The 288,358-nt window shown below is 39.0% G+C and overlaps 1 protein-coding gene across 1 annotated transcript; it reads right to left on the reverse strand.

Annotated features, from left to right (window-relative positions):
• Nucleotides 1–27,419: 27,419 nt before the first annotated feature.
• On the reverse strand, nt 27,420–236,530 carry OTULINL (OTU deubiquitinase with linear linkage specificity like). The gene is made up of 8 exons (XM_053714576.1): nt 236,240–236,530; nt 98,266–98,407; nt 98,134–98,171; nt 97,957–98,048; nt 65,022–65,171; nt 64,810–64,938; nt 41,315–41,584; nt 27,420–27,946 (listed from the first exon to the last, which is right to left on the reverse strand). The coding sequence occupies exons 1-8, from the start codon at nt 236,349–236,351 to the stop codon at nt 27,767–27,769; spliced, it is 1,113 nt and encodes a 370-aa protein (XP_053570551.1). The 5' UTR covers nt 236,352–236,530; the 3' UTR covers nt 27,420–27,766.
• Between the last annotated feature and the right edge of the window lie 51,828 nt (nt 236,531–288,358).

Raw genomic sequence — 288,358 nt, forward strand, 5'->3', positions numbered from 1 at the left:
ATCTATGGCTAACACGTCGGGGTCTGGGTGCCAGCTGAAATACTGAGGGAGTTGAAAGTTGAGACGAGACGCAAAAATATCTATATAAAGGGGACCGCAGAGAGCTTGAATTGAAAGAAAAAAGTCTTCTGTTCAACATCAAATCGCTGGAGTCTGTGAGGAAACGGGAACTCCAGTCTGCCGTCGAATTTGAGAAACCAGGAATATATTCCGCTTTGATGGAGATATTTCTGTCTAAACAAAGAAGAATGAAATCTTTGGTGATATTGGAAAGATTTCTCGATTTGGTACTCTTGACCGCAAAAGAACCAGCCAAAAGTTCCAAACAATTTATGTGTCGTTCTTATTCTCCAGGAGACCATTTGCCTCCTGTTATAGATGGACCGCAAAGAGCTCCCCAGCCTGAGTGACTTGCATTTGATTCTATAATGTAAACCGGAGCTTTGCCAAAAATTGCTCTCCTATTCCAGGCTTCCATATGGGAAAGCCACCATGAAAGCTCCTCCTTGGCTTCTGATGACATTGGATTGGGGTGAGAATAAGAAAATCCTTTCTGTAAGAAGAAAATCTTTAATCTTCGAAGTTCTCGATAATGAAGAGGGGCAGGGAAGATAGCCTGGATAGAGGATGAGAGTAACCCTAGTATCCTAGCTATCTGACGGATAGTAACTGACTGTTTGGAAATTGTTTTGGATATTTCCTTTTTTATATTCTTTATTTTGTCTAGGGGAAGACTTTTGTCGTATATATTAGAAAACCCAAAAAAGTTAGTGATTGAGTGGGAGTTAGGACTGATTTAGAAGATCTAAAGTCGTGAATAATTGTTGTTGAAGGGAAAGAAAATTCTGGTTCATTAAAATGATATCGTCTAGGTAAATAATTAGACGGATCTCTTGAAGTCGAAGCCATGAAACAACTGGTTTTAGGATTTTTGTAAATATCCAAGGGGCAGAGGACAGGCCAAATGGAAGGGATGTGAAATTCCAAACTTGGTCTTCCCAACAAAATTTCAGGTATTTCCAATGCTTTTGAGCTGTAGGAACTGTAAGATAGGCATCGGAAAGGTCTAGATGGACCAGTCAATAGTTGTCCAGAAGGCATTCCCTGAGGAGATGAATGCCTTCCATCTTGAAATGATTGTAAACAACAAAGACATTCAGGGATCTTAGATTGATGACTGGCCTGAATTGGCCGTTTTTCTTTTTTACTAGAAAAATGTTGCTGAAATTAGCTAGGTGAGGATTTAAACTTAGAGAAATTGCATCTTTTTGAACCAGAATTTTGTCTGCTTCAGAAAAATAAATAGGATTTGCTTTTTTGGTCTGAATTGGGGAGAAATAAAATCTATGCAAACCCCTAGAACTTCTTGAAGAACCAATTGATCTGAGGTGATTAGATTCCAATTGTGGGCATAAAGGGCTAATCTTCCTCCAACTTTGGATGGGGAAGAAAGGGGATTTAGAGAAAACTGTTAGGATATGTTAAATTGTTTTAGAGAACACTACTACTACAGCTTACTGCTTATGCAGGACCACTCAGTCTCACACCTTACCTCGGATTCCCACAGATTGAACTTAAGGGAACCCTGATATGCTCATTGATCTGAGGGTCACTACAGCAGGGTAGCTGAGTGAAAACGGAACCTTCACGCAACAGTAACTGCTAGCAGCAGAAAAGAGAGTAAATTTTATAGGAATGTAACTTCAACAGTAGTGAAAGAGTTAATCACTGCAGGTGCCTTGAATCACACACACTAGCAGTGTAAAATAGATTATGCAGCAGGCTTTAGCAAACACACCAAAATTCACACAGTACTTTGTTATCTAGATAAATCAAGCTGTGGGCATTATGAAAAAACATACTTTGATAATGATTATTGGTTATTTCCAAACTTGTTCAATCAGAGTATAAGATGCTGTGCTTATCTCATGAAACAGGTAAAGTTGAGGTTAAATGCAAACAGTTCATTTCAAGCAGAATGAAGGTCAATTTTTATAAGGATTAGTATAAACTTAGGCAGTCCGTAAATGAGAGATGGTAGCAATATGAATGTTTGTCACAGTTATTTGTATGCAAGTTGGTAATTAGAAGTAATAGTTTAGTGCATATTTGATATCTGAAGCGAATATGAATGTCCAGCAACAGAGAGTTACACAGTTAATATAGCAAGCATAAGTGTAATGATGTTGCAGCGATACACACAGTTCATACAATGCAATATATACAGACCAGTATTACAGGAGATGGCAATTGAGCAGAGTAATACTGTTACCAGACCGCAACAAGTCCCAGCGGTATCACAGTGAGCTTGACAGAGATCCGCGGCGGGAGAATGTCGGGCGTGACGTCACACGCTGCAGGGAGTAACTTCAATACAGGAGAGAGACTGAGAAATCTCTGACTGAATAAACGATGGAAATCTTCAGGCACAAAAGAGCATCTGCAGGTTGATTCAAGTAGGCATAAACTCAGGGTGAGTTTAGAGAGCAATAAGTTGAAATACAAAGTTGTATAAACGGCTAGGTCTCTTCAGAAGCAGCTTAACACTGAGCAACAAATTACCAAGCAATGAGTTCTGTTGGGAGGAGCCTTAAATAGGGCTAGTGAGTTCAGTTTCTTAAAGGTACAGCAAGAAAAGAGATAAATCCCTGACAGGACACCCCCCCCAAGGAGCCGCTCCGCGGATCAAGGACCAGGACGATCAGGATTTCTACGATGAAACAAGGAGACAAGACGTGGTGCAGAGACATTAGTGGAAGGTTCCCAAGAGTCCTCCTCTGGACCAAACCCTTTCCAACTGACAAGATATTGAAGTTGATTATGATGGTAACGAGAGTCTAGGATGGACTCAATCTCATACTCCATGTCATCAATAACTGAAGGATCCACCGTGTCAGTCTGAGTCGTGTCTCTGATTGTATTGTACGGTTTCAAAAGAGAAACGTGGAATGTGGGATGTATCTTTAGAGAATCTGGAAGCTTAAGTGTTACAGCATTAACGTTGATGACCTTTTGTATTGGATAAGGCCCTAAATATAGAGAAGCGAGTTTTTTAGATGGAACTTGTAAGCGTAGATGTTTAGTGCTTAACCAGACTTTGTCGCCAATCTTGTAATCTGGGGGCTTGGATCTACGTAGATCATAATGGTGTTTCTGAACAGCCTGAGCTTCTAGTAAGACTTGTTTCAATGTTGTGAAATTGGTGGTAATGGTGTTAACAAGATCATTAACTATAGGCATGTCAGAATTGTTGATCCGATTTGGGTAATAAGAGGGATGAAATCCGTAGTTGATGTAAAATGGTGTCATTTTGGTTGATGAATTTACGGCATTATTATGGGCAAATTCGGCCGTAGCAAGTAGGGAATGCCAATTATCTTGTTGTTAAGTGCAATAGCAACGAAGGTACTGCTCTAAAGTTTGATTTGTCCTTTCTGTTTGACCATTTGATTGTGGATGATAAGCGGTACTCAACCGTTTGGTAATGTTGAGAGAGGAGCACAGTTGATTCCAAAACCTTGAAGTGAATTGCGTACCTCTATCTGTGGTAATTGTCTCAGGTAGACCATGTAATTTCACAATGTGATTCAGAAATAGTGAAGCAGTTTCTGAAGATGTAGGCAATCCTCTATGTGGTAGGAAGTGTGCCATTTTAGAAAATAAGTCCACTACTACTAATATGGTGTTATAATTAGCTGATGAAGGTAGATCAACGATGAAATCCATGGCAATCGCTGCCCAAGGTCTGTCTGGTACTGGTAAAGAGAGAAGGTAACCATAGGGACTCTTATGGTGATGTTTCTTAGTTGTACATACCATACAGGATTCAATGTACTGTTTAATAGTATCATGCATCTTAGGCCACCAGTAATTCCTTTTAATCAAATGAGCAGTTCTATGAACTCCAGGATGACCAGCCAACAAGGAGTCGTGGGCAGAGGCAAGTACCTCATTCCTGAGAGAAGGAGGTATATATAACAGAGTGCCATGGTAGTATAAGTTGTCCGAATGTTTTAGTACATCCAAATGAACCAAAGATGAATCATCCTTTAAATGTTCTCGTAAAATGGTTTTAAAATCAGTTGTTAAACAAATAATTCTATCTGAAGGTATGATAGATGAAGGAGAAACCACATCAGTAGGACGAGGGTCTTTTCTAGAAAGGGCATTGGCTTTCATATTTTTGGATCCTGGTCTATAAGTTATAACGTAATCAAAACGAGAAAAGAACAAACTCCATCGAACCTGGCGAGCAGTAAGGGTCTTGTTTGATTTTAAATATTCTAAATTACGGTGATCAGTATAGATGGTGATTGGATATGTTGCACCCTCTAGGAGGTGTCGCCAAAACTCCAAAGCTGATTTGATTGCAAGAAGTTCCTTATCACCAATTCCATAGTTAATCTCTGCTGAACTCATAGTTCTAGAATAATAGGAGACAGGATGCAAAGGTTCTTTTTCAGAACGTCTTTGGGATAAAACAGCCCCCACAGCAAACTCAGAAGCATCAACTTCCAGCGTGAATTGACATGTGGGATCTGGAAATTGTAAAATAGGGGCTGAGACAAATTTAGTTTTTAGAATATTAAAGGAATGATCAGCATCTTGATTCCAAACAAATTTGACTTGCTTACGTGTTAGCGTAGTATTCCTTTTTTAAGGCTTGGTAATATGTTAGGATATGTTAAATTGTTTTAGAGAACACTACTACTACAGCTTACTGCTTATGCAGGACCACTCAGTCTCACACCTTACCTCGGATTCCCACAGATTGAACTTAAGGGAACCCTGATATGCTCATTGATCTGAGGGTCACTACAGCAGGGTAGCTGAGTGAAAGCGGAACCTTCACGCAACAGTAACTGCTAGCAGCAGAAAAGAGAGTAAATTTTATAGGAATGTAACTTCAACAGTAGTGAAAGAGTTAATCACTGCAGGTGCCTTGAATCACACACACTAGCAGTGTAAAATAGATTATGCAGCAGGCTTTAGCAAACACACCAAAAATTCACACAGTACTTTGTTATCTAGATAAATCAAGCTGTGGGCATTATGAAAAACCATACTTTTATAATGATTATTGGTTATTTCCAAACTTGTTCAATCAGAGTATAAGATGCTGTGCTTATCTCATGAAACAGGTAAAGTTGAGGTTAAATGCAAACAGTTCATTTCAAGCAGAATGAAGGTCAATTTTTATAAGGATTAGTATAAACTTAGGCAGTCCGTAAATGAGAGATGGTAGCAATATGAATGTTTGTCACAGTTATTTGTATGCAAGTTGGTAATTAGAAGTAATAGTTTAGTGCATATTTGATATCTGAAGCGAATATGAATGTCCAGCAACAGAGAGTTACACAGTTAATATAGCAAGCATAAGTGTAATGATGTTGCAGCGATACACACAGTTCATACAATGCAATATATACAGACCAGTATTACAGGAGATGGCAATTGAGCAGAGTAATACTGTTACCAGACCGCAACAAGTCCCAGCGGTATCACAGTGAGCTTGACAGAGATCCGCGGCGGGAGAATGTCGGGCGTGACGTCACACGCTGCAGGGAGTAACTTCAATACAGGAGAGAGACTGAGAAATCTCTGACTGAATAAACGATGGAAATCTTCAGGCACAAAAGAGCATCTGCAGGTTGATTCAAGTAGGCATAAACTCAGGGTGAGTTTAGAGAGCAATAAGTTGAAATACAAAGTTGTATAAACGGCTAGGTCTCTTCAGAAGCAGCTTAACACTGAGCAACAAATTACCAAGCAATGAGTTCTGTTGGGAGGAGCCTTAAATAGGGCTAGTGAGTTCAGTTTCTTAAAGGTACAGCAAGAAAAGAGATAAATCCCTGACAAAAACAGAGGAGTTACCTGTAGGAGAGCGAGACCGTTGTCTGGAACGAAAGCCTCTTTGTTGCCATGGTCTGGCTCGGGAAGGAAAGAAGGAAGCTTGTTGGAAAGTTTCATGTGCATATCTTGGTTGTTGATAGAAGGGATCATTTGATTGTTGAAATTGAGGCCTGGACACAAAAGGGGTACAGACGGGAAAGCAGCCTCTGCCTTTCCCGGCCCTGTCAGAGAAATGATGTGGATTAAAAGATTTCCTCAAGGTAGTTTTGACTTTGTTTAAGGTTGAAAAAGTATTGGCATATTGATTAAGATCCTTCAAGAAGGCATCTCCAAATAACAACCCATCTTTATCTGAGCTGAGTTCATTAACAGCAGAGTCATAAATCTTAGGATCTATTCTTCGTAAAATATTTTTGCGCCTTTCAATAATGATAGCAGAATTGGTATTACCAACAAAAGAAAGTATTCTTTGAACCCACTCGCTAACTGTATATGGTTCAAGATAAGATTCTTCCATTAAAGTTTGTTCAGACAGTTCAAATAATTTTGTAATGGGACCAATAGTGTCTAAAAGTTTGTCCTGGCAATTACGCCAAGATTTGTCAATTCCTTTTTTTAATTTTATAAACAGTGGTCCCTATATATTTAATTACTTTAGGATCAATTTCAGAAGTGATATTACTATTCTTGGGTAATAGGGGTCTGGGACATTCGGCTCTCATGTTATTTCTGGAGCGTTTATTAAGGGATTTTTTAAAATGAAAATCCACAAATTCTGCAATGTCTGTTGCTGGGAACCATTCAGAGGATCAAGGATGATGAAGGGTTTCAGCATTAAACCTTGGATTTCCAAGTGCATCAACAAATTTAAATTCCTCATCCTCAAGGTGTTTAGATTTTTTAATAAGTCTTTTGAAGTTTTTAGTTCAGAGTCAGAGGAATCTAAAAAATTAAATTCATTTTCTGAGTCAAAACCAGAATTATCATTAGAAGACCCTGAGGAATAAACATTAGCTATCGCTGCTAATTTCTGTCTTTATGTTTTAAAACTCCCACCCATGGGAGAAAGGGGCCTTTTGTGGATGTTTTGCTTCCTTTTCCGCCAGAAAAGTTAATTAAGGCAAATTTTTGTTTAGATTTATCCACTAAGTCATTTGAGACATATATTTACCTAGAGATGAATCTATCAATTTTTGTATAGACTGTTCTGTGAGAGGATTTGGACAATCAGGATTTGAGACATATTAGCAATCAACAGTAAATAATTGCTAAACACTACAGAAAAAATACATATCACAATAAAATAAAAGCTATAATTAAAACAGTAAATGAGAAAACAATTTCTCTGATGGAAAAAATGTAAAATATAGATATGTAAATATATTTAAAAAATCACCGGGTGGCAGAATAAACCAGGAGAAATAAAAATAAGCCTTTTTTCCCTCAGCAGAAATCGCAAATTGTAACACAGTTGCTACTGAGGCCAGCTGAGGTAAATGCACTGTATGTAATGACGAGATGGAGGCAGGAATAACACTGTGTAGTTAGAAACGCCCCCAATATGACGCCCCAACATGGAGGATAAGGAGAAGGAAAAGTGACTACCGGAAAGGACACTGACAACAGAGCAAAACAAAAAGGGGGTTATTTAAAGGAGAAGAAAAAATGGAATGAAAAGAAAGGTAATAAACAAGAAAAAACGGAAGTTGAAACATAGTGCTGTATAAAAAGACACACAATGAAAATGGAAATTTATAAATTTAATAAAATAAAAAATAAAGCAAGGAAATGTGAAGCCAAACAGCTTGCAGAAGCAATGAGAAAGAAAATTAATACAAATAAAAGAAAACAAACTATATTGAACAGAGTTTTATTTAACTAAAAGCACATAATTTTCAAAATACTTATCTTCAGCTGAGCAGCAAAAGAAAGAGGAGGTTGGGGTGCTCAGTGATCAGTTTATGGTCACTATGGTTATCCTGATTGGTCACTCTATATCCTGTTCTCTAATATTGCCTTTTCATTGGCTAACTATGTATGGTCTCTTTTTTTCCCTGTTGTCTTTTTTTTTTTTTTTTTTTTAATATTTATTTATTGTTTTTCTCTTTAACAACAACATAACATCACAGAAAATCAATAACAATAGCACCTTGAAAAATATATCATACATTGGATTTCCATACAAAAACAAGTTCAAGTATATGCAAGAGTCCAAACTCCCGTAATAGCTTTACCTTATATATATATAAAAGAAGTCACCATATATACCTAACCAACTGGATAGGATACTCTTTAGTAGGCAAAAAAAAAACTAATACGGTTCTCGAGTTCCAACTCCTTTCCTAATCCTTCCTTAGGAAAATATATGCATCAACAGATAAATAACCATGAAAAAAAACAAGAAAATAACGAAACAAGACAAACACACACAAAACCCCCCCCCCCCACAAATTATAATATATATTTCCCCTCTCCTCTCCCCCGCACCTCCGCCTCCGCTATCCCTGATGAAATTGCCCACAAAGCTATACTATCCATTCATATGGGAAAATATTCAATAGTGTAAGTTCCGCAAAACTCACTGATGATAGAAAAGGAGAAAGGATCAATTTTTGGAGCGTATTTGGGTAAGATAAAATTACAGGAGACCATCTCCAAAGAAATTTCTTAATACTATTCTCGGAAGCATCATGGAGATGGTGTGATTCAAAGAGGATTGTTGTCTTAATGTTCTGTTATCTTGTATTACTTTAAAAAGCTGCTGTTGAGTAGTAAAGGAAAGTTAAAGCAAAATATGAAGTCTCTGGTCTTGTAATAAAATCCAAACATTTTAATTAATATTTTTTTTAAATAAAATTATAAAAAAATACAGTTTCTGGTGGTACTGTATATACAAACATTTTAGAAATGTTATAAAACTACCTTTAGTTACATGTATAAGCTGTATTATGACATGTCAATTTTGTCTAAATGACATAAGATGTTGTTTATATGGAGATTTGGGAAAGGGAACTAGGAGTTATAATACTTCCTCAAACAGCCAATAATATTTTTTTAACACTAAATCATCTTATATCTCTTCGTCCATATTGGAAATCAACTATAAAATCCTACATTGCTGGTACCTAACCCCCAGAAGACTATACCCCATAACTAGCAACTGCTGTTGAAGATGCAGCCATGTGGGAAGTGGCATGGGTCATATGTGGTGGTGCTCTCAGATAAACCAATACTGGCATGTTATCATACGAGAAATTGAAGAGATCCTCCAGACCTCTATCCCTTTTGACCATCTGATATGGTTATTAAATAAATCCCTAAAGCTCCCCTCCAAACATACAAATATACTCTTCTGAATCATGACAAATAGTGCACAAGCTCTAGTTGCCAGGAACTGGAAGTCGCTAGAAGTCTCTGACTTGGCAATGTGGAGATAAAAGGTCACCGAACTTATAGAACTTGAGGACTACGGCTCTTTCAAATTAGGCAAAAGAGATGCTTTTACTGAAGTATAGTGATGTCGCGAATCGCCGGCGAATAGTTCCCGGCGAACATAGCATGTTCGCATTCACCGCAGATGGCGAACATATGCGATGTTCGGTCCGCCCCCTATTCCTCACAGTCAGAAGACACATTACAGCCAATCAGCAGCAGACCCTCCCTCCCAGACCCTCCCACCTCCTGGACAGCATCCATTTTAGATTCATTCGGAAGCTGCATTCTTAGTGAGAGGAGGGACAGTGTAGCTGCTGCTTGTGACGGATACCCCCGGCTACCCCGACTGGGTAGCTCTGCCAAACGGGTCCTGCTTCCTCCCTGCCGATTGCAGCTATGTAGCTGGCAAGTGACCACAGCCTGTAGCCACCCCTGATGCCCGACAGCACCAGTACTCAGGGTCCCACCCTGTGGCAAACTCCAGCTACCAGACTAGGTAGCTCTGTCAGAGTGTCCTTCCTCTGCCTGGAACAGGCTGCTATGTAGCCCAGGAAAATTGATTGTAGCTGGAGCAAACCCAAATAACTAGACAGCCTAGCATTCAGGTTTAACAGGAACTGATTTTATTGAAAACACACTCCTTTTATACAGTCAGCTCATCTTGATAAGACCCTGGACAATCCCACTATTTTCCTGCCATTCCCGCCCCTCTAGACAGCCCGGCACCTCCATAGGAGCCACAGTCACACATAGTCCCAATACATAGGGGTGGCGGTTTTGGGTGATCCCGGTGGAGTGGCAGCATTTCCAGTGTGTCATTTTAAAGCTCTCAGTCCCCAGATGCCACAATACAAAAATCAGCATGATTCGTTACTGGGGACCGGAGTTACAGTCCATTTAAGTTATGGGGTTAGGGGTGTCCAAAACCCCCAGTTAAAAAAGGAGCTGCACCCCGGCAATTCCCCCACCCCTTGTACTCCCCAGGGGCTACTAATCCCCAAAAGAGCGGAGCTCTGGGGCACATGGTTGCTGGAGTGACCTGGGTTAAAGTTAGTGGATGTTCTGCTGTCCTGTGGCCGACCGGGAGTTCCAGGAGCCTGGCCAGCCTGAGAGGGGTTAGGCGGTTGTCCGTTGTAAGGCAGCCGACCGGGAGTTCCAGGAGCCGTCCAGCCTAGGAGGGTTTTCCTGGTCATACACCAACTTTTCTCTGAACACAAAAACAAGCCAACACAAAGCAAACAAACAGCTTCCAGAGATGGTGGTGCTTTGAGGAGCCCAAAACCAATGAGAAACAACAGGGGTGAGGTTGTAGGGGGTGGGGGGTAGCCTTAGCCATCTGATATCCGTGACATCTCCCCCCTCCAGTTTGGCAGACCCGGCTAGACCCTTAACGGGTCGGCCTGGGGCTGTCCGACAGTGGCCCTCCACTTCTCGGTTGCTGAGAGAGGTTATCCCATCTCTCCTGAGCTTGGTGCATCCTGGGGGGGTTTCTGCTGGCGTTTATACCCTGCACCCTGGGTGCAGGGATAGTCACAAAATGCAAAGTACCAAACAAGTTCGCTAAGGCCGGCTCCCAAACAATTGCTGTTCCACAAGTTCCAGTGTCCTTAAGTTCCATGGCCAAACTGTTTCCCTCTGTGACACTCTGTTGAGTACCGGCTGACCCACCCACAAACAAAGCCAGTACCAGTTTCCCGGCTGTATACCCACCCCAGACTGTTGGTGGAAGTGGCTCCTTGGTGGGTTAGGCAAAACTCGGGTGCCCAAACTTGTGGCACCAACTGCATGAGCGGGTACTCCCCTGGCCTGCCCCCTGTGAGATATACTCCAGGACAAGAAAAGGGTATAGACCATGCCAAGCTACTGAGGGGAGAGACTGTCTGTCTCCTCTCCCGAGAAGGAGATCTACTGCAGGGGAGGGAGGTCTGCTACCTCCGCTCCATGGGAAACTGTGCTGCCGCTGGGGAGAGAGACCGACTGTCTCCTCTCCTAGAAAAGAATTCGGCCACTGGGGAGAGATATCGATACCCGTCTCTCCCTGCAAGGGCTTCTCTGTAAGGGGAGGGAGGACGACTACCTCTGCTCCCAGGGGATGGCTCTGCCGCTGGGGAGAGAGACCGACTGTCTCCCCTCCCGGCTCCTGGCTCTGAAGCTGGGGAGAGAGACCGACTGTCTCCTCTCCCGGCTCCTGGCTCTGCCGCTGGGGAGGGATACCGACTGTCTCTTCTACCAGGAAGGGGTTTGGCCGCTGGGGAGAGATATCGATACCCGTCTCTCCCTGCAAGGACTTCTCTGTAAGGGGAGGGGGGACGACTACCTCTGCTCCCAGGGGATGGCTCTGCTGCTGGGGAGAGAGACTGACTGTCTCATCTCCCGGCTCCTGGCTCTGCCGCTGGGGAGAGAGACCGACTGTCTCCTCTCCCATGAAAGGGTTCTGGTTACGGGAAGGGAGGACGACTACCTCCGCTCCCAGGGGATGGCTCTGCCACTGGGGAGAGAGACCGACAGTCTCCTCTCCTGGCTCCTGGCTGTGCCGCTGGGGAGAGAGACCGACTGTCTCCTCACCCAGGAAGGGGTTCTGTTTACAGGGAGGGAGGACGACTACCTCCGCTCCCAGGGGATGGCTCTGCCACTGGGGAGAGAGACTGACTGTCTCCTCTCCCGGCTCCTGGCTCTGCCGCTGGGGAGAGAGACCGACTGTCTCCTCTCCCAGGAAGGGGTTCTGTTTATGGGGAGGGAGGACAACTACCTCTGCTCCCAGGGGATGGCTCTGCCGCTGGGGAGAGAGACCGACTGTCTCCTCTCCCGGATCCTGGCTCTGCCGCTGGGGAGAGAGACCAACTGTCTCCTCTCCCAGGAAGGGGTTCTCTTTACGGGGAGGGAGGATGACTACCTCCACTCCCAGGGGATGGCTCTGCCGCTGGGGAGAGAGACAGACTATCTCCTTTCCCAGGAAGGGATTCTGCTGCTGGGGAGAGTTATCAACATCCATCTCTCCCTTGTCCAAGTCTATAATCTCAGAGCCAGACTGCTGATCAGGATCCCTGGTTCCCTTTCTCTTTGCTGCCACTCCTCCACAGTCAAGCTCCATGAATCCCAGAGGGCTGCACCCCAGATCTGTATGCCCCTGGCACGCTGCTTAGCGAGATCCAGCAGCCTCTTGTATTCCTTGACCAGTGCCTCTTCCTGGTCAATTATAAAATCCAGATCGTCTAGCAGCCAGGTCTCCTCCAAGAGATCCAGCAGTTCCTCTTGGAGCCAAGATATATCCTCTAGACCCTGGTCTGTCTCGCTCCCAAACTGTGGGTCCTCTGTACTTTTTGTAAACAACAATCCAGGGCCGCCGAAGCCAAAGCCCTCTGTGGGGGATCCTTCCTCCAGCCATGGCTGCGCTTGCATAGCAAGCCATTGGAGGGCTCGATAGCCGTCCTCCACCCACATCTCTTGCTGGATCAGTCTATGTAGAACAGCTAGCCATTCCACTATACCCGGAATCTCGTGTCATTCGTGGGGAGGACCTTTCCATTTTCCTGCTCCTGTTGCAGAGCCTCCCACCAAAGGTCTCGGAGGGCAAGGTTCCTCCATGTCAGAACGTCCTGTTCCGAACAAGGATCCTTTGTTCCAGTCAGCATCTTTTGTACTCTCCCTAGGAACTCTATATTTGCCGGCTACTGTGGTACGTCTCCTCTGTCAGCAGGAACCTTGTAAACAAAGCAGATCCCACCGCTGCCAGCCAATGTGACGGATACCCCCGGCTACCCCGACTGGGTAGCTCCGCCAAACGGGTCCTGCTTCCTCCCTGCCGATTGCAGCTATGTAGCTGGCAAGTGACCACAGCCTGTAGCCACCCCTGATGCCCGACAGCACCAGTACTCAGGGTCCCACCCTGTGGCAGACTCCAGCTACCAGACTAGGTAGCTCTGTCAGAGTGTCCTTCCTCTGCCTAGAACAGGCTGCTATGTAGCCCAGGAAAAGTGATTGTAGCTGGAGCAAACCCAAATAACTAGACAGCCTAGCATTCAGGTTTAACAGGAACTGATTTTATTGAAAACACACACTCCTTTTATACAGTCAGCTCATCTTGATAAGACACCAGATGCCACAGTCCAAAAATCAGCATGATTCGTTACTGGGGACCGGAGTTACAGTCCGTTGAAGTTATGGGGTTAGGGGTGTCCAAAACCCCCAGTTCCAAAAGGAGCTCCACTCCGGCAATTCCCGCACCCCTTGTACTCCCCAGGGGCTAATAATCCCCAAAAGAGCGGAGCTCTGGGGCACATGGTTGCTGGAGCGACCTGTGTTAAAGTTAGCGGGTGTTCTGCTGTCCTGTGGCCGACCGGGAGTTCCAGGAGCCTGGCCAGCCTGAGAGGGGTTAGGCGGGTGTCCGTTGTAAGGCAGCCGACCGGGAGTTCCAGGAGCCCGTCCAGCCTAGGAGGGTTTTCCTGGTCATACACCAACTTTTCTCTGAACACAAAAACAAGCCAACACAAAGCAAACAAACAGCTTCCAGAGATGGTGGTTGCTCTGAGGAGCCCAAAACCACTGAGAAACAACAGGGGTGAGGTTGTAGGGGGGTGGGGGGTAGCCTTAGCCGTCTGATATCAGTGACACTGCTGATTTAATAGGGAAATCGATAGCTAGGCTAGTGTATTCAGTGTCCACTACAGTCCTGAAGGACTCATCTGATCTCTGCTGTAAGGACAGCACCCCAAAAAGCCCTTTTTAGGGCTAGAACATCAGTCTGCTTTTTTTTCCCCTGTGTAATCTAATTGCAGTTGCCTGTCTGCCAGCGTGTGTGTCAGGCTCACAGCGTATACTGTGCCCACTTGCCCAGTGCCACCACTCATATCTGGTGTAACAGTAGTGTACATTTAAAAAAAACAACAACACTTTTTTGACTGTGAAATAATAGCAAATGCCAGTACCCAAGATGGCCGCCAGTAAGGCAGATGGGGATGGTTAGAGGGCTGTTTTTTGGGGGGGGGGGTCAGGGAGGTTGGGGGATAAGGGGGGATGCTACACCACAGCATATGTAAATATGCTAAAAAAAATTAAAAAATTAAAAACCTTTTATTTTAGTATTGGCTGACTTTCTGCCAGTACTTAAGATGGCGGGGACAATTGTGGGGTGGGGGAGCAAAGGGAGCTGTTTGGGAGGGATTAGGGAGTCTGATGTGTCAGGTGGGAGGCTGATCTCTACACTAAAGCTAAAATTAACCCTGCAAGCTCCCTACAAACTACCTAATTAACCCCTTCACTGCTAGCCATAATACACGTGTGATGCGCAGCAGAATTTAGCGGCCTTCTAATTACCAGAAAGCAACGCCAAAGTCATATATGTCTGCTATTTCTGAACAAAGGGGATCCCAGAGAAGCATTTACAACCATTTGTGCCATAATTGCACAAGCTGTTGGTAAATAATTTCAGTGAGAAACCTAAAATTGCAAAAAAAAATATTTTTTTTTAAATTTGATCGCATTTGGCGGTAAAATGGTGGCATGAAATATACCAAAATGGGCCTAGATCAATACTTTGGGTTGTCTACTACACTACACTTAAGCTAACATTAACTCTACAAAGCTCCCTAATTAACCCCTTCACTGCTGGGCATAAAACACGTGTGGTGCGCAGTGGCATTTAGCAGCCTTCTAATTACCAAAAAGCAACGCCAAAGCCATACAAGTCTGCTATTTCTGAACAAAGGGGATCCCAGAGAAGCATTTACAACAATTTATGCCATAATTGCATAAGTTGTTTGTAAATAATTTCTGTGAGAAACCTAAAGTTTGTGAAAAAGTGAACAAATTTTTTTTATTTGTTCGCATTTGGCGGTGAAATGGTGGCATGAAATATACCAAAATGGGCCTAGATCAATACTTTGGGTTGTCTACTACACTACACTTAAGCTAAAATTAACTCTACAAGCTGCCTACATGCTCCCTAATTAACCCCTTCACTGCAGGGCATAAAACACGTGTGGTGCGCAGTGGCATTTAGCAGCCTTCTAAATAACCAAAAAGCAACGCCAAAGCCATATAAGTCTGCTATTTCTGAACAAAGGGGATCCCAGAGAAGCATTTACAACCATTTATGCCATAATTGCATAAGTTGTTTGTAAATAATTTCTGTGAGAAACCTAAAGTTTGTGAAAAAGTGAACAATTTGTTTTTTATTTGATCGCCTTTGGCGGTGAAATGGTGGCATGAAATATACCAAAATGGGCCTAGATCAATACTTTGGGTTGTCTACTACACTACACTTAAGCTAAAATTAATTCTACAAGCTCCCTAAGTAACCCCTTCACTGCTGGGCATAAAAAACGTGTGGTGCGCAGTGGCATTTAGCTGCCTTCTAATTACCAAAAAGCAACGCCAAAGCCATACAAGTCTGCTATTTCTGAACAAAGGGGATCCCAGAGAAGCGTTTACAACAATTTATGCCATAATTGCATAAGTTGTTTGTAAATAATTTCTGTGAGAAACCTAAAGTTTGTAAAAAAGTGCCCAATTTTTTTTATTTGATCGCATTTGGCGGTGAAATGGTGGCATTAAATATACCAAAATGGGCCTAGATCAATACTTTGGGTTGTCTACTACACTACACTTAAGCTAAAATTAATTCTATAAGCTCCCTAATTAACCCCTTCACTGCTGGGCATAAAACACGTGTGGTGCGCAGTGGCATTTAGCAGCCTTCTAATTACCAAAAAGCAACGCCAAAGCCATACAAGTCTGCTATTTCTGAACAAAGGGGATCCCAGAGAAGCATTTACAACAATTTATGCCATAATTGCATAAGTTGTTTGTAAATAATTTCTGTGAGAAACCTAAAGTTTGTGAAAAAGTGCCCAATTTTTTTTTATTTGATCGCATTTGGCGGTGAAATGGTGGCATTAAATATACCAAAATGGGCCTAGATCAATACTTTGGGTTGTCTACTACACTACACTTAAGCTAAAATTAACTCTACAAGCTGCCTGCATGCTCCCTAATTAACCCCTTCACTGCTGGGCATAAAACACGTGTGGTGCGCAGTGGCATTTAGCAGCCTTCTAATTACCAAAAAGCAACGCCAAAGCCACATAAGTCTGCTATTTCTGAACATAGGGGATCCCAGAGAAGCATTTACAACCATTTATGCCATAATTGCATAAGTTGTTTGTAAATAATTTCTGTGAGAAACCTAAAATTTGTGAAAAAGTGAACAATTTTTTTTTTATTTGATCGCCTTTGGCGGTGAAATGGTGGCATGAAATATACCAAAATGGGCCTAGATCAATACTTTGGGTTGTCTACTACACTACACTTAAGCTAAAATGAACTCTACAAGCTGCCTACATGCTCCCTAATTAACCCCTTCACTGCTGGGCATAAAACACGTGTGGTGCGCAGTGGCATTTAGCAGCCTTCTAAATAACCAAAAAGCAACGCCAAAGCCATATAAGTCTGCTATTTCTGAACAAAGGGGATCCCAGAAAAGCATTTACAACAATTTATGCCATAATTGCATAAGTTGTTTGTAAATAATTTCTGTGAGAAACCTAAAATTTGTGAAAAAGTGCCCAATTTTTTTTTATTTGATCGCATTTGGCGGTGAAATGGTGGCATGAAATATACCAAAATGGGCCTAGGTCAATACTTTAGGTTGTCTACTACACTACACTTAAGCTAAAATTAACTCTACAAGCTCCCTAATTAACCCCTTCACTGCTGGGCATAAAACACGTGTGGTGCGCAGTGGCATTTAGCTGCCTTCTAATTACCAAAAAGCCATACAAGTCTGCTACCAAAGCCATACAAGTCTGCTATTTCTGAACAAAGGGGATCCCAGAAAAGCATTTACAACAATTTATGCCATAATTGCATAAGTTGTTTGTAAATAATTTCTGTGAGAAACCTAAAATTTGTGAAAAAGTGCCCAATTTTTTTTTATTTGATCGCATTTGGCGGTGAAATGGTGGCATTAAATATACCAAAATGGGCCTAGATCAATACTTTGGGTTGTCTACTACACTACACTTAAGCTAAAATTAACTCTACAAGCTGCCTACATGCTCCCTAATTAACCCCTTCACTGCTGGGCATAAAACACGTGTGGTGCGCAGTGGCATTTAGCAGCCTTCTAATTACCAAAAAGCAACGCCAAAGCCATATAAGTCTGCTATTTCTGAACAAAGGGGATCCCAGAGAAGCATTTACAACCATTTATGCCATAATTGCATAAGCTGTTTGTAAATAATTTCTGTGAGAATCCTAAAGTTTGTGAAAAAGTGAACAATTTGTTTTTATTTGATCGCATTTGGCGGTGAAATGGTGGCATTAAATATACCAAAATGGGCCTAGATCAATACTTTGGGTTGTCTACTACACTACAACTACACTACACTTAAGCTAAATTTAATTCTACAAGCTGCCTACATGCTCCCTAATTAACCCCTTCACTGCTGGGCATAAAACACGTGTGGTGCACAGTGGCATTTAGCAGCCTTCTAATTACCAAAAAGCAACGCCAAAGTCATATAAGTCTGCTATTTCTGAACAAAGGGGATCCCAGAGAAGCATTTACAACCATTTATGCCATAATTGCATAAGTTGTTTGTAAATAATTTCTGTGAGAAACCTAAAGTTTTTGAAAAAGTGCCCAATTTTTTTTTATTTGATCGCATTTGGCGGTGAAATGGTGGCATGAAATATACCAAAATGGGCATAGATCAATACTTTGGGTTGTCCACTACACTACACTTAAGCTAAAATTAACTCTACAAGCTCCCTACATGCTCCCTAATTAACCCCTTCACTGCTGGGCATAAAACACGTGTGGTGCGCAGTGGCATTTAGCAGCCTTCTAATTACCAAAAAGCAACGCCAAAGCCATATGTCTGCTATTTCTGAACAAAGGCAATCCCAGAGAAGCATTTACAACCATTTATGCCATAATTGCATAAGTTGTTTGTAAATAATTTCTGTGAGAAACCTAAAGTTTGTAAAAAAGTGAACATTTTTTTTTTAATTTGATCGCATTTGGCGGTGAAATGGTGGCATTAAATATACCAAAATGGGCCTAGATCAATACTTTGGGTTGTCTACTACACTACACTTAAGCTAAAATTAACTCTACAAGCTCCCTACATGCTCCCTAATTAACCCCTTTACTGTTGGGCATAAAACACGTGTGGTGCGCAGTGGCATTTAGCAGCCTTCTTATTACCAAAAAGCAACGCCAAAGCCATATAAGTCTGCTATAATGGCATGTCTGGCACACAGTGTTGGGGCAAGGGTCCATCTGACCACTGATACCTGGTCTGCAAAGCATGGTCAGGGCAGGTATATCACCTACACTGCGCACTGTGAAGCGGGCGTAACCCTTACACTACCTGATCGATACAACATCATACCTGATGATTTAAAGCACGTTATTCCAAACAATTTAGGAATGTTAGGTGATTTATGCCCTTTATGGATTAAAACCAGACTCTGCATCAACTATGTAATTTTCCATGGGAGTTTTGCCATGGATCCTCCTCCGTCATGCCACAGTCCAGTTGTTAGTCCCCTTGAAACAACTTTTCCATCACTATTGTGGCCAGAAACCTGTGGGTTTTAAAATTTGCCTGTCTATCGAAGTCTATGGCGGTTCGCCCGGTTCGCCGGTTCGGGAACTTTTGCGGAAGTTCGCGTTCGCCATCCGCGAACCTAAATTTTTATGTTCGCGACATCACTACTGAAGTACAAATGTTATGGGACCAATATACCAAAACACACTCTAAAAAACCCACACAATAGGCAACACTAGAAACCATTTCTCAACTCATTAGGAGGCGGTGGACGGTAGTACTATGAGGTGGAACAACCATCAATTATATAAAGCTTACACTATCTTTTTACTATCTTTACACCTCAGTAGACTAACCACATACTTCCACCAGTTTTGTGGCAGAGAAAGAGCTGGTAATATACCGAGACATGGCTGTTATTTTTGTACAGTTAATGTTGTTTTTACAAAAATGTAAAATCGAGAATCTGTATCTTAAAATCTTACATTATTGTCAACAAACCTCATCTGTATTATTGTTTCAAAAAATTGTATGTTGAAAACAGATTTTTAATAAACAGAATTTAAAAAGATAGCGTTCCATCCCCTCTCCAAACTGTCACATTTTAAAGATACAAATTTATCATAATCCAAACTATTCCGAAATCCAAACCTTTTACGATCCCAAACAGTTTGGATAAAGGGTTTTCTCCCTGTTTTATTTCTTCTTTTGAAAAACATAACTCAGCTGTGAAAAAACATTTTTTTTTTTATGTTGCACAGTTTAAAAAGGAAAACTGTATTCTTTTTTCCCTTAAGGATTACATTCTTACACATTTCCAAATCTGTCTTTTCCTTATGGGCTTTTAAAATTTGGCTCATAATGTTGCTCATGATTTCCCTCTTTCTATGTTTGTGTATGTGTATATATATATATATATATACACACATATATATACACACATACAGAATGAAACAAGTAAAAGAAGAAATTGTATTTAACTGAATAAAAATAAGGGAGACAAAATAACAAAAGTGTACAAGAGAACATCAAATCATTTAATTTTACAAGATTAAAAGTTATTTTATTTTACACGTCTGTACATGGTCTTATAAAGAAACGGGTCTATGACATATTGGAACAATAAATCTTTGGACACACTGCAACAAACATAAAGGAGGAGTCTGGATGCCACATTTTAACATCTACAAATTTTTTCTCATTAGTACAATAATTATTATTTATAAAACACCCCATATTACGCAGCTCTGTAACATTAACATATACAGTGGCAGAGTACAATAATCAGAAGACTTTTACATAAATTATAAGGGTAGCAGGCCCTGCCCTTAAGTCACTGTAAGTTATAAATCATCTTGATCAACACGACATGTGGACTTGTGAGCTTACAATCTAAAAGAAGTGCATGGGGAAGTTGAAGAAACATGAGTAGTAGAGACATCTTGAAGTAAGGTGTATGCATTCTTGAACAGATATGTTTCTAAGGAATTCTTGAAGCTTTGGAGACTAGAGGAAAGTCTGACTAAGGGGTTCTATATGATAGGTGCAGTTCTGGAAAAGTGTGAGGAGGTAATGAGAGATAAATACAGGAGTAGTTTGCGGGAAGAAAGGAGCGGGCAGGTTGTGGAGTATTTACATAGAAGGGTAAAAAATATAAGTGGGTGCAGTGTTGGTGAGGGCTTCGTATGTTAGGGTCAAAATTTAGAATTTTATTCTTGAGGCTAAGGGAAGCCAGTGGAGGTGTTGGCATAGAGGTGTATCAGATATGGAGTGATGCTTAAGGAAAATGAGCCTGGCAGAGGAATCCATGATGTATTGCTTCAAAGGCTAATAAGATACTAGCATGTATTAAAAGAGGCATTGATTCAAGGGAGGAAAGCATAATTCTGTCATTATATAAAGCCCTGGTAAGACCTCACCTTGAGTTTGGAGTGCAGTTCTGGGGACCAATTGCTAAAAAAGATATTGCAGAACTAGAAAAAGTTCAGAGAAGGGCCACAAAGCTAATAAGGGGATTGGAGAAATTAACCTATGAGGAGAGGCTAGCCAAACTGGGTCTGTTTTCTTTAGAAAAAAGGCGCTTGAGAGGTGACATGATTACTTTATATAAATATATTCAAGGCCCATATACAGAGATGGCAGAAGCTCTGTTTATTCCAAGAAAATTGTTTCTGACAAGAGGTCATAATTTAAGGTTGGAGGAAAGGAGATTTAATCTCCTGCAACGGAAACGTTTTTTCACTGTGAGAGCAATAAAATTGTGGAACTCATTACCAAAGGAGGTAGTGAATGCCAATACCATAGATACATTTAAAAATAGTCTGGATAAGTTTCTGTATACAAACAAAATTCATGGATATGATTGCTAGTATTAAATGGGTCACATTTTAATGGGGTTATTTAAGCTTAACTGGAGCTTTTTGTAAGTATTTTAGATTTGTATAGGTTGAACTCGATGGACTTCAGTCTTTTTTTTCAACCTTATCTACTATGTTACTATGTTACTATTGCAGTTGGGACAAGCAGTAGCTTGATGACACCAAAACAAGTACAAAGTCAGCAAGTACAAAGTGTGCACTTGTCTATATGGCAGTCACAGCTGTAACAATGTTATATACTTGAGCACTAGATGACAGCAGTGTTTCCACAATGTATAACATTGTTAAAAGTACTGTTGCAAAACTGCTTACATATAGTATTTCTGTAGAATATGTGTGTGTGAACATCTAACCTTGTTCTGATAGCATGGTCAATTACTCATCCATTCATTTGTGCGGTACTAAGGATGGAGGGGAGGAACAGATGCTTGAATGGCAGCTCGGCCACACTACCCAGGCAGCTGAAAGAGGAGGGAGATGAGTTTACTGTTCAGACCTAACCATGGCCATTTTCATCACAGGCTAGATTTGTAGGCTGACGGATTTGACCAGCAGGTCTGACATTTGATGCCCTGACCTAAGAGCATGTGCATAATGCTGATGAAGTCACATGATATATTATGACTTCAAAAAGACAGATTCCTCTAGACCGTGCACAGTGGCCAAATTAGAGTTCATAATTTATTACTTTTAAGAGCAGCATTTACTGCTATGGCTACAATAATAATAATATTGGAAAAGCTGATGTTACAATTTAATTTACTATTATAAACAAATATTTATCTATTTAGAACCCTTTACTTTTATGAAGCTTCACGTATAATGTGTCCAAATAATGGATTTAAAGATACATTTTTAGTATGTGCATAATATAGTTATCCATAGCTACCTTTCATTTTTCTCATTACACCCTGTTCCAAATTATTATGCCAATGATATCTTTCTCATTTACCTAAATAATTGATGTAAGCAACAGTCAGCATAATTCTCATGTTATCAACTATTAAAGGATTACTTTCTGTTATAATTTTTAAGCTAAACAACTAACATATTAAAGTTAATAAACATTAATTAAAACCTACTGACCTATATTTTCTCCAAAGTTTCATAACATTCTAAAAGTTATATCTTTTATTTGACGATGATGTCACGTTATCCTGCCCACTATTTTCAGCACTGCATGTTCAAAATACTTAAACCAATAACTTTGTGTTTAAAGCGCCATTTTGAAACCTAGGTATTGTAAACAGATTGGTACAGAGCAAAGGATACCCACGGAGTGGGTTTGGAAAACAATTCAATTTGCAGACAAGATTTCTGATATATGGTAGAGATATGTTAATGAAATGCTATTGATAAAAAGCGTATTTGGGGTAGTTAGTAACAGGCATAGAAAATATTTACTTACAGTGGCCCTTTAAGAGTACAATTCAAATTTTATTGAACAAACCTCCTAATGATAACAGTATTTTTTTTTTCAAAATAAAAAACTTACAATGCACTGTTCCAAATTATTAAGCACAGTAAGTTTCAAAACACTTTATAGGTTGTAAAGAACTGAAAATTGTCATTTGTTGTGTTTGCAGCATATTTACTGAAATCAAAAGCTATTCAAATCAAACTTTGAACAACATTTTAACTTTTTAAACATTTTAACAGGTCATGTTACATTTTAACATAGGACCCCTTATTTGATAGCAGCTTCACAAGTCTTGCATCCATTGCACTTGTGAGTTGTTGGACAGTTTCTGCTTGAATTTGTTTGCAAGATGTCAGAAAATAGCCTCCCAGAGCTGCTGTTTGGATGTAAACTGCCTCCCACCCTCATAGATCTTATGCTTGAGGATGCTCCAAAGGTTCTCAATAGGACTGACGTCAAGGGAGGATGGAGGCCACACCATGACTTTCTCTCCTTTAATCCCCATAGCAGCCATTGATGCAGAGGTATTGTTTGCAGCATGAGATGGTGCATTGTTATGCATGAAGATGATTTTATTATGGAAAGCATAGTTCTTCCTTCTGTACCAGGGAAGGAAGTGGTCAGTCAGGAACACCACATACTTTGCAGAGGTCATCTTTACACCTTCGAGGACCCTAAAGGGGCCGACCGGCTCTATTCCCATGATTCCGTCCCAAAACATGACTCCACCACCGCCTTGCTGATGTTGCAGCCTTGTTGGAACAGGGTGGCCGTCCCCCAACCATCCACTACTCCATCCATCTGGAACATCCAGGGTTGCACAGCACTCATCAGTGAACAGGACTGTTTGAAAATTAGTCTTCATGTATTTTTCTGCCCAATGCAGCCGTTTCTGCTTGTGAGCATTGGTTAGTGGTGGCCGAATGGAAGGTTTATGCACAGTTGCAAGACTCTGGAGGACTCTACACCTTGATGTCTGTGGGACCCCAGAGGCACCAGCAGCTTCAAATATCTGTTTGCTGCTATGTAATGGTATTTTAGCAGCTGCTCTCTTGATCCGATGCATTGATCTGGCAGAAATCTTCCTCAATGTGCCTTTATCTGCACAAACCCGTCTGTGCTCTGAATCAGCCACATATCTCTTAATAATGCGATGATCACTCTTAAGTTTTCGTGAAATATCTAATGTTTTCATACCTCGTCCAAGGCATTGAACTATTCCACTCTTTTCTGCAGCAGAGAGATCCTTTTTCTTCCCCATATTGCTTGAAAATGGTGCTCTGCTTAATAATGTGGAACACCCTTCTTTAGTAGTTTTTCCTTTAATTGGGCTCACCTGGCAATCTAATTATCACAGGTGTCTGAGATTGTTTTCAGTGATCAAAAGAGCCCTGAGACACAATGCTATCCATGAGTTAAACTGAAATAAAAAATATTTAATCTTTGTGACACTGAAATAGAATTTGCATAATAATTTGGAACAGGGTGTATATAAAGGTTTTTAAAATATAAATTTAATTTTATTGTTTTATTATTTATTATTACTTTAAGACTGAGCACCCTCTGTACATTCATATGCATTACATTGTTATTAACAAAACTCAGTGGCATTAAAGGATCGTTAAATATAATAGAGTTGCATAATCAACACATGCAAAATAAAAAGACAACACAATAACACATAGGGGATGAATTATCAATGTGCGGGCGGACATGATTCGATGTAGCGGATCATGTCCGTCCCACATCGATTAATGCCAACAGCATACACTGTCTGCATTTATCATTTCACAAGCATTTTGTGTGAAATGCTTGTGCAATGTCACCCCTAGCACATTCACGGCCAATCGGCCGCTAGCAAGGGGTGTCAATCATGAGGTGGCAGATGAGTTAAGAAGCAGTGGTCTCATGCGGAAACAGCTGCATTGACAGCTTGATAAATAGGCACCTTAGTTTGAATTTCAAATGAGTGACTTTTTATCTCTTAAGACCGCTGCTCCTTAATTCGTCCCCCGGCTCTGAGGGTGCGGACATAAATCAGCCGAATCGCATACGATCAGGTTGATTGAAACTCCTGCTAGCGGCCAAAATCTGCAGGGGGCGGCATTGCACAGGCAGTTCACCAGAACTGCTTGTGCAATGTTAAATGCCGACAGCGTATGCTGTTGGCATTCAGCAATGTCTGGCGGACATAAAACGCTACAGTGTATCATGTCCACCAGACATTGATAAATTTGCCCCAAGTTCTACAAGAAATCCTAAAGATTTTGAGTGATTTCTCTATATGCCGGTGAGTTTTTGATCATCGGGCCCTTAGTGATGGTTGTAGTTTCAAATTTCTAAATTTAGGAAAATTTCTCCTAAGACACAGAACTTCATTTATATCACAATAATATTGTTATGTCTAATCACTGAAACTATTGTAGTTTTTATATTTAGAAAACAATGAAAATTAGCTATGGGGCATATTTATCAAACTCTGTATGGTGCTTGAGGCCCCTTGTCTAAAAACCGCTGCTCCATAACTTGTTCCAGAAATTAACCCAATCTAATATGATCAGGTTGATTGACACCCCCTGCTAGCGGCCAATGTGCAGCGGACATTCGTATCATGACCACTCGCACATTGATAAATATACCCCATAGTATGAATATAATTTGTATTTTTAAGAGGAACATACTGTGGCCCATAGTTCTCAAATATTTTGCTTATACTATTTTAATTAAACTCTGATAGGTAGGTTACACAATTTCTGAAAAAATAACATGTTATAAGCCTGCTAGCAAGTCTTTGACTATGTACTTGTATTTGATATAGGTTTAAAATACTTCACATAACATAACAATTTTCTACATAGAAGACTGTATTAAAACAGGAACAGCATTGTTCAAAGCCATATTGCCTGACAAATTAAATCACAACACTAGGATTACCTTGTGGGGAGTTTAAATCTATCTATCTATCTATCTATCTATCTATCTATCTATCTATCTATATATATATTGTATATGTATAGTCAGTGTCATATTGGCACCAGCATTAAAAGGTACATGAAACCCAAATTCTTTCTTTTATAATTCAAAATGAGGATACCATTTTAAATTAGTTTCCAATTCTATTATCAAAATGTACTTGATTCTCATGTTATTCTTTGTTGAAGAGATATCTAGATAGGTAGAGTGCACTTGTCTGAAGCACTACATGACAGGAAATAGTGATAGTGATGCCATCAAGTGCTATTGCTAATGTATAACCTTGATGCAAAACGGCTGCCATATAGTGCTGCTGACACGTGCACACTCCTGAGCTTACCATCCTGCTTTTGAACAAAGGATAACAAGAAAGACATTTTGATGAGAAAAGTAAATTGGAAAGTTCTTTAAAATTGTATGTTCTATCTGAATCATGAAATTATGTTTTGGGGGTTGATGTCCCTTTAACACCTCTACCCCATAATACCCCTAAACCATCAGCCACCCCCACCATGCATAAACCTCTTGACTATCTGTGACCCCTCATTGCATGCACCTACCCCTCCAAGGCTAATAAGATCTCACACTAACCCCAAGATCCTCAACTCTAATTACCCCTTTCACAGAAATTACCCTTAATCACAAGCTTAAAGGGACACTGAACCCAAATTTTTTCTTTTGTGATTCAGATAGAGCATGCAATTTTAAGCAACTTTTTAATTTACTCCTATTATCAAATTGTCTTCATTCTCTTGGTATCTTTATTTGAAATGGAATAATTTAAGTTTAGATGCTGGCCCATTTTTGGTGAACAACCTGGGTTGTTCTTGCTGATTGGTGGATAAATTCATCCACCAATAAAAAAGTGCTGTCCAGAGTACTGAAACAAAAAAAAAAAGCTTAGATGCCTTATTTTTCAAATAAAGATAGCAAGAGAACAAAGAAAAATTGATAATAGGAGTAAATTACAAAGTTGCTTAAAATCGCATACTCTATCTGAATCACAAAATAAAAAATTGGGGTTCAGTGTCCCTTTAATGATTCTTTCCTAGGCCTAAACACCCACCTACTGATCCTAAAGATTCCAGTAGGCCTAAATACCCAACTTGCACTCAAGTAACTCTAATGAAAGGGACCCCACCAAAGAGGAATGGCATCCAACAAAAGGAACCTATAACTTAAAAGCCTCCCCTAACCCAGAGATCCCTTACCCTTATAATCTACTGCACCCTAAAAGGTGCTATCGTCATTAACCCCACTGACCTTCCCTTCATCTTTATCCATGTAGGATCTAACACCTACATTTATCACATTTTTAAGTTAAGATGATCAAGAAGATTTAAATAAATGTTAGAATTTTAATATTTCCAAACCCATCCCCATTTTTCTCACTTTTGTTTGCTGGTTTTCTTAACTTCAAACTTTTCAAGCCCTTTTACTTGTTTTCTGTTTTCATTTACCTGTGAATATGAGAGTACCATGTATTACCTCTGTACCTCTGCACCTTCATGTGACTTGTTTTATGGTCATATGTAACTTATCTGTCCCAGAGATCTTTAGCAGACCATGCTATGGTACACTTTGTATGGTGTCTATTATTTCTATATAGACGCTCCATTGCTGTCACTCTAGATTTATTGGACTCAATAAGAATAAAAACTCTTTTATCCCGCTAATAAACTCAAGGATTATTGCAGGTACCCTGCTGTCCATTTGAAGACTATTTTTATGATAACAATTCACAAGATATATACTTTATCTTAGTAATAGTTAAGTTTAGCATTTTAATTCACAAAAACTTCTGGGTCGTTGGAAAGGCAATTTTTTTATCAACCATTCTCTTATACTACATCTTGACCTGCAAAGACTACAAAATGATTACATTTTAAATTCCAGTTGTTTAGTTTTTTTCAATAAATACATTTCTAAAAGCTCACTTTAAAACACAGCAAATTGACGTCTACAAACAACTGACACCTGGAGGTCACACTTAAAGCAAAGGCATTGGTGTCACTACTTCTGCAGAACCTTCTATGTATAATATGGCAGACTGTTAGGATAGTTCAACAATGTGTTAAATGCTTAGTCCTATATTTCACGTTTAATGTCTGGTATTGACATATTATGGTGTTGATGTTGGCATGAGTTATCTCTTATTTAGGTCTGACAGGTATTTTATAGTGTCGATCATCCTCTGTCAGGAGGCAAATCTCATGCCAGTCTCTTTTATAGTCCACAGGGTAAAACAATAGAAAGTCTTCAGTATCGAACTTGTGCAGTCGATAAACTTTTATCTTAACTTCAAGTGCATGTCCAATCAAAAACATATCAACCTAAAAAAAGAGATAATAATCATCGAGTTAGGTCTCTGTGTCAATCTGTAGCCTGTATAAAATATCTAATGAAAATAACTAAAGTGAAAAAATACTATAGTTAAAGGGAATATGTAGCCATTTAACCAGCTTAGAGGGCTATTAACAGCTCAGGTCTCATTGGCAAGATCACGCTATTCCTGCAGGTATCAGGCAGCGAGTCATGCGAAAAATATTGCAGGCTTATTGCTGTCGGTAAGAACCACTCTGTTAAAGCCTTGGAAGAATCTTGCGACAGGCAACACACAGGGTGCATCACTTTTGTAATAAGGGTGTGTAAACTGTATCATTTTGTTACTTAATATATAGAAATAAACCATAGATTACCAATGTAAAGCAATCCAGACACACCTGCGGAAGGGGAAGGAGCCCTTAAACACATCGGGAGGATTAATGGACCTGGCCAGGCAAGCGGTTTTATTGTCTCTACAATCTATGCTTCTTTATAGATTACTTAATACAGTATTGTGACAATTATTATTTTTATATTTGTACACATATATTGTGATATTTTAGTTTTTTTAATACATCTTTATATTGCAAACAATCCTTGATATTGGCACTGTCTATATTCAGATTCCTACAAAAAATAATTATTGTGGGTAAGGTAGCAGCCTAAAACAGAGATCACTACATTATTTAAATCATATAATTTATATTATTGTTTTCAAGGATATTTTTAATAAGGCGCTTTCAATTGTCTGAATAAAACAATATTTATATTTGAAATACGTATCTAAAACGCGCAACAGCGTTTGTCTCTCACAAATGCCATCAGCAAAGGGGTGACAGGAACCATTCGGCTAGATTACGTGTTGTGTGTTAGGGTAAAAAAGCAGCGTTAAGAGGTCCTAACGCTGCTTTTTTACGCCCGTTGGTATTACGAGTCTTGAAGGTTTAGGGTCACCGCACACTTTTTTGGCCTTACCGCAAAATGACTTAGTAAACTTTGTAAAGTCTTTTTTCTATGGGACTTCCATAGAGCCGGTATTACGAGTCTGTGCTGGGAGGCCAAAAGGTGAGCGGTACACCCTACCCCGTCAAGAGTCCTAAGGCATTTAAAAGTCAGTAGTTAAGAGTTTTATGGTACAACGCCGTAACATAAAACTCATAACTAAAGTGCTAAAAAGTGCACTAACACCCATAAACTACCTATTAACCCCTAAACCGAGGCCCTCCCGCATCCCAAACACTATAATACAATTATTGACCCCTAATCTGCCGCTCCGGACATAGCTGCAACTATAATAATCATATAAACCCCTAAACCGCCACACTCCCGCATCGCAAACATTAGTTAAATATTATTAACCCCTAATCTGCCGTCCCTAACATCGCCGCCACCTATCTACATTTATTAGCCCCTAATCTGCCGCCCCCATACTAAATGTATTAACCCCTAAACGTAAGTCTAACCCTAACCCTAACACCTCCTAACTTAAATATAATTTAAATAAATCTAAATAAAAATTAATATTATTACCTAAATAATTCCTATTTAAAACTAAATACTTACCTATAAAATAAACCCTAAGCTAGCTACAATATAACTAATAGTTACATTGTAGCTAGCTTAGGGTTTATTTTTATTTTACAGGCAAGTTTCTATTTATTTTAACTAGTTATTAAATAGTTATTAACTATTTGATAACTACCTAGCTAAAATAAATACAAAAGTACCTGTAAAATAAAACCTAACCTAAGTTACAATAACACCTAACACTACACTAAAATTAAATAAATGAACTAAATTAAATACAATTAACTAAATTAAATTAGCTTAAGTACAAAAAAACACACTAAATTACAGAAAATAATAAACAAATAACAAGATAATTAAACTAATTACACCTATTCTAATAGCCCTATCAAAATAAAAAAAAGCCCCCCAAAATAAAAAAACCCTAGCCTAAACTAAACTACCAATAGCCCTTAAAAGGGCCTTTTGCGGTGCATTGCCCCAAAGTAATCAGCTCTTTTACCTGTAAAAAAAATATACAAACAACCCCCCCAACAGTAAAACCCACCACCCACACAACCAGCCCCCCAAATAAAATACTATAGAAAAAAAACTAAGCTCCCCATTGCCCTGAAAATCCTAATCTAAAAAATAAAACCCACCCAATACACCCTTAAAGAAACCTAACACTAACCCCCTGAAGATAGACTTACTGTTCTGAAGACCGGACATCCATCCTCAAGGAAGCGGCAGAAGTCTTCATCCAACTGGGCCAAAGTCCTCGACGAAGCCGGGAGAAGTGGTCCTCCAGACGGGCAGAAGTCTTCATCCAGACGGCATCTTCTATCTTCATCCATCCGACGCGGAGCGGCTCCATCTTCAAGACATCCGGCATTGAGCATCCTCTTCAAACGACTGTTTCTTACTGAATGACGGTTCCTTTAAGTGACGTCATCCAAGATGGCGTCCCTTAGATTCCGAATAGAATTCTATTAGCCAATCGGAATTAAGGTAGAAAAATCCTATCGGCTGATGCAATCAGCCAATAGGATTGAGCTTGCATTCTATTGGCTGATTGGAACAGCCAATAGAATGCAAGCTCAATCTTATTGGCTGATTGGAACTTCAATCCTATTGGCTGATTGCATCAGCCAATAGGATTTTTTCTACCTTAATTCCGATTGGCTGATGCAATCAGCCAATAGGATTGAAGTTCAATCCTATTGGCTGATCCAATCAGCCAATAGGATTGAGCTTGCATTCTATTGGCTGTTCCAATCAGCCAATAGAATGCAAGCTCAATCCTATTGGCTGATTGCATCAGCCAATAGGATTTTTCTACCTTAATTCCGATTGGCTGATAGAATTCTATTCGGAATCTAAGGGACGCCATCTTGGATGACGTCACTTAAAGGAACCGTCATTCAGTAAGAAGCCGCCGTTTGAAGAGGATGCTCCGCGCCGGATGTCTTGAAGATGAAGCCACCCCGTGTTGGATGGATAAAGATAGAAGATGCCGTCTGGATGAAGACCTCTGCCCGTCTGGAGGACCACTTCACTCGGCTTGGATGAAGACTTCTCCCGGCTTCGTTGTGGACTTCGGCCCAGTTGGATGAAGACTTCTGCCGCTTCCTTGAGGATGGATGTCCGGTCTTCAGAACAGTTGGTCTATCTTCAGGGGGTTAGTGTTAGTTTTTTTTTAAGGGTGTATTGGGTGGGTTTTATTTTTTAGATTAAGTTTTGGGCAGCAAAAGAGCTAAATACCCTTTTAAGGGCAATGCCCATCCAAATGCCCTTTTCAGGGCAATGGGGAGCTTAGTTTTTTTTAGATAGTATTTTATTTGGGGGGTTGGTTGTGTGGGTGGTGGGTTTTACTGTTGGGGGGCTGTTTGTATTTTTTTTACAGGTAATGCCCCGCAAAAGGCCCTTTTAAAGGCTATTGGTAGTTTAGTTTAGGCTAGGGGTTTTTTTTATATGGGGGGGGCTTTTTTATTTTGATAGGGCTATTAGATTAAGTGTAATTAGTTTAAATATCTTGTAATTTGTTTATTATTTTCTGTAATTTAGTGGGGTTTAATTTAGTTAATTGTATTTAATTGTATTTAATTTAGTTAATTTAGTTAATTATAGTGTAGTATTAGGTGTTATTGTAACTTAGGTTAGGTTTTATTGTACAGGTACTTTTGTATTTATTTTAGCTAGGTAGTTATTAAATAGTTAATAACTATTTAATAACTATTCCACCTAGTTAAAATAAATACAAACTTTCCTGCAAAATAAAAATAAACCCTAAGCTAGCTACAATGTAACTATTAGTTATATTGTAGCTAGCTTAGGGTTTATTTTATAGGTAAGTATTTAGTTTTAAATAGGAATTATTTAGGTAATAATATTAATTTTTATTTAGATTTATTGTAATTATATTTAAGTTAGGGGTTGTTAGGGTTAGGGTTAGACTTAAGTTTAGGGGTTAATACATTTAGTATAGTGGCAGCGACGTTGGGGCGGCAGATTAGGGGTTAATAAATGTAGGTAGGTGGCGGCGATTTTAGGGATGGCAGATTAGGGGTTAATAATATTTAACTAATGCTTGCGAGGCGGGAGTGTTGCGGCGACATTGGGGGCGGCAGATTAGGGGTTAATAAATATAACGTAGGTGTCGGCGATGTTGGGGGCAGCAGAGTAGGGGTTCATAAGTATAATGTACGTGGCAGCGGTGTCCAGAGTGGCAGATTAGGTGTTAATAAGTATAATGTAGGTGTCGGCGATATCTTGGGCGGCAGATTAGGGGTTAATAAGTGTAAAATTAGGGGTGTTTAGACTCAGGGTTTATGTTAGGGTGTTAGGTGTAAACATACATTTTATTTCCCCATAGGAATCAATGGGGCTGCGTTACTGAGTTTTACGCTGCTTTTTTGCAGGTGTTTGACTTTTTTCAGCCGGCTCACCCTGTTGATTCCTATGGGGAAGTCATGCACGAGCACGTACCACCAGCTCACCGCTGACTTAAGCAGCGCTGGTATTGAAGTGCGGTAAGGAGCAAAATTTTGCTCAACGCTCACTTCTTGCCTTTTAACGCCGGGTTTGTAAAAACCCGTAATACCAGCGCTGTAGGTAAGTGAGCGGTGAGAGAAAACTGCTCGTTAGCACCGCACAGCTCATAACGAAAACTCGTAATCTAGCCGATTGTTTGCATGTGGTCTGATAATAAGGCGCTTTCAATTGTCTGAATAAAGCAATATTTATATTTGAAATACCTGAAACCCGCAACAGTGTTTGTCTCTCACAAATGCCATAAGCAAAGGGGTGACAGGGACCATTGTTTGAATGTGGTCTGCTGCTGTATACTGAGTTTTATATGCACTAAAATGTATTACTTATTCATATTTGATTGTGAACACAATTGTAATGCAATATCATATATTCTAATATAGTATTATTATATTAATACTATATTGTATTATATATCACATTATTTATTACATATTTTATATTATAGTATTGGCAATGCAATGTTATCCCTTTAAAAAGAAAATAACCACCTTCTAATTACAAGACATTTCTGTTATGTTGCTATAGAAAAACATATCAGCCAACTCTAAACATTTTTCTAACACATTAATATCTTTTTTACTGCAATAGTTTTTTAATAGTCAATTTTCACCCACCATTTGTCTTATTTGGAGGAGCTTTGGGGGTAGATTTATCAAGCAGCGGATGCTGTAATCTACCCCCGAAGTTTAAGGTCCACCTGAAACTTAAGTTAAGAAGCAGCGGTCATAAGACCGCTGCTCCTTGACTCATCTGCCACCTCTGTTCTGCAGTTTTTATTAATTGAAGCCAAATAGGGACAGATGTGTAGCAGGGTTAACCTACAGAAGCCAACACGATGCATTTAAAGTTCTGAGAATTAGAACATTTTCTATCTTTAGAGATAAATTACATGAAAATGGAGCCAAACAGTTAACGAAAGTATAATGCAAAGTTGTTGTATTAAACATAGGAAATGTAAGGCAAATTGCCTGGAATGCACATAAGGGTTAAGGCCAGGACGGAGGAGTGGGAGTGTTCTTGTGTGTGTGAAAAAAAATGTTGCAGTTAGAGAGGAGGGGTTGGCTTATCTTTTTAAGACCTATACAGGAAATCCAAATCCTCTTTCTGCTTGTTTCTTTGAAAGTTTCACATGAAGCGTTCCAAGAGAGTAAAAGTACCACCAAAACGATCCATGGAGTCCCCAGAGGAATCTGCAGAAAGAGAAGTTGTGGAGGAAAGTGAAGAAGAGGAATGGATCGCATGTTCGTCTGATGAGGAAGGTTATACTCCATTACTTAATCCTCCCCATGTCCCTTCCCAGGGTGGGTCTGGTGAGGGGGGCAGCTCCACAATTATAACTGAATTTTCGGATCAGGCCTTGTTGGAGGCTATTGATCCGGTGGGTGGCTGGAGGGCACAAGGTGATTTGGGCCTTTTGGATGCCCCTAAGGCAGTTCACTTTAGTGACGAAATTTAGTATTTTTCTGTGAATGAACAGAGTGTGCAAGCGAGAAAAGGGCGGGGCAAGCACCCATGTGTACCAAGAGTGCTTGAAGGGAGGGGTGATCAGAGTGTGAATAGAGGGAGGGGGAGAGCTGAACTTCTGCCCTGTGGTACTCCTCTCTTGCATTCAGTTTTTCAGGATAGCGATATGGCAACTACAGGAGACTCAGGGAGTTGCCTGGAGAGAGGTACAGAGAGCAGTGCTGATTCAATTGTGTTAGAGGATGAGCGTTTATCGACATCGGGTGTGGTGGCTCTACCAACCGGGATAGGGGCACAGGACGTCGAGTCCTCAGTTTCAGTGGGGTTTAGGGGTTTCACGTGATCATCCGATGACTCTGGTTCTGAGAATGATAAGGCTTTGGGTTTAGACACCAAAGGGCATAAACGTATGTACAGGATGCTTAGGTGGTTGACAGAAGATAAGGAGGCTGTTAGGAAAGGGTTACAAAGGTCCTCAGAGCCTGTTACCTCTGATATGTCAGCTAGGGCATCTCAACCCCGGACTAAACTCACTGACATATGTGGACCTGTCAACCGTAAGGTGGCGCTCCACGGTGACACACTCCAGGTCCACATATGATCTGCATGAGCATCTTAAAACTAAGATGGTCAAGTGCATTCAGAACGGGAAGTACGTTAATATCTTCGAGCTCTCTGTGGAAGCCTATAGGCAAAAGGAGAGAGCCGAGGATGGGACTGGGCCTAAAAAATTCCAACGCCCGGATACGTTCAGCGAGTGGAGGAAGTGTTTCAGGGTCTAAGCTTCTTGCTATTTAGAGAAAAGACCTGATCCGAATTTGGCCATATTAAAGTATATGGACAACATGGAAATTATTGAGAACTATCGCGAAGGAGCCTGGCGTGATTACGATGAGGTTTTTTCGCAGGAAAATTGTAGGTGATCCTCTACTGGACTTTCGATGTGTGGAGATGCAGCTCTGGGCCCGGCTGGGTCTAGAAAGGGTCCCATGGATTTCTGCTCCTTCTGCAGGTACACCACAGGTAAGTTTTACAAACAGATTCCGGATGCATCCCACTGGGGTGTGCTGGATATTCCAGGACAAGCATTGCGCACTGGGAACTTTGTGTTCCTTTTGGCATGCATGCCGCAACTGCGGGGGGCCTTACCCAGCCACAGATTGCATTAAAAAGTTTGAGAAACAGGATAGGACAGGACCAAGAGGCGCTGCTGCAAGTAAGGGTGGACACTCCGTTGAGGGTGGCCGCAATTAGTCCATGGCTCGATTTGTTATCTGATAAGGGTACGGTGGCCTTACTAAGGAAAGGCCTTCAGGAGGGCTTCGTCATTCCTGTTCGGGGTAAGGTTACATGCTCCACAACATGCAGGAATTTCAAATCTGCATACCAGTTCCCTGATGTTGGGTAAGGAAGTTTTGCTGGGTTGCATGCCAGGCCCCTTTAGGAAGAAACCAATACTGGGGTTGGTTATTTCCCCATTAGGAGTGGTGCTGAAGGATTCAGGGAAGTTTAGGATGATTCAACCCCTTTCCATCTCCAAGGTTAAGTCAGTAAATGATGCCATCCCGGCTGAGCTGAGCATGGTGCACTATCAGTCCTTAGACGACGCACTTATTATAGTGCGGACGGCAGGATGAGGCACCCTGCTGGCAAAGTTAGATGTGGAGTCAGCATTCAGATTCCAATTCACCCAACTTCTTTTTACTTAATGGTTTGTTTTTTCAATGGATCCTACTATGTTGATCGTTTTCTTACAATGGGATGTTTGATCTCCTGCGCTTACTTTGAAGCCTTCAGCACCTTTTTGCATTGGGCTGTGGCCGAGGTGGTGGGGGGAAGACTGAATTGCTTATTACCTAGATGATTTTTTATTAGTAGGAAGACCAGGTTCCAGGTAATGCGAGCTGCTCTTACACACCATGAGGATTTTGATGAATACATTTGGTGACCCCTGGCAGAAAAAATACTGAAGGCCCATGTACATGTCTTACATTCTTGGGGATAGAAATTGACTCCGTGGCAGAGGAATGTAGACTCTCGGCTGATAAAATTCAGAAGATGCTGGCAGAGGTTCGAAGAATTGTTTCTTCTGCTTCCTGCACGCTGAGAGAGTTGCAATCCCTTCTGGGCCTGCTCAATTTTGCGAGGAGAGTCATCCCAATGGGAAGAACTTTCCTCAAGAGAATGGAGCGCCTGTTACCAGGGTTAACTACCCCGAAGTCAAGGATTGAGGTTAACAAATGAAGGACGATCTCCAGATTTGGGATCAGTTCCTTAGGAACTTCAATGGGGTTTGCATTTGGCGCAAATCTCAGACGTCCACGCATCCTATTAATTTATTTACAGATGTGGCAGGATCCTTTGGTTATGGAGCTTACCTCAATGGTAAGAAGATTGCAGAGCCATAGCCAGTTGAATGGACAGTCAGAGGGCTTACCAGGAACCTTTGCCTCCTGGAGCTTTTCCCCATATTGGTTGCATTGGAGATATTGGGTGACGAACTAAGGGACAGATCAGTTGTTTTTTGGACAGACAACATGATTGTAGTGTTCGCCATCAATAGGCTCTCTTCATCGTCCCCAGCAGTGATAAGATATCTTCAGATTCTGGTCTTGGGATGCCTTAAGCGGAACATTGAGTTTCAGGTGAGGCATGTACCTAAGGTTTCTAATATCATAGCTGATGTGCTTTCCCATTTTTAATAGGATACTTTTAGGAAAGTTGCGCTTAACGCCTACTGAAGGCTTCCCTGGCACCTTCCACATGGAAATCATACGTAAGGTATTGGGAAGAATGGGTTTTCTTCTGTAAGGTTCAGGGATTTTCATCCTGTACAGGTGAGCAAGATTGGTTGTTATGATGGCTTGCGGAGCTCAGAGGTAGACAGGTTAAAAAGGGGTGGTAACAGCGAGGTTAGCGGCGGTATCCTTTTTCTGTAAGTTGTTTACCCTGATGGACTCATCCAAGACATTTTTGGTTAGACAAATTCTACGGGGCTGGCGGAGATCAAAGGTATGTTGGAATGATATATGCGAACCCATAACCTCTGATAGGTTAATCCTGTTGCTCTGGGTTCTGCCTGAAGTTTGCTCCTCAGCTTATGGGGTGCAGCTCTTTTCCACAGCATTTGCTATGGCATATCATGGGGTCCTTAGAGTGGGAGAATTAGTACCACAGTCAAAGAATAGCAAACTTGGAGGGGTCTTGTTCGAGCATGTGAGATTTGCAGAGAATGGTGTATTGCTATTTATCCCCCCGATCCAAAGTGGATCAGGAAAGTAGGGGCGCGTGGTTGTCGCTCCCTACAAACCAGGGAACCATAAGTTGCCCTTATGCTTTGCTGAAGGCCTTCTTGGACGTGCGTCCAGTGGGTTTTCACAGATTTCTAAATCACCAGGACAGTACCTCTCTCACGAGATTTCAATTCTGTAGGGTCCTAGGATGGGCTGCTGAAAAGGCAGGGTTGAATCCAAATACAATAGCCCCTCATTCATTTAGGGTTGGGGCTGCTACAATGGCTGCTTTAAGCTGGTCCGCTGACCGTATAAAGGCATTGGGGAGGTGGAAATCAAAAATGTATCATTTATATGTGAGACCCCTTTTATCCCACTGCTAAGTTAGTATGGTGTGTTTATGTTGTGATGTTTCCCTGTTTTGGTGAGAATTTAACATGTTTTTCTTTTGCAGGACTTGCACTGGGCAGCCATCCGAGCATCAACACGACCTGGAGGACAGCAGCTGGGCTTTTCTTCTTCTAGGGTGGTGCTTAGATGGGTATGGAGGAGAGGCCTTTGCTGGGCAGGTTTGCCTGGATTACTGTAGGATGCCATGAGGCGCTGGGAGAAACCCCACGTCTTGATCCTCCACTTGGGAGGAAATGACCTTGGATCAATTCCCAGACGAGATTTGAGTGTAGTGATCCAGTCAGACCTGTGCACGTTCAATGCTTGGATGCCTGGTGTGAGAATCGGGTGGTCTAACATAGTCCCGAGAGTGACGTGGAGGCATATGGCCAACAACAGGGCTGCGTTCCAAGTCAGAAAAAAACTGAACAGGGACTTAGAAAGTTAATGTTCAAGCTTAGAGGCTTTGCTGTGGAGCACAGGAACATTAAGGCAGCTGACCGGAGCCTCTACCAAGGTGACGGGGTGCATTTGCCTGACCATGGCATGGACCTGTTTATTGAAGACTTGAGACAGTCCCTACTCCTATTTGTGTGAGTTATGGGTGGCATCGAGAGTTGCCCTGGATATGTGGGCAATCTCGTGGTGGTTGGACAGTGTCAGGGGACAGGATGCGAGGTAGAGTGACAGCTATTTCTGGACAGGGGTGAGGTCCTCAGACACGCATCTGGGGGGTCTCCTGTCTGTGCTATTCGAAGACGAGAACTCCCTAAGCCATTCTTGCATTGAGCTACGCTCTGCTTACTCTCCTGCATCCCTGGTACTGCCCATCTTGTTAGCATGGGTTACTACGCATTAGCTAGTACCTGATTGCCGCCCCCTGGTCCATGTTATTGGTGCTGTTCGTTGGGTTCTTTGTGTTGCCACAATAAACATGACTTGCGGGTTTTATAACCAAGAAGTTGTTGTGTTTTTATTTCTACATTAGAAATAATGTTAAGGTTTACATTCAATGTTATTATGTAAATAGTTAAGTTATTAATTAAGTTTCCCACAGAGGAGTGTATAGCATTTAATCCCTTAAGCTAAACATGTTATGTAAACATCTCTAGGTGTTTACTATTCCTTTAAGATAAAAAGAATTGTAAGTTGTATGCTAGATGTGGAAGGCACTGCTACCTCTTTTATGTTAATCATGAGTCTTAGAATTTAACATTAAAGGGACATTAAACCCAATTTTTTTCTTTCATGATTCAGATAGAGAATACAATTTTAAACAACATTCCAATTTACTTCTATTATCTAATTTCCTTAATTCTTTAGATATCCTTTGTTAAATAAATAGCAATGCACATGGGTGAGCCAGTCACACAAGACATCTACGTGCAGTCACCAATCAGCAGCTAGTGAGCCTATCTAGATATGTTTTTCAGCAAAGGATATCAAGAGAATAATGCAAATTAGATAATATAAGTAATTTGGAAAGTTGTTTAAAATTGCATGCTCTTTCTAATTTATTAAATGTGCAGGTGGTAGATGTTGTATGTCTTATCTATTACTTATTCCTACATGTATTTATTTATTTGTATCCCCTTCTTTTACTTTCTCTCCTTCCTTGCTGTACATAAAGCACTGAGCATGTAAAAAGGACAGTAACAGTAGCTGGTACCTCTGAGGTTTGTGTTACAGTAATAAATGGTCTGTATGGGTCCCATCACAATCCCTAGAACTGATGCTGACTTTAATTATTAATAATAATAATAAAAAAATTCATCATTATCATCAAAAGGGTTTTAGTGATAATTAAAGTTTCTAATTAATGTTTCTAAAATGAAGCAGGGTAGATTCTCTAAAGCTCACTGGGATAAGCTACTTTAACCCCTTAATTGCTGAGCCATTTCCACCATGAGTTGTTTTGGAGTTTTTAGATGCTGCTCTCTTTTAAGCTCTACTATAGGTCATTCTCAGTCTACGGCCGGGGTTAGGTTCCAGAAGGAATGGTTGTAAATCAAAACCGTTGTAAATTGAAACACAGTTTTTAATGTAATTCAATGGGAAGTGAGGGAGTTAGGTTCCAGGCCCCTCTCAAAATTGTCATAAGTAACATCTAATACATTATTTTTAAAGCTTTGAAATGAAAACTTTAAATGCTAAACAGCATTATAAACCTAATAATATAGATTAGGTTTAATGAACAAAAACATTTGCTAAACATCACCTAATAAAATAATCACACAACAAATTGTATCATCATCAAACTAAGTTTAATGAACAAAAACGTTTTTTTTTACTTGCATTTTTCTGCAAACAGTTCTCTGCATTGTTAGCATGTTAGATAATATTGGGTCTGCACCTATTCTATGCATTTCAATCTGCAGTGATTAATAGGCAGTTAGGCACCCTCACCTCAAGCAGTTGGACAGGAAGATAAAAGGGAAGTTGCTGCTAGATCTTGTTGCTCGAAAATTCTGGTCTTCTCTGTGTACACAGATTAATTTCAGTCTGCTAAGCTTGCATTACTTTGCTGCAACACAAGCGGACAGCTCCACCTACTGGCTATTTTAATTAGTGCATTGCTTTCCAATGCTTTTCAATAGCAGTCACATGACTGAAAAAAAAGTTGTTATTCTGAAACGGCGCAAATTGAACCGGCGTAAACCGAGGGCCACCTGTATATATATATATATATATATATATATATATATATATATATACATACATACATACACACACACACACATATATTACATGTTACATCACTTAAAAGTGATGAGGTATATATATATATATTAAAAGCTGACTAGAAAATACCTAATGAACATTTTGTATGTAAAAATATTCTGTATAGTATATCTAAAAAATTTCCTCAGTAACCACATTCTATTGTAAAGGGACTTTAAACACCTATTTAGACTGTTTGTCCATGGAATTTATGTTCCTCTTCAGTTCAAGGAAGTTTACTATGAAATTTATATAGTGAAAAACCGAGAAAATCACAGTAAAAGCTAAGTGTGACATTCACAAAATCACAATATATGCTATAAGCACCATTAATCAAGTTGAATACTGGTGGAAATATCTGCTTCTAAGTCCTTGTATGTGGGTGTGTTTATTCCAGATTTTACTGACTTTTACTTATGGTACCACACAAGTTTTAAGGGAGACGTCCCTAGTTCAATTCATTGTCTTTTTAAATTTGTATTTGATTTCTTTATTATTAAATTCTGTATTAATTGCATATTGATCAGTATGTCCTTCTGACTTCCCTTTTAACAGTAAAGATTTATTTTTATTGCTAGCAATTATTATATACAGGGCTTGAAATCTCCACTAGTTCACTAGCTCGGAATAGTAGGAAATTGCAGTGGACTTTTTCCTATCTTTAACAATGAGTGAACTAGTAATTGTTTCCTTCTGGACTAATAATGTTTCTCTCCTGACTAATAAACTACAGTGATATTGTCCACCCCTGATTATATTTATTTAGCTAAATGCTACTTGTGAATGGGACGCACATATTTTGTGTTACCAGTTATTTTAATTTGTAACATTTATGTTGGGCCTTATTCAGCCTAGGTTGAAATTGCCTGGGGAAATATATGCAAATAAAAAACCACCACAGTTAGTCAAATAATAATTATATTTGCTGTGCATATAAAATATACCATTACATACAAATGTTATATATACTCAACAATTATTCTACTTTTCTATTTTCTCCCAATGTACCTGTTCGATTCCTGTGGTGTCACCTACAGAATTCAGGTGATTCATCATGAAACTAAGAGGGTCGGATGATGTGTCCCGGGAAAAAAGGTAATTGAGAAAGACAGGGAAATCCTGTTCAGTCTTCATGTTCTCATAAGCATCTATGACGAGGTACAACATGATAAACTTTACAGCTTCATAAAGTGTATTCTCCTTTGCTTCATCAGAAAAAATAGCTTTGCACAACTTCTGTCTTCCACAGTGGTCTTTAGCAGCACAAACCTCCATCCACTAGGGTTGACAAAAGATCAATTAAGCACTATTAATATGTACTAGGCTCTATACTGTAGTCAGATAATCCGAAAAACCAAATAAGCCACATGGGAAAAATATTTAAAAATGCAGCAAGGAAATAATTATTCCAAGCAAGACTGTATGTGTATATTTTATATATCAGTGTTCTTCACAGAAACTGTTGCCACCCAGGTGGCATTATGAAGTAAAAGAAGGTAGTCTCCAGCAGTGAACAAAGTGACTTTTTATTTTTTAAACACAGGTCAAATACAGCAACGTTTCGGGCTAACAATAAGCCCTTTCTCAAGCCTGACATAAATTAAATAAACCATCATTTAAATAGCCATAATGGCGCCAAACAATTGTGAAGAAATTGCACATATATCGCCCTCCAGTGGTGGACTTGAATATTGCATGTCAAAATACATTTTCTTGCAGTTACAAAAATACAAATGTGTTGCAAAACATTATACATTGTATATATTGCAAAAATCAACTTCATAAACAAAGTGCCAAGTGATCCTATAAAAATAAAAATAGAGAGTAAAAAGTTAGAGTTGAATAATATTAGTGACAACTAAATTCAATGTGAATATACTAGTGAAAATAGGTATATTAGAAATATTCAAATATATTAAAAAAATTTAAATTGATCACAATACTCATATCAGAATCTCTTAATTACCATAAATATATAAAATCACAATCAACCGAATGGACTATATATAGAATTAAAAATTGATATATATGGGAATCCTTCAACAAAGGACACCCATATAACAATAAGTCAGAAATTAAAAACTAATGGATACTCAGTATATAGATAGATAATGCCAAAAATATATGTCCAATAATGTCACTCAAATGACCCTTTTTGACTTACTAATTAGGGCATAATCCATTATGATGCTAGATTTAAATATATAACCAAAGAAATGCAAACCCCTAAGCTTACTAACAGGATTAACCTATTTGTCTTGCTTGATTTTTTAAATTTTAAATGTTGTCCAATTACACTCCCTATTAAGGCCTTTAGGCCATAAGGTGTTAAGTTCATTAATCCAAAAGGCCTCCCTTTTATTCAATAAGGCCTCTCTATCACCCCCTCTCCTAGGCATGTGTATATGTTCCAAGATCTGAAAACGTAATTGGCTAATACTGTGCCCTGCTTGTAAAAAATGCGCAGACACTGGAGCATCCTTGCCACATCTAATATTTGACTTGTGCTCAGATATTCTCTCACGTGCCTCTCTTGTCGATTGTCCAATGTATACCAATGAACATGGACACTTAACGGCATAAATGATAAACTCTGTCCTACAAGTCAAATATTCTTTAATTCGGTATTTTCTACCTGTATAGGGATGAAAAAATTCTCCTCCCTTAATCATAGAATTACAATTTATACAGGAAAGGCAAGGATAACAACCAGTGCGTCGCTTACCAGTAATAGTTTTCTGGTGATGCTTATGACTACCAACATCAGCTCTAACCAATTGATCTTTAATATTTGGACTCCTCTTGTAAGCCGGCATTGGTGGTTCATGGAATGCATTAATGTCAGGATGACACTTCTGTAGAATGTGCCAATACTTCCGTATAATTTTATTCACCTGACTACTCCTGGTACTATATTGTGATACAAATAATAGCCTATTGGTCTTATCTTTATTCCTATTCCTCTTAATTTCAATGGGTTCAGACTTTCCAATTCTTGAAATAATGTTTTGCTTTTCTTTATTCACAAGTTCAAACGGGTAACCTCTTTGTACAAATTTGTTTGACATCTGTTCCAGTCTTTTTATTTTTAATTCAATATCAGACACAATGCGATCCACTCTTAATAATTGACTTTTTGGTATTGCTTTAAAGGTGGAAGGTGGATGAAAGCTGCCATACAGCAAAGTGTTATTTTTGTCTGTGGGCTTTGAATAAATATCCGCCTTTAATCCATGTTCAACCTTATAGATGCATGTGTCTAGAAATTGAATAGACTGCTCATTCCATGTCAAACAAAATTTTATGCCATTAACAGACTTATTGAGATCATCAATGAATAAGAGTAGGGATCCAATGTCGCCATACCATATCCCTACTCTTATTCATTGATAATCTCAATAAGTCTGTTAATGGCATCAAATTTTGTTTGACATGGAATGAGCAGTCTATTCAATTTCTAGACACATGCATCTATAAGGTGGAACATGGATTAAAGGCGGATATTTATTCAAAGCCCACAGACAAAAATAACACTTTGCTGTATGGCAGCTTTCATCCACCTTCCACCTTTAAAGCAATACCAAAAAGTCAATTATTAAGAGTGGATCGCATTGTGTCTGATATTGAATTAAAAATGAAAAGACTGGAACAGATGTCAAACAAATTTGTACAAAGAGGTTACCCGTTTGAACTTGTGAATAAAGAAAAGCAAAACATTATTTCAAGAATTGGAAAGTCTGAACCCATTGAAATTAAGAGGAATAGGAATAAAGATAAGACCAATAGGCTATTATTTGTATCACAATATAGTACCAGGAGTAGTCAGGTGAATAAAATTATACGGAAGTATTGGCACATTCTACAGAAGTGTCATCCTGACATTAATGCATTCCATGAACCACCAATGCCGGCTTACAAGAGGAGTCCAAATATTAAAGATCAATTGGTTAGAGCTGATGTTGGTAGTCATAAGCATCACCAGAAAACTATTACTGGTAAGCGACGCACTGGTTGTTATCCTTGCCTTTCCTGTACAAATTGTAATTCTATGATTAAGGGAGGAGAAATTTTTCATCCCTATACAGGTAGAAAATACAGAATTAAAGAATATTTGACTTGTAGGACAGAGTTTATCATTTATGCCATTAAGTGTCCATGTTCATTGGTATACATTGGACAATCGACAAGAGAGGCACGTGAGAGAATATCTGAGCACAAGTCAAATATTAGATGTGGCAAGGATGCTCCAGTGTCTGCGCATTTTTTACAAGCAGGGCACAGTATTACAATAAATATACCAAATTTCACAAAGAAAAAAAAATGTGAAATAAATGTGATAACAAAAATCATAAAAGGAAAACCAAATAAAGTTCTGAATAAAGGATATGTCTGTGTCCTCTGGATGAGTTTTTCAGCTTGTTAGCATTCCTCAGTGAGATCCCATAAAAAAGGAAACAGAAAATTGCAACATAGTGTGAATCTGTAATGGCACTTTGAGGAAGTAGTTGTTTTGTAACAAATGACTACTCACATTTGTTGGAGCTTTCCACTAAGCTCAAGGATATGCGCACTCCCACTTTATACTGATGGGAAAACAGTACACTAGGCAAAACTTGGATACAAATTTATTTTAAAATATATAAAAGCGTCACATAAGCCTTGATAACACCACAATGTAAGGGTACAAAAGCAGATATGCTGTAATAAATGCTTCAAATTGCCAAACTTGCAAAGAGGTAAATGGATCAGCAGGAGTGTGACCGCCGAAACCAAAACCTCTTTAGTAGCAAGACAGTAGCGCTAAGCCCCCAGGTGTCCTGGCTAGTGTAGAGACGTGATAAAACTCAATATAGAACAGTTCAGTTCCGACGTACGTTTCGCAGGTATGCTTTGTCAAGGAATGTTTGTGCGCATGTCCAAGAGTCCTTTTAAACAATCCATTGATGAGTTTCTGCCAGGTTTGTAGTTCCATCCTCCATTTTGGAAGTTGGCATTTAGGTAATTTGTCATTAAACAACTAGTATGTTTTTCAGCTTCTTTCAGTTTTATACATTTTGTTGATATATGCATAGATGTTAAGATGGATAACCAGAATTGGTAAATTATGCATTATAATGTTATAGCATTATACATATATGCAAAACTTCAAAAAAACATAATCACATATATGCAAAACTTCAAAAAACATAATCACATTGTGCCTGCAATTGGTGTCTATACTGATGGTATATGTAGGTATTTGTTGTGTTTTTTTTTTTGTTTTTTTTTTAACCCCTTATTGTGAAGGTATTAGTTATATCTTTTTTAGTTTAAGTGATGTTACTGACTATATGTCCTATGGACCATAATTAAACTACTAGCCTTATTATAAACCTAGTTGTATCGTAATGTTTTCAAAAATAGATTTTATTTGTTAGCATGTGGCATGTTTAAAAACATATATTGTACTTGTATGTGTTTGCGCTGAAAAGTTATGATAGGATGTTGAGGTTACTGTTTCTAACTATGTGTTTAATTTTACATTTGGGGTTCCATATATTGAAAATAAGTTTGTGAAACATTCTAAAACTACCTAGCACTGACAATATGAGTGTGGACAAAGAGGAGAAAAAAAAATAAAAAAATAAATAAATAAATAAATAAAAAAAATAATAATAATAAAAAAAATAAAAAAAAAAAAAAAAAAAAAAAAAACAGCCTTGGCAGATTTAAAAATGAATGATAAGATAGTCATAAAGCCCGCGGACAAGGGCGGAGGGACAGTTATCATGGATAAAACTAAATACAATGAGGAATGTCTTAGACAACTTAAAAACACTGAGGTATATATCGAACTTGATAGTAATCCAATAATAAAATTTAAAAAAAGACTTGAACTTCACTTAGAAAAAGGCTTAAAAACAGGCATTGTGAATAAAAAAGAATATCAATATATCTACAACAAATTTCCAAAAACTCCCACTTTTTATATACTGCCGAAAATACACAAGGATCCATCTAACCCCCCGGGTAGACCCATAGTGTCAGGGGTCAATTCCCTCACAAGCAATTTATCGGCGTATATAGACCAATTTTTACAGACTTATGTTGTAAAGACAAAATCATATTTGAAAGATACCTTAAGTATCCTTAACCATTTAGAAAAACTCGAGTGGAATCCAAATTGGTGGTTGGTGACTAGTGATGTTACGTCACTTTATACCATAATAGACAAAAATCTTGGCATAGCATCAGTAAAAAACATCCTAGAAAAAGATGACTCTTTGGATAAAAAACAACTTGAGTTTATTTTAGACAGCATAGCTATAATTCTAGAAACCAACTACTTTTGGTTCAACCACCAATATTATTTGCAAGTAGGAGGCACAGCGATGGGCACCAGATTTGCGCCCAGCTATGCCAATTTATATATGGCCAATTGGGAAAATCAATATATTTACAACTCTAGCTGGGCGCAATATCTGGTGTCTTATCATCGCTACATAGATGACCTTTTCTTCATATGGTCAGGAAGTGAGAACCAATTACTTGAATTCATGGAATATTTGAAAATAAATGAGTTCAAAGTAGCTCTAACTTGGAATTATAGTCAAACCAAGGTAGAATTTTTAGACCTTGAAATATACATTGAGAATGAAATGTTGAAGTCGAAAAACTTTTTTAAGAGCATAGACGTAAACAATTACATAATCCTCGAAAGTTGTCATCAAAAACATTGGCTTAAAAATGTCCCTAAAGGTCAATTCGTCCGACTGAGACGTAATTGTAAAGAACAAGATATGTATAAGGTTCAATCTCAAATCCTAAAAAAACGTTTTTTAGAGAAAAATTATCCAGCTAATTTTCTAGATGAAAAAATAGAAGAAGTAACCAACATGGACAGGTCAGATTTATTAAAATATAAAATCAAAAATAAGAAATTCACTGATGATAAACTAGCAAATAGACTTATCTTCCAACATAGCACTCAGAGTGGAGAACTTAGGAACATCATACAAAAACACTGGGGAATCCTCACAAGAGATGCAGCATTAAATGAATTTTTAGGCGATGGACCTAACATAATTTTTAGAAAGGTTCCCAACCTTAAATTTCAACTATCCCAATGTATTAAAGAAGTAGACAACAACAAAGTAAAAAATTGGTTGCTACCATCTGAAATGGGTTTTAGAAAGTGTCAATTCTGCAATGCTTGCAAATTTATGAAAAAAACTCCAAAATTCTGTAAAAAATTCTTTTCTGGAGATAACAAAAGGGAGTACAGTATAGATCAATTTATTACTTGCAATAGCAAAAACGTAATTTACATGTTACGATGCTCATGCAATTTAATCTATATAGGGCGTACCTCTAGACTTCTGAAAATTAGGATGAATGAGCATATTTACAATATTGAAAAGGGTTATGCTAATCATACAGTATCGTCTCACTTTGATAAAAAGCACAATAGAAATGTAAAGGATTTGGAATTTCTGGGCATTAGGAAATTAGAACTGAATTGGAAGGGAGGAGACACACAGAATAGATTGGGACAATTGGAAATGAAGTGGATCCATATTATGGATAGCTTGATACCCAATGGTCTTAATAAAGATTTTGAAATCCATCACTTTTTGTGAAAGTTATTTATAAGTACAGCTACGAAGGCTATAAAATCTATATATGTCTTGTTTTATTTTTATTTATTTATTTATTTGTTATTTTTTTTTTTTTTTTTTTTTTTAATTTATAATATATATATATATATATATTTTTTTTTTTTAAAAAAAAAAAAAAAAAAATTAAATTTTTTTTATTTTTTAATATTTTTTTATTTTATTTTTTTTTTTTTTTTTTTTTTTTTTTTTTTTAAATTTTAATTTTTTTTTTTTTATTTTATTTTTTTTTTTTATTATTATTATTTATTTATTTATTTATTTATTTATTTTTTCTCCTCTTTGTCCACACTCATATTGTCAGTGCTAGGTAGTTTTAGAATGTTTCACAAACTTATTTTCAATATATGGAACCCCAAATGTAAAATTAAACACATAGTTAGAAACAGTAACCTCAACATCCTATCATAACTTTTCAGCGCAAACACATACAAGTACAATATATGTTTTTAAACATGCCACATGCTAACAAATAAAATCTATTTTTGAAAACATTACGATACAACTAGGTTTATAATAAGGCTAGTAGTTTAATTATGGTCCATAGGACATATAGGGGGCTACTTATCAAGCCGTCTACTTTTCTGGCTTCGCCGGCCCAATACGTCCGCCTAAGCTCGCCTACCTTCGCCGCCGCGGACCTTGAATACGTTCGCCTAAGTTATCAAATAAAGCTGTCAAAAAGCCGCGGGGCGATGAGCAGCGGACTGTGACAGTTATCACTCATCCGATCTCGCTGCCCTTCGGCTTTTTCCCAGCTTTATTGCTAGCCTGTCACTAAGCACTCACACTAAACTACACTGTTCTACCCCCTATACCGGCGCCCCCGGAGGCCCCCGCAACTAAATAAAGTTACTAACCCCTAAACCGCCGCTCCTAGACCCCGCCGCAAGTCTTATAAATGTATTAACCCCTAAACCGCCGCTCCCGGACACCGCTGCCACCTACATTATACCTAGTAACCCCTATCCTGCCCCCCTATACCGTCGCCCTCTATTATAAAATTATTAACCCCTATCCTGCTGATCCCGCACCTCTCCGCAACTAAATAAATAGTTTAACCCCTAAACCGCCGCTCCATGAACCCGCCGCAACCTATAATAAATTTATTAACCCCTATCCTGCCCCCCACTACGCCGCCGCCACTGTAATAAAATGATTAACCCCTAAACCTAAGTCTAACCCTAACCATAACGCCCCCCTAACTTAAATATTAATTAAATAAATCTAAATAAATTAACTCTTATTAACTAAATGAATCCTATTTAAAACTAAATACTTACCTTTAAAATAAACCCTAATATAGCTACAATATAAATAATAATTATATTCTAGCTATCTTAGGATTTATTTTTATTTTACAGGTACCTTTCAATTTATTTTAACCATGTACAATAACTATTAAATAGTTATTAACTATTTAATAGCTTACCTAGCTAAAATAAAGAGAAATGTACCTGTGAAATAAATCCTAACCTAAGTTACAATTACACCTAACACTACACTATACTTTAATAAATTATTCCTATTTAAAAATAAATACTTACCTGTAAAATAAACCCTAAGATAGCTACAATGTAATTAATAATTATATTCTAGCTATCTTAGGATTTATATTTATTTTACAGGTAACTTTGTATTTATTTTAGCTAGTTAGAATAGTTATTAAATAGTTATTAACTATTTAATAACTACCTAGCTAAAAGAAATACAAAATTACCTGTAAAATAAATCCTAACTTAAGTTACAATTAAACCTAATACTACACTATCATTAAATTAACTAAATAAACTACCTACAAAGAACTACAATGAAATACAATTACATAAACTAACTAAAGTACAAAAAATAAAAAAAGCTAAGTTACAAAAAATAAAAAATTAAGTTACAAACATGTTAAAAATATTACAACAATTTTAAGCTACTTACACCTAATCTAAGCCCCCTAATAAAATAACAAACCCCCCCAAAATAAAAAAAATCCCTACCCTATTCTAAATTACATAAATTTCAAAGCTCTTTTACCTTACCAGCCCTTAAAAGGGCCATTTGTGGGGGCATGCCCCAAAAAGTTCAGCTCTTTTGCCTGTAAAATAAAAATACAACCCCCCCCAACATTAAAACCCACCACCCACATACCCCTAATCTAACCCAAACCCCCCTTACAAAAACCTAACACTAATCCCCTGAAGATCATCCTACCTTGAGTCGTCTTCACTCAGCCGAGCCACCGATGGAACTGAAGAGGACATCCGGAGCGGAAGAAGTTAATCCTCCAAGCGGCGCTGAAGAAATCTTCCATCCGATGAAGTCATCATCCAGGCGGCGCTGAAGAAGTCTTCGATCCGGCCGATGTCATCTTCAAAGAGGCGCTGAAGAGGTCTTCTATCCGGGCGAAGTCATCTTCCAAGCCGGGTCTTCAATCTTCCTTCCGCCGACGCGGAACCACCTTCTTCACCGACGGACTACGACGAATGACGGCTCCTTTAAGGGACGTCATCCAAGATGGCGTCCCCTCAATTCCGATTGGCTGATAGGATTCTATCAGCCAATCGGAATTAAGGTAGGAAAATCTGATTGGCTGATGGAATCAGCCAATCAGATTGAGCTCGCATTCTATTGGCTGTTCCGATCAGCCAATAGAATGCGAGCTCAATCTGATTGGCTGATTGGATCAGCCAATCGGATTGAACTTGAATCTGATTGGCTGATTCCATCAGCCAATCAGATTTTCCTACCTTAATTCCGATTGGCTGATAGAATCCTATCAGCCAATCGGAATTGAGGGGACGCCATCTTGGATGACGTCCCTTAAAGGAGCCGTCATTCGTCGTAGTCCATCGGTGAAGAAGGTGGTTCCGCGTCGGCGGAAGGAAGATTGAAGACCCGGCTTGGAAGATGACTTCGCCCGGATAGAAGACCTCTTCAGCGCCTCTTTGAAGATGACATCGGCCGGATCGAAGACTTCTTCAGCGCCGCCTGGATGATGACTTCATCGGATGGAAGATTTCTTCAGCGCCGCTTGGAGGATTAACTTCTTCCGCTCCGGATGTCCTCTTCAGTTCCATCGGTGGCTCGGCTGAGTGAAGACGACTCAAGGTAGGATGATCTTCAGGGGATTAGTGTTAGGTTTTTGTAAGGGGGGTTTGGGTTAGATTAGGGGTATGTGGGTGGTGGGTTTTAATGTTGGGGGGGGGGTTGTATTTTTATTTTACAGGCAAAAGAGCTGAACTTTTTGGGGCATGCCCCCACAAATGGCCCTTTTAAGGGCTGGTAAGGTAAAAGAGCTTTGAAATTTATGTAATTTAGAATAGGGTAGGGATTTTTTTTATTTTGGGGGGGTTTGTTATTTTATTAGGGGGCTTAGATTAGGTGTAAGTAGCTTAAAATTGTTGTAATATTTTTAACATGTTTGTAACTTAATTTTTTATTTTTTGTAACTTAGCTTTTTTTATTTTTTGTACTTTAGTTAGTTTATGTAATTGTATTTCATTGTAGTTCTTTGTAGGTAGTTTATTTAGTTAATTTAATGATAGTGTAGTATTAGGTTTAATTGTAATTTAAGTTAGGATTTATTTTACAGGTAATTTTGTATTTCTTTTAGCTAGGTAGTTATTAAATAGTTAATAACTATTAAATAGCTATTGTACATGGTTAAAATAAATTGAAAGGTACCTGTAAAATAAAAATAAATCCTAAGATAGCTAGAATATAATTATTATTTATATTGTAGCTATATTAGGGTTTATTTTAAAGGTAAGTATTTAGTTTTAAATAGGATTCATTTAGTTAATAAGAGTTAATTTATTTAGATTTATTTAATTAATATTTAAGTTAGGGGGCGTTAGGGTTAGGGTTAGGTTTAGGGGTTAATAATTTTATTACAGTGGCGGCGGCGTAGTGGGGGGCAGGATAGGGGTTAATAAATTTATTATAGGTGGCGACGGTGTAGGGGGGGCAGATTAGGGGTTAATAAATGTATTATAGGTGGCGACGGTGTAGGGGGGGCAGGATAGGGGTTAATACATTTAATATAGGTTGCGGCGGGTTCAGGGAGCGGCGGGTTAGGGGTTAATACATTTATTATAGTTGCGGTGGGCTCCGGGAGCGGCGGTTTAGGGGTTAATATGTATAGAGTAGCTTGCGGTGGGCTCCGGGAGCGGCGGTTTAGGGGGTAATAACTTTATTTAGTTGCGGCGGTGTAGGGGGGGTCAGATTAGTGGTGTTTAGACTCGGGGTACATGTTAGGGTGTTAGGTGTAGACAGCTCCCATAGAAATCAATGGGATGTCTGTCAGCAGCGAACTTGTACTTTCGCTATGGTCAGACTCCCATTGATTCCTATGGGATCCGCCGCCTCCAGGCTGGCGCTTTGAAAACCAGGTACGCTGGGCCGTAAAAGTGCCGAGCGTACCTGCTAGTTTTTTGATAGCTAGCAAAAGTAGTGAGAATGTGCCGCACTTGTGTGCGGAACATCTGGAGTGACGTAAGAATCGATCTGTGTCGGACTGAGTCCGGCGGATCGAAGCTGACGTCACAAAATTCTACTTTTGCCGGTCTCGAGCCTTTGATAACTAAGGCGTATCAGCCTCACCACAAATACGCTGCGGAATACGCAGCATATTTGAGGTTGACGGCTTGATAACTACCCCCCATAGTCAGTAACATCACTTAAACTAAAAAAGATATAACTAATACCTTCACAATAAGGGGTTAAAAAAAAAAAAAAAAAAAAAACACAACAAATACCTACATATACCATCAGTATAGACACCAATTGCAGGCACAATGTGATTATGTTTTTTGAAGTTTTGCATATATGTGATTATGTTTTTTGAAGTTTTGCATATATGTATAATGCTATAACATTATAATGCATAATTTACCAATTCTGGTTATCCATCTTAACATCTATGCATATATCAACAAAATGTATAAAACTGAAAGAAGCTGAAAAACATACTAGTTGTTTAATGACAAATTACCTAAATGCCAACTTCCAAAATGGAGGATGGAACTACAAACCTGGCAGAAACTCATCAATGGATTGTTTAAAAGGACTCTTGGACATGCGCACAAACATTCCTTGACAAAGCATACCTGCGAAACGTACGTCGGAACTGAACTGTTCTATATTGAGTTTTATCACGTCTCTACACTAGCCAGGACACCTGGGGGCTTAGCGCTACTGTCTTGCTACTAAAGAGGTTTTGGTTTCGGCGGTCACACTCCTGCTGATCCATTTACCTCTTTGCAAGTTTGGCAATTTGAAGCATTTATTACAGCATATCTGCTTTTGTACCCTTACATTGTGGTGTTATCAAGGCTTATGTGACGCTTTTATATATTTTAAAATAAATTTGTATCCAAGTTTTGCCTAGTGTACTGTTTTCCCATCAGTATAAAGTGGGAGTGCGCATATCCTTGAGCTTAGTGGAAAGCTCCAACAAATGTGAGTAGTCATTTGTTACAAAACAACTACTTCCTCAAAGTGCCATTACAGATTCACACTATGTTGCAATTTTCTGTTTCCTTTTTTATGGGATCTCACTGAGGAATGCTAACAAGCTGAAAAACTCATCCAGAGGACACAGACATATCCTTTATTCAGAACTTTATTTGGTTTTCCTTTTATGATTTTTGTTATCACATTTATTTCACAGGGCACAGTATTAGCCAATTACGTTTTCAGATCTTGGAACATATACACATGCCTAGGAGAGGGGGTGATAGAGAGGCCTTATTGAATAAAAGGGAGGCCTTTTGGATTAATGAACTTAACACCTTATGGCCTAAAGGCCTTAATAGGGAGTGTAATTGGACAACATTTAAAATTTAAAAAATCAAGCAAGACAAATAGGTTAATCCTGTTAGTAAGCTTAGGGGTTTGCATTTCTTTGGTTATATATTTAAATCTAGCATCATAATGGATTATGCCCTAATTAGTAAGTCAAAAAGGGTCATTTGAGTGACATTATTGGACATATATTTTTGGCATTATCTATCTATATACTGAGTATCCATTAGTTTTTAATTTCTGACTTATTGTTATATGGGTGTCCTTTGTTGAAGGATTCCCATATATATCAATTTTTAATTCTATATATAGTCCATTCGGTTGATTGTGATTTTATATATATATGGTAATTAAGAGATTCTGATATGAGTATTGTGATCAATTTAATTTTTTTTAATATATTTGAATATTTCTAATATACCTATTTTCACTAGTATATTCACATTGAATTTAGTTGTCACTAATATTATTCAACTCTAACTTTTTACTCTCTATTTTTATTTTTATAGGATCACTTGGCACTTTGTTTATGAAGTTGATTTTTGCAATATATACAATGTATAATGTTTTGCAACACATTTGTATTTTTGTAACTGCAAGAAAATGTATTTTGACATGCAATATTCAAGTCCACCACTGGAGGGCGATATATGTGCAATTTCTTCACAATTGTTTGGCGCCATTATGGCTATTTAAATGATGGTTTATTTAATTTATGTCAGGCTTGAGAAAGGGCTTATTGTTAGCCCGAAACGTTGCTGTATTTGACCTGTGTTTAAAAAATAAAAAGTCACTTTGTTCACTGCTGGAGACTACCTTCTTTTGCTTGAATCGTCTGGGCTTGGTCAGCCCTCTCCATGCACTAGTGAGTGGTGGGTGCTGTATCCATTCCTATTTCATTTGAGGCATTATGAAGTAGCCGGGAGGAGGTAGTGTTATGCTTTGTAATATTATAGCGTTTTCTGTTATCCGAAGCAAAAATTAATGGCATAACTTAACATAAATGTATTAATGATCATTTGTGCTATAAAATTTTATAACAATTTAATTTTAGTACTATGATTACATCGACTTGACATATTTTATGCCTCTAACAAGGAATAAGAGGTTTTATAGATGTGTGAGCAAAATACTTAACCCATTTGCTTCTAGCACAGATCTCCGTTTAATGCATGTAATCACACTGGGGTCAATTTTGTTTCTGAGTCTAAGGGGCCGAATTTTCAATGTGCGGGTGGACATGATCTGCTGTAGCGGATCATGTCTGCTGCACATAGATAAATGCCGACAGCGTTTATCATTTTATCATTGCACAAGCATTTCACTAGAAATGCTTGTCCAATGCCGCCCCCTGCACATTCGCGGCCAATCGGCCATTAGCAGGGGGTGTCAATCAACGAGATCATATGCGATCGGGCGGATTGCTGTCCGCAGCCTCAGACGTGGCGGATTAGTTAAGGAGCAGTGGTCTTAAGACCACTGCTTCTTAACTTCTAATTCCGGCGAGCCTGAAGGCTCGCGCGGAAACAGCTGCATACAGCTCCATACAGAGCTTGATAAATTGGCCCCTAAGGGTCCTATTCTCAAAATGCTCTTCCAGTTTTAAGCCACACTTCACAAATTTTAAAGGGAAATTAAACACTAAAACGTAGTATTGAGGTTATTCCCTGCTTCCTTTTAATCATGACTTCTGCCATGGAATATAGCTTTCACTAAATTCCATTGCTGATATGTTTGTAAATGGTGAGCAACTCTCCTTCAGATATCTGCAGTGTAACCTAGGATCCTCAATTGCAGCACCCAATGGAATGATTGTCTCCTTCTAATGAACATTTTGGAATTTATGTAGCACAATTCAATTTGTCTCCTCAGGCTATAAAGCAACCCAAGGCTTTTTGGTCCTGATGTTAGTTAAGATAATTTTATTTATTAAAACACAGAGGCCCACACTGCAAGTTAGCAATTTTCATATACATATATATTTTACAAAAATATATAGTGATATATATAGATAAATAAAAAGAAATTTTTCTTTTAAGTTAAGAACATTTAAAGCATTTCTTAACATACCATCAACTATAGCACAGTTGTTGTAGCGCAGCTTCGGGTTAACACATAAGCGAAAGACAGAAAAAGCTTTCGTAGCGCGTCCTATAGAAGTCTATTGGGAGAGTGAGTTATTGTGGTCACGTTAGCCATCTTCCAGGTGTTAGTGCGCCTGAGTATTTCACTCACTTGCTAACATTTTACTTTCAGCTAGTAATACCAGCACAAAGGATCGCTATTGATTTAATTTGAGCGCTCCACTTGTAATCTAGCCCTATTGCAATGGAACACAATTTTAAATGTCTAATTTATTATCAATGTCCTAGTCATTCACCTGTGCTCACAATGGTTATTTACAAGTGAAGTATTGATGAATGTTTAAATTACTGTTTAAAACATTTAAAATTGTAATTGTGTTATATAAATTTGCAGTGTATAGCATTCCAGGGATATAGTAAGTAAAAATGTTCTTTGAATATTGTCTATCTTAACTTGAGTTAGAGACAGAATTTTATAGATATAAATGTGTGCCTACACTGGTTAAGTAATCAGTGCGTAGAATGTTACAGAGCTAGAGTTGTAAATCATGTAGTATGTACTCCAGAGTTAAATCAGAGAAAAAGAAAGGAACATAAATAATGAAAGTAAACGTTTTTTTTCTATGCAAAATTAAAAATGTATGGGGTGTTATTACATTTGAGTTCCTTTTAACTTATTCAATAACTATACATGAAAAAGCATCTTGGGCAGATGCGCTTACAAGCATAGATAGGGCCCCATTTATCAAACTGAGAAAGCAGCTATGGGGCCCCAGGGTTTCAGGCTCACGCTGATGAGCCTGAAATGCTAGTTAAGTTGCAGCAGTCTTAAAAACACTACTAAACCTCTCCATCACCTAAAATATGGTGCCGAGAAATCATCCTGATCTAATCCGATCGGGATGATTGACAGCCCCACCCCCTGCTTGCATGCAGCACTGCATTAGCAGTGGCTTGGGCAGTGAGGCCAGATGGACAGATTTTGCTGTAGCAAACCTTGTCCACCCGGCCATTAATAAATGGAGCCCATAATGTTTTCAACATAAGCTGGTATCGCACAATTCCTGACACTTTTCATTAAAGGGATATGAAAATCAAAATTAAACTTTCATGGTTCAGAAAGAGAATTTAGTTTTAAGAGTCTTCTCGATTTACTTCTGTTATCAAGCTTACTTTGTACTCAGGGTATCCCTTATTAAAAATCATGTCTAGGAAGGCTCAGGAGCAGTAATGCACCACTGTGAGTTAGCTGTTCATTGGTGACTACACACATGTCTCTTGTCATTGGCTCACTGGATGTGTCCAGCTAGATACTAATAGTGAATTGTTGCTCTGGAGCTAACACACACTTATATGCAAGCAAAAGTGCTTTAACTTTTTGAGTGTTTTCTTTCATCACTTTTAAGTCCCTTTAACAACTGGCATAGAAACATTAAATGTTATTGAAAAACAAAATGTATGCTTACCTGATAAATTTCTTTCTCTTGTGGTGTATCCAGTCCACGGGTTCATCCATTACTTGTGGGATATTCTCCTTCCCAACAGGAAGCTGCAAGAGGACACCCACAGCAGAGCTGTCTATATAGCTCCTCCCCTAACTGCCACTCCCAGTCATTCGACCGAAGACAAGCAAGAAAAAAAGGAGAAACTATAGGGTGCAGTGCTGACTGTAGTTTAAAAATAAAAAACACCTGCCTTAAAGTGACAGGGCGGGCCGTGGACTGGATACACCACAAGAGAAAGAAATTTATCAGGTAAGCATAAATTTTGTTTTCTCTTGTAAGGTGTATCCAGTCCACGGGTTCATCCATTACTTGTGGGATACCAATACCAAAGCTTTAGGATACGGATGAAGGGAGGGACAAGGCAGGAACTTAAACGAAAGGCACCACTGCCTGCAAGACCTTTCTCCCAAAAATAGCCTCCGAGGAAGCAAAAGTATCAAATTTGTAGAATGTAGAAAAAGTATGAAGCGAAGACCAAGTCGCCGCCTTACAAATCTGTTCAACAGAGGCCTCATTTTTTAAAGCCCATGTGGAAGCTACCGCTCTAGTGGAATGAGCTGTAATTCTTTCAGGAGGCTGCTGGCCAGCAGTCTCATAAGCTAAACGGATTATGCTTCTTAGCCAAAAAGAAAGAGAAGATGCCGAAGCCTTTTGACCTCTCCTCTGTCCAGAGTAGACAACAAACAATGCAGATGTTTGACAAAAATCCTTAGTAGCTTGTAAATAAAACTTTAAAGCACGAACCACGTCAAGATTGTGTAATAGACGTTCCTTCTTTGAAGAAGGATTAGGACACAGTGACGGAACAACAATCTCCTGATTGATATTCTTATTAGATACCACCTTAGGAAGAAATCCAGGTTTGGTACGCAAAACTACCTTATCTGCATGGAAGATCAGATAAGGGGAATCACATTGTAAGGCAGATAACTCTGAAACTCTTCGAGCCGAAGAGATAGCTACCAAAAACAGAACTTTCCAAGATAACAGCTTGATATCTATGGAATTCAAACGGAACCCCTTGAAGAACTTTAAGAACTAAATTTAAACTCCATGGCGGAGCAACAGGTTTAAACACAGGCTTGATTCTAACTAAAGCCTGACAAAACGCCTGAACGTCTGGAAAATCTGCCAGACGCTTGTGCAGAAGAATAGACAGAGCAGAAATCTGTCCCTTTAAGGAACTAGCTGACAATCCCTTCTCCAATCCTTCTTGGAGAAAGGATAATATCCTAGGAATCCTGACCTTACTCCATGAGTAACCCTTGGATTCACACCAATGAAGATATTTACACCATATCTTATGATAGATTTTCTTGGTGCCAGGCTTTCGAGCCTGAATTAAGGTATCAATGACCGACTCGGAGAAACCACGTTTTGATCAAATCAAGCGTTCAATCTCCAAGCAGTCATCCACAGAGAAATTAGATTTGGATGTTTGAATGGACCTTGGAGTAGAAGGTCCTGCCTCAGCGGCAGAGTCCATGGTGGAAAGGATGACATGTCCACCAGATCTGCATACCAAGTCCTGCATGGCCACGCAGGTGCTATCAAAATCACTGAAGCCTTCTCCTGCTTGATCTTGGCAATCAGACGAGGGAGGAGAGGAAATGGTGGGAATACATAAGCCAGGCTGAAGGACCAGGGCACTGCTAGAGCATCTATCAGCGCTGCCTGGGGATCCCTTGACCTGGACCTGTAACAAGGAAGCTTGGCGTTCTGACGAGACGCCATCAGATCCAGTTCTGGTTTGCCCCATAGTTGAATCAGCTGGGCAAATACCTCCGGATGGAGCTCCCACTCCCCCGGATGAAAAGTCTGCCGACATAGAAAATCCGCCTCCCAGTTCTCTACTCCTGGGATATGGATAGCTGAGAGATGGCAAGAGTGAACCTCTGCCCATAGAATTATCTTTGAAATCTCCAACATTACCAGGGGGCTTCTCCCCCTGATGGTTGATATAGGCTACAGTCGTGATATTGTCCGAATGAAATCTGATGAACCTGACCGCAGCTAGTTGAGGCTAAGCCTGAAGAGCATTGAATATTGCTCTCAGTTCCAGAATGTTTATCGGAAGGAGGGCTTCCTCCTGAGTCCACGAACCCTGAGCCTTCAGGGAGTTCCAGACTGCGCCCCAGCCCAGAAGGCTGGCATCTATTGTCACTATAGTCCACTCTGGCCTGCGGAAACTCATTCCCCTGGACAGATGGACCCGAGATAACCATCAGAGAAGAGAATCCCTGGTCTCTTGATCCAGATTTAGCAGAGGGGACACATCTGTGTAGTCCCCATTCCACTGATTGAGCATGCAAAGTTGCAGTGGTCTGAGATGTAGGCGGGCAAACGGAACTATGTCCATTGCCGCTACCATTAGGCCGATTACTTCCATACACTGAGCAACTGACGACCGAGAAGTGGAATGAAGAGCACGGCAGGAAGTTAGAAGCTTTGATAACATGACCTCTGTCAGAAAAATTTTCATTTCTACTGAATCTATCAGTGTTCCTAGGAAGGAAACTCTGGTGATAGGGGAGAGCGAACTCTTTTCTTCGTTCACCTTCCACCCGTGAGACCTCAGAAAGGCCAGAACAATGTCCGTATGGGACTTGGTGATTTGAAAAGTCAATGCCTGGATCAGAATGCTGTCTAGGTAAGGAGCCACTGCTATGCCCCGTAACCTTAGAACCGCCAGTAGGGACCCTAGAACCTTCGTAAAGATTCTTGGTGCCATGGCTAACCTGAAGGGAAGAGCCACAAACTGGTAATGCCTGTCTAAGAAGGAACTGATGATGATCTCTGTGAATCGGAATGTGGAGATAAGCATCCTTTAAGTCCACGGTAGTCATATATTGACCCTCCTGAATCATAGGGAGGATGGTTCGGATAGTCTCCATCTTGAAGGATGGGACCCTGAGAAATTTGTTTAGGATCTTGAGATCCAAGATTGGTCTGAAAGTTCCCTCTTTTTTGGGAACTATAAACAGATTTGAATAGAAGCCCTGCCCCTGTTCCTCCCTTGGAACTGGGTGGTTCACTCCCATAACAAGTAGGTCTAGAACACAACGTAAGAATGCCTCTCTCTTTATCTGGTTTACAGATAATTGTGAAAGATGAAATCTCCCCTTTGGAGATGAAGCTTTGAAGTCCAGAAGATATCCCTGGGAAACAATCCCTAATGCCCAGGGGTCCTGGACGTCTCTTGCCCACGCCTGGGCGAAGAGAGAAAGTCTGCCCCCTACTAGATCTGGTCCCGGATCGGGGGCTACTCCTTCATGCTGTCTTAGAGGCGGCAGCAGGTTTTTTGGCCTGCTTCCCCTTGTTCCAAGCCTGGTTCGGTCTCCAGACTGGTTAAGACTGGGCGAAATTTCCCTCTTGTTTTGCATTAGAGGAAACTGAAGCTGCGCCACTCTTGAAGTTTCGAAATGAACGAAAATTATTCTGTTTGGTCCTTAATTTATTGGACCTATCCTGAGGAAGGTCGTGACCTTTTCCTCCAGTAATATCAGAAATTATCTCCTTCAGGCCCGGCCAAATAGGGTCTGTCCTTTGAAGGGGATGTTAAGAAGCTTAAAAGTAACGTCTGCTGACCAGGACTTAAGCCATAGCGCCCTGCACGCCAGAATGGCAAAACCTGAATTCTTAGCCGTTAGTTTGGTTAGATGAAAAACGGCATCAGAAATAAAGGAATTAGCTAACTTGAGAGCTTTAATCCTGTCTAAAATATCATCTAACGGGGTCTCCACCTGTAGAACCTCCTCAAGAGACTCGAAACCAAAAAGCTGCTGCAGCAGTAACTGGGGCAATGCATGCAAGAGGCTGGAGAATAAAACCTTGATGGATAAAAAATTTCTTAAGGAGACCCTCCAATTTTTTATCCATAGGATCTAAGTTAGCACAACTGTCCTTGACGGGGATAGTTGTACGCTTAGCTAGGGTAGAAACAGCACCCTACACCTTAGGGACTGTCTGCCACGAGTCCCGTATAGCGACATCTATGGGAAACATCTTTTTAAAAGCAGGAGGGGGAGAGAACGGAACACCTGGTCTATCCCATTCCTTAGTAATAATTTCCGAAAACCTCTTAGGGACTGGAAAAACATCAGTATAAACAGGCACTGCAAAGTATTTGTCCATTTTACACAATTTCTCTGGAACTACAATGGGGTCACAGTCATCCAGAGTCGCTAAAACCTCCCTGAGCAATAAGCGGAGGTGTTCAAGCTTAAATTTAAAGGCTGTCATTTCAGAATCGGACTGAAGTAACGTCTTCCCTGAATCTGAAATCTCACCCTCAGACAGCAACTCCCTTGCCACGGCTTCGGAGCATTGTGAGGGTATATCGGACATAGCTACTAAAGCATCAGAAAGCTCTGTATTTGTTCTAGCCCCAGAGCTGTCTCGCTTTCCTTGTAACCCTGGCAGTTTGGACAATACCTCTGTGAGGGTATTAGTCATAACTGCCGCCATGTCTTGTAAGGTAAACGCATTGGACGCGCTAGATATACTTGGCGTCACTTGAGCGGGAGTTATAGGTTCTGACACGTGGGGAGAGCTAGATGGCATAACCTCCCTTTTGTCAGTCTGAGAAACCTCTGGTGATAAATCTTTAAATGCCATAATATGGTCTTTATAATTTATAGAAATTTCAGTACATTTGGTACACATTCTAAGAGGGGGTTCCACAAAGGCTTCTAAACATATTGAACAAGGAGTTTCCTCTATGTCAGACATGTTTAACAGACTAGTAATGAGACCAGAAAGCTTGGAAAACACTTTAATAAATGTGAAACAGCAATTGTGCCTTTAAGAGAAAAAAAGCTAAGACATAAACTGCAAAACAGTGTTAAAAAGTAGTAAACTCTTTGAAATTTTTAGAGTCTGTATAAGGGACTAAAGCAGCATTGCACCCACTTGCAAATGGATGATTAAACCTTTAGGTCCCAAACCGGATTTGAAAAACATGGCGTCCATGGGTAGAGAAGTTCACCCACACAGACACCTGAGCTACCTCTCCAGATCCCCCCTTCCTACCCCCTTCCCCAAAATCCCCCTCCTTTCTCCTCTCCCCATCCTTCCTTCCCTTCCCCTTTTTTTTCTGCTTTCCTTTCTCGCTCCCTTTTCTCCCTCCCAACCTATCTACGAGAACCCTGGGAAAAACAGGAACTCCTGAATATAAGTACTAAATATCAGAAAATGAGAAATCATTTAGGTAACTTTAGGTCTTACCTTTATTAATGTTTTGTCAACCTTCACATTTGGGTCCTTAGCCTTTATATTAATAGATTGTCTTATGATGTCAGGACCCCACTGCTGGTCGTCATAATTTGTTATTGACTAAATGTTTTTCTTTGTTATATCTAGAGTTACCCGGAAAATTGTGTTTATAAGTATTATCCCTGCGTGGATATTGATTGTATGCATGTTTGTATTTACTTTTCTCAATAAAAATTAAAAAAAAAAAAAAACGTTAATAAACAGTTAAACACCTTGCCACAGCTCTGCTGTGGCTCCTACCTGCCCTCAAATATGATTTAGGGAAGACATAAGCCCTCTATAGTGGTCCTCAGATGCCAGAGGACTCTTTTAGGGAAGCTGGATGTCTCAGTCTGAATATGAACTGCGCATCTAGAGCGCGAAAATAGGCCACTCCCACCATGCACTCGATGTCAGAGGGCCTTAAGAAAATACTCCTAGGAGTATCTGACTAGCCATGTGGAAACTAGGCCCCAAAAAACGATTTATCACCCTCAGAGAAAAAACGTTCTTTCTATATAACATGTAAACGTTTTGTCACTAAGAAATATGAGTATTAACATGAATATTACCCTTTTTTGTAAGTATGATCCCAGTCATTGTTTAATCACTGCATCAGGCTTACCTCAATTATACAAGGCTCTGTCAGCATTTTCTAGATCTTATCATCTCTCTAGAAATAAATATACTGAACATACCTCAAAGCAGGTAATCTGCAGACCGTTCCCCCAACTGAAGTCTTTCCCATACTCTTCAGTTATGCGTGAGAACAGCAATGGACCATAGTTACAAACCGCTAAGATCATCAACCTCCAGGCAGATTCTTCTTCTAATTTCTGCCTGGGAGTAAAACAGTACGACGCCGGTACCGTTTAAAAATAACAAACTCTTGATTGAAGGTAAAAACTACACTAAGTTACCATATATCTCTTATACTTCCTATCATGGGTAGAGAAGTTCACCCACACAGACACCTGAGCTACCTCTCCAGATCCCCCCTTCCTACCCCCTTCCCCAAAATCCCCCTCCTTTCTCCTCTCCCCATCCTTCCTTCCCTTCCCCTTTTTTTTTCTGCTTTCCTTTCTCGCTCCCTTTTCTCCCTCCCAACCTATCTACGAGAACCCTGGGAAAAACAGGAACTCCTGAATATAAGTACTAAATATCAGAAAATGAGAAATCATTTAGGTAACTTTAGGTCTTACCTTTATTAATGTTTTGTCAACCTTCACATTTGGGTCCTTAGCCTTTATATTAATAGATTGTCTTATGATGTCAGGACCCCACTGCTGGTCGTCATAATTTGTTATTGACTAAATGTTTTTCTTTGTTATATCTAGAGTTACCCGGAAAATTGTGTTTATAAGTATTATCCCTGGGTGGATATTGATTGTATGCATGTTTGTATTTACTTTTCTCAATAAAAATTAAAAAAAAAAAAAAAACGTTAATAAACAGTTAAACACCTTGCCACAGCTCTGCTGTGGCTCCTACCTGCCCTCAAATATGATTTAGGGAAGACATAAGCCCTCTATAGTGGTCCTCAGATGCCAGAGGACTCTTTTAGGGAAGCTGGATGTCTCAGTCTGAATATGAACTGCGCATCTAGAGCGCGAAAATAGGCCCCTCCCACCATGCACTCGATGTCAGAGGGCCTTAAGAAAATACTCCTAGGAGTATCTGACTAGCCTTTCCCATACTCTTCAGTTATGCGTGAGAACAGCAATGGACCATAGTTACAAACCGCTAAGATCATCAACCTCCAGGCAGATTCTTCTTCTAATTTCTGCCTGGGAGTAAAACAGTATGACGCCGGTACCGTTTAAAAATAACAAGTAAATACAAACATGCATACAATCAATATCCACGCAGGGATAACAAACTCTTGATTGAAGGTAAAAACTACACTAAGTTACCATATATCTCTTATACTTCCTATCTTGTCGAGAGTTGCAAGAGAATGACTGGGAGTGGCAGTTAGGGGAGGAGCTATATAGACAGCTATGCTGTGGGTGTCCTCTTGCAACTTCCTGTTGGGAAGGAGAATATCCCACAAGTAATGGATGAACCCGTGGACTGGATATACCTTACAAGAGAAATATCAGTTTTTGTAAATATTTTGTGAGTAAATTAGTCCTTTGAAAATGTTTTATATTTGCTATGTTTCATACATATACCCAAGGTGAAGGGAAGGTATCTTATTTTTTTATCACCTGACTTTTGAGGTCTTCTAAACATTTGCGCAGCTTTGTGTACACTTTAGGTCCTGTATACTTTTCGGGCCCAAAGCTGAACTGCTGAATCCAATTACATCCTTGAGAATACAGGAGTTTTTCAGGAAGCTATAATTAAAACAAAAAGAGATGAGGTGTCAGATGAAGGGTTAGTTATTTTTTTTTGTGTAATTTGTATGGTCGAAGTGTACCTTTAGTATATCTTTCTCTTTCATCCATGAAGGAAATGGGATTCCTTGAATAAAAACTTGAAATAACACAGCTCTGAGAGCACAATAATGGTCATCTTTTACCGATCGGAGTCTTTTGATCTGATGGTTCCAGAAGAGTTCTTCATATGCCTTAAACAAAATTGTTAAAATTTACATTAACTAAATATGTCCTTAAAAGTTGTCAATTAAAAAAAAGAGCTAAGTTCTAGTATTAAGCTAGAACAAGTGAAACATACAAATGTTAGTGCTATGGTGCGCTAATATTGCTAGAGTGAATTCCATATTGCTTCAATTTTTACTCTCAAATTACAAGTTGAGAGTAAAATCTTAAGGCCATCTTTATGTAGAGCAACAATTCTTTTTTTCAGATCCTGAGAGAGTTCTTTGCCATGAGGTGCCAAGTTGAACTTCCAGTGACCAGTATGAGAGAGTGTGAGAGCGATAACACCAAATTTAACACACCAGCTCCCCATTTAAACCTGAGACTTTGTAACACGAATGAGTCACATGACACGGGGGAGGGAAAATGGCTAATTGGGCCCAATTTGGACATTTCCACTTAGGGGTGTACTCACTTTTGTTGCCAACGGTTTAGACATTAATGGCTGTGTTGAGTTATTTTGAGGGGACAGCAAATTTACATTAGTATACAGGCTGTACACTCACTACTTTACATTGTAGCAGAGTCATTTCTTCAGTGTTGTCACATGAAAAGAAATAATAAAATATTTACAAAAATGTGAGGGGTGTTGTCAGTATATACTAGGTTATAAATCTAATTTATTTAGTATTATTATTTTTTAAAATAACCTCCAATTAAAATATATATACGAAACAATTGAAATGAATATTTATTCCTAAATTGAGATTAGTTAGCCTTATAAACACATTGAATTATATTAAATAGAGACTGGATTATGAATCAACTATACATGCTTATGCTGTTATAATATTGTTTACAAAGATCATAAAAGATATACCTTTAAAATTAACTTTACTCACAATGAATCGCATTAAAATACCACAATAAAATACCAGAGTATGCACCGTTAACTTAACAGTGTTTAATTAAACAGCATATCAAAATACTTTCCAATTGATATGCCAATTTATCTGAGCTGAAATAACCTCTTATTTAGCCACCATAAAATAAGTTTTAAAATATATCACAATAGCTACAAATAACTTAATACACCAGAGAAATGTACTAATATGCAATAATAAGCCTGACTTAAAGATATAAAATAAAAAAGACCTTTATCTAGCAAGTAAAATTATTTAGCATTAATGTGACTAGTTAAAACTACACAGGACTATGGATATACATTTAAAATACAAATTGTGCTCTTTAAATTACCAGCTGCAATCTAACTGTAGCAACAAAATAACTTTGATTTAAATATAAAAGTATGAAACAACCTTTTATACATTACCAGTTACACTAAATTAAAGTTTCAGCTTTTTCAGATAAGTCCAGTACACCTCATAAATTAAGAGAGGTATTTTGCAATATAGATAAGAAAAGGTAGCTAAATTTTGCTTATAGTGACTGTGTCCCAAAAATGCAGCAAGGTTATCAGTCAAAATGTTAGCAAGCAAAGACCCCCTCTTTCTCCTATGCATGAGCTTTTCAAATGATAGGCTCCTCCTCTATTTTGTAATCATTGGTGAATGTTTGGATACGCTCCACAGTGCTGTCTATGATAGGCACTAATGGAGCTGAGCATTGATTGGCCCTCAGATCTGAACATCTCATAGGCTATTTGGGAAATGCTTCCCTGAGCAATCAATTACCTTTTGGTTGCAATACCATCTTTGAACTATAGGTGGCAACAGACAACCAGAAATGCAGTTTTACCATCAAATATTGCTGCAGTTTAAATATCTCATCTTAAAATGTTTATTAAATATACTTTAATTTCCAGTATTTACAAACCACATGTTCCATGTCTATTGGATTATGTCATACTATTAACCCTGAGTATTTCAAGACTAAATATGATATATTTATCATAATATTTTTGAAGATGCCTTTAAAGTTGCATTTGATTATTATCCTGTATTAATACAAATTCAGCACATTTCACATTCAATACATCTCTTGATAGTGTTATTTTGAGTGTATGAAAAACACAATTTATATATAATTTCTGGGACAATTTACTGTTTTCGCCTCAGGCTGAAATGAAAGAAACAATGTTGTTATTCTGAAGTAAGTTGGTTAAACACTTAAAATAGTTATATATTCACTTTAGATTTAAAGGTATCTTATTCGTTAGACACATCTCCCAGGTTAATGTATATATGTTATTTGAGTATTTTAAATAGATTTGAAAATTATAGACAAATCATTTATATGTCTTTTTAAGTATACAGTCTGCTATTTAAAATCTAAGTTGTCACCAAGTCTGGTAAACAGGAGATCCTGTGTATCCAACTCAGCAGGGGATACTCATCTCTTGTATGTAAAGTGGTTCCCCCTCATGAATAACCTTTAAAGAGTTCAGTCCCAGACCCAGCGACTGTTTATCCACAGGGGTTAGTTATCTTCACTAATTGAAACAAATGTTTGCCTTTCTTTTTCTCAACTTGTCTTAAGCAGTGAGGGGGCAGGGGCTATAGTGAGACCAATTCATATCAATTTAGATATTAGCCAAAAATGAAATATTAGATTATGTGATATAACTGTAGTTTATTTAATGTTATTTCACAGGTACCCTGACAGTGTACTCACGTTTGTGCGATACTGTATGTGTGCACACAGATACAAACATATACAAATACACACACACACACACATATATATATAAATATATATAAATAAATGCACACACACATACACCTTTTTAGCCCTTCCCACTCCAACACCTCGCCATATACAAAATCCCTTTAACTCATTGCTTAAACATTTTTTTAATAATAAGCCTTTTTTACATTCATTATGTATACAGTATATAGGTGTGAATTACATTATTAACATATTGTACGTGCAGGGCCGCCACTAGAAATTTTGGGGCCCCTGACTTAACCATTGATCAGCCCCCCCCCCCCCCCTTTGACATGTGCAATTTTTGACCAAGTAAAACATATATGCACTTTATTCTTAAGTGTCTATTTAAACTTGGAAATGTTGCAAAGGTAGTAACATACAAACACACAGACACACTCATACACTGAAACACACACACACACTCACACATAAGGATTCACATATAGACACACTAGCAGACACGCAAAGAAACACACTTAGACACAGACACCCAAACAGACACTCAGCACTTGTTTACATTGACCTGACAAGTAATGAGGTAGACTACAGTTTTGTAAAAAAAAAAAAAAGGAGAGTTAGAAAACAAAATATGGAGTTCTGATTATTTTTTTGTAAAGGAAGATGCCAACTACATGATGACAACAGCATGCAGTGGCTGAAAAGAAGGACCCTGAACTGCTTAAACAATAATTTAAAGGTTAAATGGTGGATTGGTGACTTCCGGAAAGGTCTCATTAGTCTCAAAGTCTGTAGAAAGATGTGAATAATCAGTAGTAAGGTCAAAATGTCCTAAAAAGGAACAGACAATGGACACACACACACAAACTCAAACTTGCACATACACCCAAGGAAACACCCACAGAGACAGCCTCAGAAATTATATATATATATATATATATATATATATATATACACGTATATATATATAAATAAAAAAAATGCATATCTTCCAAAAGGGCACCTACCATTTGTGTATTGAGGAGGAAACATTTCTGCATGGTTTTAAATATAGAATTTCTACAGCATTGTCAAATAATCATAAATACACTGCTGCTAAAAAAATATGTTTTTATGGACCCCTGGCCCCACGATACAACTACTACCACACTGAAGTTACAATCCGAACAAACAAATAAAAAAACATTTGCTAAGTAAGTCCTACCTCCTCTGCAAATGAAAGTGATCTGCCGTCTGACTCAGACACACACTGTACAAACAAAGTGCCAAGTCTGTCTCACACTGTGCATAGTGGTTTGGTGCACACTCAGAAATCCTCTCAAATGCTAATAATTTACTCCTTGTAATAACATTTGCCATGCTCAAATAGTACTCAGTAGTACCCACTGGTGGCTGCCAAAATGTAAAAATGTGTTTTTATTTTTTTTAGTTCTTGCCTCATGGAGCCCCCCTGGCCCATTGGGCCCTTGACAGGAGTCACCCCTGTCACCCCCTGATGGCGGCCCTGTGTACGTGTATTTTGTTATGCTTCTATTCTAAGCCTAACACTTTACTTCAGGTCTCTAGGTGAGCTAAAATTTTCAGTGCTATTATGTGTTGCACTCAAACACAACACATAATTCAACACTTGTAATATGAATGATGAAAGTGCACCCTGTGATATCTATTGAAAGTATAGGGTGCTTTAAAAAATTTACGGTTGTGCTAAAATTCTTTGGTAAAACTTTTTTGCCGGGGAGCGGAGCCAGCTGCCGAGGAACATGGACGCACTTGGAGTGTGCTCCTAACATATTGCCTTATATTCCCAGCAAGCACAGAAACTCGGCCCATCTATCAGCTACAAAACTGCCTTACAGGCTACCCTAAGCGAGTGGATCAGTTTGAGAGGTTTCATACCCCTCCCGGTTCCAGCATTATGTAACCTGCTACAACGGCCTACCAGATTCCCCGTGCGCAGGTAGCACAATACAACCAGTTAGACCATGCCTGTATACCGCTTTGAAAGATGAGCCGAGAGTGTGAAGTCCCAGACTGCTGTCATTCACCTCGCACTTGAACCGGGATCCAAACAACGCTCCGATAACATACTGTGAGGCCGCTTTCTACCCACGTGGTCCCCGGGGGAAGGAAACTATTGCTATCCGACCACCAAAAGATGACAAACTAAATACTCCCTTTCAGTTCTTATGGCTAGTGGAAAAAGTTCCAGCGTAATGGCAGCCATGGAGGTATGGGAGCAGAACATGCAAGGACTAGTAGATCTTTATTTTCAAGATGTCAAAAAACACCTTGAGTTGATACTAACTTTGATCCAAACAAACACTGAGCAACCAGTTGAAGTCAGTTGTGGTCCAAGTGTGCAGATAGCCCCAACCTCTAATGGAGATAGCTGTTTGGGCACTAAAACACTACCCTTACAACCTATTATAGCATTCCCAGACACCCTGAGTGAGAAATGCTCACATTCGACAATAGACCTTCTATGGAAGCACATGGGAAGCTTGACCGATTCTAGATGCTTCAGACGCATAAAGCTCCAACATGCCAGCAAAATTTAAAGAAGACTACTCTAAGATCATAAATGGTTCTGAAGAATTCCTGCCTACAATCTGGGGGAAAAGGTTTAATATGGATGGCGCCAGTAACGTTGTAAAGGGTTATCAACAGCTTGTCAACTGTGGGCCCCTACCATGTATACATACCCTTATGTCACTATGCTCATTGATGCCCATCACTCTGCATTTTCTGGAACAGTAATCACCTAGACTAGGCATTGGGTGAGATGTTACATCACCTTAGCTTGTAAAGAGAGGCAGCTGTTGTTGTTCCATGTCTCCTTTTTACTTCAAATATCCAGAGTCTGGAGACATTCGCTTGTACACAGTACATTTAAGAATGAGAAGGAGTGCTCATACATAATACTACCTTACCTCTCTTAAAGTTTCCCACCATATAGACTTTTGAGTCTATACCATGCCTATTCATATATATTATTTGTTGCATGTTGAGAACTGTTTGTTTTGTAATCAACAGATTTTACTGTTTTCTATATACTTAACTGTTATATATTATTATATATCATTTCAGGCACCATCTAGACCTGAAAAGAGATGGGCGACTACCTGTTTTTTACATGATTGTTATTGTAGCTCATGTACTGATGGCATGGGTTTAGATGTCTCCCACTACTGTTTTTTTCTTTAGTTGTCTATGCCCTATAACTCTAATGTTCAGATATGAGTGTCCATAATTTGTTTGAAGTTTTTGCACTGATTTAAAAGCCACAGGGTTTCTCTGGAAGGTTAACACCACTGACTGAGGTTCCCTATTTATGTATATTTGAGCTCATTACTCACTATATAGACACATATTTATGCATTGAATGTGGGAGATTCTGAAATAGTACTCCTTTATTTATAATGGTATGCTTAGTCACTACCAATGATATTGGTTACCACCTTGAGGTACGATTATTCTTCCCCATGCCTGTTAAGTGATAGTAGGGTCCCTCCTGCAGTATACCAGGGCCACAGGTTCTAGATGTATCATGTATTTACTATACTACTAGCTTTGTTAACATCTCAGTCATTTTTGCTAAACCTACTATATTCAATGACAAACTATAAACGTCCACTAACCAGACCTTTTAACTTTGCAATATTAAGTTTCATACTTCGCTCATGTTGAAATATTTGGTGTATCCCTAATCGCTATGTTAATGCAATATTCTATACATGGAAAAGTTACAGTCTCGCTTGTTATATGTTCGTTACTTATATAGAAATTACTCATGCATGTATACCTCTTTGTCAGAAGGATTGTAATGTACCTTTACTCCTATTATTGTAAATGGACATATCTTGTTTTTGGACAGTTAAGCGATTTTTCTAGTATTATGATACCTTGAGACCTGTTATTTCCTCTTATTTCTCCATAAAGTCATAGTTTTCTTTCCCCCCTCAGCCAGTGGGGGTGGGAAGGATTGCATGCAATAACCTGAAACCACAATGTAGGGATATCTAAATCTGGTAGAAGTGGGCCTTAAGCTGATTCTAGGTTGCACGATATGTTTTGCTCCACTAACTGGACTCAGTAGATGGATCCCAGGCATACCTATTTCCATGTGTTTTTATGCCTATATATTGGCAACCTCTTTAATATAGTGTGTAACAGAGCCCAAAATACTGTCTCTGACTTCCTTCTGTTATGGGACTTCAATAATATGTTTTAGTTGCTACCGGTGGCCGGGGTGGCACCATATAGTATTATTTATATATCTAAAGTTAACCTATTTAATAGAATGTTGCAATAATTGAGGTTCTTCAGTATGCTATACTCTCACTCTGGTTCTCATAATGTCTGCCCATTAAATCCACCTCTCACTCCGCCCCCCAACTCGATCTACAGCGGTATCTATCCGCTGACAATACATTCACTAAATTTCTCCCCCCTCCCAAGCTCTAGCGGTGTTTACCCGCTGACAAATATAATGACTAAGAGACATACAACCCAATATGGTCCCCAATATGGCCAACATACTAGGTCTATCTGTATTTTCTAGAAAGAACAAAAACATAATGTATGCTTACCTGATAAATTTATGGTCCACAAATCCTTCCTATTGGGAATAACATACCTGGACACCAGAAGAAAGCAAAGACACCCTAAGTCCAGAACTTTTAATTCCTCCAACTCTCTGTACCGCCTAGTCTATAGTATAGCCAAACAAAGGAAAAACAAAAAAGTAGGAAAGACAGGGCAGGTCTTGTGGACTCTCATCACCAAGAAATACATTAATTTATCAGGTAAGCATAAATTATGTTTTCTTTTTTAAAGTGGTGAGAGTCTACGAGTCCTTACTATTGGGAACTAATACCCAAGCTGTGGAGTCCACGAAAAATGAGTGGGACAATATTAAAGTCAGGCACCTATTTTCTAGACGCTGCAGTCTGAAGAACGTTCCTCTTAAAAGCACCCTCAGCAGAGGCAAAAACATTAAAACGATAACATTTTGTAAACGTGTGTATAACCAAGTTGCTGTCTTGCAAATCTGATCCACTGAAGCATCATTCTTGAATAACCATGAAGTAGAAACTGAGTAGAATGACCTGTGATACGTAAGCCTTATGAATCAAATTCTTTAACTAAAAAGTTGAAGAAGTAGATGTAGCTTTCTGACCCTTACACTTACCCTAAACATGAGCAAACAAACTAGATGATTGTCTAAACTGACAAGTAGCTTGCAGATAATACTTTAAAGCTCTAACCACGTCTAAATATACATTGAGTTTTTTTTATCAGGATAAGGCTGCACTGTGTACACACTAAAGCAGTAACTTCAGAAAACATTAACCAGGAGATTGTAGTCCCTTCTTTATATCCAAATCCAGACAACTCAGAAATGGCACTTCAAAAGAAAATGCAGATAATTCAGATACCTTTATGGCCGATGAAATAGCCAAAAGAAATAAAAACTTCCAAGGCAATAGTTTCATATCTAACTCATGCATAGGTTCAAATGGAGGAGATTATAAAATTCTCAAAAAAAAGTTAAGATTCCATGGAGGAGTGGTCTGATTCTGTATAAGGCTTGTACAAAAGCTTGAACATCTGGAAGTCTGGCTATCTTCCAGTTGAATAACACAGAAAGAGCACAAATATGACCTTTCAGAGTTCTATCAGACCAACCCTTATCCAAACTATCCTGCATTTTTAAATTCTAGGAATTCTAAACAAATGGCAACTAAAACCGCTTTCAAAACACCAGGAAAGCTAAATCTTCCATACCTTATGATATGTCTTCCTAGTAACAGGTTTGCCATCCTGGATAAGAGTATTAATCACAGAATATGAAAAATACCCTTTGGGCAAGAAGTAACTGTTAAATCTCCAAGCAGTTAATTTGAGATAATGCAGAATGGACCTTGTGATAACAGATCTGGATGCCAAGGAAGAAGCCATGCAGGAGCCCTGGACATCTGAAACAGATCTGCAAATCCAGTCCTGCGTGGCCATGAGGGAGCTATCAAAATGGCCGATATAAGCTCTTTCTTGAGATGAGCAATTACTATTGATGGAATGCCCCATACCTGGAAAGCTTGTGATACAGCTGAGACACTATTAAGTCTATCTCCGTCAGCCCACAACACTGAGTCAATTGATTGAAAACCTCCAGATTGAGAGACCATTCCCCCGGATGGAGAGATAGATGTCTTGAATAGTTTGCCTCCCAATTGCTGACTCCTGGAATGTGACTTGCCGAAACTGCACACAACACAAAATACAAGCCACTTTCTCCATTGCCAGAGCACTGCAAATACCTCCCTGATGATTTATGTAGATTGATGTAGATTACCGCAGTTATGTTGTCCGATTGGAAATTAATGCAAGGTACCACTCCGAGAGAAGGACAAGCCTGGAGAGCCCAGAAAATCGCACAAAGTTCTAGAACATTGATTGGCAACTTCGCCACCTAAGAAGACCAAACCTCTGTCATCTCTGAGACCCTCAGAATTCTTCCCAAACTGAGGGACTTGCATCTGTGGTAATTATTTCTCAAGACAGATGAAGGAAAGATATTCCCTGAGATATGACCTGGTGAGATGTCCACCACGAAAGCGATTGCCTTACTGAAGGATCCAACCGAATAATATGAGATTGTTGCAGTCCCCATTCCATTGATTCAACATGCAAAGCTGAAGAGGACACAGATGAAAATGTGCAAAAGGGATACTGCCTGACGCTGCCACTTTTACACCCACTACCTCCATACACTGAGCCACAGAAGGATGATACAAGGATTGAAGCTTTAGACAAACTGACTGAAGTTTTCATTGCTCTGTCAAATACAGATGCATTGCCAAAGAGTTTATAAACACCCCTAAGAAGGAGACACTTGTCTGCAGAACCAGAGAACTCTTAAAAACATTTACCTTCCAGCCATGACTGCAAAGATGCAACAGTAGTTTGTTGGTGTGATATGTTGCTAAGCGTAAAGATGGATCCTGAAACAAAATATCATCCAGGTAAGGTGCTACAGCTATACCCTGAATCCTGAAAACAAAGACCCCAGAACCTTGGTAAAGATTCTGGGCATCATTGCTAATCGAAAAGGAAGAGCTACAAATTTTTCAGTGTTTGTCTTGAAAAGCAAACCGAAGAAACTGAACTGAAGGTGTTCCTTATAAATAGGTTAAATGAATATATGCATCCTATTGTTGTCATAATCTGACCCTGTTGAGCTACAGGAAGAATAGTTTGGATAATTTCCATCTTTAAAGAAGGAACGTTCAAAAATGTGTTCAATGTTTTAAGATCCAAAATGGTTCTGAAGGTTCCCTCCTTCGGAATGATGAAAGTATAAACCTTGACCTTGTCCCAAAGAAGGAACTGGGACAATTAACCCCATGAGCACTAGCTCTTGATCACACTGAAAAAGTAATTTTCTTCTCAGGAATCCTTGGAACATGGGACATAAGGAACCTCCCCTGAGGAGTCTGAAAAGTTATTCTGTAACCCTGTGATACTATATCTAGTACTCAAGGGTCCTGAACAGACTGTGTCCATGCCTTCTGAAAAATGTTCAATCTGCCCCCTACCAGCAACGAGTCTGGGTCAAGGGCCGTACCTTCATGCTGACTTACGATTGGAAGGGGACTTCTTGCTCTAAATTGGATTAGGTTTCCATGTCGACTTTGTTCATTCTGACTTCTGGGCAGAGGAAGATATCTGTGTTTGAGACTGACAAAAAGAACAATATCTATTATTATTTCTACCCTTAGACTTCTTGAGGGAGAAAGGCTCCTTTACCACCTTTAACCGTGGAAATGATGGCCTCTAACTTTTTCTTGGAAAGGTAAAGTTAAAAGTCTACTCTTGAAAACCATGGCCTAGATTACGAGTTTTGCGTTAGAGGCTGTGCGGTGCTAACAAGCAGTTTTGTCTCACCACTCACTTACCTGCAGCGCTGGTATTACGAGTTTTCAGAAATCCGTTGTTAAAAGACAAGAAGTGAGCGTTGAGCAAAATTTTGCTCATTACCGCACTCCAATACCAGTGCTGCTTAAGTCAGTGGTGAGCTGGTCGTACGCGCTCGTGCACGATTTCCCCATAGGAATCAACGGGTAGAGCCGGCTGAAAAAAAGTCTAACACCTGCAAAAAAGCAGCGTAAAACTCCTTAACGCAGCCCCCTTGATTCCTATGGGGAAATAAAATGTATGTCTACACCTAACACCCTAACATGAACCCCGAGTCTAAACACCCCTAATCTTACAGTTATTAACCCCTAATATGCTGCCCCCGATATCGCTGACACCTACATTATATGTATTAACCCCTAATCTGCTGCCCCCAACATCGCCGACACCTACATACTATTTATTGACCCCTAATCTGCTGCCTCCAATGTCGCGGCAACCTACCTACATTTATTAACCCCTAATCTGCCGCCCCCAACGTCGCCGCCACTATATTAAAGTTATTAACCCCTAAACCTAAGTCTAACCCTAACCCTAGCACCCCCTAATTTAAATATAATTACAATAAATCTAAATAAAATTATTATCATTAACTAAATTATTCCTATTTAAAACTAAATACTTACCTATAAAATAAACCCTAAGCTAGCTACAATATAACTAATAGTTACATTGTAGCTAGCTAAGGCCTAGATTTGGAGTTTGGCGGTAGCCGTGAAAACCAGCGTTAGAGGCTCCTAACGCTGGTTTTAGGCTACCGCCGGTATCTGGAGTCATTAAAAAAAGGGTCTAACGCTCACTTTTCAGCCGCAACTTTTCCATACCGCAGATCCCCTTACGTCATTTGCGTATCCTATCTTTTCAATGGGATCTTTCTAACTCTGGTATTTAGAGTCGTGTCTGAAGTGAGCGTTAGAAATCTAACGACAAAACTCCAGCCGCAGAAAAAAAGTCAGTAGTTAAGAGCTTTCTGAGCTAACGCCGGTTCATAAAGCTCTTAACTACTGTGCTCTAAAGTACACTAACACCCATAAACTACCTATGTACCCCTAAACCGAGGTCCCCCCACATCGCCGCCACTCTATTAATTTTTTTTAACCCCTAATCTGCCGACCGCCACCTATGTTATACTTATGTACCCCTAATCTGCTGCACCTAACACCGCCGACCCCTGTATTATATTTATTAACCCCTAACCTGCCCCCCACAACGTCGTCGCCAGCTACCTACAATAATTAACCCCTAATCTGCCGACCGCAAAGCGCCGCCACCTACATTATAGCTATGTACCCCTAATCTGCTGCCCCTAACACCACCAACCCCTATATTATATTTATTAACCCCTAATCTGCCGCCCTCAACGTCGCCTCCACCTGCCTACACTTATTAACACCTAATCTGCCGACCGGACCGCACCGCTATTATAATAAAGTTATTAACCCCTAATCTACCTCACTAACCCTATAATAAATAGTATTAACCCCTAATCTGCCCTCCCTAACATCGCCGACACCTAACTTCAAACATTAACCCCTAATCTGCCGACCGGAGCTCACCGCTATTCTAATAAATGTATTAACCCCTAAATCTAAGTCTAACCCTCACACTAACACCCCCCTAAGTTAAATATAATTTTTATCTAACGAAATAAATTAACTCTTATTGAATAAATTATTCCTATTTAAAGCTAAATACTTACCTGTAAAATAAATCCTAATATAGCTACAATATAAATTATAATTATATTATAGCTATTTTAGGATTAATATTTATTTTACAGGTAACTTTGTATTTATTTTAACCAGGTACAATAGCTATTAAATAGTTAAGAACTATTTAATAGCTACCTAGTTAAAATAATTACAAAATTACCTGTAAAATAAATCCTAACCTAAGTTATAATTAAACCTAACACTACACTATCAATAAATTAATTAAATAAAATACCTACAATTACCTACAATTAAACCTAACACTACACTATCAATAAATTAATTAAATACAATACCTACAAATAACTACAATGAAATAAAATAACTAAAGTACAAAAAATAAAAAAGAACTAAGTTACAAAAAATAAAAAAATATTTACAAACATAAGAAAAATATTACAACAATTTTAAACTAATTACACCTACTCTAAGCCCCCTAATAAAATAACAAAGCCCCCCAAAATAAAAAAATGCCCTACCCTATTCTAAATTACTAAAGTTCAAAGCTCTTTTACCTTACCAGCCCTGAACAGGGCCCTTTGCGGGGCATGCCCCAAGAAGTTCAGCTCTTTTGCCTGTAAAAAAAAAACATACTATACCCCCCCCCCCCAACATTACAACCCACCACCCACATACCCCTAATCTAACCCAAACCCCCCTTAAATAAACCTAACACTAAGCCCCTGAAGATCTTCCTACCTTATCTTCACCATACCAGGTTCACCGATCGATCCAGAAGAGCTCCTCCGATGTCCTGATCCAAGCCCAAGCCCGTTCCTTTAAATGACGTCATCCAAGATGGCGTCCCTCGAATTCCGATTGGCTGATAGGATTCTATCAGCCAATCGGAATTAAGGTAGGAATATTCTGATTGGCTGATGGAATCAGCCAATCAGAATCAAGTTCAATCCGATTGGCTGATCCAATCAGCCAATCAGATTGAGCTCGCATTCTATTGGCTGATCGGAACAGCCATTAGAATGCAAGCTCAATCTAATAGATAGATAGATAGATAGATAGAATCCTATCAGCCAATCGGAATTCGAGGGACACCATCTTGGATGACGTCATTTAAAGGAACCGTCATTCGGCTAGTAGGCGTCGGGAGAAGAGGATGTTCCGCGTCGGATGGAAGATGATGGCTCCCGAAGAAAGAAGATTGAAGATGCCGTTGATAGAAAACTTCATCCGGATCATGGACCTCTTCAGCTCCCGCTTGGATGAAGACTTCATCCGGATCATGGACCTCTTCTGCTCCCGCTTGAATGATGAGTTCAGCCGGATCATGGACCTCTTCAGCCCCCCGCTTGGGCTTGGATCAGGACATCGGAGGAGCTCTTCTGGATCGATCGGTGAACCTGGTATGGTGAAGATAAGGTAGGAAGATCTTCAGGGGCTTAGTGTTAGGTTTATTTAAGGGGGGTTTGGGTTAGATTAGGGGTATGTGGGTGGTGGGTTGTAATGTTGGGGGGTATTGTATGTTTTTTTTTACAGGCAAAAGAGCTGAACTTCTTGGGGCATGCCCCGCAAAGGGCCCTGTTCAGGGCTGGTAAGGTAAAAGAGCTTTGAACTTTAGTAATTTAGAATAGGGTAGGGCATTTTTTTTTATTTTGGGGGGCTTTGTTATTTTATTAGGGGGCTTAGAGTAGGTGTAATTAGTTTAAAATTGTTTTAATATTTTTCTTATGTTTGTAAATATTTTTTTATTTTTTGTAACTTAGTTCTTTTTTATTTTTTGTACTTTAGTTAGTTTATTTCATTGTAGTTATTTGTAGGTATTGTATTTAATTAATTTATTGATAGTGTAGTGTTAGGTTTAATTGTAGGTAATTGTAGGTATTTTATTTAATTAATTTATTGATAGTGTAGTGTTAGGTTTAATTGTAACTTAGGTTAGGATTTATTTTACAGGTAATTTGTAATTATTTTAACTATTTTAGCTATTAAATAGTTATTAACTATTTAATAGCTATTGTACCTGGTTAAAATAAATACAAAGTTACCTGTAAAATAAATATAAATCCTAAAATAGCTATAATATAATTATAATTTATATTGTAGCTATATTAGGATTTATTTTACAGGTAAGTATTTAGCTTTAAATAGGAATAATTTATTTAATAAGAGTTAATTTATTTCGTTAGATTAAAATTATATTTAACTTAGGGGGGTGTTAGTGTTAGGGTTAGACTTAGCTTTAGGGGTTAATACATTTATTAGAATAGCGGTGAGCTCCAGTCGGCAGATTAGGGGTTAATAATTGAAGTTAGGTGTCGGCGATGTTAGGGAGGGCAGATTAGGGGTTAATACTATTTATTATAGGGTTAGTGAGGCGGATTAGGGGTTAATAACTTTATAATAATAGCGGTGCGGTCCGGTCGGCAGATTAGGGGTTAATAAGTGTAGGCAGGTGGAGGCGACGTTGTGGGGGGCAGATTAGGGGTTAATAAATATAATATAGGGGTCGGCGGTGTTAGGGGCAGCAGATTAGGGGTACATAGGGATAATGTAAGTAGCTACGGTTTACGGAGCAGCAGATTAGGGGTTAATAATAATATGCAGGGGTCAGCGATAGCGGGGGCGGCAGAATAGGGGTTAATAAGTGTAAGGTTAGGGGTGTTTAGACTCGGGGTACATGTTAGAGTGTTAGGTGCAGACGTAGGAAGTGTTTCCCCATAGGAAACAATGGGGCTGCGTTAGGAGCTGAACGCGGCTTTTTTGCAGGTGTTAGGTTTTTTTTTAGCTCAAACAGCCCCATTGTTTCCTATGGGGGAATCGTGCACGAGCACATTTTTGAGGCTGGCCGCGTCCGTAAGCAACTCTGGTATCGAGAGTTGCAGTTGCGTTAAATATGCTCTACGCTCCTTTTTTGGAGCCTAACGCAGCCATTCTGTGGACTCTCAATACCAGAGTTAATTTAAAGGTGCGGCCAGAAAAAAGCCAGCGTTAGCTACGCGGGTCGTTACCGACAAAACTCTAAATCTAGCCGTTAGGGTTTATTTTTATTTTACAGGCAAGTTTGTATTTATTTAACTAGTTAGAATAGTTTTTAAATAGTTATTAACTATTTAATAACTACCTAGCTAAAACAAATACAAATTTACCTGTAAAATAAAACCTAACCTAAGTTACAATAACACCTAACACTACACTATAATTAAACAAAGTAACTAAATTAAATACAACCTAAATTAAATTAGCTAAAGTACAAAACCCCCCCACTAAATTACAGAAAATCATAAACAAATTACAGATATTTAAACTAATTACAACTAATCTAATAGCCCTATTAAAATAAAAAAGCCCCCCCCCAAAATAGAAAAAAACCCTAGCCTAAACTAAACTACCAATAGCCCTTAAAAGGGCCTTTTGCGGGCCATTGCCCCAAAGTAATCAGCTCTTTTACCTGAAAAAAAAAATACAAATACCCCCAACAGTAAAACCCACCACCCACACAACCAACCTCCCAAATAAAATACTATCTAAAAAACCTAAGCACCCCATTGCCCTGAAAAGGACATTTGGATGGGCATTGCCCTTAAAAGGGCAGTTAGCTCTATTGCAGCCCAAAGTCCCTAACCTAAAAATAAAACCCTTAAAAAAACCTAACACTAACCCCCTGAAGATCAACTTACCGGGAGAAGTCTTCATCCAAGCCGGGCCGAAGTCCTCAACGAAGCCGGGAGAGGTCTTCATCCAAGCTGGGCGAAGTGGTCCTCCAGACGGGCAGAAGTCTTCATCCAGACGGCATCTTCTATCTTCATCCATCCGATGCGGAGCGATTCCATCTTCAAGACATCCGACGCGGAGCATCCTCTTCATCCGGAGTCTTCTTACTGAATGAAGGTACCTTTAAGTGACGTCATCCAAGATAGCGTCCCTCAGATTCCAATTGGCTAATAGAATTCTATAAGCCAATCGGAATTAAGGTAGAAAAAATTCTATTGGCTGATGCACTTCGCCCGGCTTGGATGAAGACTTCTCCCAGCTTCGTTGAGGATTTCGGCCCAGCTTGGATGAAGACTTCTCCCGGTAAGTCGATCTTCAGGAGGTTAGTGTTAGGTTTTTTAAGGGTGTATTGGGTGGGTTTTATTTTTAGGTTAGGGACTTTGGGCTGCAATAGAGCTAACTGCCATTTTAAGGGCAATGCCCATTCAAATGCCCTTTTCAGGGCAATGGGGAGCTTAGGTTTTTTTAGATAGTATTTTATTTGGAGGGTTGGTTGTGTGGGTGGTGGGTTTTACTGTTGGGGGGGTTGTTTGTATTTTTTTTCAGGTAATAGAGCTAATTACTTTGGGGCAATGCCCCGCAAAAGGCCCTTTTAAGGGCTATTGGTAGTTTAGGCTAGGGTTTTTTTTTTATTTGGGGGGGGGCTTTTTATTTTAATAAGGCTATTAGATTAGGTGTAATTAGTTTAAATATCTGTAATTTTTTATTATTTTCTGTAATTTAGTGTTTTTTTTTTTGTACTTTAGCTAATTTAATTTAAATTTAGGTAATTGTATTTAATTTAGTAAATGTATTTAATTATAGTGTAGTGTTAGGTGTTATTGTAACTTAGGTTAGGTTTTATTTTACAAGTAAATTTGTATTTATATTAGCTAGATAGTTATTAAATAGGTAATAACTATTTAATAACTATTCTACCTAATTAAAATAAATACAAACTTGTCTGTAAAATAAATATAAACCCTAAGCTAGCTACAATGTAACTATTAGTTATATTGTAGCTAGCTTAGGGTTTATTTTCTAGGTAAGTATTTAGTTTTAAATAGGAATAATTTAGTTAATGATAGTAATTTTATTTACATTTATTGTAATTATATTTAAATTAGGGGGTGTTAGGGTTAGACTTAGGTTTAGGGGTTAATAACTTTAATATAGTGGCGGCAACATTGGGGGCGGCAGATTATGGGTTAATAAATGTAGGTAGGTTGCAGCGACATTGGGGGAGGCAGATTGGGGTTAATAAATAGTATGTAGGTGTCGGCGATATTGGGGGCAGCAGATTAGGGGTTAATACATATAATGTAGGTGGTGGCGGTGTCCAGAGAGGCAGATTAGGGGTTAAAATTTTTATTATAGTGCTTGCGATGCGGGAGGGCCTCGGTTTAGGGGTTAATAGGTAGTTTATGGGTGTTAGTGTACTTTTTAGCACTAGTTATGAGTTTTATGTTACGGCGTTGTACCATAAAACTCATATAACTACTGACTTTTAAATGCATTAGGACTCTTGATGGGGTAGGGTGTGTCGCTCACTTTTGGCCTCCCAGGACAGACTCGTAATACCAGTGCTATGGAAGTCCCATAGAAAAAAGACTTTATGAAGTTTACGTAAGTCGTTTTGCGGTAAGGCCAAAGAAGTGTGCGGTGACCCTAAACCTTCAAGACTCGTAACACCAGCGGGCATAAAAAAGCAGCGTTAGGACCTCTTAACGCTGCTTTTTTACCCTAACACACAACTCGTAATCTAGGCGCATGTCTGCAGACAGGATTTCAACCATAGAGCACTTCTAGTGAGAACAGCTAAAGCCTTGTTCTTTGCATTAATATGGATAATTTCAATCACTGCATCACAAATAAAGAGTTATCAAGTCTGAGGAATTTCAAATGGTCCTGAATCTCATCTAAAAGGAAGCCTCATTGGAAACTAGCTCAGATACGGAATCACACCAAAGTTATGCTGCACCTGCAACACAAGCAATTCCCACCACTGCCTTGAACAAACCCCCCCCCCCATAGGAATATTTTATAAGATAAACTTCTAATTTCCTACCCATAGGATCTCTGAAAGATGTGCTATTTGACAATGGAATGGTGATGACATGGAGATAGCTCCATCAACCTTAGGAATTGATTCCCAAAGGTCCAGATTAGCAGCACCTTCTTAAAATTTGGTTTGTTCCACTTGTTTGAATTAATTTCAGGAACAGCTTCTGGCACCGGAAAAATATTAACAGACATGGCTGTGGGTTTTGAAATGAAGTCCAGTTGTTTAACAGATTTATCCTCTACTGGCTTAGGATCATGAACCACTAAACTTTGCAACACTTCCCAAAGTAAAGAGCGCAAATATTCAACGCTAAAATTAAAGAAAGTATCCTCAGAGTTTTGATCAGGAATCGAGCCCTGGCCCTCAGATGATAATTCCCCCTCTATAGATGGATCAGAGATTCCAGAGTCTGAATCCTGACCAGATTTCACAGAACGAGTTACGATAGGTAGATCACCTCTAGATGATGAAACAAAACTTAGCCAATAAGTGTAACCAACAACCCCCCTCGCTCCTGGTGTGCCTTACCCCATCCTTAAACATTCTGCCATCAAGAGCTGAAAATTAAGCAATTGATTCAAGCAATGGCTGCTGTCTAGTGTGGGTGAAAAACAAACTATTAACTCCTGCGTTACCAGAGAGCAGTCACATTTTGCTAACAAATAGCTGATAGCACTACATGTAGTGTATAATGTAGCCTATACAAAATAATTAAAGCAGTTTTTAATGCACATACAGCACATGATACACGTACAGCACAAGTATAGTAAAGCCACATACCACGCTGACCTGAATGTAACTGATATTAAGTCCTCCAGCTATGATGCACGTAACAGTATGAACCTATTGGGTTGTGCTGGAGAAAGTACTTACCCTTCAAGCCCTTACTCCATTGTGCTTACCCGGCTGCAAACTGTATGTAGAGTAGAGTGCCAGCCCAATACTGCACTAAACAGCAGAGGATTTACTTTGGGAGTAAAGCAGTATGGGCAAACAAGAGGAGGATGAAGAAACTCTCCCAGCGATACCTCTGGGAGGCTTGTGATAAAGACTTACAGGATACAGCCAAGTATTCCTAAACCCCTCTCTTCAAAGTTTCACCTTACAAGGGGAACAATGGGGTCAAAACCCCCTTCTACTTAGACAGAATCTTGAGCACTTCATGTCTTCATCTTCTCCTTGGAGAGGCAAAGAAAACACTTGGATGTACAGGGAGTGGGAGGGATTACAAGTTCTGGTGTTGAGTGCCTACTCCTGGTGACCAGGTACAGAATTCACTATAGTAAGGACTCGTGGAATCTCACCACCTTGATAAAAAAATACATTTCCTTAGAAGTCTTAAAAACTTTCACTTTCTACTTTGCCAAAAAAGGCACCATATTATAGGGATATTCTAATCCAATAATGCACTGATTTATCTAGCCCATTTTCAAATGACCCAAATATCCCTTGGCTAAGGACAGGACACTGAAGTGGGCTGACACTGTGTGCATATGCCACTCTTTATCAGGTTGCAATGCGGCTTCTTGAAGGGAAATTTAAAAAAAAGTGTTTTCTGATTTAGAACATTACCCCCCTGAAGATCTCCCTACTTTGTCTTCACCACACCGGGCCGAACGCCTCATCCGATCCGGGCGATGTCTTTATCCAAGCGCAGCAAACTCTTCTTCTATCTGACAGCATCTTCCATCAAACGGCATCTTCAATCTTCATTGGTCGCTCCTCCGACGCGGAGCATCCATCCCGGCCGACGACTGAACGACAAATAAGGTACCGTTAAATGATGTCATCCAAGATGGCGTCCGTCGAATTCCGATTGGCTGATAGGATTCTATCAGCCAATCGGAATTAAGGTAGAAAAATCTGATTGGCTGATTGAATCAGCCAATCAGATTCAATTTCAATCCGATTGGCTGATTCAATCAGCCAATCAGATTTTTCTACCTTAATTCCGATTGGCTGATAGAATCCTATCAGCCAATCGGAATTCGACGGACGCCATCTTGGATGACGTCATTTAATGGTACCTTATTAGTCGTTCAGTCGTCGGCCGGGATGGATGCTCCGCGTCGGAGGAGCGACGAATGAAGATTGAAGATGCCGTTTGATGGAAGATGCTGCCGGATAGAAGAAGAGTTTGCTGCCGCTTGGATAAAGACATCGCCCGGATCGGATGAGGCATTCGGCCCGTTGTGGTGAAGACAAGGTAGGGAGATCTTCAGGGGGGTAGTGTTAGGTTTATTTAAGGGGGGTTTGGGTTAGATTAGGGGTATGTGGGTGGTGGGTTGTAATGTTGGGGGGTGGTATTGTGGGTTTTTTTTCAGGCAAAAGAGCAGTTTTCTTTGGGGCATGCCCCCACAAAAGGCCCTTTTAAGGGCTGGTAAGGTAAAAGAGCTTTGAACTTTTTTTAATTTAGAATAGGGTAGAGAATTTTTTTTTATTTTGGGGGGCTTTATTATTTTATTAGGGGGCTTAGAATAGGTGTAATTAGCTTAAAAATCTTGTAATCTTTTTTTATTTTTTGTAATTTAGTGTTTTGTTTTTTTGTAATTTAGTTTAGTTTATTTAATTGTATTTTTAGATAGATATTTGTAGTTTATTTAATTTATTGATAGTGTAGGTGTATTTGTAACTTAGGCTAGGATTTATTTTACAGGTAATTGGGTAATTATTTTAACTAGGTAGCTATTAAATAGTTCATAACTATTTAATAGCTATTATACCTAGTTAAAATAATTAACAATTTACCTGTAAAATAAATATAAACCCTAACATAGCTACAATGTAATTATTAATTATATTGTAGCTATCTTAGGGTTTATTTTATAGGTAAGTATTTAGATTTAAATAGGAATATTTTAATTAATAATATTAATATTAGATTTATTTTAATAAGAGTTTAGTTAGGATGTTAGAGTTAGATAGGGTTATTATACTTAATATATATATATAATATAATAACGATATTAACTATATTAACCCTAATATAATTAGGGTTAATATAGTTAATATATATAATATAATAACTATATTAACTATATTAACCCTAATATAATTAGGGTTAATATAGTTAATATAGCTGGCGGCGGTGTAGGGGGATTAGATTAGGGGTTAATACATTTATTATAGATGGCGGCGGTGTAGGGGGATGTAGATTGTAGGCAAAAGAGCAGTTTACTTTGTGACAAAGCCCCGCCAAAAGCCCTTTTAAGGGCTGGCAAAAGAGCTGAATTCTTTGGGGCATGCCCCGCAAAAAGCCCTTTTAAGGGCTGGCAAAAGAGCTGTTACTTTGGGGCAATGCCACGCAAAAAGCCCTTTTCAGGGCTATTTGTAGGGTTAGACTTAGGTTTAGTGGTAGGGATAGTTTAGTATTTTAGGGGTTAAATAATTTAATATAGATGGCGGCGGGGTAGGGGGATTAGATTAGGGGTTAATCATTTTAAAATAGATAGCGGCGGGGTAGGGGCTCACTTTAGGGTGTAGGTAAGGTAGATGGCGGCGGTGTTAGGGGCTCACTTTAGGGGGTTATAGATTTAATATAGCTGGCGGCGGTTTAGGGGTTAATAACTTTATTAGGTAGTACAATCAATTAAGATTAATTCATTCACCATATATTTCCCAACTTTAATATTGGCGCCTATATAATGAGCAGTAGTAATACAGCACAGCCTCTGTATATTAGCAAACTATAAAAAATAAGAGAAGAGCGCAAAGCCACATCAAGTGTTATAAAAAGAAACTCTAATGTAGCCCCTAGCCTTGGCAGCTATAGCTTGTTTTTTATTACACTTGATGCAGCTTTGCGCTCAGCTGTCATTTTTGTTTTCTTAGCGTATCTGAGTGTACATGGAACAGGGTTGTTGAGAAGCAGCATCTGCATCTCCATATTAGAGGTTTCTGACTTACTACCGGAGGCTAAGAACCCAGCTGACATCTAAAGAACCCCATAGTGCCCAAAAAGCACACAAAGAAATTCGGAGGATATATAAACCTTTAATACAGGACACCAGACACATTTACTTATTTTAGTATCAAAGATACTGTCTCTTTTTTGGAGCAAAGAGGTTTTAGTTGTATCAACTGTTTAATTTTAAAGAAATTATTTATTTTATAATAGATGTGAATTTCTACTCATTCATTATTTATAGACCTAACGTCAGTAAGCAGCGTTATGTGTTTTTCTGCTTTGTACATTAGAAAAATACAAAATGGTTTAACTCTAGCTTTAATTTCTCCAATTTTTCTTCATTCTCTTGGTATCTTTATTTGAAAAAGCAAGAATTTAAGCTAAGGAGCCAGCCCATTTTTGGTCTACATTTAAACACCAATCAGCAAGCGCTACCTAGGTGCTGAACCAAAAAATGGGCTGGCTCCTATGCTTACAGTCCTACTTTTTCAAATAAAGATATCTTTATTGGAAAAGCAGGAATGAAAGCTAAGGAGCCGGCCCATTTTAGTTTCAGCACCCGAGTAGCGCTTGCTGATTGGTAGCTAAATGTAGCCACCAATCAGCAAGTGCTATCTAGGGTGTTGAACCAAAAATGGTCCAGCTCCTAAGCTTTCATTCCTGCTTTTTCAAACAAAAGATACCAAAAGGACGAAGAATAATTGAAAATAGGAGTAAATTATAAAGTTTCTAAAAATAATAATAATGCATTTCATTGTGGTCTATAGGGACTGTGGTATTCCTATAACTATATATATATATATTTATATTTATATTAGTAAAATCCGGAAGGCACTCTCCGTTATATAGCAAAACTTTTCATTAAAGGGACATGAAACCCACATTTTTTCTTTCATGATTTAGAAAGAGAATGCAATTTTAAACATCTTTCTAATTTACTTCTATTATCTAATTTGTTTTATTCTCTTGATATTTCTTGCTGAAAAGCATATCTAGATATGCTCAGTAGCTGCTGATTGGTTGCTGCACATAGAAGCCTTGTGTGATTGGCTCACCCATGTGCATTGCTTTATCTTCAACTAAGGATATCTAAAAAATTAAGCAAAACAAATAATAGAAGTAAATTGTAATATTGTTTAAATTTGTATTCTCTATCTGAATCATGAAATAAATATTTTGGGTTTAGTGGCCCTTTAATCATTTAATTTATTGCTATATAACGGAGCGTGCCTTCTGGATTTTACTATTTGATATGCTGTTTTTGAAGCGCACCCCGGCAGCTGGTTCTGAATACGAGTGAGTGCTGGGTCCTCTATATGTACCCCCTTTGCTGCCATGTCTCACTGCATGAGAACGAGGCTCCCATTGGAGCCTATGGATGCTCACTTTATTGAGTGCAAAGCTTTCATGCAATGCGAATGTGACCTCAAATTGCATGCACTGGTATTACGAGTGGAGCACAAATTTGCACTCCCCTTTTAATCTGACCCTATATTGGCATTGAGCACTGCCCATCAGTGATGGGTCACTGCTGGGATATTTTGGAGAGTGTTTCTCTCACCTGTATGATCCTAGGTCTAGATCTAGGATGAAAAAAACTAAAAATTATCACATGATAGAGAGAGCCAACAAATCAATGGCAATATGTCAGTTAAAAAAGTCAAAGCAATAGCTTACTGTGAATTTTTAATTGAGCAGTATATTTTTTCTTCTATGTGATTGATGATTTTTCAATTTGTATAATCAACAAATGCATGATAAAACTACAATGCAATAGGCCTTAGTCTGGACGTCAAATGAGTAGTAGATTTTTTTTCTGACAAAATTCAGTTATTTCTATTCCCCCTGTATCATGTGACTGCAAACTGATATGTACAAAGTCGTCAACTATGTTCAAACTCGCATCTTTAAAATTGCGAGCGTACTTATCCGCCAAACCTCGCTACCTCTCCATTTTTCACTGTAATTAGAAACATTTGACCACCAACTCGCCAAAAACGAATGTACTAAAAAATCTATTTGTCCGCTCGCTACAATTTCCGCTCCCACCTCGTTATTTTTGCCTCGCCACCTTTTAGGTGGCGGGCAAGGTACAAAACAATAGGAAAGTCAATCTAGACGCCAGTCTAGACATATATAAAAGGCAGTAATATCAGCATTGTACTTACAGCATTACTGGCGTCTAATTTGTCTCTCATTTCCATGTACATAAATTGCGCCCAATTTGTCGACTGTAATTAAAGAGTAATCTATATTTTAAATTTGTATTGTATAGTTGTCAATCTTTATAATTATTTCTCTTGTTAAGTGTATCCAGTCCACGGATCATCCATTACTTATGGGATATTCTCCTTCCCAACAGGAAGTTGCAAGAGGATCACCCACAGCAGAGCTGCTATATAGCTCCTCCCCTAACTGTCATATCCAGTCATTCTCTTGAAAGCCTCAACCAAGATGGAGGTCGTAACAGGAGTGTGGTGTTTTATACTTAGTTTATTCTTCAATCAAAAGTTTGTTATTTTTAAATGGTGCCGGAGTGTACTGTTTATCTCAGGCAGTATTTAGAAGAAGAATCTGCCTACGTTTTCTATGATCTTAGCAGAAGTAACTAAGATCCATGGCTGTTCTCACATATTCTGAGGAGTGAGGTAACTTCAGAGAGGGAATGGCGTGCAGGTTTTCCTGCAATAAGGTATGTGCAGTTAATATTTTTCTAGGGATGGAATTTGCTAGAAAATGCTGCTGATACCGAACTAATGTAAGTAAAGCCTTAAATGCAGTGAGAGCGACTGGTATCAGGCTTATTAATAGAGATGCATACTCTTATAAAAATGTAATATAAAACGTTTGCTGGCATGTTTAATTGTTTTTATATGTATTTGGTGATAAAACTTATTGGGGGCCTAGTTTTTTTCCACATGGCTGGCTTGAATTTGGCCTAGAAACAGTTTCCTTAGGCTTTCCACTGTTGTAATATGAGTGGGAGGGGCCTATTTTGCCATTTTTTTGCACAGCAAAAATTACAGACACAGACATCCAGTTCTTCCTGCATGATCCAGGACATCTCTGGTGGACTCAAAAGGCTTCAAAGTCGTTTTTGAGGGAGGTAAAAAGCCACAGTAGAGCTGTGGCAATTGTTGTGACTGAAAAAAAAACAAAAAAAAAAGTTTTTGTCTTTTATTATTTTTTGGGTATTAAGGGGTTAATCATCCATTTGCAAGTGGGTGCAATGCTCTGCTAACTTGTTACATACACTGTAAAAATTTCGTTAGTGTAACTGCCTTTTTTCACTGTTATTTCAAATTTTGACAAAATTTGTGTTTCTTAAAGGTGCAGTAACGTTTTTTATATTGCTTGTAAACTTGTTTAAAGTGTTTTCCAAGCTTGCTAGTCTCATTGCTAGTCTGTTTAAACATGTCTGACACAGAGGAAACTACTTGTTCATTATGTTTGAAAGCCATGGTGGAGCCCCATAGGAGAATGTGTACTAAATGTATTGATTTCACCTTAAACAGTAAAGATCAGTCTTTAACTATAAAAGAAATATCACCAGAAGATTCTGACGATGGGGAAGTTATGCCGACTAACCCTCCCCACGTGTCAGACCCTTCGCCTCCCGCTCAGGGGATGCACGCTAATATGGCGCCAATTACATCAGGGACGCCCATAGCGATTACCTTGCAGGACATGGCTGCAATCATGAATAATACCCTGTCAGAGGTATTATCCAGGTTGCCTGAATTAAGAGGCAAGCGCGATTGCTCTGGCTTTAGGAGAAATACAGATCGCGCAGATGCTGTAAGGGCCATGTCTGATACTGTGTCACAATATGCAGATCATGAGGACGGAGAGCTTCAGTCTGTGGGTGACATCTCTGATTCGGGGAAACCTGATTCAGAGATTTCTAATTTTAAATTTAAGCTTGAGAACCTCCGTGTGTTGCTTGGGGAGGTATTAGCTGCTCTGAATGACTGTAACACAGTTGCAGTACCAGAGAAATTGTGTAGGCTGGATAAATACTATGCGGTACCGGTGTGTACTAATGTTTTTCCTATACCTAAAAGGCTTACAGAAATTATTAGCAAGGAGTGGGATAGACCGGGTGTGCCTTTTTCCCCACCTCCTATATTTAGAAAAATGTTTCCAATAGACGCCACTACACGGGACTTATGGCAGACGGTCCCTAAGGTGGAGGGAGCAGTTTATACTTTAGCAAAGCGTACTACTATCCCGGTTGAGGACAGTTGTGCTTTTTCAGATCCAATGGATAAAAAATTGGCGGGTTACCTTAAGAAAATGTTTATTCAACAAGGTTTTATTTTACAGCCCCTTGCATGCATTGCGCCTGTCACGGCCGCGGCGGCATTCTGGTTTGAGGCCCTGGAAGAGGCCATCCATACAGCTACATTGACTGAAATTATTGACAAGCTTAGAACACTTAAGCTAGCTAACTCATTTGTTTCTGATGCCTTTGTTCATTTGACTAAACTAACGGCTAAGAATTCCAGATTCGCCATCCAAGTGCCTAGGGCGCTATGGCTTAAATCCTGGTCAGCTGACGTGACTTCAAAGTCTAAATTACTCAACATTCCTTTCAAGGGGCAGACCTTATTCGGGCCTGGTTTGAAGGAAATTATTGCTGACATTACTGGAGGTAAGGGTCACACCCTTCCTCAGGACAGGGCCAAAGCAAAGGCCAAACAGTCTAATTTTCGTGCCTTTCGAAATTTCAAGGCAGGTGCAGCATCAACTTCCTCCGCTTCAAAACAAGAGGGAACTTTTGCTCAATCTAAGTCCTGGAACAATGGCAAGCAGGCCAGAAAGCCTGCTGCTGCCTCTAAGACAGCATGAAGGAATGGCCCCCTATCCGGTGACGGATCTAGTAGGGGGCAGACTTTCTCTCTTCGCCCAGGCATGGGCAAGAGATGTTCAGGATCCCTGGGCGTTGGAGATCATATCTCAGGGATATCTTCTGGACTCCAAAGCTTCCCCTCCACAAGGGAGATTTCATCTTTCAAGGCTATCTGCAAATCAGATAAAGAAAGAGGCATTCCTATGCTGTGTGCAAGACCTCCTAGTTATGGGAGTGATCCATCCAGTTCCGCGGATGGAACAAGGACAGGGTTTTTATTCGAATCTGTTTGTGGTTCCCAAAAAAGAGGGAACCTACAGACCAATTTTGGATCTAAAGATCTTAAACAAATTCCTCAGAGTTCCATCTTTCAAAATGGAAACTATTCGGACCATCTTACCCATGATCCAAGAAGGTCAGTACATGACCACAGTGGACTTACAGGATGCCTACCTTCACATACCGATTCACAAAGATCATCACCGGTTTCTAAGGTTTGCCTTTCTAGACAGGCATTACCAATTTGTAGCTCTTCCCTTCGGGTTGGCTACAGCCCCGAGAATCTTTACAAAGGTTCTGGGCTCACTTCTGGCGGTTCTAAGACCGCGAGGCATAGCGGTGGCTCCGTATCTAGACGACATCCTGATACAGGCGTCAAGCTTTCAAGTTGCCAAGTCTCATACAGAGATAGTTCTGGCATTTCTGAGGTCGCACGGGTGGAAAGTGAACAAGGAAAAGAGTTCTCTATCCCCACTCACAAGAGTCTCCTTCTTAGGGACTCTTATAGATTCTGTAGAAATGAAAATTTACCTGACAGAGTCCAGGTTGTCAAAACTTCTAAATGCTTGCCGTGTTCTTCACTCCATTCCGCGCCCTTCGGTAGCTCAGTGTATGGAGGTAATCGGCTTAATGGTAGCGGCAATGGACATAGTGCCATTTGCGCGCCTTCATCTCAGACAGCTGCAATTATTCATGCTGAGTCAGTGGAATGGGGATTACACAGATTTGTCCCCTCTGCTAAATCTGGATCAAGAGACCAGAGATTCTCTTCTCTGGTGGTTGTCTCGGGTACACCTGTCCAAGGGTATGACCTTTCGCAGGCCAGATTGGACAATTGTAACAGATGCCAGCCTTCTAGGTTGGGGTGCAGTCTGGAATTCCCTGAAGGCACAGGGATCGTGGACTCAGGAGGAGAAACTCCTTCCAATAAATATTCTGGAGTTAAGAGCGATATTCAATGCTCTTCTGGCTTGGCCTCAGTTAGCAACTCTGAGGTTCATCAGATTTCAGTCGGACAACATCACGACTGTGGCTTACATCAACCATCAAGGGGGAACCAGGAGTTCCCTAGCAATGTTAGAAGTCTCAAAAATAATTAGCTGGGCAGAGTACCACTCTTGCCACCTGTCAGCAATCCATATCCCAGGCGTGGAGAACTGGGAGGCGGATTTTCTAAGTCGTCAGACTTTCCATCCGGGGGAGTGGGAACTCCATCCGGAGGTGTTTGCTCAGTTGATTCATCGTTGGGGCAAACCAGAGTTGGATCTCATGGCGTCTCGCCAGAACGCCAAGCTTCCTTGTTACGGATCCAGGTCCAGGGACCCAGAAGCGACGCTGATAGATGCTCTAGCAGCGCCTTGGTTCTTCAACCTGGCTTATATGTTTCCACCATTTCCTCTGCTCCCTCGACTGATTGCCAAAATCAAACAGGAGAGAGCATCGGTGATTCTGATAGCACCTGCATGGCCACGCAGGACTTGGTATGCAGACCTAGTGGACATGTCATCCTTTCCACCATGGACTCTGCCTCTAAGACAGGACCTTCTGATACAAGGTCCTTTCAATCATCCAAATCTAATTTCTCTGAGACTGACTGCATGGAGATTGAACGCTTGATTCTATCAAAGCGTGGCTTCTCCGAGTCAGTCATTGATACTTTAATACAGGCACAAAAGACTGTTACCAGGAAAATCTACCACAAGATATGGAGTAAATATCTTTGTTGGTGTGAATCCAAGAACTACTCATGGAGTAAGGTTAGGATTCCTAGAATATTGTCTTTTCTCCAAGAGGGCTTGGACAAAGGATTATCAGCTAGTTCCTTAAAGGGACAGATTTCTGCTCTGTCTATTCTTTTACACAAGCGTCTGGCAGAGGTTCTAGATGTCCAGGCATTTTGCCAGGCTTTGGTTAGAATTAAGCCTGTGTTTAAACCTGTTGCTCCCCCGTGGAGCTTAAACTTGGTTCTTAAAGTTCTTCAAGGAGTTCCGTTTGAACCCCTTCATTCCATTGATATTAAACTTTTATCTTGGAAAGTTCTGTTTTTGATGGCTATTTCCTCGGCTCGGAGAGTCTCTGAGCTATCTGCCTTACAATGTGATTCTCCTTATCTGATTTTTCATGCAGATAAGGTAGTCCTGCATACCAAACCTGGGTTTTTACCTAAGGTGGTTTCTAACAAGTATATCAATCAAGAGATTGTTGTTCCATCATTGTGTCCTAATCCTTCTTCAAAGAAGGAATGTCTTTTACATAATCTGGACGTAGTCCGTGCCTTGAAGTTTTACTTACAAGCTACTAAAGATTTTCGTCAAACATCTACCCTGTTTGTCGTTTACTCTGGACAGAGGAGAGGTCAAAAAGCTTTGGCAACCTCTCTTTCCTTTTGGCTTCGGAGCATAATACGCCTAACCTATGAGACTGCTGGACAGCAGCCCCCTGGAAGGATTACAGCTCATTCTACTAGAGCTGTGGCTTCCACCTGTGCCTTTAAAAATGAGGCCTCTGTTGAACAGATTTGCAAGGCCGCGACTTGGTCTTCGCTTCACACTTTTTCCAAATTTTACAAATTTGATACTTTTGCTTCTTCGGAGGCTGTTTTTGGGAGAAAGGTTCTTCAGGCAGTGGTTCCTTCCGCTTAATCCTGCCTTGTCCCTCCCATCATCCGTGTACTTTAGCTTTGGTATTGGTATCCCATAAGTAATGGATGATCCGTGGACTGGATACACTTAACAAGAGAAAACATAATTTATGCTTACCTGATAAATTTATTTCTCTTGTAGTGTATCCAGTCCACGGCCCGCCCTGTCCTTTTAAGGCAGGTCTAAATTTTAATTAAACTACAGTCACTACTGCACCCTATGGTTTCTCCTTTCTCTGTTTGTTTTCGGTCGAATGACTGGATATTACAGTTAGGGGAGGAGCTATATAGCAGCTCTGCTGTGGGTGATCCTCTTGCAACTTCCTGTTGGGAAGGAGAATATCCCATAAGTAATGGATGATCCGTGGACTGGATACACTACAAGAGAAATAAATTTATCAGGTAAGCATAAATTATGTTTTTTATATTAATATTTATATATTATCAGATCCAGATGAAGCCATATCCAAATTGTAAATAAATATTACAAAAATAACGCTCTGTTATCACTCTTCAAATTTTTTTTAACAATAATAAAGTTGTTTAGATAAGTTGAACTTTTATAGGAGCAAAATTCTATTCCCACGACTACTATGATGTTCGTGACACCTTGCATGTCACGTGTTAATAATTGGCCAGACAATTCAACTGAAAGTTTAGTACATCAGCTTAATCGCGGCGAGCGAGGCGTCAAATTTATCAATAATCCGCCACTGCTCGCGGCGGGCTAGACTTGTCTATTTATTGGGGGATTATTAGTACATAGCGACAGCGGACACCATTTCGCCCGCGGCGAGTAACGGCGAGTTTATCCGCGTCTACAATGACGGATGAATTGACGGCTTAGTACATGGAGCCCTTAGTGGGTGTTCCAGCAAACCATTTCAACAGAGCTAAACTGGAAGCTTCTAAGTAAGTTTTTAAACGGTTTTATACTGGATTTTTATATCAGTATCTGTGCATATTATTCTTTATAGTAGTGTCTATTACATGCAGTTATATGAAAATTGGTGTATACTGTGCCTTTAAATTGAATATTTATGCAATTACATGTACATGGAATGATATGAAAGCCTGTTGTTAATGTCTTTTTTTACTTTGATTCCTCTGGCTCTTTGTCCCTTTAAGTGGACTCTATATACAGGGAGTGCAGAATTATTAGGCAAGTTGTATTTTTGAGGATTAATTTTATTATTGAACAACAACCATGTTCTCAATGAACCCAAAAAACTCATTAATATCAAAGCTGAATAGTTTTGGAAGTAGTTTTTAGTTTGTTTTTAGTTATAGCTATTTTAGGGGGATATCTGTGTGTGCAGGTGACTATTACTGTGCATAATTATTAGGCAACTTAACAAAAAACAAATATATACCCATTTCAATTATTTATTTTTACCAGTGAAACCAATATAACATCTCAACATTCACAAATATACATTTCTGACATTCAAAAACAAAACAAAAACAAATCAGTGACCAATATAGCCACCTTTCTTTGCAAGGACACTCAAAAGCCTGCCATCCATGGATTCTGTCAGTGTTTTGATCTGTTCACCATCAACATTGCGTGCAGCAGCAACCACAGCCTCCCAGACACTGTTCAGAGAGGTGTACTGTTTTCCCTCCTTGTAAATCTCACATTTGATGATGGACCACAGGTTCTCAATGGGGTTCAGATCAGGTGAACAAGGAGGCCATGTCATTAGATTTTCTTCTTTTATACCCTTTCTTGCCAGCCACGCTGTGGAGTACTTGGACGCGTGTGATGGAGCATTGTCCTGCATGAAAATCATGTTTTTCTTGAAGGATGCAGACTTCTTCCTGTACCACTGCTTGAAGAAGGTGTCTTCCAGAAACTGGCAGTAGGACTGGGAGTTGAGCTTGACTCCATCCTCAACCCGAAAAGGCCCCACAAGCTCATCTTTGATGATACCAGCCCAAACCAGTACTCCACCTCCACCTTGCTGGCATCTGAGTCGGACTGGAGCTCTCTGCCCTTTACCAATCCAGCCACAGGCCCATCCATCTGGCCCATCAAGACTCACTCTCATTTCATCAGTCCATAAAATCTTAGAAAAATCAGTCTTGAGATATTTCTTGGCCCAGTCTTGACGTTTCAGCTTGTGTGTCTTGTTCAGTGGGGGTCGTCTTTCAGCCTTTCTTACCTTGGCCATGTCTCTGAGTATTGCACACCTTGTGCTTTTGGGCACTCCAGTGATGTTGCAGCTCTGAAATATGGCCAAACTGGTGGCAAGTGGCATCTTGGCAGCTGCACGCTTGACTTTTCTCAGTTCATGGGCAGTTATTTTGCGCCTTGGTTTTTCCACACGCTTCTTGCGACCCTGTTGACTATTTTGAATGAAACGCTTGATTGTTCGATGATCACGCTTCAGAAGCTTTGCAATTTTAAGAGTGCTGCATCCCTCTGCAAGATATCTCACTATTTTTTACTTTTCTGAGCCTGTCAAGTCCTTCTTTTGACCCATTTTGCCAAAGGAAAGGAAGTTGCCTAATAATTATGCACACCTGAAATAGGGTGTTGATGTCATTAGACCACACCCCTTCTCATTACAGAGATGCACATCACCTAATATGCTTAATTGGTAGTAGGCTTTCGAGCCTATACAGCTTGGAGTAAGACAACATGCATAAAGAGGATGATGTGGTCAAAATACTCATTTGCCTAATAATTCTGCACTCCCTGTATAACTATATATATATATATATATATATATATATATATATATATATATATATATATATATATATACACCCTACACCTAAGCACTTTGTTGCCATATCTCTGCTATTTATACATAGACAATGATAGAATTGTTCAATTAGTGCCAGGTTCTTGTTTAATTGTAAACATTGTTTTAATTGTTCTTCCTAAACAAATATTTTACCTTAGCTTTAGGTTTGAGAATAGCAATTAATCAGTTTAAACAACCAGTGCTAATTATGTTAATACACTTTGGGCAAAACTGTAGCAATAGTTCCTAAAGATAGTTCAGAGTTTAATATGAAAAGTGAGTTCCAGTTTACCTTCCTCATTTTCTTGGCACGGAGTAGTTCCCCTTTCCATTCCTTAGCACAGTAAGAGAGCACATCAACTTCTGCATTTACACTGAAGTTCCCTGAACATAAATGCAAAAAGAGAACAATGAAATATAGATGTTTTAGATAATGTTTTATGAGTATATTTAAATAAGAAATGCTCACTTTTACTTCTAAACTGTCCTTTGCTAGGCAATTGGCTCCTGCAAAGACAAGGGAGACATTATTAATTGAATTGAGAGGTAGTTACATCTGAAGGTTGCAGGGACAGGTTTATAAAACTGAACAAATACATACCATTTTGACATCAGAGCTTTGAATGATTGCCACATCAAAAAGAAAACTGTGACAGCAATGACAAGAGCCTGGCTTATTATATTCCATAGCTTACTTAGCAGCTTATGAAATGGGCTCATCCTTGAGTGTTGTTTACTTGCATCTACAAGAAAAAAAAGGTAGAAAATATTTAAAGCTTTATTTGTAAAACAAATTTACAAACATGCCATATTAAATAGTTTATTTATCCATACTCAAATTGCAATTTTTATTAAAACTAAATTACATTTTAATGTGCTGCTCCCAATCCATTAATTGTGATGAAATACAATTCAAGATGTCTAAAAATTCATAAATTTTCTAGTTATAACAATTCTAGTAGAACAATTTCCAGCAGGAAAACCCCCTAACACTTTCATTATTCTACGGAGTTTATCATTAAATCTCCAAACTCACCCACAGTTCTCAAATATGTCAACAGCCATAAATTATTAATGTGGTCCATTTTTCAAATCTTTTAGTCTAGCACGACAATGGTAATCTGAACATTTAAAACAGAATAATGGGATCAAGCTTTTCAGGCTAGTAGAATATTTGGTTGTATATTAAACTGCAATCTGTTCTAAAGAGGGCTACTAAAATGGTACATTGTATAAAAAAACAACCATACTAAGAAAGCTTAGAGGAGAGAAGTGATTGAGATGATGTGATAGGCACCATCACCTATATTAAGGGACTTAATAAAGCTGAGACTGAAAGTACATTTAATAAACAGAGCAACACTAGAACAAGGTGTCAAGATTTCAAGCTGAAGGGTAGTAGGTTCAGGAGTAATTTGCTAAAGATTGTCTTCACAGAAAGGGTTAATTGTACCACCTCAAATGGAAGTTTATTTCAGGCAAACATTGTGGGGGACATCAAGGAGGCTTTCCTACAAACTAATTAAGCTTATACTTTATAGTAAATTTGTGCCTATGGTTCTCATCTGCCATCAAAATATGTGTTTCTTTGTTTTAATGATGACACAACACCGGCCAGTGCCACCCTGAGATGTAGCTTGGTGGTGACCAATTTTAAGGTTTAGAACCATTGTTGTTTCCCTCCCAATAACTCCCTGGCCTATATCAATATAGTTTACCAGTCAGGGGGGAAAAACTACTGGTCTGGAGAAAAAAGTTAACCAGTCCACTTAAACTTAGATATGGGAAAACCCCTAAGTTCTTATTCATCTGCTGAAATGTCTTACTAGTCCAGAATTATAAAAAAGAAACAAAAAAATTCCTTAATCAAACTTGTCCAAAAATCTATTTTTTTTACATTTGTGTTAAACATTATGGCCCAAATTACTTGTGGAACGTTACTGATAGCACAGGGTGCGTTATCCTTATCCTCACCCTGTGCTAAGAAGAGCACAAAAGCTGGTACTATATGTCAGTGGTAATAAAGAATTAACAGAGAATGATAGTGCAGCCAACATGTTTTGAAGGACTTTAGAACAGATTAACACAGTGTTTGCTGCAATTGTTTTTCTTAGGTCAACCTTCACCCACTACTTTCCTTATTTAGAGCAGCAAATCTGGAATTGAGTCTGGAAATGACAGGGCTTGTTACTGTTCTTGTGTGAACAAAATCTCCAGTTGGTTATCTAATAATTTCTGCCGAAACCAAACTGCAAATTAGGGAGAGATATGTGACAAGGTTAGGCTTGTGAAGCCTGCCATGTGCTCTTTCAGAATTAAATTACTGGAAAAGGGGACAAAATAATTAATGAAAGTATATTGCTGTTGTTACTAAGTACAATTAAGCATTTCACATTATAATCCCAAAATGTTTACTGTAACTTCTCCTGCTGTTTGGGTCACAGCCCATGTCTGTTTGGGACTAGCAGTGCTCTATAATTCCTGAGTGGTTGCGGGTGTTAAAAGCATTGCATTGCAGTGTCACTAGTAATAAGAGCATGTTATTTTTCCACTTTAATGGCTCTTTAAACCCCTTGACCCAGCACGACATATATACGCAATGCAGTGCAAAGCCAATCGTACCGCATAACGTGTATAATACGTTGCAGCTTCAGGAAGCTACAGTAGACTCGCCTGTAAAGTGACAGCCGAAAGCTGCTGTTCCTGAGCTGTATTCATATGGTAATGGAAAACAATCTGTGCTCCGTTATCATATGAAAACAGATGCCAGATTGTTACAGACAGTGACAGAGTGAGTGTCTCCATCTGTAACTATCATTTGGTGGTGCTGACGGGAGGTGTGGAAAGGAATGCGGGTGGACGCCACAGAAGCAGAGGGGCGACGGAGGGACCGTACGCTACAGACATTTTTTTTAAGGGAGAGGGAGGGATGGGAAGTTACAGCAACAGGGAAATTGGAAAGGGGGCAACTTAATTATTGATCACGGGGAGGTAGGGGGCACCACTACACTACAGAAAAGAACAATAAATTATGAAACAAATAAAAATAATAATAAAATAACAAGCTGGGTAATGCCAGTACCTAAGATGGCCACCACTAGTAGGAGGGGGAGGGTAAGTAAAATTGATTTTTTTTTTCTTTACACTCTATGGCCTAGATTTGGAGTTCGGCGGTAAAAGGGCTGTTAACGCTCCGCGGGTTTTTTTCTGGCCGCACCATAAATTTAACTCTGGTATCGAGAGTTCAAACAAATGCTGCGTTAGGCTCCAAAAAAGGAGCGTAGAGCATATTTACCGCAAATGCAACTCTCGATACCAGAGTTGCTTACGGACGCGGCCGGCATCAAAAACGTGCTCGTGCACGATTCTCCCATAGGAAACAATGGGGCAGTTTGAGCTGAAAAAAAACCTAACACCTGCAAAAAAGCAGCGTTCAGCTCTTAACGCAGCCCCATTGTTTCCTATGGGGAAACACTTCCTACGTCTGCACCTAACACTCTAACATGTACCCCGAGTCTAAACACCCCTAACCTTACACTTATTAACCCCTAATCTGCCGCCCCCGCTATCGCTGACCCCTGCATTACACTTTTAACCCCTAATCTGCCGCTCCGTAAACCGCCGCCACCTACGTTATCCCTATGTACCCCTAATCTGCTGCCCTAACATCGCCGACCCCTATGTTATATTTATTAACCCCTAATCTGCCCCCCACAACGTCGCCGACACCTGCCTACACTTATTAACCCCTAATCTGCCGAGCGGACCTGAGCGCTACTATAATAAAGTTATTAACCCCTAATCCGCCTCACTAACCCTATCATAAATAGTATTAACCCCTAATCTGCCCTCCCTAACATCGCCGACACCTACCTTCAATTATTAACCCCTAATCTGCCGACCGGAGCTCACCGCTATTCTAATAAATGTATTAACCCCTAAAGCTAAGTCTAACCCTAACACTAACACCCCCCTAAGTTAAATATAATTTTTATCTAACGAAATAAATTAACTCTTATTAAATAAATGATTCCTATTTAAAGCTAAATACTTACCTGTAAAATACATCCTAATATAGCTACAATATAAATTATAATTATATTATAGCTATTTTAGGATTAATATTTATTTTACAGGCAACTTTGTAATTATTTTAACCAGGTACAATAGCTATTAAATAGTTAAGAACTATTTAATAGTTACCTAGTTAAAATAATAACAAATTTACCTGTAAAATAAATCCTAACCTAAGTTATAATTAAACCTAACACTACCCTATCAATAAAATAATTAAATAAACTACCTACAATTACCTACAATTAACCTAACACTACACTATCAATAAATTAATTAAACACAATTGCTACAAATAAATACAATTAAATAAACTATCTAAAGTACAAAAAATAAAAAAGAACTAAGTTACAGAAAATAATAAAATATTTACAAACATAAGAAAAATATTACAACAATTTTAAACTAATTACACCTACTCTAAGCCCCCTAATAAAATAACAAAGCCCCCCAAAATAAAAAATTCCCTACCCTATTCTAAAATACAAATATTACAAGCTCTTTTACCTTACCAGCCCTGAACAGGGCCCTTTGCGGGGCATGCCCCAAGAATTTCAGCTCTTTTGCCTGTTAAAAAAAACATACAATACCCCCCCCCCAACATTACAACCCACCACCCACATACCCCTAATCTAACCCAAACCCCCCTTAAATAAACCTAACACTAATCCCCTGAAGATCTTCCTACCTTGTCTTCACCATACCAGGTTCACCGATCCGTCCTGGCTCCAAGATCTTCATCCAACCCAAGCGGGGGTTGGCGATCCATAATCCGGTGCTCCAAAGTCTTCCTCCTATCCGGCAAGAAGAGGACATCCGGACCGGCAAACATCTTCTCCAAGCGGCATCTTCTATCTTCTTCCATCCGATGACGACCGGCTCCATCTTGAAGACCTCCAGCGCGGATCCATCCTCTTCTTCCGACGACTAGACGACGAATGACGGTTCCTTTAAGGGACGTCATCCAAGATGGCGTCCCTCGAATTCCGATTGGCTGATAGGATTCTATCAGCCAATCGGAATTAAGGTCGGAATTTTCTGATTGGCTGATGGAATCAGCCAATCAGAATATAGTTCAATCCGATTGGCTGATCCAATCAGCCAATCAGATTGAGCTCGCATTCTATTGGCTGATCGGAACAGCCAATAGAATGCGAGCTCAATCTGATTGGCTGATTGGATCAGCCAATCGGATTGAACTATATTCTGATTGGCTGATTCCATCAGCCAATCAGAAAATTCCTACCTTAATTCCGATTGGCTGATAGAATCCTATCAGCCAATCGGAATTCGAGGGACGCCATCTTGGATGACGTCCCTTAAAGGAACCGTCATTCGTCGTCTAGTCGTCGGAAGAAGAGGATGGATCCGCGCTGGAGGTCTTCAAGATGGAGCCGGTCGTCATCGGATGGAAGAAGATAGAAGATGCCGCTTGGAGAAGATGTTTGCCGGTCCGGATGTCCTCTTCTTGCCGGATAGGAGGAAGACTTTGGAGCACCGGATTATGGATCGCCAACCCCCGCTTGGGTTGGATGAAGATCTTGGAGCCAGGACGGATCGGTGAACCTGGTATGGTGAAGACAAGGTAGGAAGATCTTCAGGGGATTAGTGTTAGGTTTATTTAAGGGGGGTTTGGGTTAGATTAGGGGTATGTGGGTGGTGGGTTGTAATGTTGGGGGGGGGGGTATTGTATGTTTTTTTTTACAGGCAAAAGAGCTGAAATTCTTGGGGCATGCCCCGCAACGGGCCCTGTTCAGGGCTGGTAAGGTAAAAGAGCTTGTAATATTTGTATTTTAGAATAGGGTAGGGAATTTTTTATTTTGGGGGGCTTTGTTATTTTATTAGGGGGCTTAGAGTAGGTGTAATTAGTTTAAAATTGTTGTAATATTTTTCTTATGTTTGTAAATATTTTATTATTTTCTGTAACTTAGTTCTTTTTTATTTTTTGTACTTTAGATAGTTTATTTAATTTTATTTATTTGTAGCAATTGTGTTTAATTAATTTATTGATAGTGTAGTGTTAGGTTAATTGTAGGTAATTGTAGGTAGTTTATTTAATTATTTTATTGATAGGGTAGTGTTAGGTTTAATTATATCTTAGGTTAGGATTTATTTTACAGGTAAATTTGTTATTATTTTAACTAGGTAACTATTAAATAGTTCTTAACTATTTAATAGCTATTGTACCTGGTTAAAATAATTACAAAGTTGCCTGTAAAATAAATATTAATCCTAAAATAGCTATAATATAATTATAATTTATATTGTAGCTATATTAGGATGTATTTTACAGGTAAGTATTTAGCTTTAAATAGGAATTATTTATTTAATAAGAGTTAATTTATTTCGTTAGATAAAAATTATATTTAACTTAGGGGGGTGTTAGTGTTAGGGTTAGACTTAGCTTTAGGGGTTAATACATTTATTAGAATAGCGGTGAGCTCCGGTCGGCAGATTAGGGGTTAATAATTGAAGGTAGGTGTCGGCGATGTTAGGGAGGGCAGATTAGGGGTTAATACTATTTATGATAGGGTTAGTGAGGCGGATTAGGGGTTAATAACTTTATTATAGTAGCGCTCAGGTCCACTCGGCAGATTAGGGGTTAATAAGTGTAGGTAGGTGTCGGCGACGTTGAGGGGGGCAGATTAGGGGTTAATAAATATAACATAGGGGTCGGCGATGTTAGGGGTAGCAGATTAGGGGTACATAGGGATAACGTAGGTGGCGGCGATTTGCGGTCGGAAGATTAGGGGTTAATTATTTTAAGTAGCTTGCGGCGACGTTGTGGGGGGCAAGTTAGGGGTTAATAGATATAATACAGGGGTCGGCGGTGTTAGGGGCAGCAGATTAGGGGTACATAAGTATAACGTAGGTGGCGGTCGGCAGATTAGGGGTTAAAAATTTTAATCGAGTGGCGGCGATGTGGGGGGACCTCGGTTTAGGGGTACATAGGTAGTTTATGGGTGTTAGTGTACTTTAGGGTACAGTAGTTAAGAGCTTTATAAACCGGCGTTAGCCAGAAAGCTCTTAACTCCTGCTATTTTCAGGCGGCTGGAATCTTGTCGTTAGAGCTCTAACGCTCACTGCAGAAACGACTCTAAATACCGGCGTTAGGAAGATCCCATTGAAAAGATAGGCTACGCAAATGGCGTAGGGGGATCTGCGGTATGGAAAAGTCGCGGCTGAAAAGTGAGCGTTAGACCCTTTAATCACTGACTCCAAATACCAGCGGGCGGCCAAAACCAGCGTTAGGAGCCTCTAACGCTGGTTTTGACGGCTACCGCCGAACTCTAAATCTAGGCCTATCTGAATCATGAAAGAATAATTTTATATTTTTATGTCCCTCTAATACTGCTTTATTCTAAACAGTAATTGGTTGCACACTCTAGTGACTTAGAATTATCCCTAACTAGCCTCAGATGAAAAAAAAACTAAGTTGTTATAAAGCTGATTGCTTTATGGAGACTAAAACTGTACCCTTTTTTTTTGGCTCATCTTTGCTTTGAATATATTATTCAATCTAGCATTGATTTAGTCTTTAATATCTCTTCAATTTATATAATGATTTTATATTAACAATATATTTTACAAATAATACACATATATAATTAAAGGGGTAGTAAAGTCCAAATTAAACTTTCATGATTCAGATAGGGCATGTAATTTTAAACAACTTTTTAATTTACTTTTATCATCAAATTTGCTTTGTTCTTAGTTGAAAGCTAAACCTAGGTAGGCTCATATGCTAATTTCTAAACCCTTGAAGGCCACCTCTTATATGAATGCATTTACAGTTTTTCACAGCTAGAGGGCATTAGTTAATGTGTTTCATATAGATAACATTGTGCTCACGTACGTTAAGTTATTTAAGAGTCAGCACTAATTGCTTGAAATGCAAGTCTGTCAAAAGATCCGAGATAAGGAGGCAGTCTGCAGAAGCTTAGATACAAGGTAATCACAGAGGTAAAAATCATATTTCTAGAACAGTGTTGGTTATGCAAAACTGGGGAATGGTAAATGAAGGGATTATCTATATTTTTAACTATACCTTTAAATGCATTTTCATTTTAATAGGTGTAACCTCTTTAAGCAAATGTTTTAACATTATACCTCCTGTGAGTCACACACTTCTTCAAGTATTCTTAATTCATGGGTGTGATTTTATTTGACAAACTCTTACTAATTTAGACTGAGTGATCCATCATGATAACATTTATTAAAACTGACCAGTATGTTTTGAAATTATAAAACTATGAGCGGAATTGTCAATAAGAGATCTACAACGAAGAGTAAAGACTTTATTATTATAATATGGACACTTATTATTACGAGAAAAATGTTGTACTTTCGCTCTTTGTACAACACAGTATGTAAATGTAAATTCTCTTACAGTATACAACTGAGGTGAGTGGGCAATATCACTTAAATGTCAAATTATTCAAAATTGTATAACCTAACGGTAACTGCATTACTTCTAAGTTTTACAGTAAGGTATTTGCTGTTATGTAAAATTAAAAAATTAACAGTTTAGATTTACTATATTAAAAATACCAGCCCCAAAGCAGGAAATCAATGCAACAAAAGTCAGTGCACCTTTCATTACTGACATTCAAATCTTTTATTTTTTCAATACTTTGTATATCCACCTTTATTTTTAATGACTGATTCAATCCTCTTCGCATGGAGGTTACCAGTGTTGCACACATTTCTGGAGAGATGTTTTGCCATTCTACAGATAAGTTTTTTCAGATGCTATTTGCTGGAGGGGTTGTGTTCCTTTACCTTTCTCTTTAAAATACCTTAAAGGTGTTCTATTGGATTCAAGTCAGGTGACATACTTGGCCAGGTCATAGTTTTCACTTTTTTCTTCTTTAGAAACCCCTTTGTGATTTTGGCAGTGTGCTTTGGATCATTATGCTGAAATATTCATCCTCTGCCAAACTTCTGGAAACTGGGAGTCATCTTGTCAGCCAGTATTTTAGTATATCCTAGGCATTCATGGTGCCAACTATAAATGTCATCTCCCTAACACCTTTTGCAGTCATGCAGCCCCATATCGTCACACTCCCACCTCCATTCTTCACTATTTGGACTATGCATTCACTGTAATAATCCTGACCAGGTTCACACCAAACATGCTGCACCTCATTTGAGACAAAAAATTGTATCTTGGTCTTGGTCATCTTACCAAAGAATGTGCTCCCAGTATTCATCAGACTTTTCATGTTGTTTAGTAAAGTTTAATCTTGCAGTTTTATGCCGAAGACCAAGCAAGGGTTTTTTCCTTGGATGCTGTCCATAGAAGTTGATATTATGCAATGTCCTTAGCACTATCTGAGCTGTCACAGAAACTCCAAATTCTATCGATAATCCCTGAGCCAAATCTGAAGCACTTGCCTTGATGCAAATCTGAAGCACTTGCCTGTTTTTCAGAGCTAGATTGTGCAAGTAGCGCACTGTCCGTGGCGTCATTTTAGGAGGACAGCCACTGCGGCTCTGATTTTTGAGCTGTATCATTCTATACCTCCTAATTAATGCTGCAACTGCATTTTGACTGATTTTTAGTTAATCACCAATCTTCCTGTATCCTTTTCCATCTTTGTGAAGTCTCACAATCAGATTTTTCAATTCCTCTGGCAATTATTTTCTATGTGGAGCCATGATGCAGACTTGCAGATGGACACAGCCCATTGGTCCAAAAATGAAAATGTTCTGGTAACTATGTTCATGCAATTAGGCTAATTAGAACTTGCAGGTGTACTCAATTTTGTTTCAGTGATCTAACTTGTGTGTCAGTGACCACAGGTGTATTCACTTTTGTTCAAAAATACCAAGAGATAACCTGCGCCAAAATAAATCCGCTACGCACACTCCAATGGGTTAATATAAGGTCTCTCAAATCCTTAACAATAAACAATTAGGAAAAAATAGAAAACCAAGGAGCGCTAACAAAAGCTAAAGTGTAACTGAATTGATTAAATCTAAGTGAATAATGCGTGGTTATTACATGAATATTTGATATATCTAATAAATGATCTAAAAAAGAATTGAAAAAATGAACTACGGGCAGATGCAGAAAATTAACCACAGATGCCAGAAAACAGTTCAAATATATCAAGTCTAACTCAACGTCTATATCATATATTCTACCATGATATGCTGAAAAGATATAAACATATGTATGTCACAATAATAAGATGATAAGGAAAAAATGAAATAAAATTTAATACAATACAACTATATATAAAGGTCGACCTTAAAATAAGCACTTCATAACAAGACAATTAATAAATTTCAATAAAATACACATAAACATATATTGTTAATAAAACAGTGCCTGTAGAGTAATTCAGCAGACGTAAATATAGTCAATATTAAAGTTCAAAGTCAGTTATTTAAATCGTTGTTTCCAACAAAAGAGTGCTGATCATAGATATCTCTCTCAAAGAGGGTGTTCTTTGTAGTTTCCTAGGTGTCGATAACTTTGTGATTGATGAATTATCCTCCTATGGAAAAGGGGAAATCCTCTTAGGGCAGTATCACAAACCGTTAATAGAAACAAACAATCTGTACTCACAGTATAAAACTGCTGTAGTCGGCGTGGTAGTAGAACGCTGCTAGATCTCTTATTCAGTCAGCTGTATTCATTCATACAATGTGAGAATGCAATAAAATATCATAACTTTAATAACAGTCAAGTGACTCAAGGGCCGCATAAAATACACACTGATCAGTCTGGATGTTTACAACAAGCCAGAACCGTCAGAGGTGCCGTAGCAAAAATTCAGAAGCGCCAACAGACAAGATCACTAGACAAGTTACACTGAACAGGTGTGCTCCATTAAGGACTTTGAACTTTAATATTGACCATATTTACGTCTGCTGAATTACTCCACAGGCACTGTTTTATTAACAATATATGTTTATGTGTATTTTATTGAAATTTATTAATTGTCTTGTTATGAAGTGTTTATTTTAAGATCGACCTTATATATAGTTGTATTGTATTAAATTTTATTTCATTTTTTCCTGATCATCTTATTATTGTGACATACTTTTATGTTTATATCTTTTCAGCATATCATGGTAGAATATATGATATAGACGTTGAGTTAGACTTGATATATTTGAACTGTTTTCTGGCATCTGTGGTTAATTTTCTGCGTCTGCCCGTAGTTCATTTTTTCAATTCTTTTTTAGATCATTTATTAGATATATCAAATATTCATGTAATAACCATGCATTATTCACTTAAATAGATTTATCCAATACAGTTACACTTTAGCTTTTGTTAGCGCTCCTTGGTATTCACTTTTGTTGCATTAAGTTTCTACTTTTGGGCCTGTATTTTCAATATAATCTTTCTAACGTATTTGTTTTTTATTGTTTATCATAGAAAATACTATAATTATCAACTTAGAAATAATACAATTATTGAGAGGTGATACAATTTTGAATAATTTGATATTAAAGTGATATTGCCCAGGGTTGTACTCACTTCTGTTGTATACTGTAGGTATCGTATGTTTATCTAAGTCAATAAAGCTCATTTGAAAAAAATAAATAAAAATGACCAGTATGAACATTTCAATTATGAATGTATATCATCCAAACTTGAATCTTATTACAATTTACATTTGTATTAAATAAAAATATTTATAACTAGCCAATAGAACAGCCAATAGAATGCAAGCTCAATCCTATTGGCTGATTGGATCAGTCAATAGGATTGGAGCTCAATCCTATTGGCTGATTGTATCAGCCAATAGGAATTTTTCACCTTTAATTCCGATTGGCTGATATAATTCTATCAGCCAATTGGAATTCAAGGGATGCCATCTTGGATGATGTCCCTTAAAGGAACCTTCATTCTTCGTTAGCCATTGGAAGAAGAGGATGCTCCACGCCGGATGTCTTGAAGATGGAGCCGCTCCGCACCGGATGGATGAAGATAGAAGATGCCGTCTGGATGAAGACTTCTGCCAGCTTGGATGAAGACTTCGGCCCACTTGGATGAACACTTCTGCCAGCTTCGCTGAGGACTTCTGCCGCTTTGTTAAGGATGGATGTTGGGTCTTCAAAAACTGTAAGTGGATCTTCGGGGGTTAGTGTTTTTAAGGGTTTATTGGGTGGGTTTTATTTTTAGCTTAGGGGTTGGGCAGAAAAAGAGCTAAATGCCCTTTAAGGGCAATGCCGATCCAAATGCCCTTTTTAGGGCAATGGGGAGCTTAGGTTTTTTTTAGTTAGGATTTTATTTGGGGGTTTGGTTGTGTGGGTGGTGGGTTTTACTGTTGGGGTTGTTTGTATTTTTTTTTACAGGTAAAAGAGCTGATTTCTTTGGGGCAATGCCCTGCAACAGGCCCTTTTAAGGGCTATTGGTAGTTTAGTTTAGGTTTTTTTTTTTTTACTTTTTATTTTTATTTTGATAGGGCTATTAGGTTAGGTGTAATTAGTTTAAATATTTAATAATTTATTTTTTATTTTGTGTAATTTAGTGTTTTTTTATTTAGTTAATTGTATTTAATTAATGTAATTTATTTAATTGTAGTGTACGGTTAGGTGTTAGTGTAAGACAGTTTAGGTTTTATTTTACAGGTAAATTTGTATTTATTTTAGCTAGGTAGCTAGTAAATAGTTACTAACTACAGGTAGCCCTCAGTTTACGCCGGGGTTAGGTTCTAGAAGGAATGGTTGTAAATTGAAACTGTTGTAAATTGAAACCCAGTTTATAATGTAAGTCAATGGGAAGTGAGGGAGATATTTTCCAGGCCCCTCTCAAAATTGTCATAAGTAACACCTAATACATTATTTTTAAAGCTTTGAAATGAAGACTTTACATGCTAAACAGCATTATAAACCTAATAAAATAATCACACAACACAGAATATATAATTAAACTAAGTTAAATGAACAAAAACATTTGCTAAACAGCATTATAAACCTAATAAAATAATCACACAACAAAGACTTCACTTGCATTTTCTGCAAACAGTTCTTTCTATGCCTTCCAATCTGGACTGATTTATAGACATGAAGATCTTGTTCCTTTGAAATCTGCTCAATAGCTCAGGTCTGGTTAAACTGATTAATTTCAGCTTGCTTGGCTTTGCTACAACACAAGCGGACAGCTCCACCTACTGGCTATTTTAATAAATGCACTGCTTTTCAATAGCAGTCACATGACTGGAAAAAAAGGTTGTTATTCTGAAACGGTGTAAATTGAACCGTTGTAAAACGAGGGCCACCTGTATTTACTAACTATTCTACATAGTTAAAATAAATACAAACTTACCTGTGAAATAAAAATAAAACCTAAGATAGCTACAATGTAACTATTAGTTATATTGTAGCTAGCTTAGGGTTTATTTTATAGGTAAGTATTTAGTTTTAAATAGGAATTATTTAGGTATTAATTGTAATTTTTATTTAGATTTATTTTAATTATATTAAAGTTAGTGGGTGTTAGGGTTAGGGTTAGACTTAGGGGTTAATAACTTTAGTATAGTGGCGCAGACGTTGGGGGCGGCAGATTAGGGGTTATTAAGTGTAGGAAGGTAGCGACGACATTGGGGCTGCAGATTAGAGGTTAATAAGTGTAGGTAGGTGGCGGCAACGACATTGGGGGAGGCAGATTAGGGGTTAATAAGTAGGTAGGTGGAGGCAGTGTCAGGGGCGGCAGATTAGGGGTTAATAAGTGTAATGTAGGTGGCGGCAATATCAGGGGCAGCAGATTAGGGTTTAATAACTGTATGTAGGTGGGGGCGATGTCGTGGGCGGCAGATTAGGGGTTAATAAGTGTAATGTAGGTGTCGGCGATGTCAGGGGCAGCAGATTAGGGGTTAATAACTGTATGTAGTTGGGCGCGGCAGATTAGAGGTTAATAACTGTATGTAGGTGGTGGCAATGTCAGGGGCAGCAGATTAGGGGTTAATAACTGTGTGTAGGTGGCGGTGATGTTGGGACGGCAGAATAGGGTCGTTTAGACTCGGGGTTTATGTTAGGGTGTTAGGTGTAAACACAACTTTTTATTTCCCCATAGGAATCAATGGGGCTGCGTTACGGAGCTTTACGCTCCTTTATTGCAGGAGTTAGGCTTTTTTTCAGCCAGCTCTCCCCATTGATGTCTATGGCGAAATCGTGCACGAGCACGTAAAACCAGCTCAAAGCAACGCTGGTATTGGAGTGCGGTATTTAGCTAAATTTTGCTCAACGCTGCAATATTGCCTGCTAACGCCGGGTTTATGAAAACCTGTAATAGCAGCGCTATAGGGAGGTGAGCGGTGGAAATAATTTGCAAGTAAGCAGCAAGCCGCTCATAACGCAAAACTCGTAATCTAGCCGTAATTAAGCTTACACTTTATAGGAAATTGGCGCCTATGGTTCTCCTCTGCCATCAGAATATGTGTTTCTTTGTTTAAATGATGACACAACACCGGCCAGTGCCACTCTGAGATGTAGCTTGGTGGTGACTGTGATGGATACCTAAGCTGCCCCGACTGGGTAGCTCCACCAAACGGGTCCTGCTTCCTTCCTGCCGACTGAAGCTATGTAGCTGGCAAGTGACCACAGCCTGTAGCCACCCCTGATGCCCAACAGCATCAGTACCCAGGGTCCTTCCCTGTGGCAGACTCCAGCTACCCAGACTAGGTAGCTCTGCCTAAGGGTCCTTCCTCTGCCTGGAACAGGCTGCTATGTAGCCCAGGAAAGTGATTTTAGCTGGAGCCCACACAAATAACTAGACAGACTAGCATTCAGGTGAAACAAGAACTGATTTTATTGAGCAAAACACACATCTTTTATACACACACTTATCTTGATAAGAACAGAAGACAATGCTACAGTTTTCCCGCCATTCCCGCCCCTCCAGACTGACCAGCGCCTCCATAGAAACCATAGCCCCACAGAATCCCAGGACACAGTGGTGACGGTTTTGGGGTGATCCCGGGGGAGCAGCGGCACTTCCAGGGTGTCATTTGAAAGCTCTCGGTCCCGAGATGTCGCAGTCCAAAAAGCGGCGTGATTAGTTATGGGGACCGGAGATACAGCCCGTTGAAGTTATGGGGGTAAAGGTGTCCAAAACCCCCAGTTCCTAAAACAGCTCCCCTCTGGTAATTCTCCCACCTCTTGTCCTCCCAAGGGGCTACTAATCCCCAAAAGAGCGGAGCTCTGGGGCACATGGTTGTAAAGTTAGCGGGTGTCCTGCTGTCCTATGGCTGACCAGGAGTTCCAGGAGCCCGGACAGCCTGAGAGGAGTTAGGCGGGTGTCCATTGTGAGGCGGACGACCGGGAGTTCCAGGAGCCCAGCCAGCCTAGGAAGGTTTTCCAGGTCATAGATCAGCTCTTCTCTAAACAAGTTTGTAACACAAAACTATGCAAACAAAACCTTCCAGAGATTGTGGTTGCTCTGAGGAGCCCAAAACCATTGAGAAACAACAGGGGTGGGGTTGTGGGGGGGGGGGGGGGGGGGTGAGGGGTAGCCTTAGCTGTCTGGTATCTGTAACAGTGACCAATTTTAAGGTTTAGAACCATTGTTGTTTCCCTCCCAATAACTCCCTGGCCTAGATCAATATAGTTTACCAGTCAGGGGGGAAAAAACTACTGGTCTGGAGAAAAAAGTTAACCAGTCCACTTAAACTTAGATATGGGAAAACCCTAAATTCTTATTCATCTGCTGAAATGCCTTACTAGTCCAGAATTATAAAAAAGAAACAAAAAAAAATCCTTAAAGAATTTCACATTATAATCCCAAAATGTTTACTGTAACTTCTCCCGCTGTTTGGGTCACAGCCCATGTCTGTTTGGGACTAGCAGTGCTCTATAATTCCAGTGGTTGCAGGTGTTAAAAGCATAGCATTGCAGTGTACCTAGTAATAAACAAGAACATGTTATTTTTCCACTTTAATGGCTCTTTAAACCCCTTGACCCAGTACGACATATATACGCGATGCAGTACAAAGCCAATCGTACCGCATAACGTGTATAATACGTTGCAGCTTCAGGAAGCTACAGTAGACTCGCCTGTAAAGTGACAGTTGAGAGCTGCTGTTCCTGAGCTGCAAGCGTCTGTTTTCATATAGCAATGGAACACGATCTGTGCTCCGTTATCATATGAAGGCAGATGCCAGATCGTTACAGACAGTAACACAGTGTGTGTCTCCATCTGTAACTATCATTTGGTGGTGCTGGCGGGAGATGTGGAAAGGAATGTGGGTGGACGTCACAGAAGCGGAGGGGTGAGGGAGGAACCGTACACTACAGACACAAGGGGGGGATGGGAAGCTACGGCAACAGGGAAATTGGAAAGGGGGCACCCTAATTAATGATTGCGGGGAGGTAGGGGGCACCACTACACTACAGAAAAAAACAATAAATTATGAAACAAATAAAAATAATAATAAAAAAAACAAACTGGGTAATGCCAGTATCTAAGATGGCCAACACTAGTAGGAGGGGGAGAGTAAGTAAATTGGATTTTTTTTTTCTTTACACTCTATCTGAATCATAAAAGAATAATTTTATATTTTTATGTCCCTCTAATACTGCTTTATTCTAAACAGTAATTGGTTGCACACTGTAGTGACTTAGAATTATCCCTAACTAGCCTCAGATGAAAAAAAGTTGTTACAAGGTGGTGCTGATTGCTTTATGGAGACTAAAACTGTACCCTTTTTTATCAATACTTAAAAAAACTAATGGAATTTTGGCTCATCTTTGCTTTGAATATATTATTGTATCTAGCATTGATTTAGTCTTTAATGTCTCTTCAATTTATATAATGATTTTATATTAACAATATATTTTGCAAATAATACACATATAGAATTAAAGGGATAGTAAAGTCCAAATTAAACTTTCATGATTCAGATAGGTGCAAAAAAGGCAGCAGCATGGATAATAACCACGTTTATTATGGCAAAAAAAGGTCCACAACGTTTCGGGGTGTTACCCCTTAATCATGTGAATACAAAATGGCACACAATCCTGTTCTTAAGTACCTACAGACAGGTGTAATTTACAAACCATTAGCAAACAGCTGATTTCTTTAACTATTTAGCTTATATTACACCCTCTAGTGGTAGTCTCCTAAAATTGCATCATTATATTTTATTATTCCTTTATCCTTTAACAAATGATACAAAGGGCACAAAGTGCACACAAATGACTTAAAAATTAAATTTAAAAACATGGAAAGCAGCCTATCAATATAGTAACATCTATTTCACAAGAAAATAGACCAATTCAGGTCTCTATTCATACCTTTTGGTTGTAAAGTCCCTAATTTGAAGATCCAAAAAGCTTCTCTTCTTTTTAATAAATTCTCCCTATTACCACCTCTCCTAGGTCTATGTACCTGCTCAATGATCTGAAACCTAAGTTGTGAAATCTGATCCAGTTTGTCTGATCAAAAACTTAATGAAATAGGCCAATTATTTAGTGAACGTGGCTACCCTGATACAATGATTAAATCTAACTTGGAGAAGGTTGAAGGAGATCTAGACAAGATATTCTATATAACAAGAAAGTTAAGAAGGATAAAGGGACAGATGATAGGATAACCTTTATCACTGAATTCAACAGACAGAGTAGTAAGGTGGTAAATATTTTGTTGTGAAATGTTATGTTTTTCCTTAATGAAGTGGTATGCTACAGGGGCATCTAGATCACCTCTCCTGATGCTAGACTTATGTTTGTTCATTCTTTCACATGCCTTACGTGTCCTCTCACCCACATAGAGGAGCCCACATGGGCATTTAATAAGATAAATTACATACTCGCTATTGCAATTGCAGTAGCCATTAATAAAAAACCTCTTTCCTGTATGCGGGTGAAAAAACACTGCACCTTTAATCATGTTGCTACAGCTAAAACACCCCAAACAGGGGTAACAACCTTTATTAGCACTAGTAATATACCTTGTGCCACCTGTTTTGGCTGTACCAACATCATTCCTAACCAGCTTATCCCTAAGAGAGGGAGCACGTCTGAAAGCAGGCATAAAATTCTCCTTAAAGGCCTTAATATCAGGATTACATTCATGTAATATGCCAATGCTTCCTTAAAATATTTACCACCTTACTACTCTGTCTGTTGAATTCAGTGATAAAGGTTATCCTATCATCTGTCCCTTTATCCTTCTTAACTTTCTTGTTATGTAGAATATCTTGTCTAGATCTCCCTTCAACCTTCTCCAAGTTAGATTTAATTATTGTATCAGGGTAGCCACATTCACTATATAATTGGCCCATTTCATTAAGTCTTTGATCAGACAAAACTGGATCAGATACAATTTTTTTAACTCTGAGGAACTGACTATAGGGAAGAGAATTCAAAAGAGCAGGGGGATGAGCACTTTCATAACGCAAAAGGTTATTGCAATCAAAATTTTTCCTATAGATATCTGCTCTCAAAGAATTCTGCTCCCTATAGATAGAGGTGTCCAGAAACTCTATACGTTCTTCAATCCAAGTCATGGTAAACTGTATGTACCTCGAGCAGCTGTTAAGGTCATTGACAAATTTAAGCAGGGTCCCAATGTCACCCCGCCACACGCCGAAAATGTCATCAATATAGCGCCACCAGGTGGCGCCATATTGCTGAAATAACAAATTTTCAAAAACAAAACGTTCTTCATACATATTCCTGTATATATTGGCGTAATTCGGGGCGACATTGGAACCCATGGCGGTGCCTTGCTTTTGGATGAAAAATTGGTCCTGAAATAAGAAATAATTACATCTCAGTATAATATCTAATAATTCCATAAGGAATTCACATTGTTGGTCAGAGTATTTACCACTAGATTTCAAAACATTGCTCACCGCCCCCATACCACTAGAGTGGGTTATGGAGGTGTACAAACTTACCACATCAAGTGAATATAGGATATATTTCCGATCCTCTAATTGCAAATTCTCCAATTTGAACAAGAAATCATCAGTGTCTCTGATATATATTATTGTGAGGTTATAACAAAAGGTCTTAGTATCTTATCTAGAAATATGGCAATATTAGAAAATATTGAGTTGGTACTTGCCACAATAGGTCTACCCGGTGGTCTTTTATCATCTTTATGAACCTTTAGCAAGGTATAAAAAATAGGTATAATACAATCAACCACACAGAGGTACTCTAAGGTTTTATCATCAATAAGACCATTTCTTTCTGCTTTTTTAACCACATGCGATATTTCCTTTTTAATCTTAAATATAGGGTCTCTATCTAATTTGCCATAAACATCCTGATCACTTAACTTAACCAAGATCTCATTAATATAATATCTCCTATGAAGTATAACTGTGGCACCTCCCTTGTCAGCCTGCCTTAAAATAATATCTTTCCTATCCTTCAACGACCCCACAGCAGCATACTCAGTTTTGGAAAAATTGTGACAATACTTCTCACAATGACATTTCTTAGAATCACGTAAAGCCTCAATATCATCGAGGACAAATTTAGAAAATGTCTCAATACTGTGATTCTGTGCACCTGGGGTAAAGGTGCTTTTACTCCTGAGCCCCAATGTTTTTACACTTAGTGAATCTTGTACAGTTTTCTCAATACAACCATCAATATTTGCAAAATATGTTTTTAATTTTAATGTGCGAAAAAAATGGTATAAGTCTTGATAAAGTACAAAATAATCACATGTCTTATTAGGGACATAAGAAAGTCCTTTCTCAAGAATTAATAGTTCATCTCGGTCCAGTGTCACAGGTGAGGTATTTACAATTAGTGAGGGTAGTTCTTTACCTTCGACCTGGTTTGGCGAGTGGGGCGTACCCCCGTTTTTCTTATTTCTCTCCGGTGGTGCTTGACGCCGCCACGGCAGCATCGCTGTCTGAGTCCCCCGATGGCCTTTCTGATGAACCGGATGAAGAGGATCCACTTTCTTTACTATTACCTCTGCGTGCGTGTCTACGCCAGGAGCCCCTTCCTTCCGGTCTCTCGCTGCTGGGTCACGTGTCCAACGATACACATGACCTGTCTGTTAATCCTCTGTATCTCTCAGGAACTTACTACGCTTGCGCTGTTCCAACTGCTTCCGTAGCTCGTCAACTGACACTTTGGTATCTGTCAGCACTTTAGCGGCCACATCAGCTGGTAATGTAGCTTGTAAGTTCCTTTCCATCTCTCTTAGTGTATTATCTTGTTCCTCCATTTCTTTCTGTAAACATTCCACCGTAAGAGTTATCAAATCCAGAGAACATTTGTTGAGGATGAGCTCAAACTAATCACAGTATTCTTTATTTGTTAACATCAAGGTTGGACGAGCCGTCATCCTCAGTCCCCGGGGTATTCTTTTAACTCTATGATGTTCAGCTAGAGTTGTGGAGTGCAGCTCATAAGCCAGATGTTTTTTAGATAAGTTAGTATATTTTTTGCCAGAAATCTCTGCCGGGGTAGTTTTTAGAAAGTCTCTTGAACCTCTCACCAGAGTCGTGATCCTGGCTGCTTCCATTTCACTGTAGCCAAATACATTGGTCTCTTGATCAGGCATATCACCTTCCATGATAACAAGGAGCAAAAGATCGTGCAGGTAATAGATAAATCACAGTCAGACAGAAATCCAGCACACTTGAATATCAGCTGCTCGCTGCCAGGGTTCCTGCAAACCCCTTAACAGATAAATGCAAAAAAGGTAGCAGCATGGATAATAACCAAGTTTATTACGGCAAAAAAAGTTCCACAACATTTCGGGGTGTTACCTCTTAATCATGTGAATACAAAATGGCACACAATCCTGTCCTTAAGTACCTACAAACAGGTGTAATTTACAAACCATTAGCAAACAGCTGATTTCTTTAACTATTTAGCTTATATTACACCCTCTAGTGGTAGTCTCCTAAAATTGCATCATTATATATTATTATTCCTTAAATCCTTTAACAAATGATACAAAGAGAACATAGTGCACACAAATGACTGAAAAAAATAATTTAAAAACATGGAAAGCAGCCTATCAATATAGTAGCATCTATTTCACAAGAAAATAGACCAATCCAGGTCTCTATTCATACCTTTTGGTTGTAAAGTCCCTAATTTGAAGATCCAAAAAGCTTCTCTTCTTTTTAATAAATTCTCCCTATTACCACCTCTCCTAGGTCTATGTACCTGCTCAATGATCTGAAACCTAAGTTGTGAAATGTTATGTTTTGCCTTAATGAAGTGGTATGCTACAGGGGCATCTAGATCACCTCTCCTGATGCTAGACTTATGTTCGTTCATTCTTTCACGTGCCTTACGTGTCGTCTCACCCACATAGAGGAGCCCACATGGGCATTTAATAGGATAAATTACATACTCGCTATTGCAATTGCAGTAGCCATTAATAAAAAACCTCTTTCCTGTATGTGGGTGAAAAAACACTGCACCTTTAATCATTTTGCTACAGCTAAAACACCCCAAACAGGGGTAACAACCTTTATTAGCACTAGTAATATACCTTGTGCAACCTGTTTTGGCTGTACCAACATCATTCCTAACCAGCTTATCCCTAAGAGAGGGAGCACGTCTGAAAGTAGGCTTAAAATTCTCCTTAAAGGCCTTAATATCAGGATTACATTCATGTAATATATGCCAATGCTTCCTCAAAATATTTACCACCTTACTACTCTGTCTGTTGAATTCAGTGATAAAGGTTATCCTATCATCTGTCCCTTTATCCTTCTTAACTTTCTTGTTATATAGAATATCTTGTCTAGATCTCCTTCAACCTTCTACAAGTTAGATTTAATCATTGTATCAGGGTAGCCACGTTCACTAAATAATTGGCCTATTTCATTAAGTTTTTGATCAGACAAACTGGATCAGATTTCACAACTTAGGTTTCAGATCATTGAGCAGGTACATAGACCTAGGAGAGGTGGTAATAGGGAGAATTTATTAAAAAGGAAAGAGGTTTAGATGACCCTGTAGCATACCACTTCATTAAGGAAAAACATAACATTTCACAACTTAGGTTTCAGATCATTGAGCAGGTACATAAACCTTTGGATCTTCAAATTAGGGACTTTACAACCAAAAGGTATGAATAGAGACCTGGATTGATCTATTTTCTTGTGAAATAGATGTTACTATATTGATAGGCTGCTTTCCATGTTTTTAAATTTAATTTTAAGTCATTTGTGTGCACTTTGTGCTCTTTGTATCATTTGTTAAAGGATTAAGGAATAATAAAATATAATGATGCAATTTTAGGAGACTACCACTAGAGGGTGTAATATAAGCTAAATAGTTAAAGAAATCAGCTGTTTGCTAATGGTTTGTAAATTACACCTGTGTGTAGGTACTTAAAGTGATGGTAAAGTCATCTGTTGTGCAATACATAATCCTTTTTCTTTTACCATAACTAGCACATCGATGTGCTTATATAAATAAAAAAACATTTATTCACTTTGTAATGCCGATTTTATTTCCCTCTCCGTACAGTGTTTCAAACAGCCTCTCTATATTTTTTCACCGGTGCAGCTTTGATTGACAACGCTTTTAGCCAATCCTCAGCTCACCATGCGCCCTATGTGAAATATGTACCGCACGCTCCCGACATCTACACTAAGTCTTTGCTACTTACTGCGCATGCGCACCGCTTACGCTAACTGCTCATTGCTATATGAGAATACTCAGCTCCTGGTTTTAGCCGATCGGTGAGTAGTGTCATATAGCAATGCACAGTTAGCGTAAGAAGTGCGCATGCGCAGTAAGTAGCAAAGACTTAGTGTAGATGTCGGGAGCGTGCGGTACATATTTCACATAGGGCGCATGGTGAGCTGATGATTGGCTAAAAGCGTTGTCAATCAAAGCTGCACCGGTGAAAAAATTTAGGCCTAGATTTAGAGTTCGGCGGTAGCCGTCAAAACCAGCGTTAGAGGCTCCTAACGCTGGTTTTGGGCGCCCGCTGGTATTTGGAGTCAGTGATTAAAGGGTCTAACGCTCACTTTTCAGCCGCGACTTTTCCATACCGCAGATCCCCCTACGCCATTTGCGTAGCCTATCTTTTCAATGGGATCTTTCTAACGCTGGTATTTAGAGTCGTTTCTGCAGTGAGCGTTAGAGCTCTAACGACAAGATTCCAGCCGCCTGAAAATAGCAGGAGTTAAGAGCTTTCTGGCTAACGCCGGTTTATAAAGCTCTTAACTACTGTACCCTAAAGTACACTAACACCCATAAACTACCTATGTACCCCTAAACCGAGGTCCCCCCACACCGCCGCCACTCGATTAAAATTTTTAACCCCTAATCTGCCGACCGCCACCTACGTTATACTTATGTACCCCTAATCTGCTGCCCCTAACACCGCCGACCCCTGTATTATATCTATTAACCCCTAACTTGCCCCCCACAACGTCGCCGCAAGCTACTTAAAATAATTAACCCCTAATCTTCCGACCGCAAATCGCCGCCACCTACGTTATCCCTATGTACCCCTAATCTGCTACCCCTAACATCGCCGACCCCTATGTTATATTTATTAACCCCTAATCTGCCCCCCACAACGTCGCCGACACCTACCTACACTTATTAACCCCTAATCTGCCGAGCGGACCTGAGCGCTACTATAATAAAGTTATTAAGCCCTAATCCGCCTCACTAACCCTATCATAAATAGTATTAACCCCTAATCTGCCCTCCCTAACATCGCCGACACCTACCTTCAATTATTAACCCCTAATCTGCCGACCGGAGCTCACCGCTATTCTAATAAATGTATTAACCCCTAAAGCTAAGTCTAACCCTAACACTAACACCCCCCTAAGTTAAATATAATTTTTATCTAACGAAATAAATTAACTCTTATTAAATAAATAATTCCTATTTAAAGCTAAATACTTACCTGTAAAATAAATCCTAATATAGCTACAATATAAATTATAATTATATTATACCTATTTTAGGATTAATATTTATTTTACAGGCAACTTTGTAATTATTTTAACCAGGTACAATAGCTATTAAATAGTTAAGAACTATTTAATAGTTACCTAGTTAAAATAATTACAAATTTACCTGTAAAATAAATCCTAACCTAAGATATAATTAAACCTAACACTACCCTATCAATAAAATAATTAAATAAACTACCTACAATTACCTACAATTAACCTAACACTACACTATCAATAAATTAATTAAACACAATTGCTACAAATAAATAACATTAAATAAACTATCTAAAGTACAAAAAATAAAAAAGAACTAAGTTACAGAAAATAATAAAATATTTACAAACATAAGAAAAATATTACAACAATTTTAAACTAATTACACCTACTCTAAGCCCCCTAATAAAATAACAAAGCCCCCCAAAATAAAAAATTCCCTACCCTATTCTAAAATACAAATATTACAAGCTCTTTTACCTTACCAGCCCTGAACCGGGCCCTTTGCGGGGCATGCCCCAAGAATTTCAGCTCTTTTGCCTGTAAAAAAAAACATACAATACCCCCCCCCCAACATTACAACCCACCACCCACATACCCCTAATCTAACCCAAACCCCCCTTAAATTAACCTAACACTACCCCCCTGATGATCTTCCTACCTTGTCTTCACCATGCCAGGTTCACCGATCCGTCCTGGCTCCAAGATCTTCATCCAACCCAAGTGGGGGCTAGACATCCACTGAAGAAGTCCAGAAGAGGGTCCAAAGTCTTCCTCCTATCCGGCAAGAAGAGGACATCCGGACCGGCAAACATCTTCTCCAAGCGGCATCTTCTATCTTCTTCCATCCGATGACGACCGGCTCCATCTTGAAGACCTCCAGCGCGGATCCATCCTCTTCTTCCGACGACTAGACGACGAATGACGGTTCCTTTAAGGGACGTCATCCAAGATGGCGTCCCTCGAATTCCGATTGGCTGATAGGATTCTATCAGCCAATCGGAATTAAGGTAGGAATTTTCTGATTGGCTGATGGAATCAGCCAATCAGAATATAGTTCAATCCGATTGGCTGATCCAATCAGCCAATCAGATTGAGCTCGCATTCTATTGGCTGATCGGAACAGCCAATAGAATGCGAGCTCAATCTGATTGGCTGATTGGATCAGCCAATCGGATTGAACTATATTCTGATTGGCTGATTCCATCAGCCAATCAGAAAATTCCTACCTTAATTCCGATTGGCTGATAGAATCCTATCAGCCAATCGGAATTCGAGGGACGCCATCTTGGATGACGTCCCTTAAAGGAACCGTCATTCGTCGTCTAGTCGTCGGAAGAAGAGGATGGATCCGCGCTGGAGGTCTTCAAGATGGAGCCGGTCGTCATCGGATGGAAGAAGATAGAAGATGCCGCTTGGAGAAGATGTTTGCCGGTCCGGATGTCCTCTTCTTGCCGGATAGGAGGAAGACTTTGGACCCTCTTCTGGACTTCTTCAGTGGATGTCTAGCCCCCACTTGGGTTGGATGAAGATCTTGGAGCCAGGACGGATCGGTGAACCTGGCATGGTGAAGACAAGGTAGGAAGATCATCAGGGGGGTAGTGTTAGGTTAATTTAAGGGGGGTTTGGGTTAGATTAGGGGTATGTGGGTGGTGGGTTGTAATGTTGGGGGGGGGGGTATTGTATGTTTTTTTTTACAGGCAAAAGAGCTGAAATTCTTGGGGCATGCCCCGCAAAGGGCCCTGTTCAGGGCTGGTAAGGTAAAAGAGCTTGTAATATTTGTATTTTAGAATAGGGTAGGGAATTTTTTATTTTGGGGGGCTTTGTTATTTTATTAGGGGGCTTAGAGTAGGTGTAATTAGTTTAAAATTGTTGTAATATTTTTCTTATGTTTGTAAATATTTTATTATTTTCTGTAACTTAGTTCTTTTTTATTTTTTGTACTTTAGATAGTTTATTTAATGTTATTTATTTGTAGCAATTGTGTTTAATTAATTTATTGATAGTGTAGTGTTAGGTTAATTGTAGGTAATTGTAGGTAGTTTATTTAATTATTTTATTGATAGGGTAGTGTTAGGTTTAATTATATCTTAGGTTAGGATTTATTTTACAGGTAAATTTGTAATTATTTTAACTAGGTAACTATTAAATAGTTCTTAACTATTTAATAGCTATTGTACCTGGTTAAAATAATTACAAAGTTGCCTGTAAAATAAATATTAATCCTAAAATAGGTATAATATAATTATAATTTATATTGTAGCTATATTAGGATTTATTTTACAGGTAAGTATTTAGCTTTAAATAGGAATTATTTATTTAATAAGAGTTAATTTATTTCGTTAGATAAAAATTATATTTAACTTAGGGGGGTGTTAGTGTTAGGGTTAGACTTAGCTTTAGGGGTTAATACATTTATTAGAATAGCGGTGAGCTCCGGTCGGCAGATTAGGGGTTAATAATTGAAGGTAGGTGTCGGCGATGTTAGGGAGGGCAGATTAGGGGTTAATACTATTTATGATAGGGTTAGTGAGGCGGATTAGGGCTTAATAACTTTATTATAGTAGCGCTCAGGTCCGCTCGGCAGATTAGGGGTTAATAAGTGTAGGCAGGTGTCGGCGACGTTGTGGGGGGCAGATTAGGGGTTAATAAATATAACATAGGGGTCGGCGATGTTAGGGGTAGCAGATTAGGGGTACATAGGGATAACGTAGGTGGCGGCGGTTTACGGAGCGGCAGATTAGGGGTTAAAAGTGTAATGCAGGGGACAGCGATAGCGGGGGCGGCAGATTAGGGGTTAATAAGTGTAAGGTTAGGGGTGTTTAGACTCGGGGTACATGTTAGGGTGTTAGGTGCAGACTTAGGAGGTGTTTCCCCATAGGAAACAATGGGGCTGCGTTAGGAGCTGAACGCTGCTTTTTTGCAGGTGTTAGGTTTTTTTTCAGCTCAAACAGCCCCATTGTTTCCTATGGGAGAATCGTGCACGAGCACGTTTTTGATGCCGGCCGCGTCCGTAAGCAACTCTGGTATCGAGAGTTGCATTTGCGGTAAAAATGCTCTACGCTCCTTTTTTGGAGCCTAACGCAGCATTTGTTTGAACTCTCGATACCAGAGTTAAATTTATGGTGCGGCCAGAAAAAAACCCGCGGAGCGTTAACAGCCCTTTTACCGCCGAACTCTAAATCTAGGCCATAGAGAGGCTGTTTGAAACACAGTTATGAAGCAGCGGTCACAAAGACTGCTGCTCCATAACCTGTCCGCCTGCCCTAAGCAGGCGGACAGACATCGCCGGAAATAAACCGGATCGAGTACGACCGGGTTGATTGACACCCCTGCTGGCGGCCCATTGGCCGTGAGTCTGCAGGGGGCGGAATTGCTGAGCTGCTGGTTTAATACTGAATACAGCGAGCGTATTGCTCTCTGTATTCAGCCAGATCTGGCGGACCTGATCCGCACTGTCGGATCAGGTCCGCCAGACTTTCTTAAATAGGGGCCACAGTCTCATCATTTAATTGTCTGGTCCTTTCCAGAATTACTAACATAGGATCTTAATCAGGGACAGGTTGGTGAATAATGCTTAAAGGGACACTCAAGTCAAAATTAAACTTTCATGATGCAGATAGAGCATGCAATTTTAAAACAACTTTCCAATTTACTTCCATTTACAAAATGTGCACAGTCTTAATATTTACACTTTTTTAGTCAACAGCTCCTACTGAGCATGTGCAAACATGCACAGAATATACATATCTATATTTGTGATTGGCTGATGGTTGTCACATGATACAAAAGAGGGAAAAAAGACATAACTGAAATATTTCAGAAAATAATCTACTACTTCTTTGAAGTTCAGACTAAGGGCTCCATTTATCAAGCTGCAGATGCTGCTTCAGAGGCCCATCGTTTCAGGCTCGCCTGAAATGAAAGTTAAGAAGCAGCTGTCGTTAGACTGAGGTTTCTTAACCTGTCTGCCACCTTATAGGTGGCGGATTGAAATCATCCCGATACGATAAGATCGGGATGCTTGACAGTCCCTGCTAGCGGCCAATTGGCGGCCATTGAGCAGGGGGCGGCATTGCACAAGCATTTCTGGTGAAATGCTTGTGCAATGATAAATGTGGACAGCGTATGCTGTCCGCATTTAGCGATGTCCGCTCAACACGTTATAAATCAACCCCTAAGTTCTATTGCATTGTCTTTTTATCATGCATTTATTGATTAAGCAAATCTTCTGAATTTACTGGTCCTTTAACTTCTAAGAAATGGGATCTCAAACTTTCTAACACATCTTAGTTTAAAGAGACATTCGGCCAGATTACGAGTTTTGCGTTATGAGTGGCTCGGTAATAACTTGCAAGTTTTTTCCACCGCTCACCTTTAATAGCGCTACTATTACAGGGTTTCCAAAAACCTGCGTTAGCGGGCAATATGGCAGCGTTGAGCTCCATACCGCACACAAATACCAGCACTGCTTTGAGCTGGTTTTACGTGCTCATGCACGATTTCCCCAAATACATCAATGGGGAGAGCTGGCTAAAAATAAGCCTAACACCTGCAATAAAGGAGCGTAAAGCTCTGTAACGCAGCCCCATTGATTCCTATGGGGAAAGAAAATTTATGTTTAAACCTAACACCCTAACATAAACCCTGAGTCTAAACACCCTTAATCTGCCACCCCCGACATCGCCGACACCTACATTACACTTATTAACCCCTAATCTGCTGCCCCCAACATCGCCGCCACCTACCTACACTTATTAACCCCTAATCTGCCGCCCTTAATATCGCTGCCACCTACATTACAGTTATTAACCCCTAATCTACCGCCCCTGACATCGCCGCCACTTACACACACTTATTAACCTATAATCTGCCGCCCCCAACGTCGCCACCGACACTATACTAAAGTTATTAACCCCTAAACCTCTGGCCTCCCACATCACTAACACTAAATAAATAAATTAACCCCTAAACCTAACCCTAAGTCTAACCCTAACTTTAATATAATTAAAATAAATCTAAATAAAACTTACTATCATTCCCTAACTAATTCCTATTTAAAACTAAATATTTACCTGTAAAATAAACCCTAAGCTAGCTACAATATAACTAATAGTTACATTGTAGCTATCTTAGGTTTAACTTTTATTTCATAGCTAAGTTTGTATTTATTTTAACTAGGTAGACTAGTTAGTAAAAAGTTAATAACTATTTACTAACTATCTAGTTAAAATAAATACAAATTTACCTGTAAAATAAAACCTAACCTGAGTTACACTAACACCTAACATTACACTAAATTAAATAAATTACATGAATTAAATACAATTAACTAAATTACAACCAAAAAAACACTAAATTACACAAAATAAAAAATAAATTATCAAATATTTAAACGAATTACACCTACTTTAATAGCCCTATAAAAATAAAAAAGCCCCCCCAAAATAAAAAAAACATAGCCTACACTAAACTGCCAATAGCCCTTAAAAGGGCCTTTTGCGGGGCATTGCCCTAAAGAAATCATCTGTTTTACCTGTAAAAAAAAATACAAACAACCCACCAACAGAAAAACCCACCACCCACACAACCAACCCCCCCCCAAATAAAATCCTAACTAAAAAACCTAAGCTCCCCATTACCCTGAAAAGCGCATTTGGGTGGGCATTACCCTTAAAAGGGCATTTAGCTCTATTACATTGCTCAAAACCCTAATCTAAAAATAAAACCCACCCAATAAACTCTTAATAAAACCTAACCCCCGAAGATCCACTTACAGTTTTTAAAGACCGGACATCCATCCTCATCAACCCAGGAGAAGTCTTCATCCAAGCGGGCAGAAGTCCTCAACTAAGCCGGGAGAAGTCTTCTTCCAAGCGGCAAGTAGTCCTCAACTAAGCCGGGAGAAGTCTTCTTCCAAGCGGCAAGAAGTCGTCCTCCAGGCGAGCAGAAGTCTTCATCTAGACGGCATCTTCTATCTTCATCCTTCTGACGCGGAGTGGCTCCATCTTCAAGACATCCGGCGCAGAGCATCTTCTTCTTTTGCTGGATCTTGAAGAATGAAGGTTCCTTTAAATTACGTCATCCAAGATGGCGTCCCTTGAATTCCGATTGACTGATAGAATTAAAGGGTAAAAAATCCTATTGGCTGATGCAATCAGCCAATAGGATTGAGTTTCAATCCTATTGGCTGATCCAATCAGCCAATAGGATTGAGCTCGCATTCTATTGGCTGTTCCAATTGTGCTTGCTCTGAAATAACACTCTATATTTTAGAACTTTCTTACAGGTTTGCTATTGTGCATTCAAAAACATGGTGTATAGCAAATAACTAGACATGTGCACGGCTAAAACATTCGGTTCGTTTTCGGTTCGGATCGATTCGGACTTTTCGAATTTCGTTTCGGATCGAATCGGATTCGGCAAAATTTGAATAAATTCATTTCGGATTTATTCGGATCCGAATAAATTTGTTTCGGATTTATTCGGATTCGGCTGAATTCGGTTCTATTCCGTTCCGAAATTCGGTATGTTTTTAGTACACTAACACCCATTTAGTACACTAAGTCACTAACACCCATAAACTACCTATGAACCACTAAACCGAGGCCCCCCCCACATCGCAAACCCTATAATAACATTATTTAACCCCTAATCTGCCGATCGGATATCGCCGCAACCTACATTATAGCTATTAACCCCTAATCTGCTGTCCCTAACACCGCCGACCCCTACATTATAGTTATTAACCCCTAATCTGCCCCCCCAACGTCGCCGCAATCTAACTACAAGTATTAACCCCTAATCTGCCGACCCGATATCGCCGCCGCCTACATTATAGCTATTAACCCCTAATCTGCTGTCCCTAACACCGCCGACCCCTACATTATAGTTATTAACCCCTAATCTGCCCCCCCCAACGTCGCCGCAATCTAACTACAAGTATTAACCCCTAATCTGCCGACCCGATATCGCCGCCGCCTACATTATAGCTATTAACCCCTAATCTGCTGTCCCTAACACCGCCGACCCCTACATTATAGTTATTAACCCCTAATCTGCCTCCCCCCAACGTCGCCGCAATCTAACTACAAGTATTAACCCCTAATCTGCCGACCCGATATCGCCGCCTACATTATAGCTATTAACCCCTAATCTGGTGTCCCTAACACCGCCGACCCCTACATTATAGTTATTAACCCCTAATCTGCCTCCCCCCTACGTCGCCGCAATCTAACTACAAGTATTAACCCCTAATCTGCCGACCGCAAATCGCCGCCACTATAATAAATGTATTAACCCCTAAACCGCCGCACTCCCGCCTCGCAAACACTATAATACATTTTATTAACCCCTAATCTGCCCTCCCTAACATCGCCGCCACCTACCTACAATTATTAACCCCTAATCTCCCGCCCCCAACGTCGCCGCTACTATAATAAGGTTATTAACCCCTAAACCTAAGTCTAACCCTAACACTAACACCCCCTAACTTAAATATAATTTAAATAAAACGAAATAAGTTTACTATAGTTAAATAAATGAATCCTATTTAAAACTAAATACTTACCTGTAAAATAAACCCTAAGATAGCTACAATATAACTAATAGTTACATTGTAGCTATTTTAGGATTTATTTTTATTTTACAGGCAACTTTGTATTTATTTTAACTAGGTACAATAGCTATTAAATAGTTAATAACTATTTAATAACTACCTAGCTAAAATAAATACAAATTTACCTGTAAAATAAATCCTAACCTAAGTTACAATTACACCTAACAATACACTATCATTAAATTAACTAAATAAATGAATCATATTTAAAACAAAATACTTACCTGTAAAATAAACCCTAATATAGCTGCAATATAACTAATAGTTACATTGTAGCTATTTTAGCATTTATATTTATTTTACAGGCAACTTTGTATTTATTTTAACTAGGTACAAAAGCTATTAAATAGTTATTGACTAATTAATAGCTACCTAGTTAAAATAATTACAAAATTACCTGTAAAATAAATCCTAACCTAAGTTACAATTAAACCTAACACTACACTGTCATTAAATAAATTAACTACAAGTACCTACAATTATCTACAATTAAATAAACTAAAGTACAAAAAACCCCCACTAAATTACAAAAAACAAACAAACACTAAATTACAAAAAATAAAAAAATATTACAAGAATTTTAAACTAATTACACCTAATCTAAGCCCCCTAATAAAATAACAAAGCCCCCCAAAATAAAAAAAATGCCCTAACCTATACTAAATTACAAAAGTTAACAGCTCTATTACCTTACCAGCCCTGAACAGGGCCCTTTGCGGGGCATGCCCCAAAGAAAACAGCTCTTTTGCCTGTAAAAAAAAAACACAATCCCCCCCCCCCCCACATTACAACCCACCACCCACATACCCCTACTCTAACCCAAACCCCCCTTAAATAAACCTAACACTACCCCCCTGAAGATCTCCCTACCTTGAGTCGTGTTCACCCAGCCGGGCCGAAGTCTTCATCCGATGGGGCAGAAGAGGACATCCAGACCGGCAGAAGTCTTCATCCAAGCGGGGCAAGAAGAGGTCTTCCATCCATCATACAAGTACCAAAATACAAACAAACACTAAATTACCAAAAATAATAAAATATTACAATAATTTTAAACTAATTACACCTAATCTAAGCCCCCGACTAGCTATTAATATAGCTTCAATATAACTAATAGTTACATTGTAGCTATTTTAGGATTTATATTTATTTTACAGGCAACTTTGTATTTATTTTAATTAGGTACAATAGCTATTAAATAGTTAATAACTATTTAATAACTACCTAGCTAAAATAAATACAAATTTACCTGTAAAATAAATCATAACCTAAGTTACAATTACACCTAACACTACACTATCATTAAATTAACTAAATAAATGAATCCTATATAAAACTAAAGACTTACCTGTAAAATAAACCCTAATATAGCTGCAATATAACTAATAGTTACATTGTAGCTATTTTAGCATTTATATTTATTGTACAGGCAACTTTGTATTTATTTTAACTAGGTTCAATAGCTATTAAATAGATATTGACTATTTAATAGCTACCTAGTTAAAATAATTACAAAATTACCTGTAAAATAAATCCTAACCTAAGTTACAATTAAACCTAACACTACACTATCATTAAATAAATTAACTACAAGTACCTACAATTAAATACAATTAAAAAAACTAAGCTAAAGTACAAAAAAACCCCCACTAAATTACAAAAAATAAAAAAATATTACAAGAATTTTAAACTAATTACACCTAATCTAAGCCCCCTAATAAAATAACAAAGTACCCCAAAATAAAAAAAAATGCCCTACCCTATACTAAATTACAAAAGTTAACAGCTCTATTACCTTACCAGCCCTGAACAGGGCCCTTTGCGGGGCATGCCTCAAAGAAAACAGCTCTTTTGCCTGTAAAAAAAAAACACAATCCCCCCCCCACATTACAACCCACCACCCACATACCCCTACTCTAACCCAAACCCCCCTTAAATAAACCTAACACTACTCCCCTGAAGATCTCCCTACCTTGAGTCGTGTTCACCCAGCCGGGCCGAAGTCTTCATCCGATGGGGCAGAAGAGGACATCCAGACCGGCAGAAGTCTTCATCCAAGCGGGGCAAGAAGAGGTCTTCCATCCATCAGAAAAGTACAAAAAAACAAACAAACACTAAATTAGCAAGAATAATAAAATATTACAATAATTTTAAACTAATTACACCTAATCTAAGCCCCCTACTAGCTATTAATATAGCTACAATATAACTAATAGTTACATTGTAGCTATTTTAGGATTTATATTTATTTTACAGGCAACTTTGTATTTATTTTAACTAGGTACAATAGCTATTAAATAGTTAATAACTATTTAATAACTACCTAGCTAAAATAAATACAAATTTACCTGTAAAATAAACCCTAACCTAAGTTACAATTACACCTAACACTACACTGTCATTAAATTAACTAAATAAATTAATCCTATATAAAACTAAATACTTACCTGTAAAATAAACCCTAATATAGCTACAATATAACTAATAGTTACATTGTAGCTATTTTAGCATTTATATTTATTTTACAGGCAACTTTGTATTTATTTTAACTAGGTACAATAGCTATTAAATAGATATTTACTGTTTAATAGCTACCTAGTTAAAATAATTACAAAATTACCTGTAAAATAAATCCTAACCTAAGTTACTATTAAACCTAACACTACACTATCATTAAATAAATTAACTACAAGTACCTACAATTAAATACAATGAAATAAACTAAACTAAAGTACAAAAAAAACAAACACTAAATTACAAAAAATAAAAAAAATTACAAGAATTTTAAACTAATTACACCTAATCTAAGCCCCCTAATAAAATAACAAAGCCCCCCAAAATAAAAAAATGCCCTACCCTATACTAAATTACAAAAGTAATCAGCTCTATTACCTTACCAGCCCTTAAAAGGGCCTTTTGCGGGGCATGCCCCAAAGAAAACAGCTCTTTTGCCTGTAAAAAAAAACACAATACCCCCCCCACATTACAACCCACCACCCACATACCCCTACTCTAACCCAAACCCCCCTTAAATAAACCTAACACTACCCCCCTGAAGATCTCTCTACCGTGTCTTCACCCAGCGGGCCGAAGTCTTCATCCGATCGGGCAGAAGAGGACATCCAGACCGGCAGAAGTCTTCATCCAAGCGGGGCAAGAAGAGGTCTTCCATCCATCAGAAGTCTTGATCCAGGCGGCATCTTCTCTGTTCATCCATCCGGAGCGGAGCGGCAGCATCCTGAAGACATCCCACGCAGAGCATCCTCTTCTTTCTTGATCCGACGAATAGGTGACTGTACCTTTAAGTGACGTCATCCAAGATGGCGTCCCTTGAATTCCGATTGGCTGATAGGATTCTATCAGCCAATCGGAATTAAGGTAGGAAAAATCTGATTGGCTGATTCAATCAGCCAATCAGATTCAAGTTCAATCCGATTGGCTGATCCAATCAGCCAATCAGATTGAGCTCGCATTCTATTGGCTGATCGGAACAGCCAATAGAATGCGAGGTCAATCTGATTGGCTGATTCCATCAGCCAATCGGATTGAACTTGAATCTGATTGGCTGATTGAATCAGCCAATCAGATTTTTCCTACCTTAATTCCGATTGGCTGATAGAATCCTATCAGCCAATCGGAATTCAAGGGACGCCATCTTGGATGACGTCACTTAAAGGTACAGTCACCTAGTCGTCGGATCAAGAAAGAAGAGGATGCTCTGCGTGGGATGTCTTCAGGATGCTGCCGCTCCGCTCCGGATGGATGAACAGAGAAGATGCCGCCTGGATCAAGACTTCTGATGGATGGAAGACCTCTTCTTGCCCCGCTTGGATGAAGACTTCTGCCGGTCTGGATGTCCTCTTCTGCCCGATCGGATGAAGACTTCGGCCCGCTGGGTGAAGACACGGTAGAGAGATCTTCAGGGGTGTAGTGTTAGGTTTATTTAAGGGGGGTTTGGGTTAGAGTAGGGGTATGTGGGTGGTGGGTTGTAATGTGGGGGGGGTATTGTGTTTTTTTTACAGGCAAAAGAGCTGTTTTCTTTGGGGCATGCCCCGCAAAAGGCCCTTTTAAGGGCTGGTAAGGTAATAGAGCTGATTACTTTTGTAATTTAGTATAGGGTAGGGCATTTTTTTATTTTGGGGGGCTTTGTTATTTTATTAGGGGGCTTAGATTAGGTGTAATTAGTTTAAAATTCTTGTAATTTTTTTTATTTTTTGTAATTTAGTGTTTGTTTTTTTGTACTTTAGTTTAGTTTATTTCATTGTATTTAATTGTAGGTACTTGTAGTTAATTTATTTAATGATAGTGTAGTGTTAGGTTTAATAGTAACTTAGGTTAGGATTTATTTTACAGGTAATTTTGTAATTATTTTAACTAGGTAGCTATTAAACAGTAAATATCTATTTAATAGCTATTGTACCTAGTTAAAATAAATACAAAGTTGCCTGTAAAATAAATATAAATGCTAAAATATTAGGGTTTATTTTACAGGTAAGTATTTAGTTTTATATAGGATTAATTTATTTAGTTAATTTAATGACAGTGTTGTGTTAGGTGTGATTGTAACTTAGGTTAGGGTTTATTTTACAGGTAAATTTGTATTTATTTTAGCTAGGTAGTTATTAAATAGTTATTAACTATTTAATAGCTATTGTACCTAGTTAAAATAAATACAAAGTTGCCTGTAAAATAAATATAAATCCTAAAATAGCTACAATGTAACTATTAGTTATATTGTAGCTATATTAATAGCTAGTAGGGGGCTTAGATTAGGTGTAATTAGTTTAAAATTATTGTAATATTTTATTATTTTTGCTAATTTAGTGTTTGTTTGTTTTTTTGTACTTTTCTGATGGATGGAAGACCTCTTCTTGCCCCGCTTGGATGAAGACTTCTGCCGGTCTGGATGTCCTCTTCTGCCCCATCGGATGATGACTTCGGCCCGGCTGGGTGAACACGACTCAAGGTAGGGAGATCTTCAGGGGGGTAGTGTTAGGTTTATTTAAGGGGGGTTTGGGTTAGAGTAGGGGTATGTGGGTGGTGGGTTGTAATGTGGGGGGGGATTGTGTTTTTTTTTTACAGGCAAAAGAGCTGTTTTCTTTGGGGCATGCCCCGCAAAGGGCCCTGTTCAGGGCTGGTAAGGTAATAGAGCTGTTAACTTTTGTAATTTAGTATAGGTAAGGGCATTTTTTTTATTTTGGGGGGCTTTGTTATTTTATTAGGGGGCTTAGATTAGGTGTAATTAGTTTAAAATTCTTGTAATATTTTTTTATTTTTTGTAATTTAGTGGGGGGGGGGTTGTACTTTAGTTTAGTTTTTTTTAATTGTATTTAATTGTAGGTACTTGTAGTTAATTTATTTAATGATAGTGTAGTGTTAGGTTTAATTGTAACTTAGGTTAGGATTTATTTTACAGGTAATTTTGTAATTATTTTAACTAGGTAGCTATTAAATAGTCAATATCTATTTAATAGCTATTGAACCTAGTTAAAATGAATACAAAGTTGCCTGTACAATAAATATAAATGCTAAAATAGCTACAATGTAACTATTAGTTATATTGCAGCTATATTAGGGTTTATTTTACAGGTAAGTCTTTAGTTTTATATAGGATTCATTTATTTAGTTAATTTAATGATAGTGTAGTGTTAGGTGTAATTGTAACTTAGGTTATGATTTATTTTACAGGTAAATTTGTATTTATTTTAGCTAGGTAGTTATTAAATAGTTATTAACTATTTAATAACTATTGTACCTAATTAAAATAAATACAAAGTTGCCTGTAAAATACATATAAATCCTAAAATAGCTACAATGTAACTATTAGTTATATTGAAGCTATATTAATAGCTAGTAGGGGGCTTAGATTAGGTGTAATTAGTTTAAAATTATTGTAATATTTTATTATTTTTGGTAATTTAGTGTTTGTTTGTATTTTGGTACTTGTATGATGGATGGAAGACCTCTTCTTGCCCCGCTTGGATGAAGACTTCTGCCAGTCTGGATGTCCTCTTCTGCCCCATCGGATGAAGACTTCGGCCCGGCTGGGTGAACACGACTCAAGGTAGGGAGATCTTCAGGGGGGTAGTGTTAGGTTTATTTAAGGGGGGTTTGGGTTAGAGTAGGGGTATGTGGGTGGTGGGTTGTAATGTGGGGGGGGGGATTGTGTTTTTTTTTTACAGGCAAAAGAGCTGTTTTCTTTGGGGCATGCCCCGCAAAGGGCCCTGTTCAGGGCTGGTAAGGTAATAGAGCTGTTAACTTTTGTAATTTAGTATAGGGTAGGGCATTTTTTTTTATTTTGTGGGGCTTTGTTATTTTATTAGGGGGCTTAGATTAGGTGTAATTAGTTTAAAATTATTGTAATATTTTTTTATTTTTTGTAATTTAGTGTTTTTTTATTTTTTGTAATTTAGTGGGGGTTTTTTGTACTTTAGTTTATTTAATTGTAGATAATTGTAGGTACTTGTAGTTAATTTATTTAATGATAGTGTAGTGTTAGGTTTTATTGTAACTTAGGTTAGGATTTATTTTACAGGTAATTTTGTAATTATTTTAACTAGGTAGCTATTAATTAGTCAATAACTATTTAATAGCTATTGTACCTAGTTAAAATAAATACAAAGTTGCCTGTAAAATAAATATAAATGCTAAAATAGCTACAATGTAACTATTAGTTATATTGCAGCTATATTAGGGTTTATTTTACAGGTAAGTCTTTAGTTTTAAATAGGATTAATTTATTTAATTAATTTAATGATAGTGTAGTGTTAGGTGTAATTGTAACTTAGGTTAGGATTTATTTTACAGGTAAATTTGTATTTATTTTAGCTAGGTAGTTATTAAATAGTTATTAACTATTTAATAACTATTGTACCTAGTTAAAATAAATACAAAGTTGCCTGTAAAATAAAAATAAATCCTAAAATAGCTACAATGTAACTATTAGTTATATTGTAGCTATATTAGGGTTTATTTTACAGGTAAGTATTTAGTTTTAAATAGGATTCATTTATTTAACTATAGTAAATTTATTTCGTTTTATTTAAATTATATTTAAGTTAGGGGGTGTTAGTGTTAGGGTTAGACTTAGGTTTAGGGGTTAATAACCTTATTATAGTAGCGGCGACGTTGGGGGCGGGAGATTAGGGGTTAATAATTGTAGGTAGGTGGCGGCGATGTTAGGGAGGGCAGATTAGGGGTTAATAAAATGTATTATAGTGTTTGCGAGGCGGGAGTGCGGCGGTTTAGGGGTTAATACATTTATTATAGTTGCGGCGATTTGCGGTCGGCAGATTAGGGGTTAATACTTGTAGTTAGATTGCGGCGACGTTGGGGGGGGCAGATTAGGGGTTAATAACTATAATGTAGGGGTCGGCGGTGTTAGGGACAGCAGATTAGGGGTTAATAGCTATAATGTAGGCGGCGGCGACATCGGGTCGGCAGATTAGGGGTTAATACTTGTAGTTAGATTGCGGCGACGTTGGGGGGGGCAGATTAGGGGTTAATAACTATAATGTAGGGGTCGGCGGTGTTAGGGACAGCAGATTAGGGGTTAATAGCTATAATGTAGGCGGCGGCGATATCGGGTCGGCAGATTAGGGGTTAATACTTGTAGTTAGATTGCGGCGACGTTGGGGGGGGGCAGATTAGGGGTTAATAACTATAATGTAGGGGTCGGCAGTGTTAGGGACAGCAGATTAGGGGTTAATAGTTATAATGTAGGCGGCGGCGATATCGGGTCGGCAGATTAGGGGTTAATAAAATAATGCAGGTGTCAGCGATAGCGGGGGCGGCAGATTAGGGGTTAATAAGTGTCAGATTAGGGGTGTTTAGAGACTCGGGGTACATGTTAGGGTGTTAGGTGCAGACTTAGTGTTTCCCCATAGGAAACAATGGGGCTGCGGTGTTAGTTTTTTTTCAGCCGAAACTCCCATTGTTTCCTATGGGGAAATGCCGAATTTTACCGAGCTAATTCGGATTTATTCGGAGATACGGCAGCTATTTCGGATTCATTCGGTAGATTCGGAAGTATTTTAATTCGGAAATCCGAATCGATCCGAATCTCCGAATTTACCGAATTTACCGAATTTCCGAATTAATCCGAAACGAACCGCACATGTCTACAAATAACTTCACCAAACATCACCTTGTTATTACAAGACATTTCTGTTGTGTTGCTATAGAATAACATATCAACCAAGTCTTAATGTTTTTAAAACAAATTAACAAATTATATTTCAATAGCCAAACTCCATCCAGCATTTGCTTTATTTGAAGGAGACAATCTGGGCTTTAGTCCACAGACAACAAGGCTAGCCACATTCAAAAAGTTACTATAAAGCAAATTGGTTTGCAGCTTTGATCTGATGAAGCTAATTAGGGAGAGATATGTAGCAGAGTTAGCATCAAGAAGTCAGCAGGGTACATTTCAAGTCCTGAGAATTAGAAATTGCTCAATTTTCAGAGCTAAATTACATGAAAAGGGGCAAAATAAATAATGGAAAATATATTCCAAAGTAGTATATTACATAACTAAACATTATATACAGTATAAATATCTCAAGATGTTTACTCTCCCTTTAAGCAGAATTTTGGTGCTCCATTATGTTAGCACTTGAGCACTATCCAACATTGGGCTAGATTACGAGTGAAGCATTTTGCGCTCATGCGTTAACTGTTAGAAGTAAGCTATTTGCACAAGTTGCGTCTGTATTACAAGTTAAAAGTAAAGTTTTTTGCGCACAAAAAGAAAATGAAAGCAGCATGGGTTGTGATCCAGCAATTTTTATGCACCATAGAGTTTGTTATTTTGAGCTCCACTTATAGTTTACGCCTAAGGCTTGTGTTGTCTGTCACAGGGCTTGGGTGGGTTATTGGAAGATGGGCCATGATGTTAGATAATTAGCTAAAAACCTCTTTGCTACAAACAATTTTTTTCTTGCAATTTTTTTTTAATTAAACCAATTTCATTTAGTTTGTTTACTGATCTTCTAAAATTTTAGTCAGTTATTATATAAGCATAACAGTTGGTAACACATTTAAGACTAATTAATTAATTAAGACTAATTAAGACTAATTAAGACAGTTGGTAGCACATTTAAGACTAATTAAGACTAATCTCTTAGAGAAACTTATTCAAATATGTTCATTTTGAACATTAATTACTGTTTTTACAGCAGCTGCTAATTTTGCCACATAAAAGGCAATCCATGATTTATAACAAAACACTACAGACAATATTTGCCCAGTATAATGAGATTCCAGTCAGATAATTTTTTTTTTTAAATATAATTAATACAAGAAAAGTGCAGGTTGTCTAGACTGGGGCGTCGCCTGCAATGTGCACAATCAACCAAGGGTCAGTTGTTTTTTTAAAGTGTGTTTATCCTGTGCAACAGCCCTGGCATTTTAGCAATAATATTCATACAAATGGTATTTTATATGAAAGACTACACTCTGACTTTACAATCTTTCATTTTGATTTTGACAGCCGCTGCTGCTGCTGATACATGCCCACCGTGCACTCAGAGCGCTCTGTAGTAGCACACAAATAGTCACTTACTGTCACTCCCCATAAAAGAACCAACCCCCACACACTTACTCTCAGGCTGCTCTGTCCGCATTCACTAGAGAAACGGACCGGCAAGTGTGGCGGCAGTCTTTATTTAGGGCAAATTTATTATCTACTATGGTAAATGAGGGCAGAGCCGCAGAGGTGTGCATATGGAGCAAAGAGACAGGCGCCCCTCTATGAAAGGCGCCTGTAGGCACATGCCTACTCTGCCTAATGGTAAATCCGGCCCTGTGAAAAAGCAGGAAGAAGACAGTTGCACTAATTACACTTGTAAATGTGACATAGAGAAGCTATAGCTATATTGTGCTCTGCGCTTTGCCTCTTTTGCAATTTAAATTGTCACAGCATATTGGATTGACAGTGAACTTTGCAAAATGAAAAGCTATAACATGCAAATACCAACATTTAAATACATTACAAATATAAAAATATTATACTCAGTAGATCACCAGGACAAATTTGTATTCCTTGTTTTTAAATGAAATGATTTCAGATCGCTCCTTGGTTCTTGCTTTTATTAAAAAAAAGATCTAATCAAAGTTCTAATCAAAATAATTACATATTAAATAGTCATTTAATTTCAAAGCATTATTGAAAATGCATAAATGAAAATTACATTCAAAATATCAAGATATTTGTTTGAAAGTTTTTGTATAATCAAATGTCTGATTTCTTTGTTTGTTTAAAGATCAATGAGTTAAACATCAAAGATTAACATTTTTCTATAATTTGAATATTTAACAAAAAAAAAGTTATTATTTTTCTTTTGCAGAACTGTCTGAAAACCAGTGGGCACAAAATACAATTGCAGGAGTCATGTGCTCTGATTGATAAGATAACTGTTGGTCAGTTTATCTGTCAGACTTTAGCAATAAATTATGGTAATAGTCAGTGCCTTTGATATACAAAAAATGCATTGTAAAAAATGACATACTTGCTAAATAACTTCTTCTGCAGCAAAAATGCCACCAAGTAATCATTAAAGGGACAATCTAACCAAAATTAAAATTTCATGATTCAGATAAAAAGCACTGACATAAGGGGGCAGTCTGCAGAGGGTTAGATAAAGGTAATATCAGAGGTAAAAAGTATATTAATATAATTGTTGGTTACGCAAAACTGGGTAATACGTAATAAAGGGATTATCTATCTTTTTAAATAATAAAAAGTTTAAGGAGAAGAATGTCCTTTTAAATGAATTTCTATTTGTACTCAGTGAAAACCCAGATAATCAGCCTTACTGAAAGACTGTGTTTCAATACTGGAATACAGAATGGTCACCAGGGTCTAGGCTGCTTTGTTTCAACCACTTCGCACAGAAGCAGGAAACAACGGAAATCTCCCATGAAACATTTGCCTTGATAAAAGAGATGTCTGGCAGAAACCCCACAACTAAGGGAATTGCCATTTCAACAAGAGGCTGTAAAAAACCTACAAGAAGCACTGGACAAAAAGGATCTAAGCCTATAAGCAGTCTCAACAGTGGGCAGCACTTAATAAGTGGAACTGGAGGAACATCAGAGAGAAAAGGAAAAAAGAGAAGTGACCTGAAAGTCAAGTTAAAATTAAACTTTCATGAGTCAGATAGAACATGTAATTTTTTAGACACATAAATTCACTTCTGTTATGAATGTAATTTGTTTCATTGATATTCTTTTTGGGAAAGCATATGTAGATTTGACTTCACTACTGCAATAACCTACTTACTGGCCTTCCTCTTTCCCACCTCTCCCCCCTTCAATCTATCCTAAATGCCTCTGCCAGGCTAATTCACCTTTCCCATCGCTCTGTATCTGCTGCACCTCTCTGCGAGTCCCTTCATTGGCTCCCCATTCACAGCAGAATTAAAGGGACAGTAAACCTTAAAAATAATGTTATATAATTCTGCACATAGTGCAGAATTATATAACATTATTTAAGTGCTATAGTTCTAAACGGCTTTTTTCTCTTCAAATAAGTAAAAATTACGGCGCTTTTACAGACCCGCTCTCTGCTCTCTGCTGAGCGGGTCTGTAATATTCAGTCAGCGCATCGGGCCAGCTGTATAGTCACAGCCCGGCCCGATCGCGCCATAAGACTAAGTGCAGCTCGCTCCTCCCTGCTGGCGGCAGATTGACCGCAAATCTGCAGGGGGCGGCGTTGCACTAGCAGCTCACAAGAGCTGCTGGTGCAATGCTGAATACAGAGAGCGTACTGCTCTCCGCATTCAGCGAGGTCTGGCGGACCTGATCCGCACTGTCGGATCAGGTCCACCAGCCCTTTGATAAATATCCCCCATTGTTTTATACAAGCAATAGTGCAATTATAAAATTATCTAACATAATACAGCATTTTCTTTATACACTTTTATGTCCCTTTAAACACCCTGCTTACTACACGTGAAACACTATTGATGCTGGATGCCTACACATAAGTGTAATCCAAAGAAAAATACACAGACATAAATTCAGAATATAGAAACATTGGTAAATTTTAAATCCGCTAAAACAAAATCTGTAATATTATAACATACTAAACCAATTACACAGAGCCTTTGGTTAAGCAGCATCTAACATTTAAAAGGACAGTCTAGTTGAACTTAACCTTTCATGATTCAAATAGGGCATGCAATTTTAAACAACTTTCCAATTTACTTTTATCATCACATTTGCTTTGTTCTCTTGGTATTCTTTGTTGAAAGCTAAACCTAGGTAGGCTCACAAACTGATTTCTAAGCCATTGAATGCCGCCTCTTATTTTAGTCCATTTTGACATTTTTTCACAGTTAGACACTGCTAGTTCATGTGTGTCATATAGATAACATTGTACTCACTCCTGTGGAGTTATTTATGAATCAGCACTGATTGACTTAAAGGAATACTAAACCCAATTTTTTCTTTAATTATTCAGATAGAGCATGTAATTTTAAGCAACTTTCTAATTTACTCCAACTACCAAATTTTCTTCGTTCTCTTGCTATCTTTATTTAAAAAGCAGGAATTTAAAGCTTACAAACCAGCCCAATTTAGGTTCAGCACCCTAGATAGCACTTGCTTATTGGTGGCTACATTTTGCAAACTAATAAGCAAACATAACCCATGTTCTCAACCAAAAATGGGCCGGCTCTTTAGATACCTGCTTTTTAAATAAAAATAGCAAAGAGAATGGAGAAAAATTGATAATGGGATTAAATTAGAAAGTTGCTTAGAATTGCATGCTCTATCTGAATCATTAAATAACAAATTTGGGTTTAATGTCCCTTTAAATGCAAATCTGTCAAAAGAACTGAAATAAGAGGGCAGTCTGCTGAGGCTTAGATACAAGGTAATCACAGAGGTAGTATATTAATATAACCATGTTGGTCATGCAAAACTGGGGAATGGGTAATAAAGGGATTATCTATCTTTTTAACCAATAAACATTTTCAAGTAGACTGTCCCTAAGTAAGGGAATAAAATGTAACAGGAGTGCATAAAAAGACTATCAACAGCTTCTAAATACTAAATCATTAACTGAACTCGTTTGTAGCCACAGACTATTCTAATTTGTAATTTTATTTTTTATTTTTTTATATTTAAATCTTTAAAGCGCTCATTTGGACCCATGTACTAGGTAATTGGTGGACAAAGTTGGTGACTTGGAAACCTGTCCATCTGGTTTGCCAGTGAATGAGCAGTGGATACAGTACGTCCACTGCCAGTATGTGCTATTGCACACGTGCTTGCTTGTGCAGTACTGTCCTATGTTTGCACACAACCATTGCATGCAAGCAGGGCCTGTCAATCACCGCAAACTAACAGGTATACATACATATATCTCAGAGGTGGCCGAGAGGGTAAATAGCAGCCATTGGATGTCTACTACTTCTTTCATTGTGGAAGACAGGTTCATATGAGCGAATCTGTACCACAAGGGCTTCAGAGCAGAATTTGCTGCTTAGGACATGGAGCCTATTGTTTGGACTTGTGGATTATGTTCAAAGTTAATACACAGAATACGTTAGTTAAATTGCATTGGAACATTTTTGAAAGTCAGTTATATACAAATTTAATAATAAAATATAAGTAAAATGTTCATCCTATAGACAAATTTCCTCAAAATTATTTTAGAGAATCAATATAATTAATGGCTGAGTTTGATTAAAAAAAATCCTCTTGAGACACATTCAATTATTAAAACAAACAAAAACGTTTTTTATCTAAAAACTAATAACCTTCATTTTTTTTTATTGAGAGTTTTATGTTTTTTATTGAGATATTTAGGAACACAAGTGAGTACAAAATAGTGCGTAATAAACAGAGAGCAAAACAATGGAAATGATGTTCAAGTCCTTTGAGCAAAACTTCCGCTCTTATCTAATCAGATAAAGTTGTCCATTACATCAGAGATCTCAATTAATGAGAGAGGTATAAACTTGGTATCAAAATGAAAAGTTATATCAAAATCTCTCATATAGCATGTAATTTTTCAATAAAGTTTAACATATTAGAATACAAACTCTTAATATCTTGGTTGAGACTAAAGGGAACACATCTCAACCAGATTTAGGTAGGGAAATTAAAGAAAGAGAAAGAACAGAAGGAATAAGAAGGGGGGAGAAAAAAAAAAAGGGGGAAGGAGGGGGATTCCAACATCAGCCTCTTTCGTGTGGCCCGCTCTTCCAGAGCCCAGGTCAAATCTGCCTGTTCCACAAACATCATCTCGTGAACCTCCAGGTTGTGTGTTTTTAGATAATGAAATCTCTCCAGGGAGAGAAGATCAGTGACAGATTCTCTCCATTCGCCAGTGGTAGGAGCAGTCTGGGTTTTCCAGAGCTTCGGGATAAGCTTCTTAGCCGCTGTTAGCATGATCAGCAGTAGTGGAAGCTTGCCCATTCCAGGCAACTTGGGGAGTGATAAAAACAGTAAAACGTTTGGTTTCAAAGGAACTTGTGCTCCCAATATCTCCGACATCTCCACCAGAATATCTCTCCAGAATTTGCCAAGTCGGGGCAAGCCCAGCATATATGGAGGAGAGTGCCCTCACCTCCGCAACCCCTCCAACAGGTGTTAGTACACGAAGGGTATATTTGTTTCAGCCGAGACGGGGTCAGGTACCATCTGCACAAGAGTTTTATGTGGATTTCTTGGATCGTTGCCGAGACCGATGATCTTTTGGTCATACAGAATGCTTGATACCAAGATTCATCCTCAATATTGCAGTTTAGTTCCCTCCTCCACGAATATGTGAAGGATGGGAGTGACTGTGAGTCAGGTTTGTTAAGGATTTTATAGAGTTTTGAGATCAGGTGGGTCGGAGTCGTCTGCGAAACGCAGAGGTCTTCAAAAGGCGTTAATTTTCTGCCAAAATCTCCTCTATGTGTGTGATGGGAGATAAAATGTATCAATTGATGATAATGAAGCCAAGAGGAAAAAATTCCCCCGTGGGCTTCGGCCATGTCGGAGTGTGTACAAAGCTTCCCCTCCACCGTGACAAAGGACATCGTCCCTGTGTGAAGGTTATATGGTTGTAGCCTGGAGAAGCCTAGGCGACAAAAGGGGAGATCGGCGTGCTCTATGATGGGGGTAAGTGGGGTGTGTCAGGAAGAGATGTGTGTGGTTGTGGCTATAATTTTGTCCCAGTCCGCTAGGACACCCGCCGTGATATAGTAATTATTAATGAGCTTGGGTCTCTTCTGATGGGCCGTCCACCCCAGTGTAGCCAAATTATTTACTTTGTATATTTGCCTGTCAATGTTAATCCATGCCTTACCATTAGAATTGTGGGCCCATTCCACCACATGCCGGAGAGAGATAGCTAATTTATATTTTTCCAAACAGGGGACCCCCAAGCCCCCCTCGTCTCTAGGGAGGTACATAGTCTTCCTGGGAATTCTGGGTCTAGTTCTATCCCAGATATATTGATCAAAGACTTTTTGTAACTGCGGGACATATCCCTCAGGGAGCGGGACAGGGAGAGCCTGGAACAAATAAAGTAAACGTGGCAGGATATTCATTTTAAGCACTCCAATTCTCCCCAGCCAAGACAATATCTTGCTTTTCCAAGAGGACAAGTCCCTGACGATATCCTTTTTTAGGGCATTGTAGTTAAATTTAAATAGGTCTGACGCATTTGGGGAGAGAAAAATTCCTAAGTATTTCAGTTTGTTGCGTGCTATGGGGATGCTATACTTATTACTCAGTTGATTTATACAACTCGGGTCAGTGTTTATATTAAGAAATTCGGATTTAGAAAAATTCAACTGAAAGTTAGAGATCTTACTATAATTGCCCATTTCCAAAAGCAAGGCGGGGACAGATGTTTCCGCCGCGGTCAGTGTGAACAGCGCATCGTCTGCATACAGGGCTTGTTTATGTTCCGACCCTCCTATCACCACTCCGCTAATCTCTGCATTATTTCTGATCTTTTGAGCCAACACCTCCATAGATATAGCAAAAAGAAGGGGAGACAGGGGGCACCCCTGCCTGGTGCCGTTAGTTATATCAAATGTGTCTGAAAGGACACCGTTGACTCCAATTCTAGCATTAGGGCAGGAGTACAAAGCCATTGCCATATTAAGAAAGGGCTCAGGGATGCCCATCTCCGCCATGGACCTCTGCAGAAAACACCACCGAACCCGTTTGAAGGCCTTCTCCGCATCGATCGCAAGGAGGACCAGGGGGGTATGTGTCAGTTTTGCATGGTTAATTAGATATAGAACCTTAATGGTATTATCCCGGGCTTCCCTTCCCGGGACAAAGCCAACCTGATCCATATCAATTAATTTAGGTAAGTATTTGTTTAGTCTATTGTCTAGAACCTTAGCTAACAATTTCATGTCCAAATTGATAAGGGAGATGGGTCTAAAATGTTCGGGGCGAGTTGCAGTTTTGCCAGCTTTTGGGATAACGGTTATATGGGCCTCCAGAAGAGACCTAGATAGAGTAGGGTTAGTCTGTAGATTATTAATTAAATGTAGTAAATGGGGGGACAGAATTGAATGGAATCTTTTAAAGTATCCAGATGTGAATCCATCTGGCCCTGGGCACTTGCCCGCTGGGGAGTCTTTTATAGCCTGTTGAAGCTCGTCTAATATGACTTTGGATGCCAGATCCAGTCCCTCATTCTCGGTGAGGACGGGGAGATTGAGGTTAGAGAAGAAACTGTTCATTTGCTTCTCGAGTGTGACCTCCGTTAGATGGGACTGGTGGGTAGGATTATTATCATTAATATTATACAGCGACTTGTAATAGTCTCTAAAGGTAGAAGCTATTAACTTGCTGCTGTGAACCACTTTACCCTCTGAAGTGTGCAAAAACTGGATATATGAGGCCAGCTGTCGCCGACGAAGAGTTTGCGCAAGAACTCTACCCAGTTTATTCCCTCCTTCATAGAAGTATTGTCTAAGACGTAGGGCATTGCGCTGGTGTTGTTTACTGAGATACGCTTTAAGTTCTGCTCTTTTGGACATCAACTCCTGAGAACAGGTGTCATCGGAGGGGTCTTGTTTATGTAATTCTTCTAATTTGCTAATATTTTCAAGTAGGCTAGTGTGATAAAGTTTAGCCTGATTTGATAGTCTAATGCTGTGTTTGATGAATAGACCGCGAATCACCGGTTTGTGCGCCTCCCACTCCAACATATTGGAAGAGGTTGTGTTTGCGTTAAATGCAAAATATTCGGCCAGGGCTTTCTCCACTTCCCCTGAAATAATCGGGTCGTTTAAGAGAGAGTTATCTAGTCTCCAGCTTTTAACACAGACCGGGAGGTCAGGCCACAAAATGGAGCAAGAAACAGGGGCATTATCAGACCATGTAATGTTACCGATTTCACAATTCGAAATAAGAGAGAGGCCATGAGAGTCGGTCAAAATGTGATCAATTCATGAGTAGCAGTTGTGAGGGGCAGAGAAAAAGGTATAATCTCTATCATTAGGGTGCAGAACTCTCCAGGCTTCGTGTAATGTGTGATTGTTCAGAGTAGATCTCACTTTTTTAAGAACTGAGCTTGGTACACTAGTGGTACCTTTTGAGGTGTCTATGAGAGGGTTGAGGGCAAGGTTAAAATCCCCAGCCATGAAAACCACTCCTCTAGCATGGTCTAATAAGAGGTTTAAAACATTCTTTAGGAATTTATCCTGGGCCGAATTGGGAGCGTAGACGTTTAGGATAGTGAGAGGTTGACCACCAGGAGGATGTAACGTCCTTGTGGGTCTTTGGAGAGGTGCGTAATTTGTATGGGCATAGTCTTGTGTATAATGATTCCAACCCCCCATTTCTTATCAGGGCAGGATGCAAAAAGGGCCACGGGAAAGTGCTTAGGGGCCCATTTTGGTTCCTTACCTTTTTTAAAATGGGTCTCTTGCAGGAGAATGATGTGACTATTCAGTTTATGTAGTTCGTGAAGGGCAATCGACCGTTTACCCGGGCTATTAAGGCCCTTCGCATTGATTGATGTCAGCCTTAGGGCGTGTTCATGGAATCTGCTGGGAGGCATGATGGGAAGAAGAAAAAAAAAAGGGGTGAGAGAGAAAATGAAGTAGAGGTTGATAAGTAATGAGAAAAGATTGGGTAAAAGCGATGAATCGGACACTAGAATTAAGTACCTCCCGTGCACCGACCTTTAGTTCGGAAAGATAGAGGAAAAAGGAGACAGAAAGACAAAACTCCAAAGAAGGAGTGTGCTACCTTTTCTTATTTAAAAGGTACCGGGGTAGTGTCGTCACATAAGACTATATGGAGCGCTTAAGAACAATGCTATTCTAATGATGGCAATACTAATGGGGAAGGGGAAGGTAAAAGAGGGAGAGGGGGGGGTGAGGGGGGAGAGAGGGGGGGGAAGGGGGGGAAGGAGGGCATCCGGGGATACTTAGCTTATACTGTGTGACTCGCGTCAGACACATAATTGTTTGTAAATCCTAACCCAAGGACTTAGATGTTAACCAGGTTTAGTATAAGGGTATTCCAAAAAGGACTCCCCGCTCAGGCGGTTCCTGAGACCGGCAATCCAGGCCTAAGCATAAGTTATTGACTATAAAGATTTGAGGGGGCATGCATGAGTGAGGGGGCTGAACGATCACACTCGGGCCTGGGCTAGGTTAAAGAAACAACAACGTTTACATTAACTCAATGAACAGGTAGATATTAGTGCAAAGACGTGCATCAACATTTGCATGAATAATAAACAAACAAAATAGTACAAGTGCAGAGCAATATGAGCAAATCAGTCTGTACATTTTTACAGAAAGATAGTAACATTTACCAAATGACAGGGAGCAAATATGCAGTAGCATGAGAGAGTACATCAACGTATATATAAACAATAAACATACAAAACCAATCAAGTACAAAGCGCAAACCATAAGAAAAATATCATGTTGCATATTTAGCTGTATAGTACCTTTGCTTACCCCTCCAATAAGGAGGGCACCCTAAATAGGAGAGAAAAAAGAAAAATCAAACATAAGCAAAACAGTCTGATCAAATGTACAGGTATATGAAGCTCAACCTGATAGTTTGAAGATCAATATGGCCCTCTCTTTGTTACAGGCTCAAAACAGGAAAACCATAAAGGATACTCCTTGAGAAGATGGGGCAAGTAGATGAGTCTTCCCCCTCACCATCTTGCTGGTGAAGGAGGTTGTGAGATTAAGCAGGTCGGGGCCTCAAGCTCTCCAGCCTAGGCCGCCCCACTGTAGACAGATGAAGGCAAATCCATGGTGACAGTAAATCTGAGGCTATGTAAACCTCGACAGACCTAGATGAAAAAGAACAAGGCAGCCTCACTCAGTGGGTTCAGGCCCCAGAACCTGTTCCGAGGAGGCAGTAGAGGAACAACCCAGAGCGGTGGAGTCTCTCACTGAAGTGGAGGGGGCGTGGGCGTCGTCTTCTGCGGTCAAGGGGCCGCTTCTGTCAGAAAAGGCTGTGATCGATAGTTCTTTGTAGAAGAGGTTAAGGTCGGCTCCCGGTCGGTAAACAGCTGTTTTGTTATTGGACGAGGCTATCAGCGAGACCGGGAAGCCCCATCTGTACTGTATTTTATGCAATTTCAAGGTATTGGTGACACTGGAAAGTTCCTTTTTCTTCTGAAGAGTGGTGGGAGAGAGGTCATAGTATAATTGTATCTCTTCTCCTGCGTGCGTAATTGTGTGCTTTGCTCTTGCACATCGTAGGAGTTCGTCCTTATCCTTATACTTGAGAAATTTTACAATTATATCACGTGGTGGGGCTTTCGGAGGGGGTCTGGGTCTTAGTGCTCTGTGAGCCCGCTCTATTTGGATGTCTTCCCCCGAAGGGTCATCTTTAATTACTCTGAAGAGGGCTTGTAAATACCCTTCAATCGCCTGTGGAAAAACGGTCTCCGCAACTCCCCGTATTCTAAGGTTATTGCGGCGGGTCCTGTTCTCTAGGTCCTCTAATTTTTTCAGACAGCAGATGAACTTTATTATCCAGTTCATGGACCCCAGTAGTATTAGCCTGAACCTTTGTAGATAGAGCATTATGATTTGTTTCGAGTATCACCACTCTCTTTTCCATAGCCCCCAAATCCTTAGGCAAATCTCCAAATAAAGTCCTCATTTCATGTAACACAACTTTAATGTCATCTTTGGAAGATAAGTGTGTAATGTCCTTTTTTGTTATAAAAGAACTTAAATCTGCTGCCTCCATGTCTCTCGATGCTGTCGTAGAGGCCACAGAGTTAGATGGGTCCCCCTCTCCTGGGAAGATTGGTTCTCTGGGCACTAGATATTGGTTAAGGGTCTTAGAGGGCAGTGGTTTATCACTTTTAACTTGCCTCTTGCAAGGCATCCCCTATCCTCACGTGGTTGAAACGTTAATGAAATTGTTAAGTATGTATGTACTAGAGGGGGGAGACCCAGTAAAGGTGAAGACCCCCAAATGAATTAGTTTATTGAGGTTGGAGCAAGAATCCACCTCTGCACCCAGTAGACTGATGTATTTATGTAAGGGAGTTTACTCTGCAACCAAGGCCACACTTATATTTATGCTCTCAGCAAACAGGAGCTATAGGATAAAAAGCTAAGATATAATGGTATAATCACAGGGTGAGGAAACCAAGCAAAGCAGAAATCAGTGTAGTAATCACCCTTGTTCGTTTTATCAGGCTGGTTGTATTAGGTGAGATAGAGAGAGGCCCCCTCCACTGTTAGGCCGTTATGTTTTAACCCCTTCTCCTCCCCTCAGAGCTGTGATGCAGGGAATGTGGGTGAACGTTCCTTGGGGCTTATACACTTAATGCCCGGTGTAAAGTTAGGTACTGTTCAGGGTCTCCAGGGGCAGGTTACAGAAGCAACCGCAAGCAGTCTTAGACACTGTGCTTATTCGCTAATAGGTAGTTCCCCACCAGCATCAGAGCCCCCTGGAAGCAGCTAGTTCCCACTTCAAGCTTACCCGGTGCAACGTCAGCATGTACGGGAATCCCCACTTACCTCCGGTTCACTTGCGGCAAGGGATGATCAGTGCGGTCAGTTTCTTCAACCCCTGATGGGGTCGGCTGATTGATTTACTAGCGCCTCTTCCAAGTGTTCTAGTTCCACTTCAGTGCGCCACAGGCTCTCCGATCACAGGCGGCAACTGCAGCGCATCACCTCCTGTCTTTGCTCTCGGGCCAAAAACCACCCGGATCTTGATAGGTGTGAGGAAAAGGTATAGGAAGGGAAATGGGGGAGATTTGGATAGCTATGCCATCAAAAATAGAGGTGTTAGTCTATGTGACAGACAGGAGCCATTCTAGCAGGCTGCCATCTTCCAGCGTGGCTAGACTCCGCTCCCATAACCTTCAATTTTTAAGAGGGAATGTATATATTATCTAAAGAGTTTTGACCGTTTGTTATGAGATTAGGAGAAACCGAGTTGAAAAATATACAAAATGTATGTGCTGTAAATGAACTTCTACAAAAAAATATATCTTAGTAGTATAATAGTTGAAAAATTATTTAAATGGAACCCACATTTGCTATATCAGAAATGGGAAATGCAAGGCAAGCCCTCAAGAGCATTTTAGTAGTTGTACAGTGGGGCAAAAAAGTATTTAGTAAGCCACCAATTGTGCAAGTTCTCCCACTTAAGAAGATGAGAGAGGCCTGTAATTTTCATCATAGGTATACCTCAACTATGAGAGACAAAATGTGGAAACAAATCCAGACAATCACATTGTCTGATTTGGAAAGAATTTATTTGCATATTATGTTGGGGCCATGTATCGTGAGATTTTGAGTGCAAACCTCCTTCCATCAGCAAGGGCATTGAAGATGAAACGTGACTGGGTCTTTCAGCATGACAATGATCCCAAACACACCACCCGGGCAATGAAGAAGTGGCTTCGTAAGAAGCATTTCAAGGTCCTGGAGTGGCCTAGCCAGTCTCCAGATCTCAACCCCATAGAAAACCTTTGGAGGGAGTTGAAAGTCCGTGTTGCCCAGCGACAGCCCATAAACATCACTGCTCTAGAGGAGATCTGCATGCAGGAATGGGCCAACATACCAGCAACAGTGTGTGACAACCTTGTGAAGACTTACAGAAAACGTTTGACCTCTGTCATTGCCAACAAAGGATATATAACAAAGTATTGAGATGAACTTTTGATATTGACCAAATACTTATTTTCCACCATAATTTGCAAATAAATTCTTTCCAAATCAGATAATGTGATTGTCTGGATTTGTTTCCACATTTTGTCTCTCATAGTTGAGGTATACCTATGATGAAAATTACAGGCCTCTCTCATCTTCTTAAGTGGGAGAACTTGCACAATTGGTGGCTGACTAAATACTTTTTTGCCCCACTGTATATATATATATATATATATATATATATATATATATATATATATATATATATATATATATATATATTTATATATATAAATATATATATATATATATATATTACATTCCAGTTTACTGCCCATTTATGCAAAGACTTTCCAGATGCAAGGAGGTATTTTATCTAAGATTTTTTACATCTGCATAAAATGTTATACTCTCAGACTAAGATTGCTCAGTGTTTGAAATGAGACAGGTTAACTTAAAACTGTTCAGTTTACACTACAGCTGACTTAATTTTGAAATACATACCAACAAGCCTAAATCCTGTATTTAACCAGATCTAATGGTATGAGTACCACAGCTTATGGTTCCACCAAGACCATATAGAGTACAGCATTTTCAAAATCCATAAGTACAGCTGACAGATGGGAACATTTGTACACTATATTTGAAGTGCTGCTCTTGGTTGGGGGAAAAAACAAACAAACATATGTCAACCTTTTAAAAGTACTTTTCTTCATCTAGCCATCTACCCAGATCATTAATATACAATTTTGAATTCACAGAATTATTTTTGTTTGCACATTTACAAATATGATTCTTTAAAAAGTGATCTCTTAATTTCTGCATTTTTTTATCATGCATGTCACACAACGTTGATTTAGGGGATGCAAGGTGCATAAATGTTTCCTCCTGTGAGTGTTTCTGTGGGTGTCTGTGTTTATGTCTTTGTGCTTTGGTTTGTGTCTCTATTAGTGTGTATGTTTTTTTTTCTGTGGGTCTCTCTGTGAGGGTGGGTGTGTATGTCTTTGTGCATCTTCTTTGGATGTCTGTGAGGGTGTGTGCATATGTCTTTGAGCTTTTTCTATGGGTGTATTTGTGAGGGTGTGTGTATGTTTGTCTTTGTGTATTGTCTCTGTGAGGGTGTGTGTGTGTATGTATGTCTGTATTTTCTGTATATGTCTTTGTGAGGGTGTGTGTTTTCTGTGGATGCCTCTGTGAGGGTGTGTGTATGTCTTTGTGTGTTTTCTGTGGATGTCTCAGTGAGGGTGTGTGTATGTATTTCTTTCTGTGTTTTATGTGGTTGTCTCTGTGTGCGTGTATGTCTTTGTGTGTTTTCTGTGAGTATATCTGTGTGTGTTTTTGTGTGTTTTCTGAGGCTGTCTCTGTCGGTGTTTCCTTGGGTGTATGTGCAAGTTTGAGTTTGTGTGTGTGTGTGTGTCCATTGTCTGTTCCTTTTTAGGACATTTTGACCTTAATACTGATTATTCACATCTTTCTATAGACTTTGAGACTAATGAGACCTTTCCGGAAGTCACCAATCCATCATTTAACCTTTAAATTATTGTTTAGGCAGTTCAGGGCCTTTCCTTTAAGCCACTGCATGCTGTTGTCATCATCTAGTTGGCATCTTCCTTTACAAAAAGATAATCAGAACTTCCTATTTTGTTTTCTAAATCTCCTTTTTTTTTTTTTTTTTACAAAACTTTAGTTTACCTCATTACTTGTCAGGTCAATGTAAACAAGTGCTAAGTGTCTGTGTGGGTATCTGTGTCTGAGATTGTGTGTTTCTTTACGTTTCTGCTAGAGTGTCTATATGTGAATCCTCATGTGTGAGTGTGTGTGTGTTTCAGTGTATGAGTGTGTCTGTGTGTTTGTATGTTACTACCTTTACAACATTTCCAAGTTTAAATAGACACTTAAGAATAAAGTAAAAAATTGCACATGTCAAAGGGGGGGGGGGGGGCTGATCAATGGTTAAGTCATGGGCCCCGAAATTCCTAGTGGCGGCCCTGCTGGGTTGTCTACTAAAGAAAAAAATTAAAAAATGAATGTAATACCAATACAAAGACACTTTTCAGAAAATCACTCCATAAATTTATTAAGATGTACAAATAATTACACACAAAGTAACTGATGAATCAGCTGGTCAGTGGACATCAAAATCTTCAACCTCATTTATAAGTATGACTGCAAGCTGAGTGTATGAAACAATTCTTTTTTCAGAATGAATGCTAAATTAATCAAAAGTAACCTTTGTTTAATTCTATAATTTGATTTAATAAATATAGAGAATCCTTTTACTACCATCTAATTTACTGAAAAAAACAATAACATTTGTAGGTACAGATCTCAACAATGAGATATAACTTTATTTAACCCCTTAGTGCCTAGACAATTAAATCTGTTACACATCTACAACAAAAAACAACCATGCTAAATAGTTTCTAAATTTTGTCCTGAGTTTAGAAATACCCAATGTTTACTTGTTCTTTGCTTTTTATGTAAGTTATAAATACAAGTAGCACTATTTCCAAACCATTTTTTTTCCCAAAATTAGCGATAGTGGGGGAACTTCCGGGCGGCGGCCATGATAGGTTGCAAAACTGTCTCCTCCTTCAAATCTCAATATAAATCCATATACAATCTTCTCTCCATCTCTTCATCGAACACTGGTTTTCATCTATAATTCTACAGAAGAGAAGGCTAGTGTGAATGATACCATCGTTCTTGGATTTGACGTTGGATTCAGCCCTCCGGAGCACTTTAAAGGTTGCGGCCTACTTGCGTGCCTCTGTCGTTAATGAGCAGTGAAAACCCAGCAAGACACTGTAGAACCTTTCTCATCTTGTGAAATATCCTGTGTCTCCTACTGTATCAGGGGAGTAATGGCACTCTACTCGGAAGCACTCAAGGTCACGATATGTTGCCTTCTTGAGGAACATTTTCAGAGTCTATGCTCCCTAATAGCCAATGCGTTTGGCACACGCCAGCAATCCTGTGACACCCATGATGGATTCGGACTCCCATAATCTTACCACAAGCACAATCACCTGCTGAGACCGATGTTGGGGCCAATACACCGTCAGCGACAAAATGGGAAGATCCACACAAGAGGTTGAAGAGGAGGGGATCCCACTGGGAACTCAGTCCCCTTGGTCTGCGGATGCTGAGAGTGAGGCGGCCAGAACTCATACGGAGCAGAGAGAAGCTTCTGGTGAGCTCAATCCGTCAAAGGAGCAGAGTACCCACACCTTGCCCATCTGTACGGATACAATCTCCTCAGATAGCGTACGAGTAAAACTTTCTGGGTCCCATGATGAGCCCTATGTTTTCTTACCTCCTCCTCAACGGCCCAGCAACAGCGGCTACCGGAGAAGTGCCATGGACTTTCCCCTAGCCGAGGCTTGGTACCAGTGCAGTTGCGCATATAAAGCAGGGGTAGGCTGACTTTACCGGATCATTAACTGGGGGCGATACATGTTAAGCTCACGTCCCTGTGTGTGATCTTTAGGCTCTCAGATCAAAGCTTCATAGTTACTTAATTGAAATTCTGTCATGATTCCTACTCTATTCCCCAAACTGAGCTGCTTCACCTGATTGGGACTCTAGGCTTATTGTTAAGCTCTTACGCTTAAGTAATTCTTTGCTATTCTCATGTTGAATACTTGTCATCATAATGAGGGTAATGTGTATGCATAGAATTACATGTGTTATTAATATACTCTCAGGTCCTTGAGTTGTAAGTATTATGAGCTAAGCTCAGTGTAAAATGACAATGATTTTAATGTGGTTTAATAGTTAATATGGGAGACAGCTTCTAAATATGCATTTTAAGACACTGTGCACACTTAGTTTATTACTCCATCAAAGTAAACATCACTCAGAAATAGAACATGCTCTTTTTAATGACGATCTCAAGATATGAAATACTTGAAGAGCCCTGTTCATTCATATTATTAGAAGGATTAGAACACGTTAAATGTGGGACCTGCTTTATTTCAGATTTAGCCAGGCGCTAGTTTGTTTTTCTCTATATTTTGTCTATAAAGTTCATGAAAGCATATTACAGTACTGTATAGGTTATGCATTAGGAAAGATACTAGTCTAGGTACTTTCTTCTTAGTCCTGCTGATTGCGGCCGGGGCAGTGGGATGTTGACCTTGGTACATAGATTAATTAATCTTTCCTGACCTGTTGAAAGCTAAATACTGAAACATTTATTCTGACCCATTAAAATATCCTGCTATTTTTTTGTATATACCCATAGTTCCTAATCAAGAAGTGTCAGCAGAACAGATAATATAATTAATATTACCCCCACCACTCACTCATACTAATTCCTTCTTTGACATGTGACCTGTGTCTTTACAAAAGACAAATAAGTTCTTGCTTTCTCTCTGGCCTCATATTATTCATGGATTACTTGAACTACTTCCTAATCAACCTAGGGTAAAATGATTTTAAGATTCCTTCTCCCCTGCCCTTTATTTAGTCACATTAAAATTTCTTGAGACTCTATTCTTAATTCAACCCCATATAATCATAGTTTGTTGCCCCCCTAAGGTTGCCTATCTATAAATTAAGGAGGCCTATCGTAGCCTCCTATGTGGTTAGGGGACTTTTCATTCAATTTTTTTTTTTTTTTATCATTTTCATTTTCATTCCTTAATTCTACTGTGTTATTGCATCTTCCTGTTGCTAGTGTTGTATATTAAAATTAAAATGAGGTTACTCGCAAGAGGCTCAAGAGTAGCCTCCTTTATTCCAAAATACCCACCTCTACTCTAAATGTCCTATAAGTGTGGGAGGTCCAAAAGTGGCCTCATGAGGCGATCGGAGGGTTTACACTTTTGTTGGCATACCAACCCTTTGCAGACATGTACCTTTAACCCTGAAATATTGAAAATTGTTATACTTCATGTCTATTGATCAACTGGTTAATGTAGAAATTTTGATCTGTTTTATGTATCGCATTGCAATAAAAAAAAAGCTGGTTTAGGCAATTTGCAGCATTTTGACAACCTAAGTTACAGGTTTGCTTTTTGGACCTTCTAAGGAGAGTGGGATAAAGCACAATACTTACACAAAAGCAACAGGTTAGTCGACAACCCAAAGTATTGATCTAGGTCCATTTTGGTATATTTCATGCCACCATTTTACTGCCAAATGCGATCAAATAAAAACAATTGTTAACTTTTTCACTAACTTTAGGTTTCTTACTGAAATTATTTACAAACAACTTGTTCAATTATGGCACAAATGGTTGTAAATGCTTTTCTGGGATTCTTGGTAATTAGAAGGCCGCTAAATGCAGCTGCGTTCCATACTTGTATTATGCCCAGCAGTTAAGGGGTTAATCAGGTATCTTGTAGGGTTAATTTTAGCTTTAGTGTGGAGATTGTCACCGCCATATTAAGTACTGGGAAAAAGTCTGCTAGTACTGAAATAAAAAGCTTTTTTTTTTATTTTATTTTTTTTTATTTTGTTTTATATTGATTCTGCAGTGTTGGATCCCCCCTTAGCCCCCAACCTCCCTGATCCCCCCATACAGCTCTCTAACCCTTCCCCCTCTACCTATTTGTCGCCATCTTGGGTACTGGCAGCTGTCTGCCAGTACCCAGTTTGCCAAAGAAAATTTGTTTTTTTGTTTTTTTATACACAAAAAAACATTTTCTGTAGTGTAGCTGCCCCCCCTCAATACCCTCCTTTATTCCCCCTTCCCTCTCCCTCCTTCCCATACATTCACCACACATTAATGTAAATATTGGAGGAAGGAGTGTCCTAGTAATTCCATGGGGAAAAAAATGGGACATTTTACAAACTCAACGGCTTGTCTTCAATTTTTCCAGGGCTGTTTTTATAGCCCAGTCCAGTCCTGGGTGTGACAATTCCACTGACAAACTAAGAAAGTCTTTACTTCTGTCCCTCTTCAGCAGTTAATAACCGCACTTGATGACAGGATTAGATAAAAACATTAAACATACCCAACAGTATGGCCTATGGTTTTATTAATACACAAATTAAATATTGACTGTGTAAATCTTTAGGATATACTGTACTTAACACTACTTGTTTCTCAGCTTTATTGTAATAACCTGCACAATATAAAAAAAGAATGTTAATGTACTGCTTGCAAATAAAAAAATTCTAGCGTAATCCCTGTGATCACATGTTCACATATTTTTGATATATTTATCTGTTGCTCTTGCGTGGGCATTATCTCAAATTCCTGGCATATATTAGATAGCAAGAAACATGAAGTCAATTTTAACACATAAATTTAAACAGTTTTTCAAAGAATTCATGCTATGTAGGTAAAACAAGGTTAAATAATAGATTTAATATACAAAATAGCATTTGAACCATTCCAAAACAAAAAAAAAATAGTGATTGCAGTTTTCAGAACTTAAAGTGACAGTATACACCAATTTTCATATAACTGCATGCAATAGACACTACTATAAAGAAGAATAAGCACAGATACTGATCTAAAAATCCAGTATAACATCTTTTAAAAACTTACTTAGAAGCTCCAAGTTTAGCACTATTTATGAGATTAGCTGGAACACCCAGTGAAAGGGGCTGGGGTGCAGGAGCCAGCAATGGTCTGTAAACGTGTGTATGCATTTGACACTTTGGGGCTTGGTTAGGAGTCTGAAAACCAGCACAATGTTATTAAAAAATAAGCAAAACTATACATTGTTACAAAAAAAAAACCTCCCAGATGGGCTATATAAATTAATCATCTACAAAACATGTATACAAAGAAAAATCTATGGTATAATGTCCCTTTAAAAAGGGACTTATATGCGTAGTACATATCAGCAAGCAAGCACTACATTGAAAACATGTGCATACAAAATAAATGTTTCAAAACCATTTACATGAAGTGCACTGATCAAGCAATCATTATTGAGAAAGTTATACAGGCAGGAGGTTCTGACCAGCACGATCCACTCTTGCTAGGGCGTAGAAGAAATTAAGTTAAAGGAACATAAAACCCAGAATTTTTCTTTCATGATTCAGATACAGCTTGCAATTTTAAACAACTTTCTAAGGTACTTTTAGTATCAATTGTTTTTTCATTCCTTGTTTATCTTTTGTTGAAAAACAGGGATGTAAGCTCAGGAGTGTTTTACAAGAATGTTATCCATTAGCAAGAGCACTAGATGGCAGCACTATTTCCTGCCATGTAGTGCACCAGACATCTACCTAGTTATCTCTTCAACAAAGAACACCATGGGAACAAACCACTTTTTAAATTAGAAGTGTAAACTTTTTTTTTTAATTGTATATTCTGTCTAAATCACAAAATAAATTGAAGGGCTAATTTATAGCGCCCATTTGCCCATTTGCAGGTGCACGATAAATAACCAGCCATTACAAGTGTGTATATACACATATTAAACACATACATATATGTGTATATAAGCATATACATATATATTTAAAATTGCTGCCCATCGCTGTTTCACGGCATGAGTAAGAGGCGCCCATTGGAGCCTATGGAAGCACGCTCTCATGAGCGCAATGCTTAGTGCAATGCCAACGTGACCTTATACTCGTAATCTGGCCCTAAGTCATTTACAAAGGTTTTTCGCTACACATAATTAAACAATTTGCGCTAGATTACAAGTGAGGTGTAAATGGTTTTTGCACTAGTGCACAAGCCTTTTTTTATTCCGCTGATATTACAAGTGTAGCGAAATCGCAATTGCACTAGTGCAATCGCTGTTTACGCTTCAATCCTCAGCGCAATCTCAGAGCTGTGGTTAACTGGTTTCCGAAACAAAAAAGTTGCACGAAACACATAAAAAATACATTGCAAAGTACAGTTGCGCTCATTTTAACACTGATAAAAAAAAAAAATTGTAATACAGATATTGCACAAATAAGTTATAAGTACTCAAAGATTGGAGATCTAGGATGATTTGAATATATATATATATATATATTTGTTTATATATGTGTACATATATATTAATTACAGGCACAAAATATGATATCAGACATAACATCAACTGTAACACAACACATGTTATATACCTATTAACATCCAAAGAATGCAACAAACAATATGTTGGATGCACTAAACGTGCCCTCAGAGAAAGGGTATTACAACATCTTAGGGACATCAAAAACCCTGAGAGCCAAACATTTTCGATACGAGCATGACTCTAGGGATATATTGTTACAAGTACAAGGAATAGACAAAAGGGCTAACACACCAAATGAACAGTGGCACTACTCAGGCTTTTCCTCAGGTAGTATAGTTGTGTATACTATATTAGTCTACTATAAATCTTTAGAGGAAATGGTGCTTGTGCATAAATCTAAATCCAAACACAAAGGAAAAATGATATAAAGAATACCAAGATTCCCAAAGTATGCACTTGCAGCACTCTGGGCCCTGAACTAAGGGACGGAATATCCCAACAGGATTTTAAAATATAACCTTTATTATAGAAATTTAAAAAACCAAGTGGTTGGTTTATAACACACACAATTAAAATACACTCCAGTACCGAGATCAGTGTAGTAGGTAATATGTAAGATCACTAAATATTACGATTAGGCCTGTATAATATCACAGTTATAAGTGATCTCAAATGTAACCCAAAATGATCGCTAGTTTAAATTCACTCAAAGGCTTGCAGCAAACAAGCTAGAACAAAAATTATAATCAGGATAAATTATGATCTGAGAATCAGAAAGAGTGTTATAAGCTTCTACAGTTAGATACAAAGCTCAAAGATTATGAATAATACGTATATGTCTATTGGAATTAATACTAAATGATATTAGTGTATCCAATGTAACTTTAGTTAATATGCATATTAATGGTGAGCTGAGGATTATATCAAGTAGGCTTATATTTCTGCCTGAATCTAAGCATCTATTAATTCAAAAAAGTTTTCAGTGTGCCAGTCTTATAGCAGTGATCAAATGCTACAGAACAGTAGCAATAACACAGTCACTTTTTGAGAAAACTTCTCTTTTATAAGTAAGAATACAAAATATGTGTAAACTTGTAGCAGTAGAGTCACTTTATTCAGTGGTAGAATATATTCTGTGTTAAAGCAAATAAATAGGAACCCCAATTTTCTGCTACAATAAAAATAGCTCAAAGATAAGCAGTTTTCACTGCAGTGTAAGTCACTGTAATTATAAATTTAGATAGAATCAAAATATTAATTCACCATCCAATCCATGTTTAGATCCACTTACACAAAGACGTTTAAATCAACCTTGACTAAATACAGGGTAATTAGACTGGTTTGTCTATATGTTTAATGCCACGAATGTGACAGAGTTTACTATAACCAAACTTAAATCTATATTCAGTTCGTATGGCCTTCCAGCGTTGTGGAATTACGCTGAGTTTGGCGCAACCCAGGCTGTATTTGATAGATATCTTACAGCTTTTTAGCACAGCTTCTATACATGTGATGTAAAGGTTATAGAGGTAATGGATTTAGGAACCTGTACTAGTTAGAAAATAAGAGTAACACTATAGACTAAGTCTGGCACAACCCAGGCTGGTAGTAGAATTATTAATGTATAGTGAAATGAAACTACTTATGTTACTATTCGTGAAAGGTTAAATGCTCATATGGTCGATACCTGATAGATTCTATCACTGTTCATGTTTAGCAGTTTGCTAAATCAAACACCACCCAGGTGGTGTGTAAAAATAAGAATCACTCAGTTAACAGCGCTATATGCAGTCAGATTTTAATATATATATTTTGGATATTAATATTGTATATTCCGGAAGTAGTCCAGTCATGTAATAATTTATACAAAAATATATAAAAAAATTTTTTATTTCTTATATTGTAATAGCACTAGATCTGGCACAACCCAGACTAAAGATTGATTGAGTATTGCTCTATTAGTCAGCACTGTTTATATTGTGGATACAGTTTAAACTATTTCTGGCACAACCCAGATTAAATTAGTAACAAATAGTTTTCACAGCATCAATATGGCAAATGCTGTAAGTATCAAGCAGTTTAACAGTCATACAGTATTCCTTACATTCATCTGACATCCATTTATCTATGTATATAGAGGCTATGTTGAATGATAAGCTAAGTCTGGCACAACCCAGGCTGTATATTTTATAGTATTACCAGTTAAATGCTGAAGTAAATGATTCTAAGTGAATCAATGTAGCCGGTGCTGCGCATCTCCGGTTGTTCAACATTCATACATAATTCATAACATTCACCAAACATTGCTATTGAATGGATTATTTTGACCGTTAAATTAATTAGGCACAAACTATTAGTGGATATTAAAGTTAGATGCTAGAATGGCACCTCGGTATAACAATACAGATCATTATTTGTTGTGAACAGTGTTCACTCATCTATATAGACCCTGATAGTCTGTGATCATGCTGAGTATTGCAAGTGAACTTAGCGACACATAGATACAAGGTACTGGGCACTTAAAATTAACACAAAAGATAGAGTGTGAATAGACAAAAGGGGGTTGACAGGGAGCCCCTTTTACCTCAGAGGGAAGTATTGTGGATTTTTAAATTGCAATGCAAACATCCAGTGGGGCTTAACTCCATACTGGATGTTAATTTATTCTAGTAAATTTGAATTACAATTAATACATAACTTATTATGTGAAAAATAGGTGCATTTGAAAATCCATTTTTTTACCATGATTCTGACTATAAGAAGTACACAGTTACTTATGTTAAAGCAGGGCCGGACTGGGACCAAAAAAAGGCCCGGGCATTTTAGGGCAAAGAGGCCCACTCCCCCCCTCACAATAAATATAAATATATATATATATATATATATATATGCATACATAGAGATAGAATAGTATATAAATGTAATAAATAATGGCATAAAAGACACATGATTTAAAAAAAAACAAAAAAACAATGCAATGTATAAATTTTTTATATATATATATATATATATATATATATATATATAAATAATAATATTGTGTATATAAGGCTCCTCTGAGACCAGACCATCCATCACATTTTCACCAGACCTCTCGGTCAGTCACCTACCTGCCCTGCTGCCAGTGCCGGCCACCTGTCCTGCTGAGTCGCAGCCTCCTCAGTCCAAATCCAGCATGATCGCTATTTGCTGCAGTGCTCTCCCCCGCCGGTCTCGGCTCATGGAACATGTGAATGCGGCCCGGCCGGCCCCAATCCAGGCCATGATGATGGAGGGAGGTCAGCGGTCAGGTCTTGGGTAAGTTTTAGGACCCGGCCAAGGCAACATTATTTTCGGCCGCCGCCTACCTGCCCTCGTCGCCACGTGGCACCTGCTCCAGCAGCTCCCTGGCCGCCCTCCACCTCCAACCTGACACGGTCACGTGGTGGACCCGGTACGCGGCATGAGTGTGTAGCCGCGTGCAGGGCGTGTATCTACCAGTCTTCGCGCCATAAAACATTCTGAATCCAGAATCCTGGGCCTCCCCCCCAGTCTGATTGGCCAGTCTGCTCGCACATGCGCACTGCTTCCGGCCCCTGTGAGTGACGTTGTCAGACTCCGACGCAACGTCACTCACAGGGGCTGGAAGCAGTGCGCATGTGTGGGCAGACTGGCCAATCAGACTGGGGGGGAGGCCCAGGAATCTGGATTCGAAATGACTTTGTAGATGGTGCGGCGGCTGCGCTGGCGGCCCTGAAAGAATCCATTCCTCCTGATTGCGGGCCGGGCTGATCTGAGACATAATTTGCAATTGCCGCACAGCCAACCCAGACCCATATATGATGAGTCAGACTCGAGTGACAATGACATATAATAAATGTTAATTATGAACACAATGTGGCGGCCGCTAAGAATCCATTCCTCCTGATTGCGGGCCGGGCTGAGACTTATATGAGTCAGAGTGACATATAATAAATATAACATATACATTCAAGATTTATTTATTAAATATATTACCAAAAAAAAAAAGTTGTCATTTTTTTTTACGATGTGGCGTGACGTCGCAGGGGGCGGGGCTAAACTAGCATGCGGCCTACCGGGCAAATGCCCAGTACGCCCGATGGCCAGTCCGGGCCTGTGTTAAAGTATTGATTATATTTTAATTTGAAGCCTTTTCACAACAAAAATATTTACTAGCATTTAACTAATTACATTCAGATGTTTGTAACACCATTAGGGCTTTAAAGGGACAGTCAACACCAGAATCTATGTTTTTTTAAAAGATAGATAATCCATTAATTACCCATTCCCCAATTTTGCATAACCAACACAGTTATAATACACGTTTTACCCCTGTGATTACCTTGTATCTAAGCCTCTGCAGACTGCCCCCTTATTTCAGTTCTTTTGACAGACTTCCATTTTAGCCTATCAGTGCTCACTCCTCTGTAAATTCACGTGCATGAGCTCAATGTTATCTATATAAAACACATGAACTAATGCCCTCTAGTGGTGAAAAACAGTCAAATGCAGAGGTGGCCTTCAAGGTCTAAGAAATTAGCATATGAACCTCCTAGGTTTAGCTTTCAACTAAGAATACCAAGAGAAAAAAGAAAAATTGGTGCTAAAAGTAAATTGGAAAGTTGTTACATATTCTATCTGAATCATGAAAGTTTTTTTTGGACTGTCCCTTTAAATATCTGCAAGTCTGTGTTCTGATCCATGCCAGTGAACAAGGGCCAGGGTAGAGCCCGAAACATGTTTGGCTTTCTGTCCTAACCTGCACTTTTGTATTTTTTTTCCATTGCTTTCATGGCTTCTTTGAATTTTAAACAAGCTTAAAGGGACACTGTACCCATTTTTTTTCTTTTGTAATTCAGAAAGAGCATGTAATTTTAAGCAACTTTCTAATTTACTCCTATGATCAATTTTTCTTCGTTCTCTTGCTATCATTATTTGAAAAAGAAGGCATCTAAGTTTTTTTTTTGGTTTCAGTACTCTGGACAGCACTTTTTTATTGGTGGATGTATTTATCCACCAATCAGCAAGGACAACCCAGGTTGTTCACCAAAAATGGGCCGGCATCTAAACTTACATTCTTGCATTTCAAATAAAGATACCAAGAGAATGAAGAAAATTTGATAATAGGAGTAAATTAGAAAGTTGCTTAAAATTTCATGCTCAATCTGAATCACGAAAGAAATTTTTTGGGTACAGTGTCCCTTTAATAAAGGATCTTTTTACCTCTTCAAGTACCTGTGATTTGTCTAAAGTGGAGATGCGGTGCAATCTATGGTTGGTATGTATATATATATATATATATATAGATACCCTTTGACGTCATTTCTGGTCCGGCAAGACCACAACTATCTAGACAGCAACCAACCGAGCCTGTCATATACAGGACTTGAATCCAGCGCCATCCTTCTAAGAGGATCATCTTATGTGAACAGGAACTTTCCACTTGTCCACCGGACACTTCAAGGTAGTGTCTACAACAATTATTTCCACGTTTGCAAAACATAACTTTCACAAAATTGACATTGACTATCTCATCAAAAAGGAATCAGTTTACTCACTCCCTTTCGTTCAAAGAGGACAGCCACAATTATCCTTTGAGTGCTTTTTCTCCAACATTGGAACATTTCTTCTAGGAATCACAGACAGGAGTTTGTGTTTTAATTCATACTAAATAAAGTTTTTTATCTTTATTACAAATTCACATCTGAGTTTTCTCTGAATTTTTATACAATCGATTAACTCATTATATTGCACACTCCTTAACAAAGATAAGGAGCATTATCTTTTATTCCTCATCACAAAAATTTTTCTACTACACTCCCCCCTTTTTTGAAGGGTAAAAGAGTAAAAGTTTACCATACTCCACAGAGGAGAAGCACTTCATTGTTTCTACAAGTGGACCCTACCATACTCCATAGAGAACGGAATCACCAAACTAGTACACAGCAGAAGCTCACCATCTTCTATAGAAAGATAAAGATACCATACTCCATAGAGGAGAGGAATAATACTTCCCAAAGACACCAAAAGAAAGAAGTACCATACTCCAACAGGTTACCAAGGGTTACCAAGGGATCATCATCTTTACCAAAGAATCATCATCTTTACCAAGGGATTATCAGCTTTAATACAGATAGGGATTAATTCCCCTCAACGCTCTCAACATACCTCATATGTTTGGGGTCAAAAAAGGTGAGCAATATTCTTACTCTTTGTGCTACACTGTATACTAGTATATTCATACTGCACCAGAAATTGCTTTCTGTTTATGTTCCCTCCCTTAAATGAGTGCTGCAAACTGGGATCCTTACTCCTCACCCTTATATATATATATGTACATATATATATATATATATATATATATATGTGTGTGTGCACATATATATATATATATATATATATATATATATATTAATGTATTTATATGTGTATATATGTATTTACAATCATATATAAACATATAAAACCATTAATATATACCTGTATGTACACATATATAGACATATATACAGGTGGCCCTCGTTTTACAACGGTTCAATTTACACCGTTTCAGAATAACAACCTTTTTTTCCAGTCATGTGACTGCTATTGAAAAGCATTGAGAAGCAGTGCATTTATTAAAATAGCCAGTAGATGGCGCTGTCCGCTTGTGTTGCAGCAAAGCCAAGCAAGCTGAAATTAATCAGTTTTATCAGACCTGAGCCGATTTTAAAGGAACAAGATCTTCCTGTCTATAACTCAGTCCAGATTGGAATGCATAGAAAGAACTGTTTGCAGAAAAATGCAAGTAAAGTCTGTGTTGTGTGATTATTTTATTAGGTTTATAATGCTGTTTAGCAAATGTTTTGTTTATTTAACTTAGTTTAATTATATATTCTGTGTTGTGTGATTATTTTATTAGGTTTATAATGCTGTCTAGCATTTAAAGTCTTCATTTCAAAGCTTTTAAAATAATGTATTAGGTGTTACTTATGACAATTTTGAGAGGGGCCTGGAACCTATCTTCCTCACTTCCCATTGACTTACATTATAAAGTGGGTTTCAATTTACAACGGTTTCGATTTACAACCATTCCTTCTGGAACCTAACCCCGGCGTAAACTGAGGGCTACCTGTAATTGCATTATATCCCTTTGCCATTAAGTAGAGGAAAACATGATAAAACATATATATGCAATATTCATATTTAATAAATATTTAACTATGTATTTACTGTAAATATTTGACATTTTCTAATGCGAATATGCTATGTTGTTTGCACGGTGTTTTTCTCTTTATTGTCTTCTATTGGGAATGTGTAAATGTGATGGCGTTTGCGCGATCTCAGGTGTTAGTTTTTTTTTCTCCATTGATTTCTATGGGGGAATACATGCACGCGAAAACTTAAGTTAGTTATTCGGGTTAACGCTAGCAAAAAATAATTTTTTTTGGAATTTATGAACACAACCCGACAAGAGCAAAAAATGAAAATCCTAGCGGAGTTTTTGCGATCGCAGAAACAAAAATACTGCGCCACTTTTAATTTAGCCCTGTATGGGGAAATATATTTTCAGTTTAAAGTTAAAGGGACACTGTACCCAAAAAATGTCTTTCTAGATTCAGATTGAGCATGAAATTTTAAGCAACTTTCTAATTTACTCCTATTATCAAATTTTCTTCTTTCTCTTGGTATCTTTATTTGAAATGCAAGAATGTAAGTTTAGATGCCGGCCCATTTTTGGTGAACAACCTGGGTTGTCCTTGCTGATTGGTGGATAAATTCATCCACCAATAAAAAAGTGCTGTCCAGAGTACTGAAACCAAAAAAAAGCTTAGATGCCTTCTTTTTCAAATAATGATAGCAAGAGAACAAAGAAAAATTGATAATAGGAGTAAATTAGAAAGTTGCTTAAAATTGCATGCTCTTTCTGAATTACTAAAGAAAATTTTTGGGTACAGTTTCCCTTTAATATAACTTCAAGAACATGTAGCTGTGATAGAAACAGAACTGACATAAAATAAGGTGTAGCGTGGTACATAAATGACAGACTAAGTGCCATGGTGAAATATTACATATATATTCTGCCATAATAAAATGGGCCAGGTAAAAGGCAAATGTTAAAGTTGATCAAATAATTTGTCAAAATAAAGGGACATGAAACTCAACATTAAACTCTCAGCATGTAATAAGAGATTTTTCAATTTAAGTTCGACTATCAAATTGACTTTGTTTACTTTGCTAAATGTAGCCACCAATTAGCAAGAGCTACCCAGGGTTCTGAACCAAAAATGGGTTGGCTCCTAAGCTTACATTCCTGATTTTTCAAATAAAGATATCAAAAGAATGAAAAACAATTGATAATAGTAGTAAATTAGAAAGTTGCTTGCATGATCTATCTGAATCAAGAAAGAAATAAAATGTGTTTCATATCCCTTTAACTTTCTGGCTGCAGTATTTCTTAAAGGCACTGAATATGGATTGTAATTATTTTCTCTTGATGCTCTTTAATGCAAAGTACGTAGCCCCAGAAGTGTCACACAAGATTTGTTTTATAAATCGTGAGCACATTTTGCTAAATCGTGCGCACAATTTATAATCATGCTATTCCACCTTAAGCATAAATGCTCCTCCCACTTATAGATCAGCCTGCTCACCAGCTACACTTTCAGTTTCAGTTCAGCCAGTGTGTGTCAGTGAGAATCAGTACAGACAGACTGGTAAGTAACTGCACCATCCTTAGCTTCAGTCACATGGATTTCTAAAAGACTAATGTTAGCATTATGTTATGTGACAAACCTTACATTTAGCATAAAGCATATTTATCCTTTCACAATACAATGCAATTATATTCAAATTATTGGAGTTGAAATAGGTGTACATAAATTATATTATATTTTAAGTATATATTGAACAGGAATTAGTTAAATATTCAGGTTAAAAACTGGTTTCTCGGCGGGGCGGAGCCAGCCAGGAACCAGCATGGTTGCAAATCTTTGAAGCTCCGTGAGACTTTCCCTTTGAGAGTTAAAAGCCAGAGCCGAAAAAAATGTATAATAAGCCAGCATAACTCCTATGAGCTGATAGGTGACCGGAGACCGTCAATCCGTAAGAATGGAAGGCTAAACACTGTTGCATCGACCCACTAGCTCATTGGGACTAAACAACACGAAGTGATGAGGCGCCATCTTTACTTCATGTGAATGCAACACACTCTGAGATCCAAGAATGGCCGGAGAGAGAAGCATTGGCGCAGATGAAACTGAGATACAAACAAGAAGTCAGCAGCATCACATAACCCGCCACAGACATCAGCGACGCTCCTACTAAGCGTGTAGACCGGAGAACAGTAAGTACTACAGAACAACCAGACTATCCCAATAAACATCTGCTCCTACGACTACAGGCCCAAAAAACACGATCCACACAACGGAGTGGTCGGAAGGTGTGCTAAACACTACCGAATAATTCCCGGTGACAGAACTGACAGGCATCAGCTCAGGTGAAGTGAGTGAACCACATAGGGGCCTGTATTGAGAATAGATAGATTTAAATTGGGCCTAAAATACACTACCGGGAGCTCCCCACGCTTTCTCAACCTGGTTTGGGCTGCGTGGCGTACTTTTAGAGCAAAACTTTCACCTAAGCCCACAAGTAAGCTTTTAGCAGGTCTAAGCTATTTATATAGATAGCAGATATAAGGTGCAATAAGTACTAGCACCTCTTCCCCCTATAAATCTTCTGATTGAAAAATACAGATGGCTTCTAAACATCTCCCTAAAGGGGATAAGGCAGGCAAATCAGCCTTAACAACTTCCACTAAACTGAACTCTTTCTTTAAAACACTAGACACGAACGTTTCTGTCTCACCCAGCTCTTCACACTCTAGCAGTAGTTTGCGCGAAGAGGAAAATGACGCTGTATAATCTGACACTACTCTTCCCTTAACAAGAGCAGACTTGCAGTCCCTACCTACAAAGGAGGATTTTGCATCCTTTATGAAGTTAGCCAACTCATAAAAGAAAGCCTAACAGAGGTCAAGAGGGATGTTGCAGATTTAGGGAAAAGAGTACTCCACCTGGAAGAGCATGCTGAGGAGATTTCTGAACCAATTAACTTACATGGCATGCAAATTCAACAACAGACAAAAGAAATAATGCAGATGCAAATGCAAATAGAAGATCTTGACAACCGCGGCAGGCGCCAAAATCTAAGGATCAGAGGAATTTCTGAAAACATACTAGTCGCTGCGCTACCACAATATCTTCAAGATCTCTTCTGCTTCCTTCTAGACAACAAAGAAGACAATGCTATATCCTTAGACAGAGTGTACAGAGCATTAAAACCTAAACCCCCGGCCACGGCACCACCGAGGGATATAATACTCCGTTGCCATAATTTCAAAGACAAAGAAAAACTGCTGGCTGCAGCCAGAAAGAAAGCACCTATCAAAAAAGATGGCGATACAATACAAATTTTCGCTGACCTAAGCCCACTAACTCTCTCTAGACGGAGAGATGTCAGATTCCTCACCACGCATTTGCAAGAGCATAGTATTCCCTACCATTGGGGGTTCCCCTTTGCTATCAGGGTTGTTAAAAACAACAAAGAAATTATATACAAGGACTTAGAGGATCTGAACCCCTTTTGCTCACAACTAAACATCCCTTTACCAAAACAAATCCCCCAGGATGCAGAACAAATGGGAGATAGACAGACAACAGATCTTCTACTGTCAAAACCTCAGCGGCAGAAGTGGACCACAGTGAACAGGAAGTGCAAAACGGCTACTACCATGTCCAGCCAATCATGTGTTCCTACCACCGATCCACCATGAGAAACAGAACAGCTTTTCAGGACATTAAAACATTTGACTGAGATCATTGCTTTGAAGGGTTTCACCACCCCTTACTGAGACACTCATTGAATTAAGGTATTAAGTACCAAGTTGTCCCTTTATATAAGGGGGGGGGGGAATTACACCGGTCTTTCTCACCTTCGGTCTCTTGTTATACTTACCCAAGTTGAGGGTCCTTCCATTTAGGTTGGAGGTCTCCCCAACAAGAATTACATTCATGACTTTCTTAGGGAAATGATGGCGGTATTTTACTGCTACTACTTCCCCCCCACATTGTTATCAGGAGATGGTTTGTTGACATTAATCCTGAGCATAGTTTACTACCTTAATACTAAATGTTAGGAAATCATTGTTACTGGTTTAAATATGTTTGTTATTTGTTCTATTGTTTTTATGTTTGTTTGTTGATCTATTGCAGTATCCTCGCAAGATATGGTCTAATCTACTGGTTGACACATCTCTTAGACGGTAGCACTGGTACACAACTCTATTCTCAGCGGCCTTTTATAACATATAGAATTGGTAGGTCCCAACAACAGACTGTGACGTCACTCTATGGTAAGAAATATACTCATGTCTCACTCACAAAGCTCAAATCACGATAAAGATATGGATTCCAGACCAATATTAATAACCTCACAAAATACCAAAGGTCTAAATTAACCTACAAAGAGATCTGTGGCCTTACATTGGTTTGCAAAACAGAAAAGCTCAGTGGTATTTGTTCAGGAGACACACTTCCCTAGAGCAAATGAGCCCAAGTTTTCTAATAAAGATTTCCCACTAGGATTTTTCAATTCCCATGAAAAGAAAAAAAACGGAGTAGGAATTCTCCTCCATCATTCATTACCCTTCAAATTGCTTCACACCACATCAGACAAAGAAGGAAGAATCCTTTTTATAGTAGGCCTCATATACAACAGACCAATTACATTAATTAATGTATATGCCCCTAACTCGCACAGAAACAGATTATTTTATAAACTTAAATCACTGATACAAGAAACTCGTAAAGGCACAGTTGTCATGGGGGGTGATCTAAATACTATCATGGATCCCACATTAGACACGACATCCTCAAACACCAAAACATCCCCTCGCTCTCCTAATTCAGTATACAACTGTATCAAACACTCAGGGTTAATAGATACGTGGAGGAACAGCATCCGACACAACATAACTTCACTTTCTTCTCTCACCCTTGGTCTATGTACTCTAGAATAGATCAACTTTATCTTGACCAGTCCAGCTTTTCATTATTGATAGACAGACATTACTCCAACAGCATGGTCAGACCACTCTATGATTTCCCTAAAACTGAATTGGCCAGATTCCCCACTACACCCATTCATCTGGAGACTAGATACATATCTTTTGCGTCATCCCCCAACAACAAAAAAATTAACATCCTCCCTACAAGAATACTTTAAACATAATGCGATACCAGGCACTCACCCCCTCTTTGTTTGGGACGCCCACAAGGCGGTATTCCGCAGAGTAATCATACGATTCCTTAATAAACTCTTTAACGACTAAATTACATACACTAGAGATACAGCATACATGCTCCCCATCCGATCGCCCCACCCTTATCGCGCTGCCAACAGCAAGAAATTAACTTAGAACACTACTCTATTCGGAAGCTCAAAGGAAAGCATTACAGCTACTGAAAAAATACTTTTATAAAAGCAATTGCCCGGGTAGAGTTTTAGCAAACACTCTTAAAGCTAGAGCAACACTTACTCATATTCATAAATTAAGAACTCAACATGGGGACTATATCCATGATAGCAAAGCAATAGCTGCCCATTTCCGGGATTTCTACTATCAATTATACAATTTAGACACAAACGCTTCTTCAGATCATGAGCAGAACATGACAACATACATAGAATCAGCTAACTTAAATAAATTGTCACAGTCGCAAATAGCAGATTTAGAGAAGCCTATAACCTTGATAGAGGTCCTGAAAGCTATCACTGATCTTCCGGTAGGCAAGAGCCCAGGACCTGACGGATACACCAACCTATATTACAAGACTTTTAGAACTATAATAGCCCCCCATTTATTGAATCTATTCCGCTCTCTAGATGAAGACATTCAAGTACTTTATGACTCCCTAGCCGCCCACATATCAGTAATCCTGAAACCTGACAAGTCACAAGAAGACCCAGCTAGCTACCGTCCCATTTCACTCCTCAATACAGACATAAAGATATTGGGAAAAATTCTAGCAAACTGCATAAACTTAGTCCTTAATGATATTATACATACAGACCAAGTAGGCTTCGTCCCTGGCCGAGAAGCCAGAGATAATACCCTCAGAGCCTTGACCCTTACGTAATATGTTAAACACCATAATATCGAGTCAGTGCTAATAGCCATAGATGCTGAAAAAGCATTTGACCGGACTGATTGGCAATTCTTAACAATAACATTAAAAAATATAGGATTCGGCCCTAAAACAATTAATAGAATTTTCAGTTTATATACTCATCCGAGTGCAAAAGTAAAAGTTAATGGAATATTATCAACCACATTCCCAATACACAACGGTACGCAACAGGGGTGCCCCTTATCCCCAATTTTATTTGTCTTGATGATGGAAGTCTTTGCGTCTCATGTACGCGGGAATCAAAACATCAAGGGGATATCATTTGGTCATCAGGAATATAAAATAGCTATGTACGCGGATGATGTACTCTTTACAGTATCCTCCCCCCTCACAACGATTCCAGAGATATTTACCAAATTAGACAACTTCGGGAGGTTTTCTAATTTCCTCGTTAATAAACAAAAATCCAAAATCCTAAACATCACACCTTCAAATACCAAATTTAGGTCCTTATCTACGATTTGCCCGCTCCGGCTGAAAACAGACTCAATTAAATACCTAGGGATTCACATTTCCCCCAGTCAGGCGACACTCTTAGATAAAAACTATAACGCACTACTCCTTAACACCCAACGGGATCTCAAGACATGGGCGAACAAACCCCTGTCTTGGTGGGGACGAATACAGGCTGTAAAGATGACCACATTACGCAGAATTTTATACATTTTACAGGCTTTGCCTCTTCATATCCCTAGATGGTACATGACCCAACTTCAAAATAGCATAAACACGTTTGTTTGGGGAAGGTGTAGACCCAGAATCAATAGAGATACAATGTACAGACCGACCGTACATGGAGGACTGGGTCTTCCCAGGATAGAGGATTATTACCAAGCGGTGACATTACAGAGAGTATTAGATTGGCACAGGAAGAAAGAACATAAGGCATGGGTAACAATAGATTCACACATATTTAAAGCACCTCTGGTACACGCCCTATGCTGGGTACTGAATGACCTCAGACCACCTCAGTGCCAAAACCTTGATATACATAAACAACTCTTTAAAAATTGGGATCATATAATGCTACCAGACCGCATATCTCTACCAGTAGATCCCCCTTATTCCCAATTACATTAAACGTAGAAATGGTGGGTGGCCTTGACAAAGGATTTAAAAGACTCACTGAATGGGACTATACAATTCCACTATTCAACTTCACAGAAGCAGGTAAGCTTTTGGAAAGGGATAAGCTAATTAACATAGCTGACGGTAGATTTACCAAATGGCTGAAATATGCCCAATTACACCATTACATTCACACATCCCCATTCAAAACAGACCTCCTAAGACAACTCACCCCATTTGAGCAACTGTGCCATAGTGGGGTAATACCAAAAGGAGCGCTTTCAATATCTCGTAAACTTCTCATAAACAACCTTCATGATACCCTCCCACCATACACATCAAAGTGGAACCTAGACCTAACAGAACATATAGAACAAAGTACATGGGAAAATATTTTTAGATCTGTTAAAAAATCTTCAATGTCACCTATGATATTAGAATTAAATTTTAAAATTCTCCTCCGATGGTACCTAACTTTGTCGAGACTACATAGCATATATCCAAACACGTCTAGTACGTGTTGGCAAGGATGCGGAGATCATGGTAACCTGTTACATATGTGGTGGAACTGCATTAAAGTCCGCCCTCTATGGTCGACAGTAGAGCTACATTACAAACAGTCCATATCAGCAGAATTTACATTGAACCCAAACATTGCCCTACTAAATGACTTACCTAAACTGACATGTCGCCTAAAACTACTAACTCTACAGATAGGCCTTAATAGTGCGAGGAGATTGATAGCACGCCACTGGAAAAAACCTATAACACATACTAAAGCTATGTGGTTAGACGAAGTAGAGGAACAATTCTCTCTGGAAAAATATGGTTACCTTTGCCGCAATAAGTTAAAAACCTTTTTAAACGCTAGATTTATATGGGAGGAATCCCTCTACCCATTCTGTGTACCTCACACACATAAAAAGCCCAAGAGTGACTGGAAGTAGACATGCGGATGCTATCCCTGCTGACGTTCACCATAGAAAATATGACTCACTGCTTAGAACTCCATATACAAAAGAACAGAGTGTGCCAGATCGTTGTTAACTTTTCAGTTGGCTACCTTCCGTTAGAGGGAGTTGGTGCCAAAAGACCCAATTATGAACCAGAGGATACTTTGTAAAGTTAATTTATTTGTTTCTTTTTAGTTTGTTTTTCTTTTATTTTTTCATATATGTTGATAAACTATATTTCTATATTGAAGCATTGTTGGGTAAACTTACAACCTGATTTAGCATATACCCTGTTTAATTGGACTATTGAAAGCAAACATCAAAGAATCAGGTCTAAGATGAGGACTTGGCTCTCTTTACAGTAGTGACCAATTGCATGGACATCAATTCAATATTGAATACAAGTACATCCATATATCAATGCATTGTTGATGAAAACAAATCTGTATTAACAATAAAAATAATAAAGAAAAAAAGAAAAAAAAAAAGAAACTGGTTTCTCAAAACAAAATAGTTGTGCTCCCTGTAAAAATGATGAATTGTACAATTTCAATTACATATTTTTCCTGTCATTTCTATATAAAATATTGTCACAGTCTTTTTGAAGCTGGGTAATGTTGGCAATTCATTTTATAAATTCTATGGAAACATCCACTTTGATTCCACTACCTAAAGAACAAAATGGCATTGAAAACTGTACACATTTTCATAATGATCTGAGCACAATAAAATCATGGAAGCCTGTGTTATTGTACACACAATGCTGTACATTGCAAAGGTTATCCAAAAGATAGGGTTTGGATCCCAAAGCAGTATAGCTGTAAAATGTGTTGTTTACATTGAGATATCTGTCTGAGTACAATGTAAAGTTTAAAGGGAAAGTCTACTTCAAATGTTTTAATGTGCAAAAAGATAGATAGCGCCTTTACTACCCATTCCCTAGCTTTGCACAACCAACATTGTTATCCTATTATATAAAAGGCCAAGTGTGTTTGTCCGAAGCTGTCATGCGCAGTAGAGACAGCACGAGGACAAACACACCTGGCCTTTGAGTCCTACTGCAGCAGAAGTGGGCGTGACCAGTGTGAAGGGGGCGTGGCCGGGTGTGAATGGCCGTGAAGGGGGCGTGGTCGGGTGTGACTGGCAGTGAAGGGGGCGTGGCCTGGCGAGGTTGCGAGATAGAGAGGGGTGAGAGACAGAGAGGAGGGGGGAGAGAGAGAGAGAGGAGAGGGGGAGAGAGGGGGAGAGAGGGAGAGAGAGAGGAGAGAGAGAGAGGAGAGGGGGAGAGAGAGAGAGGAGAGGGGGAGAGAGAGAGAGAGAGAGAGAGAGAGGAGAGCGGGAGAGAGAGAGGAGAGGGGGAGAGAGAGAGGAGGGGAGAGAGAGGAGGGGAGAGAGAGAGAAGGGGAGAGAGAGGAGGGGAGAGAGAGAGAGGAGGGGAGAGAGAGGAGGGGAGAGAGAGAGAGGAGGGGAGAGAGAGAGAGGAGGGGAGAGAGAGGAGGGGAGAGAGAGAGAGGAGGGGAGAGAGAGAGGAGAGGGGGGAGAGAGCACAAAAGAGATGGGGGAGAGAGAGAGAGCAAAAGAGGGGAAGAGAGCGCGAAGAGAGGGGGGAGAGAGCGCAAAAGAGAGGGGGAGAGAGAGAGAGCAAAAGAGGGGGGAGAGAGAGAGCACAAAAGAGAGGGGGGAGAAAGAGAGAAAGCAAAAGAGGGGGGAGAGAGAGAGAGAGAGAGCAAAAGAGAGGGAGAGAGAGAGAGCACAAAAGAGAGGGGGGAGAGAGAGAAGGGAGAGGAGGGGAGAGAGAGAGGAGAGGGGGAGAGAGAGAGAGAGAGGAGGGGGGAGAGAGAGAGAGCAAAAGAAAGGGGGAGAGAGAGCGCAAAGAGAGGGGGGAGAGAGCGCAAAAGAGAGGGGGGGAGAGAGCGCAAAAGAGAGGGGGGAGAGAGAGAGAGCAAAAGAGAGGGGGGGAGAGAGAGCGCAATAGAGAGGGGGAGAGAGCGCAAAAGAGAGGGGGGGAGAGAGAGCGCAAAAGAGAGGGGGAGAGAGAGAGAGCAAAAGAGGGGGAGAGAGAGAGAGAGGGGAGAGAGAGAGGGGAATATAGAGAGAGAGGAGGGGAGAGAGAGAGGGGGGGGAGAGAGAGCTCAAAAGAGAGGGGAAAAGAGAGCACAAAAGAGATGGGGGAGAGAGAGCTCAAAAGAGAGGGGGAGAGAGAGAGCAAAAGAGATGGGGGAGAGAGAGCTCAAGAGAGATGGGGGAGAGAGAGCGCAAAAGAGATGGGGAGAGAGTGCAAAAGAAAGGGGGGAGGAAGAGCGCAAAAGAGGGGGGAGAGAGAGAGCGTAAAAGATAGGGGGAGAGAGAGCACACAGAAGAGAGGGGGGAGAGAGAGAGAGAGAGCAAAAGAGAGGGGGGGAGAGAGCAAAAGAGAGGGGGGAGAGAGAGCGAGCAAAAGTCGCGAGATAGAGAGGGGTGAGAGACAGAGAGGAGGGGGGAGAGAGAGAGAGAGGAGAGGGGGAGAGAGGGGGAGAGAGGGAGAGAGAGAGAGAGGAGAGAGAGAGAGAGAGAGAGAGAGGAGAGGGGGAGAGAGAGAGAGGAGAGGGGGAGAGAGAGAGAGAGAGAGAGAGAGGGGGAGAGAGAGAGGAGGGGAGAGGAGGGGAGAGAGGGGAGAGAGAGAGGAGGGGAGAGAGAGGAGGGGAGAGAGAGAGAAGGGGAGAGAGAGGAGGGGAGAGAGAGAGAGGAGGGGAGAGAGAGAGAGGAGGGGAGAGAGAGAGAGGAGGGGAGAGAGAGGAGGGGAGAGAGAGAGAGGAGGGGAGAGAGAGAGGAGAGGGGGGAGAGAGCACAAAAGAGATGGGGGAGAGAGAGAGAGCAAAAGAGGGGAAGAGAGCGCGAAGAGAGGGTGGAGAGAGCGCAAAAGAGAGGGGGAGAGAGAGAGAGCAAAAGAGGGGGGAGAGAGAGAGCACAAAAGAGAGGGGGGAGAAAGAGAGAAAGCAAAAGAGGGGGGAGAGAGAGAGAGAGAGCAAAAGAGAGGGAGAGAGAGAGAGCACAAAAGAGAGGGGGGGGAGAGAGAAGGGAGAGGAGGGGAGAGAGAGAGGAGAGGGGGGGAGAGAGAGAGAGAGGAGGGGGGGAGAGAGAGAGCAAAAGAAAGGGGGGGAGAGAGCGCAAAGAGAGGGGGGAGAGAGCGCAAAAGAGAGGGGGGGAGAGAGCGCAAAAGAGAGGGGGGAGAGAGAGAGAGCAAAAGAGAGGGGGGAGAGAGAGCGCAATAGAGAGGGGGAGAGAGCGCAAAAGAGAGGGGGGGAGAGAGAGCGCAAAAGAGAGGGGGGGAGAGAGAGAGCAAAAGAGGGGGAGAGAGAGGGGAGAGAGAGAGGGGAATATAGAGAGAGAGGAGGGGAGAGAGAGAGAGGGGGGGGAGAGAGAGCTCAAAAGAGAGGGGAAAAGAGAGCACAAAAGAGATGGGGGAGAGAGAGCTCAAAAGAGAGGGGGAGAGAGAGAGCAAAAGAGATGGGGGAGAGAGAGCTCAAGAGAGATGGGGGAGAGAGAGCGCAAAAGAGATGGGGAGAGAGTGCAAAAGAAAGGGGGGAGGGAGAGCGCAAAAGAGGGGGGAGAGAGAGAGCGCAAAAGATAGGGGGAGAGAGAGCACACAGAAGAGAGGGGGGAGAGAGAGAGCAAAAGAGAGGGGGGAGAGAGAGAGCAAAAGAGAGGGGGGGAGAGAGAGAGCAAAAGAGAGGGGGGAGAGAGAGCGAGCAAAAGAGAGGGGGGAGAGAGAGAGCAAAAGAGGGGGGAGAGAGAGAGAGCGCAAAAGAGAGGGGGGAGAGAGAGCGCAAAAGAGAGAGGGGAGAGAGCGCAAAAGAGAGGGGGGAGAGAGAGCGCAAAAGAGAGGGGGGAGAGAGAGCACAAAAGAGAGGGGGGGAGAGAGAGCGCAAAAGAGAGGGGGGGAGAGAGAGCGCAAAAGAGAGGGGGGAGAGAGAGAGCGCAAAAGAGATGGGGGAGAGAGAGAGCACAAAAGAGATGGGGGGAGAGAGAGCACAAAAGAGAGGGGAGAGAGGGAGCGCAAAAGAGAGGGGGAGAGAGCGCAAAAGAGAGGGGGAGAGACAGAGCGCAAAAGAGAGGGGGAGAGAGAGCGCAAAAGAGAGGGGGGAGAGAGAGCTCAAAAGAGAGGGGGGAGAGAGAGAGATCTCAAAAGAGAGGGGGAGAGATAGAGCAAAAGAGAGGGGGGAGAGAGAGAGAGCAAAAGAGAGGGGAAGGGAGAGAGCGCAAGGGGTGGGACCGCTGTACTGCAAAAAATGGCCTGTGTGAACAGGCTTTAGGACTAGTATTAATATAATTTATAAGAACTAAAATCCATAGCATTTTATAAGTTTTTCACAGCAAGACAAAAACTAGTTAATGTGTACCAAATAGATAACACTAAGCTGACTCTCCTTGAATCGTGATCACTGATTGGCTAGATTCAAGTATGCACACCTCTGAGATTAGGGGGATTGGTGCAAAGCCTTAGATACAAGTTACTTATAGATTATTTAGTATTGTATTGTGAAAGGATAAATATGCTTTTTGCTAAATGTACTGTTTATCACAAAACATAATGCTACCATGGGACTTTTAGAAATCCATGTGACTGCAGCTGAGGTGCACAGTTACTTGCTACCAGTTTACCAGTTTGTGCAGAAATTTACTGACACATAGGGCTCAATTTATCAATTAAGGGGCAGACAGGGGTGTACATATTCGCCCCTGTCCGCCCCAGCTCATCTCTGGTGGGCAGCAATCTAATGCCAAAATTTAACATTGCACATGAGCACTATTTTGCGCTCGCCTGCAGTCCCGCTACCTACACACACAGCCAATCACGCACAGGCAGGAGCTGTCAATATTTCTGGTCGGACAGAGAGAAGAGGGTAGGGAAGCAGCAGTCTCATGACCGCTGCTTGATACAGCGTGACTGCAGGTTCTCTTGTGAGAACCTGCAGTTAAAGGGAGGAGAAGGGCTTCATTAATCGAGCCCATACTGATGTCCAGTTCATGAACAATGCAGTAGAATTACATAATTAACAAGTGCATAATAAAAAGACAATGCAAAAACACCTACTCTGAATTTCTAATAAGCAGTAGATTTTTTTCTGACAAATTATTTTTCTCTCTCATATTTCTGCCCCCTGTATCATGTGACAGACATCAGTCAATCACAAACTAGTATATGTATACTGTGTGAGCATATGCTCAGTGGGATTTTGTTCCCCAGAAAGTGTGAATATAAAAATACAGGGCACAATTTGATAATGGAAGTAACCTGGAAAGTGTCTTAAAACGGCATGCTCTGTCTGAATCATAAAAGGTTATTTTGACTTGAGTGTCCCATTTAACTAATTCATTTGCAGTGACACACTCAGTTAACAGTGCACTGATTCAAATATCAGGTCACATCAGTTCTCAATAGACCCCTGCCTTTACCCCTAACTGCACCTTAAATGATCCCTTACTGTCCCTTACTATAAATACTCCTCACCATAACTTAACCCTAAGGACCCCTGGTCACCCTAACTGTCCCTAAATTAACCCCAAATATTGTTGTAGGGCTCTGGGATAATAGTTATTGTGTTAATGTAAATTTATTATAATCCTTTTAGGTAAATAAAGTGGGTATTACCTCCCTGTGTATGATCATGGATAACCAGTCTTTTGTAAGATATGCAACTATTAGGCAAATACAACCGTACAAAACGCAGCATACTCTGTTCTATGCACTTTTATGCATTTCTATTCGAAATTTAAAACAAATTTTTATACATTTGTTCGTTTGAATCGAATTTCGAATGTTTATATAACATTCTAACATTCTATATTTGAATTTTCGTTTTCGAATTTTTCAATAAAATTCGAAAATATTCGTTAGAATAATAGAATGTTTAGCTATGTATTCATTCAATTTCGAAATGTAATATTCGAATTTGAATGTGACATTCAAATTCAAAATAGTATTTCTAGTCTAAGACTGTTTAATAATTGTAATATTCAAATTTGAATGCTACATACGAATGTCACATTTGAATTTGAAATAGTATTTCTAGTCTAATACTGTGTTTTAATTGTAATATTCTAATTCAAATGTGACATTCAAATTTGAATGTCACATTCGAATTTGAAATAGTATTTCTAGTCTAATACTGTGTTTGTTAAATGTAATATTCGAATTTGACATTCGAATTCAAATGTGTCATTCGAATTTGAAATAGTATTTCTAGTTTACAACTGTGTTTAATAAGTGTGATATTCGATTCGAATGTGATATTCGATTCGAATGTGACATTCAAATTCAACATAGTTTTTCTAGTCTACAATTGTGTTTTATAAATGTAATATTCGAATTTGAATGTGATATTCGATTCAAATGTGATATTCGATTCGAATGTGACATTCAAATTCAACATAATGTTTCTAGTCTACAATTGTGTTTTATAAATGTAATATTCGAATTTGAAAGTGACATTTAAATTCGAATGTGACATTCAAATTCGAATGTGACATTCAAGTCGAAAACTGTAAATAACATTCAAAAATCGAATTTTTAAGAATATTCGTTCTTATCAACATTCTATTATGTAAATTTAATTTCTACAATAACATTCATTCTAACATTCAAATTCGAATATAAACACATTCGTCCCATCCCTAGTTGGAACCCACACAATATATGCAGCATACTCTGTTGTATGCACCATGTTGTATGTATTTGCCTTGGTTTTTCATATACAACAAAAGACTGGTTATCCATATGATATGGGTAAGAAATAGAAGTAATGCTGCATTGTGTGTCAGGACGAGTCGGACAGTGATTCAGGAGTCAGGAATCGGATTGGTGGAGCATCCGTAATAGGGAAATCTGTGGGCTTGTCCCTCATGCATCACGTGCCCAACAAGTGAACTGATTAATTGGTTCATGAACTGGTTCAGTTAAACGAACCATCCGAAATGAACTGATTCATCAAGATGAATCAGACTTCCCATCCCACTGAACTGAACTGAAAGTACTAGTAGCTGGTGGGCGGGAGCTCCTCCTCCTGTAGATAGGTCATAAAACATGACTAGCTAGGGTAGGAGCAGGCTGATCTATAAGGGGGAGAATTCATGCTTAAAGGGACAGTGTACACCAATTTTCATATAACTGCATGTAATAGACACTACTATAAAGAAGAATATGCACAGATACTGATTTAAATATCAAGTATAAAACCTTTTAAAAACTTACTTAGAAACTCCAAATTTAGCACTGTTGATGCAATTAGCTATAAAACCCAGTGAAAGGGGCTTGGTGCAGATACTCTCTCCCACCCCTTCCCTGCATATGAAAAGACAGATTAGGCAAACATGAGCAAGCAGTGGTCTGTAAACGCACGTATACATCGGACACTTTGGGGCTTGGATAGGAGTCTGAAAACCAGCACAATGTTATTAAAAAATAAGCAAAACTATACATTATTACAAAAAAACTCCCAGGTGGACTGTATAAATGGATCATCTACAAAACATTTATGCAAAGAAAACTCTAGTGTATAATGTCCCTTTAAGGTGGAATAGCATGATTATAATTATTTATAAATCGTGTGCACGATTTTGCTAAATCGAGCTCATGATTTAGCAAAATGTGCGCACGATTTATTAAAATGTGCTCACGATTTATAAAAAAAATCTTGTGTGACACCTCTGGGGCTCCGTAGGAAAGCCACTGCATGCATCTTGTTTTACATCCACAACCTGTTACTTGGTCAAATAATATACTGTTATAGACTTCTTTCCTACAAGTGTATTATTTAGCCTGTTGCAGTTTTGCTACTGGTAACTGATAATCTATGTTCTTAAAATGGCAGTTTACCAATAATTACAAAAAATCCTTAAAGGGACACTGTACCCAAATTTATTCTTTCATGATTCAGATTAAGCATGAAATTTTAAGCAACTTTCTCATTTACTCCTATTATCAAATTTTCTTCATTCTCTTGGTATCTTTATTTAAAATGCAAGAATGTAAGTTTAGATGCGAGACAATTTTTGGTGAACAACCTGGGTTGTCCTTGCTGATTGGTGGATAAATTCATCCACCAATAAAAAATTGCTGTCCAGAGTACTGAACCCAAAAATAGCATAGATGCCTTCTTTTTCAAATAAAGATAGCAAGAGAACAAAGAAAAAATGATAATAGGAGTAAATTATAAAGTTGCATAAAATTGCATGCTCTTTCTGAATTACAAAACAACATTTTTGGGTTCAGTGTCCCTTTAAGCATCACCTTAAACAAGATATTAACTTAACCCTTAATGTGCTGCATATAAGCAAGTAATTCTCTAACATGACATCCTAAAAAAAACAATTTACAAATGACAGTAAATACCTGCTATTCTCAAACTTCTTATGTTCAAAATTCTCACTTCCACTGCATAATGACCCTACATAGAATAAGCAGCTAGCTTTCTTATATAAGCTCAGCTAACCAATCACATTGTGAAGGGAGGGGGAAATTAAGCAAATAGGGAAGGATCACTTCCTAGCAATAAAACAAAAAGGCAATAGCATATCAATAATACATTTTATTTATGCTGATTGTCTAGTTGTCCTTTAAGTCATCACTACACATTATTATAAAATAAATATGGAAAAAGAGAAAAAAAAATCAACAAAGATTTAAACATATAAAATAAATAAATGTGTTATTCTTTTACTTATAACAATAGACAATTACCTCACAATAAACTAGAAAAAAAAATTAAAACATGCTTTTTGTAATTACAAGACATTTCTGTTATGTCATCTTGCTATAGAATAACATGTCAGCCAAGTGTAAACATTTAATAAACAAATTAGCAGCTTGTTTGCTGCAATTATTTTTCAATAGCCAAATTCCTCTCACCACTTGCCTTATTTGAATGAGCCAATCCGGGCTTGATCACACAGACAACAAAGCTAGACACAGTCATAATGTTAGCATAAAATGCATTGCTTTTCCGTTGTTATCTGCTGAAGCCAGTTAGGGAAATATATATAGTAGGGTCAACCCTGAAGTGTGCTTTTTCAGTTCTGAGAATTGGGAAACCCACAATGAAAAGTAAGCAAAAAAAGTATATTGGAAAGTTGTTTTACTACGATTCACTAAAACTTTTATGGGAAAGAGACTGCTCAGTGGTATAGAAAGAGTTTTGTCCCCGCTACTACTGAACAATATGTCTGGAAACATGCAAAGGAGTAATAGGTATTATACTTCGCTATACAACTATACCACAGAATTGTTATATGATACAGTTCTACATGTTGTCAGTTGAACAGATAGCAATATGACAGTTTGCTGTGAGTGTGACATATTTGCACATTTGCAAATATACACCCATTCCCTCTTAAGAAAATGAAATTCAATTCTGTCAAACCATTTTCATATATTTACATACGTGCTAAAATATATTATTACATATGCCACCTGATAATTACTTAAAAATTATTTTTGCTTTATAGTAATTTGTATTGTGTTTTTTAAAGGCAAAAAATATTTGAGAAATAAAAGGTTAACTCTCTAATTACATAAAGCTATTTTTTTCTATGTTTTGCAGCGTGTGTATTATTTAAAGGAACATGACATCCCAAATGTTTCTTTCATGATTCAATTAAAACATACAATTTAAAACAACTTTTTAGTTTGCATCGCTTATAAAAGCTGCTTCATTCTCTATGTATCCTTTGTTGAAGAGCATGTCTAGGTAGGCTATGCTACAGATGTATTCATAAACAACTTTCTATGACATAAAATATTCCTACATAATACAAATTTGGCTTTGAAAAAATAAGATCTAAGAAATTAGTATTCAACAATGTGCAGAAGTAATATCTGTGTGGTTAAACACAAATTTCTATGAAGAATATCCATAAATATTCTGCTTAAGTTCAGTTCTTTGTAAACAAGGACTAGTCAGCCACAAGATCTATCTCCCTGTCAAAGCTTAAGCAGAACTAGCCATTTAGGTTGTAACATTCTTTCTAAGGGCCAGATTATGAGTGGGTGGTTGCGCATGTCGAAAGTATCGCATGGATTCCAAGTTAAAAGTAAACTCGTTCACTCGAGCGCAATTGAATTTAACATTCAACGGGTTATTACAACCTCGGAGTTCTGGTTAACTGTTACACTTGAATAAAAAGGGTCACAAAATAAATCAAAAATACATTTCACTCTCATAATAGCACTGTCTTATAAAAATGATTAATATATATATATCTACTGTATCTATAGATAGATAGATATAATAATATATATAGATAATATATATAGATAAAATATGTATTTATGAATATAAATGTATTTATGAATAAATAGAATATTTTCTGCTATGTGAAGAACATTGGAATGTGAAATATTAATATTTTATGTTGGGTTAGCGCAATTTTTAAACGTGATCAGGTTTGTGCGCGAGTAGGGTGTTGGTGTTGTTTCCCCCCCACACTTTTCACGCTCCATTGAAGTCTATGGGGGAATATGTTAACGCAGTTGCTTTATTGTAAGTTCGGCTTTTTGTGCATGTCGGGTTAGCGTGCAAGTAAAAACATTTTACTTTCAACTTATAATACGCACAATAATTACTGCTCTATTCGTATTCTGGCCCTAAAATTATTTTCATAGGGTAACACAAAGAAACACCTAAAATGAATTGACAGAACAACTTAAAAAAATTGTCATTCTAAAACAAACTGCTGAAATGAAATTACAATATTAAGAGGCCAATTTATCAAGCAGTCAATGCTGTTTATTCCGCACGAGCCTTCAGGCCCGCCTTAATCAAGAGTTAAGAAGCAGCGGTCATAAGACTCGTCAACCACCTTTGAGGCGGCGGACAGCAATCATCCCAATCCGATATGATCGTGATGATTGACGACCCCTGCAAATGTGCAGGGGGTGGCATTGCACAAGCATTTTACTAAAAATGCTTGTGCAATGATAAATGCTGACAGCGTATGCTGTCAGCATTTATCAATGTGGGGTGGACATGATCCGCTACAGCGGATCATATCTATCCCCACATTGATAAATCGGCCCCATAGAGTGAACATTTGTCTTGGTTACAGCACTGAGCAAAGTTATTAGCCGCTTAATGACCAGCGCCGTACACTGGGCCTCTCTCTGCCACAATCTCACTAAAAGTAGAGAGATTGCGCTATTTCTGCATGCCCCACGAATGGGGCAGTGCAGAAATAGACTTGCAGAGGTACCATGGGGTGACCATTGGGTTGTGTGGGAGGGAAGAGAGCTGTTTGAGAGGGACCAGGTAGGGATCAGGGTGTGCGAAGTGTCAGGTGGGAGGGTAATCTCTACACTAAAGCTAACATTAACCTTACAAGCTACCTGATTAACCCCTTCACTGCTGGGAATAATAAAAGTGTGATAAAAAGAAAAAAAAGAACAGCAGCCAATCAGCATCAGCAGTGCTGAGGTCATGAACTCTTTTACTGTGATCTCATGAGATTTCACTTAACTCTCATGAGATTTCATTGTAAAGTTTCTTAAACTGAATAGGGAAATAAGATGAGTGTGCATGAAGCTCACTCCCTTGCCTGTCCTGGGATAGGCATACTGATTTGCTGCTTAAAGTCCTTTGTAATGGGGTTTTAATACTTAGGACATTTTGAGGTAAAATGTCTTTATTTTTTACATAGAGATATTCAGGTGATATTTTCTAGTCAGCTTTTTACAGCTATGCTGCATCACTTTCAAGTGTTTCAACATTTGGGTATCGTGGCCCTTTAAGGGGTTAATTGATATTACAAGAGAAATTAAAGGTTGTAATACTTTATAAACAGTAAAAGCCATAATGCATTAGTGTCATAAAATGAGAGCATCCTTGAGCCAGTTCCTTATATCCTTCCATTTAAAATTTGGCCACGCAACAATTGGAATGATACATTTATTACGCTTTATAAAGCCAATAAAAAGTGACTAGCTAATTTTAAACTACTACTAAGATCATAGTAGAAGTTTGTAAACAAGGATGTCAGTAAAGTCAAAATTCAACTTGCAATGCACTAATGGGAGTTAGCTGTTGATTGGTAGCTGTACATAGATGCCTCTTATCATCTTGTGGTCAGCAAGGTCCTATTAGAGCATTACCGCTTCAACAATGGATACCAAGAGAATGAAGCAATTTTGAAAACATAAGTAAATTGGAAAGTTGTTAAAAATTATTTGCTATGCCTGAATCACTAAAGAAAATGTTGGGTTTCATGACCCAATAAGCACAGCATTGCTGTACATACTGGGTACATCTTATTGAAGATATATTTAGAAAAGCCAACCAGGTAGGACATTACATATTCAATGTAAAAAAAATATTGCAGAGTTGTGGCACCAGACATGTTTGGTTCTTAACCTCTGAAGTCTTCTCCAGTTCATGGTGTCCCTGTTGGGAGCCTATGATTATGTAGTTAGATGCAATGCTAATGACAATTGAGGCTCTCTGTCTCATCAAGAGCTAGAGAAGATGTTGGATCAGAAAGCATGAAACTCTTTCACAGTGTATTTTTAAAAATGTGAAATAAAGATTTCCCCCCATAGAGCCCAGTCTGCTAACTTTGAGGTGGGAGTCAAGCCCTGGCCTGTCTTGGGGGTCCCTGCATGCCAAGACTGTGAGTGGGTAATCTGTGCCAGAGCTTTAGCAGAGAGAGGCACTGCTGGGCGGTGTTTAGGTGGTACACAAGGACAGGAGTGGCACGGTTTTCAAATCCAGGAAAATCTCATAAAGTGTGTGGGAATTAATTTAATAACCTCTTAAGTACATGCTCTTCTGTGATGATTACTTTTTTTAATTGTATTTGAATTCAAGTAAAGTCAAAATTAAAAACGTGTATGATTCAGATAGACCATGCCATTATAAACACATTTCCAATTTACTTCTGTTATCTAATGTGCTTACTTTTATTGATATCCTTTGTTGAGAAGCATACCTTGGTAGGCGGAGGAGCAGCAATTCACTACTGGGAGCTAGCTGCACACATATATGCCTTTTGCCATTAGCTCACTCTGGGGGGGGGTAGTTATCAAGCCGTCAACCTCAAATACGCTGCGTATTCCGCAGCGTATTTGTGGCGAGGCTGATACGCCTTAGTTATCAAAGGCTCGAGACCGGCAAAAGTAGAATTTTGTGACGTCAGCTTCGATCCGCCGGACTCAGTCCGACACAGATCGATTCTTACGTCACTCCAGATGTTCCGCACACAAGTGCGGCACATTCTCACTACTTTTGCTAGCTATCAAAAAACTAGCAGGTACGCTCGGCACTTTTACGGCCCAGCGTACCTGGTTTTCAAAGCGCCAGCCTGGAGGCGGCGGATCCCATAGGAATCAATGGGAGTCTGACCATAGCGAAAGTACAAGTTCGCTGCTGACAGACATCCCATTGATTTCTATGGGAGCTGTCTACACCTAACACCCTAACATGTACCCCGAGTCTAAACACCACTAATCTGACCCCCCCTACACCGCCGCAACTAAATAAAGTTATTACCCCCTAAACCGCCTCTCCCGGAGCCCACCGCAAGCTACTCTATACATATTAACCCCTAAACCGCCGCTCCCGGAGCCCACCGCAACTATAATAAATGTATTAACCCCTAACCCGCCGCTCCCTGAACCCGCCGCAACCTATATTAAATGTATTAACCCCTATCCTGCCCCCCCTACACCGTCGCCACCTATAATACATTTATTAACCCCTAATCTGCCCCCCCTACACCGTCGCCACCTATAATAAATTTATTAACCCCTATCCTGCCCCCCACTACGCCGCCGCCACTGTAATAAAATGATTAACCCCTAAACCTAACCCTAACCCTAACGCCCCCTAACTTAAATATTAATTAAATAAATCTAAATAAATTAACTCTTATTAACTAAATGAATCCTATTTAAAACTAAATACTTACCTTTAAAATAAACCCTAATATAGCTACAATATAAATAATAATTATATTCTAGCTATCTTAGGATTTATTTTTATTTTACAGGTACCTTTCAATTTATTTTAACCATGTACAATAGCTATTAAATAGTTATTAACTATTTAATAGCTTACCTAGCTAAAATAAAGAGAAATGTACCTGTGAAATAAATCCTAACCTAAGTTACAATTACACCTAACACTACACTATACTTTAATAAATTATTCCTATTTAAAAATAAATACTTACCTGTAAAATAAACCCTAAGATAGCTACAATGTAATTAATAATTATATTATAGCTATCTTAGGATTTATATTTATTTTACAGGTAACTTTGTATTTATTTTAGCTAGTTAGAATAGTTATTAAATAGTTATTAACTATTTAATAACTACCTAGCTAAAAGAAATACAAAATTACCTGTAAAATAAATCCTAACTTAAGTTACAATTAAACCTAATACTACACTATCATTAAATTAACTAAATAAACTACCTACAAAGAACTACAATGAAATACAATTACATAAACTAACTAAAGTACAAAAAATAAAAAAAGCTAAGTTACAAAAAATAAAAAATTAAGTTACAAACATGTTAAAAATATTACAACAATTTTAAGCTACTTACACCTAATCTAAGCCCCCTAATAAAATAACAAACCCCCCCAAAATAAAAAAAATCCCTACCCTATTCTAAATTACATAAATTTCAAAGCTCTTTTACCTTACCAGCCCTTAAAAGGGCCATTTGTGGGGGCATGCCCCAAAAAGTTCAGCTCTTTTGCCTGTAAAATAAAAATACAACCCCCCCCCAACATTAAAACCCACCACCCACATACCCCTAATCTAACCCAAACCCCCCTTACAAAAACCTAACACTAATCCCCTGAAGATCATCCTACCTTGAGTCGTCTTCACTCAGCCGAGCCACCGATGGAACTGAAGAGGACATCCGGAGCGGAAGAAGTTAATCCTCCAAGCGGCGCTGAAGAAATCTTCGATCCGGCCGATGTCATCTTCAAAGAGGCGCTGAAGAGGTCTTCTATCCGGGCGAAGTCATCTTCCAAGCCGGGTCTTCAATCTTCCTTCCGCCGACGCGGAACCACCTTCTTCACCGACGGACTACGACGAATGACGGCTCCTTTAAGGGACGTCATCCAAGATGGCGTCCCCTCAATTCCGATTGGCTGATAGGATTCTATCAGCCAATCGGAATTAAGGTAGGAAAATCTGATTGGCTGATGGAATCAGCCAATCAGATTCAAGTTCAATCCGATTGGCTGATCCAATCAGCCAATCAGATTGAGCTCGCATTCTATTGGCTGATCGGAACAGCCAATAGAATGCGAGCTCAATCTGATTGGCTGATTCCATCAGCCAATCAGATTTTCCTACCTTAATTCCGATTGGCTGATAGAATCCTATCAGCCAATCGGAATTGAGGGGACGCCAAAGGTCCCTTAAAGGAGCCGTCATTCGTCGTAGTCCGTCGGTGAAGAAGGTGGTTCCGCGTCGGCGGAAGGAAGATTGAAGACCCGGCTTGGAAGATGACTTCGCCCGGATAGAAGACCTCTTCAGCGCCTCTTTGAAGATGACATCGGCCGGATCGAAGATTTCTTCAGCGCCGCTTGGAGGATTAACTTCTTCCGCTCCGGATGTCCTCTTCAGTTCCATCGGTGGCTCGGCTGAGTGAAGACGACTCAAGGTAGGATGATCTTCAGGGGATTAGTGTTAGGTTTTTGTAAGGGGGGTTTGGGTTAGATTAGGGGTATGTGGGTGGTGGGTTTTAATGTTGGGGGGGGGGTTGTATTTTTATTTTACAGGCAAAAGAGCTGAACTTTTTGGGGCATGCCCCCACAAATGGCCCTTTTAAGGGCTGGTAAGGTAAAAGAGCTTTGAAATTTATGTAATTTAGAATAGGGTAGGGATTTTTTTTATTTTGGGGGGTTTGATATTTTATTAGGGGGCTTAGATTAGGTGTAAGTAGCTTAAAATTGTTGTAATATTTTTAACATGTTTGTAACTTAATTTTTTATTTTTTGTAACTTAGCTTTTTTTATTTTTTGTACTTTAGTTAGTTTATGTAATTGTATTTCATTGTAGTTCTTTGTAGGTAGTTTATTTAGTTAATTTAATGATAGTGTAGTATTAGGTTTAATTGTAACTTAAGTTAGGATTTATTTTACAGGTAATTTTGTATTTCTTTTAGCTAGGTAGTTATTAAATAGTTAATAACTATTTAATAACTATTCTAACTAGCTAAAATAAATACAAAGTTACCTGTAAAATAAATATAAATCCTAAGATAGCTATAATATAATTATTAATTACATTGTAGCTATCTTAGGGTTTATTTTACAGGTAAGTATTTATTTTTAAATAGGAATAATTTATTAAAGTATAGTGTAGTGTTAGGTGTAATTGTAACTTAGGTTAGGATTTATTTCACAGGTACATTTCTCTTTATTTTAGCTAGGTAAGCTATTAAATAGTTAATAACTATTTAATAGCTATTGTACATGGTTAAAATAAATTGAAAGGTACCTGTAAAATAAAAATAAATCCTAAGATAGCTAGAATATAATTATTATTTATATTGTAGCTATATTAGGGTTTATTTTAAAGGTAAGTATTTAGTTTTAAATAGGATTCATTTAGTTAATAAGAGTTAATTTATTTAGATTTATTTAATTAATATTTAAGTTAGGGGGGCGTTATGGTTAGGGTTAGACTTAGGTTTAGGGGTTAATCATTTTATTACAGTGGCGGCGGCGTAGTGGGGGGCAGGATAGGGGTTAATAAATTTATTATAGGTTGCGGCGGGTTCATGGAGCGGCGGTTTAGGGGTTAAACTATTTATTTAGTTGCGGAGAGGTGCGGGATCAGCAGGATAGGGGTTAATAATTTTATAATAGAGGGCGACGGTATAGGGGGGCAGGATAGGGGTTACTAGGTATAATGTAGGTGGCAGCGGTGTCCGGGAGCGGCGGTTTAGGGGTTAATACATTTATAAGACTTGCGGCGGGGTCTAGGAGCGGCGGTTTAGGGGTTAATACATTTATAAGACTTGCGGCAGGGTCTAGGAGCGGCGGTTTAGGGGTTAGTAACTTTATTTAGTTGCGGGGGGCTCCGGGGGCGCCGGTATAGGGGGTAGAACAGTGTAGTTTAGTGTGAGTGCTTAGTGACAGGCTAGCAATAAAGCTGGGAAAAAGCCGAAGGGCAGCGAGATCGGATGAGTGATAACTGTCACAGTCCGCTGCTCATCGCCCCGCGGCTTTTTGACAGCTTTATTTGATAACTTAGGCGAACGTATTCAAGGTCCGCGGCGGCGAAGGTAGGCGAGCTTAGGCGGACGTATTGGGCCGGCGAAGCCAGAAAAGTAGACGGCTTGATAAGTAGCCCCCTGTGTGTTCAGCTAGCTTCCATTGGTACACTGCAGCTACTTCAGCAAAGGATGCCAAGAGAATGAAGCAGATTTCAAAATAGAAGTAGATTGGGATGTTGTTTAAAGTTGTATGTTCTATCTGAATCATGGAAGAAAGATTTTGGGTTTAATGTTCCTACTGTATAACCTAATTGGTTCTTAATTAGGGAACCAACAGATGCATAACAGCATGTTCTTGGCTGGTCTCTTCTAGCCGGAAAAAAAGAACTTTTTTGCATTATATCAATAACCGGGGCTGGCGCATCTTGAAATACAAGGGAAGTCATTGTAATTGTATTTTTCTGTATTTTCACTAATAATCTGCCTTGATTATATCAGTCTGGTCCCACATAAAAAAACAGTCCACACCCAAAGTACCAGGCACTACCCATTTAATAGATGGATATGATTATTCCAGACATAAATTTTAAACTTTTGTAGTCCTCATCAATGAGCAATCAGTGCTGACTCATAAATAACTACGCACATGAACTAGCACTGTGTAACTGTGTAAAACTGTCAAAAAGAGATAAGAGGCTATTTTAACTGCTTTGAAATCAGTTTATGAGCCTACCTAGATTTAGCTTTTAACAAAGAATACCAAGAGAACAAAGCACATTTTGATGATAAAAGTAAATTGGAAAGTGGTTTAAATTTGCATACTCTGAGGCCAATTTATCAAAGGTCTTGCGGACCTGATCCGACAGTGCGGATCAGGTTCGCAAGACCTCGCTGAATGTAAAGAGCAATACGCTCTCCGTATTCAGCATTGCACCAGCAGCTCACAACGCCGCCCCCTGCAGAGGTGTCAATCAACTTGATCGTACTCGTCAGATGTATATTACTCTTATAGTGGGCATCTCACAAAGAAGCTAATATTTAACAAACAAACAAACAAGAAACAACTGATAACAAAACTCACCAAATGCTTAGAATCCATGAGTAAAATACAGTGAAAGGTTTTTCATATACAGAAATGGACACCAAATAGAATTACAGACATAGCTGTGGAGAAAAATTGGGAGGGACAGCAGGAGGGAAGTGTAGAGAGGTGGGGGTCTTGCTCAGAATAATGTTACTGTAGAAAAATATGGCACTACTCTTACAGAATTGAGTACAAATTCATATCTGTTAGTATCATTCAACATGGCACCGGATTCCTTTGAGTGGATTGTTCCAAAAAAAATTCACATCTAAATATTTTGCTTCAAATATCTGTACTCTTACACCCTAAAATGGTTGTATAAGCTTTCATTTCCAACATACTGTACATTTAACAGGCTCCCTGCAGCTTATATTAAGTCTATACAACAATGAAAGTGGGCTCCTAGCAACCCTCACTTTCAAACATGGGGCAAGATTACATATGCGGCACAGGCTTTGAACAGCCAATAGGATTTCAGTAGCTCTCATCCTATTGGCTGATTTAAATTTGAAGAATCAAATCAGCCAATAGGAATGCAAGGTATCCCATATTTAAACGTGTACCTTGAATTCAGTCCTCAGTGTGCGGCGGTGCTTGATGGCTCAGCGGTCGCCTGTCTTCTGTTCAGCTCTCATCTCTGCTCCGTGTCGGCTTGGTCCTGGATGAAGATAGAAGACGTCGCCGCGATGGAAGAAGACTTCATCGCTTGGAAGAGGACCTTCTCTGCCGGACTTCAGGAACGGTGAGTACCTATTTGGGGGTTAGAGTTATTTATTTTTTATTTTTTAGGGGTTTGTTTATTTTAGAATAGGGATTTTGGGCAGTTTAAAAGAGCTGAATACCCTTTTAAGGGCAGTAAAAGAGCTGAATGCCCTTTTAAGGGCAATGCCCATACAAATGCCCCTTTAGGGGCAATGGGTAGCTTAGGTTTTTTAGTGTTAGATTTTTTTTATTTTTGGCGGGGTTAACTGTTAGGGGGGACTTAAAAAATTTTAATGCAAAAAAGCTGTTTAATTTAAGGCAATGCCCTACAAAAATGGTGGATTAGGGGTTAATAGATGTATTAGGTTTATTGCAATGTGGGTTAATGGCAGATTAGGAGTTAATAGGTTAATTAGATGTTTTGCGATGTGGGGGTTGGCGGATTAGGGGTTAATATACTTTATTAGTTATTGCGGTGGGGGTTGGCGGTTCACGGGTAGATATATATTGCGCATGAGTTAGGTGTTAGTTAATATTTCTAGCCAGTTACGGAAGTTGAGGTGCTCACATATTCAATGCAAGGCTTACTGCGCCTGCCTATGTGTGGTGAGGTGAAAATGTAGTAAAATGTCTCCATTTTCGCTGCGTAAGTCCTTGCGCTGAATATGTGATACCAATTTGCAACACCGTTCTATGTTAGCTTATGGGAGTAAAAATTGCGGGTGACGAGTGAAATATACGCGCTGCATTTATATGCGGTGCCGTATATGCGATACCAAAACTGCGTAAAATATGTATCTTGCCCATAGCATTTCATAATGTGTATTTAGAAAGTGTCTCAACTGGGCATATTTTATCAAAGAAGGAAACCTTCCTCCTGCAATATCCCTGAGCTTATCTTTCTCTCTAATAATGGTCTTCAGTCGGTCAGGTGAGCCAGCAGGACTGTAAAGTTCCATTCTGTTGTCTTGTCATAGCCAGAAGAGTTTACAATTAAAAAAAAAAAAAAAACACTTCTCAATTAATTTCTATTATCACATTTACTTAGCTCTCATACGGCTAGATTACGAGTTGTGTGTTAGGGTAAAAAGGCAGCGTTAAGAGGTCCTAACGCTGCTTTTTTACGCCCGCTGCTATTACGAGTCTTGAAGGTTTAGGGGCACTGCACACTTTTTTGGCCTTACCACAATACGACTTATGTAAACTTCGTAAAGTCTTTTTTCTATGGGACTTCCATAGCGCTGGTATTACGAGTCTGTTCTGGGAGGCCAAAAAGTGACCGGTAAACCCTACCCTGTCAAGAGTCCTAACGCATTTAAAAGTCAGTAGTTAAGAGTTTTATGGTACAACGCCGTAACATAAAACTCATAACTAAAGTGCTAAAAAGTACACTAACACCCATAAACTACCTATTAACCCCTAAACCGAGGCCCTCCCGCATCGCAAATACTAAAATAAAATGTTTAACCCCTAATCTGCCGCCCCCAACGTTCCCCGACACTATAATAAACATATTAACCCCTAAATCGCTGCACTCCCGCCTCACAAACATTAGCTAAATATTATTAACCCCTAATCTGCCGTCACCTAACTACATTTATTAACCCCTAATCTGCCGCACCCAACATCGCAGCCACTATATTAAAGTTATTAACCCCTAAACCTAAGTCTAACCCTAAACCTAACACCCACTAACTTAAATATAATTTAAATAAATATTCCTATCATTAACTAAATTATTCCTATTTAAAACTAAATACTTACCTATAAAATAAACCCTAAGCTAGCTACAATATAACTAATAGTTACATTGTAGCTATTTTAGGATTTATTTTTATTTTACAGGCAAGTTTGTATTTATTTTAACTAGGTAGAATAGTTATTAAATAGTTATTAACTATTTAATAACTATTTAATAACTACCTAGCTAAATACAAATTTACCTGTAAAATAAAACCTAACCTAAGTTACACAAACACCTAACACTACACTATAATTAAATAAATTAACTAAATTAAATACAATTACCTAAATTAAATTGAATTAGCTAAAGTACAAAAAAAACAAAACACTAAATTACAGAAAATAATAAACAAATTACAAAAATTTAAACTAATTACACCTAATCTAATAGCCCTATTAAATTAAAAAAAGCCCCCCCAAAATAAAAAAATAAAAACATAGCCTAAACTAAACTACCAATATCCCATAAAAGGGTCTTTTGTGGGGTATTGCCCCAAAGTAATCAGCTCTTTTACCTGTAAAAAAAAAATACAAACAACCCCCCCAACAGTAAAATCCACCACCCACACAACCAACCCCCCAAATAAAATACTATCAAAAAAAACCTAAGCTCCCCATTGCCCTGAAGAGGGCATTTGGATGGGCATTGCACTTAAAAGGGCAGTTAGCTCTTTTGCCGCCCAAACCCTAATCTAAAAAATAAAACCCACCCAATACACCCTTAAAAAAAACTAACACTAACCCCCTGAAGATCAACTTAGACGTCTTCATCCAAGCCGGGCAAAGTGGTCCTCCAGACGGGCAGAAGTCTTCATCCAGATGGCATCTTCTATCTTCATCCATCTGGTGCGGAGCGGGTCCATCTTCAAGACATCCAACGTGGAGCATCCTCTTCTGGCGACGACTAAAACAGAATGAAGGTACCTTTAAACGACGTCATCCAAGATGCCATCCCTTAGATTCCAATTGGCTGATAGAATTCTATCAGCCAATTGGAATTAAGGTACAAAAAATCCTATTGGCTGATGCAATCAGCCAATAGGATTGAAGTTCAATCCTAGTGGCTGATCCAATCAGCCAATAGGATTGAGCTTGCATTCTATTGGCTGATTGAAACTATTCTACCTAGTTAAAATAAATACAAACTTGCCTGTAAAATAAAAATAAACCCTAAGGTAGCTATAATGTAGCTATTACTTATATTGTAGCTAGCTTAGGGTTTATTTTATAGGTAAGTATTTAGTTTTAAATAGGAATAATTGAGTTAATGATAGGAATATTTATTTAGATTTATTTAAATTATATTTAAGTTAGTGGGTGTTATGTTTAGGGTTAGACTTAGGTTTAGGGGTTAATAATTTAAATATAGTGGCGGCGACGTTGGGGGCGTCAGATTAGGGGTTAATAAATGTAGGTAGGTTGCTGCGACATTGGGGGCGGAAGATTAGGGGTTAATAAATATAATGCAGGTGTCGGCGATGTTGGGGGCAGCAGATTAGGGGTTCATAACTATAATGTAGGTGGCGGCGGTGTCCGGAGCGGCAGATTAGGGGTTAATAATATAATGCAGGTGTCAGCGATGTCGAGGCAGCAGATTAGGGGTTAATAAGTGTAAGATTAGGGGTGTTTAGACTCGGGGTTCATGTTAGGGTGTGAGGTGTAGACATACATTTTATTTCCCCATAGAAATCAATGGGGCTGCGTTAGGGAGTTTTACGCTGCTTTTTGGCAGGTGTTAGACTTTTTTTCAGCCGGCTCTCCCCGTTGATTCCTATGGGGAGATCATGCACGAGCACGTTACACCAGCTCACTGCTAACTTAAGCAGCACTGGTATTGGAGTGCGGTAATGAGCAAAATTTTGCTCAGTGCTCTCTTCTTGTCTTTTAACAACGGGTTTCTGAAAACTCGTAATACCAGCGCTGTATGTAAGTGAGCGGTGAGGCAAAGCTGCTCGTTAGCACCGCACAGCCTCTAACGCAAAACTCGTAATCTAGGTGTTGGTTTCTTTGTTGAAAAGCAAGTAGGTAGGCTTAGGAGTATGCACGTCTGAAGCACTATATAGTAGTATTAAGGTGATATTCCGAAGGACTGTGTGCCGTTTTCATTGTGTATGCCCGCTAATATCTGGTGGTTTCATCTATTGGAAGGGAGGTTACAGCAGTACCCTACAAACGAACTTACGTAGTACCCTGCAAACGGATTTACGGAGAACCGCAAACATCAGTTGGACCGGTACAGCAGTGAGGCGGAGTTGATGTTATGGGCACGTTTTAATCTTGCTTCTTGTAACTGCGTATTTTTATGTAGTCAGGGATCTGACTAAAATAAATTGGTACAGTGAATTGCGGTTGCGCTTGTCTCTCTTTCTGATATAGAAGTATTTGTTCAACTATGTTTTTAACAATGTCATACATTTGCAGGAGCAGTTGATGGCATAAGTGTTTGCTTTCATACAAGGCACCATACATGTGCATGTTACCTATCTAGGTATCCTCTTCAACAAAGAATACCATGAGAACAAAGCTAATTAGAAAATAGAAGTAATCTGAATAATGAAAGGAAAAAAATTCTGTTCCATCTTCTTTTAAAATGATATTCCTGATATCACGCAACTTCACTGTGATGAGCAACATCACATTATTATTATTTTTCATATCATTCTTTGCTAATAAAATAGAGTTTGAGTTATGAATAACCCCTTTGCTACCATGAATTTCAGAGAAAATCATGCCCAAAGTCCCAGAGAATTTTTAGCATTTTTGTTTTTTTGCTATCACTCTGTTTAAACAGACATAGAGCCTTTGGTTTTTATTTATCTATGAAACTATATATATATTTAGTAGACAACTATTTGGCCGCCAAATCTTATTAATTTTTTTTTTAACTATTTCACAAACTTTGGGATTCTCACTTTATGGGGTAGATTTATGAAATGTCGGACGAACATGATTTGTTGTGGCGAACTTGTCCGCCCGACATAGCTAAATTTATCATTGCACAAGCATTTCTGGTGAAATGCATGTGCAATGCCGCCCCCTGCACATTTATCAATGTGCCGCCAATCTGCCACTAGTAGGGGGTGTCAATCAACCCGACCGCTGCTTCTTAACTTTTGTTTTCGGCGAGCCTGAAGGCTCGCGTGGAAACAGCTGCATTTGCAGCATATTAAATCTACCCCTATATGTGTGTATGCGTGTAAATATTGTTACTGAGTATTTGTGTTTGTATTGTTGAATGTGTGTATATACATGGTCTGGTAGAGGGAGCAAGCTACATTTAGTTCAATAGGGCACAATATGCTTATACAGCATGCCAGCAAACTGCTTTTGAAAAAAGGCCCTATCAGAAGAGCCTGGAGAGGTAGCAAGGTAAATCTCTCAAATCTTTTAATTTTTCAAACTGTCGCTAAGATAATGTTATATAATTCTGCAATTTGCAGAATTATGTAACATTATTTTTAACATTTACTGTCCCTTTAAAGGTAAAAAATGAGTGCTGCATCTAAGTGGAAACTTCAGCTGATCCAATCAGTAGTGCTGGTTACACAGAAGTGCTCTGAATTAGAGTCAATTTTCGATTATAATGGCCCTTTAAGTATCCAAACCTCCGGATGTGTGTGCGTGTGTATATATATATATAATTTTAACTTGCTAATATAAAAACGAAAAATCATAAGTGATAAAAGAGCAGTAATAAAAAAGAATACTTGTACTGAAATAAAGGAGAATTCAACAATCTGAATGGACCAGTAGTTAGTTTTTGCACAAATTGTGCCACTCTATTAATTCTTTAAAACCTTTTCAGATATATTCTGAGTCTCATTCAATATTCATTGCCCTTTTCTTGAATGGTTAAGTTAAGTTGATGTTCTTTACATAAGTAAACTGTCTGTTTTTGTCTTTGTTTAATAGACCTATAAGATATATCCTGGATGACAAGTTGACACAGCTACACACAATGATTCATTTTTTGGATTATTGCCCAGATCTGGTTTTACAATTATAAATCTCCCAGCACATGTCTGGTTCTTCTTAACACAGGAATTACATGCCAGCTGTTAGATCACCAGGATTTCCCTTAAAGGGACAGTAAAGTAAAAAAAAAATATTTCATGATTTAAATAGGGCATGTAATTTTAAACAACTTTCCTATTTACTTTTATTACCAATTTTGCTTTGTTCTCTTGGTATTCTTAGTTGAATGCTAAATCTAGAAAGGTTCATGTGCTAATTTCTTAGACCTTGAAGACTGCCTCTAATCTGAAAGCATTTTGACAGTTTTTCACCACTAGAGGGCGTTAGTTCATGTGTTTTATATAGATAACATTGATCTCAGGCACGTGAAGCTCCTAGGAGTGAGCACTGATTGGCTAAAAATGCAAGTCTGTCAAAAGAACTGAAATAGATACAAGGTAATCACAGAGGTAAAAAGTATATTATTATAACTGTGTTGGTTATGCAACATTGGGGAATGGGTAATAAAGGGATTATCTACCTTTTTAAACAACAATGATTCTGTCCCTTTAATAATCTGGTGCCCCATATGCATTCCCTCATCTGTGAATTTAACTTATGCTGATAACCAGTCTATGATTGACCAGCATTAAAGGAATGGTCTTGTCAGTATTAAATTTTCATGATTCAGATAGAACATGCAATGTTAAGTAACTTTCTAATTTACTCCTATTATCAATTTGTTTTTGTTCTCTTGGTATCTTTATTTGAGAAATCAGGAATGTAAGCATAGGAGTCGACCCATTTTTGGATTAGCACCTGGGGAGCGCTTTCTGATTGGTGTCTAAATGTAGCCACCAATCAGCAAACACTACCCAGGTGCTGAATCAAAAATGGGCTCCTAAGCGTACATTCAAATAGATACCAAGAGAACGAAGAAAAATTGATAATAGGAGTAAATTAGAAAGTTGCTTAAAATTGCAAAAAAATTGCATCCTCTGTCTGAATCATTAAGTTTAATTTTGACTAGACTATCCCTTTAAGTAAACGGGGGTATAGAAAAGAGGTTACTTATTGTATAATTCAGATAACAATATCTTGCGACTGAGACACATTTTAAACATATAGGGCTAGATTACAAGTGGAGCGCTATAGATAGGGCAGGGTGCGCTATCAATATTGTAGGACGGTGATGAGATTAGTGCATAAATTGATATTACAACTCCATGGTAAAGAATAACCAGCGTGGCCGACATCCCTTTAGATCATCTTATAATTCCAATGGATATAACAACCACTATAAACATTGATCATATTACAAGTTGAGAGTTATGTGTTCAGACATCCCAACCTGCAATAACTCATTTCAGGGAGGTGGCTTCACCCCCCCCCCCTTTCCGGTTATATATTGGACACCTTGAAACCCTAAATAAGATAGAGACTTATCATTAAAGTAGCTTCCCACTAAAGTCACATAGCTTTATTGCACAACCACATACAACAAACCTATTTTCCAGTGATCGTACACTTGTTGATTGGATAAATATTTTAGAATACGAAGTTTAATTACGTGCAGTAAATAAGGTAGTATTTGTGTTTTATTTTATTAGAATAAATGGGGGCTTTTTGGTTACTGATGCAGGCTTTAAGGGTTCTATAACGTCCCAGCAACTAAAGGCATTCCTTAAAGAAATACCTTTCCGGGTTTAGGCCACATTGGATCATGGTACTTGGAGTTTCAGGGAGATTGCATTCTATTTTCTGGCATAGGGGAGTCGCTATTACAATCAGGGAGACTCCCTGAACTTCAGGGAGAGTTGGGATGTCTGTGTGTTGAGCTCGAGAGCAACACATAACAGTGCTAAAAAAAATAGTGTGACTGAAGTAAAGGGTTAGAATAAAAGTATCACAGAACACATGTAGAAGAAATTAAAATAAAGTATTACACCCATATATACATATTAAATATAAAATATGTTTATTATTAAAATCTCAGATAACATGTATTACCATTGCTATCTATACACAAACATTCAAAGTCTCCAATGTAAAGAAAGGCAAGTTTTAAAGAACAAAAAAAACAAAAAAAAAATGAACGTGAACTGATTGATTTGGGCGTGCAGACACATTTATTGTTATATGTAATTTATATAGTTTGCATTTGTAGTTAGACTAGTTTCATAAATACAAATTGACTCCATGGTGCCAATTTACCAAAGTGCGAGAGGACATGATACGATGTAGCGTATCATGTCCACCACACATCGATAAATGCCGACAGCATACGCTGTCTGCATTTATCATTGCACAAGCAGTTCTGGTGAACTGCTTGTGCAATGCTTCCCCCTGCAGATGTGCGGCCGCTAGCAGGGGGTGTCAATCAGCCCCATCGTATAGGATCGGGCGGATTGATGTCCGCGGCCTCAGAGCGGGCAGACAAGTTAAGGAGCAGTGGTCTTTAGCCTAAAGGCTCGCATGGAAACAGGGACATCAAGCTATATTCGGAGCTTGATAATTCGGCCCCCATGTCCCTTTAAGGGGATATGAAACCCAAAATGTATGTAGCGATTCAGAGCATACCATTTTAAAAAACGGCTAGATTACGAGTTTTGCGGTAAGCTGAAAAAGCAGTGTTAACAGGTCCTAACACTGCTTTTTCACTACCGCTGCTTTTACGAGTCTTGCAGGTTTATGGTCACCGCACACTTCTTTGGCCTTACCGCAAAACAACTTACGTAAACTTCGTAAACCCTTTTTTCTATGGGACTTCCATAGCGCCGGTATTACGAGTCTGTCCTGAGAGGCCAAAAAGTGAGCGGTACACCCTCTACCTGCAAGATTCCTAACATATTCTAAAGTCAGTAGTTATGAGTTTTACACTACAACGCCGTAGCATAAAACTCATAACTAAAGTGCTAAAAAGTACACTAACACCCATAAACTACCTATTAACCCCTAAACCGAGGCCCTCCCGCATTGCAAACACTATAATACAATTTTTAACCCCTAATCTGCCGCTCCGGACATCGCCGCCACTATAATAAACATATTAACCCCTAAACCCCCACACTCCCGCATCGCAAACACTAGTTAAATATTATTAACCCCTAATCTGCCACCCCTAACATCGCCCCCACCTACATTATATTATTAACCACTAATCTGCCGTCCCCAACGTCGCCACCACTATATTAAATGTATTAACTCCTAAATCTAAGTCTAACCATAACCCTAACACCCCCTAACTTAAATATAATTTAAATAAATCTAAAGAAAATTACTATCATTAACTAAATTATTCCTATTTAAAACTAAATACTTACCTATAAAATAAACCCTAAGCTAGCTACAATATAACTAATAGTTACATTGTATCTATCTTAGGGTTTATTTTTATTTTACAGGCAAGTTTGTATTTATTTTAACTAGGTAGAATAGTTACTAAATAGTTATTAACTATTTAATAACTACCTAGCTAAAATAAATACAAATTGACCTGTAAAATAAAACCTAACCTAAGTTACACTAACACGTAACACTACACTACAATTAAATAAATTAACTAAATTAAATACAATTAAATAAATTAAATTAGCTAAATCACAAAAAACAAAAACACTAAGTTACAGAAAATAAAAAACAAATTACAGATCTTTTAACTAACTACGCCTAATCTAATAGCCCTATCAAAATAAAAAAAGCTCACCCAAAATAAAAACAAACCCTAGCCTAAACTAAACTATCAAAGGGCCTTTTGTGGGGCATTTCCCCAAAGTAATCAGCTTGGGCATTTCCCCAAAGTAATTGGCTGATCCAATCAGCCAATAGGATTGAGCTTGCATTCTATTGGCTGATTGGAACAGCCAATAGAATGCCAGCTCAATCCTATTGGCTGATTGCATCAGCCAATAGGATTTTTTCTACCTTTATTACGATTGGCTGATAGAATTCTATCAGCCAATCGGAATCTAAGGGACGCCATCTTGGATGACGTCACTTAAAGAGATATTCATTAAGAAGAAGCCTTCATTTGAAGAGGATGCTCCGCGTCGGATGTCTTGAAGATGGACCCGCTCCGTGCAGGAAGGATGAAGATAGAAGATGCCGTCTGGATGAAGATGAAGACTTCTGCCCGTCTGGAGGACCACTTCTGGCTGCCTGGGGGACCACTTCTGCCGGCTTTGTTGAGGACATCTTGCCGCTTGGATGAAGACTTCTCCAGGTAAGTGAATCTTCAGGGGTTAGTGTTAGGATTTTTTTAAGGGTGTATTGGGTGAGTTTATTTTTTAGGTTAGGGCTTTGGGCCTGCAAAAGAGCTAAATGCCCTTTTAAGGGCAATGCCCATCCAAATGCCCTTTTCAGGGCAATGGGGAGCTTATGTTTTTTTAGTTAGTATTTTCTTTGGGTGGTTGGTTGTGTGGGTGGTGGGTTTTACTGTTGGGGGGTTTTTTGTATTTTTTTTTTTTACAGGTAAAAGAGCTGATAACTTTGGGGCAATGCCCCGCAAAAGGCCGTATTAAGGGCTATTGGTAGTTTAGTTTAGGCTAGGGTTTTTTTTTATTTTGGGGGGGCTTTTTTTTATTTTGATAGGTGTAATTAGTTTAAAGATCTGTAATTTGTTTTTTATTTTCTGTAATTTAGTGTTTGTTTTTTGTGATTTAGCTAATTTAATTTATTTAATTGTATTTAATTTAGTAAATGTATTTAATTGTAGTGTAGTGTTAGGTGTTATTGTAACTTAGGTTAGGTTTTATTTTACAGGTAAATTTGTCTTTATTTTAGCTAGGTAGTTATTAAATAGTTAATAACTATTTAATAACTATTCTACCTAGTTAAAATAAATACAAACGTGCCTGTAAAATAAAAATAATCCTAAAATAGAAAAAATGTAACTACTAGTTATATTATAGCTAGCTTAGGGTTTATTTTATAGGTAATTATTTAGTTTTAATTAGGAATAATTTAGTTAATGATAGAAATTTTATTTAGATTTATTTTAATTATGTTTCAATTAGGGGGTGTTAGGGTTAGGGTTAGACTTAGGTTCAGGGGTTAATACATTTAATATAGTGGCGGCAACATTGGGGACGGCAGATTAGGGGTTAATAAGTGTAGGTAGGTTGCGGCGACATTGGAGACAGCAGATTAGGGGTTAATAAATATAATGTAGGTGTCGGTGATGTTGGGGGCAGCAGATTAGGGGTTAATAAATATAATGTAGGTGGCGGCGGTGTCCGGAGCGGCAGATTAGGGGTTAATAAGAATAATGTAGGTGTCAGCGATGTCGGGGCGGCAGATTAGGGGTTAATAACTGTAAGATTAGGGGTGTTTAGACTCAGGGTTTATGTTAGGGTGTTAGGTGTAAACATAAAATGTGTTTCCCCATAGGAATCAATGGGGCTGCGTTACTGAGTTTTACGCTGCTTTTTGGCAGGTGTTAGACTTTTTCTCAGCCGGCTCTCCCGACTTAAGCAGCGGTATGGAGCACAATTTTGCTCTACGCTCACTTCTTGCCTGTTAATGCCGGGTTTAGGAACACCTGTAATACCAGCGCTGTAGGTAAGTGAGTGGTGAGAAAAAACTGCACAGTAGCACCGCACAGCTCCTAATGCAAAACTTGTAATATGGCTGAAAGTTTCCAAATTTACTTCAGTTATCAAATTTGCTTCATTACCATGGTATTCTCTGTTGAAGCGATACCTAGATAGGTGTCTGGAGCACTACGTGACAGGAAATAGTGCTGCAATCAAGTGCTTTGCATATGGCTAACATTCTTGTTTTTAACCATTTTTTGCCCTGTTTTACAGATGAGTGAAAATGTCATATACAAATATGACCTATCTTACACAAATGCCTTTGCAGCTTTTCATTGCTATGTTTTGACCATTTAAAATAGTGATTGGCTAGTGGAGGCCATGGGGCTGCATATAGCATTTGTGTACTTCCTATGTGCTCCTATTCGCTCCTTTATAGAAGGAAAGCATTGCCTCGCCTTTACATTCAATATTCTATATCATAACTCCCAACATTTTTCAGACGGGACTGGGAGGTCTAGGCTGTGTGAGGAAGAGTAGTGGGCCTTTGATGGGCCGCCTCTTCTAAAGGGCACAGTTTTATAGTTACCAATGGGTTAGTTTAGGGTGGACTGGGTGCAGTGTCTGTGCATTCACTAACTTCCTTAGGAAACCGGGGCATTTTCCTTAAAAGGGGAGGGGCATCAGTGCAGAGATCCCAAACATGACAATAAATATATAGCTGTACAAAACACCTGCACCTCCTCTTCTCTCCACTCCTACATACAAACAGTGACCCTCACCCCAATTCATCAGCATTTCCTGTACACATTAGATAGCTTTGCACAGGGGCTTTCAAATTCCAATCCAATTGGAAATCCACTGTAACCCATTTATTACAAGGTTTTTAAATGCATTTGTGGCATCTAAACAAACTCTTTACCAATTTGACCCCACATTCAGATCTATAAGAAAATCCTTTTCCAGATGTTTGAGCGGCAATTGTAATATCACATTCTTAGCATTCTCAAATTGTAGACCACTGGAAAACCCATTTTGCCAGTTTTGTGTGCATTCTCAAATGATTATAGCCTCTGATAACATTGCTGTGCATGCTCTGTTCACATGTTAATAAACCACTTTTTTTTTTCTTAATAAAAATCGCAAAATTAAACTCAAATCACATTTTCAGACACTGAAGCACACATTAAACATGACAATCTGAAGTTACATTACAGTGTTTGGAGGTTTAATTTTGTTAATTGTAGATTTAAGGCAATGTGTAATTATGGATTGCACAAATGCTATGAGTTGATATTAAAGGGGCATTCTTGTGCAACTCAAACTCTATGTTTAACCCATGTAAAAGTGTTAAACACATAAGTGAAGTGTTGCTTAGGAGCCATTGGGAAATGTTAGTCCCAAGCCGGTGAGGCAATTAGTAGCAGCAGACCTACGACCCCGCCAATCACTAGCTGTGTTCAGCTTGGGAGCTGCAATGCCTGAGGCTCCCAAGTGGGACCTTACCTTTGTATTTAACCCTTTCGTGGTAGTTAAACACATACAGTTTGAGAATCGGTAGTGCAAAACTTAGTTGTACTTTTATGTTCCTTTAAGTTATTTTGAGTTTATCCTTTTCAGCAAGTGTATCCTTGACCTTCTAGTCAGTGATGGCAACCACAACGTCTTGTTATAGCTGCAGAGAAAACATTAGAGAATTTTCTTTGCCCTTTTATGTCTCTTAAAACAAATATTGTTAGGTTCCACTTGCTCACACATTGTTATAATTTAGGAAGAACCAATAGTGAAAAAAACAAACACAAACAATTAAATCAAATTAAGCATTGTTCTCTAGCCAGGTATCCACCCCCATGAAAACATTATTTTTAAGTAAATGCATTATCATCCAATATACGTTCATTTATGTCTTTACCCACAAATTCTTACAAATTATTCTTGTAACAAAAAAATTAAACACAAATATAATGGAAATCGTATAATTTTGCATATTTACCAGCAAATATGAGTTTTAAGCTTTGTGTACATTAAAAAGCAATTTAGTATTCTTTATAACCTATGACAAGCTTTCAACACAATACAATATATATATATATATATATATATATATATATATATACACACTGTATTTTGTGCTTTCTTTCATTGGAAATATTTATTGCATGTTAGCACCCAGGCAGATGTCTCAGGAGGCTGGATTCACTACATGAGGGATTGTATATATATATATATATATATATATATATATATATATATATATATATATATATATATATATATATAGTACTGTGCAAAAATCTTAGGCCACCATTAGATTTGTTGTTTTAGCAATAGTATAATGACCATATAAAATTATTTATCAGTCTCTTTATTAGAATACAACTATACGATTAGAAAATACAAAATATTTGTATGCAGTATTGAGAAACAAAACAGAGAAAACATTTTATATAGGCTAAAGTGGCAAGTAAATAGTGTGACCTCCCCTTACACTTGAGAAATAGCAGGAACTTGGCTCTTGTAAACCTAAATGGAATGGAACCCTAATTAATGTCATTGCTAACACCTGTATTAGTCCTACTATTTCATGTCAAAATGACTGCTGTGAAAAAGGTCTATTACACCAGGTTTGTGCAAGGTATGCCTGAGCATTACATACACATGTGGTATGATCTTAATTCATTGGAAGCTTGCTAATGAGACCAACTTTCAATCACATCATTCCATTCAAAAACATCACATAATTTGACAGACATAAAATCATACTTTTGTATAAGCAAGGTTACGCTCAAAGGGATACTGGATACTCAAGATGTGGTATTCAAGCTGTTATAAAGAAATTTGAAGAATCAGGAGAGATCAAGGACAAAAAAAGGACTGGAAGGTCAAGAAAACTTTCAAAATCTGATGAGAAGTTTCCTAGTGTTTCTTCTTTCAGAAACTGGAAGAAATCTAACAAGGACCTGGCTCAGCATCTGGCAGCTTCATTGGGATGTCAAGATGACCCTTCTACAGTCCAAAGTAGCTTGATCAGGAATTTTCTTTGTAGAAGGGTAACAGCCAAGAAACCACTTTTTCGGAAGGGGAACAGGGTGAAAAGGCTAAGATATGCTAAAACTCACAAACATTGGAACGAAGATCAGTGGAAAACATTAAATATGTTTTTTTAACGCATTTTGATGTGTATTTTATTACAAAGTTTTATTGCATATTTTGTTGTCAATATGATTTTTAAAGTGGCTTTTTTATTGACTATTATATTGCAGTATACTTAGAGAAATTTATAGCTATCAAGGTAAAATTTGTATTTATAAAATCCCAAGAAAAATTTGTAGCACTGATAAATCTTTATAGAAAGCTTTAGAGAATCAGGGCCTTAATACCCAAGTACCAAAAAAGATGACTTTTATTTAAAACAAACAGTTAGATTACGAGTTTTGCGGTATGAGTAAAAAAGCAGCGTTAAGGCTCATAACCCTGCTTTTTCACTACCGCTGGTATTACGAGTCTTGCAGGTTTAGGGGCACCGCACACTTTTTTGGCCTTAACGCAAATTAACTTGCGCAATTTGCGTAAAGTCTTTTTTCAATGGGACTTCCATAGCGCCGATATTACAAGCTTTTTCTGGGAGACCAAAAAGTGAACGGTACAGCCTATCTTGCAAGATTTTTTACGCAATCTAAAGTCAGTAGTTATGAGTTTTATGCTACAACACCGTAACATAAAAGTCATAACTAAAGTGCTAAAAAGTACACTAACACCCATAATCTATCTATTAACCCCTAAACCGAGGCGCCACTATACTAAAGTTATTAAACCCCTAAACCTAAGTCTAACCCTAACACCCCCTAACTTAAATATAATTAAAATAAATCTAAATAAAAATTACTATCATTACCTAAATAATGTCTATTTAAAACTAAATACTTACCTATAAAATAAACCCAAAGCTAGCTACAAAATAACTAATAGTTACATTGTATCTATCTTAGGTTTTATTTTTATTTCACAGGCGAGTTTGTATTTATTTTAACTAGGTAGAATAGTTACTAAATAGTTATTAACTATTTACTAACTACCTAGTTAAAATAAATACAAATTTACCTGTAAAAAAAGGCCCTTTTAAGCGCTATTGGTAGTTTAGTTTAGGCTAGGGTTTTTTTTTATTTTGGGGGGGGGCTTTTTATTTTGATAGGGCTATTAGATTAGGTGTAATTATTGTAGTTTAAATATCTGATCATTTCTTTTTTATTTTGTGTAATTTAGTGGGGGTTTTTTTTTGTAATTTAGGTAATTGTATTTAATTCATGTAATTTATTTAATTGTATTGTAAGGTTAGGTGTTAGTGTAACTCAGGTTAGGTTTTATTTTACAGGTAAATTTGTATTTATTTTAGCTAGGTAGTTAGTAAATAGTTAATAACTATTTACTAACTAGTCTACCTAGTTAAAATAAATACAAACTTGCCTGTAAAATAAAAATAAACCCTAAGCTAGCTACAATGTAACTATTAGTTATATTGTAGCTAGCTTAGGGTTTATTTTATAGGTAAGTATTTAGTTTTAAATAGGAATTATTTAGTTAATGATAGTAATTTTTATTTAGATTTATTTTAATTATATTTAAGTTAAGGGGTGTTAGGGTTAGGGTTAGACTTAGGTTTAGGGGTTAATAAATTTAGTATAGTGGCGGCGACATTGGGGGCGGCAGATTAGGGGTTAATAAATGTAGGTAGGTGGCGGCGATGTTAGGGGTGGTAGATTAGGGGTTAATAATATTTAACTAGTGTTTGCGATGCGGGAGTGCGCCGGTTTAGGGGTTAAATTGTTTATTATAGTGGCGGCGACGTTGGGGATGCAGATTAGGGGTTAATAAGTGTAGGTAGGCTGCGGCGACATTGGGGACGGGAGATTAGTGGTTAATAAATATAATGTAGGTGTCGGTAGGTAGGTGTCGACAATGTTGGGGCAGCAGATTAGGGGTTAATAAGTGTACTGTAGGTGGTGGCGATGTCCGGAGCGGTAGAATAGGGGTTAATAAGTGTAGGTAGGTGGCGGTGATGTCCGGAGCAGCAGATTAGGGGTTAATAAGTAGAGCTCAGCTATGCTCTACGCTCACTTTTTGCCTGATAATGCTGGGTTTATGAAAACCTGTAATACCAACTCTGTAGGGAAGTGAGTGGTGACATTAACTTGCAAGTTATTACCGAGCAGCTCTTACCGCAAAACTCGTAATCTAGCCGAAAGTTATTAGTGGGTAAGGCAACTGCCGCCCCCAAGGTCATGATAACCATCACAGGTGAAGTGTATACGTCCAACTCCATATACAATTAATAACTAGAAATACTTCTTGAACTGCACATTATAAAAATACAGTTTAAAAAGGTCAGCAATGCTTTCACAGGAGAAAACAGGATCCTCACACTGTTTTGTAAATAGTACAAAATGTCCACATCTTTTAGTCTATCTTTCTTCTTAAAGGCATATAGACACCTCAACTTTTCATTCATTATTCATTTCAGCAGTGAGAGACAACTTCCTAACACATAGGGGCCCCAGGTAAATATTTTAGAAGCCTTAAGTGCTGCATATACATTTATGGTTATTAAACACACATAATAATATTATTTCTAAAAAATGTCTAATGGCACAAGGGATTTAGGTACAAAAGCAATCATTTTTATTTTTGTTTTTCTCTGTGCCATATCAACTATTGCTTACATTAGTAGATCTGCTTTTTCTGTCGGTCACAAAGACTAGTGCAGAGGGCCGCCAGTTGGCCGTCCCTAATTTAGAGCATACAATTTTAAAAAAACTTTTTCCAGTTTACTTATATTACTAAATTTGTTCCATTCACTTACTATCCTTTGTTGAAGGAGCAGCATTGCACTACTGGGACAGAGGAGTATATGTGCAGGGACCAATCAGCAGCTAGCTCCCAGAAGTGCATCACTTCTCCTGAGCCTACCTAGATATGCTTTTCAATATATTATACCAAGATAATTAAACAAATGATTTTGTAAGAAAGAAGTTGAAAAGTTGTTTAAAATTCCATCTGAATCATAAAAGAAACATTTAGTTTTTTTTATATTCATTTAACATTGTTCCATATCCAGCATATCGCATAATAAACATAACATTATCCTGGCATTTGCCAGTGTGTTGTAGTCATGTTTGGTAGAACATGAAGTTACAGTATCATTACAGTAGATCTAATGTGCCTTTCTGATTCATTTCCAGTTATTTATTCACAGATGTTTTAGCTATTTGACCTGCATATGTTGCAAGGTCACCAAGATTACATGTGCTGAGTGGAGTTACTTGCCACGCAGACAGATGTTGAAAGATGCATAAATTGTTTTGAAGTATTTTTGTATTTGTGCTAAATATTTGGTGATTGATTATAAAGAAGAAATAGATGTTTGTATTCACTGAGTAAACTGATGAGCAAAACAGTTCAGTCTTAATTCTTAAAGTGAATGTAAAGTTTCATCAAGTAGTGTCCGGTTTTTAAAAATTCTATTAAAAACAGGGGCACTTTCATTGATGAAACTTTACATTGCACCATATTTGTAGAAATACTTAACTCTTCGACTTGAAAGCCGCTCCAGTGCTTCGCCAGCACGTCGCAAGCCTCTTCCTATGTTAGAAATGACAATTCCGGCCTTCCTCCAATCACGGCGTTGATTTAGGCAATGCTTCCCCTGGGAGGGGAAGCCGTGATTGGAGGATGCCGGAATCGTCATTGCTGACATAGGAAGAAGCTTGCGATGGGCTGGAGCAGCTTTCAAGACGAAGAGGTAAGTATTTCTACAAATATGGTGCAATGTAAAGTTTCATCAATGAAAGTGCCCCTGTTTTTAATAGTATTTTTAAAAACCGGGCACTACTTGATGAAACTTTACTTTCACTTTAATACGTAACATTCCAAAGAGAAAGCAAACTGATCAGCATGGTATAGTTTTAAAGGGACATAATACCCATATGCTAAATCACTTAAAATTGATGCAGCATAACTGTAAAAAGCTGACATGCAAATATAACCTGAGCATTTCTATGTAAAAAAGGAAGATATTTTACCTAAAAAAATATTCAGCTCACCAGAGTATATGCTCAGTGAACAGTCATACTTCTGCTGTCCAGCTGCAAGTTAAAAAAAAAAAAACAAAAAAAAAAAACAATAGCCAACACTTTGCTTTGCTGTGATCTCATTAGATTCCTTGGGAGATTTCATAGTAAACTTCCTTAAACTGATTAGAAAAATAACATGAATGTGCCTGCACATACCACATACACATTACCTTGCAAGTACTGGGACTAGCATCCTGATTGGCTGCTTAAAGTCTCTTTACAGTGGGGTGTGAATACTTAAGAAATGTTGTTTTACATAGAGATGTTCAGGTGATATTTCCTAGTCAGCTTTTAACGGCTATGCTGCATCACTTTGAAATGTTTAACATTTGCGTATCATGTCCCTTTAATTGTATCTGTCTGTCTATTTATACACACACATGCAGTCACATTTATCAATATAGAGGCATTTTATGGCTCCCAGCAATGGGAAACTGTCTGCCTGTGTGCATAATGAGCAGGCAATGGACAAGATGAGTCCTCTGCCTGCATTTATTTCTGCACAAACAACTGCTTATGCAGGGGCGTAACTAACGCTGATGCAAAGGTCGCCCAGCAGGTCTCCCAAACAGGGGGGCCCAACAAGGCAGGTGTTTTTATTTTTATTTTTTATTATTATTAATTTTTGGATTAGGGGGCACTGCTGCACTAGGGCAGCCATGCGCAGCAGTACATGCCAGTGATGCGAGTGCGACAATTCTTTCTCAGTTTGTTGTCACATGTGACAATGTTCGTATTGATGTTGTCCACTAGTCTAGTCTGGACGGCGGGTACGCACTGAATCTGATCTCTAATTCTCCCTCCTCCTCCCTCCTGACTGACTGCACGCACGTCACGTGTATCTCAACAATTGTCTCGTGACTGCATGTGCGGTGCAGGCTGCAGCAGTCAGTAGCAGAAGACAGGAGTCTGTCGACGGACAGAATCTGGAGTGTGGGAACGTCTGGGACCTGTGACTGTCCTGGGTCCAGTAGTGGGAGTCCCTCCCTGGCTACTGCGCGGCAGGCTGTCACAGCCAGTGACACTGATCAGTGACTACTGAGAACGGAGTGGAACTGAGGTAAGCACTGTAAGCTTAAAGCTGCCTGCGCCTGCTCAGAGTCAGACAGGGGGGCCGCGGGGGGGCACGGACCGGTCACTCACCCACAGTGAGCTCACTCAGCTCAGACAACATCACACAAAGAATTAACCACTTCAAGTGAGTCACGTGTTTAAAACTATTCATCTGTTTGCTAAACTTACTAAAAATAATGTTCTGCATTCAATAAATATATATTTATTATGCAACCCATATATTTAGCACACATGATAGTTTATCATATAACATGAATCCAAACAAAATTTGCTGTATAAATAAATATATATATTTAGTGGAGCTTATTCCTAGCCAGAGAATTGACGCAGTCTGGCTTCCACAGAATAGGTACTAGTCACTGCCGCCTGGGTCACCTCCCACAAGCACAAATAATTTGCCTGATGGCAGTGAGAACATCACACACTGCTGTATACTACGGTCTCAGGGACTGCAAGCTAAATGGTGGTTAAAGTGATAATCATAAATATGAGTTGAAGAGAACAATTTGAGCTAAGCCAGTTAGGTAAGATACAAAAGAAAAATAAGTATATAACTGAGGAGAAGCAGCAGCTCAGAGGAAGAAGATTAGTTGTTTTTATTGAGTCCTTTTATTCATGTTGTGTTGGAAAAGTCTGGCTAGGTGTTCATTCACAATACTCAGATCATAAAACAGTTTAAAAAAGTATCCTTAGAACACTAGTAACTGTGAAAAGAAAAAACAAGCGCATCCACGATTCACTGTATTTATTTTTAATTAGGTCACATATAAAAGCTTAAAAATGCACACTTACAAGATATGTGCATAAAACATGCACGTAATATGTCTTTACTTTGCCGTCTCACTTAGGTTCCCACTGTGAGAGTCAGATTAGAATGGCGGTGTCAATTTCCTATTGGTCCCGACTTTCTCACACAGACCCAGTGACTCTGATGATTGCGGCTATCAGCTAGAGGTGAAAGACTTTTCACCGAAAAATGGAAGTGTGTTCCAACTGTGGCTTGCTTCTGTACTGTGGCTTTGATACAATACTCTGTTGACAAAGTTCACCCGAGTGTGAACGAAACGCGTTCAGAAGAAAGCCACAGTTATTATTATTATTATTATTATTATCGGTTATTTGTAGAGCGCCAACAGATTCCGCAGCACTATAAACAAAGGGGGAGTACAACAAAACAATTATATGGTAGAGGGCCCTGCCAAGAGTTGCACTGTTGTAGTCAGCTCTTAAGAAGGTGATCTACAAACAGCTGGACTCTTAGGCTTACATACTAAGAGGGTTCAGGGGATTGCAGTGGAGGAGAGGAACTGGTATTAGGAAAGGTTAGCGTAGGTTTTATGCGCCCCTGAACAGTAGAGTCTTTAGGGAGCACTTGAAGCTTTTAAAACTAGAAGAGAGTCTTATGGAGCGAGGCAGAGAGTTCCACAAGATGGGAGCCAGTCTGGAGAAGTCCTGTAAATGGGAGTGTGATGAGGTGACAAGAGAGGAGGAGAGTAGGAATTCATGAGCAGAGCGAAGGGGACGGGAGGGAGAGTATCTGGAGACAAGGTCTGAGATGTAGGGGGGAGCAGTGCAGTTGAGGGCTTTGTATGTCAGAGTGAGGGTTTTGTGTTTGATCCTAGAGGCAAGAGGAAGCCAGTGAAGGGATTGGCAGAGAGGCGCAGCAGATGAAGAGCGACGTGTAAGGAAGATGAGTCTGGCAGAGGCATTCATTATGGATTGTAAAGGAGCTAGGCGGCAGGTGGGGAGACCAGAGAGGACAGAGTTGCAGTAATCAAGGCGGGAAAGAATGAGAGAGTGGATTCAAATCTTAGTTGTGTCTTGTGTAAGGAAGTGTCTAATTTTAGAGATGTTTTTAAGGTGAAAGCGGCAGGCTTTAGCCAATGACTTAATGTGAGGAGTGAAGGAAAGATCTGAGTCGAATGTGACCCCGAGACACCGGGCATGCGGGGTAGGGGTAATGATGGAGTTGTCGACAGTTATAGAGATATTGGGGGTGGAGATTTTGGAAGAAGGGGGGAAAATGAGAAGCTCAGTTTTGGAGAGATTTAGCTTGAGGTAGTGAGAGGACATCCAGGAAGAGATGTGAGAAAGACAGTTAGTGACACGGGTTAGCAAGGAAGGAGATAGTTCTGGTGCAGAGAAGTAGATTTGGGTGTCATCGGCATACAAATGATATTGGAAACCGTGGGACTTAATTAGGGAACCTAGTGATGACGTATAGATTGAGAAGAGAAGGGGACCGAGGACAGAGCCTTGCGGTACTCCGACAGAAAGTGGTGACGGGGCAGAGGAGGCACCAGAGAAGGCTACACTGAAGGTACGGTTTGACAGATAGGAAGAGAGCCACGAAAGGGCTGTGTCACAGATGTCGAAGGATTGGAGGGTTTGGAGCAGAAGAGGGTGGTCGACAGTGTCAAAGGCTGCGGACAGATCAAGGAGGATAAGCAGAGAGAAGTGGCCTTTTGATTTAGCTGTAAGTAGGTCGTTGGTGACCTTAACAATAGCTGTCTCTGTGGAGTGATTGGGACGAAATCCAGATTGCAGCGGGTCAAGAAGGGAGTTTAACGTAAGGAAATGGGATAGGCGTGCATATACTAGTTTTTCGGTACAGTACAGAAGCAAGCCACAGTTGGAACACATGTCCATTTTTCAGTGAAGCCTTTCACCTCTAGCTGACAGCCGCAATCATCGGAGTCACTAGGTCTGTGTGAGAAAGTCGGGACCAATAGGAAATTGACATCGCCATTCTAATCTGACTCTCACAGTGGGAACCTAAGTGAGACAGCAAAGTAAAGACATATTACGTTCATGTTTTATGCACATATCTTGTAAGTGTGCATTTTTAAGCTTTTATATGTGACCTAATTAAAAATAAATACAGTGAATCGTGGATGCGCTTGTTTTTTCTTTTCATAGTTATGTTCTATATGAGGATCCAAACAAAAGCAGGATCTTGAGACTAGGAGCACCGGAAAGATTCAGTTCACCTCCAAACAGGATACCTTTACAGCGGATTATAACAGCACTGGACCATAATATGGTTTTCTAAAGTTTTCTGGATACCCATTAATTCCTGGACTTTCATTGAGATTATAGGAAGAGACGTTAGTATACCATATTTCTAATATATTGTTGTTTTATATGCGGATTGCCTTTACGAGATAACGCCCTTAGGGTATATTAAGTGAGCCATCCCCTTTTTTAGCTAGATACACGGAAATAATCAATTAGCGTGTTCTACATCTAGTTTTTATGTTTTGCTGTTAATTGTTATAGCTACCTGTGAAGTCCTACTCTGTCAGTATAACCCATACTGTTAATTGTTACAACTACCTGTGAAGTCCTAGTTTGTCAGTATAACCCATACTGTTAATTGTTACAACTACCTGTGAAGTCCTAGTCTGTCAGTATAACCCATACTGTTAATTGTTACAACTACCTGTGAAGTCCTAGTCTGTCAGTATAACCCACACTGTTAATTGTTACAGCTACCTGTGAAGTCCTAGTCTGTCAGTATAACCCATACTGTTAATTGTTACAACTATCTGTGAAGTCCTAGTCTGTCAGTATAACCCATACTGTTAATTGTTACAACTACCTGTGAAGTCCTAGTCTGTCAGTATAACCCATACTGTTAATTGTTACAGCTACCTGTGAAGTCCTAGTCTGTCAGTATAACCCATACTGTTAATTGTTACAGCTACCTGTGAAGTCCTACTCTGTCGGTATAACCCATACTGTTAATTGTTACAGCTACCTGTGAAGTCCTAGTCTGTCGGTATAACGCATACTGTTAATTGTTACAACTACCTGTGAAGTCCTACTCTGTCGGTATAACCCATACTGTTAATTGTTACAGCTACCTGTGAAGTCCTAGTCTGTCGGTATAACGCATACTGTTAATTGTTACAACTACCTGTGAAGTCCTAGTCTGTCAGTATAACCCATACTGTTAATTGTTACAACTACCTGTGAAGTCCTAGTCTGTCAGTATAACCCATACTTTTCCACTATTCTAGATTTCATTTTCTCACTTATCAGGTGACCGTTAGCTTGCAGCCTATAGTTCAGTAAAAGTATTGCGCTACTATTTTTTGTGCTTAGAACACTAGTGTTTAGTGTTTATTAAAGGGACATAATACTCAAATGCTAAATCACTTGAAACTGATGCAGTATAACTGTAAAAAGCTGACAGGAAAATATCACCTGAGCATCTCTATGTAAAAAAGGAAGATATTTTACCTCACAATCTCCTCAGCTCAGCAGAGTAAATTCTGTGTAAAAAGTTATACTCAGCTGCTCCCAGCTGCAGTTAAAAAAAAAAAAAAAAATGAAGAAATGAACAGCAGCCAATCAGCATCAGCAGTGCTGAGGTCATGAACTCTTACTGTGATCTCATGAGATTTGACTTAACTCTCATGAGATTTCATAGTAAGCTTCCTTTACCTGATTGGTGAAATAATATGAGAGTTCACGAAGCTCATCCCCTAAGATGACCCAGGACAGACACACTAAAATACTGCTTTGAAATCCTTTACAATGGGATGTGGCTACTGAGGAACTTTTGAGGTAAAATATCTTTCTTTTTTACATAGAGATGTTCAGGTGATATTTTCTAGTCAGCTTTTTACAGCTATGCTGCATCACTTTCAAGTGTTTAAACATTTGGGTATAATGGCCCTTTAACTGTGCATTCATGAAATTTGTATGTTTACCTTCAGGCACCTACTGTAAATATAAAGTAAATTAATTAAATATCTTTTAAGTTATACTATAACACTGTATAAGCATTTTAGGCAGTTCTGCATTCAAACCTGCTGCATCAAAAAATTGAATTTATTATGTATGTGTGTGTATAGATAGATGATAGATAGTGTGTGTGTGTATATTGTGTATATGTAAACATATAAATATATATATATATATATATATTTATATATGTGTATACCCCAACTATATGCTTCAGAGTAAGGGAGGTGATGTGGAGCTTGATGATTGCTCTGCATTAAAGGGCTGTAATATGTTAGAGCAATTTTATATTGCCCTATTGCTTGCACATAACCATGTGTCTAACCACTGCAAAGTGTATATATATATCAAAACAAAAATGTATCAAAATCACTTTTTTTTGGGGGGGGGGCCTTCATGGATTCTTGCACCGGGGCCCTGAGGTTTCTAGTTACGCCTCTGTTCTTATGTAATATATATAGAAAAAGAGTAGGTATCAAATATCTAAGCCTGTCCAAATATATGAGATACATTTTAAAATGACACAATATTCTGATTTCCCAGAGGGGTGGCTTAAACCCTTTTGACAATGTATGCATGATCCTACCCCTGTCTTATCTCACTTAGGGCTAGATTACGAGTGCCGCACTAACAGTTGCAAGTGAAAAGGGGTTTATCACGGCTGTTTGCGCGTCAGGTTATTTACTCGTATTATCAGTTGAAAGTAAACGCAATCAGTTGAGCGCAATTGAAGTTAACACGTCAGGTTAGCACAACCTCAGAGCTCTGGTTAACTGTTTTGCAAAACAAAAAAGTTTCACAAAACACATCAAAAATGCATTACAAAGTACACTTAGGGGCCGATTTTGTCAAGGGGCCGAATGGCCCCTGATTCCCCTGTTTCCACGCAAGCCTTCAGGCTCACCGAAAAAGCAGTTATGAAGTAGCGGTCTTATGTGGCCGATTGGCTGCAAATCTGCAGGGGGTGGCATTGCACAAGCAGTTTACAAAAACTGTTTGTGCAATGATAAATGCCGACAGTGTATGCTGTCAGCATTCATTGAAGTCTGTCAGACATGATCCGCTGAGCGGATCATGTCGGACAGACCAATGATAAATCGGCCCCATAGACTCATAATAACACTGTCTAATAAAAATTATTCAAAAATAAAAATATTGCACAACAAATGGCTTAAAAATATGAGTTCTCAGGTGTTAGAGGAAAAAAAAGTAATGTAAAGGGCTTAAACATAGAGATACATACATATACAGTACATGTCTAAAGATGTATATATGTATGTCTGAGGACGGATCGTATCGATCCGAAAACGTTCACAATAAAAAGTGACTATCTTCATCAAGACCTTTGGAGTGCTCTTCTGTTTGGCGATATATATATGTGTGTGTGTGTGTGTTTGTGTGTGTGTACAGATGTATTTATGCATTTATATTTATATATGCATTTACATATATACATATATACCCATTTAACACATAAATACATATGTACACACACATAGACATATAAATAAGTGCATTGGAGCCCTTTGCAGTCAAGTAGATGAAAACATGAAAATACATATTTATGTATTATTCATATTTACTGTAAATATTTCACATTCCAATGTTCGGCACATAAGGCAATATGTTCTAAGTATTTTTATATATATATATAGGTATAAATATATATGTGGAAAAACCTCTCACATTTTTGTAAATATTTTATTACCGGTATATCTTTTCATGTGACAACACTGAAGAAATGACACTTTGCTACAATGTAAAGTAGTGCGTGTACAGCCTGAATAACAGTGTAAATTTGATGTCTCCTCAAAATAACTCAACACACAGACATTAATGTCTAAACCATTGGCAACAAAAGTGAGTACACCCCTTAGTGGAAATGTCCAAATTGGGCCCAAAGTGTCCTGAGGTCAGAGGGTATACAGCCTTCTTACTCCTACACACCATTCCTTTTCCACAAGGAATCTAACAGGTATATAACCTTGGGAGAGAAAAGCCAGCTGCTTCTGAGTATGGGCACAATATATTTTTTTTTTTTTTTTAAATGCATGGGGCAATGCGGGATAGATGGCTAGCAACCTGGGACAGACCCCTAAAATCAGGACTGTCCCGTGCAAATCGGGACAGTTGGGAGGTATGCATCATCTTCAGTGCTAATGTACTGTAACTGAGCTATTTTACCCGTATGACAAAAATATATGAATTTTTATATCCCCCCCAACAGTTGATAATAAAGTTGCTTACTTTCATTTCTGTTTGAAAGACAAGCATTTTTTGCAATATACTGTCATCAGAAAAAATGCTTCTGGTAAAGTCTATTACTGTTTCGCTGTGGCATATGCACATATCTTGTGAGGGCCCATGCACCTGTATTCGAATAACATGCCTGCTCAGAGAGATGGAGGTGCTTCTTTAGACATGGTTTGTGTCGCACAAGCCACTGCTGACTTCACTGCTGACTCACTGAGAAGATGTGGTGTTTGAATAATGCTTTTATTTTTCATTGAAAATTTCACCTCTTAGTCAATAGCTGTGCGGTAAATCCGGATTGGCGCCCATGGGAGCCGGATTTACCGCACGGCTATTGGCTAATAGGTGAAAACGTCACCTCTTCAGGGCCGGATTTACATCTCAGGTGGCTGTAGGCACAAAAACCTGAAGCGCCCCCCTCACCCCCCACCCCCCCAGAAAAAAAGTGGAAAAAATGAGGACTTTTTTTTATTATTATTTAGGACAACTAAAAATAAATATTAGATGTAAAATTACATTTTCCCTTTTATGGAGATACACAAATACACACAACAATTGCAATATTTGTTGTAATGGAAGCTACACCAAAAATCAATATTTACTTGACTCAAATGGCCATACCATTTCTATTATGTATAACAAAAACAAAACATGTTAAACTTTTAATGCAAAATATTCTAAAGAAAACCCTATTTAAAGGGACATAAAATGTGACAGTTTGCTGGGCATTTTATTATTGCACTAGTGCTTGCACAGAAGTGTGTTAGCCTCTTGCAAAAGAGTTAAACACATAGTCAATGTCAGTTCTGAGACAGCAATACACATCTGTGCAGACCCAGATGGGCTCATAGGACATGTTTATTGACAAGCCATTAGTGTATTGCTTTTCTGGAGATGACTTTGACTATGTGCTTAACATTTTGTTGGAGTTAAACACAGTTTTGTGTAAACAAAAGCAATATTAAAACTAGCAGCATGCAAGCTCATCATCATCAACAACCTGTGCAGCCAGTGGAAGAAAATATAAAATGTAGGTATTTTTTTCCACTACATGAAAAAAATCTTGTAAACTCTGATATTTTTGGTACAAATACACACAGATGTTACATTTATTTTGTTCTGAAATATAAATATAATATGATGTTGCTCTCAATGGAAAATATGGAATGTTGTAGATTATATGTAATCCAGGGGTCAACAAATGTGTTTAAAATTAGAATTTAGAAATTCAATTTACCACAATACAAAAATACCACACTTACTTGATAAAAGAACAGATTAACAATTTTTAATGTGATGTGTGTGTATGTGTATATATATATATATATATATATATATATATATATATATATATATATATATATATATATATATGTATGTGTGTGTGATGTGTGTGTATGTGTGTATATATATATATATATATATATATAAACATACATATACATACATACAAACAAATATGCCATGTGAGTGGTTTACACACATACACATTTTACAGCCTTACAGTCTACAAACTTTGTTGTCAAAGTGCCCTAAAGGCTGTAAATCACAATTGGCAACTTGTAATAAAGAGCAGAGCAGCTAGTGCCACATTACCTCCACACCTCCAAGGCATTTATAGAACAAAAACATTCATCCTAAAGCAGAATTTAAACTCATGGCTATAAAAAAGGAATACAGCACATAACAAGTGAATACACTGCAACCCTCTCTGGTAGCCAAGGGGTTAAAGTGCTCTGCTTGTTATGTTTTCATTCTAGGCAGCATTAGAAGCCTTGTACAGTCCTAACCTGTTCTGAAGCTTTCATTCCTCAACAAAAAGTTTCTGCACCACATCAGCATGGAGCTTTGCTGTGTGAGGCAACAGAAGTACATAAAATAAAAGTGAAACTAAACATGCCTGGTGAAAATGGGAGGAGTTTAGTTTTAATCGTTGCCCCTCTCTCCTTCATGGCTCCCTCAACTGCTGTAACATATTCCCAATGAAACACTTGACTTTGTAGGCACCTGGCAGTACAATTCTTACTAAAATAAATGCCCTCATAAAAAATTTTTTTTTTTTTTTTTTTTTTTACTGACAGGCAGGCGCCCCTCACTGCAAAGTGCCTGTAGGCACATGCCTACTGTGCCTAATGGGAAATCTGGCCCTGCACCTCTTAACAAAAATGTTTGATTTATTTTAGCCGTGGGCTGTTGTAGCAGCTAAGAACAGCGATAGATTGAAACAAATAAAGGAGCTTTCTACATGAAGTATCTTATACTTCATGAATGAAAGTCCCCTTTATTTGTTTCAATAGTCAACACTAGCGTTTGTAAAATGCTACGATTGACTTTCACTTTAAGGGGGTTAAAGGGATATTATTGTATTCCTAAAAAATAAAAGTCTGAATTTTAAAATGTTTGCACAAGATTGTTTATGATAAAAAGATCTTTTAATTGGCCATTAAAAAGATATAATTGAATGCTCTAATTTGTTACAGCACATAATTTTTTCACTAGCAATGCTGCAAAGCTATGTGTTTAACCCCCACAAAACATGATTTTAAGTACTGATTGGGACCAACAGAGCGCTGCTGGTCACGAGCCGAAACTGACACTGCAGTGCTAGTTACAAAGTTAAGTCGTGCAACTAGCGCTGCTGCTAACTGGATCAGTGGCAGTTTCTGCTTGGGACCAGGAGCTCTCTGTGGACACCGGGTTGTACTTTAACTGTGAGTTTTACCCATTTGCAAGGGTTAAACACATCGCTTTGTCGGGTTACAAGTGATAAAATTACATGGTCTAACAAATTAGAACTTTTCATTTTAACACTATAATGGCCCTTTAAGTGCTCAGTAAACCCATTTTAATGTTTTTAATGGCTTTGGAAGCTGTCCCCATCAACCAGTAAGCACAAGTACTGCAGTATCAGTTGTATAAAAACATCCATTTGCTGCCTTTTAATATAAATGTGAATATCTTGTTACAGCTCTTTAATATGCTTGGTTGAAAATGTTTGTTATCCAAGACACTTAATTTTACACAGCCCTTAAAAGGAACATCATATGCAGATGTATTTTTTTTTTAATTATATTAGTTGAGTAAATATTGAAACAATAAATGTAAAGTTTAAATATCAGCTAGGTTTCCTTATTTGCTGTGGCTAATTAGGGACATTTATAAATGAGTTACTAAATTATGCAGCCCCTGACGGTGTGGAATAAAACATTGTAAAGTCTGGAGTCTAAACTTTTATTTTTAACAGGCATTGGAAAGCCCAACAATTACAGGAAAAGGGGAACAAAGCTACAATATTTAAGGGGACAAAATGCTAAATTAAAGTATACTGCAAAGTTGTTGGTTTTTTGCTACATTTAATTAAACATTTTATATTATAATCTAAATGTATTTAATGTCCCTTTAATTCAAACTCTGTGGAATATCTTTTTTATGTTTCCACTTCTCTACAGTTAAAGGGATATGAAACCCAATTTTTTTTCATTCATGATTTAGATAGAGCATGCAATTGTAATCAACTTTCTTATTAACTCCTATTATAATTTTTTTCATTCTCTTGGTATCTTTATTTGAAAAGCAGGAATGTAAGCTTAGGAGTCAGTCCATTTTTGGTATAGCACCTGGGTAGTGCTTGCTGATTGGTGGCTACATTTAGCCACCAATTAGCAAGCACTACACAGGTGCGGAAGAATAATAATAATAGCAGTAATTTAGAAAGTTGCTTAAAATTGCATGCTTCATCTGAATTATGAAAGTAAAAAATTGAAATGCGTAATGTTGTTCATAATATTATTGATGGTTAATGCTAAAATGCTTACTGTTATACATTTTCAAACCCTTTTTTTTAGATTGAAGTTTATGAGCTGAAAAAAAACAAAAATCTTGTAAACTCTGATATTTTTGGTACAAATACACACAGATGTTACATTTATTTTGTTCTGAAATATAAATATAATATGATGTTGCTCTCAATGGAAAATATGGAATGTTGTAGATTATATGTAATCCAGGGGTCAACAAATGTGTTTAAAATTATAATTTAGAAATTCAATTTACCACAATACAAAAATACCACACTTACTTGATAAAAGAACAGATTAGCAATTTTTAATGTGATGTGTGTGTATGTGTATATATATATATGTGTGTGTGATGTGTGTGTATGTGTATATATACAGGGAGTGCAGAATTATTAGGCAAATGAGTATTTTGACCACATCATCCTCTTTATGCATGTTGTCTTACTCCAAGCTGTATAGGCTCGAAAGCCTACTACCAATTAAGCATATTAGGTGATGTGCATCTCTGTAATGAGAAGGGGTGTGGTCTAATGACATCAACACCCTATATCAGGTGTGCATAATTATTAGGCAACTTCCTTTCCTTTGGCAAAATGGGTCAAAAGAAGGACCAAACACCGATTGATCTTTGTTTAACAATATTGTTCTAGAATAGATTCTGTGTATATATAAATATCTATCCACTTAAATTTATAAATAGACTATTTCTGCCAATTTTGTCTTATTTTCAAAATGACACGCTATATTTATGACTATACCCCTAGAAATATGTTTGCAGACTCGCTATTATAATTAGTATTTACCTTTTATACTTATGGAATAGTCTGTAAATATGTTGATTAGATATATTTATATTCTTCCAATATTATTTTACCGGGCTTAGTCCCTTTCTGTCTTTTTAAGCGTGTAGTCAAATTTGGCAAGTTTTACTTAAATGCAAATGTCTGATAATAAAATCCACTTTTTCTTTTGTTGCTATGGAAACATTCTATGATCATATCCCAATTCACAGGTTTTTAAATATTTTTTCTACTTTTAAATTCTGTTTTTCAATTACAAGTGTATATAATTTCACTGTTTGACTAATCGCTAATTTATAACTACTAAGTCTTGTACGATCAAGGGTTAAGTGAACACTAGATTAAGGTGTGTAAGTTTACTCTGATGACTTGTTTCTGATTGGTCTGTTATACATTGTTGCAAGTGATTTAACAGCTGTGTAAGTTACTATCCGTATGCTCTGATGAACTGCCAGTGAGGCAGGAAACGCGTCAGCAGAAGGATCTCACTGTTTGCTGTGCCGGTTTGTTTTAAGAAACATTAATAAAGTACATGTTTTATTATACCAAAACCTCCCCTCTCTCTCCTTTCTACCCTGGAACTGTGAATCTGTTTTAGACTTACATTTTGGTTTTGCTACGGGTTCAGGAGAGCCTGAATGGTTCCGGAGTTCAGAACAGCCTACAACAGCAATACTCACCTGTTGTGTGTGACAGAGGCACGAATACCGCTACGGATAAGGAGGGTGAGTGATATGATACTTACCCGGCTTTTTGCCATTGTGTATTATCAAGTATACCTTACAACAGTTACCTATATGAGTTGTTGATGTGGTATGGATTACCTCTGCACTAAAGATCTGTCTATTAAGCAGGATTGTTGGAAATAATATCTTTGTAGCTAAGTGTATCCCGCGAAAGGTGGGACTCCAACTCAGGAGTGAATAGTTACGCTAGCTAAATTTTGGTTCACTAATTACCTGTTCGTAAATATCTGCACAAAAAAAATTTGTAAATTTCATTGCCTTGAACTTATCTCCGTGTGGATTTTGACAGTGTAAAGTGCATTATATCATTATCCTGTGTGACAACGATCATTTGACTTGGATATGGCTGCTTGTAATGATAAACAGAGGAGAGAGAGAATGGAACAATTATTTAAAGGCACAGCAACAGTTGAGAATAAAGTTGAATTGGGATCTTTGTTCATGAATAAATAAAAGGTGCATATAAAAGAATTGAAACTTTGGTGGGACATAGAATTCCTTGAACAATATTTAGAAGAAAAGAAAATCCCAAGGGGGTTACGAATGAAAAAGTATCCGGCCTTCCACAAAGAGTACCCAGAATTTATGGCATCCTGGAATCAGTCTCTTAGTGATTGCTCATTGATATTAATGGAAAAACTGGTCACATTCAAAAAGGAGCAAAGAAAGAACATACTATTAGAACTTGAGAGTTTAGAAGAACAACTAGAGCCTTTAAAAAATGATGATAGATTTTTGCCCTTTCAAAACCAATTGGATGAGACTTTAGAAAAACTAAGTGTGGATCTCTCTGAGCATAAATATAAGAAATACACAAGGGACACACGTGACTATGATCTGAACATTGTATATAGTTGGAATACTGAAAAGAGATCACAGAAAAAGAATAACAAAAATAAAGGGAGTCACAAAAACAACAAAAACAGCAAAAAAGTGACATTCTCAAGTTTCGAAAGTACAGTTATGACCAGTGATAATAATTCAGCTTTGGCTTCAACATCGGCCACCTCTGAGGCTTCAGCTCCAATTACTTCAACACCGATTAAAGCTAATGAGGACTCAGATTCAGCTTTAGGAGCGAGGCCAAAAAACGGGGTAACCACTGTGGAACACAAAAAAGAAAAGAACAAAGAAAAAGTGGAAGATCTACAGGGGAAAAACCCTGCTGTTACAAGATATCCCAGCCGCAGAACACAGTGGAAGAAGAAGAATTACACAAGCGGCAAATAATTAATCTGTCTTCTACCAAGTTGGATGAACATGAGGTTTCTGTTCTCACTAAGGGACTAGGCTTCTCACCAGCAAGAGACTTTAATTTATTCGACACAATTCTTGATATCAATAAATTTGTGCAAAAGATAACACTGAGAAAGCATTTTAAAAATTTGAATGTGTCAGATTTACCTTGTGACACGCAAAGGGCCAATGTCAATTTAAGTGACAATTGTAATTTCAATGATCTGTGTGACATAGTGTCCCTATGTGAGCTACAAAGTAATACCACAAACATTGATAACAGAGTGAATAAACAGCAATTGATTAAAGAACATAGACCTAGTGATTTTTATCCTGTTCAAGCAAGGAACGATATTATAGAATTGTTTCACTCTATCTTAGAGCAGGATTTGGTGTCGTTACATAAAAAAGTAAATAGAAATGACAATGATGACTCACACAGGTATAGAAATCTGAGCAACAAAGAACTACATGCATTGAAACGTCTTAAAAATAACCAAGATATAACAATCGTTGACTCTGATAAGGGCGGCTCTATTGTTGTGTTAAATGTAAAAGATTATCTCACTGAAGCTTACAGACAATTAGGGGATAGTGACACTTACAAAAAACTAACATTTAACCCTACAACCAAGTTTTAAAGGGAACTGAAACATTTTTTAGATTTAGGACTTGAAAATTCTATTCTGTCTACTAAAACTAGTGAATTCATTTTTGAAGAGAACCCTAGGGTACCTGTTTTTAAATACTTACCGAAGGTACACAAATCCCTTGAGACTCCCCCAGGGAGACCAATAATTTCTGCTATTGGCTCCCTGGGAGAAAGGCTGGGTCAATGGGTAGATGCACAACTACAACCCATTGTACAAGCACTACCAGGGTTCCTTAGAGACACCACACATCTTATCAGATTAATACAAGATGTACAGTGGAGTTAAGACTATCATCTTGTGACTATAGATGTAGTCTCACTCTACTCTTGCATCCCACATACTCTGGGTATTGAAGCTATACAAAATATGCTCGTGAGATACTCAGGCTATGATGATAAGCTTATAGATTATATCCTACAGGCCATTAACTTTCTATTGAATAGAAATTATTTCATATTCAATGGTGAGTTTTTTCTACAGCTGAGGGGGACAGCGATGGGGGCGAAATTCGCCCCCTCGTATGCAAACCTTTTTTAGCCAATTTTGAAGTGATGAAAATTTTTGATGTCTGCAATCCCTTCCAGAGGAACATAATACTGTACACACGCTACATAGATGATGTTCTTCTGATTTGGGAAGGCGACATCAAACTACTTGAGCAATTTGTTGAGTTCATCAACCTCAATGATCAGAATTTAAGGTTTACCTATAGTACATCAGACACTAGTATACCTTACTTGGATGTACTCTTAAAGCATAATAACAATGAGTTAATCACAGAAGTGTATAGGAAGGAGATCAGCGGAAATACCATTCTGAGAGCTGACTCCTCACACCCAGGTCACCTTAAGAAAGGGATACCTAAGGGACAATACATTAGGCTCAGACGTAACTGCACAAATTTACACGATTATTGGAAACATGCAGATAGCCTAACAAAACGACTGATAGATAGAGGATATGATGCAACTAAATTGCAAGAAATATCGACATTAGTGTCCACTTTTAATAGAAATGATTTATTGAAAGACAAGACAGGGACCGACAATAAAAGCAAAAAGAGAGAAGGCATTAATTTTATCACTAAATATAGTAAACAGTTTAGTGAGGTATGCAGTATAATCAAAACTAGACTACCACTACTAGAGAGAGATATAGATCTTCAAGACATTTCTAAGAGTTGTAATTTTATTGCGAGTAGATCTGACACTATTGGAGATGACTTAAGAAAAAACTTTGGACCTAAACTAAGCTCTGGAAGAGTCACACTTAGTCAGTGGTTACCCACTAATGTAGGGTTTCACAGATGTGGAGTAAAACCTTGCAAAAGTTGTGAATATGTCATTATAGGAGACATATTCAAATCTACCAATACAGGCAAGACATATAAAATAAGGGACAAGATCAACTGCAATTCAACTTTTGTAGTTTACCTTGTAACATGTATGTTTTGTAAATTTCAATATGTGGGTCTCACCTCTAGGACTCTGAAAGACAGGATTAGGGAACATCTACTGTCCCTAGAGGCTGAGACCCCTAAGACACCAGTTGCTAAGCATTTTTTCCAACATGAAAACCGATTGAATCATTTTAAGTTCCAAGGCATAGAACAGGTCACTCTGGGGGTTAGAGGAGGTGATAGGTACCATGCCCTAAGTAAAAGAGAGATCTTTTGGATCTATACACTTTAGATTGGTCACCCTTGTGGAATAAACAAAATCAGTGATGTGAAACTTTTTATTGATAAATTGAGTATTATGTTCACATTGGGTAAATTGTTATTGGTTGTCACTATAAAGATTTCTTCTTTTCCATCTTCTTCAGATGTAGAACATTTACTATTGTTTTTATATACTTATAATGACTAAAATGTTCCACTATTGAGAGGAAAGCTTTATTTTAAGTTTCCTAATTTTGGAACATACCAGTCTGCAAGTGTTGGAGACCAAACACCGATTGATCTTTGTTTAACAATATTGTTCTAGAATAGATTCTGTGTATATATAAATATCTATCCACTTAAATTTATAAATAGACTATTTCTGCCAATTTTGTCTTATTTTCAAAATGACACGCTATATTTATGACTATACCCCTAGAAATATGTTTGCAGACTCGCTATTATAATTAGTATTTACCTTTTATACTTATGGAATAGTCTGCAAATATGTTGATTAGATATATTTATATTCTTCCAATATTATTTTACCGGGCTTAGTCCCTTTCTGTCTTTTTGGATCCATTGTTTCTTGTTCTTTGGCGTCCTTCCAAGAATCTGCACACCAGTGAGGAGAGCAACATATGCTGGACTCTTAAGGGGGAGGTTGTGTGGTTAAGTTTCTGCACTCCTTACCACGGTCTCTAGCATTGTGTATAAGCTCAATTTGAGCAATTACTTGATTGTATTGCCAATCCGATTGTATTTGGTGGTCTCTGCAGCTCTTGTGGCGCTTTTTATACTTATATTTTAATAAATCCATTTTATTCAAATATCCGGTTCAAGCAACTGTTTACCCAACAGTATAACATTGGGTGTGCGCATAAACCTGAGCTTGGCTATAGCTCCATCCCATGTGAGTAAGCACTTGTACACACGCATTTTACATTTGAAAAGGTTACAGAATTACGCTATGTGGCATTTCTTTCTTTCTTTTCATATGAGGATCAAAAGAAAATAGAAGCGTGAAGATTGTGGAAGAACATACATATCCTTATATGAACTTTTATAAGCATTTAGTTTATTTAAGTATACTTTATCACTTGTCACGTTCATTACTTTATCACATTTATGTCACATTTCTTTGGTTTTTGTGATATCCTGGTATTTGCTATCACTGTTATACATTGTTGCAAGTGATTTAACAGCTGTGTAAGTTACTATCCGTATGCTCTGATGAACTGCCAGTGAGGCAGGAAACGCGTCAGCAGAAGTATCTCACTGTTTGCTGTGCCGGTTTGTTTTAAGAAACATTAATAAAGTACATGTTTTATTATACCAAAACCTCCCCTCTCTCTCCTTTCTACCCTGGAACTGTGAATCTGTTTTAGACTTACATTTTGGTTTTGCTACGGGTTCAGGAGAGCCTGAATGGTTCCGGAGTTCAGAACAGCCTACAACAGCAATACTCACCTGTTGTGTGTGACAGAGGCACGAATACCGCTACGGATAAGGAGGGTGAGTGATATGATACTTACCCGGCTTTTTGCCATTGTGTATTATCAAGTATACCTTACAACAGTTACCTATATGAGTTGTTGATGTGGTATGGATTACCTCTGCACTAAAGATCTGTCTATTAAGCAGGATTGTTGGAAATAATATCTTTGTAGCTAAGTGTATCCCGCGAAAGGTGGGACTCCAACTCAGGAGTGAATAGTTACGCTAGCTAAATTTTGGTTCACTAATTACCTGTTCGTAAATATCTGCACAAAAATTTTTTGTAAATTTCAAAAGAAGGACTTGACAGGCTCAGAAAAGTCAAAAATAGTGAGATATCTTGCAGAGGGATGCAGCACTCTTAAAATTGCAAAGCTTCTGAAGCGTGATCATCGAACAATCAAGCGTTTCATTCAAAATAGTCAACAGGGTCGCAAGAAGCGTGTGGAAAAACCAAGGTGCAAAATAACTGCCCATGAACTATGAACAAAGCTATAATATTTAAGGGGACAAAATGCTAAATTAAAGTATACTGCAAAGTTGTTGTTTTTTTGCTACATTTAATTAAACATTTTATATTATAATCTAAATGTATTTAATGTCCCTTTAATTCAAACTCTGTGGAATATCTTTTTTATGTTTCCACTTCTCTACAGTTAAAGGGATATGTGTGTGTATGTGTATATATAGAGGGAGTGCAGAATTATTAGGCAAATTAGTATTTTGACCACATCATCCTCTTTATGCATGTTGTCTTACTCCAAGCTGTATAGGCTCGAAAGCCTACTACCAATTAAGCATATTAGGTGATGTGCATCTCTGTAATGAGAAGGGGTGTGGTCTAATGACATCAACACCCTATATCAGGTGTGCATAATTATTAGGCAACTTCCTTTCCTTTGGCAAAATGGGTCAAAAGAAGGACTTGACAGGCTCAGAAAAGTCAAAAATAGTGATATATCTTGCAGAGGGATGCAGCACTCTTAAAATTGCAAAGCTTCTGAAGCGTGATCATCGAACAATCAAGCGTTTCATTCAAAATAGTCAACAGGGTCGCAAGAAGCGTGTGGAAAAACCAAGGCGCAAAATAACTGCCCATGAACTGAGAAAAGTCAAGCGTGCAGCTGCCAAGATGCCACTTGCCACCAGTTTGGCCATATTTCAGAGCTGCAACATCACTGGAGTGCCCAAAAGCACAAGGTGTGCAATACTCAGAGACATGGCCAAGGTAAGAAAGGCTGAAAGACGACCCCCACTGAACAAGACACACAAGCTGAAACGTCAAGACTGGGCCAAGAAATATCTCAAGACTGATTTTTCTAAGGTTTTGTGGACTGATGAAATGAGAGTGAGTCTTGATGGGCCAGATGGATGGGCCCGTGGCTGGATTGGTAAAGGGCAGAGAGCTCCAGTCCGACTCAGACGTCAGCAAGGTGGAGGTGGAGTACTGGTTTGGGCTGGTATCATCAAAGATGAGCTTGTGGGGCCTTTTCGGGTTGAGGATGGAGTCAAGCTCAACTCCCAGTCCTACTGCCAGTTTCTGGAAGACACCTTCTTCAAGCAGTGGTACAGGAAGAAGTCTGCATCCTTCAAGAAAAACATGATTTTCATGCAGGACAATGCTCCATCACACGCGTCCAAGTACTCCACAGCGTGGCTGGCAAGAAAGGGTATAAAAGAAGAAAATCTAATGACATGGCCTCCTTATTCACCTGATCTGAACCCCATTGAGAACCTGTGGTCCATCATCAACTGTGAGATTTACAAGGAGGGAAAACAGTACACCTCTCTGAACAGTGTCTGGGAGGCTGTGGTTGCTGCTGCACGCAATGTTGATGGTGAACAGATCAAAACACTGACAGAATCCATGGATGGCAGGCTTTTGAGTGTCCTTGCAAAGAAAGGTGGCTATATTGGTCACTGATTTGTTTTTGTTTTGTTTTTGAATGTCAGAAATGTATATTTGTGAATGTTGAGATGTTATATTGGTTTCACTGGTAAAAATAAATAATTGAAATGGGTATATAGTTGTTTCTTGTTAAGTTGCCTAATAATTATGCACAGTAATAGTCACCTGCACACACAGATATCCCCCTAAAATAGCTATAACTAAAAACAAACTAAAAACTACTTCCAAAACTATTCAGCTTTGATATTAATGAGTTTTTTGGGTTAATTGAGAACATGGTTGTTGTTCAATAATAAAATTAATCCTCAAAAATAAAACTTGCCTAATAATTCTGCACTCCCTGTATATGTGTGTGATGTGTGTGTATGTGTGTATATATATATATATATATATATATATATATATATATATATATATATATATATATATATATATATATATATATATAAAAACATACATATACATACATACAAACAAATATGCCATGTGAGTGGTTTACACACATACACATTTTACAGCCTTACAGTCTACAAACTTTGTTGTCAAAGTGCCCTAAAGGCTGTAAATCACAATTGGCATCTTGTAATAAAGAGCAGAGCAGCTAGTGCCACATTACCTCCACACCTCCAAGGCATTTATAGAACAAAAACATTCATCCTAAAGCAGAATTTAAACTCATGGCTATAAAAAAGGAATACAGCACATAACAAGTGAATACACTGCAACCCTCTCTGGTAGCCAAGGGGTTAAAGTGCTCTGCTTGTTATGTTTTCATTCTAGGCAGCATTAGAAGCCTTGTACAGTCCTAACCTGTTCTGAAGCTTTCATTCCTCAACAAAAAGTTTCTGCACCACATCAGCATGGAGCTTTGCTGTGTGAGGCAACAGAAGTACATAAAATAAAAGTGAAACTAAACATGCCTGGTGAAAATGGGAGGAGTTTAGTTTTAATCGTTGCCCCTCTCTCCTTCATGGCTCCCTCAACTGCTGTAACATATTCCCAATGAAACACTTGACTTTGTAGGCACCTGGCAGTACAATTCTTACTAAAATAAATGCCCTCATAAAAATTTTTTTTTTTTTTTTTTTTTTTTACTGACAGGCAGGCGCCCCTCACTGCAAAGTGCCTGTAGGCACATGCCTACTGTGCCTAATGGGAAATCTGGCCCTGCACCTCTTAACAAAAATGTTTGATTTATTTTAGCCGTGGGCTGTTGTAGCAGCTAAGAACAGCAATAGATTGAAACAAATAAAGGAGCTTTCTACATGAAGTATCTTATACTTCATGAATGAAAGTCCCCTTTATTTGTTTCAATAGTCAACACTAGCGTTTGTAAAATGCTACGATTGACTTTCACTTTAAGGGGGTTAAAGGGATATTATTGTATTCCTATAAAATAAAAGTCTGAATATTAAAATGTTTGCACAAGATTGTTTATGATAAAAAGATCTTTTAATTGGCCATTAAAAAGATATAATTGAATGCTCTAATTTGTTACAGCACATAATTTTTTCACTAGCAATGCTGCAAAGCTATGTGTTTAACCCCCACAAAACATGATTTTAAGTACTGATTGGGACCAACAGAGCGCTGCTGGTCACGAGCCGAAACTGACACTGCAGTGCTAGTTACAAAGTTAAGTCGTGCAACTAGCGCTGCTGCTAACTGGATCAGTGGCAGTTTCTGCTTGGGACCAGGAGCACTCCGTGGACACCGGGTTGTACTTTAACTGTGAGTTTTACCCATTTGCAAGGGTTAAACACATCGCTTTGTCGGGTTACAAGTGATAAAATTACATGGTCTAACAAATTAGAACTTTTCATTTTAACACTATAATGGCCCTTTAAGTGCTCAGTAAACCCATTTTAATGTTTTTAATGGCTTTGGAAGCTGTCCCCATCAACCAGTAAGCACAAGTACTGCAGTATCAGTTGTATAAAAACATCCATTTGCTGCCTTTTAATATAAATGTGAATATCTTGTTACAGCTCTTTAATATGCTTGGTTGAAAATGTTTGTTATCCAAGACACTTCATTTTACACAGCCCTTAAAAGGAACATCATTTGCAGATGTATTTTTTTTAATTATATTAGTTGAGTAAATATTGAAACAATAAATGTAAAGTTTAAATATCAGCTAGGTTTCCTTATTTGCTGTGGCTAATTAGGGACATTTATAAATGAGTTACTAAAGTCTGCAGCCCCTGACGGTGTGGAATAAAACATTGTAAAGTCTGGAGTCTAAACTTTTATTTTTAACAGGCATTGGAAAGCCCAACAATTACAGGAAAAGGGGAACAAAGCTATAATATTTAAGGGGACAAAATGCTAAATTAAAGTATACTGCAAAGTTGTTGTTTTTTTTGCTACATTTAATTAAACATTTTGTATTATAATCTAAATGTATTTAATGTCCCTTTAATTCAAACTCTGTGGAATATATTTTTTATGTTTCCACTTCTCTACAGTTAAAGGGATATGAAACCCAATTTTTTTTCATTCATGATTTAGATAGAGCATGCAATTTTAATCAACTTTCTTATTAACTACTATTATAATTTTTTTTCATTCTCTTGGTATCTTTATTTGAAAAGCAGGAATGTAAGCTTAGGAGTCAGTCTATTTTTGGTATAGCACCTGGGTAGTGCTTGCTGATTGGTGGCTACATTTAGCCACCAATTAGCAAGCACTACACAGGTGCTGAAGAATAATAATAATAGGAGTAATTTAGAAAGTTGCTTAAAATTGCATGCTTTATATGAATTATGAAAGTAAAAAATTGAAATGCGTAATGTTGTTCATATTATTATTGATGGTTAATGCTAAAATGCTTACTTTTATACATTTTCAAACCCTTTTTTTAGATTGAAGTTTATGAGCTGAAAAAAAAAACAAAAATGGGGTTAAATACATAGTTTTAGTACAACTCGGGAGCTGCAGAGTACTGCTGGTCCTGCACAGACACAACCACTGACCCAATCAGCAGCGGCAGTCATACAACCAAGTTGTGTGACTATCACTGGTGATTGGGTGACCATCAGATTCGGCTTGACCAGGAGTGCTTTGCAAGTCACAAGAGGTATTTTAACTATGTGTTTACCCTCTTTGAATGGTTGCTATCCCTAGTGATAAAATTAGAGCATTCATTTTTTCCCCCCACTATAATTGATCTTTAAAAAGTGCTGTATATTCAAGATATAATATATATATATATATATATATATATATATAGTTGAATGTCCCTCCTGAAAACCATAGAGAAGACAAAGCTGAAAACTTTCTCACCAGTAATAGAAACGTTCTCAAATTCCCATGCTATTTTAAGCCTGTATTTGTTAAAGTGTAGGGTGATCTTGTAAGTACATTCTTGGAGTGGTTTATCTCAAAATACAGTTATTATGCCAGGACTCGACAAACCCAGTAGCCACGGAGCCACTGGCGCCTAGAATTTTACACCTGGCTCCTAACTTTTTGGGTTATTCTCCACAGATCTTTATACAATACCATTGTCTGGCTCTTAAATATTCTTACTGGCTCCTAAATTTTAAACAGGTTTGTCAACCCATGCATTATGCTATTAATTACAGGAGAAAAAAAAAACATCTAGCTTGATACACATTGGATTTCTGAACCAGTTACCCACATTTATCAGAACTTGCTTCAGCTTATTTTGACAAATTGAGCAACATCTTGCCTAAACTAGTTCAGGAATTCACACTTACGCCTGCTATACTGCATGTATTGTACTGTACTGTATAGGCGCAAACAGGAAGCTTTAGAAACAGCTTTTGTTACTGACAACTAAACAGGATGCATATTACAATACATTTCTGTACATTGAGGTATTTCAAAAAGTGTTTATTACATTTGAAAAAAAAGGTGATATTGTAATTTGCTGGATGTTCATAAACCTGTCAACAAATGTATGAAGTCAGGCAAGGTGTTTTATAGAGAACAGTGCAGAGTATGTGCTCAGTGCTTACCTGCAGCCCCCCCATGGGCTGAAGAAAGACATTGCTGTGCATTTGCACGTTGCTGCTCTGTGTTACACTGCATCTCCTGCTGGAGTTGTTGAAAGAGAGGTTCTTTGTGCATAGTGCTTGCTCTCTCCTCTTCCTGTCCCTTCACAACTATTCACCTCTTCTGTTTTATGTCAACCAACCACCTGTTTGCAAAAGTTTTTCCAAGGCTCTTTAAGAATATCTTAGTTAAATAGCATCCAGCAGTCATACAAATTCCCCTCCCACTCTGACATTCAGCTCAACAGGCACAGTCTGAACTTCCTACTTCAAAATACTTTTTCCTTTTCATTACATTCTTTTGTTTTGTTTTATAACCAATCACAGTGGTATGGGTTGGTTTTTGGGCTTTTGCAACGCCCCTTAGTCCTGCCTAGCTTCATATTAAATATATAATAGTTGTTGTGGTGCCAGGAAACTGCATAAGGGCTGATTATAACCCGCATAATCATTTTTCTTGGCAACTGCATGAGCCAGAATGCTATTTTTCCTTCTTGGTTTGCAGAAGTAAAGCTTTATTGCTGGGCAATTTAAAAATAAAATGATGCATTTCTTATTTCCGTGCTTGGTCCTGCTATAAAGTCTGCAACAGTTGGATTCTATTTACCACACTGTATGTACTGAAGTGCTTTGCAGTATTCATGGGATGTAGTAAGTACCACAGATATCAAGTAGTGCTGTTAAAATACCTGCCAGCTCTAGATAGCAAAAAAAAAAAATAGATTAATGAGATCTATGGAGCGGTGCTGTACTGACAACTTATTAGGACTAACATTAATAGGGTCACCTGAAGCTTCACTAAAACAAGTAATATAAATGTGACAAATATATATGAATTTATCAACACACTTTTAAACTGAAATCAATAAAAGTTTGAAGGGGCATTAAATACCCCTTGCTTTTCTGTAAAATTCTGCTCTTTAGAAAGGCCAAAAAGCTAATTCTGTAGGTTTGTATGTGTGTGTGTGTGTATTTGTTTGTGTATGTATGTGTTTGTGTATGTGTGTGTGTATTTATGTGTATGTGTATATATGTAAATATGTGTATGTGTGTGTCTGTGTGTGGGTGTATGTGGGTGTATGTATGTGTTTGTGTGTGTATGTGTGTGTGTATTTGTGTGTTTGTGTGTTTATATATGTAAATATGTGTGTGTGTGTGTGTTCATGTATTTTTGCCCAGGTGCAAAAATCTAAGAAGGACCCCCCCACACACACACACACCCTACCCACCCCAAAAAAGGTGAATTTGATACATATCTTTTTTTTTTTACATTGTGCCCACAGTCTGTGAGATGGCCTGACCCCCTATTACTGTATATAGTGACACTGTTTAACCCACCAGTACTGTATATAGTGAGTTAGTGACACAGTCTGTAATCTGCCGGTGAGATCGCTGGCCTGACCCTACTCACCCCCAATATTTTATAGAGTGACCACCACAGTACTCTGTGACATGCTCCAGCCCCCCCGTACTGTATATAGTTGTACTGTATAGTGACACTGTTTACCCCCTCCCCCCATGCTGTAGTAACAAGGTCTTTAATTTGCTGGTTCCACATACACACACACATATACATGCATAAATACACACACAGTCACATACATACATACATACACACACACACACACACACACACACACACACACATAAACACCAATGGCTAAAACAGAAACACTAACCCCTGTAGTCAGAGACACTAGTGAGGCATCATGTCACACTCACATGATATCAGTGCAGGCAGTGGCAGGTCAACATTTTTTATTGAGAAAAAAAGAAATCTTTTTTTTTTTCAAGCTGGGTCCCCACCTTCAGGGGCCCAGTCGCAGTTGCGACCTCTGCACCCCCTGTAGTTTCGCCTCTGGTAAAATTATAATATGCTTCTATTATACATTTGTATTAAGAATATGCTACTTGTGTTCTCTTAAAGGGACAGTCAAGTAAAAAAAAAACTTTCATGATTTAAATAGGGCAAGTAATTTTAAAAAACTTTCCAATTTACTTTTATTACCAATTTTGCTTTGTTCTCTTGGTATTCTTAGTTGAAAGCTAAATCTAGGAGGTATACTGTATATGTTAATTTCTTAGACCTTGAAGGCCACCTCTAATCTGAAAGCATTTTGACAGTTTTTCACCACTAGAGGGCGTTAGTTCATGTTTTTCATATAGATAACATTGAGCTCAGGCACGTGAAGCTCCTAAGAGCAAGCACTGATTGGCTAAAAATGCAAGTCTGTCAAAAGAACTGAAATAAGGGGGCAGTTTGCAGAGCCATAGATGCAAGGTAATCACAGAGGTAAAAAGTATATTATTATAACTGTGTTGTTTATGCAAAATTGGGGAATGGGTAATAAAGGGATTATCTACCTTTTTAAACAATAAAAATTCTGGTGTTTACTGTCCCTTTAACTAAAAATAGTTTTTTCTTCAGATGTCAGCAAGCTGAAGCAAGGATAGATAGACAAATACACAGACACATACACTCTGTCACTCACACACATACATTCTTTCTCACAAACACTATTTCTCACACACACACTCTGACACAAACTCTCTAACACACACATACACTCAATCTCACACAAACACTTTCACACACACACACACACACACACACTCTCATTCACACACTCTCTCACACACACATATTAAAAACTCTCAAATGCTTTCTCTCACAAATACTCACACACATACGTCACACACACTCTTTTCACACACAAACACACTCTCATACACACACACACTCACACTCAGACATATTAAACACGCTCACATGCTTTCTCTCACAAATACACACATACACACACACTCTTTTCACACACAAACACACTCTCAAACACACACAAACACACACTCAGACATATTAAACACTCTCACATGCTTTCTCTCACAAATATTTACATATACATATACACAAGAAAAAAAGAAACCTTGTGCAGTAAAACAAACACCTATTTAATGATATAAACAAAAGAACAAGTGTACAAGACATCAGGCACATAAAAATAAAACGACAGATCCTTGCACCCAATCATTTGCTTCGTTACTCTTACCGTTACGTTCCAGCATGTGATGCCATTACTCATGGACTCCGCTACACATGGGATGCTCCTGTGCTCCAGACCCTATACAAGTTTGAATATCCAGATTAACAAAACCTTGACACGTTTCCTGACTTCCTCTGTTCACTTTCTCAAGAGCTGTTAATTAAAGGGATATTCCAGCAAAAATTGGAAACCACATGGTTGCATTTCGGTATTGAACAAGCAATTTTGTAATATACATGTATTAGCAAAAATGCTTCTAATAAAAGCTATAGCTGTTTCAAAAGTGTATTTAAATGGACACTGAACCCAAATGTTTTGTTTTCGTGATTCAGATAGAGCATGACATTTTAAGCAACTTTCTAATTTACTCTTATTATCAAATTTTCTTCATTCTCTTGATATCTTTATTTGAAATGCAAGAATGTAAGTTTAGATGCCGGCCCATTTTTGGTGAACAACCTGGGTTGTTCTTGCTGATTGGTGGATAAATTCATCCACCAATAAAAAAGTGCTGTCCAGAGATCCTGAAACAAAAAAAAGCTTAGATGCCTTCTTTTTCAAATAAAGATAGCAAGAGAATGAAGAAAATGTGATAATAGGAGTAAATTACAAAGTTGCTTAAAATTGCATGCTCTATCTGAATCACAAAAGAAAAAAAATTGGGTTCAGTGACCCTTTAAGTATGCACCGTGCACCAGCATTTTAAACACAGCACTTGCTCAGAGAGCCTAAGGTGCTTTAACCATCTGGTAATTACTCAATTTGTTCATTGCTGACATGATACAAGCCCCACTGATGATCTGAGCAGCTGCATTATTTAAAATGTGGGTGCAGTGACAATATCTAGCTATGCGTCACATGCAGAGAAAAATGTTAACACTAAAACAGTGATAACTTTTACTAGAAGCATTTTTGCTAATACATTTATATTGCATATATGTTTCTATTCAAAGATGTAATTAATCTATGTGCATTTAAATTTTGACTGTAATGTCCCTTTTAGATGTTAGAGTTCTCTGCAATAAATAACCAAATTCACTGCTGCCATCTAGTGGCCAGTATAACATTCTCATAATTTGTTTTAACAAATGAGGATTAAGGGCACCATGTACTAAATGGCGGACGGACAGCTTCTTAACTCGCGAAGCTGTCCGCCCGCCTTCGCTACACACGGGCAGCGGATCTGTTGATCCGCTTGCCCGTATGTATCATTACACACTCATCGGAGTGTGTAATGCCGCCCCTTCAATTGTGCGACCAATCACGCGACTGAAGGGGCTGTCAATCACCGAGAGCGAGTGTGCTCTCTGTGATTTTGCTTCGCCACCTAAGAGGTGGCGTAGGGTTTAGGAAGCAGCGGTCTAATGACCGCTGCTTTTTACATTGTGGGAAGCAGGCTCGCATATGCGAACCTGCCCCACAAAGGCTCCGGAGGAGCTTTCGCTGCTTCGTACATGGAGCCCATAGTCGTGTTTAAAGACTACAACGTTTGGAAAGTGAAGTAGAGTTTGTAAGTGAAGAAACTACAGTATTAATACATAGTGATAAGAAACCCAATTCTACTTACTACATTCTAAAAATGTAGTTGAATTAGAATTTAAGAAAATTCCAAAAGATTTGAAATTGAATGATAATTTAACTAAGAATGAGATTTTATGAAGGAATTACAGAAAGATGAAAGTATAGTAATAAGATCAGCAAATAAGCGGGGGGGGGGGGGGGGGAGATTGTAATCCAAAATAGAGATGAATATCTAGGTAAGGCTTTGAGATTGTTACAAGATTGAATGACCTATAATAGCTAACTTTTGACCCCACAAATAAATATGTGGAGGAATTATATATTGTCTTAAAATAGGGTTTAGATATATAAAAAATGAATAACTATGGATGAATTTACATTTTTATATAATCTAAATCCCCAAATTTCAGTTATGTATCATCTTCCCAAAATTCATAAATGTTGAACAATCCTGCACGATATCCTATTGTGTCCGGAATTAATTCAGTAATGATGAATCGTTATATAGATTATTTCTTAAATCCAGAGGTTGTGAAGTTTTAATCCTATTTAAAGGATAGTATACAGTTGATATTAGCTTTGTTTCCAATAATCCCACAAGAGTTGGGGGTTGAATCTAATATTTATTTATTTATTTTTAAATATAGGAGTTTATCAAATGACCAATTTTTTTTTTTTTTTTTAATTGTATAATATTTGACCTTGAACACAATTATTTTAAAGGGACATGAAACCCAAAAATGTTCTTTCATGATTCGGATAAAACATACAATTTCTAACAACATTCCAATTTACATCTATTATATAATTTGCTTCATGATTTAGATATCCTTTGTTGAAGAAATAGCAGTGCAGATGGGTGAGCCAATCACACAAGGCATCTATGTGCAGCCACCAATCAGCAACTATGGAGCCTATTTAGATATGTTTTCAACAAAGGATATCAAGAGAATTGAGCAAATTAGACAATAGAAGTAAAAAGGAAGGTTGTTAAAAATTGTTTTACCTTTCTAAATCATGAAAAAAAAAATGTAGGTTTCATGTTCCTTTAAATTTGGAAATGAGTTTTTTCATCAAAAATGTGGCTCTGAGATGGGCGCTAAATTTACATCGTTGTATGCAAATTAATTAATGGGATATTTTGAGGACAACTTTGTATGGAATAATAATCCTTTTTTAGATCATGTGGTATTGATGATGTGATTATTATATGGAAAGGTGGTGATATTGCTAAAGATTTTATTGTACATATTAATTATAATAAATTTAATGTTATGTTTACTGACAATATCCAGTGAAGGTAATATCATTTTTAGATTTCAAATTATTTGTGGGGGAAGATAAAATCTTGATTAGTAATGTTAATTCTAATGGTCTTTTAGATGCAAGAAGTGGCCACTTTAAAGGGTGGATAAAGAATAAAGGTCAATTTATTAGAATAAAAATAAACTATACTAAAATATTGGATTACTATCAAGAAGCAAATATATTGAAAGAGAAGTTTATATGGATAAACCTTATAGCGAAGGAGAAATCAATTGTGATAAAGTGGAACTGGAGGAAATCGATTGTGATAAATTCATTAGAGGTAATTGTAAAAAAGTTAAGGGACACAGTAGACAGAATATTATTACATTTGTTATTAAATTAAGTGAACGTACAGGGAGTGCAGAATTATTAGGCAAATGAGTATTTTGACCACATCATCCTCTTTATGCATGTTGTCTTACTCCAAGCTGTATAGGCTCGAAAGCCTACTACCAATTAAGCATATTAGGTGATGTGCATCTCTGTAATGAGAAGGGGTGTGGTCTAATGACATCAACACCCTATATCAGGTGTGCATAATTATTAGGCAACTTCCTTTCCTTTGGCAAAATGGGTCAAAAGAAGGACTTGACAGGCTCAGAAAAGTCAAAAATAGTGAGATATCTTGCAGAGGGATGCAGCACTCTTAAAATTGCAAAGCTTCTGAAGCGTGATCATCGAACAATCAAGCGTTTCATTCAAAATAGTCAACAGGGTCGCAAGAAGCGTGTGGAAAAACCAAGGCGCAAAATAACTGCCCATGAACTGAGAAAAGTCAAGCGTGCAGCTGCCAAGATGCCACTTGCCACCAGTTTGGCCATATTTCAGAGCTGCAACATCACTGGAGTGCCCAAAAGAACAATGTGTGCAATACTCAGAGACATGGCCAAGGTAAGAAAGGCTGAAAGACGACCACCACTGAACAAGACACACAAGCTGAAACGTCAAGACTGGGCCAAGAAATATCTCAAGACTGATTTTTCTAAGGTTTTATGGACTGATGAAATGAGAGTGAGTCTTGATGGGCCAGATGGATGGGCCCGTGGCTGGATTGGTAAAGGGCAGAGAGCTCCAGTCCGACTCAGACGCCAGCAAGGTGGAGGTGGAGTACTGGTTTGGGCTGGTATCATCAAAGATGAGCTTGTGGGGCCTTTTCGGGTTGAGGATGGAGTCAAGCTCAACTCCCAGTCCTACTGCCAGTTTCTGGAAGACACCTTCTTCAAGCAGTGGTACAGGAAGAAGTCTGCATCCTTCAAGAAAAACATGATTTTCATGCAGGACAATGCTCCATCACACGCGTCCAAGTACTCCACAGCATGGCTGGCAAGAAAGGGTATAAAAGAAGAAAATCTAATGACATGGCCTCCTTGTTCACCTGATCTGAACCCCATTGAGAACCTGTGGTCCATCATCAAATGTGAGATTTACAAGGAGGGAAAACAGTACACCTCTCTGAACAGTGTCTGGGAGGCTGTGGTTGCTGCTGCACGCAATGTTGATGGTGAACAGATCAAAACACTGACAGAATCCATGGATGGCAGGCTTTTGAGTGTCCTTGCAAAGAAAGGTGGCTATATTGGTCACTGATTTGTTTTTGTTTTGTTTTTGAATGTCAGAAATGTATATTTGTGAATGTTGAGATGTTATATTGGTTTCACTGGTAAAAATAAATAATTGAAATGGGTATATATTTGTTTTTTGTTAAGTTGCCTAATAATTATGCACAGTAATAGTCACCTGCACACACAGATATCCCCCTAAAATAGCTAAAACTAAAAACAAACTAAAAACTACTTCCAAAAATATTCAGCTTTGATATTAATGAGTTTTTTGGGTTCATTGAGAACATGGTTGTTGTTCAATAATAAAATTAATCCTCAAAAATACAACTTGCCTAATAATTCTGCACTCCCTGTATAGTTATGGTTAAAAATATTTTTAATAAGTATTGCCAGGTTTTGAAGGAGGATCCACTGTTAAATAAGCTATTGGGTAAAAAACCTTAAATAGTGTTTAGGAAAAATGCCAATTTACACAACTATTTGGGGCTTAGTAGGTTGAAAGAGAATATTAAAGGGACAGTCTACATTCAGTATATACTATGCAACTAACATAGGCAAATTCAATTTAACTATTAAATTGCTGTATACACCTAAGTCAGAATAATAAATAATGTCTCTGTGTTAGATTGTGTATTTATAAACATATATATCCATTTTTCCATGCTATGATTCTTAGACATAATATTGTGCATAAGTGCTCTTGGTCTAGTGCGATACATCTGGCATGGTATCTTTATGGTTATATGCTTATACTTTTGTATATACTACTGTACGGGTACATATCTTGGTTTAGTCCAAGATTAGTTATCATATGCTGTTAATATACAAGCATATATTGCATTAAGAGTTAGTTTGATCTTTCTTGTTATTCTTCTTGTATTCACCTATGGTCGTATAATGCTGACATCATGTTGTTAACCCTATATTTTTATGCCTAGCATAATATGTATATTATCATACAAGCACGCTAATATTAAGATTGTGTTGTTTCAAGTATACAATTGGTTAATAGGGGTGTGTTTAACACCAAACAATGACCGATATTGAATAATCCTTTTTAAATGGCACTCACCTGTGCCTATCCAGGTTTATGAGTACGGCAATAGCCGAAACGCGTAAAACCATCCATATTTTTGTGTGCTCCATGTCGTCATTTTAATTATTTACTATAAAAAGCTGTTTTTTTTATACTTTGGATTTTTGGGATACTTCTCTTTTTTTAAGTCTACATGAATGTCACACACAACTTAGCTGAATCATAAGAAGTAGATCACACGTCACCTGTTGCAACATCATGTAGTCCCAAAGATAATAAGTTATGGTAATGAATATTTCTTTATTCCGCTGTTTGAACATGGCTGCCAAACTCTTCCCCCCTCCTTTTTACCATTCTTGTGGATGTTCTCTAAACTGCTCCTGGCAGTGCACGTGACGTCACAACATCATTCACGTGATGATGTGCATATTCTATATACCGGATGTGCAGGGGAATTGTTTGAGTGTAGGACAAACAAAAATTGAGCTCTCCACTTTTTAATTGCGAACTGTTTACAGTAAGTGTCTCAAACTCATGTTACTTGTAGAACCTTTCTCTTTCAAAGCCATAATTTATTTAGATGTACAAATCCTATGTATAGAAATTATTTTTTTGTTATGTATCGTATAATTTATACATTTTTCATGACTAATATTATAACGTCTTTTGAAGGGCATTGCCCTAAAGAAATCTGCTCTTTTACCTGAAAAAAAAAAATACAAAGACCCCCAACAGTAAAACCCACCACCCAACCAACCCCCCAAAATAAAAAACCTAACTCTAATAAAAACCTAAGCTACCCATTGCCTTGAAAAGGGCATTTGTATGTGCATTTAGCTCTTTTAAAAAAGCCCAAACCCTAATCTAAAAAAAAAACACCCATAAAAAGTTAAAAAAAAACTATCACTAACCCCCGACAATCCACTTACAGTTTCTAAAGTCCGGACATCCAGGCGGCGAGAAGTCTTCATCCAGGCGGCAAGGTCTTCAACCATCCAGGTGGCATCTTCTATCTTCATCCCGGCATTGTCTTCTATCTTCATACCAGTGGCTCTGAGAGGGTCCTTCCTTCAAGACATCCGGTGCAGAGCGTCCTCTGAATCTTCAATGCAAGGGAGCCTTTTCAAAATGGCGTCCCATGCATTCCTATTGGCCAATTTGATTTTTGAAATTCAAATCAGCCAATAGGATGAGAGCTTTTGAAATCCTATTGGCAGTTCAAATCAGCCAATAAGATGAGAGCTACTGAAATTCTATTGGCTGATTTGAAAAAATATTGTTGGTTCATCTAGCGATATTACATTATTAGATAATGTTGCGGGGCAAGTACAAAACAATGCATCAACATCTGCTGTTTATGTTTCGCATAATGTTGTTTGTCAATCCTGTGGACATCACATCAACAAATTATACATCAACCAACACAAAGTCCACCGTGGAAGATAAAGAAACACAAACCGATCAATTTAATGGAACTACATCTTCAACAATTCAAACGTACGAAACTAATACAAAGAAAAATACTTTGACTACAACTAAAGGATTGATTAAAACAGAAGATGCACACTGCTGGACAATGGGTAATGTCGCTGGTGACGTTTCAACTTCCAATGTAGCAACTTCACCTATAATGGAGAGTTCATGATCAGGTGAATATAATGAAGAAATTATCGACCCCCTGAAATGTAATATCTCACCAATTTATTCTTCCGCGCCAGACCAGTGCTACATGGATACAACAGCTGAAACTGATGTTTTAAATGACACAGAAACACCTATCCCAATAAATGAAAAATCTAAAATTAAAGACCCAGATTACATTCCAGAGTCAGGTATTTTATCAGTCGAGGAATATTCTTTTCTAAAAGAAAACACTTTTGAGGATTTTTTAAATTAAAAGAAATATATAGTTTTGAAAGCTGTTTAGAAGAGCTCATTAATCTTTTGCCATGTAAGTATTCTGATAGTATATGGAGAATGTTTGGAAGGACATAAAGATACATTGTGGCAAAGTCAACCCAGAATTGGTGAAATGCCTTTTGGCAATATACTTTTTTCAGCATCAATTTTATTCAGTGGAAATCATTTTGATAAAATAAGTGAGGTTATTGAGTTTTTTGGATTACAGACAATCTGCAAACAGACTTTATATGAAATGCAAAAAAAAAAAATACTTTTCCCAACCATTCATCTTCACTGGATTCAAGAATGTGAGAAAAACTTCAACAATATGCATGAGCGGGGTATCACATTGTGCGGTGATGGGCAATGTGATAGCCCAGATTACAGTGCAAAGTACTGTACCTACACTCTAACTGAAGATGATACTAAGTACATAGTAGATTTTATTGTAGTTCAGGTCACAGAGGCTTCGTCATCCGTAGCCATGGAATCCAAGGCTTTCCATAGAAGCATGAATAGCATACTAAACAAATCCATAGTGGTTCTTCAAGTGGCAACACACAGTCACATTAGTATAAGAAAAATTATTCGAGAAGAGTTTTCTTTTGTCAGTCACCAATTTGACATTTGGCACTATGGTAAAAACATTAGAAAGAAACTAAATGCTATTGCAAAAAAGAGGAACTGTCGCAAACTTGCTCCGTGGATTCCTAATATAATTAATCATATATGGACAGCAAGTATGATATCGAAAGGTGATGAAGAATTAATGAAACAAATTTGGCGTTCATTAATGTATCATATATGTAACATACATAACTGGCAGGGTGAAGATGTAATGAACCATTGTGGACATTCTGCTTTAGACCAAGATGAAGGGCTTGGTTGGATCCAAAAAGCAAAGCATTTGAGTCATTGAAGGAAGTAGTTTGTGATCCGAGAATGGATAAAGATTTTAAAAGCCTATCATAGTTCTGTCATACTGGAGCAATCAAAGTGTTCCATAGCCTAGTACTAAAGTATCATCTGAAACGTATCCATTTCAAAATGGATGCGATGGAGGCTAGAAAAAAATTAGCTGCCCTGGCTCATAATAACAATACCAAACGTATACAGGAAAGGATAAGTAGACAAACCATAAACAGAGGACATTTTGGTGAACGGAAGCATAAACCAGTATTTCCAAAAAGCAAACATGAATGGCAAATTCGACCGATTTAGCAAAGTATGAAATTAGACCACATATTTCCAATGCTTGCAGATGTCCTGTGTCTGGCTGCTGGTGCACTAGATATCACCTGGGAATCGAGAAACAAATCACTTCCAGATAACATAGCAGACAACCCATGTCTTAGTAAAGATGTACTTTTGGAGCGTATAATATCACGTTTCAATCAAAATTGAGGATTTGAAATGTATTTTTTTTATCATAAATATAGAGTGATAAATGATTAACTCTATTTATTTCTCTCTCTCTAACTCTCTCTCTCCAGAGAGAAAGAGAGAGATTGAATAGCCATTTTGTTTTATTTTAAGCGATTTAAGCGATTTGTATCTTAATTTGTGAACTATTCCTGCAATATACAAATATGAGTTTAATGTTAGAAAAATGTATTTATAAAGAAGTAAACTTCAAAACATTTTTATTTCAACAAAATAATACATATGATTACTATCATAGTTGTGACGGATACCCCGACTGGGTAGCTCCGCCAAAGGGGTCCTGCTTCCTCCCTGCCAACTGCAGCTATGTAGCTAACAAGTGACCACAGCCTGTAGCCACCCCTGATGCTCGACAGCATCAGTACTCAGGGTCCCACCCGGTGGCAGACTCCAGCTACCCAGAATGGGTAGCTCTGCCTGAGGATCGTTTCTCTGCCTGGAACAGGCTGCTATGTAGCCCAGGAAAGTGATTTTAGCTGGAGCCCAACCAAATAACTAGACAGACTAGCATTCAGGTGAAAATAGAACTGATTTTATTGAAAACACACACTCCTTTTATGCAGACAACTCATCTTGATAAGAACAGAAGACAATGCCACAGGTTTCCCGCCATTCCCACACCTCCAGACAGCCTGGCACCTCCATAGGAGCCACAGTCTCACATAATCCCAATACCTAGGGGTGGAGGTTTCGGGGTGATCCTGGTGGAACGGCAGCACTTCCAAAAATCAGCATGATTCATTACTGGGGACCGGAGTAACAGTCTGTTGAAGTTATGGGGTTAGGGGTGTCCAAAACCCCCAGTTCCCAAAGGAGCTCCCCTCTGAAAATTGCCATAGCTCTTGTCCTCCCTAGGGGCTACCAATCCCCAAAAGAGCGGAGCTCTGGGGCAAAGGGCTGCTGGAGCGACCAGTGGTAAATTTAGCTGGTGTCCTGTGGCCGACCGGGAGTTCCAGGAGCCCGGCCAGCCTGAGAGTAGTTAGGCGGGTGTCCGTTGTGAGGGGGCCGACCGGGAGTTCCAGGAGCCCAGCCAGCCTAGGAGAGTTTTCCTGGTCATACACCAGCTCTTCACAAAACAAGCAAACAAAAACTTCCAGAGATTGTGGTTGCTCTGAGGAGCCCAAAACCACCGAGAAACAACAGGGGTGAGGTTGTAGGGGAATTTGGGGGTAGCCTTAGCTGTCTGGTATCCGTGACATCTCCCCCCTTCCAGTTCGGCAGACCCGGCTAGACTCTTAACGGGGTCGGCCTGGGGTTGTCCGACGGTGGCCCTCCACTTCTCGGTTGCTGGGAGAGGTTATCCCATCTCTCCAGAGCTTGGGGCATCCTGGGGGGTTCCTGCTGGCATTTATACCCTGCGCCACATAAAGCAAAGTCCCAAACAAGTTTGCTAAGGTTGGCTCCCAAACAATTGCTGTTCCACAAGTTTCAGTGTCCTTAAGTTCCATGGCCAATCCCTCTGTGATACTCTGTTGAGTACCGACTGACCCACCCACAAACAAAGCCAGTGCTGGTTTCCGGCTGTATTCCCACCCCAGACCGGAGGGGGAGGTTGCTCCTTGGTGGGGCAAGTAAAGCTCGGGTGTCCAAACATGTGGCACCAACTGTATAAACTTTTATCCTCCTTGCCCAATGCAATGCCTGCACTTGGTGAGAAATACTCCGGGACAAGAAAAGGGTAGAGACCCTGCCAAGCTACTGAGGGGAGAGTCCTTCTGTCTCTTCTCCCAAGAAGGAGATCTACCGCTGGGGAGGGAGGTCTGCTACCTCTGATCCATGGGAAACTGTGCTGCCGCTGGGGAGGGAGACCGGCTGTCTCTGCTCCCTTTATGGGGTTCTGCCGCTGGGGAGAGAGATCAACTGTCTCCTCTCCCAGAAAAGGATTCGGCCACTGGGGAGAGATATCGATACCCGTCTCTCCCTGCAAGGGTTTCTCTGTAAGGGGAGGGAGGACGACTACCTCCGCTCCCGAAGGATGGATCTGCCACTGAGGAGAGAGACCAACTGTCTCTTCTCCAAGGAAGGGGTTCTGTGTAAGGGGAGGGAGGACGACTACCTCCGCTCCCAGGGGATGGCTCTGCCACTGGGGAGAGAGACCAACTATCTCCTCTCCCAGGAAGGGGTTCTGCTTACGGGGAGGGAGAACAACTACCTCTGCTCCCAGGGGATGGCTCTGCCGCTGGGGAGAGAGACTGACTGTCTCCTCTCCCTGTACCTGGCTCTGCTGCTGGGGAGAGAGACCGACTGTCTCCTCTCCCGGGAAGGGGTTCTGCTGCTGGGGAGAATTATCGGCATCCATCTCTCCCTGCAAGGGGTTCTCTGTAAGGGGAGGGAGGATGACTACCTCCACTCCCAGGGGATGGCTATGCCGCTGGGGAGAGAGACCAATTGTCTCCTCTCCCGGCTCCTGGCTCTTCCGCTGGGGAGAGAGACTGACTGTCTCCTCTCCCAGGAAGGGGTTCTTCTTACAGGGAGGGAGGATGACTACCTCCGCTCCCAGGGAATGGCTCTGTCGCTGGGGAGAGAGACCGACTGTCTCCTCTCCCTGCTCCTGGCTCTGCCACTGGGGAGAGAGACCGACTGTCTCCTCCCCCAGGAAGGGGTTCTGTTTACGGGGAGGGAGGATGACTACCTCCACTCCCAGGGGATGGCTCTGCCGCTGGGGGGAGAGACCGACATCCATCTCTCCCTGCAAGGGGTTCTCTGTAAGGGGAGGGAGGATGCCTACCTCCTCTCCATGATTTCCTGGGGCTGTTACAGGTGCTGGGCAGAGGCCGGCAACTCTCTGCCCTGTTTCCAGCACTTCTGCTGGGGTGGCTCCTTTGTCCCTGTCTATAAGCTCGGGCCCAGGCTGCTGATCTAGCAGCTCGTCACCGCTTATGCTCTGTTGCCACTCATCTGAGGCCAACCTCCATGATTCCCAGTGTGCTGAACTACAGCTCCCTGCAGACTCCGTGGCATGCTGCAGAACTCAGTCTAGCAGCCTCTTGTATGCCTTTTCCAGTCCCCATTCTTGGACAATAAGCGATACCATATTGGATACCAGCCAGGGTACCCCCGAGAGATCCAACAGCTGCTCTCGGGAGTGGCCAATGTTCGTTACTCCCAGTTCCGCCCCGCTCCCAAATTCTGGGTCTTCTGTCAACTTTTCCAATAGTAACCCAGGGCCGCCAAAGCCCTCTGTGGGGGAGCAATCCTCCAGCCATGGCCATACTTGCATAGCGAGCCATCGGAGGTCCCGATAGCCGTCCTCCACCCACATCTCTGCCCAAGCCAGTCGATCTAGTTCCTATAGTCATTCCTCCATGGGCTGCTCTCCCAGGACAAGCACTCGCAACTCCCACCGGACCCAGTACCTCTCATCATCTGTGGGGAGGACCTTTCCATCACAATCCTTTTCTTGTTGAAGCCTCTCCCTCCATAGTTGCCGGCGGACAATGCTCCTGCAGCTCAGCTGGTCCAGTTCAGAACCAGGACCATCCAGCTGGGTCAGTGACTCCTGTACTCTCCTTAGGTACTCGGCTTCCATAGTTACCAGCTACTGTGGCCCTTCTCTGTCAGCAGGAATCGTGTGGAAGAAGCAGATCCCACTGCTGCCAGCCAATGTGATGGATACCCGACTGGGCAGCTCCGCCAGAGGGATCCTGCTTCCTCCCTGCTGACTGCAGCTATATAGTTAGCAAGTGACCACAGCCTATAGCCACCCCTGATGCCAGACAGCATCAGTACCCAGAGTCCCACCCTGTGACAGACTCCAGCTACCCAGTGTGGGTAGCTCTGCCTGAGGATTCTTTCTCTGCCTGGAACAGGCGGCTATATAGCCCAGGAAAGTTATTTTAGCTGGAGCCCACCCAAATAACTAGACAGACTAGCATTCAGGTGAAAATAGAACTGATTTTATTGAAAACACACACTCCTTTTATACAGACAGCTCATCTTGATAAGAACAGAAGATCTGTGATCCCGGTGGAGCGGCAGCACTTCCAGGGTGTCATTTTAAAGCTCTCAGTCCCACAGTCCAAAAATCAGCATGATTTGTTACTGCGGACCGGAGTTACAGTCCGTTAAAGTTATGGGTTTAGGGGTATCCAAAAACCCCAGTTCCCAAAGGAGTTCCCCTCTGATAATTGCCACAGCTCTTGTCCTCCCTAGAGGCTACCAATCCCCAAATGAGTGGAGCTCTGGGGCAAAGGGCTGCTGGAGCAACCAGGGGTAAATTTAGCGAGTGTCCTGCTGTCCTGTGGCCGACCGGGAGTTTCAGGAGCCCGGCCAGCCTGAGAGGAGTTAGGTGGGTGTCCATTGTGAGGCGGCCGACTGGGAGTTCCAGGAGCCTGGCCAGCCTAGGAGGGTTTTCCTGGTCATATACCAGCTCTTCACTAAACAAGCAAACAAAAACTTCCAGAGATTGTGGTTGCTCTGAGGAGCCCAAAACCACTGAGAAACAACAGGGGTGAGGTTGTAGGGGGGGTTGGGGGTAGTCTTAGCTGTCTGGTATCCGTGACAATAGTAATTATAAACTATGGGGCCGATTTACCATTGTGCAGAGGATCATGTCCACCGCACATCGATAAATGACGACAGCATACGATGTAGGCATTTATCATTGCATAAGCATTTCTAGGGAAATGCTTGTGCAATGCCACCTCCTGCACATTGGCCGCTAGCAGGGGTTGTCAATCAACCCAATTGTATCTGATCGGGCTGATAGCTGTCTGCTGACTCAGAGGTGGCGGACGAGTTAAGGAGCAGCGGTCTTAAGACTGCTGCTTCTTAAGGCCTGTTTCCAGCGAGCCTGAAGAAACAGATACATTCAGCTAAATAAGGGGCTTGATAAATCGGCCCCATATATGAATACAATGTTTACTCTCTTAAATTGTTAATTGGTGTCACTAGTTATTTCATGGTATACTTTCCTTATTTTTTGGGGTTTGTCTTTTTTCATTGTTTTTCTTTTTTTTGTGTGTGTATTTGCCAAAAACCTGATTAGGTAAGTTGACTAGGAAAACACACTCTATTTATGTAAATCTTTCTTTGTCTATTACTTAGATATTACATTAATGGATCAAATAAATACCAATACAGATAAACAATAAAAATAACTTTAATAATATGTTATCTGTTAAATAAATATAATATATATATTATCAATCCCAGATCATTTCATTTGCAGGCTCATGGTCATCAGCATATTTAAAAGCCACATAAATATTGCCTGGTGCAGGATAATGTTAACGTATTTTTCTAACCACACAAGACGGTATCGGTTTTCTTTGACGTGGTCCAAGCTGACCGTGTACTAGAATAGTGAATCTTCTATATGCAACCCTGCAGAAGTCACTGATAACGAAAAATAAAATTTTAAAAACTATTTTATGTTCATCTTTCATAAATATTCATAAGGCATCAAATCAGATCACAATTTATCACCTACCTTTGTCTCATGTCACATATTCTAATACTGGTGTCCAAATTTTCACCATAATCAGAAAACTCTGCCATCATTCTCCTTTCAGCAAGGTCTACTGAAACATAATCTAAAGCTGCCACACATTGTGCATCTTCTGGTAAATGTTCTAAAATTTTGGTAATCTCTCTCTACAACATAGAGATTCAACTTCAGTGGGCAAACATTGACAATTACCACATGTGCACCAGTTGGTGTTGCCAATTATTTCTTGTTGTGTCTAACTAACTTATGATGGGTTTAATGTACTCTGAGATTGTGTTCTGATTGGGTCCCATCTATGTATATTTATTGGATTAAATAATTTCAGCCGTGAATGTCTCCGTTCATCCATTTCCCTTCTCTAATATAATAATATAATATATATATATATTTATAGAGAGAGAGAGAGAGAGAGAGAGAGAGAGAAAAAATAACGCACAATGTAGATAGATAGAAACGTCTTTTTTCTCTGTGTATCATTACTCACCATCAGTTCAATTTCCTCAGGATCCATTTAAAAAATTGTTTGATGCGGACATTCTTTGAAAATAAGAAACAAATTACAATAATTCAAATAATTATTTAAAAAATAAATGTTTTTTTTTTAAATATCACACTGTTCTAAAATATTTGGTAAATGTATTTGACAGTAACTAAGAATTTTATAATAATTTTAAAGGTTTTGTAGTGGTGTCTATTATGTTACTGTTTATAAAATATAAATAAAAATAAAAATAAATAATTATGTAATTTTCAAAGGCTATAATGTACAAAACTCAAATAAAGAAAACACACATATATTTATTTCTGACAATGACACAATGGTGCCCATTTAACAAGCTCCGTAGTGAGCTTCTGGGCAGGTGTTTCTGGCGAGCCTTCAGGCTCGCCAGAAACAGCAGTTATGAAGCAGCGGTCACAAAGACCGCTGCTCCATAACCTGTCCGCCTGCTCTGAGCAGGCGGACAGACATCGCCGGAAATCAAAGCGATCGAGTACGATCGGGTTGATTGACACCCCCCTGCTGGTGGCCCATTGACAGCAAGTCTGCAGGGGCGCGGCGTTGCACCAGCAGCTCTTGTGAGCTGCTGGTGCAGTGCTGAATACGGAGAGCGTATTGCTCTCCGCATTCAGCGAGGTCTAGCGGACCTGATCCGCACTGTCGGATCAGCCCGGCAGACTTTGTTAAATTGAGGCCATTGAATGTATGTTACATGTTAAAATCTAATCTGATACCTACCTTGTGATTCACAGTGGTATTTTCAAATGATAGAAATCCTATTACAAACCTAAACATTTTAGATCACAAAACATGACATGTTAATTCAGTAGAAGCTGTGATGTGACAGAAAACAGGACATGCAGTGGTCAACACAATAAGTAGTGGTGCCAAAATAGGAGATTTAAAAAAAGTAGAAGTAGTGATCTGACAGAAAACAGGACTTGTAGTGGTTAACACAATTAGTAAAGGTGCCAAAAATGGTCATGTTTAATCATTAGAAGCAATGAAGTTATGGAAAACATGGCATAGTGTTTAACACAATAAGTAGTAGTGCACAAATAGAACCAGTTAACTCAGAAGAAGCAGTGGTGTGAATGAAAACAGGACATGTGGTGATTAACACAATAAGTAGCAGTGTCAAAACAGATCTTGATTACTCAGTAGAAGCTGTGATTTGACAGAAAACAGGACATACAGTAGTTAACACAATAAGTAGTGGTGGCAAAACATGACCTATTGAGTCGTCCATTACCGGCCCCCCTACCAAACCACATCATTATTAACTTATTACTTTAAGAATAAAGAAACATACACATATCTCGTGGTATAAAATTCTGGCCACAGCCTGTTTATTAATTTAACATAATTTTAATAACCAAATCAATAAATAAACGAAGTGCAATAACAAAAACAATAACAACAATAATAACAATAACCCAACTCTCAATGCGCTAGCATCACTGTAATCCCTTTTATCTTAACCCCCCACCCCAAGGGGTTAAAATTCATCATCACCACTACTAGACCAGGCAAGGCGCTAAGTCCGTACCAACCACCTAATACCAGCTCCAAGGGACCCCGTGCCCAAGGAGCCAATTACCTAGCTCTCCCCACCCATTGGGAGGCTAACCACCAGCCACTTCTTGCCTTGGTCTGCCAATTGATGATGCTAGCACACCGCCACAAACTGGGAAGACACCTCTTCCCCAGTTCCCCCACCAATCACATCAGCAATTGGAGTCTTTCCCGAATGGCTAGAATGAAAAGCCGTAATCCAAATTCGTTCAGGTGAACACCGTCCTGTAGGTAAAATTCACCTTTTCCCACGTCCTCTAAGTCCTCATGATGGACCACTGCCCCACTAATCTTCTTCATAAATGCTGTGACCAATTTGTTCACTTTTCGTCTACTATTATCCAACCTAGCTTGGTCCCATTGTGGACCAAACGATCCTTATTCCAGGAAATAATTCTCGTAATCTTGACATATCTCTCTTAATCCTCCTGACCAGTTCTTTTTGTGGCAGAGACCCAGATCGTTTCCACCGGCATGAATGACCAACACATCAGGACGGGTAAATTGTTTGGACGACGGAAAACACGACTTGGTCCCATCGCAAGCCCCGAATCCCGAACCACCGGAGAACCGCTTTTTCTTTCGGAAAACCTAGCTGCAGGCCATCTTCCTTAGACCCTGCCGCCCTTCGAGCACAATAAATGAAAGAATGGCCCACCAACCAGACCTGCAGCGGCTCTGTGAGACATGTAGGGGGGGGGGGGGAAACATGATTATAGCAACAGATGAGGATGGACGTAAGTCCGATAACACTTGGATGACCATCTCCCCACCCCTTTTACCACTCCCTCCCCCAATCCCAGAGCGGCTGCCTCGGTTGCTGCGCCTATCCTAAAGGAATGTGAACCAAATTCCCCCGGATTGAATCCTGCCGTGTTTAATGCCCTACCTAACACCCTCCGGAATTGAAATTGTGATAAAGCCTCGCTATCCTTATGCAACAGCAACGACCCTCCCACCTTTGGTCTAATTGCCAAAAATTTTTGCAATGCCCTACACGGACACAACTCCACTCCCGTGGGATACAACCTCACCGTTTTGCCCTTTCCTCCTTGATCAGTCTTTGACCGTCTCAAAAATATGGACACATGTGAGTCCGTCACCTCGATGTCACAAATACCCACTCCACCTTGCGCACTCTTCGAGCAACTTATCAGTTCTGAAATCCGGAATGCTCCGAAAAAGGCCAAAGCAAAGGCCGTTTGAAAAAGTATTGTCTCATACTCGGATTTACACACCACCCTCAGTACTCTCCAAAGATGTGACAGCAAGGAAAAGGAAATCGGCCTTCTACTATCCGCCCCACTTCCCTTTTTCTTCAAACCTCTCACAATCTGCCTGACGCAAAACATCTTGGTGATATCGACTACCCTCATCAACTTAAATCTGAAGGCTAACGCCGTCAGCCTTTTTTCAATAGCGGAGGGGGATAAACCATACCCCTTCCACTGCCATATCCATTTCAACAAGAGGTTCTGACACCCTTGTCCGCCCTCTGTGACTTCCTGCTGAACTAGCAAAAGTTCCCACTCTCTCCAAATCTTTTCGTATGCTCTCCACGAACTCGGGGCCAGTGAAGATCTTACCACATCGGCCAATCCCCCAAGCCAAGGCTCCATAAATGTTCTGGAACTTCCTTCCCCAATTTGTCTGCCCCCGGAGCCAGCTCCCGAAAGCACTGCCACTGAAAACGAGAGAGTGCGTCAGCTACTGAGTTCTGCACCCCAGGTATATGCTTTGCCCTGACCAAGATGTTCAATTTCATACACTGCAGCACAAAAACCCTCAACAGCCGGATCACTGCCTGAGAAGATGATGACAAACTATTAATTGCAGCCACGACACCCATGTTGTCCGTGAACAACAGGAGCGACTTGTCCCGAAGTTCACTGCTCCAAACAAACAATGCTACCAAAATCGGAAAGAATTCTAGGAATACCAAGTTCGTTATCAATTCACTCGCAATCCATTCCGTTGGCCACGCTGCCGCGCACCATTCGTTGCCAAAAATTGCCCCAAAGCCTTTACTCCCTGCGGCATCAGTCACTAGCCCAAGCTCCTCACCCGATATTCTGGGTGGCTGAATCAAAGCGGCCCCATTGAAATTCTCCAGAAATACTTTCCATACCTTGAGATCTTTCTTAATGGACGACGTCAGCCGTATGAAATGATGCGGCTGTTGAATGCCCGCTGTCGCCAATGATAGCCTGCGACAGAACACCCTACCCACTGGGATGATCCGGTATGCAAAGTTTAACTTGCAGATCAAGGACTGCATTTCCACTAGTTGCACTTTTGAAACTGATAAGAAACGTAAGATGATGCTTACTAGGTCCTGCACCTTATCCTCAGGAAGCCTGCACTCCATCAATCTAGAATCAATCGTAATGCCTAGAAAATTCAGCATTGACACTGGTCCCTCCGATTTTTCCATTGCAATGGGTACTCTAAAATCTTCCACTACTCTGTAAAAGACATCTCTCAACCTTTCGCAAACTGTGGTACCCTCGGGACCCACAAATAGAAAATCGTCCAGGTAATGTACCACCGACGAAAAACCAGCCCGCACCTTGACCACCCATTCCAAAAAAGGGCTAAAACTCTCAAATAATGCACATGATATGGAGCATCCCATGTGCAGGCATAGGTCCACGAACACCTTTCCTTCAAAACAGCACCCCAGCAACCTGTGTGAAATTGGGTGCACTGGGATTAACCGAAAAGCCGATTCAATGTCAACTTTTGCCAACTGCACTCCCTTTCCTGCCGCCCTGACCATAGCCACCGCTGAGTCAAATGAGGCATATTTTACTGATGCCAGCTCAGGTGGGATCCCCTCATTCACCGAATTACCCTTCGGGAAGGATAGGTGATGTATCAGCCTAAATTTTCCAGGATCCTTCTTAGGGACCACTCCCAACGGAGATTGCCTTAATCCTGGAAAAGGCGGGGCGTCAAAAGGACCCGCCATCCTTCCCAGTTCCACTTCCTTCCCCAATTTTTCTTTCACCACCTGCGACCATTCCCTAGCCGATTTCAAATTGCCCGCAAAATGGTCAGAACCTCCAACCGATGGAATGACAAAACCAAACCTAAATCCATGTAATAACCTTGCCGCTTCCTCCCTGCAGCCCCATCTACTGGCGTAACGACCTAGCCAGGGCTCCATCTTTTCCACCCTGATTGGGGACACCCCCTTCTTTAGGGGACTCGGCTCTCCCCCCAACTTTTCCTTTCCTGAAACACTTGGCAAAGGCGTGGGCCCCGCCACAACCTGAGCATTCGTGTCGGAACTTACACGAAGTTCCCCATTTGCACTGCCCTTCATTGTATGCAAAGCAGAAACCTTTTCTGCTCGCGGACTGAGAGGTGGAAGTAGCTGTGGCCGGACTGCCGGACCCCGACCGAAAGGACTGCACCGATCTCAGTGGCGTCATGATTTTTAACCAAAGCCCCATGTCCCAGTCATCCCACCTCATCGCAGGCTTTACTGCCATCCTCTGACGAAACTGTTCGTCGTATGTCCACCACGCCATACCCCCGTATGTGCGCTGGGCTGCTGCGATCTCATCTAGATAACAGTACATGGAAGCTCCCTGTTCTGGAAACCTCTCTGACATCACACTAGTGTAAATCACGAAAGATTGAAACCAATTGGAAAAGGTTTTTGGTAGCTTCCTATATCGCCTCTTTCTCTCATCTTCCTCCTTTTTAACGCTGTCTTTTTTGGGATCATCTGCTACTTCAAAAGACTGTTCCAAAGTGAGCAAAGAGAACAACTCTATATATTCCCTGGACCATACTCTGCCCCTAACCTCCTTTGTTAAATGCAGCCCTAACGGACCAATCGAGCATAAGCATGACCTAGCCATGGCTGTATCCGCCACTCGGAGCTCCGAGGGTTCAGCCCCCCCTTGTTGCCCTACCGAAGGTGCATTCGTTACTACTGCCCCATTGCTGACGACTGCCGCGGTCGTTTGTGGCCCCTTCTGCCCCATTCGGGGCCCATGCCCTCTCCAGCGGCAACTGTGTACTCGCGGGTGCAGCTGAAGCCTCAACTGACCGCAACAGCGCCCTCAACCCTTCCACCAACTGCATGGATACTTTATCACTACTGGCCCCTTCCCCCCTCCGCTGTGACGAAGAAAAACTCTCACCTGCTAACGCCGTCACCGCCGGCACCTCCGTCTGCGGCGGTCCCCCACACTGTGATCGTCTCCCCCCTTGGTCATTTTCTGTTGGCGCTTTGTCCTCATGGTGAACCTGTAATATATCAACTGCATGACCCCCGGCAAATGGTCCCGTATTGATTTTCGGTATTGCGTCGCTTACCCGTCTTACTGTGTTTACCTCCTGTTCCCTGACGACACTTTTTGCAATAATACTATTTTGTGCTATACTTCTCCTTTTCTGTGTCACACTTCCCCTTCCTTTGCTGGCTTTCCTGGCCGTACCTCCCCTCTGCCCCAGAGGGCTCCTCCCCAAAACTCTACTCCTAACCGCCTCCCCAACCTGGTGTAAAACATACCCCCCCCCCCTGTCCCTTACCCCACCACCCCTTTTTGTGTAGCCACTTACCATTCCGACCCGGGAGGGCTGCTCACTGTATGCCTCTTCACCCGTGTCCAGCTGTATAATGTCCGTCCAAGATTCTGCTAGGCGGAAAGGCTCGTCCTCGCCGCCGTCCCTGTATTCTCTACCTTGTAACCTGGACACCATTGCATCTGTTAAATATATAACCTGATTGTTACTCATATCCAACCTTTTTTCCAATGTTTGCCCCACATTTTGCCCAACACCTGATCCTCCATGTAAATTAATTTCCTTACCCTGCTCCCGTCCGCTTGTACTGTAACTATCCCCCCTACGGTCAGGGGACGGGGGAACCATGTCTTCCCCGTCTGAAGAGCTAGGGAATTCCTCAATGCACACTGGTTCGCTATATACACTCGGGTTGTGTTTTTTATTGCTGCCCCTCCCACTCCCGCAACCCTTAAGGGGGCGGGATGCCCTGTGCCAATGTTGGCTTGTCCCACTCGCCACCCTGCTTCCCCCACTGGGCCTCTCCCTTTCGTAATGATAATCCCTGTCATTAAACATTTCTCCCCCTTCCCCGTTATCCTGGAATAATATTGGGCTTTCTCCCCTACCTACCTCTTCCAAAACTATCTCCGCTTGTGAAACGGCACGGGCCGCCGTGCCACTCCTGGCCTCATGTTGCCCCCTTATACTTACACTCCCCTCGCGGGCTGCCGAAATGACCCGGTGTTGCCCCTCCCTATGCTCTCCTAGCTGGGTACCTGCTTTACTGGCCACTATGGGTTCCCGCTGCGGCCCCACCCTTAATTCCTTCGACTGCCTTTCTCCCGCTTGAAAAGAAAGCCCCGCTGTGCTATTTTCCGTATTCTTTTCCCGCCTTTTGCCTTGCACGCCCACCGTGTCTCCTTCTCCCCGGCTGCCTACTCCGTTACCCCCAGTGTCACTCCTATTATGCTCCGCTCTCCCCCCCCCTTCCGCCACTGTCCCTTCCCCCCCTGAACAAAGAGGCCCCCCTGGGCCGTTGGCGTTAACCCTTGTCTTACCTACTGAGGGCCTTTTTCCTTGTGCCTCCACCTCTGCCTCCACCATGAGCCGCCGTGCGTCCCCCACTGCCCTCACCTGCTCGACCGCCACACTCCCCGACTTCTTACCCGGCCTCGCCTCTCTGCTTGGACTCCGTCTGCGTTGAGTCCCTTGTGGCCTATGCTCTGGGCTGAGCCGATTGGGAGGCCGTGTCTGTCGCACCGGTCTGGATTTTGGAGCCGCTTCACCTTCTTCCACTCCGCCTTCTTCTTCGCCCAGAAGCCTGCCGATCCGATCCTGGATCCAAGAAGAGCCTTTCTCCGCTGCCGCTGACCGGATCCTTGCCAGCAAGTCTTCGATCTCCATCTTCAATCACCGATGCTTCCGCAGGACAATCTTCGGGAGCTGCTTCCGCGACCAGGTAAGCTCAGGAACTGCCTAGCCTCGCCCTGGTCTTCGCCCGTCACTTCCTGTCTGAGCTCCACCCAGCGACCGGGGCCTTCTCCTCCCATCCGGTCAACGGGCCCCTCCTCCTACATGCGTTCCGCCTCCGGGGCCCACCCAGGACCTGTTTAATTAGTAAAAGCAGTGATGTGACAGAAAACAGGACATGTAGTTGTTAACACTATAAGTAGTGGTGGCAAAAAAGGAGCTGTTTTATCAGTAAAAGTAGTGATGTGACAGAAAACCGGTCATGTAGTGGTTAACACTATAAGTAGTGGTGTCAAAACAGGACCTGTTTAATCAATAAAAGCAGTGAGGTGACAGAAAACAGGACGCTCTCCTTATTTATTAAACAAGCTGTCAAAAAGCTGCGCACCAAGTACGGGGCGATGAGCAGCAGACTGTTGTTAACTAACAGTCATCGATCTCGCTGCTATTCGGCTTTTTCCCAACTTTATTTATACCCTGTCACTAAACACCGCCACTATACTAAAATGTTTAACCCCTATCCCGCCGCTCCCTGACCCCGCCGCAACTAAATAAAGTTATTAACCCCCATCCCACCACTCCCGGAGCCCACCGCAACTCTAATAAAGTTATTAACCCCTATCCCTCCGCTCCCGGAGCCCACCGCAACTCTAATAAAGTTATTAGCCCCTATCCCTCCGCTCCCGGAGCCCACCGCAACTCTAATAAAGTTATTAACCCCCATCCCTCCGCTCCCGGAGCCCTCCGCAACTCTAATAAAGTTATTAACCCCTATCCCTCCGCTCCCGGAGCCCACCGCAACTAAATAAATGTATTAACCCCTAAACCCCTGGCCTCCCACATCACTACCACTTACTAAACCTATTAACCCCTAAACTGCCAGCCCCCACATCGCCATAAACTAAATTAAGCTATTAACCCCTAAACCTAACAACTAACTTTACATTAAATATGAACTCATCTCTATCTTATAATAAATTTAAACTTACCTTTAGAACTAAAATAAACTATATTAAACTACTAATTAGCCTAACCTAACTATTATACTAAAATTACATTAAACTACAAATTAAATTAACTATATTACATATTTAAAAACCTAACCCTAATCATATTATTTAAATCTACAATAAAGAATTACTAAGTTACAAAATAATAACAACTAAGTTACACAAAATAAAAAAACACTAAGTTACACAAAATAAAAAATAAATGATCAAATATTTAAACTAATTACACCTAATCTAATAGCCCTATCAAAATAAAAAAGCCCCCCCAAAATAAAAAAAAGCCCTAGCCTACACTAAACTGCAAATGGCCCTTAAAAGGGACTTTTGCGGGGTATTGACCCAAAGAAATAAGCTCTTTTACCATTAAAATAAAATACAAACACCCCCTAACAGTAAAACCCACCACCCACACAATCAACCCCCCCAAATAAAAACCTATCTAAAAAAACCAAGTTGCTGAAAAATTTGTATGGGCATTGCCCTTAAAAGGGCATTTAGCTCTTTTTCTGCCCAAAGTCCCTAACTAAAATTAAAACCCACCCAATAAACCCTTAAAAAACCTAACACTAACCCCCGAAGATCCACTTACAGTTTTTGAAGACCCAACATCCATCCTCATCCAAGCGGCAGAAGTCCTCAGCGAAGCCAGCAGAAGTCTTCATCCAAGCGGGCCGAGGTCTTCATCCAACCAGATAGAAGTCTTCATCCAGACGGCATCTTCTATCTTCATCCATCCGACACGGAGCATCCTCTTCTTACGATCGCCGATGAAGAATGAAGTTTTCTTTAAATGATGTCATCCAAGATGGCGTCTCTTACATTCCGATTGGCTGATAGAATTATATTAGCCAATAGGAATTAATGTAAAAAAAATCCCATTGGCTGTTGCTTAGGTTTTTTATTTGGGGGGTTTGGTTGTGTGGGTGGAGGGTTTTACTGTTGGGGGGGTGTTTGTATTTTATTTTACAGGTAAAAGAGCTGATTTCTTTGGGGCAATGCCCCGCAAAAGGCCCTTTTAAGGGCTATTAGCAGTTTAGTTTAGGCTAGGGTTTTTTTATTTTGGGGGGGCTTTTTTATTTTGATAGGGCTATTAGAGTTGGTGTAGTTAGTTTAAATATTTGATAATTTATATTTTATTTTGTGTAACTTAGTGTTTTTTATTTTGTGTAACTTAGTTGTTATTTTTTGTAACTTAGTAATTCTTTATTGTAGATTTAAATAATTTGAATAGGGTTAGGTTTTTAAATATGTAATTTAGTTAATTTAATTTCTAGTTTAATGTAATTTTAGGATAATAGTTAGGTTAGGTTAATTAATAGTTTAATATAGTTTATTTTAATTTTAGTATAATAGTTAGGGTAGGTTAATTAATAGTTTAATATAGTTTAATGTAATTTTAGTATAATAGTTAAGGTAGGTTAATTAATAGTTTAATATAGTTTAATGTAATTGTAGGATAATAGTTAGGGTAGGTTAATTAGTTGTTTAATATAGTTTATTTTAATTCAACAGGTAAGTTTAAATTTATTATAAGATAGGGATGAGTAAATATTTAATGTAAAGTTAGCAGGTTGTTAGGTTTAGGGGTTAATAGCTTAATTTAGTTTATGGCGATGTGGGGGCTGGCGGTTTAGGGGTTAATAGGTTTAGTAAGTGGTAGTGATGTGGGAGGCCAGGGGTTTAGGGGTTAATACATTTATTTAGTTGCGGTGGGCTCCGGGAGCAGAGGGATAGGGGTTAATACATTTAGTTAGTTGCGGCGGTGTCGGGGAGTGGTGGGATGGGGGTTAATATATTTATTTAGTTGCGGTGGGGTCTGGGAGCGGCGGGATAGGGGTTAATACATTTATTTAGTTGCGGCAGTGTCAGGGAGCAGCGGGATAGGGGTTAATAACATTATGTAGGTGGCGGCGATGTCGGGGGTGGCAGATTAGGGGTGTTTAGACTCGGGGAACATATTAGGGTGTTAGGTGTAAACGTAACTTTTATTCTACCATAGAAATCAATGGGATTTTGGGCAGCAGCGAATATGAGCTTTCGCTGCTTTCAGACTCTCATTGATTTCTATGGCATCCGCGGCCTCCAGGGTGGCGGATTGAGAACCAGGTACACTGGGCCGGAATAGTGGCGAGCGTACCTGTTAGAAGTTTGATAACTTGCAAAAGTTGTCATCTGTAATGATGTAAGCATCGATCTGTGTCGGACTGAGACTGGCGAATCGTATGTTATGTCACAAATTTCAACTTTTGCCAGTCTGTAGGCTTTGATAAATAGGTCGAATCAGGCTCACCACAATTACACTGCGGAATTCCAGTGTATTTGCGGCTGACGGCTTGATAAATAGGCCTCTATAAGTAGTGGAGGCAAAACAGGACCTGTTTAATCAGTAGAAGCAGGGATGTAACAGAAAACAGATGTAGTCGTAAACACAATAAGTAGCAGTGTCAAAACAGGACTTGATTACCTAATAGAAGCAATGAAGTTACAAAAAACAGAATATCCAATTGTTAACACAATAAGTAGTGGTGGCAAAACAGCACCTTTTTAATCAGTAAAAGCTGTGATCTGACAGAAAACAGGACATGCAGTGGTTAACACAATGGGGTCCATTTATCAAGCTCCGTATGGAGCTTGAAGGGCCGTGTTTCTGGCGAGCCTTCAGACTCACCAGAAACACCAGTTATGAAGCAGCGGTCTAAGACCACTGCTCCATAACCTGTCCGCCTGCTCTGAGGAGGCGGATAGAGATCGCGTGAAATCAACCCGATCCAATACGATTGGGTTGATTTACACCCCCTGCTAGCGACCAATTGGCCACGAATCTGCAGGGGGCAGTGTTGAACCAGCAGTTCACAAGAACTGCTGGTGCAATGCTGAATGCGGAGAGTGTATTGCTCTCCGCATTCAGCAATATCTGTCGGACATAATCCACTGATCAGATCATGTGGGACAGACATTTCATAAATAGGCCCCAATAAATAGCAGTGTCAAAACAGGACTTGATTACTCAGTAGAAGCAATGAAGTAACAAACCACAGGACATGCAGTTGTTAAAACAATAAGTAGTGGTGGCAAAACAGGACCTGTTTAATCAGTAGTAGCAGTAATGTGCCAGAAAACAGGACATGTAGTGGTTAACACAATAATTTAAATTGCTAAAACAGGAAGTTTTTAATATTTACACTTTTGATTTAGCCAGACAGGGATTGCTAGAAAAATGTAATGTCCATTATTATTCCTTCTGTGATAGATTACAACTAAAATGTCACTTATTCCAATGTGTTTTCATTATATTAAAAAATACTTATCAAACAGCCAGATTACAAGTTTTGCGTTATGAGTGGCTTGGTAATAACTTGCAAGTTATTTCCACCGCTCACCTTTAATAGCGCTGCTATTACAGGTTTGCAAAAACCTGGCGATATGGCTGCATTGAACTCCATACCGCACACAAATACCAGCGCTGCTTTGAGCTGGTATGACGTGCTCGTGCACAATTTCCTCATAGACATCAATGGGGAGAGCCGGCTAAAAAAAAGCCTAACACCTGCAATAACGGAGTGTAAAGCTCCATAACACAGCCCCATTTTTGTCTATGGGGAAAAAAAAGTTATGTTTACACCTAACACCCTAACATAAACCCTGAGTCTAAACACCCCTAATCTGCTGCCCCCGACATCGCCGACACCTATATTACACTTATTAACCCCTAATCTGCCGCCCCCACCTACCTACACTTATTAACTCCTAATCTGCCGTCTCCAATGTCGCCGCCACCTACATACATTTATTAACCCCTAATCTGCCACCCCCAACGTTGCCGCCGCCGCCAATATACTAAAGTTATTAACCCCTCAACCTCTGGTGTTCCACATCACTAACACTTAATGAATATATTAACCCCTACACCTAACCCTAAGTCTAACCCTAACACCCCTAACTTTAATATAATTAAATAAATCTAAATAAAACAATTATTACCTAAATAATACCTATTATTAAACTAAATACTTACCTATAAATAAACCCTAAGATAGCCACACTATAACTAATAGTTACATTGTAGCTATCTTAGGTTTTATTTTTATTTCACAGCTAAGTTTGTATTTATTTTAACTAGGTAGACTAGTTAGTAAATAGTTATTAACTATTTACTAACTACCTAGTAAAAATAAATACAAATTTACCTGTTAAATAAAACCTAACCTGTCTTACAGTTAAACCTAACATTACACTAAAATTAAATAAATTACATTAATTAAATACAATTAACTAAATTACAAAAAAAAATAAACACTAAATTACACAAAATAAAAAAGAATTATCAAATATTTAAACTAATTACACCTAATCTAATAGCACTATCAAAATAAAAAGCCCCCCCAAATAAAAAAAAAACCCTAGCCTACACTAAACTTCCAATAGCCCTCAAAAGGGCCTTTTGCGGGGCATTGCCCCAAAGAAATCCACTCTTTTACCTGTAAAAAAAAAATACAAACAACCCCCCAACAGTAAAACCGACCACCCACACAACCAACCCCCCAAATAAAATCCTATCTAAATAAACCTAAGCTCCCCATTGCCCTGAAAAGGGCATTTGGATGGGCATTTATCTCTTTTTTATTGCCCAAAGTCCCTAATCTAAAAATAAAACACACCTAATAAACCCTTAATAATACCTAACACTAACCCCGGAATTCCACTTAAAGTTTTTGAAGACTGGACATCCATCCTCATCCAGCCGGGAGAAGTCTTCATCCAAGTGGGCAGAAGTCCTCAACGAAGCCAGGAGAAGTCTTCATCCAAGCGGCAAGAAGTCGTGCTCCAGGCGGGCAGAAGTCTTCTTCCAGACAGCATCTTCTATCTTCATCCTTCCAACATGGAGCGGCTCCATCTTCAAGACATCCGGCGCTGAGCATCCTCTTCATACGGTCCCAGCCGTACACTGAAGGTTCCCTTTAAGGGACGTCATCCAAGATGGCGTCCCTTGAATTCCGATTGGCTGATAGAATTCTAGGGTAAAAAATCCTATTGGCTGATGCACTCAGCCAATAGGATTGAGCTTCAATCCTATTGGCTGATCCAATCAGCCAATAGAATTGAGCTTGCATTCTATTGGCTGATTGGAACAGCCAATAGGATTTTTTTAAACTTTAATTCCGATTAGCTGATAGAATTCTATCAGCCAATCGGAATTCAAGGGATGCCATCTTGGATGACGTCCCTTAATGGAACCTTCATTCTTCAGTAACCGTCAACAGAAGTGGATGCTCCGCGCTATATGTCTTGAAGATGGAGCCACTCCGCGTCGGAAGGGTGAAGATAGAAGATGCCGTCTGGATGAAAACTTCTGCCCGCCTAGAGGACCACTTCTTGCCGATTAGATGAAGACTTTTTCCGACTTTGTTGAGGACTTCTGCCCGCTTGGATGAAGACTTCTCCCGGCGGCCTGATGAGGATGGATGTCCAGTCTTCAAAAACTGTAAGTGGATCTTCAGGGGTTAGTGTTCACTTTTTTAAGGGTTTATTGGGTGGGTTTTATTTTTAGCTTAGGGTTTGGGCAATGGAAAAGAGCTAAATGCCCTTTTAAGGGCAATGCCCATCCAAATGCCCTTTTCAGGGCAATGGTGAGCTTAGGTTTTTTTGGGGGGGTTGGTTGTGTGGGTGGTGGATTTTACTGTTGAGGGTTGTTTGTGGGGTTTTTTACAGGTAAAAGAGCTGATTTCTTTGGGGCAATGTCAATGTTAAGGGTTATTGGCAGTTTAGTTTAGGCTAGGGTTTTTTTATTTTGGGGGGGCTTTTTTATTTTGATAGGGCTATTAGATTAGGTTTAATTAGTTTAAATATTTGATAATTTCTTTTTTTTTGTGTAATTTAGTGTTTTTTCTTTTTGTAATTTAGTTAATTGTATTTAATTAATGTAATTTATTTAATTGTAGTGTAATGTTAGGTGTTAGTGTAAGACAGGTTAGGTTTTATTTTACAGGTAAATTTGTATTTATTTTAGCTAGGTAGCTAGTAAATAGTTAATAACTATTTACTAACTAGTCTACCTATTTAAAATAAATACAAACTTGCCTGTGAAATAAAAATAAAACATAAGCTAACTATTAGTTACATTTTAGCTAGCTTAGGGTTTATTTTACAGGTAAGTAAATATTTAGTTTTAAATAGGAATTTTTTAGTTAATGATAGTAATTGTTATTTAGATTTATTTTAATTATATTAAAGTTAGGGGTGTTAGGGTTAGACTTAGGGTTAGGTTTAGGGGTTAATAACTTTAGTATAGTGGTGGCGGTTACGTTGGGGGCGGCAGATTAGGGGTTAATAATATTTAACTAGTGTTTGGGATGCGGGAGTGCGGCGGTTCAGGGGTTAATAAGTTTATTATAGTGACGACGATGTCCAGAGCGGCAGATTAGGGGTTAATAAAAAAATTAAGTGGCGGCGATGTCCGGAGCAGCAGATTAGGGGTTAATCATTTTATTATAGTGTTTGCGATGCAGGAGGGCCTCGGGTTTAGGGGTTAATAGGTAGTTTATGGGTGTTAGTGTACTTTGTAACACTTTAGTTATGAGTTTTATGCTACAGATTTGTAATGTAAAACCCATAACTACTGACTTTAGATGGCGGCACGAAACTTGTCAGTATAGGGTGTACCACTAACTTTTTGGCCTCCCAGGCAAAACTCGTAATACCGGCGCTATGGAAGTCCCATTGAAAAAGGACTTTTTGAAAGGTGCGGTAGTTACGTTGCGTTACGGCCAAAAATGTGTGCGGTACAGCTATACCTGCAAGACTCATAATAGCAGCGGTAGCGAAAAAGCAGCATTATGAGGCTTTTTCAGTCATAATGCAAAACTCGTAATCTAGCCGTATGTTTCCCAAATAAAAATATTGAGCATAAACAGGACAATTTAATAAATATATATATATATATATATATATATATATATACACACACACACACTGATATACAGTATATGTAAACTAAATAAAAAATAAACAAAAATGAAATATACAAGCCATGAATAAAAATAAAATAAAACATAAATTCCAACCAATATAGCTGCCTAGATAGCAGATATAAATGAAAGTAAAAACATGAATATATAAATATATATATTCAAAAAAGTATCAAAATAGCATCAGTAAACCTTTACTGAGCACAATCAATTTGGTTTCTGTTAATTGATATTTTTAAATATTAATGACTAATGTGTCATTTTTAACATAAGTCCCATTCACAATGCTCGATTTAAAATTATATGTACTCATTAAATTGGAAATATTACCCTCAACTAAATAAACATTCTCAGCATTATCTGTACATACTGGGTCTTGGGGGTTTAGCTTATTTGTTCCATGTACAGTTTGATTGTTTAGGGCGTTCGCCACCTCTGCCTGTGTTACCTTCCTCCCCTCCGGTATCGATGACTGAACTTCCTTCTGGAAATAATCGATTATTTTATTCACCATGGCTTTGATATTCTGAAGCTCATCTGCTGAAAAGTGAGTATCCAAATTTGTTTCTCATTCCGACACCAATAAAGTATATTTCTCTATCTCTTCTTGGAGACATTCAACTGTCCGTACTATAATATCGAAGGAACTTTTATTTAGGATACATTTAAATCATTTTTTTATACTTCTCTTTGTTAGCCATAATAGTTGGTCTCAATTTGATTCTCACTCCTCTCGGTATCCTTCTCACTCTATAGTATTCTGCTAGTGGGTTTAAATAAAGATTATGATCTACATTTTTTTATATAGGATGTTTTGTATAAATTAGTTGGTTTTAAACTGTATAGATGTTTCATACAATATTTTTAAAATATTGATTAAACTATAATCTTACCACCTAAAAAAAAGGAAACAATGAATGATTTTATGTCCACTAGATGGCAGTGTCACATAAGAACGTTTACTGTGTTTTGGAATGTAAAGAGTTAATAACTGACATGAAACAGGAAAAATTAATGAGAAGCACAGAGCGGTTGCTGGTAAGTGAATTTAATGGATAGGAAATCCAAAACAGAATACAAACGTAGTGTTGGAGGGTGGATACCTTCGGGTAAAATACAGAGACACAAAAATCTTGAGAGCTAGCAGATACTATGGCTTAATAACTGACACACAGGTGTTATTTAAAGGGGTGGATATCAATATTCCATAGCATGATTAAGGGTCAGGTGGACCTGAAACATCGCTGTTGCGGTTTTATCTTCTTGTCACTCCAATAAAGGAATTATTTTCAGTGAAGAAACAGTGCTGACACTATTTTGTTACTTTTTGAATATTACATGTGAGGAGTTGCAGGACCCTCAAGCGGATGAGCACCTGAATAAAAAGCAATTTGTAAGTTTTGAATTAGTGCTGTACCCACTGTTGGCCAATTTTTATATATATATATATATATATATATATATATATATACAAACACATATATATATATATATATATATATATACGTATACATATATATATATACTGTATATATACATATATAAATATTTAGTGACACATATTTATGTTTGAGATGATACTGAAAGTACTGATAGTCACATTCAAAGTACTCTATAAATCTAATAAAGTTTGCAAAAATGTAAACAGCCTGGATTAATTGCATACATGAACTAATTACTTTTTAATCCCACACAAGTCCCTACAAAAGTACCAGGATATTTCTTGGGTAAAAGCATAGTAGCAAATTGTACTTATCATTGAAACCTTGCATTCCACTTTGGTTTAGAATAGAAATATTTAAGAATAAATAGAACATATTCTTCTTTGTGAAGATTATTGTTAAATGTGATCAGATTAAAGTGCGAGTGTTAGTTTTTTTCCAGTTTGTACGCTTCATTGAAGTCTTTGGGAGAATACGGTAACATGGTCGCAATATTCAAACTTCAGCTGTTTTAACTTTCAACTTGTAATACGAGCACAACCTAAAGCATTTAAAAAGTTTACTTTTACCAAAGTTAATGGGCGAGCGAGAGCTATAAACAGAGCTCCATTCGTAATCTTGCCCAAAGTTGTAAAATATAATATTTAATATTTTTTATGGAGAAAGGGGCCTACAAAAATGTATTCCTGGGTTTAACCCATAGAGAACACATTTTCTTTTTATACTATAATGTCCCTCAGATCAAGTAGGCCTCAACCATGCGTGGTATCAAGTTCTGAAACTGTCTAAAAGCATCCAGTGTGTTTATCCATATAGTTAACATCTCTCTCTTCACCTACCCAGGGTATTTATATCGCATACCTCCCAACATTTACTGGAGGCTTTCCAAAATGCAAGGGGTTAAAAAGCCTTTGAGAAGTAGCCCATCAGCATTTTGTGGCCAGTGCCGTGTCATGGTGAGATAAAATTGGACAGGTAGGTTTGCTTGTGGGCCATGGCTCTATCTTGGTGAGACAATAATCATCTGCGGGTGGGTAACTGACCAGACCTTCCAAACATTGACAATCCCACAGGATAGTTTGTCATCTTACTTGGATATGAGCCAATAGCATTCAGTAACTTATTATATGCAAAATGTCCCTTTAAAAAGGTGGTGGTACAGTAGAAAACTAGTCAACATATTTATGTTTATGCTTGGTCTAGATTCCAATGTTCCTTCTTATAGCACCTGATAAAAGTTTATTAAACTCAGAAAAAATGTTGATAGTTTGGGATAGTATTCCAATCTATCCACTATATTAATACTTGGTCTACTTAGGGACTAGCACCAATCTTTGTCACAACATTTCCATATCCAATTACTGGTGCTGATATAGATGATTACAGTTCAGCAGCAGTGTGTTTAGTCTTTTTTTCTGATCCTTACGATGGTAATTGATTTACTTACTTGCTGATCATCTATCTGAGTATGAGCTTCCTCTGCTTCTAACCTACATTTGGATAATAAACCTGCCCATGTATGACCCAAATCAATTCTCAGTAACTGCTACAGTTCAACCTATCACTGCCTGAACTCCTGAGTATAACCCTAATAGATCTACCTTACTGGGTTTAGGGAAAATAAACGGGCAAAAAGACAATGATCTGTTTTTAAGCATTTTATTATTGCACTATTGTATGCATATAAATATGTGTTAAACCTCTGCAAATGGGTAAAACACATAGTCAGCGCTAGTGCAGCACGGGGACCTAGCAGAACATAATGAGCAAATGACAAAAGACATTTGTGCGTAGTCAAGAATCACTAGCTAGCTCTCAGTAGTGCATTGCTGTTCTTGAGCCTATATAGGTATGCATTTCAATAAAAGATACCAATATAACTAAGTAAATTTAATAACTAAAGTAAATTGAAAAGTCTCTTAAATTGCATATTCCATCAAAACCATATAAATTTAATTTTGACTTCTGTGTACTTTTAATAACAACATTTTGCCCCAGCTTATCAGTATTTCTTGTTCCATTTATCATTCTTGCCATGTCCTGGAATGGTGCTTGTGTAACCACATTGCCCAAACTTTCCCAAGCTTTCTTGCTTGCCAGATACAGAACTGAGTTTTTATAATCCGATTACTTCTTTGCCTGCAATAATATTCCAGTGTATGTTGTTTCCAGTGCTACACGATGTTGGGTCTAGCCTCTCTCACTTGTTAAATATTACTATAACACTAGTGCATGAATAGAACTATATGATTAACCATTGCCAAACTCCAGCCCCGGAGAAGCAATACACTACAGGTCCAAGATGAACAGTGTATTGCCCTTTGAGTGGTTAAACATTCTTTTCATGCAATACAGGAGTAATAAAATGTTCTAGTCCATTATAGGATGTTATTATTGCTCTTTATGTTTATAAGTGCAGAGGTATTACTTTCTGGCTCTGTGGGTCCTAGATGGGTGGAATATCAGAAGGGACCACAGTAAGGAACATAAAGGCTATTAAACAAGGTTTGCCAGTTAGTCATGGCTGAGGCATTGAAGGATAAGGCTAAAGGACTAGCAAAGGGAGTAAACAAACTAGAGCAACAACAACTCCAAAGCCAGGAGCATCTGCTTAAATGCAAATTCCATAAAACAAAATAGTGGCCCCAGATGTATTCATTATGAATATATATTTTTTTTTTTGTAAAAGTGTGTCTCGCCAATTTAACATACACTATACAATGTTATGGGGTTGATTATAATCTACTGTGTGATAATTATCAGCATGTTAATGGCTACAGATGAGCCCTTCTCAATGTTGATCCGGTCTTTGGTGAGGTTCCAGGTAGTGAGGATGCAACAAGTCAAGAGGCAGAGGTTTGGGACAGGATAGAGGGGGATTCATGAACAGAAAATATATATGTGCACCCTGATGACAATCCTGGGCTTAGGGAAGTCTCTACCTTACATGTGTGCCCGGTGGGTTTGCAAAAATGTGAGGTTGGAAATGGAGGACCAAAGGAGGGGAGGGTGGATTCATGGCTTTAATGTCTAAGGATATATGGAGAGAATTGTGCAGTAGGATTGTCACAAGTGTAAGGGGCTTTGGTGTGGGCAGGGAGCAACCTGCCTTGCCTAGGGCTAGGCCCCACAGAAGGGTTTGGAGGGAGGATTTACATGTTGAGTTGAACCTGTCTTTATCCAAGGGAGTGAGAGAGAGCTTGGCATTAGGTGATGTTGATCTTTTTGGAGGTGAACAAGAAGATAGACCTATCTTGGTGGAGTCTGTTTTTTCGAATTCTGTGTTATAGGTTCAAATGGATAGATCACAGTTGCAGGTGGAGCAGGTTGGTGTTCCTCCTCCAGCTGTGCTGTAGGTGGGTCTGCAGAGTGGTAGAGTGTCATTGGTGACTAAGGAGAATATGGCTCTGTCAAGTGAGCAAAGGGTGGCTGCATTGGCAGGTATGCATGACTTTTTGATTGTAGGTTGGTCTGGTGTGAGTGTTTGTTCAAGATGGTGTATTTGCGTATAGTGTGTCATTGTGTATTTTGGGGGTCTGAAGTAGCTATTAATTCAACTGTAGAAGTTGGTTTTCCCTGAAGTTGCTCCTCCTACTGCTAGGTCTACCTCGTTCACAGGGTTCTGGGGTATAGCCTGGCGGTAATGGGTCTAGGTTCCCCTGGGGAGGAGTACTGAAAGGGTGTACAGTGTTCTTGAGATTAGGTTAGCTGATACGGCTATGTTGTGGTCCTGCCTCTTTTCCTTTGCCCCCCCATTTAACCATTGAGACAAGGGAGATATGGAAGAGGGAGTTGAGCTCTTTTCTTTCTTGCCTCTGAATCATTATTTTGAAGTGCCTGAGGATGCAAAAAAAGGAGGTTGGGAATGAGGAGGAATGAAAGAAACAATATTGGAAACTTCCTAACACTTTCACTAACTGGTTTCAGGCCTTTGTGATTTAAACTAGTGTGATGGCGAATAAGTTTACGAATGAGATTGCAATGGCTCAATTAACTTATGGGGGGTGGCTTGGTAGACGTATAACAAGCAGTTTCATCAGCTTCTGGCTGTCGAGCCTAAGATGAAATGGGATGACCGGAATATGGGTTTTTGTTTAAAAGTTATAACTCCACCCAGGGCTTTGCATCCTTTCTGGTCATCTGCCAGCAGATCAGTCTCAGCAAGTTAATCTGCATCATTGTGTAAAGGGTTTTGCTCTGCCTTTAATGAAGGCCTATAAATGGAACGCCTCCCATAAGTTTTGTCATGAATGCTTGGGATGCAGAGGATCTCATGCTATGCCAAATGCTTCAGAAAAGGAAAGGCCATGGGTAAGCCTGAGGGTCCTGACAAAGGGAACAATGCCTGTGAAGGTAGAAAAGATGGAGTGAAGGTTATTAAAAGTATGCTAGGAGGTGTGGTTGTAGACAAAAACCTGCCTTGTTACTCCATTGTTTTACTTTTGTTTTTTTTTATTCAATTGTACGGTGGTACTGAGCTTTCTTGGGCAACTTAAAATCGGCTTGTAAGTGGCCTCAGGTAGTGCGGGAAAAGAATGAGCAGGAAGTAGATTTGGGCTGTATGGCTGGCCCTTTTTCTTCACCTCCTATTCCGGGATGACCCATCATTTATCATAACCTAAAGGTTTATCAGTTAATGATGGGATCCCTGCTGAGCTTTCCTCATTTAAATATGCTTCATTTGATCAGTCATTTTCTCTGATTAGGTCTGCAGGGTGTTAAGCTTTAATGTTGAAGGCCGATATTGAGGCTTGCTACCTGTTCACCCTTCTTTGCACCGATTGTTGGGTTGCTTTTTTGATGGGGCCTTTTATGTTGATTTATGCCTGCTGGGTGCTTGATTTCTTGTTCTTTATATGAGTAATTAGGGTTGTGGACTGACACTACTCGTGGTTCGTGTTTTTGGGTCTTTTTCAGGGTTCAGTGGTGTGTTGTGGGGTGGCCGGAAGACTGGGCTGAGTTAGGTTTGGTGAGGAATTTTGTTTTCGATTGCTGTGGCGACTTTCATTTGTGTCAATTTTTTTAAAATAATTAGGAATTTCTTCTCATATGTATAATATGGTAGTGGTCTCTTCCATTAATACTCTTTCGTTATCTTCACTGCCTGTGATTTGGCTGTTGCGGGTGCTGGTGTTGCAATGTCTGGTTTTGCAATGCGCTTGTGAGAGCTCAGCATATTTCTGAGATGAGAAACTTTATTGCAGATGCTCTACCTCATTTCCAGTGACTGCCTGCAGAGCCAGTTCTCAAAAAATGCTGAGGAAACTGGAAAGGTGTGTCCAGAGTTCCTGTGGAGGCTTGGCACTGAGGGCTTGATAAGTTGGTAAGGGCCTCCTTCACCCCAAATTCTTGATCAGCTTATTTGAAGGTGGCGGCAAGGAAGGGATTGTCAGAGAGAGAGGATGGTAATGTTGCAGTTTTGGTGGAATGGATGTGATTGTGGAAGGCAGAGGATTTGTAACTTTTAGCTTTAGAGAGGAGAATGACGGCTTTGGCCTTTTTATTTTAAATTGTTGAGTTTTGTGGATATCACTAAGTTAAACAAGAGAGTGGACTAAAAAAAGGTGCTATTAAACTCAAAATATAATAATGCAATTTTATTTTTTACAATAAATACCCTAACCACCAGTGGTACACATTAAAGTTCCAAATTCTTAATTCTTATATTAGCCTTAGTTTTGGTTAAAAAGTCCTCCATGATTAAAAGTATAAAAACAAATCATATGGGTTTTCTGGATGTAGCACTAGATTCTGACCTGTTACTTGCTCACAAGGATTCCAGTAACGGAACTTTCTGTACTATCCAGGAAAACCTTCTCTACTGTGTACCTGTAAATAGCACTCTATTTGGCCAGCAGAGAGATGACTGTCCGGCGATATACTGATTGTACAAGCCCTTTATGAAAGAAACTAAGGGATTTCACCCAGTGGAGTAGGCTTTCCTGGAACCAGCTTTTCCACTTACTCCAGCAAGGAAGATTGGATCCACTGATCATTCCTTGATATTGAGGTTTGCCTCATGCTTTTGGCTCCTTATTTTGAGAGACATTGTGTACTGTGCTAAAACCGAAGGTAGTTATGAATATTTCACATTCCAGTGTTTTTCACATAGAAACAAAATTATTTTTTTTAAATATATTTATCTATACATACAGTATGTATCTATATAGAATGGAGAAAGGCATGCACTCACTGGATTTGTGCAAAATTAGTGCTTTATTGGCACATCAAAAACAAAAAGGTAAGGTTTCAGGGATCAATCACCCCTTCATCAGACCTAGGTCTGATGAAGGGGTGATTGATCCCCGAAACTTTATCTTTTTGTTTGTGATGTGCCAATAAAGCACTACTTTGCACAAATCCAGTGAGTGCATGCTTTTCTCCATTCTGTAATTTGTGCTTGCCTGCACCCTGGTAGTTGATTGACAAGGTGGGAGTGTGCTCTATTCTGAACTTTGAACTTATATATATATATATATATATATATATATATATATATATATATATATATATATATATATATATATATATATATATATATATATACACACACATACAGTCCCAATAATAAATACGCTCTCCAGCATACAACTATCTGGAAGTGAAACATGCTCACACTTCCGGTATACGCAAACATAAACATTCATCCTTTGCCACTGTTCCTTCACAGATTGTCCCAATTTAGCAGTGTTATGAGCAAATGTTGTGGTCATAATAATATGTTTGTTTTCATTGATCTTGCATCTTATTAGCCAATTATCTTGGGATTGTCCCTTCAATTGATCTATGGCAGAGTCAATTACTGATGCTTTATATCATCTTTGTATGAATTTCTCTCTCATTTCATACAGTTGTGAGACCCCCTTCACTGTATTAGAATTGTTTCTAAATGTTCTAATGAGTTGTGATTTAATAATTCCTTTGCAAAGTGATGGCGCATGACAACTCTCTGCTCTAAGGAGTGAATTGTGATCAGTATGTTTTGTAAATAAGGTGGTTTCTAATTTGCCATTATTCACCCTGATCATTAGATCTAAGAATTGTATAGAACTCTCAATATAGTTACCATTGTATAGTTATACCATTGTGTCAGTGTTATTGAACTGGGAAAACCATTGTTCTAAACTATCCTTATCTCCTCTCCAAATTAGAAAAATATCATCAATGTATCTCCTGTAAAAAATTTCAAGGGACACATTTTGGGTCCATAAGAAGTCCCTTTCTAACCTAGTCATAAATGTATTTGCATATGCTGGGGCCATATTAGACCACATTGCTGTACCAGATGTCTGGAGATAAAAGGATTTCTTGAATTTAAAATAATTCTTATTAAGGTGTGTTGATGACAAATGCCAGAGCATGTAAATATCCGGTATCACATGATTCAATATAGAAATGGGTACCAGTTTCATTTTAGGTTGTTATGTCACATTGAAGTGTAAATTATGCATAAAGTGAGATATATGAATTTGATATATATATAACCACTATGAGTGTAACACAATTGATTAATGTTTATGTTAGCATATACCGGAAGTGCTAGTATGTTTCACTTCCAATTGCGCTATAAAATTTGAATGTTTGGCATTTTTTTTTACTGGGAGGAGGTAACTAATTTGACCAATTTATTGTATATTATTCAAACACTATTTGAGCACTGTATATTTGTTCTGAAGAAGGGGATTGTGTGTTTCCCAAAACATCAATAAATTTGACAACTATTTGGTAAAAATCCTGTGATGTTACTGTTGTTTTCTGGATATATATATATATTTTTATTTTTTTTTAAATAAAAAGAAAATTTTCTTCTATGTGAAGATAATTGGAAGGTGAAATATTCATAACTACCTTCCTGTTTAGCACTGTACGTGGTGTCGGGTTAGCATGCGAGCAATAAGGGAAATTGATTGCGCACCAACTTTTTGCTTTCAAATTGAAATACAGGGAGTGCAGAATTATTAGGCAAGTTGTATTTTTGAGGATTAATTTTATTATTGAACAACAACCATGTTCTCAATGAACCCAAAAAACTCATTAATATCAAAGCTGAATAGTTTTGGAAGTAGTTTTTAGTTTGTTTTTAGTTATAGCTATTTTAGGGGGATATCTGTGTGTGCAGGTGACTATTACTGTGCATAATTATTAGGCAACTTAACAAAAAACAAATATATACCCATTTCAATTATTTATTTTTACCAGTGAAACCAATATAACATCTCGACATTCACAAATACAAAACAAAAACAAATCAGTGACCAATATAGCCACCTTTCTTTGCAAGGACACTCAAAAGCCTGCCATCCATGGATTCTGTCAGTGTTTTGATCTGTTCACCATCAACATTGCATGCAGCAGCAACCACAGCCTCCCAGACACCGTTCAGAGAGGTGTACTGTTTTCCCTCCTTGTAAATCTCACATTTGATGATGGACCACAGGTTCTCAATGGGGTTCAGATCAGGTGAACAAGGAGGCCATGTCATTAGATTTTCTTCTTTTATACCCTTTCTTGCCAGCCACGCTGTGGAGTACTTGGACGCGTGTGATGGAGCATTGTCCTGCATGAAAATCATGTTTTTCTTGAAGGATGCAGACTTCTTCCTGTACCACTGCTTGAAGAAGGTGTCTTCCAGAAACTGGCAGTAGGACTGGGAGTTGAGCTTGACTCCATCCTCAACCCGAAAAGGCCCCACAAGCTCATCTTTGATGATACCAGCCCAAACCAGTACTCCACCTCCACCTTGCTGGCGTCTGAGTCGGACTGGAGCTCTCTGCCCTTTACCAATCCAGCCACGGGCCCATCCATCTGGCCCATCAAGACTCACTCTCATTTCATCAGTCCATAAAACCTTAGAAAAATCAGTCTTGAGATATTTCTTGGCCCAGTCTTGATGTTTCAGCTTGTGTGTCTTGTTCAGTGGTGGTCGTCTTTCAGCCTTTCTTACCTTGGCCATGTCTCTGAGTATTGCACACCTTGTGCTTTTGGGCACTCCAGTGATGTTGCAGCTCTGAAATATGGCCAAACTGGTGGCAAGTGGCATCTTGGCAGCTGCACGCTTGACTTTTCTCAGTTCAAGGGTAGTTATTTTGCACCTTGGTTTTTCCACACGCTTCTTGCGACCCTGTTGACTATTTTGAATGAAACGCTTGATTGTTCGATGATCACGCTTCAGAAGCTTTGCAATTTTAAGAGTGCTGCATCCCTCTGCAAGATATCTCACTATTTTTGACTTTTCTGAGCATAATTATGCACACCTGATATAGGGTGTTGATGTCATTAGACCACACCCCTTCTCATTACAGAGATGCACATCACCAAATATGCTTAATTGGTAGTAGGCTTTCAAGCCTATACAGCTTGGAGTAAGACAACATGCATAAAGAGGATGATGTGGTCAAAATACTCATTTGCCTAATAATTCTGCACTCCCTGTACATGTGCTAGTTAAAAGTTTACTTATGGTGTGTGGCACCTGAGCAAAAATAAATATTTATAGTGCCACTTGTACTCTGGTTCTTATTATGTTTTATTTTTGATTAAAAACAGACTGGAACATTTATTCATGCTATTTTTATTTTACACGTATTTGTTTGAGTAGAGTGTTGAATATCTCTATATCAAAATGGCCTACATATAAGTGTAGCTTTGTGATTGAAAAAAAACAAAACAAAACAGCTAGTGTGTGTGTTTTTAGGTAGTAAGCCTATATTTCTAAGCAAAAATAATACTGCATAGCCATTTTTCAGTTAGCACATTACACTAAAGTTTAATAATCACTTCAATGTTCATTTGAGGAAATCTATATGAGAGCTCATTGGTGAGAATAGATTAATATAATTTATAACATTTGAGTAGGTAAAGTGAATGGCAGAATTATTTGTGCATAGATAATAGAATGTATGCTAAACAGTTGCTTATACAGAGCTAGCCCTACCCATTTGTGCTCACAGCAGTAAAGGGTTTCAATGACTTTGAATTCAGCATGTTATAATTATCCATAACTAAATCAAGAAAAATAGCCTCAATAATTAGTGCTAGAGCATAGTTAAAGGTAAAGTCAAAATTAAACATTCATGATTCAAATTATGCACTTTTAAACAGCTTTCCATTTTTCCTGTATTATTTCATTTCCTTTGCTTTCTTAGTATCCTTTGTTAAAGAAAATACCTAGGAAGGCTCCGAAGCACCGTTACCTCTAAGGTGTACGTGTTTGCATGTGCACATCTTTCTCAGAAGGAGTGCACACACCTTTCTTTTAATGTTGTGTACAGCAGGTGCAGGTATTGTTTATTATTTTTTTAAAGGATTTTTTTTTTTACTTTTTAAGGAGAACATATTTAGAAGAAACAGGATGTGCCCTTGTCTTTGTCTTAGTAAGGACATATTCAAGCAGCCTCTGACTGCAGATTTCTCAACAATCTCAGCTCCTGTCGTATTATCACAACTTGGGAGGTCTGTCCTGCTCTCCTCCTGCAGCTCCTACACCCAGGGCAAATGTCCTCAGTTCCACCCAGGAGACCTGCCCATAGCAGACAAAGGTTTCACCCATTACACAGCCATCCTCCTGCCATGGTCCTGTGTTGGTACTCAGGAAGAGGAGTAGTATACTACTTTGTAAGTCACGCAAAAAGAAGCAGCTGGAGAAATATGCTGGGCTGCCCCAACACAGGTGGTCCAATGTTTGTTTATTTTATTTCTTAAATGATCAAACATAGCTAGCACTCACACTCAGCTGTAGTGAACACTGTACTGCATGTGGGTTAGAGAGAGGACAGGAAGGATATTAGAGGAGCAGTGATGCTGGTTGTGGTTACCTTCTCTGCTGTCCTGCAGAAATGGTGGGAGATAGGAGAGCAGGAGGGGATTACCCAACAGGGGTAGGCTTATTGTATCTGGCTTCAAAGTAGACAGTGTGATTGTCAGATTTATCTGAAATTTAGTGTGTGTAACTTTCAGGACCTTATTAGTTGAATTGTCTACAATTTTAGGAAGAAACTTATCAAAAGTAAAATAATTGGAGATTTTTTTTTACATTTGATTATCAAAGTAAGATACTGGGTGTGTGTATGTGTGAGAGTGTGTGAGCGTGTGAGAGAAATTGTGTGTGTGATAGGGTGTGAGCGCGTGCATGTGTGTGAGAGAGACTATGACTGTGTGTGAGTTAGTGTGTTAGTGAAAGGGCTCCATTTAAGATGCTTCAAATGCAGCTTTGGAGCTTCTTCGACTGCAGGCTTGCATGATCTAGCTTGCAACCAATAGGGACCACTGCTTCTTTACTTACTACGCCAACACTTAACTGGCGTTTTTCAATAACCCTGGACTTGTCTTACAAGGATGATTGACATTAGCTGCTCGCTCGCGATTGGCCACCTTGTTCAATTATAAACTCAGGCAGCATACTCCTGCCCTCTAGCTGCAATGTCGGGTGGAAAGGGGCGGAGATGGCTGCTCTTGTCCATCCAAAGTTTGGTCAATCTAGACCGAAGTGCAAGAGTGACGGGGAAATGAGACTGTGAGAGTAACAGTGTGAGAGAGTGTGACAAAGAGAGAGTGTATGAGAAAGAGTGTGTACACGTTTATGTTTATTTTTGAGTGCAGTTAAACATGAAAATGTTGTAAATGTAGTAACAGACAAACTCAAAATCCGCACACATTTTAGTCACTTGGTCAAAAATTGCATAGGAAAAATAATTTACGTATAGTGCTCAATAAAGGAAGCATTGTTCAGGAGCAGCAATGCATGACTGATTGGTGGCTGCACATTTATGCCTCTTCTCATTGGCTCACCACACTTAATAAACTGCTGCCATATGGTGCCGCAGACACGTACACACTCTTGAGCTTACCTTGCTGCTTTTCAACAAAAGATAACGAAGTGATAGAAGAAAATTGGAAAATTGATTTAAAATTGCATGCTGTGACTGAATCTTGAAAATAAAAATGTGGGGTTAATGTCGCTTTAAAGGGCCATAATAGAAAAAAAAAATGATGCTCTAAATCTTTAGAGCATGTAATTTTAAGACTATTGACCCTACGCTACTGTGTATTTTACCCCTGGGATTACAGCTCGGGGACTCAGAGCATTGCAAGTCCCAAAAGGAAACTGCAGCTGATCCAATCTGCAGCACTATTTCCACATAAACCAACAATTATGGGGTAAACTCCAATATTTCTGATCCAATTTATTGGTGTTTGCTTGGCTCTCGATCCATTTTTTTTTAAAGTTCTGAGTGATCTCTATCAAAGTGATAATACTATTTTCATATTGGGAAAAATTCCGATTAGATCCGAGCAAATATCGGGAAAATCACCAATACAATGCATGAACATAAATGGCTTTGGCGATTACAAGCCTCCTGAGAACCATTTTTGTGCAAAATAGACAACTGATAAAGTGGCCTTTTCGACCTGGTTGCTAGTATTTAAAAATGGTTTGAAATAATTCTATTATCTTGTGCAAGTGCAATAAACTCTATAACTACCACAGATGCCATTTCAGATGTATACATCACTATATGGTCTAGATTCATTAAACCTATATTCAGCACTATTGTATAGGCCCCTAGTAGTGAGCAAGACAGACATTACATATAAATAAATATATGTGTTTAATAGACATGTACAGCTTACGAGATCTGCAGGAAACACAAGAAAACAGAAATCACGGCTGCAACATCTATTAATGGTGTTATCAATCATGCTCTAAAATCTTTTTTTTAACTTCATACATTTTTATGAATCTAAGATACAGTGATTTCAGCTACTTCAATCAGAAATTCCTTTTTTCTTTCATGTAATTAGCAAGAGTCCATGAGCTAGTGACGTATGGGATATACATTCCTACCAGGAGGGGCAAAGTTTCCCAAACCTTAAAATGCCTATAAATACACCCCTCACCACACCCACAATTCAGTTTTACAAACTTTGCCTCCTATGGAGGTGGTGAAGTAAGTTTGTGCTAGATTCTACGTTGATATGCGCTCCGCAGCAGGTTGGAGCCCAGTTTTCTTCTCAGCGTGCAGTGAATGTCAGAGGGATGTGAGGAGAGTATTGCCTATTTGAATTCAATGATCTCCTTCTACTGGGTCTATTTCATAGGTTCTCTGTTATCGGTCATAGAGATTCATCTCTTACCTCCCTTTTCAGATCGACGATATACTCTTATATATACCATTACCTCTACTGATTCTCGTTTCAGTACTGGTTTGGCTTTCTACTACATGTAGATGAGTGTCCTGGGGTAAGTAAGTCTTATTTTTGTGACACTCTAAGCTATGGTTGGGCACTTTTATATAAAGTTCTAAATATATGTATTCAAACATTTATTTGCCTTGACTCAGAATGTTCAACGTTCCTTATTTCAGACAGTCAGTTTCATATTTGGGATAATGCATATGAATAAATCAATTTTTTTCTTACCTTAAAATTTGACTTTTTTTCCCTGTGGGCTGTTAGGCTCGCGGGGGCTGAAAATGCTTCATTTTATTGCGTCATTCTTGGCGCAGACTTTTTTGTCGCAAATTTTTTTTTCTGTTTCCGGCGTCATACGTGTCGCCGGAAGTTGCGTCATTTTTTACGTGTTTTTTGCGCCAAAAGTGTCGGCGTTCTGGATGTGGCGTCATTTTTGGCGCCAAAAGCATTTAGGCGCCAAATAATGTGGGCGTCTTTTTTGGCGCTAAAAAATATGGGCGTCATTATTGTCTCCACATTATTTAAGTCTCATTATTTATTGTTTCTGGTTGCTAGAAGCTTGTTCACTGGCATTTTTTTCCCATTCCTGAAACTGTCATTTAAGGAATTTGATCAATTTTGCTTTATATGTTGTTTTTTCTATTACATATTGCAAGATGTCCCAGATTGACACTGAGTCAGAAGATACTTCTGGAAAAACGCTGCCTGGTGCTGGATCGACCAAAGTTAAGTGTATCTGCTGTAAACTTGTGGTATCTGTTCCTCCATTGTAATGAATGTCATGACAAACTTGTTAATGCAGATAATATTTCCTTTAGTAATGTTACATTACCTGTTGCTGTTCCGTCAACATCTAATACTCAGAGTGTTCCTGTTAACATAAGAGATTTTGTTTCTAAATCCATTAAGAAGGCCATGTCTGTTATTCCTCCTTCTAGTAAACGTAAAAGGTCTTTTAAAACTTCTCATTTTTCAGATGAATTTTTAAATGAACATCATCATTCTGATTCTGATAATGGTTCCTCTGGTTCAGAGGATTCTGTCTCAGAGGTTGATGCTGATAAATCTTCATATTTATTCAAAATGGAATTTATTCGTTCTTTACTTAAAGAAGTCTTAATTGCATTAGAAATAGAGGATTCTGGTCCTCTTGATACTAAATCTAAATGTTTAAATAAGGGTTTTAAATCTCCTGTAGTTATTCCAGAAGTTTTTCCTGTCCCTGATGCTATTTCTGAAGTAATCTCCAGGGAATGGAATAATTTGGGTAATTCATTTACTCCTTCTAAACGTTTTAAGCAATTATATCCTGTGCCATCTGACAGATTAGAGTTTTGGGACAAAATCCCTAAAGTTGATGGAGCTATCTCTACTCTTGCTAAACGTACTACTATTCCTACGGCAGATAGTACTTCCTTTAAGGAACCTTTAGATAGGAAGATTAAATCCTTTCTAAGAAAAGCTTACTTATGTTCAGGTAATCTTCTTAGACCAGCTATATCTTTAGCGGATGTTGCTGCAGCTTCAACTTTTTGGTTAGAAGCTTTAGCGCAACAAGTAACAGATCATAATTCTCATAGCATTGTTAATCTTCTTCAACATGCTAATAACTTTATTTGTGATGCCATCTTTGATATCATTAGAGTCGATGTTAGGTATATGTCTCTAGCTATTTTAGCTAGAAGAGCTTTATGGCTTAAAACTTGGAATGCTGATATGTCTTTTAAGTCAACTTTGCTTTCCCTTTCTTTCCAGGGTAATACATTATTTGGTTCTGAGTTGGATTCTATTATCTCAACTGTTACTGGAGGGAAAGGAACTTTTTTACCACAGGATAAAAAATCTAAAGGTAAATTTAGGTCTAATAATCGTTTTCGTTCCTTTTCGTCACAATAAGGAGCAAAAGCCTGATCCTTCACCCACAGGAGCGGTATCAGTTTGGAAACCATTTCCAGTCTGGAATAATTCCAAGCCTTTTCGAAAACCAAAGCCAGCTCCCAAGTCCACATGAAGGTACGGCCCTCATTCCAGCCCAGCTGGTAGGGGGCAGATTACGTTTTTTCAAAGAAATTTGGATCAATTCAATTCACAATCTTTGGATTCAGAACATTGTTTCAGAAGGGTACAGAATTGGCTTCAAGATAAGGCCTCCTGCAAAGAGATTTTTTCTTTCCCGTGTCCCAGTAAATCCAGCGAAAGCTCAAGCATTTCTGAAATGTGTTTCAGATCTAGAGTTGGCTGGAGAAATTATGCCAGTTCCAGTTCTGGAACAGGGGCTGGGGTTTTATTCAAATCTCTTCTTTGTACCAAAGAAGGAGAATTCCTTCAGACCAGTTCTGGATCTAAAAATATTGAATCGTTATGTAAGGATACCAACATTCAAAATGGTAACTATGAGGACTATCCTGCCTTTTGTTCAGCAAGGGCATTATATGTCCACAATAGATTTACAGGATGCATATCTGCATATTCCGATTCATCCAGATCACTATCATACGAATCGACTTGTGTTGTTTCTTCAAGATCATGGTTGGAGGATCAATTTACCGAAAAGTTCATTGATTCCTCAGACAAGGGTAACCTTTTTAGGTTTCCAGATAGATTCAGTGTCCATGTCTCTGTCTCTGACAGACAAGAGACATCTAAAATTGATCTCAGCTTGTCGAAACCTTCAATCACAATCATTCCCTTCGGTAGCCTTATGCATGGAAATTCTAGGTCTTATGACTGCTGCATCGGACGCGATCCCCTTTGCTCGTTTTCACATGCGACCTCTTCAGCTCTGTATGCTGAACCAGTGGTGCAGGGATTACACAAAGATATCTCAATTAATATCTTTAAAACCAATTGTACGAAACTCTCTGACGTGGTGGACAGATCACCATCGTTTAGTTCAGGGGGCTTCTTTTGTTCTTCCGACCTGGACTGTAATTTCAACAGATGCAAGTCTGACAGGTTGGGGAGCTGTTTGGGGGTCTCTGACAGCACAAGGGGTTTGGGAATCTCAGGAGGTGAGATTACCAATCAATATTTTGGAACTCCGTGCAATTTTCAGAGCTCTTCAGTCATGGCCTCTTCTAAAGAGAGAATCGTTCATTTGTTTTCAGACAGACAATGTCACAACTGTGGCATACATCAATCATCAAGGAGGGACTCACAGTCCTCTGGCTATGAAAGAAGTATCTCGAATACTGGTATGGGCGGAATCCAGCTCCTTTCTAGTTTCTGCGGTTCATATCCCAGGTATAGACAATTGGGAAGCGGATTATCTCAGTCGCCAAACGCTACATCCGGGCGAATGGTCTCTTCACCCAGAGGTATTTCTTCAGATTGTTCAAATGTGGGGACTTCCAAAAATAGATCTGATGGCTTCTCATCTAAACAAGAAACTTCCCAGGTATCTGTCCAGATCCAGGGATCCTCAGGCAGAAGCAGTGGATGCATTGTCACTTCCTTGGAAGTATCATCCTGCCTATCTCTTTCCGCCTCTAGTTCTTCCAAGAGTAATCTCCAAGATTCTGAAGGAATGCTCGTTTGTTCTGCTGGTGGCTCCAGCATGGCCTCACAGGTTTTGGTATGCGGATCTTGTTCGGATGGCCTCTTGCCAACCGTGGACTCTTCCGTTAAGACCAGACCTTCTGTCGCAAGGTCCTTTTTTCCATCAGGATCTCAAATCCTTAAATTTAAAGGTATGGAGATTGAACGCTTGATTCTTAGTCAAAGAGGTTTCTCTGACTCTGTAATACTATGTTACAGGCTCATAAATCTGTATCTAGGAAGATATATTATAGAGTCTGGAAGACTTACATTTCTTGGTGTCTTTCTCATCATTTTTCCTGGCATTCTTTTAGAATTCCGAGAATTTTACAGTTTCTTCAGGATGGTTTGGATAAAGGTTTGTCTGCAAGTTCCTTGAAAGGACAAATCTCTGCTCTTTCTGTTCTTTTTCACAGAAAGATTGCTAATCTTCCTGATATTCATTGTTTTGTACAAGCTTTGGTTTGTATAAAACCTGTCATTAAGTCAATTTCTCCTCCTTGGAGTTTGAATTTGGTTCTGGGGGCTCTTCAAGCTCCTCCGTTTGAACCTATGCATTCATTGGACATTAAATTACTTTCTTGGAAAGTTTTGTTTCTTTTGGC

This window comes from Bombina bombina, chromosome 5, assembly GCF_027579735.1.
Source record: "Bombina bombina isolate aBomBom1 chromosome 5, aBomBom1.pri, whole genome shotgun sequence".
Classification (NCBI taxonomy): domain Eukaryota; kingdom Metazoa; phylum Chordata; class Amphibia; order Anura; family Bombinatoridae; genus Bombina; species Bombina bombina.

What these genes read in the sequence shown, in the direction of transcription:
- OTULINL (XM_053714576.1), bottom strand. Translation starts at nt 236,351, where the DNA reads ATGCACAAAGAACCTCTCTTTCAACAACTCCAGCAGGAGATGCAGTGT. An exon ending in GTGCCAAGAAAATGAGGAAG is followed by an intron (nt 65,172 to 97,956) that starts GTAAACTGGAAC and finishes ATTTTGTTTAAG; the next exon opens with GCATATGAAGAACTCTTCTG. An exon ending in AAGAGAAAGATATACTAAAG is followed by an intron (nt 64,939 to 65,021) that starts GTACACTTCGAC and finishes TTTTAATTATAG; the next exon opens with CTTCCTGAAAAACTCCTGTA.